Source organism: Capra hircus, chromosome 5 (assembly GCF_001704415.2).
Source record: "Capra hircus breed San Clemente chromosome 5, ASM170441v1, whole genome shotgun sequence".
NCBI classification, from domain to species: domain Eukaryota; kingdom Metazoa; phylum Chordata; class Mammalia; order Artiodactyla; family Bovidae; genus Capra; species Capra hircus.
Window position 1 is genome coordinate 10,049,524 of NC_030812.1, and position 281,968 is coordinate 10,331,491.

General features: G+C 39.9%; 3 protein-coding genes, 1 long non-coding RNA gene and 1 other non-coding gene across 7 annotated transcripts in view; 3 read left to right on the forward strand and 2 right to left on the reverse strand.

Moving 5' to 3' along the window:
* LOC108635993 overlaps window positions 1–11,241 on the reverse strand; it is an 86,446-nt gene extending 75,205 nt beyond the window's left edge. The window contains exon 1 of the long non-coding RNA XR_001918022.1: window positions 11,101–11,241. This is a non-coding gene — a long non-coding RNA (uncharacterized LOC108635993). The remainder of the gene's footprint in view (window positions 1–11,100) is intronic.
* Window positions 11,682–13,026, forward strand: MYF6 (myogenic factor 6). The gene is given in 3 exon segments (NM_001285602.1): window positions 11,682–12,241; window positions 12,535–12,625; window positions 12,841–13,026. Coding segments are annotated over 3 exon segments (729 nt in total). The 5' UTR covers window positions 11,682–11,722; the 3' UTR covers window positions 12,960–13,026.
* On the forward strand, window positions 20,727–22,961 carry MYF5 (myogenic factor 5). Its single transcript, NM_001287037.1, is given in 3 exon segments — window positions 20,727–21,365; window positions 22,235–22,310; window positions 22,718–22,961. Coding segments are annotated over 3 exon segments (768 nt in total). The 5' UTR covers window positions 20,727–20,864; the 3' UTR covers window positions 22,909–22,961.
* Window positions 84,443–243,562, reverse strand: LIN7A (lin-7 homolog A, crumbs cell polarity complex component). Of its 3 annotated transcripts, none has more exons than XM_018047602.1 (6): window positions 242,602–243,562; window positions 193,787–193,905; window positions 144,246–144,317; window positions 141,510–141,719; window positions 96,399–96,617; window positions 84,443–89,597 (listed from the first exon to the last, which is right to left on the reverse strand). In XM_018047602.1, exons 1-5 carry the CDS (start codon window positions 242,681–242,683, stop codon window positions 96,399–96,401), a joined length of 702 nt encoding a protein of 233 aa, XP_017903091.1. In that variant the 5' UTR covers window positions 242,684–243,562; the 3' UTR covers window positions 84,443–89,597. The 3 variants fall into 3 exon arrangements, with proteins under 3 accessions (XP_017903091.1, XP_017903093.1, XP_017903092.1); XM_018047604.1 differs by lacking the exon at window positions 242,602–243,562 and adding an exon at window positions 222,237–222,558; XM_018047603.1 differs by lacking the exons at window positions 84,443–89,597; window positions 96,399–96,617 and adding an exon at window positions 136,004–136,439 and having other exon boundaries at window positions 242,602–242,696.
* On the forward strand, window positions 223,242–223,313 carry TRNAC-ACA. Its single transcript has one exon. It is a non-coding gene; the product is annotated as a tRNA-Cys (tRNA).

A 281,968-nucleotide genomic window follows, 5' to 3' on the forward strand; every position in this document is an offset into this window, starting at 1 on the left:
ACCATTAAAAAGACGTGATTTAGGCTAAGGCCTTTGATTTTCAAAATGTTGTGAGTTGTTTTATAAAAAGAGTAGATTCTGATAGAAGCCACGTGGTCAATTCTGAACTCAGAATGATTTTATAGCCCTACATTTCCCCTTCTGGCTTTTCCTTCCCCTCTCCCCTCTCTCCCTCTCTCCCTCCCTGCCTCTCTCCCTCTCCTTCCTCCTCTGGCTCCATTATTTGTCTTTATTCTAGATAGACTATTAAAAGCCCCAGAGCCCCAGAAAAGTCTTGCTGCCCACTTCTGAAAGTAGAGCTAAATTACTGCACCCTCAGGAAATCTCCCACTAATCTTATAAGATCATGCTTCATTTTTCCTGTGGTTGAAGTTATTGCTAAGATAATGCATTTATAAAACATTTTAAGTAACATACCACTGCCAAAAATAGTATTATAGTATTATCATATGTCCAAAAGCTGATTTTAATCATCACTTTAATCTTCAAAAGATAACTTATTCCATAGAGAAGACTGGGATTTTCTTCAAAGTCAGAAAAAAAAAATAAGCTTTTTAGTGAATTGAAATGAATAAGATTAAAGAAAAAATTCTGCTCTGGGAACTTTAGAAAGCTATATAAAATACCAAACACTCCAAGAAGTAAAAATAAAGTTTGAAACATAAGAAGTCTAGCTGTTGTAGAATCATGTAGGGAACATTAATGAATGAATAGCTTGAAATTACTTAGTTAAAGCGGCATATGTTCTTAGTGTTATTATATTGTAAGATGAAACAAAATCTGAAAGATTAAACCATGTTCACCGATTTGAATACAAAGGTAAAATAAAACAATGGAATATCACAGTACACTTATCTTTAAGCATAGCAGCCACACACACACACACATTTGCTACCTTCTGGAAAACATCAAATACAAACATTTCCAGGAACAGAACAACAGACTGGTAAAGTGTAAAGTAGCCCTGGATTCTTGCATTCTTTCCTGGTGACATGCTGTTTCTCACTAACCCAGAGCAAAACGACACACAAGAAAAGAGCTTGCACCACAGAAAAGTCATGCAGTCAGTCCCACTTCATTTTATCACAAAACAAATACTGTCCTCTTCTGCAGCTTTTCCTTCTATTATTCATTTTTATGCTCTTTAATTCTCAAAGTACTGGCGGTTTCCCAATCATGAATAGAAACTAGCAAGGTCATTCATATTTCACAAGGGGCTACAAAAATCATTCTCTGTTTCCTGGGTTCTGTGAGTGCTTCCAGTCATGGCAGGGAAATGACCTCCCTCACATGATGTGTGCACACACACCTCCCAATCGGAAAAAACAAACAAAAATCTGTAAATTAGAGATCTATTGGACCCAGTCAGGTTGGGTGTGTGGAACAGTGCAAGTTAGGAAAGAAAGCACTGGCATGGATTTACCTGATATCAAGCCCATTCAGTCTTGCTGGAGAGAACTAACTGATTCTGTTCTTTTGACTTTTTAAGGGCTCAGCTGAAGTCTCCCTCAGTGAGAGTAGAAATGAAACAGATGGTAAACTACACTAATGACTCTGCGACACACTTGCAGGGCCTGGTGTTATACCGTCTCCTGAACACGGAAAGAATAGTCAACAAAGAGCCGTACCAGAAGTGTCTGCAAGACCATAAATTGCCACAACAGCTGAGAGAATCGTCCTATTGAAAGGAAATTAGTGAGCGAGTGTCAAAATGGGCAGTTGGTGTCAACTCCTAGAGGATTTGAAAGTGAGAAGTGGACTTGAGGAAACCATGTTAATAGAGACCTGGTTTGTATGAAAAGAAAATCATACTTCACCAAATATCCATCATAAGAGTCATGCTTGTCACAATTCACATTAGTCTGTGTTTTGAGAAAAGAATGCTTTCTTAAGGGCTATGTAAGCACCTTACCTTGTTGAGCTCCAAAAGCATATGCTCGTCTGTTTCCTTGAAAACAAATTTAGAAAGAAATTCTACACTCAGCTGATGTGGTAATTCTTGGAACAAAACATCCCCACTTTTTTTTTTTTAAGGAATCTTTCAAGCCCAAACTATTTTTTTAAACAACTTTCAAAAAGAAGCAAAGAACAAGAGATGGTAAATGGCAAATAGAAATTAGAGATTGTGAAACTTTTATAAAGGGAGATTTATATTAAAGAATTCAAAGAAATTAGGCAAGATACTAGAAAATATCAAGCAACAGCAATTCTATTAATATTTGAAAACATGTAAAGAACTATTCTGAAAGGACCTATAATATATACTTGCTGTTACTTAAGAATATTCAATCCTACCATAGAGTATAAGAGAGTAGATGAAACTAAATATGAAAGCAAATAATTGGTAAAACAGGTTACAGACAAAGTGAGTACACGCTATGCTTGTCAACATAGAAAGGGCTGGAGGGCCAGTTAAGTATCAAACAACCAAATGTGCCTGGGAAACCCCGTATTCAAGAAGTCTTAAAATGACTACTTATTGGTGAAATCCAGTTTGGTCCACATAATCGGCTAGCTGCCCAGTAGATACAGTAGATACAGTTCCCTATAGGCGAGCTGTAGTTTTGACTAGGTATATAGAGCATCTGTGTATTTGTTCAGACACCTTCTATCTGGTGAAATCCGTTGCTCATCCTCAATTCTGGTCCTTGCACTGGTCTACTGGGCAGACTGAAGGGGAAGGAAGAAAGACAGGACATAAATGCATTGTGTAGGCTTTCCAGATGGCCCTAGTGGTGAAGAATCCACCTGCCAATGCAGGAGACAGAAGAGATGTGGGTTCAGTCTCCCGGTTGAGAAGATCCCCTGGAGGAGGGCATGGCAACCCACTCCAGTATTCTTGCCTGGGAAATCCCATGGACAGAGGAGTCTGGTGGGCTACGGTCCATGAGGTTGCAAGGAATCAGACATGACTGAAGCGACTTCACACACACACACGCACATATGCATTGTGTAACTCAAGACTTGGATAGTAAGGTCTCTCCACCCCACCTTTACCTTGCTGTAAGTGTGCTAAACTATGCTGTCTTTCTCTTTCCTTCTTACTGTGTATATTTTAAGTAAGCAATAGACCATGGGTTTCAAGCATTTGAATTTGAGCAGCAATTTCATGACCTCTGGGACAGGCTGCCTGTATATGGCACTGTACATGGAAAATACCATTGCATCATTCTTTCCCAATGGGTCAACAGAGGTCCAAATCTCAGCCAACAGCTATCCACAGTACCTCTTTTGGTCACTAGAAAAACGGAAGTTATCCTACGGGTGGACAGATAAACACTGAAAGGTCCTCTAAGTTAACTTGCCCTTAGACTTTTCTTTTTCATTGCAACTTCTTTTTGTTTATATAAATCAATTTATGAGCTGTAAGAGGTGCTTTAAGAGCCAGAATTTAGTTAATAAGCATGTGATTTGGAGAGAGTAATTTCTCATTGTTTTATTCCCTTTTAAAAATGGAGATAAACATGTTGGCAAAACATTGTGAGATGAAGTGAAAGTCACTCAGTCGTCTCTGACTGTTTGTGACCTCGTGGACTATACAGTCCATGGAATTCTCCAGGCCAGAATACTGGAGTGGGTACCCTTTCCCTTCTCCAGGGAATCTTCCCAACCCAGGGATCGAACCCAGGTCTCCCACATTGTCGGCAGATTCTTTACCAGCTGAGCCACACAAGTGAAGCCCAAGAATACTGGAGTGGGTAGCCTATCCCTTCTCCAGGAGATATTTCCAACCCAGGAATCAAACTGGGGTCTCCTGTATTGCAGGCAAATTCTTTACCAACTGAGCTATCAGGGAAGCCCAAAACGTTGTGATACATAATGAAATCATTTATCTAAAGTGCTTCAACACAGGAATTGCCACTTTTTTTTTTTTTCAAAATTGACTGATGGCTACAACTTTACAAAATAAATTATATATAGCTACTCTTTATGCTATACTCTAAAAGTACAAATCCTGGAATATTACAGTGTCAAACAGCTTTTAATCTCATATAGTTTATACTTAAACAGAAAAGAATTTAATTACTTAATAAAAAGATTGTGCTTACATTGTGAAATTATATAGCATGCCTTTTCCAATCACAACACCTGGCCCAGATCTTGAAATTAGGGAAGACAAAACTTAACATGATTAATTTTTATGTGACTAGCAACACACTGAAATAATTCCTGTACTTAAAAAGCACCAGGTTATGTACAATTTAAACATTTTATCACTTTTGGCATGCTTCTGCCACTTACCATCCTAAAAGCTAACATGTATTTATCTCAAGGTGAGATGTCTGAACTTCTGAAAAAGTGTGAAATGTGTGTGTACGTCTGATTAAACAACTGCTTTTTTCCAAACCGGTAGAGAAACTTTATGGGGTAAATGTGTTTGTACAGTGGTGACTATTTGTCACAGTAGGCTCTGACATAGGCTTTAAAGCACCAACTATTTTGGACAATATGTCATAACCAGCCAGTTGGAGGGCAGTAACAGAATACTTGGCTAACCATTCTATACTAGAGACATCTGTTTAGCTTAGCAAGCTGGTAACACCAGACCCTACTATAATTTGGATCATCTGAAGATCACAATCATTTAGTTTCTGAAAGATGTAAACAACATTGAAAGGCCATTCCATATATCTTAGACATTTTAATCAGTTATTATGGAGCATCATGAAAAAAGTTTATGATTACATAAACTACTAAGTTTAAGTGAAAAAGACCATATATACATGATGTTATATTTATATTCTTAAAATTATTTAATATGAAATTTATATTATGTAATATTATATCACATAAAATTTTTGGCCATATGTAGGACAAAAAACCCAAAGTATGATTTATTGAGGCAAGCGGTAGACGGGTGATTTTTCTTTTCTTCGATCGAGTGAAATAATACCAGTTTGTATTGTTTTCTGTGTGCTGGACACTGTATATTAGTTGCTTATTAACAGTTTTAATCATTAAAACCAACTTATAAGGTAATATTATTTCCATCTTATGGACTGCTGCTGCTGCTGCTGCTAAGTCACTTCAGTCGTGTCTGACTCTGTGCGACCCCATAGACGGCAGCCCACCAGGCTCCCCCGTCCCTGGGATTCTCCAGGCAAGAATACTGGAGTGGGGTGCCATTTCCTTCTCCAATGCATGAAAGTGAAAAGTGAAAGTGAAATTGCTCAGTTGTGTCCGACTCCTAGCGACCCCATGGACTGCAGCCCACCAGGCTCCCCCGCCCATGGGATTTGCCAGGCAAGAGTACTGGAGTGGGGTGCCATTGCCTTCTCCCTTTTATGGACTAGCTGAGACTTAAGTTAAAATTACTTGCCCAAGGTCAAATATTAGTGAGAGCTGAGTGGCAGAGCTGAGTTTAGAACTTATGTCTAACATCAAATCCCATACTTGTAATCAGTATAATTCTCTTTAAAGAAAAAAGTCTATACATCCTGTACTCTGTTCATTGCTCATATCTATGAATAGATTCTACCCATCTATCCTGGATAGATGCTTACAGCTTGTTCTGATTTGTCTGGGGATTTCCCAGGCTTAGTCCCGAAAGCAGGACCTTCAGTGTACTTGTCCTAAGCAAACCTTTGCCAGTTGGCAACCCACAGGGTAGGAACACTTAACCTAAAAACATTGTAATGTTTCACAAATATTGCTCTAAAATCCCTCAATCTGAGTGAAGACAGGGAGTGCGCAGAATTATAAAGGAAGCTTCATTTTGTAAGCACCAAGGAATGAGTGTTTCTGGGGTAGAGGAGAAACGCTCCTATTTACTGTCTCTTTCCCTGGATGTTGTGCCTAGAAAATAAATGAGCTGCAGCCTCTTTCAGTGGCCCTTTGTGCTTAGTGCATGAACTGAACACAAGTTTTTGTGGAAATTGTGTTCTATATGGGGGTTGAGAGCAAAGAGTAAAAGAATAAATTTCTTGAAACATCTGAAGAGCAGCCTCTCTGGTTCCTCTTGTCTTGGACACATTTCTTCAGAGCTGCTTGTAAAAGGCTGCTGCCCAGCCCAGCTTTTCTCTGCCCAGCTTCTCACTGCCACTACCTGGAGGTTGCAGGGGATTTGCCTTTGGGACAAATGGAGAAAGCGGCGTCCACACAGACACACTATCATGTGTAAAACAGATAGCTCTGAAAAGTTGCTCTGTAACACAGGGAGCCCAGCCTGGTGCTCTGTGATGACTTAGATGAGTGAGATAGGGGAAGGGGAGAGAGGCTGACCGGAGAGGGAATCTACGTATAATTATCGCTAATTTACGCTGTTGTACAGCAGAAACCAACATACTGTAAAGCTATTTTCCCCCAATTCAAAAAAAAATGTTTATAACTACAAATAAAATCCTTATTGAATTTTTAAAAAAAGCTTCCCTTCTCCTCTGCGTGGTTTGCCCCCCCACCTTGTCCTCAGCAGTAACTCGAATGTTCCGTCAGTCTACATGTAAGCTATATTTACCACGGTGTTTGGGAATCTCTGGGCACAAACTGTCTGAAGATTAGGTAAATTACAGGTGCCCGGGCTCATGTTACTCATTTAGCAGCCACAAGTTGAGAGCATTAATCTGCCTCTTCTGAATTTTCCCTTTCAGTCAGCGGCCCTTCCTGTTCTTTAGGGCCACTGCCTGGCCTTGCTAGCTGACCCCTCTTCTCCCCACAGGCTGGACTTCGTGCCGTTCATTTTCTTCCTCTCCTTCTCCTCCTCCTCCAGCCCCTCTTTCTTTTATTCCCTTTCCTCGTCTTTCTTTCCGCTGCGGAAAAAGTATATTTATTTTCTATCTGGCCCTCAGTTCTGCTTTTTCAGCTATAACAGAATCTGCTTTTTTGAACCCGGTCTCACTGACTCAACGGACATGAGTTTGAGCAAACTAGGGGAGATGGTGACGGACAGGGGAGCCTGGTGTGTGACAGGCCACGGGGTCGCCAAGAGTCTGACAGGGTTTAGTCACTGAACAACAAAGGCAACAGTCTAGCCAAAGTCCCTAGGTATAAGCCACGAAAACCTCTCCATCAGCTTCTGACTAATGCTGTGTCTACTTCTTCCCTGAACTTCCTCCTACTGTCACCACTTCCCTAATCACCAGGTCTGTTAAAAATCTTCAAATCTGCTCCCTAGAAACACCAACCCCACATCTTAGGAACTTCCCAGACCATTCCATCCATTCGTGACAGATTCTTCATTGTTACACACTCATAAGAAACCACATTCTCTTCCTCCAATTTCCTAGTCACTTGTGTAATTTTTGAAAAATCAGAGTCTGTCCCCCTAGTAAACCAGAAATTTGTTGAGGGCATAAATACACGAAACACAATTACTGGAGTCACTAGTGCTAATATTCCCTGGTGGCTCAGACGGTAAAGAATCTGCCAGCAGTACAGGAGACCTGGGTTGGATCCCTGGGTCAGGAAGATCCCATGGTGAAGGAAACAGCAACCCACTCCAGTATTCTTGCCTGGAGAACCCCATGGACGGAGGAGCCTGGCTGGCTACAGTCCATGGGGTCGCCAAGAGTTGGACACAACTGAGCAACTAATACTAGTGCTAATATTTTCACTTGTTACACAATTAACACAAATCCCTAAATTTATCCTAAACATCTGTCTTAACCGATCTGCATACTTCAGTTAATTCCCTTTGGCTATTTCAATCAGAAGCCGTAAGATTGGGAAGGAAGGAAATTAACATTTTTGAATGCCCACTCCATAATATGGACTCAACATATATTTTTCCATTTTATGCTAACAACAAATCTATGATGTATGTATTATATGTGCCATTTGATCTCTTTTAAAACAAGCCTGGAATGTATAATTATGAATGGCTAGAACTTAGTTTCCGACTTATCTGAGACTCTGCTTTGCCGCCAGATAAAACACCTTCCCAAAGGCTCGTAGCGGAAACCCACTGTTGGCTGGGCCAACTATAATCCTTTCCCTCCTACACTTTTTCACAGAGAGGAAAAGCTGGACATATTCAAGATTTTGTGGAGATGATGGGAAGAAAATGCATTTACAAATAACTAAGCATGAAATAAGAATAATTTGAAAACTATTTGAAAACTCTCAATTCTATTACTGACTTACTTTCACATTTTGTTATGAACTCTAGGCCCCTGAAGTGACTTATTGATATTTAATTTTATTATTTTCTTATTATTTACTTTTCTCATAATTAAAAAATGCACTTGAACTATCTAAAGCTTGGAGGATAAGCCCGTTTTGACCACTTGTCAAGATCTGTGTCTCCCATGTTGTACTGAGAAATAATGTAATTGCAATTACAGGCATCTCACATTCTGTAAACAGTTTGAGTTCCAAGAGTTCACTAGTTAGTTGTTTGGAATCATTGTGTATTTTCCCATTACCTAATCTAATAAAAAGCGGTTATTTCCCAAGTTGGCATTTCCTTTTTTCTCTCTTCCCATCCCTACCTCAGCCCTCAAAACAACAAAAAAGGGAAAAATCTGTTTGAACAAGGTGAATAACAAGACTAATATTATTGGCCTGAATTCTAGAGAATGTTGTTAAAGGGGTTTTGTAATTTAATAAGAAATGACAATTCAGTAGTGATAGCTGAATTCACACAAAGAAATGATATCCCTATCTGGAAGCTGCTATTGATTAGCACCCCAAAGCTTTTTCCTCTTCTTTCTAGAATCTTCTCTGTCTATATTTTGAATTCACTGTTTCTCCAGTGGTGATATTTACATAAGGGAAAAATATAGGAGAAAGTGCACTTCCATATTCTTTAGCAGGTTCATGATGCATAGACTGTCTCAGATCTGCCTGAAACGTCTTAAAATCAGAGGTGAGTCTGAGAATCGCTATCACCTTACACGTTACTTCTATCATCCAAGCAACAAAATTCTGAGAAGCAATACTTTTCTAACCTCATTTTTTTCTGTAAACCTAATTGTAGTAATAAAAATACTTTTCTTTTATGGGTATGCAACATTTTTGAAGTGATTTTGCATTTTTAAAAACTTTATCCTGACATTTGAGAATATGATATCTTTGCCATTATGTACTTTATGGGTGAAAAACTGAGAATCTGAGATATTGCTGCTGCTGCTAAGTTGCTTCAGTCGTGTCCGACTCTGTGCGACCCCATAGACGGCAGCCCACCAGGCTCCCCTGTCCCTGGGATTCTCCAGGCAAGAATACTGGAGTGGGTTGCCATTTCCTTCTCCAATGCATGAAAGTGAAAAGTGAAAGTGAAGTCACTGAGTCGTGTCCAACTCTCAGCGACCCCATGGACTGCACCCTACCAGGCTCCTCCATCCATGGGATTTTCCAGGCAAGAGTACTGGAGTGGGGTGCCATTGCCTTCTCTGATTTGAGATATTAGGTTGATTAAGTTCTCAGAGGCCCGAAGTAATTGTGATCTAGGCCTTCTACACCCCAATTCAAGTGCTATTTCTCCTATTTTTTAAATTGTTAGTCAATCTCACTCACCCTTCTAAATTTCATCTCCATAAGAAAAGGGATCATTTTTCACTGCTTTATTCTTGGCACCCAAGACACTATCTGGCACTCAGTAAGTAACTCAAAAATGTTGAATAAATGAATTTCAGATATCATTTTCTTAATAATCTTAGCAATAATGCTATATAATTTTACTGCTTAAAATGACTTTTCAAATTGTCTTCTCGTTAGGAGATGCAGCACAGAGTGAAGTTAAAAGCACAAGGTAATTTTCCATAATATATTTAAGGCTATTCCATGAATTCTTGGAGCCTCCAATCTGTAGTCTCTACTGCTGGTATTAGCAACCAGGGGACTGGCAGAAATAGGAGAAACTGCACAAAAGTATTAGATTCTTACTCTTCCCTGTACCTCTTACTTTTTTAAAAACTGAAAAATGGTTCTCATACTTCATAAGGAATATATAGCTGCACAATAACAAAAATGTAAAAACAGCATAAAATGGCAAAATTTAACATCTCAGGTCTATGGCTTGATAGGGAAATATGAAGATTTATCTTCTGGAGTAAGCGACTTAACTCAAAAATGTAACTAGTTTCTACATTGTCTGACCATTGAGTCCAAGGACATTGTTTTCAGCCTATTCATTAAAAAAAAAAAAAAAGAAATCATATTGAGCATAGCCTATAATTATCTCTGCTTGGGGTAGAAGAAGAAGATATTATGTTTCCATCTGGTTTTTCAGGCACTGACTCTAATGGCCAAAACCAGAGGTGACTGTCATCCGAAAGGCAATTTATAGTTGGAAAGAGTCTTCCAGAGCTCTGGGAAAGAAAGGAAAGGGAAGGGAAATGGAAAGGGTATAACAAAATAAAACAATTTCAATAGGAGGAAAAAGTATCTGCCACAGCTGTGCTTCATTTCCTTCATAAGAAATGGTCTCAGCCTTGACACAGCCTTATGCTCTCCATGATAACTAACGTTCATCAAGCAGCTAATATAAGGTTATATGCTTCACACGCATGGGCTCAGTTAATCGAACTGTCCCCAAAATTCCATAAGGCAACCACTGTTATCTTAAGAGAAATAGAAACCTAGTATTACCTAGGCACACAGAAATGGAAACTAACTTAGCTAGAACTTGAAGGGACTTCTTTGGAACTTAGGGGCCTTGCACGTCGTCCTTATCTTGTCCTACCTCCCCAGCCACCATACTTGTGTGCACTGAACCACAGGCAAGCTGCAGTTAAACACACTCTTCCTTGGTTTGTGTCTTCGTTGCTACCTTTCTCAGCTGAATCCTATGAAACAACTTATCTGCATCAAAGGGTGCCAAGAAAGCAGATGAAAAAGCCGTGAGCACACAATGTAGACTAGGAGCCTTACCAGAGGAAACTTAGAGTGCCACACTGAACACTGGAATATCGAATAGCTATGAGTCTTATTTCCACTAAAACTATTACTCAAGAGACATTATTCATTCATTGCATCCCCATCCTCAGTCCCACCCCTTACCTTATAGGTACTACTGGTCCACCATGGAGGGGTATGGAATTTGGATCTTACGTTGCCACCCTCCAGAAAAAGATAGCCAAGGAAGGAATCTGAGCACCCTCTAGCCACCCCTTCCAGCTCCCAAACTGTCATACAACCTTAGTAAAAGAGAGGAAAGAGATTTACCTGCTGCTATGGAGGCTGAAGCCTGAAAGTCATGTATAACCTTGGAAGGACTGTAATGGTTTTATCACAGGAATAGCATCTTTTTGAGAGGCAGGAGAGAGAAAAGAGCTGAACCACTCTGCAAATATTAACCAAGCTATTTTGGAGCAATAGCTATTGCCTTTGAAATCTTTCATCATGGGTCTATACTTAGAATTCAGATGAGCCTGGGGGAGGGGAACAGTGCAGTGTTAATCCCCAGTTGTTCTGAACTTGTCCTGTAAGCAGGTTAGCCTCTAAAGTGTCCCAAATCGAAGTGTTCGCTGCTTTGCTTAAATTTAGGGGTCTATGCATTTCGTTTTAACCTGTCCTGGGTATAGGTCGTCACATCATTCTGAAGGTGACACTTCTCGGTTTTCTTTCAAACTAGATGTTCTAGAGAGCACTGGCTGTAATCACATTGAGAGACTGATGCTCCATGACAGCTAAAAGTTGGATTGAGTTTCAGGAGCTACTATATATAAAGCTGGGGCCACTTATGTCACCGCACTAATTAAATGCCATCTGGGTAACCACCCAGAACCTTCTGGGTTTTTGAGCCCATCACCCCGTTCAGACCAAGTCAGAGGCCAAGGAAGAGAACATGATGATGGACCTTTTTGAAACTGGCTCCTATTTCTTCTACTTGGACGGGGAAAATGTTACCCTGCAGCCCTTAGAAGTGGCAGAGGGCTCTCCTCTGTATCCAGGGAGTGATGGTACCCTGTCGCCCTGCCAGGACCAAATGCCCCCAGAAGCCGGGAGCGACAGCAGCGGAGAGGAACATGTCCTGGCGCCCCCAGGCCTGCAGCCTCCCCACTGCCCCGGCCAGTGTCTGATCTGGGCTTGCAAGACCTGCAAGAGAAAATCTGCCCCCACCGACCGGCGGAAGGCCGCCACCCTGCGCGAGAGGCGGCGGCTCAAGAAAATCAACGAGGCCTTCGAGGCACTGAAGCGACGGACTGTGGCCAACCCCAACCAGAGGCTGCCCAAGGTGGAGATTCTGCGGAGCGCCATTAACTACATCGAGCGGTTGCAGGACCTGCTACAGCGGCTGGATCAGCAGGACAAAATGCAGGAGTTAGGGGTGGACCCCTTCAGCTACAGACCCAAGCAGGAAAATGTGAGCCCAGACGCTGCCGCCGGGGCCGGGGAACGGATAGGCTGATTAGGTGCCTTCCTCCGGGCCTTAACCTCCAGCTGCGCGGTCTCCGTTCCCGGCCCCCTTCCTCGCCCGCCCCTCCCGCTCCCTCGCTAATGAACCCCCGGTGACCCGTGAACACGGGGGTGCCTGCAAGAGGCAGGAAATTCGTACCCGGCCTGAGGAAACAGGGGAGACACCCCCGCCAACGGCCCCCTAACCCACCCCCGGAACCCATGTTTCTTGACTAATCTGCTGCCTCGGTTTTCCTCCAGCTTGAGGGTGCGGATTTCCTGCGCACCTGCAGCTCCCAGTGGCCAAGTGTTTCGGATCATTCCAGGGGGCTCGTGATAACTGCCAAGGAAGGTAAAGTAAAAGGGCATAGGGCTACTAGAGAAACTCCCGGGAAGGGGCTGGGGAGCTTCCTGGGGGTAGAAAGCAATGCTCGGAGCCGAGCGGGAACCGGGATGTGCCCTGCGAGCTGGCGCTTCCAACGCGGGGACCGCGCCTCGCGCGGGGAGCAGGGCTGCCTTCCTTCCATGGGGAGTATGTTTATGTGTCTGTGTGTTTTCTGCTCCCAGGAGGGACAAGCATTGATTCATCGGCCTCGAGTAGCCTTCGATGCCTCTCTTCCATCGTGGACAGCATTTCCTCGGAGGAACACAAACTCCCCTGCGTGGAGGAGGTGGTGGAGAAGTAACTCAGTGGTCCGGACGTTCTCCACGGAGCAGGAAGATCCCACCCTCCCTGCTTCGCCTAATCCTTTAGATCACGTTACATTAATATTTAGGAAGCCAGACCCAGGAGTTTATGATAGGGAAGGAGACAGATTCACAAAGAAACTTTTTGGAAACTGCTGTGCACGCTCGGATGAAAAAGCCTTTCGGCTTTGGGCTTGTATCTTGGGAACCGCGAGTGGCTTAGATCTAGCGGTTTTACTTTTTGTTTGGTTGGTTTTGTAATATATTTACTTTCATTATGATGATCCTTTTGTGCCATGTTCAGAAGAAGTTCATTCCTGTTTAAAACAAAGTGGGAACGTTGCATCTAAATGTTAGTGGTATTGAATGTATTTTTGTAAATAACATTAGTACTTTCATTTTTTATGTAAACCTAAGAAATATATTTTAAATGTGGAGTGACATTGTATATAAAATGTGCGAGGATCCTGGTATTGTAATATTAAAAGATAAGTTTCTATATGAACAAAAGTTGGTCTAATTTGATTCAACTGAAAAAAAAAATGTTTAGAGGGCACAAATAAAGGTGAACCACATTTTAATTTAGACACCACCCAAACCCATTTATTTGGGTGTTTACCTATGGGTCGATTTAAAAGGAGGAAAATGGGTTGCTTTCCTGTGTCTGAATTAAACTGTTCACTTTTCTGTCTCATGTAGATCTCACATTTATGGTTAGAAGTGAAGACAATTTGGAAAGAATCCGTCCTTTTCCCTTTTATCAACATCCCGTTTCTTCTTTTAGTTAAAACACAGAGCCCTTTACCTGGAGATCTGGGTGAGATTTATCAAAATTAACAACTGAATCCTTCAATTCAAGAAAGTCTCATCCTTACAAGAAATAACCACACACACCAAAAAAAAAAATCCGCTAATTTTGCCCCAATTACTTTTCCTCTTTGACACTTCAGGCAGTGCCCTTCCTGAGGAAGCATTCATATGGTGTACCAAGGACTGCCCTGGCCTCTAAGCAAGGTCTCTGATTCCTGCCTGGTTTTCTTGAACTAGACTGGTGGCTTGAAGACTGGAGTATCCTCTAGGCCTCTTGTGGTTTGGGTTTGTTTTCCAAATAGAAAGATAAAAGAAGGGGGACGATCTGTCTCCTGAGGGCGGGTAGGCATCTTTGATGGAAGGTTGCTTCCAGAGAGGTAAGGGTTAACTGGCTGAGGGCAAAAGACCACAACACACATGAAACCTCTTAGCTGGACTAAACAGGGAAGCCCCAGAGAGGCCTGAAGCCCCAGGAGCTCCTCACAGTGAGGGTTTTACAACGTGTGCCAGGTTTGTTTATCCTGTAACCTCAGGAAGAAACGACCACCAAGAATCGCAGTGGGAAGCAAAGCCTAGGAGGCGGGCAAGTCATTGCCTCGGAATCGCTACTTCTCCCTCTCTGTAGACGGCAATTTCACTCCCTCCTCCTCCTCCCTTAACTGCTTCCTTTCCTCTTTTTCTCCACAGCTATTGCCCAGTTCAAAAATGTGAAAAATCAAATCGAACTCAGCATTCCCTAGCCCAACCTTGCTACCCAATGCGCCAGCCTGGACCTTGACGCCCACCACACGCGTCCCAGATGCCGCCGCAGACCGCGCCCCCTGCAGGCAAGAAGCAGTATCTTGCCCTTTTAGCATTTCAAAAGGCCTCTGCCTGGGTATAACAGTTACGCAAATTTCTGGGCGCATGAATAATTCCAGTTTCTCCTGAAACACTTTTAAAATGTAGAAAGCTACATAGAGGAAACTGATCTGGACATATGATCCCTCTCAAAACTGTGAAGGCAGCAGGTGGGAGGGTGAGTGGAGGCAAACTGCTGAACGTCTGTCGGTGGGCTGATAACTGAATTGAATCGTTGATCCCTCTCTCTTTGTCGTTTCCTCATGATATAATTCCTGGGCTTGTGAAGGTTCACTGCGAAGTCTTTAACCAAAATGGGACACAAAATAAACTTTAAATGTTAGCTGTTTTTATTTTTCATTAGTAACTAGATTTACCATCAAGAAGCTTTTCTTCCACTAAAAGTCACAGTTCCTTCAGAATTAGTTGTCTAACTTCTTTTCAGGCTCTGGCTGGGATGGTATTAATAACAATGAGACCAACAGCCGGATGAATGAACCATTCCTAACACTTTACCTATTAACTCATATAATCCTACAAAGATCTGTGAGAGAAGTCCTGCTGTTATTTCTTATTATGAGAAAAGGATACTTTGGAGCAGAAAGAGGTCCCCTCTCTGGCAGAGAGCCAGGATTTTGAGCCAGTCAACAACAATGGCTTCCAACTTGCTCCCTTAATCATGTATCATGATAGAGAAGCCTTGAGAAAGAAGATACATTTATGGTCTGTAGGATAATTGGACTGAATTTGATAACTGTTTTTCAAAAGCTCTTTCTCGAGAGTACTTAGCTAGTAAACTCCAAATTAGAGAAGTCATTTAATTAAAATGCATGTGGTCAAGCATTGCAAATTATCTAATCTGAATACATGTGAATGAAAATGTCTTGATTGTATGTATACCTCTTAATCATGCTTTTTATGTATCTATGATTTTTTCTGAGAATCAATAGTGATTTCCTAATATATATATGGAATATATACATATATATATACACATGCACACATACAAACACCTCTACATTTCAGAAAATCAGATTCACGCCACAACTGAAATAAGATATCATAACCGAGCAGGTAAACTCATTCAACTTTAAAATTACACATATATTTATAATAAGATTTGTGTTATAAGCTGCTCAGCAGCACAATGTTTTTTATCAATTCATGGACTTTACTTGCTGATAGATTTTATTTGGTCTTTGCAAACCAAATCCTCTTTATCTTTCTTAGTTGAGTAACCTGAGAAATTGTTTGGAATAAGTTTGCCCATAGAAAGTCTCTTCATTAAATAGAGCAAATATTTCCCAAAGACTTCATGTGACCTCCACTGCTACAACTGACATGGTAGGCTTCCCAATGAATCCTTGGTGTGTTTGCAATTAAAATGTTTTTATTTGATATTAATGATGGTAATCTTGACTAAGGCCAAAGCCAAAACAAACAGGGCTGTGGAAACAGAAAATCAAGATGTTAATAACTCGGTAAAGATAAGCAATTTGAGATTTAAACTGAGCCTCATTTCAGAGGCTATTAAGTATAAAATAACAAGTGATTTTTCTCTTATATGTTACCGAAGAAATAATCTGTAGAACATCAAATGTTAGCTTTCTTAAACTAACTTTAATCATCACACCTGGATCATTGAATTTCAAGCCTGAACATAGTGGAAATACCCTTTGTCTAAAGGACTCTCTCTTTTTTTTTTTTCAGACTCTTTCATATGATTTAGGGGAGGAGGTATGATGCTAAAAATCAGTGATCCCAACTCCTCTTGAGATTGGTAGAGAAGTCTTGGGTTGCTATAGTGACCTTCACCCTTATTAAGATATTTAAATTCAAAGTTAGAATTTACCCATCTGTGCTTTTCTCTTAGTAATATTTTGTCCCTTTTATTCATCTCAAAACTTTCCTCCTACAACACCTTATCTGGAAAAAATATTTTTAAAAATTTTAGTTTAAACTTTGACTGTCTCATCCCCAATCTAATGCATTTGTAAATTAGCGATAACATGGTATTTCCTTAAAGAGCCAAGCCATCAAGGCATTTCTCCAACAGACTCCTCCAGCCACTCCTTTAGAGTCAGCAGTGTTACAAAAGATGACCCTCCTTCGTAGAGGTTTCATTCTGAAAAAGCAATTTTTTGCAAGCCTAGTTCACAGTCAGCCTGTGAGATGGAATGCCTATGCCATGTGCTGGAACAAAGACAATGCTGCAAGGACTGCCTACTTTCTCTACTCTCAAGGCTGCTTAAAGTCCTTACTTAGGCCTTTGATCTCTCCTGGGAGTCTTCGAACTAGGCAGAGGCCGATGTCTTCTTCAGCTGTCTTCTCCACAAATTCTTCCAGCAGCTTTGGCAGGTACTAATGTGTTTACTTAGGTGTGCCTGGTTCCCGGAACTAATAGTGGTTTGAAATTGTTCGGCACATTGTTATGTCAAATATAATAAGCAAAATTTCAAGAACAACTTCCATAATCCAGGAGTTGATAAGGGTCTCAGATAGGGGCAGAAGTGAGTTAAAATGAACTTATCTTCCTATGTGTATTTAATTTCTCCTGCTGAGAGAAACACGGAGAATTTTCAATCATGCAGAATTCCTAGGGTGGGCAACTTTTACTAGAAAAGGAAGCTCTGAGCATCATTTTGCTGGTGTGGTCTGTCCATCAACACTAGGATTGTTGCCATAATGCTCAAACTAAAATATGCTCTCAAAAAAAAAAAAAAAAAAAGTTGATGATTACTTAAAGGTCTTTGCAATTAAAACCTGCTCGTAAGTCTAAACTGTAAGAAAATTAAGTATGTGTTTATTTTGCTTCAGAATGTAAAATAACACAAAATTTAAAAACCATTATATCTGCTTCATCAGAATCTTGGTGAGCATTTATTTATATGACCCAGCTGGGCTGACTTTTCCTCTCATCTTCTGCCTACTGTGATATTTTCCTAGCCGAGTCAGTGGTGGAACATGGAAGACATCCACGTGAAGAAATAGGGTAAAACAGATTGTATTTTCATTCTTTTCTATAAGAAGCAAAAACCAATATGGTCTGATTTTGAGAAGAGGCCACCCTCTTCTCTTGAGTAGAAGAGCAATGGTTAAAAAGTCAATTTTAACGTTTTCTTTTATACTTCTCTGTTCAATTTTCCCCCACCAAAAAAAAAAAAAAAAAAAAAGCCTATTTTTGTCTTACTCAGTTTCCCATTTTCCCCTCCCATGGTCTCTCCTGGGAAAAGAACAGGGGAGTTATCTCCTGATTTGGGGGGCCCAGGCATCTCTGAATGCGTTGGCTTCCTACCTTCTTTGTAGCCTGCTTCCCATTTTTTGATCTCTTTCTCCTCTAGCCCCTGACAGAGCTCTCAAAGTTTTGTCTCGGTTTTTAACTTTGGTGCTCTGAGATCCTCTTTTCAGCGCTTAGGTCCCAAGGGTCCTCAACCCTGGACCCTGTTCCCCCCGCCCGCAGCAAGTTCCATTAAGCCGCCGGGCGCTTGTGTTTTCTCGGCTTCTTTAGTTCCACTGGCCCGCGGCACTCTGGTAAATTTGTTTTGAGATCACCTTACCAAAGACAGCCTTAACCTCTGGTTCCTGACAGGGCCTCCTGAGTGACAGCGTCTTCTCAGGCCGGGAGCCGAGGGAAAGCTCCCCGGACCTGCGTTTGCGAGCGTCTGCTCTGGAGCGCTAACGGCGCGCACGGAGCCCGGACTGATTGGAGAAGGAAACGAATGGAATTCACCTCTAGGAGCTCAAGCCCTCCCGAAGCGATGCCTAGTTTCCAATTCTGTGTGACCTGGGGCAAATGACTTACTTCCCCGAGCTTGGCTACCTTCTTTTAATAATGGGTCCAGTTACAGTTGCCACAGAATTGTTGGAAGTCATAACTGAGTGCATACATAGCAAGTGTTGGGAACAGTGCTTCCCAAGAGAAAACTCTTCATAACTGTTTGCTTACAAATATCCTATGCTTAACAACTTTGGGGACAAAGCACGTTAGGTGCCTTGTGGAAAGAAATCGAGAAAGACAAGCCAGAAGCATAACTTCTATCTTCCACTTAAACTTGAAGGAGCAAATTTATGTGTGTCCAAATCTTCAGTTTGCACACAGGTCTGTATTAGCTTTGACCAGTGTGTGACAGTCGGGACTACATAGCCAAAGAAAGTGCTACTATCGCTGTTGACCAGAACCTGTGGTGCCTGGCTGAGAATTTCTGGATGAGAATATCTACCCACTACTGTGCTTCTGAGGTCACAACATGCACACTTTGGAATGTTTCCACTCCCCTGGATGGGTCCTTTAGGAACTCAGTTCTTTTACCTGGTGTACCCCTGGGTACCTATTCATTTCAAAGGCATCTACTTGTTAACAGTTCTAAAAATAAGGGGCAGATGACTTCCCACTGCCCAATTAAGCTGTCCATTGAAAAGGAGCCAGATTTTCAAGGGGTGGGGTGGTGATGGTGGTGGTAGAGGTTGTGTCTTTGTCTTGGAGATGACAGAACTTGGGAAAGGGGACAGCGGCAGGCACGTTTGTAGCAAACTTTGGTGACTGACATTCTCCTACCCCTGATTTTTGGGGGCCTTCACTTTGGAGAGCAGATTTCACCTTGAGAAAGTTAATACTTCTTTGGCCCCTGAATATGGGGAAATCTGCCTTCCAGGGTTGCTTTCGGGAAATAATTTTAGAAAAATGTAATAGAAAAGAAGGCCTCCTCAGCCCCTGTTAATTCGGAGTCACAGTTTACTGGACTGTGACCCAAGATCAAGGTGCAAACTCGCTTCTTTTAATGAGTCCAGAAGCCTGGTCCAAAACCTCAGAATATTCAAGTCTGTTTGTGAGACCCTGGAGTGATAGTTTTTTCCCATATATAAAAACTATCCTCTCCCCAACCCCTACAGCAAGTGATTTTGATAGTGAGTTAAGTCAGGGTGGAGGAGGGTTGACAAAAGCTGATTAATGGTTCACTGTCACTTAAATGGAAGCCCTCCCCTCCCGCCTCCTAGCCACGAAGTTTCAAAGACCCTGCTGTGATTGCTTTTCTGTAAGGCTTTTGTCGCCAAAGTGTGTGAAGTTACTCCGGTCGAAGGAGTGGAAATTTTACACGAGCCAAGAAAGATTGCCCTGCCGGCAGCTGGGACGCATCTGTAACGGTGTTAGTTTGCCTGAAAGCAGAAAATTAGCGACCCCGAAGCCCAGCTTGGCTGTTTAGACTGTGGAAATGACAGGGCGGGGCAGAAAGAGGGAGAAGGGAGACGAGCCCCTGGGAAGGAGTTCATCTCTAAAACTTGGTTTCTTAGAACACAAATCTTAGAGACGCAGTCAGGGTGGATCTTCCGCCTGCGCAGGTCCATCACAGGAGGAGGCGCTCAACAAACAGGCGCAGAAGCGGGAAAGAGAGGAAGCCAGGTGTGTCCCTGGTCACTTGGCCCTCCTGTGCCCACGCCCTTCAGATGAGCAGAGAGAAAACTCAGAGCGAGCTGTTTTTGGAGAAAAGGAACCTCCCAGGTTACCCCCCAATAACACAAAGCCTACATAATGGCAATCTGATGAGGAACAAAACAGATTTTAAAAAAAAATCTAGAGCCACTTCATTATTAAAAGTGCCACTTGAAGTTTTTAGCAGCTGTTATTTGGCCTACTGGCTGAAAAAATTTCTGATACAACTAAAGTTCACGAAAAAGAGAACTACCTGAAAATAAAGTTGATCCTTCACGTCTCAGATTGGGAAGGCGGGTCCGCTTTTGGTGTCAACTGGAATGGGGAGCTCTATTTACCGATTTTCTTTTTAAATGTGAGAGCAATTGTACGAAGTTGGATTTCCTTCGTTCCTTTTGTCTGTGACACCCTCTAAGTGTCCCTTGGTTTAGGTAATCTAAAGAGTACAAGTAAGCGGATTGGGGAGCCATCACCTCCGCCCCAGCAGAAACGCAGTAAAACCATTAGCGTCAAAAGGGGCAGTAAACAGCAAACTGTCTCTAGAGAAAAGGCGGAGGTTTGCCCAGACAGCCCTGGCGGGGGTTGCGGTGGGATATGCTAATAGTGCGGGGCCACAGGGGCCGGCCTCCCTCCCCCAAGAATATATAAAGAGCCCCAGCCCCAGAGCGGCAGACCCAGGCCGCCAGGCGTCTGCCCTTGTTAATTACCAGAGACACGGACCAGGGAGCTCGGCCCGGGATTTCCCGGCCCTCAGCGGCGCCAGGCTCCGGTGTCTCCCCTATCTATCTCGCCGCTGTCCAGGCCCACCCCTGCCTCTCTGCAGACGATGGACATGATGGACGGCTGCCAGTTCTCGCCCTCTGAGTACTTCTACGACGGCTCCTGCATCCCATCCCCCGAGGGCGAGTTCGGGGACGAGTTTGAGCCGCGAGTGGCTGCTTTCGGGGCTCACAAGGCAGACCTGCAAGGCTCAGACGAGGACGAGCACGTGCGAGCACCCACGGGCCACCACCAAGCCGGCCACTGCCTCATGTGGGCCTGCAAAGCATGCAAGAGGAAGTCCACCACCATGGATCGGCGGAAGGCGGCCACCATGCGCGAGCGGAGACGCCTGAAGAAGGTCAACCAGGCTTTCGACACGCTCAAGCGGTGCACCACGACCAACCCTAACCAGAGGCTGCCCAAGGTGGAGATCCTCAGGAATGCCATCCGCTACATTGAGAGCCTGCAGGAGCTGCTAAGGGAACAGGTGGAGAACTACTATAGCCTGCCAGGGCAGAACTGTTCTGAGCCCACCAGCCCCACCTCAAGTTGCTCTGATGGCATGGTAAGAGATGGCTCTGTACCTGCTAGGGCTTTCCCAACTTTTACAAAAATCCTTACATCTCATTTAGACCAGGTGTAGCAACCAGATATTCAGTGGTTACTGGTGGATAGTTGGGTATTGGGGGGTGGGGCAGGGCCCGCCACATTTAGAAGAGAAGAGAGATGCCACATTTGGACCGATGCCAGCACACAGACAGCTGTTGAACAGGATTTTGTCTTGACTTCCTACCTACTCTAGGTGCACACTGAAGGAGCAGGTTGTCACTTGAGATAGCTGGCTGTGAATGATCAGTCAGATGTTTCCTCCATTACTCAGTTTATTTCCAGTATATTGCCTTCTCCAATATACTGCCAGTGGACCTTGACATACACTAACATCTAAAGGCAACTGTCTGAGGCCTCCACTGCCCCACGGTTTGTAACTGAAGGGAGAAACAGAAAGAAACGCCTGCATGGCCCCAGCCCCTACTCTGCTGATGCCTGGCTGAAAGTTGTTCGTGCATTCTTTTCAGAGGGCGTTTGCTCCAACGCTGCCAGGTTTTAATGTGTTTCTGCCTTGGGAAAGTGTTCTCTCTCTGAATTAGTGTGGCTTCCTTTTACTCCAATCCATTTTTCATGGTTAACCCAGTGTACACTGCTGCTGAATTCCACCCTCTTCTTTCTGCTGCCTCTCTCCTCTTCTCCAAGCACAGAGATTGACCTCAGTGCCCTTGCGATTGGTGAGGCTAGCCCTTCCTAAATCAAGGCAATAAAGGTGATTGAGAGTGGTCAGTTTATGGAGCTGGTGGGCAAGCACTGCCTCACCTGAGATCAGAGCACCTTTTGCCAAGACCTGAAAACAAACGCCTTCTTCTGTGTCTTTTATTATAGCCGGAATGTAACAGCCCTATCTGGTCCAGAAAGAGCAGCAGTTTTGACAGCGTCTACTGTCCTGATGTACCAAATGGTAAGAACCAATGACTTCAGAGGAGTTTAAAGACCAGTCCAACTTCAGAATTTAGCCTATCAAAGTAGAGTCTGTTCTTCCATGCAGTACTGGGAAGAGAACAGAATGGTATTTATGGGGGTTTTGGCAGGGCAAAATAAACGCATATCTTCTGCTCAAAATCCTCCTAACAGATACATCCATGCACATACACACAGACGTGCGCTTTTGCTTGAAATATTACCCAGGTGCTTCTCCACTCCCCAGCTTCATCCCCATGAATTGCTAGATATTTGTTGCAAATTTCTACCAGGCTTTCTGTGACCACCTGACCTATGGGTTTCGAAGGAGCTGACCTGCAGTTTAAGCGGCAGCATAAGCAAGGATTTTTTTTTTTTTTTTTAATGGTTTTCTCCTTGTGTCCTTAGTATATGCCACGGATAAAAGCTCCTTATCCAGCTTGGATTGCTTATCCAGCATAGTGGATCGGATCACCAACTCAGAGCAACCTGGATTGCCTCTCCAGGATCCAGCCTCTCTCTCCCCAGTTGCCAGCACTGATTCTCAGCCTGCAACTCCAGGGGCCTCTAGTTCCAGGCTCATTTATCATGTGCTATGAACTAAAAGTCTAGATCAGTTCTGCCAGAAGGCCTATTACACAGGAGGAAGGAGGCACCAAAAATCCAAAAGCAAGACAACCTGTATATAACCATTTCTGTTCTGTTGTAAATTTGTAAATATTATCTTGCCACTTTATAAGAAAGTGTATTTAAAAAGTCACTATTGCAATTTATACTTTCTTTTTTTCTTCTTTTCCTTGATCTTTGCTTTAGATATATAGTTCCAATGATATTATTTCTTATAGGGGCCGTTCATCAAAGGTAGTTTGTTGCAATGCTTAACTTATATATTTTTATAAATATTGCTTCTCAAAATATTACCTCTGATGTTTAGTGCTTTATTTTTTTTTCTTTAAAACATTAGAATAGATGTAAATCAGTTATAGGGGAGTTTTAAATATATTTAACTGTTTTGCTTTTTCTCTTTAATCCTTTGATTTATATTGTGTTAAATAAAATATAACAATACTGCCTAATGGTATATATTTTAACATTTGCTTATAAGAAATACATTTTTAATCTAGGCACAAAATAGTACTTTGTGGATGATTTCAAGATATAAGAGATTTTTGGAAACTCCACCATAAATAAAATTGTTTAAGTGAAGAAATATTTTGGTTTATGACTTTGTTAAAAGAACCCCCTAGTGGAATTGGCAGTCATTGATATGATGCCTTTAAGGTGGGGCTGAAACAGTCGGTTTTGTAGATAAATCTGAATAGCATCGCACGGACTCAGTTTTAGGTCCTGTTGGTATCACGGATGAAAATACCACATTTCTACTTCAAGCATATTTCAAAGGTGCCTGCTAACTAACATTTTTCTTTTATCTTAACGTTGTACCATATGACATAAAGTTGTGTGTATCTGGAGCAAAGGTAGAAGGTATTCGGGACAATAACAGATTTTTAAACAAAAAGAGTGTACAACACTACATCATTGTAGTATCCATAGTATATTAGAAATCATGAGTTAAGGTGATGTATATCTATTTTCCTGAAAACATCTTGATACATTAGTGTATTAATATTGTCAATAAAATATTTAAAGGTATTGAGCTGTTTTTTCCTATCACTAAAGTGCTGGCAGAAGAAAATTTACACAATGTATAGTAAAGTGAAGCAGACTCTAATTACCTTCTTCCTTTTCACAGACTTTTTTGTTTTATTAATCATATTTTATGATTCTGTGTTGTGTGTGCATGGTGGACATGTACCGTTTTGTTCATCACTTAAAAATCTCCTTTAGAAATGAATTGAGATGAAAATACAGCAATTTAGTGGAAAATTAGGTAGTCAATCATTGGAATAATTCTCACAAGGTCATTACCTTTGAGAGAGATGAAAAGGAAATATCATTGAAGCATCTGAGTTGGCTGTTCATAGAGAGCAGATAAAGAGAATTGTCTTCTCCTCTAATCGGTTCAAAATTTCTAAGGGTTTGCAGTTACATGTATTCATCAGCCAAAGCGTATGAGCCCTGCTGGAGTTTGGCAGTTGAACTGTTCTCTGGAAGGTTTGCCCTTATTTTTGATGTGATTTTTCTCCTGCTTGTCCAGTCACCAAATGTTAAAAGAATAGACATTATTCCATAAAGAAAAGGAGAGAAGACAGGATGGGTTCAAAAAATACTGTAGCCACTGTCACTCCGTTAGCAGCATGCCCTGATACGGATGCTGACTTTTAGCACACAGGTAAGTCTTTCTTTATCCATGATTTGATAGTGTGAGGATTTGAAGTGGAGAGAATTCAAGAGGGCATTATAAAGATTCACATATAATTTCAATTTCAGTTTGAGTGATTCACTTTTGTTAGACAGTGTCTCTTACTTCTATGAAGAAATTGGAAGTTTGTTTTTCCTAGTAGAGCCAGAAAAAAAGGAACTATCTAAAGGCTTTTTTTTTAAAGTTTAATTTTAAAACACATGACCATATTCTGTTGCATTTTTTAAAAGTTAGCAGAGAATCTATGTAATTTTTAATTCAAGTGAATAAAAATTAATTTTACTACCAAACCCCAGTTGCTTGCAAATGTATTTTATATTCTCAGTTAATATAATAGTGCCTCAAAGTATTCAGTTTTTCAGTGCTCTGGATTCAATACAGGTGGTGATCAATGTATGATTAAAGGCAACACTTTCCATGATAGCTTTGCTTGATTAATCTGATTTCCAGTGGACCAACAGTGAAGGCTGGTATCTGCTCAGTAAACAGCTCAGCACCACACACATCACAACCAGTCATATATACTCTTTGACAAGGGCCTTTGGGAATTGGTTACAGTAATCCAGACCCAGAAAAATCTTCCCTTCTCCAACAAAGGAGGGGAGAAGAGCAGAGAAACAGTGATAGTGACAAACTATTCAAGTAAGGACAGGATTTTGCCATCTTACAAATTCCTTGGAGTGAACAGGTGGGCTGCCACTAAGACTACATCAGACCCACCTCAGCCGGTGGAAAACATGCCACTAACAGTCAATTTATAGGAAAACAGGAAAATGTTCCCTTTCCCATTTGTAGTCTGATTGGGAGGCGGTTTTCTGGAAATAAGAGTCAAAAGAGATTCCTTTCTCCTTATGCCTAAGAAATGCAAGTTCACTGGGCTACATAGGAAAACTGAGTCCAGTGAGGTTATGGAAATTGGGAAGTACTATTTAGAAGCAAGCTGCTATATAGATCAAGGTGTCTTGATTGCTCCTACTCTTTTTTTCATTTGAAAAATGCAAGTCAGATAAAATTATTGGCTCTGTTATAGCCCTAAATTCTTTAAGGTGGCATTCCTAATCTGAGAGTGGTATTTCCTGAAATTCTCTATTTGAGGTTACAACAGTTACTAGATTAATGAAGTAATTCAATTCTCTGACTTTCAGAGGTGGTATTTCTGGGAATGGTATTAGAGTACAGCTATTTGTAACTTCAGAAAAGCCCTGCTCAAATGGCAAAGTACCCCTGAAAATATCACCACTGAATATTCCCACACTGTCACAAAAAGCACAGACCATCAAATGTATTTCTTTAAGAATTCTGGTTTTGTTTTAGTGGACTGATGATTCAATTGTTTAACACAGTACATTTGCTGAGCAAAGGATCTAAAATTTAATGCAGAGTCTAAACTGGGTCTAAAATTATTAACGCATTGTTCTCCTTTTAATTTTACTTGCCACAATGATAGCTTATGATAACACTAATAGTTCTCACTAAAATTGTTATAGTATTAAAATCTTATAAAAATAATCCATTGTACAGGGAAAGCCAAATCTTACCTCCTTTTATGCTACTTAATTCCCTTCATTACAGATTAAGTGAACACTAATGATAAACCAGCAACTAAAAATTACTGAGGGTGTATTACTATGCAAATAAAGAAATAGAGGCTTATGGATTTTAATGTTTTCCCAAGAACAGTCTATTGGGGCCTCTTCATAGAACATACTCCAGGAGGCTCAGGTGGAAATCACAAGGCACCTTATGATCTAGCATGGAAAGTCCCAGAAAACTATGTCTATTGCATTCTTCTGGTCAAGAAAGTTACTAAAGTCAACCAAGAATCACTGAGAAGCCAAGTAAACTCCACTTTTAATGGATGAAGTAGTAATGAATCTGTATCCATATTTAATCTACCGTAATGACTAGGATATACTTGCCGTCACAGTTTCGTTACCATTCTTCCATTCTGCTGATGGCAGTCTGGCCATGCCTCTATCACTTTCCATCGTCATTACAACCTTCAAAATAACTAGACTGTTCCAGCCCTGGATGTCTTCCCTGATCCTTAGATCTGTATATCCAACTACACATCCAACTGATCTTTAGATTCTCAATATCTCTGAATGTCTCAATGTTACCTCCAGGTAAACACATTGCAGATTAAGCTCATGCTGCTCTACTCTCTCTCTACATCTTAACCTGGTGCCCTGTTGGTGGGGATTCTCTCAGTGAATGATAGATATCACCAGTTATACAAACATGAAACTTAGGACAGACTCCTGATATTTCAATCTCCCTTACCTCTTGTCTAATTCATTACAAAGTCCTATGAAATTATTCTCCGTAAATACCTCTCAAATCTCTATCCTCAATCCAAACCACGGCTATTTCGATCCAGGAGTATCATAAGACTTTAACCTGTCCCCGTAACTTCCCTGGATCCCTCATTTCTGGAGACAGCATGCAAGTCTGTCCATGAGGACTGTCCCTTTCCTCTCCTCAGACCATGTGGTTCCGGTGGGGTTGATTGAACCTCGTGAGCCTGACCACGAGTGTGTCCTCTTCCTTGGCCATATGATTATTCCATGAACGGATATGTGACCAAGTAGTTCAGTGTCAGTCCTGGGATATTTGCTGGAACTGTAGGGGGAAAGCTCTATTTTTGCTAGGGCAATAATATGAGAGTTTTTTTCTCTAGGCTGAAGTTGCCATGTCACTCCAGGAGAGGAGATCCTGCCTAAAAATAAAGTTAGGACAACAGAAATCAGACCTATGAGGTAGAGTGAAATACTCCTGAAAACCTGATTAAATATATGGATTGCAAAATGCTGGCGATCATGCTTTAAAAGCTTGGTGCCAGCAAAGATTTTTTTTTTTTTAAAGAGTATGAGTAGGAGCTTTGTTAACTGAAACAAAGCATCTTGCATAACGTCATTCTTTGATCTTTGACTACATACTGCAGTCTTAGAAGAAAAGCTATGACAAGCCTAAGACTGTGTGTTAAAAAGAAGAGACATCATTTTGACAACAAACATCCATATAGTCAAAGCTGTGGTTTTTCCAGGAGTTATGTACACATGTGAATTGGACCATAAAGAAGGCTGAGCACTGAAGAATTGATGCTTTCAAACAGGTGCTGGAGAAGACTCTTGCGAGTCCCTTGGACTGCAGGGAGATCAAACCAGTCAATCCTAAAAGGAAATCAACCCTGAGTATTCACTAGAAGGACTGATGCTGAAGCTTAAGCTCCAATACTTTGGCCACCCGATGCAAAGAGCTAACTTACTGGAAAAGACCCTGATGCTGGGAAAGATTGAGGGCAAGAGGAGAAGGGGGCCACAAAGGATGGGATGGTTGGATGGCATCATTGACTTAATGCACATGAGTTTGAACAAACTCTGGGAGATGGTGAAGTACAGGGAAGCCTGGTGTGCTGCAGTCTGTGTTGTTACAAAGCGTCAGACAGGACTGCATGACTGAACAACATACTGCAGCCAGAGCAAGCATCTCAGAATACTCATCCGATCATGTCCAGCATCCCCTTCCCCTCCCAGCTTACTGAATATAGGATTTGCACAGAACATGCTCGTTAACATGACCCTCAAGCTCGAGTGTGTCCATATTCTGTCCACCTCTCTAGCTTTACCTCTTTCTGGTCAACTCCTTGCTCTCTCTACTCCAGCCACATAGGAGACTTCTCAGTCACTACATCCCTCTTGCCAAAGCCACTCTGCACACTGCAGGGCTCCTTTCCCTTCCACTTCTAGCCCATTCCCACTCCTTTCAGATCTCAACTCAGGCATCAAGCCTAAGCAAGATCTTCTTGAATTCTTTCACAGTATTCAGTCCTCTTGCTCTAGGATCTCAACATACTATATACCTCTTCTCTGTCACATGATTCAGAACTGCAATTGTGTCTTAATTTCTGTGATTACTACCATTTGTTTCCTCCACCTTAAGAGCAAGGACCTGTTTTTGCTCAACCCTGGACTATATGAGAACTGATGTTGCTGAAGGTTTTGTTGCTGTGCAATGTATCCTTAATTTTCGAACTCTCTTTGAAATTCCTTGACATTATTTTCTATTTTTTTGCTCTTCTCTTAATTTTCTGTTTTATGTCAGTTTCTTATACCGACCTCTCTTATGCTGGCCAATCTTCAGATGTTTATTTCTTATGGTGCTATTGCATGTCCTCTTTTCTTTTGGTTCACTGTGGACCTTTCCTACCTACCTGTTCTTATGGTAGAGATGCTTCTACAATTGCTTCAGTCATTCATGTCCTAAGGGAAGCTGCCCCACATGCATCCTGCTTCTCCTGGTTATCCTTATTAGTAACTGTTAGTCAGGGATGTGGATCTTACATGAGGGCAAGCAAGCAAAAGACTGACCAACATTTATGAAGTCCATAGCTTGTCTCAATTCTGCACTGAGATAAACAAATACTTATTGTCCTGAGTTCAGACTAAGAAAGAAAAATAAATCACCATTTAACAGTGGGACCTAAACTGAAAGGTCATGATGTTGATGGGACTGGAGAGTTTGTGATAGCCATACTGAGGCTGAAATTATGAGACAATCTGAGTTAAGTAAACCAGAGAAGCCAAGTGGTAGTGGGATACAGCGGACACAGAAACAGAACTATTTCTGACCTTCATGAGGCCTGGGCAAGAGTTGAAGTTGATGCCCACCTAATTAGCTGAGGGGACTTAAGTAAGCTACTTAGATTCTCAAAAGCTGTTTACTTTAAAAGTGAAGTTGCTCAGTCATGTCTGACTCTTTGTGACCCTGTGGACTGTAGCCCACCAGACTCCGCTGTCCATGGGATTTTCCAGGCAAGAATACTGGAGTGGGTTGCCATTTCCTTCTCCAGGGGACCTTCCCAACCCAGGGATCGAACCCCGGTCTCCTGCATTGTAGGCAGACACTTTTACCATCTGAGACACCAGGGAAGTCCCGTACTCACTTACAGATATGGATAATAATAGAATAAATCACAAGAATTTGTTTGAGAATTACATGACATAAGGCATACAAATGCATTAGGAAATGGCAACCCACTCCACTATCCATGCCAGGAAAATTCAATAGACAGAGGAGCCAGATGGGCTACAGTCCACGGGATTGCAAAGAGTTGGACACAACTGAGTGACTGGGAAAGATTGAAGGCAGGAGAAGAAGGGGATGACAGAGGATGAGATGGGTGGATGGCGTGACCAACTCAATGGAAATGAGTTTGAGATTGAAGGCAGGAGAAGAAGGGGATGACAGAGGATGAGATGGGTGGATGGCGTGACCAACTCAATGGAAATGAGTTTGAGGTTGAAGGCAGGAGAAGAAGGGGATGACAGAGGATGAGATGGGTGGATGGCGTGACCAACTCAATGGAAATGAGTTTGAGGTTGAAGGCAGGAGAAGAAAGGGATGACAGAGGATGAGATGGGTGGATGGCGTGACCGACTCAATCGAAATGAGTCTGAGTAAGCTCCAGGAGTTGGTGATGGACAGGGAAGCCTGGCATGCTGCAATCCATGGGGTCACAAAGAGTCAGACATGACTGAGCGACTGAAATTAACTGAGCAACTGACCATGCAAAAGGCATACAAAATGCTTAGTTTAGTGCCTAACACATAACACAAACTCAAAAAATGGTAATAAAAGAAAAAATACAATGATTGAGACTTAGCACGAAGACTCATAAATGCTTAATGTGGGGATCTTTAGAATTATCTTGATTCCAGAGATGTCCTCCTGCTTTTGTGACCATTGGCTCAAGTGAAAGTGAAAGTCACTGAGTCATGTCTGACTCTTTGCAACCCCATAGACTATACAGTACATGGAATTCTCCAGGTGAGAACAAAGAGTGTGTAGCCTGTCCCTTCTCCAAGGAATGTTCCCAATCCAGGGATCAAACACAGGTTTCCCACATTGCAGGTGAATTCTTCACCAGCTAAGCCACTAGCCATCATAGTCAACAAGAGTCTGAAATGCAGTACTTCGATGCAATCTCAAAAACAACAGAATGATCTCTGTTTGTTTCCAAGGCAAACCATTCAATATCACAGTAATCCAAGTCTATGACCCAACCAGTAATGCTGAAGAAGCTGAAGTTGAACAGTTCTATGAAAAACTATAAGACCTTCTAGAAGTAACACCCAAAAAAGATGTTCTTTTCATTACAAGGGACTGGAATGCAAAAGCAGGACATCAAGAGCTACCTGGCATAACGGGCAAATTTGGCCTTGGAGTACAAAACAAAGCAGGGCAAAGCTAACAAAGTTTTGCCAAGAGAATGCACTGGTCGTAGCAATCACCCTCTTCCAACAACACAAGAGACAACTCTACACATGGACATCACCAGATGTCAACACTGAAATCAGATTGATTATATTCTTTGCCGCCAAAAATGGAGAAGCTCTATACAGTCAGCAAAAACAAGACTGGGAGCTGACTGTGGCCAGATCATGAACTCCTTATTGCCAAATTCAGACTTAAATTGAAGAAAGTAGGGAAAACCACCAGACCATTCATGTATGACCTAAATCAAATCCCTAATGATTATACAGTGTAAGTAAGAAATAGATTCAAGGGGTTAGATCTGATAAGAGTGCCTGAAGAACTATGGAGGGAGGTTCGTGACACTGTACAGGAGGCAGTGATAAAGACCATCCCCAAGAAAAATAAATGCAAAAAGCCAAAATGGTTATCTGAGGAGGCCTTACAAATAGCTGAGAAAAGAAGAGAAGTGAAAGCTGAAGGAGAAAAGGAAAGTTGCACCCATTTGAATGTAGAGTTCCAAAGAATAGCAAGGAGAGATAAGAAAGCCTTCCTCAGTGATAAATGCAAAGAAATAGAGGAAAACAATAGAATAGGAAAGACTAGAGATCTCTTCAAGAAAATAGAGATACCAAGGGAACATTTCATGCAAAGATGGGCAGAATAAAGGACAGAAATGGTATGAACCTAACAGAAGCAGAAGATACTAAGAAGTGGTGGCAAGAATACACAGAAGAACTATACAAAAAAGATCTTCATGACCCAGATAGCCATGATGGTGGGATTACCCACCTAAAGCCAGATATACTGGAATGCGAAGTCAAGTGGGCCTTAGGAAGCATCACTACAAACAAAGCAAGTGGAGGTGATGGAATGCCAGTTGAGCTATTTCAAATGCTAAAAGATGATGCTGTGAAAGTGCTGCACTCAATATGCCAGCAAATTTTTAAAAGTCAGCAGTGGCCACAGGACTGGAAAAGGTCAATTTTCATTCCAATCCCAAAGAAAGACAATGCCAAAGAACATTCAAGTGAAGTCGCTCAGTCATGTCTGACTCTTTGTGACCCCACACACTGTAGCCCACCAGGCTCCTCCATCCATGGAATTTTCCAGGCAACAGTACTGGAGTGGGTTGCCATTGAAGGAATGTTCAAACTAATGCACAATTGCATGCATCTCACATGCTAGCAAAGTAATGCTCAAAATTCTCCCAGCCAGGCTTCAGTAGTATGTGAACCGTGAAATTCCAGATGTTCAAGCTGGATTTAGAAAAGGCAGAGGAACCAGAGATTAAATTGCCAACATCCACTGGGTCATCGAAAAAGCAAGAAAGTTCTAGAAAAACAACTCCTTCTGTTTTATTGACTATGCCAAAGCCTTTGACTGTGTGGATCACAATAAACTGTGGAAAATTCTTAAAGAGATGGGAATACCAGACCACCTGACCTACCTCCTGAGAAATCTGTATTCAGGTCAAAAAGCAACAGTTAGAACTGGACACGGAACAACAGACTGGTTCTAAATAGGAAAAGGAGTACGTCAAAGCTGTATATTACCACCCTGCTTATTTAACTTATATGCAGAGCACATCATGCAAAATGCTGGGCTGGATGAAGCATAAGCTGGGATCAAGATTGCTGGGAGAAATATCAATAACCTCAGATATGCAAATGACATACTTATGGCAGAAAGTGAAGAAGAATTAAAGAGCCTCTCGACAAAAGTGAAACAGGAGACTGAAAACTTGGTTAAAACTCAACCTTCAGAAAATTAAGATCATGGCATCTGGTCTCATCACTTCATGTCAAATAGATGGGGAAACAATAGAAACAGCGACAGACTTTATTTTGGGGGGGGGGCTGCAAAATCACTGCAGATGGTGACTGCAGCCATAAAATTAAAAGACGCTTGCTCCTTGGAAGGAAAGCTATGACCAACCTAAACAGTATATTAAAAAGCAGAGACATTACTTTGCCAACCAAGGTCCATCTAGCCAAAACCATAGTTTTTCCAGTAGTCATGTATGGATGTGAGAATTGGACTATGAAGAAAGCTGAGCACTGAAAAATTGATGCTTTTGAACTGTGGTGTTGGAGAAGACCCTTGAGAATCCCCTGAACTGCAAGGAGATCCAACCAGTCTATCCTAAAGGAAATCAGTCCTTAATATTCATTGGAAGGACTGATGTTGAAGCTGAAACTCCAATCCTTTGGCCACCTGATGCGAAGAACTGACTCACTAGGAAAGACCCTGATGCTGGGAAAGATTGAAGGCAGGAGGAGACGGGGACAACAGAGGATGAGATGGTTGGATGGCATCATTGACTCTATGGACATTAGTGTGAGTAATCTCCGGGGGTCGGTGATGGACAGGGAAGCCTGGCGTGCTGCAGTCCATGGGGTCGCAAAGAGTCGGAGTCGACTGAGCGACTGAACTGACTGGCTCAAGTGATCCCCTTACTTTTCATGGGTCATATATGAGCTACATTGAGTGGATCTGCAAATGAAAGAGTCAATAAAACATTCTCCATGTATTAATCTACACATTTTTCTTCAGAAGGCCATTCATATATTCAGTGAACCACAGACTCTCTCTCTTGATGGCAATCTCAAAATGGACAAAACTGATCTTATCTTTTACTCCTACAAATCCTATTTCATTTTATGATACCACATGCATAAGTAAGCGTGCTAGAAATTTTAGAATTTTGATTCCTCCCGTCCCCTCAAAACCATTAATTTAGTTTCTCTATATCATAATGCAAAAAAAATTGTTAAAATTATAGAAGTAGTGGCAGTAGAAACAATAATGTATTTCCATAATAATAAGCATAATTTCCCACACTATAATTTATTAAATCAGTAGTTGCCTACACATAGTGGAACAGGATTCCTTTTCTCCTCAAAAAGTTACAAACTGGACAGTTTATAATCAACGTATTTTAGGGCACGTATTAAATGTAAATGAAGTTTAGGAAGGAACATTTATTCATCACTTTTTTTCCCACTAGAAATTGAATTTTACATGGATTTCTGATGTTGATCATGAGTAGATAAAAAATAATTACCTCCATTCATGTTCCTAGTAACAGATATCTAAGTCTGATGCACAAAATACATAACTAAGCATAAAAACAGCTCACAGAGTTGAGTATTACCCACTCAAGGCTATAGATGAGGGAGGGCTTACACACAGAGGGCAAATAACATGATAATTTATAAGCAGAGTTTTGGGAAACTATTACACTCCTATGAAGCAACTAGAATTCAGTGAAAACCTGAGGCAAGGCGAAAGGCTCTTGAGCAAGTAACTAAGATCTTGAAACTGGTGTTTTAGTATTCTAGTTTGTTTGGAATGGACAGACTGTAAAGTTAAGAGGACTAATTAACAGGATACTGTAATAGCCCAGGCATGAGGGAACATTTCCTTTAGCCCTTGCTGAGTTGTCCAGCACAAAGGTGGTGGTGGGGTTCTCAGTGAAAACTGTCGACTGATTGAACCACTGAGGTTGTGTCTGCATGACGCCAAACATCTGGATATAAAGACTAAAATCCAGCCATCCAGATGGTAAGGTTACATGATACATCGCCATCAAACATTTAGAACTTTTAACTGATCAACCGCCCTTCTTATTTTTCATCCAGACAAACAGCATTGAGTTAACTCAGCTTGAGCATTTACCAATCATTATTCCTTGCTTTTTTTTTTAATTAGGGAATGGTTACTCAGGTTGCCAGTGCTGACGAATCATTAAAATGGGAATAGTGGTGAACAGGTGAACACTGAAATAAAGGAGAACTAGCAAACAGTGAGGAAAGTAAAAGCTTCATATGATCAGCGATTCATTTTAAATACGACTTGCTGTGGATGTACTCTTTTTATTAGAAAAATTTTCATTGGGTTGGGTGTCCCAGGCATCCAGCATTTCAGCTAAGAAACTATTATTTTTTTCACATCAAAGCTAACTCTTTGAAAATATTTCACAGACAATTAAATGTTAACACGCTCCTTCTGTGCACAGTTAAAATGTGATATAAAAACGAAGCACTGCAATATCATATTCAGTTCACTAAAAGTAGATTTTATCCTCCTAAGTAACGAATTTGAATATAATAATGTATTATAATAAAAATGTATAATATATTTTGGAAATATAATAACATTTTTGAAATGCTAACTTTGATGAAATCGTTTCTCTAATTAAATAATGACAACAGAAACGTACCTTTGTTCTTTGAAAACTGTCTCCAAACTAAATATAACTTGCAAAGGAAGATATTAGTTTATCATTGAAGACAGTGCCTTTGAATAATATTCATTCTATGTCCAAATGCTAACCTGACTTCTAAGTCAAAGTTTGAGTAGAACAACTGGCAAACTGGGTGTTTTGTGTGATGATAAAGAAACTGATTGGTATGGAGTTGGCCACTTTTTCTTTCTTGAAGAAATTACTGATTTTTGAAGTTACTTTTTCAATCACTTGGGATTTTGTGCACAGGGATAATACTATCTTGGAAGATAAAACTTTCTACACAGGAAAGTGACAAAGAATTGAGATGACTTCCTGGATAACAATACCCACAACTCCATTGATTTAAGCTGTCAATACTTTGTGGAAGGAATGTAAGTTTGTGGGTAAAGAACACTAAAAGTATGTGGGTTTTGAATTTTTTGCTACTAGGTTATGAGTTCTCCCAGTGCAGAACTATTCTATGTATCCCCAGCACGTGGACTTGCTTCAGGCATATAAAGTGTATAAAATAAAAGCTCATTGAAGTTTTGTATTCTCATATTAATCTGTATTCTTGTGCAGAACCTCTACTGGAGGAATTCAAACTTCTTCCCTTATCTAATTGTAGATCAGAACATCTATCCTGCTTTACATGTTATAATCTCTTTCAGAAAGACAGGATATATGACACGAATGGTCTCATACAAATTTAGAATCAACTCAACACGAAGAAATGAGTATCTGCTACAAAGACATCTCTTTACAATCACAGGCTTAATAACAGAGCAAGAAATAATTGCATAAGAACAGTCTGCCAACATTTAAACGGCAGAAAGAAACGTTTATAAAGTTACATGAAGAGTTTTGAAAGTCTTCAGGCTTGTTATGCTGGAAGGATAAATGCCTTTTATATTGATATATTGGCACCTCAAAGCATCTAAAAGCTTTTTCAGAATTACATATAAACACGAATCATTTCACCCACCTCTAGGCTGGAATGTGACAGCTGGTTCAAGTAAGCATAGCAACACCACACAACAATGTCAAACAGGATGAATGGCTTAACCAATCAAAAATAGAGCATCAAAGTAAAACTGCTCAAATTAGACTTCTGGCCAGGCAGAAAGGTTAAGTGTTCTGTACTGGTATAAAGTCTCCAGTATACTTGATGACCACGAAAGGCATCTTGGTATAACCAACTCAGTTCATGATGTGATTCAATAGCTCAAGAAGTCTTTAGTACTGTCCCATGGAAACTCTTTGTGGTTTTCTGATCCCACATAAAGAATGTAGAAAGCTATGTGTATAGTAGTTAAGGGGATGACCTGTGAAGTAAGAGTGACTTTGGTCGAGTCACAAGTTGCTAGCTTATAAGTTGATCAAGCTACATTCCCTGTGTTTTATACTCCTCAGTCATAACAGAGTTCTTAACACCCATTTCTACAAGCTGTTTTTAAGGTTAGTTACTGGCGACTCAGATGGTAAAGCGTCTGTCTACAATGTGGGAGACCTGGGTTCGATCCCTGGGTTGGGAAGATCCGCTGGAGAAGGAAATGGCAATCCACTCCAGTACTATTGCCTGGAAAATCCCATAGACAGAGGAGCCTGGTAGGCTACAGTCCATGGGGTCGCAAAGAGTCGAACACGACTGAGCGACTTCACTTACTTACCTCACTTATAGATATATATGTATTCGCTCTGAAATCAATTCTTAGTATATAGAACCCATACCATACATGAAGAATATCATTTTGCCTATTAACACTCAGCAAAATTCATACAAAATGCCAGGGATTTTGAGAATTATTTCCTAATACACTAAATTATTCTTAACCTAGGGATCTGACAAGTTGTTGGTAGCTTGGTTTAACTTAAAACATTATAGCATTAGAGATAGATTAAAATAAATACCATAGCCAGAAGTTATATTTATGTGGAACTAGAGAAAATATAAGCCTACTGATTTGTTTCCTTTTTTTTCCTGCCTAGCAACAAATGTTTAATCAAAATTCCAAGGTAAATTGTTTCAAGCTCAGTTTGACAAACTCTAGAGTTTTCAAACAGATATTACTGTTTAAATAGGAAGTTACATAATGTTATATTAAAGTTATTTAAATAAACTAACCAAAATCACTGTTTTTTATTTTGATTAGTTTACAAAGTCTAATAAAATCTTATTTTCATAACTCCATCTTCTTTCTAAACTTTGGCCTTATTTTTCAAATGGATAACTAAAGATAGAATTTTAAAATGTTTTCACAGTATAAATTCTGAAATATGAACAAATATGTGAGCATATGATATAAAAGTGCTACAAAAACTAGTTCTTAATAATCCTTAGAGAAAAATATCTGAGTTATATATGGAAATAACATACCAGTGATTGGTATATTGCAGTCACAGTTTTCTTCAATCTACCTATGTTAATATGGCTACTTCACCATACGTGGGAATATAAATCTTAACCCTTGCTCAAGTGTGGTAGGCAAAATCACCCCTTCTGAAGTCAAGGTATAACCAAAGTAGAGTGGCAAGACTTAGAGCTTGCTAAAATGAAAATGCACAGGATTCCAACTATTAGTGTAATCCTCTCCGGAGGTTAATTCATAAAATCATGGCTATCGAGTTTCCTGTGGTATATTTACCGTGGCGTTTGGGAACACTGACAAAGGGCTGGGTATCTCCGGTATGCCCATTCCAGCTTTCCTCACTGAGCCATATCACTTGCTGGTCAGTTATATAAAAGATTTCTATTTTTATGTGTGGTATCTTTTTCAATTACTTTATGTATTAGCTCCCAGTAAATGTTCAGGCAAAAGGAATGACAGTTTATAGAACGTTACAAACTCCTCCATGCCGGACTTGTACTGTATATTCTAAGTATTAATGTACCAAGAATAACAGTATGTTTGGATGAGGGAACTATAAATTTAATTGCCTCATTATTTTTTACTTTTTAGTTTTTTTCCAAGTCTTCTAAATAGACACTTTAATAAAGAAACCACACCAGTGCATAACAACCTATATAAACTCTTCTTGTATCAATATTACCCCATCTGTTGGCTTTTGAAAGCAGCGCTAATGTTTCATGTGTGTTTGCACACAGACGTATCTACTCTCATTAGATCTGACCAAAAGAAGAAAGGGTTGGGATGGATTGGGAGAGCAGGGAGGTATAGGAAGTGTAAATGAAGGATACTTACCAGACTTGCTAAAAACCCATCAAGTTCATACAGAACCCTGACAAAGGGCTTCGTGAAGGCTAATTGGAGTATACGTCTTTCCCTACTGCCCCAGGGATCATTTAGAGCGCCCCTATAAAACTGACACTTCCCACATATTATTCATACTCAAGACATTTTTGAGGAACACCATGGTAAAGACACATGAAAATAATGATTTCAATCCAAGACCTTATTCCAACTTTATTTCAGGGCCAAGAATAGGTGCTCATAATTTGCAACTCCACTATCTCTGACTCAGTATTTAGCCTTTAGCAATCATTGCTTTTAGCTTACTGAAGTATGATAGTTTATACCAATCCCTCTGCATAATTTGTATTAATTTTTACAATTACAAGACAAGCTTCATTCCTGCAGCCATACTTTAATTAACATTTAGATGTACATTTATTACAACTTTATCCCTCCCTCATGTATTTTTTATTTCCAGTGGACAGTCATCTCCCCTTGAAAAAAAAATAGGTGGTCAGAGCTATTTGGAGAATATTCCAGAAGTCCTAGGAAAATATTAGTCTTGGCTGAAGACTGGAAATGAAGGGCATGTGAACCTTTAACAAAATTCTGAAGTAATATGAAGATGTACCCTTTATGTTACTTTCCATAACACATTCGAAGTTTTTCTAATAAAAATGATGGGCTGGCTATAAATTAGCGATAAAGAAGAGAAACTCAATGATGAAAAATTTTTTCATGGGAATTGCTGAAGTAAAATACAGGAGATTATCAGAGATGAAATGGCATGGCTTCATAGAAACTCGGACCAGAGGAGGGAAGAAACATGGAGCCACCTGGAACACATTTCTTCATTGTTCTTCTCCTCTACCAAATCCCTTCCTATGTTTTCGCTCTTGATTTTACTGTAGTGGCATATACCCTCACATTTCAAACATTCTCTCAGTGAATTATGAACCCTAAATAGCTCTGAGTAATATCTCTAATGCTTGCCTTCTAAAGGACTTAAGCTGGCTGCATAGTTTATAGCTGATAAACTGGGAGTCAATCTTTCATGCAATGATGTATTCACCGTACCAAGAACTATTTCCATTGTAAATTAATTCTCGAAATGTTGGACCATAAATGTCATCAGCATCATTACCCAAGCTGCTCCCAGAAGCAGTGACTCTGTCAGTCTGGTGCAGGTGCTGGCCTTGAAAAGCAAGGTGCTCCAAACCAAACACATTAAACCATGACTCCATTCTTAAGGGTAACTGCTTTCAAAGGCCCCTTTGCTTTATGCTGCTTGGCAAAGAGATTAATGGATGCCATTTCTGATATGCAACTGGCTTCAGGGTTGTTTTTTTTTTCCGCCCTTTTAGAAGGAGGTACCTTTGCGTGTCCCTTTAACAAATATATTTCCCAAATGTTTCTTCTTTAGAAGGCTATGCTTGCTCAGTCAGAATTCACCCCTCTTTATGCCTCTGCTTGGAATATATGAACCTAAAATATAACCAGTTGTCAGATCTTTATTGAGTTATCAATGTGCAGAAAACTTATGTGGAGGCATAAAAGAATCAGGCAATACAGGGCTGCCCAGGAGGAAGTTAGGTTTTTGTAGGATGAGAAGCAATCTGACTGTAATGAATCAGGCAACAAATAATATACAAAAACAATCTCAGGTGATTAGTTACTCTTTGTACATTTTTGCAGCATTTACTAGGGGAAAAGGAACTGTTCTTGGAGAAACCAGAGTAGCATGAAGGTTTAACTTTGGACATACATCTTCTTAAATAGTACATCTTCAGAATATTAAGCTGATTCCACAATGGCTAGGCAGAGTTGAGAGAATTTAAAGGTAGTTTTCTTGTTTGTCTTTAGAAGACAGTCTTTCTTTTCAAACTGTTTAGGCTAATTCAGTGAAGTGTGCATGAAACCTAAATCTCAGGATGTATCAGTCTGGTGAAAAGCCTTAGGAGCTAAAGAAGAAAACTGTTACTTCTTTTAACTATCTTCTGATTCTGTATCCCAGGTAAGGACTAAAGAAGTGTTCTGTTCCTTTAAGAAGTTTAGTTGCTAAGTTGTGTCCTACTCTTGCAACCCCAAAGACTGCAGCCTTCCAGGCTCCTCTGTTCATGGGATTTTCCAGGCAAGAATACTGGAGTAGGGTACCATTCCCTTCGCCAGGGGTTTCTTTAAGAATTTGGTTGGGAAATGTTAAAAACCTGAAAGCAAGTCTGATTGAATAATTCTAAATTGGTGCTCAATAACTTTATAATAATGGACAATTGGACCCCCTTAACTTCTGACATCTATTTATACACCTACATCCTGTAGGACTTTAATGCTCTGCCTTGTTTTAATTTGTGGTTCAGTCGCTCAGTCATGTCCCACTCTCTGTGACCCCATGGACTGCAGCACATCAGGCTTCCCTGTCCTTCACCATCTCCTGAAGTTTGCTCAAAGTCATGTCCACTGAGTCCATGATGACATGCAACCATCTCATCCTCTGTCATCCCCTTCTCTTCCTGCCTTCAATCTTTCCCAGCATCAGGGTCTTTTCAATGAGTCAGTTCTTCCCATCAGGTGGCCAAAGTATTAGAACTTCAGCCCAGCATCAGACCTTCCAATGAATATTCAGGACTGATTTCCTTTAGGATTGACTGGTTGGATATCCTTGCAGTCCAAGGGACTTTCAAGAGTCTTCTCCAATACCACAGTTCAAAAGCACCAATTCTTCCATGCTCAGCCTTTTTTATTGTCCAGATTTCATATCCATATATGACTACTGGAAAAACCATAGTTTTGACTATATGGAGCTTTGGAGGCAAAGTAATGTCTCTGATTTTAAATACACTATCTAGGTTTGTCATTGTTTTTCTTCCAAGGAGCAAATGTCTTTTAATTCCATGGCTGTAGTCACCATCTGCAGTGATTTTGGAGCCCAAGAAAATAAAGTCTGTCACTGTTTCCACTGTTTCCCCATTTATTTGCCATGAAGTGATGGGACCGGTTGTCATGATCTTCGTTTTTTGAGTGTTGAGTTTTAAGCCAGCTTTTCCATTCTCCTCTTTCATCTTCATCAAGAGGTTCTTTAGTTCTTCTTAGCTTTCTGCCAGAAGGGTGGTATCATCTTGATATCTGAGGTTATTGATATTTTTCCCGGAAATCTTGATTCCAGATTATGCTTCATCCAACACAGCGTTTCGCATGATGTACTCTGCATATAAGTTAAATAAGTAGGGTGAAAATATACAGCCTTGATGTATTCCTTTCCTGATTTGGAACCAGTCTGTTGTTTCATGTTCGGTTCTAACTGTCGCTTCTTGACCTGAATACAGGTTTCGCAGGAGGCAGGTTAAGGTGGTTTGGTATTCCCATCTCTTCAAGAATATTCCAATTTGTTGTGATCCACACAGTCAAAGGCTTTCATGTAGTCAATGAAGCAGAAGTAGATGTTTTTCTGGAACTCTCTTGCTCTTTCAATATTTATTGACCGTTTACCTAAGAAGAATCACTGCCATCATTCCTTTACACGCATTATTTTACACATTATAAAGCTAGTTAGATTAAGAAATTTACTCAAATGTTAGACTAGCATTCAAGCTCAAGGTGTTCGACAGAATCCCTTCCTTTGTTCCTATAGTTAGATTATTTACATTCAAAAGAAGGCAGGGTAAATCTAATTATACCTTATCTAAATAATCTACATTTTGGTCTTTTTTTTCTTTCCACTTTTCCAAGTTCTGACTGCCTCCTCTTCATTATCTCCACCCCATCTCATCAGTTCATAATTTTAAGGCCAACATAGATGTGATGTCAGTGCTAGTTAACTTGTGACATCAATAAACGGGTAAAATAAGTGCAAAGGAAGAATTAGTTATTCTGGGCACCTTTTTTCCCCTAACAAGTTAACATTATTCAAGTGTTAAAAAACATTTTAGGAGCCCTTTAAGAAAGAACAAATTGTGGTATCTACTGTATTTTCAAGATATTTACAATAACATGTGGAGGAAAGAAACAAGACATTTTTTTGTCTTTGAGCTTCAACTTGACTCTAACAATGATCTTCAAGCACTAGCTAACTGAACTCACTGATTAATAACACTGTAGGAAAAAGAAGCTCAAAACACTCTTTGATCAGTCCATCAATCAAAAATATTTACTGATGTTTCTTAAAAATTCAATGATGAAATGATGAAAAGCAATTGGATCTATATGTTTAGAGTTTTAAAAAGCGACTGGGATGGAAGTAAAATTTTGAGATTTAAAATTAGCTGAATATTCACTGAAGTGACGAAGATACCAAAAGGAGTGTAGCTTAAAGAGAAAATGATTAAGAAGGATCCTTTTAGGGATCTGAAGACTGCCAATATTTCAAGGAAAGGAAGAGAAACTGATGAAGGAGGCTGGGAAAGAGCAGTCTGAGAAATTTAAGTAAATTAGGAAAGTGTTGTATGAAAGCCACGGGTCCAAATATAATATATGAGGTTGTTGGACTATGTTTGGTTTTGTGGCAAGTTACAGTATCAGTTGATCTTGATTTGATGGTGCAGTCAACACGAGCTTATTGCCGAGCCTGTGCTCTGTAATGCCTTTTGCTCTCATGCTCAGTTGCCAAGTCATTCCCAACTCTTCTGTGGCCCCATGGACTGTGACCTGTCAGGCTCCTCGTTCACGGAATTCTCCAGGCAAGAATACTGGAGTGGGTAGCCATTCCTTCTCTTGGGGATCTTCCTGACTCAGGGATTGAATCTGGGTCTCCTGGGTCTCCCGAATCTGCAAGCAGATTCTTTACAGTCTGAGCCACCAGGGAGGCCCTCAAAATGCCTCTAGGTAGATAGCATTCAGGAGCAGTCAGTCAGTCAGTCACTTTAGTCACTCAGTCGTGTCCGACTCTTTGCAACCCCATGAATCGCAGCACGCCAGGCCTCCCTGTCCATCACCAACTCCCAGAGTTCACTCAGACTCACGTCCATTGAGTCCGTGATGCCATCCAGCCATCTCATCCTCTGTTGTCCCCTTCCCCTCCTTCCCCCAATCCTTCCCAGCATCAGAGTCTTTTCCAGTGAGTCAACTCTTCACATGAGGTGGTCAAAGTACTGGAGTTTCAGCTTTAGCATCATTCCTTCCAAAGAACACCCAGGGCTGATCTCCTCTAGAATGGACTGGTTGGATCTTCTTGCAGTCCAAGGGACTCTCAAGAGTCTTCTCCAATACCACAGTTCAAAAGCATCAATTCTTCGGCACTCAGCCTTCTTCACAGTCCAACTCTCACATCCATACATGACCACAGGAAAAACCATAGCCTTGACTAGATGGACCTTAGTCAGCAAAGTAATGTCTCTGCTTTTGAATATACTATCTAGGTTGGTCATAACTTTTTTTCCAAGGAGTAAGCGTCTTTTAATTTCATGGCTGCAGTCACCATCTGCAGTGATTTTGGAGCCCCCCAAAATAAAGCCTGACACTGTTTCTAATGTTTCCCCATCTATTTCCCATGAAGTGATGGGACTGGATGCCATGATCTTCGTTTTCTGAATGTTGAGCTTTAAGCCAACTTTTTCACTCTCCTCTTTCACTTTCATCAAGAGGCTTTTTAGTTCCTCTTCACTTTCTGCCATAAGGGTGGTGTCATCTGCATATCTGAGGTTATTGATATTTCTCCTGGCAATCTTGATTCCAGCTTGTGCTTCTTCCAGTCCAGCATTTCTCATGATGTACTCTGCATAGAAATTAAATAAGCAGGGTGACAATATACAGCCTTGACGTACTCCTTTTCCTATTTGGAACTAGTCTGTTGTTCCATGCCCAGTTCTAACTGTTGCTTCCTGACGTGCATACAGATTTCTCAAGAGGCAGGTCAGGTGGTCTGGTATTCCCATCTCTTTCAGAATTTTCCACAGTTTATTGTGATCCACACAATCAAAGGCTTTGGCATAGTCAATAAAGCAGACATAGATGTTTTTCTGGAATTCTCTTGCTTTTTCCATGATCCAGCAGATGTTGGCAATTTGATCTCTGGTTCCTCTGCCTTTTCTAAAACCAGCTTGAACATCAGGGAGTTCACGGTTCACGTATTGCTGAAGCCTGGCTTGGAGAATTTTGAGTATTACTTTAAAAGCATCTGAGATGAGTGCAATTGTGTGGTAGTTTGAGCATTCTTTGGTATTGCCTTTCTTTGGAATTGGAATGAAAACTGACCTTTTCCAGTCCTGTGGCCCCTGCTGAGTTTTCCAATTTTGCTGGCATATTGAGTGCAGCACTTTCAGAACATCATCTTTCAGGATTTGAAACAGCTCAACGGGAATTCCATCACCTCCACTAGCTTTGTTCGTAGTGATGCTTTCTAAGGTCCACTTGACTTCACATTCCAAGATGTCTGGCTCTAGATTAGTGATCACATCATCATGATTATCTGGGTTGTGAAGATCTTTTTTGTATAGTTCTTCCATGTATTCTTGCCACCTCTTCTTCATATCTTCTGCTTCTGTTAGGTCCATACCATTTCTGTCCTTTATTGAGCCCATCTTTGCATGAAATATTCCCTTGGTATCTCTCATTTTCTTGAAGAGATCTCTAGTCTTTCCCATTCTGTTGTTTTCCTCTATTTCTTTGCATTGATCACCGAGGAAGGCTTTATCTCTTCTTGCTATTCTTTGGAACTCTGCATTCAGATGCTTATATCTTTCCTTCTCTCCTTTGCTTTTCGCGTCTCTTCTTTTCACAGCTCTTTGTAAGGCCTCCCCAGACAGCCATTTTGCTTTTTTGCATTTCTTTTCCATGGGGATGGTCTTGATCTCTGTCTCCTGTACAGTGTCACAAACCTCATTCCATAGTTCATCAGGCACTCTATCTATCAGATCTAGGCCCTTAAATCTATTTCTCACTTCTACTGTATAATCATAAGGAATTTGATTTAGGTCTTACCTGAATGGTCTAGCGGTTTTCCCTACTTTCTTCAGTTTGAGTCTGAATTTGGTAATAAGGAGTTCATGATCTGAGCCACAGTCAGCTCCTGGTCCTGTTTTTGTTGACTGTATAGAGCTTCTCCATCTTTGGCTGCAAAGAATATAATCAATCTGATTTTGGTGTTGACCATCTGGTGATGTCCATGTGTAGAGTCTTCTCTTGTGTTGTTGGAAGAGGGTGTTTGCTATGACCAGTGCATTTTCTTGGCAAAACTCTATTAGCCTTTGCCCTGCTTCATTCCACATTCCAAGGCCAAATTTGCCTGTTACTCCAGATGTTTCTTGACTTCCTACTTTTGCATTCCAGTCCCCTATAATGAAAAGGACATCTTTTTTCAGGAGCAGATCCCTTATAAAGTGGGTGGCAGGGGAGTGAGCAGCACAGGGCTCTAGAAGGAGCTGAACTTCTGGTTTCAACTCTGACATGGAAAAACCTGGGAAGTCATATACCTGTCCTTTGTTTGCAGAGAGAAGATGACTATATATAAAACTTAAATATACAAACTACTAAAGTTCAGGTAGGTGGCTAACTGTAAGATCAATGTCTAACAATTCCTTACTGCTTGGCAGAAACTTATAAAACTGTCCTATAAGACATGCAGATGTATCTGACTAAAAATAAAGGTATACAATATTAAAAAATAAGGGACTATGATTTTTTAATGTCAATTTTAATCAAATTTAACCTCAAGTCAATATAATTTCATTGGGAAATAATATGACATAACTTTAACATTTACGCTGAATGACCAGGATACAAGTGAAGAAGCCAAAGATGGGGTTACATGCTCTACTTGATATTAATATTTACTATGAAAGTTATAGTAATTAGACAGTTTGGTACTGATTCAGAAGCACAAGAGCAGGGAGGCAGAGGAAGTGTCATACCCTTAATGTGTAAAAGTGGTGGTATCATAAATTCAGTGGTGAAATGGCTCTTCAACAAATTGTGCCTGGACATTTTGTTATCCCAGGAGAAAAAGAAAGGGATAGAGGAAGGAAAGAAAGGAGGGAGAAAGGAAGGAAGGAATGCTTCTAGGTAGAATATAAATATGAAAAGTTAAGCTTTCAGCAGAACGTACAGAAGAATATCTTTATGATGTTCAGATAACAATGGATTTCTTACAAAAGGCATAACATAGCATAAAAAGAAAAAGTGATACATTTTTCTACATTAAAATTTTAAGTACTGTTCATCAAAAAACTTGATATGAAAGTGAAAATATAAGCCACAAATAAGAATGTTTTATAACACATCAACCAATAAAGGATTGTACCTAATATACTTACATAAAAGTATACTATTATATTTTTATATATTCATCTTAAAATATTTCAAATAAATAATGAAGAAGACAATCAAACACTGGACAAAATATATAACCCTGAAATATCATTAAAAAAGGAAATTGGTAACCTGAATGGCCAATAAACATAGATAGCTGCTCAACTTAATTTGTAATCAAAGAAATACAAAATGAAACTATAATTGGCTCTCATTTTATGCATACCAGATTGACAAATGTTGAAAAATCTGACAGTCTCAGGTGTTGATAAGGATGTGGGCTATTGGGAGCTCTTAAATGCTGTTGGTGGGAGTATAAATTAGAATAACTATTTGAGAATCACTTGTCCCTCAAATAATTATCTTAATCATGCACATTGTTATGATAAAACAATCTCATTCCTAAGTATACAAACCCTAGGGCAGAAGTCTTCAGGCTGAGTCACTCATGTATCTCAAAGTATATGAAGACTTTTCAAGATAATTTCAAAGGAATAGATTTTCAGATACTTAATTCCCATATGCCCACTTGTTTAAACCATGTGTGCATGAGAACACATCTCAGCAAGTTTCTGATGTGTTCTTCTCCATCTCTCCTCTCACAACAATCTGTCTCCCATTTTATGAGCCAAATATATCCTCTCATCCATCCTGAATCTTACTAGGGTACACTGACCCCAGGTATAAAAATCATCAGGATGCCAAACAACGGAACAAACTTAAATACTGTTGTATATTCAGTGAATGACTGTAATGACTGACTTAGACAGCCTTATGATGACAGGTGGTTTCTAATCACTCCCTTTCACTTATTTAATGGAGGATCTAATTAAGGCACTTATTGATAGGTCATTAAAAATAGTGTTTCATGATAGATCACTGTGTGATTTTGATATATATCTTAGAAACAATTCAATAAACTAAAATACATTAGTTATTAGTCAGTTACCTTCTCCATTCATACTTAAGTGAATAAACTGTCTTAGTGATTATTTTTATTAAAAAATGGATCTGAATCCTGTTTTATTTAGTCATTCTTGGCTATATGAATTGACAAGAATGACTGCCTCAGAACAAGTATGTACTTCATTAAGGGATATTTGGGCTTCCCTGGTGGCTCAGACTTTCACTTAAGGGATATTTACAATATAATTTTACTTTTTATGTTTAAGAATTATCAAAATACGTAAACATTAGCTATTTTCATCAATTATGCATTACTACTAGTTATAAAATCATAACTTAATCCCACATAAAAATTTTAAAAGAATTTTATAGTCAGAGGAAGTCTCATTTTTTAAATTTAAGTTTTATATATACCTTTATTGCAGAAAATTATAAAAGTAAGATCAATAAAGCACACTGAATCATAACAATTACAATGCATTAAGATTATATGAGCAAAATAAATAGAAGCAAGAAGTTTGAGAAAAAAGGGATGCTTTAAATATATTTTAAAGTGGAGTCAAAATATGAAGTAGAATGCAATACTACTTCACAGCATTTTAAAGAAAACAATACTCTTACTACATATAATCAGATCATACTATATATAATGAGAATAAGTACTGTTTTCTTTAAAACACTACTTCAGTTATATGTGTTTGTATACATCTATGGGCTTCCCTGGTGGCTCTGTGCTAAAGAATCCACCTGCAGTGCAGGAGACCCAGGTTCGATCCCTGGGTTGGGAAGATCCTGTAGGAATGTGTGAGTATGTGTATAACGAATCATGATGTAAAATAATTTTCATGTGAAAGTAACAGCAAAAATCACCCCGATTCAGGTCATTCTGATGCACCAATCCACATAATCCGAAACAGTAACCTAGGAGCAGAAAGAGTGAAAGATTAAAGGACTTTGTCCTACCAAACAGGTATTTTAACATACCTGCACGTGTATGTGTATGCATGCATAAAATTATTTAAGATCTCAAAATATTTATTTGGGAATCAACCTGAACTCTTGAGGAAGAATTGATAGTGAATAATACAGTTTTTACGAGGCCCTGGAGTGCAAGACACAGTCAGTAGCAAGAAGAACCCTAAATTTTAGAAATAAATTTCAAGAAAAAGAAACAAAAACACAAATATACCACCATAGTATGAATTAAGTTGATGGGGAGAAAAATCCTATGAAAGCAAACAGATTTAGTTCATTCAAAAACGCACTTAGGCGAACATTGAGTTTGAGAAGTCTCTTGTAAGAGTCTTATAACAAAAGGACTACCCTGGTGGTCCAGCGGTTGGAAGTCTGCCTGCCAATGCAGGAGACACGAGTTGGATCCCTGGTCCAGGAAGATCCACGTGCAGTGGGGCAACTAAGCCTGTGCCACGATTACTGAGCCTGTGCTCTAGAGCTTACAAGAGGTGCCTGCTGAGCCCACTGCTGCAACTACTGAAGCCTGTGTACCCTACAGCCCGTTCTCCACAGTGAGAAGCCACCTCAGCGAGAAACCCAAGTACTGCAACTAGACGGGAGTCACCACTCACCGCAACTAGAGAAAGTCATACAGCAAGGAAGACCCGGCTCAGACAAAAACAAACGTTAAATAAAAAATAATAATAAACAAGCCTGATGAAGAGAAGGTTAGCAAGTTGACATCTCCAGAAGTAGATCTCAAAATAGGGCTTCATGTACAAGTAGTTTATTGAAGAAGTGCTCCCAGAAAAGTGTGGATGGAGCGAGAGAATCAGAACAGGGAAGGGGACGAAGCCAAGGAAGGGTTCGATTTCAGACAAAGCTCCAGTCATGCCTGATCTCATCGGGATCTCTGGAATGTAAATTCTATCTCGGAATTTGTTCTCACTGCAGGCAAAGGATCTGGGCTTTCATATAACAAGTCGGTCATTGCCTAAGGGCCCTGCTGGTGACTTCCCAGGAACTTCCTGCTCTCTGCATTTGCAGGGAAAGTGGTTCAAGACAGGGTACGCAATTTGTGTGGAAACAAGGCACATAGAACCTGGAGATGGATACACAAGATCAGGAATGGGAGGGGACCTGGGTAAAGTTAGAGCACCAATGATAATGTCCACTATCCTTTGAAACAGTTTTTTCTCGGTAGGAGACAATGCTATAGAAAGGGCTAGTTAGGGTTTATCAGAAGGGTAAACTAGACCGCAGATAGGAAGGTTCCAGGGGCTTCTAGGGAAAATGAATAAAAATAAAATCAGCCATCCATCTGTCCCTTCCATAAAATAATTTTTTAAAATACGAGAATGGGAACTGAGCTAGACTGTTGTTATTTAGTTACTCAGTCATGTCTGACTCTGCAACCCCATGGACTGTGTAACCCATCAGGCTGCTCTGTCCATGGGATTTCCGAGAGAAGAAGATTGGAGTGAGTTGCCATTTCCTCCCCCAAGGGATCTTCCCAACCCAGGGATCAAACTGGCATCTCCTGCATGGTAGGCAGATTCTTTACTGCTGAGCCACCAGGGAAGCACCACCCCCTCCCCCCCCCGCCCCCCAGCTAGAGTGTTTAAGAATATATTATTCTAATCTTCTATATTTTCTTTAATGTTGTAGGAATGAAATAAATTTGGCATGCCAGTCATAATATATAAATATGAGTTAATTAAAACTATGGTCCATGGGGTCGCACAGAGTCGGACACAACTTAGTGACTAAACAATGGTGCACTTTATAAGCTTTAAAAAGGAACTGCTTGGCTTAATTCAGAGGGCTAGGAGAGGGCATGCAGGAGACTCTATTTCCTAAGCCTAGCCTGAACTCATGCTGTGATGAATCTGTCAGTTTGCCGACTGTATCTCTAGCTACAGAAAAGAAGACATTAGGAAACGTACAGAAGTACAAAGGAAGGTATTCTTCAGGTTTATTGAGATAAAATTGACAATAAAGATTGTTTATATTTAGGGTGTACTGCTCAATGGTTTGATATATGTATACATTATAAAGTGATCACCACAATCAAGATAATTTAACATATTTGTCAATCCACCACCTCACATAGTTACCGTTTTCTTTTTTCTTGTGGTAAAAATCTACCTCTTAGATTTCAAGTTTACAAATATTTCTTGGCTGCTTCCAGCACCAGATGAGAGAAATGCAAGTCTGGAATTTATGACTTTATAAGGATGCAGATATAAAAATGAAATACCAACAGGAGTTGTAATCTAATAGAGGAAGATATGAATAATGGTGTGTATTAAATAGCAGTTTGATGAAAAGGTTTAAAAACTCACTGTCTTTGGAATGTGCTCAGTTGCTTCAATCATGTCCAACTCTGCAACCCCATGGACTAAAGCCCACCAGGCTTCTCTGTCCATGGGATTTTTACCGGTAAGAATACTAGAAAAGGTTGCCATTTTCTCCTCCAATTTCTTTGGAATAACCAACTATAATTTTTATCTGTAACTTTAAAGTGATCAAGGTTGGCTCTTCCAACCATATACTAGCTGGAAATGCTTTGGGCTGAAAGAATGGTTAAAGAAATAGGATAGTACAGTGGTCAAAGAACAGGCTATGAGCATGAATCTTGTAGATTCAAATCTTAGGTAATGAATTTACGCAGACTAGTTAATTTCTCTGCGTCTCAGGATCCTCTTCTAGAAATGCAGACAATAATGGTGAGAACTGTAAGAATTAAGGTGAATACTTGCAAAGTACTTGAAGTACACATGTACATAAAAGGTACCTGAAATACAGTGAGTGATATATAAAGAAATAACTTCAAATTTGTCTTACATAAATAAGAAAATGGTTTTATTGATACATATTTTTATTAATTCCTAGAATAAATTTTATTTTAATAAGTTTTATTAATTCCTCTAATAAGATACCAAAGGAGGTAGAGACTGTGTTCCCTCCACTTCTGACAACAACCTGGGCTTTCTTTGTAGGAATGGGATAATAAATTCTGTGCCTATTCATTTTTTATACAAATAGAATACCACCTATTTTTTTGTTTGTTTGTTTCACATCTTGCTTAAAACAAAATTCAGACTCTTTTCCATATCAGCACATGTAAGTCTTCCTCGTGCTCTTTAAAATCAGTACGGTGTTCCCTTACATGGCTATACCATCATTACTTTACACTTTACAAACTAATGAGCACTTGCTTGTTTACAAAGCAAGTGCGATGTGGACTGTAATGTATACCATTTTGTGTATAGATCTTTGGATATTTATATGAACATATTTGCATAGTAAAATTGAGATGAAGCGCTTGATGTGACCCCACTTTGTATAGACTATTATGGTAAGGATTAAGAGGAATTCAGGAAGATAGGAAAAATGATTGAACATGTTAAAATGAGAAATTTAAATATATTCCACATGACATAGAACATTCTGTGGTTAAATTAAGTAAATGAGAATCCCAGGGATGGGGGAGCCTGGTGGGCTGCCATCTATGGGGTCGCACAGAGTCGGACAAGGCTGAAGTCATCAGCAGCATGCTAAAAACTATGACTGAATATTTTAAATTCGATTTGACTAACCCTATAAGGAAATCTACCATCAACAAGTTCTTCTTATCTCCATGGACAATCATTAAACAACTATCTCAGTGCCTGCTATGTGTCAGACACTATGAATTCAGTACTAAGTAGAACATCAAAAGGTTCAACCTCTGTGATGCTTAGAAATTAGTATATCATGAAATATAAATAGTCCTACAAAAAAGGAATGTTTGGAGAGCAAATGAGATCATGGCAATATAAAACAGAACAATGAAATTTTCAAGAGAGGGACTGAACAAAAAAATTAAAGACAGTGGAAAAGAGAGAAAATAGCATAGAAAAGATTAGACATTTTATTGAACCAAGTCAAGTGTTTTAACATGCAAATAACAAGAATTCTAAAAATGGAGAATAAAGAAAGCAGTAGAAAGAAAAATATGAAAAAAAAAATTCCTCAGAAAGAAAGAACAGGGTTTGTCAAGTTGAACTGACATTGGTACACAATGGGTGAGTATTAGCCCAAATCAAATAACATCAGTATTGCAGTTTGAGAAGATGGAGGGCAAGAGAATATTCTAAGACCTTCCAACAGAACAGAGATTTAGTCACATGATCAATATCTAAAAGGCAATAAACATCCTAAGAGTAATATTGAAATCTAGAAGACAGGAAAACAATACTTTCAAAATTATGTACTGCTGCTGCTGCTGCTGCTGCTGCTGCTAAGTCGCTTCAGTCGTGTCCGACTCTGTGCGACCCCAGAGATGGCAGCCCACCAGGCTCCCCCGTCCCAAAATTATGTACAATTATTTTTAATCTAGATTTTTTTTTCAATTAAGTGTGAAGGTAGGAAAAGGGCATTTTTAATAGGCATGCATGGCTTCAAAATTTCACAGTCTTGCAAAAAGTTTCTAAAGGATGCATTGCTCTGGTAGGAGGGAGTTTTCTAAGAAAAAGATAATATACATGAATAGGAGAAACAAACACAAGAATGAGTTAAGGGGAAATTTTAAGGGGACAGCCATTCTTCTGACCAATCAGACTGAAGCAAGTCAGAATTCACCAGAGTAAATGTCTTCAAAGAGAAAACTGGAGAATACCTTCTGTTTTTAAATGTATCGAGAAAAAATAATGTAGGAGAGTGGGGATGGATGAACTTAATATAAAAAATGTACCCAAAAAAATCACACAAGAATAAAAGAAAACAGAAATGAATTCTATGGAAAACAAATATTGTGCAGAGGGGAGAGAATAATTTATGTGATATGGGGCCTCTCCGTGAGCAGCATTTACAGAACCCCAAGACTTAAGTCTAGGAGGATGACATCATAGGCTGGTAGGTGGATTTTAATTAAGATACTTGAGGTCAGTTCTCAACTGATTTTGACCTCAAAATGTCAACAGTTTATTAGTTGATTGGATGGACTGAAAATATGGCCACAATATTTTGCTGCATATCAACTGTGGGCTGATCTTGTAGCTTGTTTTGGCGAATAAAATGTCATGTAAGTGATATTGTACAGGTTCTTGAACCTAGGACTCATGAGACCTTGTAGCTGTGCCCCCTCACACTTGGAAATCCAAGACTCCGTAAAGAACCTCTATCAAGCCTTTTTGAGATAAGAGAGCATGGAGAGAAAGTGCCTGTCATTCCAGCTGCGTCAGCTAAGCACAATCCCCAAGCAGTCCACCAATTGAATACAGTCCCATGAGGAAGCTCCAGTGAGACCAGCAGAAGTCACCCATCCAACTCACAGAATCATAAAGCAATAAACTTCTGTAGTTTTAATCTACTAAATTTGGGGGGGGGGGGCGCCACACTGATCTGCAGCAATAGACAACAGATAGAGCAGACTGTATGTACTTGCCACTTCCAGTAACACCTCTTCCCTTCCCAGCTCAGTTTTATCAATCTTACTCTGAATATTGCTAACTGCCACTTTTCCCAAGAGATTTCCTGAAGAAGAAAATATTTCCATTATTAAAACTTTATGTTAAAAAATGTTTATTTTTCGGTTTCATATTCCCTTCTAACGTAGAGTGTACATACTGTAGATCAGGCTTTATTTTTTTCTCTTTTAACATGAGATGTAGCCTCTGACTTCATTTCTGGTCACTACTTTATTCCATCACTTGACCTAGTTGCAAAATCTTCCAACTGTGACATTTATCTCATGCCTCTTCGTCTTGAAGACACTGTTCCCTCTCTCTGGAAAAATCTCCCTTCCTAATTAACCTGGCAAACACTTGGCTAAACACAGTGATACTGCTATTTCCTTGCAAAGTTTAAACATTTGCAATGTGGGATTCCCAGTGACCAGGTCTAATTTGTTTTCACTCAGCATATTCAAAAGTTCCTTGTTTCCATCTCCCACCAGAGTCTGTGCTTCTCACGTTGTGATTCTGCACTAAACGACCAAGTCTCCGCTTCCTCCTGGGCCCACGCGTAGCGGCTGTTCTCACTGCTTTTCGTTGTATTATTTTTTAGGCTTGTGAAACCAGCATGCTTGGGAGGGTCATCGCCTTTGATCTCCACATTTGCTCAACCACAGACGCTCCTTCAGCAGATTCCTGAACTGATGCTGCTGTCGAAATTTTGAAGCTCGCGTCTCAAGTTCCAGTAAAGACCAATACCTCGGCCATGTGCTCCCCAAGATGCTGTTTTCTTGAAGCTTTTGAAAGTTCCAGATCTTTCTCATGTACACTTTTCTACAGAGCTATTATATTTTATTTTCCCTTTGATATTCTTCTACTCTGCTTAGTCCAGCTTTTATAATTTACGTGATTCTTAAGGTGCTCCCTTTCCTAGTCGAGAGAGGCGGAACTGGCACTACTGGCCAAATTTGAATGCATTGTTCTTTCATTTCCTATCTTTGTTTTCTGGCTCAGACTTTTATCTTTCATCCATATTTCTCTAGATTTTGTTTTCCTGGTGTCTGCTTTAGACAAAAACATCAAGTTTATGGGGCTGCGAAAAAACTCCCATAATTCAAACAAATTATATCCACCTTTATTTTCCCCAAGTCGGTGAATCTCACCTAGGAGATGCTCTTCTATCGGGCAAACACTCAGAGCAGTCATGGACTCTATTCTCATTCTGCCCAACTTCCCTGAGTGTATCGTTTTGTCTGTGTCTTCCCTTGGATTCATGATGTTATATCCTTTTTGGACAGAGGCAATATATGCAGGCTTGTTGACAATAGCTGTCACCTTGAAAGTTTACCAAGTAATTCTTGAGTTTCTATATCAGTGTCCCTAGTTTTCTCTTCTCAATAGGTCCAAATCCTCTATATTAAAACTGTTCGGTACAGCTATTCAGAGCTGTGTGTGTCCAGGTGGGCTCACTTTGTGCAGCTTTACTTGAGTAACTGTGCTGATCAGCGTCAGCAATTTACTGGATCCTTCCCTTGGTGTAGCATTTTAACCTGCTCGTTAAGATCTTGCCTCTCCTCCTCTATCAGACGTTACCTGATCCGAGTTGAAGAAGGCTGAGCGCCGAAGAATTGATGCTTTCGAACTGTGGTGTTGGAGAAGACTCTTGAGAGTCCCTTGGACTGCAAGGAGATCCAACCAGTCCATTTTGAAGGAGATCAGCCCCGGGTGTTCTTTGGAAGGAATGATGCTAAAGCTGAAACTCCAGTACTTTGGCCACCTCATGCGAAGAGCTGACTCATTGGAAAAGACTCTGATGCTGGGAGGGATTGGGGGCAGGAGGAGAAGGGGACGACAGAGGATGAGATGGCTGGATGGCATCACAGACTTGATGGACCTGAGTTTGAGTGAACTCCGGGAGATGGTGATGGATAGGGAGGCTTGGCGTGCTGTGATTCATGGGGTTGCTAAGAGTCGGACCCGACTGAGTGACTGAACTGAACTGAACTGATCCTAGTTACTCCTTGTGAGTAACAGAAATAATTCCTTTTATTTTATACTTTCTCAAGAAATGAGATCAGGAAGCATCTTCTTTTATTTTTAAAAATATTTGTTTATTGTAGCCTTGAAGATCTAATGCCATTTTTCTCTTTCTGTCTAGAATATCATCTATGATCATAAAATTAAAGAATGTTTTCTCTTCCTCAAGTTTACTTATTTGCCTTTCTTCTTTATTTGTATTCTTCTCTTGATCCTTTCTGAGCATATATCTGAACCCTACATTTCCAAACCATTTCTTGATTTCTTGGGAACTGTGATTCCAAGATATGCTGTTTCAGGCACAGGCCTCTTTAATTACTTTCATAACTTTTAGTTTTGAAATGTTTCTTTGGGTTCTTTTCTGCCTCTGACAAAGAAGAAGGAACAGTCTCTTTAAGGTAAAAACTACTTAAAATAATTTCCAAAATTGATCAACCTAATATAAATAAAATCAGCTTGGGTCTCTGAAATATAAACTAAGCTTAGAACTTCTGTAATGAATAAAGGCCCAGCCATTTTGAGACCACGTGGTGATGGTAATGGAGGGTGCACGTGCAGAAACATGTGGATAAGGAACATGAATCAAAAATGTTAGCTCTTCCTCCTTTAGGAATGCAGTTAAGGCCACAAAAAGAAGGATGGAATTTCAGGCAGCTGATCTAGCACTGTCTGTTCAGGCCTGGCACTAATAATTTAAAGTTCGAAATTCATTAGTATAGTTCATTTGGAACTCAAGAGCCTCTGCTATTCAAAGTCCCAATCTGAAGGCCTGGCTGAAAAAGCAGAATATAAGGGCAAACATTCAGTCCTTATCGAAGTGCAGAAAATAACAAAGGCATTTTCCGTCTCTTTTTCAGTGCCATGGCAGGATACTGCTTACAGTCAAGCTACACAGCAGCTTGCATTCTAGAGCCCAAGCAGTCAACACGTGAGAAGGCCATCGTGGCCCATTTTTGCTGAGATACAGTCAGCTGACTGAGGATAAAGTCACCTTATGCTGCGATGACCTGTCAAGATCAAAACCACCATGGAGCCTGCACTCGCAAAATCCCGAGTCCTAAAGCCACTCACCTAAATCATGCCAGTCTAAAATAAAGTCAGCTGTGCAGGTATGCGTGCAGCTCAGTCGTGTCTGACTCTTCACCACCCCACGGACTTAGCCCACCAGGCTCTTCTGCCTGTAGGATTCTCCAGGCAAGAATACTGGAGTGGATTTCCATTTCCTCCTCCAGGGGATCTTCAACCCAGAGATGGAACTCGGGTCTCTTGCGTCTCCTGCATTGCCAGGGGGGTTCTTATCACTGCTGCCACCTGGGAAGCCTATGTGACCTTTAGAGCATGCCGTGGTAGGACAGATTTGACTACTAGCTAGCTTTGACAAAATGAACACTTGATTAAGTAAATCACCACCAAAATTGCAAGCTCCAGCTGGAACACCAGAAGTAAGAGCAGACCATGGTTATGTTCTCTGGCGGCAAACAGATCCCCAAGGGAATCCAGAAGATGCAGCCCACGCATGCTCCACGCCTTCCCTCCAAGCTCCGCACAGCCAGCCGCTCCCCCTTTATAAGAGGCCCGGGATTCTACTATAGCAGTCACACGATACAGCTAGTTCTCACCTGAGGGTAATTTTGCCCCCGTGACAGTACACGGAGAAATTTTCGGTTGTCAAAATTGGAGGGTGTTACTGGCATCTAGTGGGCAAAAGCCAGGGATGCTCCTCGTCATCCTACAAACCACATCCTTCTATGACAAACAGTGTTCAGGCTCAAAACGTCAGTGGTGCTGAGGCTGAGCACCACAAATATAAAAGTTGGGAAATGATTTTTCTCTCTAATATCAAATTCGCCATCTCACCGACATTACACCCAGGGGAGTCAGACATGACGCTCCGCATACAGCCTTGCTGAGAGGAAGGGGAAAGACACTAGAGGGTAACAGAGCAAACACCCTTTCCAAACTTAGGCATGCACTTGAAATTCTTAAAAGGAGCTATCTACACAGCAAAAGTTTAGTCTATTTTAATTCTAACATTTCTGTTTACAAAAATATGAAGCTTTATTTATATTAAAAATGTCCACAATGGATTTCTATAGTGATAAATTTTAAGGAAGATGTCACTTTCTCTACTTGAGACATCAGTCTGAGGCCAAGTCAGGGAAAACAGAATAAATCCTGACATGATTCTGAGCCTCCCCAAAACCCCAGGGAGCCTGTATCCCTCATTGCAAGATTGTGAAAGGTACTGTTCAGATTCTGACAGCCCTGCTGGGGATAAAGAAGAACTTACTGCAATTATTATTATTTATCTTCCAAATGGCAACAGAATTCTCTCTGCTCTGCAGAAAATAAAGGAACACATGACTCGGCGTATTCTTCATCATGAGTTCTCTGGTGCCTGTATTTCCCCCTTTTGTGTGGCATAACTGGGAAGACAGAATTGCCTCATTCCTACCATATTATTAACTCTAAATCACATCTGAAATGAAAGCCCTGCAAGGAGGATTTAGATAACGGCACATCAAAGAATAAATGCAGTCTAAAAATATTTGGTTTAAAACCTCATTCGCAATGTGCCAAGTATTATTTTCCTTGACATGCTCTCTTGCTTGCCTTTGCAAAACTATAATCAGAGTGATTCCTCACTCATATTCAATGGTGAAGAGGGTGGGGATTTTGTGACCCAGCTGGAAAATTTGTAGAAACTAAGGAAAGTCCAGTTCAAAGAACTGAGTCATAAAAGTCTAGAGCAAAGACAAAGTCATGGTCATCTAAACTAACTTTCCTATTTTTAAAACCACAGAAACTGAGACCCCATCCCCCAGATGGAGATATATCGTGCTGAAGATCAGATGGAGATATATCGTGCTGAAGATCAGATGGAGAGATATCGTGCTGAAGATCAGATGGAGATATATCGTGCTGAAGATCAGAGGCAGATATATCGTGCTGAAGATCAGAGGGAGATATATCGTGCTGAAGATCAGATGGAGATATATCGTGCTGAAGACCACAGCTCATTAATAGAAGAGCCAAATGTCTCAACCAGTCCTTTCTTCACTCTGTCACTTTCTCATCTACTGGATTAACTTTTCATCAAATATTCACTGAACATCATTATAGGCCCTTTGGAAATCCAAAAATGAAGCCGAGATCTCATAGAGCTAACAGCTGAGCCAGAGGAAGGACTTGTATACTGATAAGTACAAGAGCAGGCGCTGTGATACATGAGAGACAGAGGCGCTAAAAGAGAAAATCAGAGAAAGGAAATTCAGACCCCTATAGAAACAAAACAGATGATGTGAACATGTGAAAGAGTCTGTGTATGACTGAAGGGATTAGTGAGGATTGGGGCAAATGCAGAATCCAGGGAGTTTACACTGTCAGCTCTAATTATCACCAAGTAAGAATGCAGGCCTGTTTTTTTTTTTTTTTTTTTTTCAAGAGAAACTAAGAATCTCAATTGTTGTGTAAAACTGTCATATTTTTAAATGGTGTCAACTGAATTAAATTGTGCTAAAGTTTCTAATTTTGTATGTGCATTGTCAGGAAAAGGGAGGGAATGATAAGGAAAAGAGAGGAAAGGGATAAACTAGACATGATTAAAGGCTGTGGGGCTGAGATGGCCATTCAGGTAGGATGCTAAATGTTATGCAAGTTCATAGCTGACCTTGTCCTGGCAGCCCCTTTCCTCGGGATCCTGTTATATGCCATATGATTTGGGGGGTTTTGTTTTAGAGTGAAGTAATTACTGAACTGTCTATTTTGAATGTCTTTTCATTATCTCAATAATAATGCACATTTTCTGAGTCTAACAGGCTTCATATGTACCCTGGGTACAAGCATTCGCATTTTTCTTACCGATTGAGATGTGAGACATCTCTCTGCAGCTTTCGTGACACTCCTTTAAATCTTAGGTGGGCAGTGAATCTCTTCTATGACAAGTTCCTACTGAAACTACAAAACAGATGGGACTTGGCTAGAAATCATAAAGAACAGAGAGAAGCCAGCCATGAATTACGTTTGCCAAGAAATCCTCCAAAGTTATTCTGTATTAACTAGCATGGAATATACTGAAGACCCAGAAGACTGAAAGAATAATCGAGTAGCTGTTTTTGCCAAAGATTAGTGGAAGCTTTTTGATAGATATGAAGCACCTGCTTTCCTTCTCCCAAGACAGAGGTGGGTGAAGCTTTCCCTTTAGACACAGAGTAGGTTAGGGCACAGTGCTCCCCTGTGGCTCAGCAGTAAAGCCTCCGCCTGCTAGTGCAGAAGACTCAGGTTCAATCCCTGGCTCTGGAAGATCCTCGGAGAAGGAAATGGCAACTCAGTACTCTTGCCTGGGAAATCCCATGGATGGAGGGGTCTGGTGGGCTACAGTCCATGGGGTTGCAAAAGGGCTGGACATGACTTAGCAACTAAACGACAACAAACAGCTAAGGTCTAGGATGGGGAAGCGGTTGGTACTCATGTCCTCTTTGCCACCCTCGACAGGAGGCGCAGTGCCATTCAAATGTGAAGTGTGGTGCAGTAATGGCGCCACATCGAGGACACAGATTCTGTCCTTTGTGGCATTTAAAATAGGATATGGGCAGGGATTAATGCTATTTCAGCCATGTATTGATGTAGCGGGAGACAGAAGTGATACTGATTTTAAGCCAAGGAAAGGAAAGCACAGCGTAACTCAAATTATGGATGATTTTTTATTTTCCGTAACTATTCTGTTTTTCGATGAAGAAACCATACAACCACTGGGGTCAGCCTTTACTGAGTATTTACTGGGTGCACAGTATTGTCTCTCTGTTGGGCTCTGTCAGATGAAAAACGCAGTTCTTGACATCTCCCAGGCTCCTCTTCCGCTTCTCAACCTTACAAATGATGTTTCTTCTTTCTGTAATACGATTCCCTTCTACTCGTTCTTCAGACCTCAGCTTAAACGACCTCTCCTCCTGAAGGCCTTTCCTGCCCCTGCAAGGCTGGATTAATAGCTCTTCCCCATGAACCCTCATAAATGTCTGTGCCCATCTCTACTACAGGCCTGCACTTCCTGCGTCCTCTCTAAACGGTAACTGCAGCCAGTGTTATTCAACCAGCGCGCCGTCTTACTCCTCGCAGTGCTGAGCATACCCCCACACAGTCAATGGATGATTGTTACAAGAATGAATACACCAAACAACAAAGTAATGAATAAATATACGGATAACTGAATGCGTGGGTGAGCGAAACATACTGAAGAATATACTTGAGAGCGAATGGCTTACTTCCTCTAAAGGAATCAGGAAAGACTTTACAGAGAAGAGAGAAACATTTGTGAGGACTTTAATTCATTTAGAAGAGTTTCCTTAAGGGTCTACTCAGTACTGTACGCCTCTCTAGGTGAAGGGCATACAGTCCAGAATAAAACCATCAAGTCCTCTGCTATCAGAGCTTATAGAGTAGGACTAAAGAGACCATAAACAACAAACTGATAAACAGATGATAAATAATAAGAACATTTCTGATAGTGATACATACTATGATGAAAATAAAACAGCATATGTGAGAGGGCATGAATAAAGGCAAAAATGAGTACAACTTCTCCAGAGTTTAACAAATCAAAACTATAATTTTGTCAAATGATTCTGCTCAACGCTCAAGCCTGCAGCTTACTCAGTGTTACAGCTGTCTTCGGGAAGGAATGCTTCTCTAGCTGGGGCAGGTCTTCAGTCTTTTGCTGCCCCATCCTCTGCCTGCTTTAACGTTTCTTCCCTTTTCTACCCTCCCTCAACAAGATCCCTTCCTCCTACTCATTTAAGCCTAAAATCAAGCTCCAAATTTCTTATCATACAAGCTGTACCCTCGTTTGTCTCTTGAATCAAATGATGCAAGGAGAAGACAAGAAAATGAAGAAAAAAGTGTGTTATGTTTGGGCTTAGAGTTAAAAATAGGTTGTGGGGGTGGGCAGTCAGCAGGCACTGAAGCAAAAGCGTCGTCTTCTTAGATGTGAAAAACAATACTGTGGCTTTCGACATGGACATACAATAAAGCTTTGGGTAGCATGAGATGGATGGCAGTCTGAAGTCCTTCTGCAAACCTATTTAATGATAATCAAGGAATGTGGATGCTAGTCAACCCAGAATACATATTACAATCTAAAAACATCGAGTGGAAGCATTGACGTGTCAACAGAGTTGTCAAAATTATTTCTTTGATTGAATATGAGCATATTCAATTCAGGCATTTCGTGACTCATACCCATAGGCATTGTGGTTCTGTTCTATAAAAATCCCAAAACTTATTATAAGAACTATGGATGAGTCAAATTCCACTCACATTTATTTCTCAGTAAGCTGTGCTCTTCCAAAAAGTAATGTATAGGTTTTAGACACTCAGACTAACAGCAGCTCACATTTGTTGTCTGAAGCATCACTGAGCGTGAAGTATAATATCCATTATTCTAGCTTCTGCATCTCTAAGGGAAAATATTCAGTTTCATGGTAAATTTAAGATGCCCATATCACATGCGGAATCTCTCAATATAACATGCTGCTTCCAACTTGGAATTTTTTAAGTGGAAAAAATAAGCGCTTTAAGAAAGCCATGCCAAGAGAATAGATCTTAAAAGTTCTCATCACTAGGAAAAAATAATTGCAACCATGTATGCGGACGGATGTTAGGCTTACTGCGGTGATGAGACACGGGTTTGATCCCTGATCTGAGAAGATCCCATGTGCCATGGAGCAACAAAACCCATTTGCCACAAATACTGAGCGTGTGCTCTAGAGCCCCAGGGTGTACCTACCAAAGCCCGTGCGCCCTACGGCCCATACTCCACACGAGAAGCCGCTGCCGTGAGAAGCCCACCCTGTAACCAGAGAACAGCCCCCACTTGCCACAACTAGGGAAAAGCCTGAGCAGCAACGCAGACCTAGCAGACAAAACTAAGTAAACAAATAAAATCATTGTTAAAACCGGAAGAAAAGAACAAATGCAAAAAGGGGAGGAAATGAAAGCTGTTTTCTGTTCCACTAAAACACAATGACAAGTCCTTTCTATTTACTGATTCACTCAACAAATATTCATACAAACCTGCTATGTAAACTGTCATGGTGCTCATTGCTGGAATGCGATGGGACTTACTTTCTAAGTAGGAAGATATTGCTCACATAATGATTCAGATAAAAATTAAATTACAAAGGATGCAATGGTTAAAAAGGAAAACCATATGGTGCTTTAAGAGTAAGTGACAAAAGTCAGGGAAGGCTTCCCTGAGGAAGAAATAAATGCTGTGAGATTTATGGGAGTTAACTGGGTGAATGGAGGGTAGCTGGGGCGTGGGGTCAGGGAAGAGGTTTCCAAGCAGAGGAACTGCATAGTTCAGTTCAGTTCAATCGCTCAGTCGTGTCTGACTCTGCGACCCCATGAATCGCAGCACACCAGGCCTCCCTGTCCATCACCAACTCCCGGAGTTCACTCAGACTCAAGTCCATCGAGTCAGTGATGCCATCCAGCCGTCTCATCCTCTGTCGTCCCCTTCTCCTCCTGCCCCCAATCCCTCCCAGCATCAGAGTCTTTTCCAATGAGTCAACTCTTCGCATGAGGTGGCCAAAGTACTGGACTTTCAGCTTTAGCATCATTCCTTCCAAAGAAATCCCAGGGCTGATCTCCTTCAAAATGGACTGGTTGGATCTCCTTGCAGTCCAAGGGACTCTCAAGAGTCTTCAACACCACAGTTCAAAAGCATCAATTCTTCGGCGCTCAGCCTTCTTTACAATCCAACTCTCACATCCATACATGACCACAGGAAAAACCATAGCCTGACTAGAACTGCATAAGTTTCCATCAAAAGGTCCAGGATAGATCAAAAGGATCATTGTGAGGTAAAGGTGTGTTGAAGCCAGACCTTGTAGGATCCTGGTAGCCACTTTAGATATTTCGGTATTTGTCTTAAGAAAAGCAGTACACCCTTGAAGAATCTGAAGCAGAAGAATGATAATACGGTCAGTCATGTGTCATGTTTGAAATAATGTTTTGTTAAGTATGCCTCATCCTTCATTTTAATCAAATGAATAAAAATATCTTTAGCTGTGCTTAAAGTGGTAAACAAACTTCCCCACCAAAAGTGTTCTTTGCTTATAAACATGTTTTTCTCACTAGTTGTTAAAGTTGTAAACATGTTTACCTCATTTTGGGTGAGCATAGAGCACTTCAGTTAAGAAGATAAACATCTTCTGTGCTTCAAAGATGTAAACATATTTTGAAAAGTAAAGAAAGTTCTGGAATATAAGGGGTGTTATAACATTATACAATCAATGATGAGGCTGACCAATCAAAATGAGGTTGATACAACTGCAAACTAATCAAATACGAGGCCCTTCCAGAGTGCCCAGTTCCCCCAGTTAGCATATAGGTCTCCTGGCCAGACTATGAAGCACATTGACTCCCTGAGGCCTCCAGAATGTGCAGAGCCACCTGCAAATTACCACATGCAGACCATCAGGCGAGCCTTGCAACAAGACCAGGAGACAAATCCACTGGAAGTGCGCAATGGCTGAGCTGGTGAGAAAGACTGTCAGTCACTGGACAGGTGTCTTGTACCCTCTACCCCATTCCACTGTGCTTGCTTGAGGATGTTGCTTAGCTTCTTTACAAAATCTTTAAAAAGTGAAAGCTTTTTGAGCTCAGTGGTGTTTATCTGCAATTTCTCTTGGTCTTTTCAATTCATCAAATCCCCAAACCTAGGTCCTTGTTTTGACCTGAGGTGTATTCCCATAGACTAAAAAAATGACATGCCTTTGGAAAATCTCTTTTAGACTAGATGAAGAACGGCCTCCCAGGACAGCCTTTACTTTTTTTTTTTTTTTTTTTTTTGCTGGTTTTTCTTCATCTCTCTGATCCAAAAATGTTAGAGCAACTCAGCCATCAGTGTCTTTTTATATTGATATAATTACTCCCTTAGTGAAATCATTCAGTCTCATGGCTTAACACATTATCAAATGGTGAAGGCTCCCAAACTTCTCTCTCTAGTCTAGCTTTTTCCCTCTGAACTGTAAGTTCAAAAATCCGACTGTCTGATGGACCATTCTACTTAGCTGTTTAATAGGCATCTCAAACTACACATGGACAGACACAATTTTTCATCTTCCTCATGCAGTAAATGACAATTCATTACTTCAGTTACTCAGGCAAAAAAGGAAAAATAAACTTTTTGTAATCATCGACGCTTATTTCATACGCTATAACGACTTATCAAAATATCCTATTGACTCCACATTCTAAATATACCAAAACCCAAATAACTTCTTATCATCTCTATTGGTACCATGTTGGTTTAAATTTCCATTTTCTCACACAAGATTACTGCAACACTTGCTTACCTAGTCTCCTTGCTCCTGCCTTGCCTCTTTCAGTCTATTCCCAACATAATCGGAAAGTTCCCGATGAAGCATACATCTGATCATGTTATTCCTCTGCTTAAATACGTCAATATTTTCTCCCATAATTTAGCACGAAAGTTAAATTCCTTAAAGTGATCTCCAATGTCCTTGAAGAGGCATTTCCGTGTTATTTCTCTTGTCTTACCTGTACTGTTCTTTCCCCTCCTTGCTGTTTATTGAACACATTCGTTCACGCCTACCGTGGGACTTGAACTTCAGTTTTCCTGTGCCTAGAATAATCTTCTTCCAAATACCCATGTGGCTCACACCTTCATTTCCTTTAGGCCTTAACTCAGATGTCACCTTCTCTGAACACAGAGGTGTTTGACATCCCTAATCCTTGCACACATCTTACCCCTCATTTCCTGCTTTATTTTTCTCCAGTATTTATCACCATCCAACAGCATCTATATTTTACTTATCATTTTTTTGTTACCACTGGTATAATCTTGATTATTTTAATTACTTAACAAAAACTTACAAAGCACTTTCTATATGTCAAACACTATATTATATAAACACTAAGTGCTTTACACGTTTTAATGTCTTTAATATGATTATTATGAGATAGGGACTACTATTATCCCCGTTTTACAGTTGAGGAAATGGAGGCATAGAAAGGTTATTTACTTATTTATCTTGTTCATCATCTGTCTCTGCCACTAGAATGGGCCTTCCCCAGTGGCTCAGGGGTAAAGAATCCGCCTGCAATGCAGGAGACGAGGGAGACATCCCTCGTCAATCCCTGGGTCAGGAAGATTCCCTGCAGGAGGAAATGGCAACCAACTCCTGTATTCTTGCCCGGCAAATCCCATGGACAAAGGAGCCTGGTGGGCTACAGTCCATAGGGTTGCAAAGAGTTGGACACAACTGAGCACATAATACCACTAAAATATAAGCCCCTGAGGACATTTTTTGACCATTATATTTCCTCTTATTGTCTCCAGTGGCCTAGAAAATTGTCTGACCCTTAGCTGTTGCTCAATAAATTGATGCTGAACAAAAGAACTTGGATTCAGGGCATGGAATAGAGCAGTGTGACGTTTGTACACTTTTTAAACTCATTACATTGAAATAATGTCATATGTATTAAGAAGTATGTCTACCTACATGAATTAGCAGAATGAGGGAAGGAAAGAACGGGAATGGGAAGTACAGGGGGAAATAATAAAATATGAAATAGGAGAAGCGCATTTCAGGGACCGATGACGACAGTGTGCCATGAACTGGGAACTATGAGTCACCCAATTCTCCACACCCGGGGTCCCGAAATGACCACACACACCGTCAGGAGTCGCTCTTCCCAGAGAGTGGAGGATGACTTGTTGGGGAAGGAGCCAATGTAAAATATCCAGATATGAATCCTTAGTGATTGTCCAAGCGAGATATGGTAGATGGGACTAGAATAGCAGTGGAGATGGAGACGAGTGGATGCATTTAAAAGACACTCGGGAGGTAAAAGTCTATAGGATCTGATGCTGAATTGGCTATTGGATGAGAGGAAAGATAGATGTCAAAGATGATTCTAGGTTTCTGATTCTGATGTTATCATTCACTAAAAAAGTGAATATTAGCATGGGAATCTCTTCATCATTTTTGACCTGGTTATATATTTATAATACTTATTATCTATATAAAATGCATTCTGACAGCAATGTTTAATGTTAACACTATAGTATTTTTTATCAATAGATGCTTAAATTATGTCTGATATGGAATTCATGTTCTATATTTTCTCATTCATTTCACATAAAACAATGAATTAAATTGAGTCCAGTTAGCACTTTAGATTATAGAAAGTTACTAGATTAAAAAAATAATCTTTAAAGCTCAGGGCTTTGGCCTTTGCAAAGCATTACTTAAATAAATTGAGGTAGTGACAAATGAAGAGTATAGAGTCTGATAATATAAAACCCACAGCAATTATTGGTAGTTGGCGGAGGTCAGTTTAGTTGAAGCATCTTGCAAGCATCTTGTGATAAACACATACACAAATTTAAACTGAAATTTAAAAGTGAATATCTCTAAGTATTTAATCATTCCTATCCCTATCTTTCTATTGTATGCTGTACCTTTATGATAGCACTTATCACTTTCTGCAGTGAATTATAATTATCAGTGTTACATGTCTTGTGTCTCCTACTCAGTTATAACCTCTTACTGAGAAAAGACAATGCCTCATTGTTTTTCTCCTACTTGTCACCCACACATTGCTTATATATAATGTCCACTCAATACGGACTCAATGTTTGTAGAATTCAACTATCTTTTAAATTATCAAGCTTAACTTCTGCTGAGACTTTTTAAAATCATCTGGATCCAAACCAGTTTTCCAAAGGAAATGAAAATGACTTTATAAGCACGAGCTTGGATTTGACGACCCTAACTGCTAGACTCTGAAGCATCGTAAAGCTGTACTAACGCACCCCCCTTTCAAATAATTTTTCATGTTCTTTTCTTTTTTATTCCCCCCATTCTTGTTACTGTTACAGTTCTGTCCCAGCTACATACGAAACATGGCTACTGTATTTCAGCATCTGAAAAGCAGCTCCTTGGCAAGAAATGATAATAAGAATCTGTGTTAACGGAAGTTTGACTTTTGCAATCTCACATAAAAGAGGAAACCAAGGGAATTTGTATGTGGAAGTGCTTAGAACAATAATCCTTAAATCTTCAATGTATCTTAATTCCTCTCTACATACTACTTTTCCCCCTACACTCCAATTTAGTTTCGGGAAATAATGAGTATTTGAGGTAGTTGGACACATCAATCAAAAAGGAAAACACCTGCCTCTGTGAAACTTACAGTCAAGTGGAGGGAAACAGAAAAAAGAAAATAAGCAGCATAAAGATGGAGAGAGAAACAGAGGGAGAGATAGAATATAGACACAAATGCATGCTGTTAGAGATGATGGTACCAAGGCGCAAACGATTTAGTAAAACAGGGAAGTAGGGGCTGGGGATGTGAGGGGTGCGGACAGGCAAGTGGCAATGTTAAGTCAAGTGGTTAGAGTAAACCGCACTGTGAAAACAGGACCTGAACACAGTTTTGAAAGAAAGATCTGCAGGAATAGGTCAAAGAGGGGTTAATGTTTTGGGCAGAGAGTATAGCTAGCTCAAAGGCCTGGAGGTGGCCATGCCTGATATTATTGAGGAACAGCACAGAAGCCAATGGGGTCGAAGGGGGTTGAGCTAACGGTAGGTCTTAAGGCAGAGAAGTGAGAGCTGGGTCACAGGAAGCCTTGAAAGACATTGTAAGAACCTTGGCTTCAATTCTAGGTGAAGAGTCATCACAGAGTTCTCAGCAGAGGAATGACACAATCGGACTTGGATATTTAAAGAATCTGGCTGCTGTGTTGAGAATAGACGGGGGTTGGGGATGTGGAATCAGAGAGACTGGTTAGGAGGTTATTACAGTAATTCAAGTGAGAGATGGTGGCTGGGACCAGGATGATGGGAATATAATTAGTGAAAAGTGGTCAGCTTTAGGATATACTGTGAAGGTCCGGGCAACAGAATTAGCTAAGGCACTGAATGTAAGATGTGAGAGAAAGAGGGGAGTTAGGGGGTCCCTCCAGTGTACATGGCTTACAAAACTGGCAGGTTGGAGCCGTCGTAGATTATGATGTGAGGGTGCTGAACGGGGGAGACGTGGCCAGTTCAGTCTGGATGTGCTGGATTTGAGCCGTCTATCTGAAGATTCACCTTTGAACTTCTTAATTGAAACGCAGCTTTGAGATTACCATAAATAGAATATTTGTCTGTCTAATCAATAACGTGTATTCACAAAGTAAGAGGTTCATTTGTAGAAAGGATTAGATGGCTTGTGCAGGGTTCCAAAGCATGACGATTGTTGTCATGAACAGTTGTTCTTCCAAACTGCAATCTAGGCATTAAGTCATAGCTTTGGTCCGAATCCTCTGACCTATTTAAGGGAAAACCTGTCAGGGGTAATGATTCCAGTCACCCGAGAAGGGGCTTATGAAAAGCCCCTTGTAATGAAGACATACAACTAGCACTCATTAAGAGTTTGCATCATGCCAGACACACTGTCCCATGATCTCAGTCAAGGCTCACACCCGTCCTGTGACTAGGTCCTGGAACTATTTCCCAGCTTACATAAAAGGAAGAGAATTCACACAGAAGTTAAGCATTTTGCTAGTAAGGCACAGAGCTGGGATTTAAATCCAACGTTCTGACTTTTGAGTCTAAAAGTTTTGCACCTTCTCCCAGCAGCTTAAGTGTCCAAGACCTGTAAAAATACAGTCAGCACTCAGAAGGTACCTTTGAAAGCCAGTCACCATGTCTTTTACGGCAACTGAGGTTAGAACAACAGGTGCTGCGAGGGCGGGAGGAGCAAGCATGTGACTAGTTGGCACTCAGGGAAGATGGGGGTGGGGTTACAGAGAGTATAAGAGTTAAAGACCTGGGAGGGGGAAGATTAGAACTCCCAGATACCAAAGACAAGTTTTTCAGCTTGATTCTCCCTAAGATTAATTGTCCTCTGGAGAAAGCCTGTTACAATAAAACCCAGGGGAGGTTTTTATGACATTAAGTGATTGTAATCATACCTTGGATAGATTGCAGGTTCAGCTCCACCCCACCTCAAGTCTCAGATTTTTTTAAAAAAGCAACTCAAGTCACAGAATTTTTAAAGCAACTCACAAATTCTTTTGATTTCGCAGTGTGTATAAAAGTTATGTTTATGCTACTGAGTGTACAGTAGCATTATGTCTAAAAGAAGACAACCTACCTTAATCAAAAAATACAGTTGATTGCTAAAAATTACTAACCATCATCTGAACCTTCAGTGAGTCATAATCTTTTTGCAATAGCAACGTCAAAGATCACTGATTACAGAGCACCATACGCATATACTAATAACAGTAATCAACAAGTTTGAAATTTCAGAACTACTGAAAAGTGACACAGAGGCATGACGTGAGCAAGTGCTGTTGGGAAAACGGTGCCAACAGACTTGCTCATCTCAGGGTTGCCTCAGATTTTCAATCTGTAAAGAAAGCAGTATCCACAAAGTACAGTAAAATGAAACACAATAAAATTAAGGTATGCCTGTCCTTTAAGTTAATGAAAAGTACATACATGGTGAACTTGTGTACGAAAGGACACTTTGTTTAAAGTTACCTAGAAAGAAGAATTTTATACTGAAATTTTATTGATTTTACAGTTGGTGAATTGGAGTCTAATTTAAAATCTGCCAATGGTTAAACCCTTTATTAGCACTTACACACTAGGTTTACCTGAGAATTCCCTTTTTTAGCATTGACACACTAGGTTTAACTGAGAATTCCCTTTCTCTCTTTTTACAGCTAGTTTTGTTATCACTTCCCTGGTGGCCCAGATGGCAAAGAATCTGCCTGCAAATGGGGAGACCTGGGTTCGAGCCCTGGGTTTGATCTCTGGGTCAGGAAGATCCTTGGAGAAGGGAATGGCAACCCACTCCAGTATTCTTGCCTGGGAAATCCCAGGACAGAAGAGCCTGGTGGGCTACACTCAGGCTACAGTCCATGGGGTTGTAAAGAATTGGGCATGACTGAGCAATGAAAGCTTTCATTTTTCACTTCATTATGATTGGAAAGAACTTCTAGGGCAGACTCTGTCAATAGATTAACTATGGTGACACCCACAGTGTACACGTCAGGTAGTTCCAGGAAGCAGGCCGGGTACACAGGACATCATTCCTTTTATTAGTACTTGCTCACCTTCAGAGAGACGAAATCTCACGTCTTTAACCCAGACCTACACCGTAAATGACAGTTGATAAAATCTTTAAAAATATTTAAGATGGAAAATGGTTGAGGTGTTTGGTTTTAGCATCTGGCATCGTTTGTTTTTTAAATGAAAGAACCGCTGTGCTTATCAATCACTTTATGTCTTTGGCGTTATTTACATTCCTTTTGTTCTAAGTTTTTGACATTTTATGTTCAAGTGATTGAAGAGCCTTTCTTGCAAGGCATTTGTCTGCTACCTGGTGGTCAGACAGAAAATTGCACTTTCTTTTTTTATTTTATTTATTACTTTGAGAAAATTGCACTTTCAAACACTGAAAAATCATATGTCTTCTGAACCACATTAGAAAATATTAATATTATTATTATTTTCTAATAAAATTTTTATTTTCTAATAAAATACAATATTTCAAATTGGCATTCAGGAGTCCATTGTCTCTCATCTTATCAGCAGGTGGGTCCTGCATTAGGTTAAATCATTGTTGTTGTTGTTTTTAACTTCACTGAGGCTTCAAATATCCCTTTCATTATAATACCCTAACATTTATACAGAGAAATTTTTGTTTCATTTTTATTGTACAGAGCCATCCTCTGGGACATCAGGTGTTAGGGAACCAAAACGCGGAAAAGAAAGACTGAGTCATTCTCGGAACCGGGAGGAAGACTGGTGTTTCACAATATGTTTCTGAATTGCTGGAATGGTAGGTAAGATCTAGGCTTTTCCCTGGTTCATATTCTTTATAATACACACACACACACATACAGGAACAAAAAGGAAAGGCTTTTCTTGGCAGTATTCACTCTTTATGATTTTCCGTTTTGATATACAGGCCCAAAGCAGTGTGGCAACTGTTCAGTCTATTCCAGCTTTCCTAGAAAGACAACTGCATCAGCTTCTCCTCTCTAGGTTCTCTCTCCTGTAAGTTAAGTCCCGAAATCCCCTAAATCATATGCACACCCAACAGGAGGTAGGCTTACCCTACCCATCTGCAAGTAGCTCTGAAAATCTGTAAGCAGAGGCAGGATGACTGTGAAACTAATGAGACTTAAGCTTTGGGCTCCTCACAGCAGAAGCCCTGCGAGAGGCCCTAGCAAACGTTTTCATACCATCGTGCGTTTCTATATGATTTGCAAAAAATAAAGTCTTTTAATGTAAGCTGTTAAAACCATTTTTCACTATGACTGGTCCTTCTTTATATTTCCCCTCCAATGGCCTTGGGCATTTTGAGTTTAGGCCAAGAGTACATAGAGTTACAGGTACTCCATTTTATCTGTAATTTATAAAGACAGCTTGGAATGTTTCAATAAAGCGAGAAATTATAAACTCTTGATATGGATATTTATGGATATCATTTTGTCACTTTAAAATGTATTTAATGATGAACTGAGAGGACATTCCAGTTCATATGACTGAAATACGAAAAGAAAAGGTCACAAAAATGAGTGATTAAAATCAATACCATTTAATCTGACATTGAAGAGAAAATTATAGCAACAGAAACAATAAAATCAGATCCTATCCAGAAAAGCAATTCATTAAGAGGTAAAGATAAGCTTGAATGGAATTAATAAGTAAGCTCTTCGCTTGCTAGATAATCCAATCAAAAAAATGTTTTAATATTTCATATGAACAGAGGGGGAATAGATTTGTTTTTTTGTAGATTTGATGAGAAATACTGACAGAAGAAGAAAACTTTAAAAGCTTGTAATGCACTACCACTATATTACAGGGAGGACACCGATATCAACGTGTTTACAGACTGTTGTCCAAAAGTGAATCAACTGCCAGGTATCTACGCAGCAAGGATGAGATTATTTGTGATCAGCAGAGAATTGCAATTTGGGGTCTGCAACCATGGTGAGCCACATGTAAGTCCCTGAATAGCAAGAGAAGAACACAGAGATAAATAAAAGGAAGTCTGGAGGGCTGTGGCAGAGTCCAGAGCTTTTCACTGGCTGAAGCCCTCTGCCAAGAAAGAAGGGGAGTCTTTCCCCTTCCAGACGGGCTCTGCTATACTTGCAGGCCATGAGAGCTCCTGTCCTGGTTTCCAGACTCTGTATAACTGAGGTTTCTCTTTGTTAATTTTATATAAGAGTATTGTCAATCCAAATAGAGTTAATATTAAGATAAATCAGTGAGCAAAAACTGTCCTGTGAATTCATGACTTACATATGACAGAAAGTTTTCCAAATTAATCACAGCCCTAAAAAATTAATTTGATGTTCCAAATATGTTATAAAGTTGTAAGAAATTCATCTCAACTTCCAAAAATTAAAAAAAAAAACAAACAAAGATTAATCAGCCAAATTTCAAGGGGATGGCTGAAAGATCTTTTTTCATGGAAAATATTTTTAAATCAATGTTGTATCATGAGGCAATTCAAAGAGTAGACAGCAAAAAGGAAAAAGAGAGAGGAGAAAAAGAACAAAAGAGCAAGAAAGGGAAAGTTAGGAATTATGTAATATCTGGATTTTATGGTGTTTGTCAAGTTGTGAAACTTTATAATTTCTTGTGATTTCTATTCTCACACTAAATAAATATGCAGCTTTTCACATAGTTTTTAAATTACTTTTCTTAACAAGTTTTGTTTTCCCACTCTCCTCAGTGTAAGTTTCAGGCCCCTCAAAACCAGCACCTACCCTCAGACACACCTTCACTATAACTGTTACCAAGGATACGTTCCTTCTCAATTCTTCTAAAGCAAGGGCTCTTTCTCACACACACTCAACAGTCATTAATTTCCTCTAAGAATAAAAACCAGGGGGCTTCCATCACTAATTATTAGAGATATGCAAATCAAAACTATAATGAGGTACCACTTCATACTGGTCAGAATGGCCATCATCAAAAAGTCTACAAATAAATAAATGCTGGAGAGGGTGTAGAGAAAAGGAAACCCTCCTACACTGTTGATGGGCGTGTAAGTCGGTGCAGACACTACAGAGAACAGTATGGAGGTTCTTTTAGAAAACTAAAAATAGAGTTGCCATATGATTGAGCAATCCCATTCCTGGGCATAAATCCAAAAAAGATGAAAACTCGAATATGAAAAAATACGTGCACCCCAATGTTCATAGCAGCACTATTTATAATAATCAAGATATGGAGGCAGCCTGAATTTCCACCAACAGATGAATATATAAAGAAGATATATAAACATATATATAATGGAATATTACTCAATCATCAAAAAGAACCAAACACTGCCCTTTGCAGCGACATGGATTATCACACTGAGTCAGACAAAGACAAATACCATATGATATAACTTACATGTGGAGTCTAAAAAATAATATAAATAAATTTATTTACAAAACAGAAACAGGCTCACAGACATAGAAAACAAACTTATGGTTACCAAAGTGGAATGGGGAGGGGAGGATAAGTTGGGAATCTGAGATTAACAGATATATACTAACACACACACACATGTGTGTGTGCTATGCTAAATCACTTCAGCTGTGTCTGACTCTTTGTGACCAATGGACTATAGCCTGCCAGTTCCTCAGTCCACGGAATTCTCCAGGCAAAAATAACTGGAACGGGTTGCTGTGCCCTCCTCCAAGGGATCTGCCTGACCCAGGGATAGAACCTGAGTCTCTTATGCCTCCTGCATTGGCATTAATGCCACTTGGGAAGCACACACACAGACATATAAGAGATAACAATAAAGATTTATAAAGAACAGAAAACTGTATTTGATATCTTGTAATAACCTATAATGGAAAGGAATCTGAGAAAGATTCTAACAGATCTATAACTGAAATCAACTTTGCTGTACACCTGAAGTACTGTAAAAAAACAACTATACTTCAATTAAAAAAAGGTTTAAAAAAATCCAATTGTTTCCAAAAACTATTTCATTAACATAACAAAAGACACCTTTGTTCTCATCACAGGAAATGCCAAGGGTTTTAGGGGCTTTATGCCAGGAAGGGGGTTAAAGACCAAATACAGTCCTAACTGTGTATTCAAGAGAGATTGGTTCCAGGATGCCAAGGATACTGAAACCCAAGGACGCTCAAGTCTCATGTAAAATGGTGTAGCATTTGCATATACACTATGCGGCAGATCATTTGGTTCACTTTAAACCACCTATATTTTACTTTTAATACCTATTACAATGTAAATGTTATGGAAATAGTTGTAAATAAAATGCAAATGCTATGGAAATAGTTGCAGGTATGTGGCAAACTTGAGGGTTACTTTTTTTAACTTTACGAAAACTGTTTTCCCAATATTTTCTATCTGAAGTTGCTGAATCCTTGGATGCAGACCTAGAAGATATGGAGGGATAACTGTATTTTTTGTTATAAATAATATCATTCAGGGCTGTGTCACAGGACCCAGAGATAAGAATCAGGAGATCGGAAATATACAAAGTGCAGTGAATATTCAATTTACCAATATACTCAGCTTATGGCACCCAATCACACAACCTTGCACAAAGTTAGTCATGCAAATAAAAAAAAAGAGAAAACAAGGTTACGAACCACTCTGGAGAGAGACCCGGGAAGTGGCTTCTCAGCCTGACAGATGGTCTCCAGCTCAGCAACAGGTCTCACGCTCATCCGGAAGGTGCCTTCTATACCGACAGAGCTTCTGGCAGCATCCCTTTGGAACAGCTCTCAACAGCTTCAAGTCTGCTCAATTCATTCATGGCCTCATTGTACGAGTCCGCTGGTAGGGTGAAACAATTATGCCCTCTGGGGTCTTGCCTCAGTGAGATCCAATTCAGTTTCAGTGAAGTCTTTCCATGGACATTATTGGACAAATTTATTATCTAAAACAACACCCTCACCGTCCTATACTGGACGTTTCAAAACAACTAACAATGGCAGTCCACACTGGCCGCTGTGACTCTGTTTTGAATTATTGTACTCAGCTAAAATCCTCTGAGTTTCACACACGATGAGTAGAAATCATAACACAACGGAAATCACATCATAACAGGCTCCTGTAACCATAGAAAGTGAAAGTCGCTCAGTCGTGTCTGACCTTATAGAGTCCATGGAATACTCCAAGCCAGAATACTGGAGTGGGTAGCCTTTTCCTTCTCCAGGGGATTCTCCCAACCCAGGGATAGAACCCAGGTCTCCCCCATTGGAGGCGGATTCTTTACCAGCTGATCCAAAAGGGACGCCAGTAGCCACAGAACCAGCCCCAAACCGGCTTTGTCCTTTCCTAACAAGATGCTGTGGTGTTTTGCAGAAAAACAACAAAACTGCAAGTCACACAGCTGGAGCATGCATGGAGGAAAAATTATAACCTTAAACACTACCTGGAACCAAAATTTTGGGAAACCAAAGGTCCAGAACTTGACCAGAGCCTGAAGAAGTGAATGGTCTAAAACCTCGGAAGATTGTATTCAGTATTCTGCTGAAGTCTCTTTACTATGTTGTTGTTTAGTCGCTGAATGGCCAAATCCCAAAGCCCTCCAGTGGGAACCTGCCCCGCCAGTGCTTCTGCATACTAGCCCTGCTCTCCAATTCATAATATGCTTGACCTCATCCCAGATTGGGAAGACATATTTGAGCCCCTCCTCCCATCTCCTTGCAGGTGGACCTCTCAAAAACCAGTGCCACAATACTGGAGTCTGTGAGCCTCTGGCAGTGAACCCTTGTTTCGGTCACACTGTTACCTGATTGATTAAATTTTGAAGCGAGTCCTTTGTTAGGACTTTAATTTGAGGTAAGCACTCACAATGGAGAAGGAAATGGCAACCCACTCCAGTACTCTTGCCTGGAAAATTCCATGGACTGAGGAGCCTGGTGGGCTACAGTCCATGGGGTCGCAAAGAGTCGGACACGACTGAGTGACTTCACTCACTTCACTCAAGCACTCACAGAGGATTTTTTCAAAGTTCAAAATTAGAATGTAACAATTATGATAGGTTTATGGGTTTATTGAAGAATCTCTATACCTTGTGGGGTTTTTTGTTTCTAATCTTTTTTTTTCTCCCCCAGCAATGTTTTGGTGACTTTCTCCCTTGCAGTCCTTATTGGCAATATCATGGACAGAATCACAATTTTCTGGTAGCTTATTTTATTGAAATTAAATCTGATTTTATTTAAAATTGCAATCTTTATGTTTGATACACAATTCTACAGAGTGTACATAAGCTGATGTTCAAAGTGTGGTTGATAGATTCTTTCTGGCCCATGAGGTTTGCTACTGGTCAGAGGCAAAGTCAGTGAGAATAAGCATTTAGCAGCTTGTAAGGTTACCTGACAGGGCTTCCCCAGAGGCTCAGTAGTAAAGAATCTGCCTGCAATGCAGGAGCTGCTGGAGACTCAGGTTGGATCCCTGGGACGGAAGATCCCCTGGAGAAGGAAATGGCAACCCACTCTAGTATTCTTGTCTGGTGAATCCTATGTACAGAAGATTCACCTGGTGGGCTACAGTTCACAGGGCCTTGAAGAGTTGGACAGGACTGAAGCAACTTAGCACGCACGCACATAGTGACCTGACGTTGATGTAACATCCAAGCCCCTCCTCTAAGTTCCACACTTCATCACAAGGACAAAGTGACACTTCTGAGGCCCTCATCTGTGAACCTTGAGGGTCAAAGGGAATTGGGATGAAGTGGACATTTGTCCGCACCTTCTTCTCAGGTACCACAGTCCCTGCAAATCCTGCTGGCACAAACCTTGCATGGGGCCCCACAATCGTCAGTCTCTTTGTTTACGTATGTCCACACTCCCCAAGGAACCTGTCTCAAAATTCTCCCAAGAACGCTCTCACGGCACTCAGCTGTAGAGGCAATGGCAACACTGGGGAATGATAGATTTCTGCAATCTTCCAGCTGGGGAGTGAGTTTCTAGCAATTTTTTTCCCTTAAAGTCACCTCTACTCTTTATGAGAGATTGTCTTGAATCTCCCCTCTCTCACATGGCTTGGCCTGGTTAAGAATGGAGGTGGAGATTGAAAGCTTTCTCTCCAAAAACTGCATTTCCTACATCTCTCTTTCCCTCTCTCCCCTGTTTGGTGGTACCTGAGGGGTTGAAGTGAGCTGGGCTAGTTCTACTACCTCTTAGAAAGTCTAAGGTTTTCTTTAGATTATGGGAATGTATGGTAATTTCTGATTTCAGCTTTGGACTTTAGCCGTAACTCTAGCCAACAGAAAACCAAATTCTCTCAACATCCTATTATATCTGCCTTAGTGGATTGCATTCTGTTTGAGAAGAAAAGGTTGAAACCACCTGTGATGATTAATTTTATGTGTCAACTTGACTGGACTAAGCAGCTCCCAGAGACCTGCTAAAATGTTTCCTGGTGTGTCTGTGAGGGTGTTTCTGGAAGAGGTTAGCACTGGAATCAGTAAACCAAGCAATTATCACTCTCACCTGTGCAGGTGGGTAGTCATCCAATCCATTAAGGGCCAGAGTAGAACAAAAAGGCAGAGGAAGGGTGAATTTGCTCTCTGCTTGAATTGGGACATCTGTCTTCTGGCGTCTAACATAGGTGCTCCTGGTTCTCCAGTTTGCAGACGGCCAGGCGTAAAACTTCTCCGATTCCATAGTCACAGGAGCCAATTTGTACAAGAAGTCTCCTCTTATACACATCTACATTACTGGTTCTGTTTCTCTGGAGAACCCTGATTGATACACGATCCTGTTCACTGTTGCTTTCTACACAGGCAGCTGGGAACCCAAGCAGCAGCTATGCACAGTAGTCTGACTTCTGATGAGGGACAGCAATCCAGAGTCCAGAAAATTCCTGACCTTTACTCAGCTGCTTCCTTTTCTAATAAGGAAGCCACATCTAGACTTCCATATATATGCAGGCAGTCTATTTCTCTGAAAGACTTTGCAAGGATTAAAATGTGCTAATATCCATGAAGCTCTTAGAACAGTACTTGGAACATGGTAAGCACTTAATAAATGTTACCTGTTAACTCTGTTAACTTTGTCTACTGAGGATGCGTTTCCAAGCATCTTATTTCAGTGAAAGGGTACTCGTGGATTGACTGGAAAAATGGCTCAGTTTTCTGTCCCTCTGTGTGTGCATGCCCTTTGAAATGAACTTCTCTTTTCAAAAGACAGAGTTCACCCCTAATCCTTGAACGTGGGATGGTCTTGTGACTTGCTTTTGTCAGAAGAATGTAGTGGAGGTGACATTGTGTCAGTCTGACTTTTAACTCTCAAAAAAGGCTTTGTGGACTTTTGCTTTTGCTATCTCTTTTTTTTTCATTTTTAAAAAAATTTATTTTAATTGGAGGTGAATTACTTTATAATATTGTGGTGGTTTTTGCCCTACATTCACATGAACCAGCCATGGGTGTGCATGTGTTTCCCATCCTGAACCCTCTTCCCACCTCCCTGCTATCTCTTGATTTCTTTTCTCTTGCCAAGCCCAGACCATCCTGCTGGAGGATAAGACACCATGTGCAGGACTGCTGAGGCACCTCAGTTGGGAGTCAACCAACCTAGAACCTCAGCTACTAAGCCGATGGTCAACTGATTACAGACACTCGGAGAACCGCAGCCAAACCTACAAGGACGTCCTGTCAGAGCTCAGCATAAGTTGGTGGGCTTCAGAATTAAAACTGATGCATGATTCTTGCTTTAATCCAAGATTGGAGATAGTGCTCCACCTCCAATCAATGTCTGTCTCAAAGCTATTCCAGACTCCTTCCATACCTCTCAAATCCTACTCAGATTTTACCATCCATTTAAATTGGTATCTAAGAAGATTCTTCAAATTCACCGGGTATTGTGTTATCTCACCTGTAGGTGAACCCCCTTTTTGATATTTGTGTTACTTTGTGGTTCTTTTCCTAACTTGTCTTGAATAGAACTGTTAGTATGCTACTCTTCCTGGATTTCCTGCAGCTAACAAATGATACCCAGTAGACATGTGGGTATGACCTAGGCTAGCCAGTCATGCCTCCTGTTTCCTATAGTGCCTCAGGAAGTAAGCACCAGAGCCAAGCATGGCCATTCAGAATTTGCCTACATGATACAGACTGTAAGAATAAGAATCCAGTTTCCTTTTTAGATTAAGAGCTCTTAAGGACCTATGCCGGATGGTGCAAAGACTAAGGGAGGAACAGACAAGGAAGAGAAACCAAGCTGCAAGGAGAACAGGGGTCACAAACAAAAAGAGGAGAGACAAGCAGAGCTTAGGAAAGAGCTGAGGTGAGAATTCTGTCAACAGTGAGATCTCAGACCTGACCTGCTTTGCCAGTAGTGAATTCTTTTTTCACTCAAGCTCTATTGAATCTTGTTTTGTTTACTTGCAATGAATGAAACAGAATCCTCCCAATCAACCTGTGAATTGAAGAAGGTTAATAGGAATCATCATCCTAGGGCTTTATCATTTCTAAGTAGGTTGACAACATCTTGTGTTGTCTAAATTGGGGCACTTCTGAGAGTTAAAGGGGGTGATATTAGTAATTATTCTGAGAAGACAGATGTTAGCTGAGACTATCCCTAGATTTGCTAGGGGGGAAAAAATGAGCCTGGGTCTGCAAAGCTAAGGACCAGATGCTGGAAAAGTGTTATCAAAAATTCAGGTATAGACCTGGTAAGGGTCACCTTCTGTGGCAGCCATTAGCCTCTCACTCTTACAGCTCTTTTAGATACAATACAGTTAATGAAAAAAAGCCCATAGGAAGCAAGATTTATTGGACAGGTAGCAATTAAACTCTTTGAAATTTGAAATTGTATTCATGTAGCGTATTTCTTGAAGTTCTGTTTGTAATCATTCTAACACAAAGAAAGGACAAAGAAAAAAAAAAAAGAAGTGCAGTTCTAAGTGTGGAAAATTTCCTTTAGGATACTGTGGGTTTTCCTTTGGGGTTGGGAGGAAGGGATTAAATAAATATCATATTTAAATTAAATGTTGAACATATTGTTATATAAATGTCACACACAGATAAAACTTCGTGCTTGCCACACCAAAACTAAACAACACAACACTACAATATGTGACTAACACTAGTGAAATGTTATGATTTTGATTAACTTTTATTTTTCAGGGTAAGCTAAAGCAGTTGAGACAATAATAATTATTTTTCCAAACCCCCATTCCAAATGCAGTGATTTGGGGGAGTTTGGAGGTGGGGAAGGACTAATGAAGAGTAGGTAGCTCTGTGTTCCTTTGGAGAGCAGCCATGGGGAGGACCGTTAATATAGGCCTAGAGTCCAGTAGGAAGCGGTCCTATGGTGCCCATCTTGTTTGGCTGTTGACTTGAAATCCATTTTACCCTTCATCATTTCTCCCACGGAGCAAGCAACCAAATATGTGGGGATAAACCAGCAATAAAGCATTGTGTACGTGTGCAGAGGGAGTGGTGGTGGTGATGGTCATCTACCATTGTTGACATCAACCTCCAGATTCAGGGTTTTTTTCCAATGAGTTGGTTGTTTGCATCAGGTGGCCAGTATCAGCATCAGGTAAACTTCAGCATCAGGTAAAGCTTCAGCATCAGTCCTTCCAGTGAATATTCAGGGTTGATTTCCTTTAGAATTGACTGGCTTGATCCCTTTGCAGTCCAGGGGACTCTCAAGAGTCTTCTCCAGCACCACAATTGGAAAGCATCAATTCTTCCATGCTCAATCTTCTTTATGGTCCAACTCTCACATCTGTACATGCTACTGGGAAAACCATAGCTTTGACTATACAGACCTTTAGTGATGGTTGGCAAAGTGATGTCTCTGCTTTTATATTTATGTTCTATTTTTTTTTTAAATAAAAGTTTCTCAATAATTAAGACTTTTTTCTCTTTAAAAGTTCCGGTGTTGAGTTCTCAGTTCACATGTACTTCATGAGTGAGCTCCTGAGAATTGAGATAAGCCCCCAAAATAATCTGGAAGCCACTCTGTGAAGTTGACAAGTGAAAAGTAATTTCTTTTATGAAATATTAAGCACCCGTGCCATACGTAATTATTCATTTCAGGGGAAATCAAGATGATAAAGACACAATTGGATATACCTAAGACAAGCAAAGAAAATCACTAATGAGGAACGCAGACACCGCAGTGAGATTTGATGATGGAGAAGATAACATCAGGCCTGGAAAAATTAGAAAAAACTTCTTGGAATAAGCACCATCTGCAATGGGCCATGAAAGTTGAGGATTTTTTTTTTCAGGGGAAGGAGAGGCATTTCAGAAATAATCAAAAGGTCAGGGGAAGAAACGTTCGGGAGTTTCCAGGAATAAGTAGTGGTCAACTTGGATGGCAAGACAGAGAATGGGTAAAAACAGTGCTATCTAGTCGGGAAATATGCATCTCAAACCATGCATTAGGCCCAAGTATGGTTTGAGATGCGTATTTCCCAACTAGATAGCACTTACCCATTCTCTGTCTTGCAGCATGGGGCTTCCCTCACAGCTCAGTTGGTAAAGTACCCACCTGCAATGCTGCTGCTGCTGCTGCTGCTAAGTCACTTCAGTCGTGTCTGATTCTGTGCGATCCCACAGACGGCAGCCCACCAGGCTCCCCCATCCCTGGGATTCTCTAGGCAAGAATACTGGAGTGGGTTGCCATTTCCTTCTCCAATGCATGAAAGTGGAAAGTGAAAGTGAAGCCGCTCAGTCGTGTCCGACCCTTCGAGACCCCACAGACTGCAGCCCACCAGTCCCCTGCATCCAAATGCAGGAGACCCCAGTTCGATTCCTGGGTAGGGAAGGTCTGTTGGAGAAGGGACAGGCTACCCACTCCAGTATTCTTGGGCTTCCCTTGTGGCTCAGCTGGTAAAGAATCCACCTGCAATGTGGGAAACCTGGGTTCAATCCCTGGGTTGGGAAGATCCCCTGGAGAAGGGAAAGGCTACCCACTCCAGTATTCTGGCCTGGAGAATATGTTGCTAACAGTCAGACATGACTAAGCAACTTTCAAAACAAAAATGTTAGCATAGGGCTTCCTTAGTGGCTCAGTGGTAAAGACTCAGCGTGCCAATGTAGGAGACATGGTTTTGACCCCTGATCCCGGAAGATAACCTGGAGAAGGAAATGGCAACCCACTCCCGTATTCTTGCCTGGAGAACACTGTGAAGCCTGCCTACAGTCCAAGGGGTTGAAGGAAGTCAGACATGACTTAGCAACTGAACCAATGTTAGCATCTTAGCCTAACCCTGCACGTTCTCTCTCTCACACACACACACATACAACCATCACCACCACAAGCAAATATTTTGGAATTTTTAGGTCATAATCTAATATAGTCCTGGATCTTCACCACAGAACACTGTAGTCTCTCATTGCATTTAATTTCATCTTGAAGAAAAACTTGCAATATTTTTCAGTGTCATAGAACCCCATGATGGTATTTCACAGACCATGTACCAGATTTCCATACCATCACATTTCATGTTCTATGTTTTGCCTTTGTGAGGGGAGGACACTATAAAGTTCTTTTCCATCATCATGTTAGTATTCTGGTTTAAAGAGTCTTGAGTAGAAATCTTACCTTTTTTTTTTTTTTTTTGAGGGACCTCTTGGAGGATTTTGAGCAAAGGAATAAATGCAGGGGGAGTTATCAAGCATCAAGATATAGAGAAATATATACGGGTATACATGCTAATTGGGAAAACAGTTTAAAGCTCACAAAAGAGTGGGTTGCCATTTCCTTCTCTAGGGGATCTTCCCAACCCAGGGATCAAACTCAGGTCTCCTGCATTGCAGGCAGACACTTTGCCATCTGAGCCACCAGGGAATCCTATTCATAGGTAGGAATATTAAAAAATGTGTGAGAGAAGACAGTTGGAGACTTTTCCAAAGTAAAAATCTAAAGAATCTAAGAACTGATGTGAATGACAAATAAGGAAGATCAGTAAATCTGTACAGAGAATAGCAGTATCTCCAGTAAAAATAGAGGTGTTGAGAGAAGTAAAGTATGGCTTTGGACAAAAGGCTTATGAGTTTCCTTAGTGCTGTATTACATGTGAAGTTAAACTTTACAAAACTTTAATTATTTAAAGGAGTAATTAGTTGGTAATAGGAAAGAATGAGGAGATAATAAAAAAGAAGACTCCTTGCTTCCACAAATAGGAACCAGCATTTAAGTTGCATCATATGCTCATTTAACTGTGAGGGGCCAGAGAGAGAACAAATTTAAATAATGAATATGATTCCTCTTGTTTGATGACTGAGATGTGAGCTGTGAGTTTACTGTTCCCAAAGGCGCCAGTTCTTGCTCACCTCTAGAAGTATGGACACTGATCTATGATTGTGGTAATAATGTTAGCCCAATCTCAATTTTTGCCATTCACATTGGTTTTAGAACCTAACCCCTGAGTAGCATGATCTCACAGTATGGTCTGTAAAGGAGAAAGATGACAAACTTAACATCCAAATAATCAGGTGTCTGGAGCATTTAAAAATCCCTCCATATTCATGCTTTAAAAGAATTTAAATTTGATAATGAAGACAGTACTTCCAATCTGGTATCTAGTACTTTTACTTCCCAGCAGCATAATACCACTTTGGTCAGGTTAAACCACTGCACAATTTTGCAGCTCTTTCAGAAAAATAATGAAAACAATTAGAAAGACACAATCACATGCAATGGTGAGAAAATAGTATTACTATCGCCCAATCTTTCCCCATAAATGTGAAATATCCTTGACTCATCTCCACACTGTGTATTTATTATAAGCCCTTATAGCAAGGGATTTTGTTTCTTTCAGGTTTTTTTGTAGCACCAAATAGACACAGTGGCTAACAATAAATAATTCTGAAAAGTCATTGCAATATTTATCGCATGTCAGAAACTGTCTGAATCTATATGTTTATCCATTTCCCTGGCTTGATATATTCTTCATGAGAGTAAGCTGCAACCTAAGATTGAGTTCCCACGCTGTTTCTGCCACTGATGCGGTTTGCTGATCACATTTTACTAATCTCTTTGAATACTACAATTTCTTATATACAGTGACACGTTTATTTTAATGTAATGGTATCCCCCAAGCCACAGAAAATGAGAAGACATATGAGCTCTTGTGTTACACTGTGTGGGTTCAAATCCCAGTTCCATCTGCTGTATGACCTTGGACAGGTCACATACCTGTGCTTCAGTTTTCTTGTCGATAAAATGAAACCTACTAAGGAGAGTTGTTGAAGCGATTCAGTGATGGAGTCAGAACTTAGTAAGAGCTATGGGTCAGTTATGAGTAAATTATTACCTACCTCACTGGCGTCTAACTATAGTTTTGGATTCTTTGAGCAGCATATTTGTGTGGTATTTTAGAAAAACAAGCTTACATAAATATGTGCAGAGAGCCTTTTATGATTTCCATGGCATAAGGGATTTCATTTCTCCTATCAGCTGTGAAGAAGGACCCATGAGACGGTAAACTCTAGTTAACTGCTAGAGCAAGTGTTGAGTTCCTCACAGCAAACTCCAAGGGGTGGCTAGATCTGTCTTGTTTGCCATTTTACATCCAAAACCTAGCATATAGTAGGTACACAATAAATGTTTGTTAGATGAATAAGCACATGGAAAAGTCTTAATTGCTATGTGATTAATCTTTAGCTCAGATATATTCTAAGGATCAAATAAGAAAGGAAAAGTGATTTTTTGAAAGCAGGAGATTTAGAGATAGTGTCTCTAATCACAATGAAATGCCTTAGAGAAAAGTTGTTAATGAACATTGAAGGACATATTATTAATAATATGCTTGATAATTTAACTTTTCTTTTTTAAAAATTAAAATATTATATTTTACAAAGTTTATAAATGGAGTTCCATGTATGGATCATAACTCAGGGAGCTGTCATAAATAACAAGAAAGGCTGAGTTTTATTCATTGTAAAAACTCTGAATATGCAAACATGCCTATCTAAGTGTTCTCAAACCCTTGAACCCTTTGAAGTGACTGATTTCAAATTCATATATCTAAAAAGTATGAAGAGTCAATTCTGGTTCTAATTATGTAGTTCAGAAATTATAATGCCCATCAGTATAAAATAAATTGGTGAAATTTTTCAAATTATCAGAAGGTAAAACTCATTTATTTAATTTCATTCACTTATGTAATTGTTTATTCATTCAATAAGTATTAACTGAGTGCCTCTATTGTGCTGGGCATTTTTCCAGATGTTAGGAGACAACAGTCCACAAGGCAGTCACAGTCCTTTCTCAGAGATTTTATAATCTAGAGAGGGATGAGATGGGCAAGACTAGCCCCATGTTTTGGAGATTTTCCCTTATGTTGGTCTCCCTGAATCTCTGAAGCATTGATTTCTACTTCATGATGCTACGAAAGCTGGTCTTACTAAAAAGCTGTGTTCATGACAAATCCAAACTAGCCAAAAGATGAGAAATTCAGACATTATTCATACATCCACAAATACCTATAGATGTTAAAAATAATGTAGACAAAATGGCTCAATATCTCAGAGTCCTATGGGCACAGCTTAGTAAAATGAACTGAGATCAGATCACTTTGATTTGTCACGGCTAAAAACTGCATTTGTAAATTGGTGTAATCCATCTCTAGCGAAGTTCCTCAGAGACGGCCTTGAATTCTTAAAAATCTCCTGAATGATAGATTTTGCATTTGGATCTCAGCACTGTCTTAAAAGATAGTGGTAGTTCACATAACTAGAGAATTCCCTATTGATTACATGATTGAGGAAGCACAAAATCTGTTATTCTTTCCAAAGTCAATTGTAATTTAAGCCCATTATCTCCCTGTGGATGTTCTATTTCAAATAGTAACAGCATCAAAATGTAAATGCCTCATTGAAAAGGTTTGAGGATTCTTTTAGTGAACTATGCTTTGTGTATTTTGCCTTCAAAAATCATAGCAGGAAAGAGTTTAGAAAAATCTGGCTACCAACCAGGTCAAGGGAAAGCACTAAATTTCACGAGGATCACTGATGAATAGTTACAAAACATTTTCACTCTTTTAATATCTCATTTGTTTATCATATTAAAGTTTGAGCTTCATATAGAAGCAACCTATGTCTTTATTTTGATATGATTTTGGACATCTCAGTGGCTCTAATGTGATCAGTAACAATAAAAGGCATTAATATAAGTTGTAGTAATTTTTTCCTTTTCCCTCTGGCTTCAGTGAACCTTTAGGGAACCACAAGGGACCTCTCCAAGTCTTAGGGATGGCTACTTTTGATGTAAACAAAAGGAAGCCTTCACAGGAAGGCTTACATTTCAACAACTAGATTTTACTAAAGAAAACTGGCCATTTGGCTGGTCATTTGTAAGCAGAACCAATGTGACATGTAATCTGCCCTTAGATGCCTTAGGTGTGATGGACTACCCTTTCACTTAGATGACTTGGCATACATTTATTAGCACTTAATATTATGCAAATGAAGCATAAAATACAAAGACTTCTAAAAACACCAATGTAAGCTATCTGCTCACTTGACAGTTGCCTCTGTAACACCATGACAATATTTATGCTGATGTGAAAACACATAATATTAACCAACCACTTACAGCTAAATGAAAATATACCGTAAGCTCCAAATTTATACAATGTACTGAGATGTGTTGAAATGACCATTTCCTCATTAGAAGGGTGCAATGATTTCCCTTTATGAGAGTATGTGGCATAGCCTGAATAACTTTAATATTTTTCTGTTAAATGATAACTAAAATATATGTTTTATTAAATTTTTCTTATAAAAATGAGAACTACCTCTTTCAAACTGAATTCTACTCACATATTCACCATTCATTCCCTTTAGTCATGCTTTTCTCTTTTGTAAACCTATTTTACATAACATTCAGGGTCCTCACCCTTGCACCCCGCCCCCTCCCCCCAGCTCCATTCTCTCTAGTAAAAAATGATATGTGTGCAGGGATGGGAATCTGTTACCAGGGCAGGACACTGCTGAAATAGGCTCACCTCCTGGTTTCCTTACTGTCTGTCCTCTGCTGAGTCATGGACTATGAAGAATAGGGGAATTTGATACTGACTGTAATGACCACCTGAAGGGGCAAAATGAAACATGTGTGGTGGTTCCAACTGGTTTTATTTTCAAGAAAACAGTTCCTAAACTGAGCTGCTTAAATTTCTAATTTGGGGGACTATCTGAAATGTGAAATTAATTGTCTCTTGGGGAGTCAATGGCTGCATTTGAGAAAAGGGAATATTCAAATATTTCCCTCAGTTTTAATGATCTCTCTAGAATGTTTCAACTGGACATTTATTCTTTATTCAGGTACATGTGTGTGGCTAAGGTATTTAAATGCCCAAATAATTATTGCTTCCTGCTAATGCCATAAAGTAAAATCAGACTTATGTGCCTAGATTCATAAGTTAAAAGTTATGATCAGTATAGATGCCTCTAACAGATAATTTTCCAGTATATGATACTTTCTGAAAGAAGATGTCTCACTGTCCATTTACCCACATGAACATGTGTAATGAAGTAGGTATATTTTCACCCTGGAAGCAGCAGTAACTTTTCACTCACAATATTAATATCACTGGTTTCTATATGCCTAATTTGAAAAGGAATTATACCTTTGATCTTATATTGCCAAAAATATCCATTTTATATTTGAGAAAATTGATCTAGATTTTGTATGATGTATTTCTATAGATATATGCACATCTATAATTTAATTTTGTAAAGCCCTAGGCTTTAAAATATCAGTGTAGGTAAAAAGAGTTGAGATTTCTTCGGTTTATCAGTCAAAAATATAAAGTTAACAAAAAATATTTAAAGAAGGGTTATATATAAATATTATACGAGGATCAGTTTATCCTTGTTTGTATTCTCTTGCCAGATTCATAACACTTGGTAAGAAAAGACCTAATTTTGTAGCAAATATACTCTGATAATATTTACTCTGTGGAATAAATAAACATTATATTCCATTATAACTAATAAGAATGGATATAAAACTTAAATTAAGAAAAAAACAAACAGTACTAGAGTTCTCTATCCTTGCTTCTAATGAACTAAAAGTTGAGCTGAAATTGCCTCACTATTAATGCATAAAATTCATGGAAATGGAAAATAAAAAGCCAACTGATTCTAGAACCTGAATAGAGTATAAATAGAGTATAACAACTTGCCATTTTCAGGAGGGAACAGAGGTTGAATTTGCAATTAACTGGAATTCTCATTCGGACAACTCAGCGTTACAGATGTGGAACAGGTCTAGGTGAGGGGCAATGTGTAGATTTCTTTTAAGTAGCGACAACCTTGAACTGATGCAGTTTGAACTATAGTCTAATAAGGGATTTGTTAACCTCTGGAAAAGCTACAGACCCAAGATTCACTTAACCCTGGCCTTGGTGATTTATGTGAAAGTCACAGACTTTAATCTTCTTGTACTGTTTCCATCTGCAGACTGGAAAACCTCTCCCCTCACACACTGAGAATCTCACTGCAGTGAACGGAAGGTCCCCATGTGGAAAGAGCACGTGAGCGGCGGGGGTTCAGCCCCAGAGAAACAAGGTGTCGAGCTGTCTTGGTAAAGAAGTTATACACCACGTGTTCACAGTTTCTTGACAGGTATAATTAGTGTTGTCTTTTCCTTTACTATGTGCTGGGATTCTGAAGCACGGTTTCAAACTTGTGACAATCGAGTGTTTGATCAAGGAGTGTCAAGGACCTGAAAGGGTGGAGGGAGAGTAAAGAGAAATCAGTGATTAGTATTCATTTGTCAACTAAAATATGCTAAAAATATCAAAGGAGCACCTGCTTTATGAGAACAGCGAGGGTTATTTTAGGTGCTATCATTCATGCAGTCTTCCACAGGCAAAAAAAAAAAAAAATTGACGTTTGCAAAGGAAGTAATTATCACATGAGGATGGAAAAGACACAGTTATTCCCTAAGATTAAATTAAAAAGAAATCAGTTTGGAAACATCTCACAAGTAAAACATTTTTTCCTCTTAATTCCAGATGACTCTGTTTTTCTGCACGAAGGCAAAGGAGAGAGCAGCTTTGTATGTTATGACTCTGAGTGGCACCCCTGCTGAGGTATGTGCAAGCACAGCCTCCCTCCGACAGGCCGATCCCACCCTTCTGTGACGCAGCCAGCAGGCCTGCTTCTTCTCCCATGAGGTCAGCCTGACACAGAGTAGAGCAGAGTAGGCAGATGCCCCAGGTGGTCAGAGCTGGGGGAGCAGCCTCCCCAAACACTCCCCAGACCTGTCACTTTCCCACCGTCACGGAGTCATTTCTTTCAGAGACAACAGCGGTTTCAATCTTTGTTTTTAAAGCTGTGGATATGTTTATTTCAATGAATGTAGAACACCATATTAAAACAAAAAATTAAGGAGTTGGTTGGGCTGATGTGAAAGTGTGTGCTGCGTGTAGGTTTGCAGTCTGCCTCCTCTGCATCAGCACTGTCCAGCTCAAAGCCTTCCAGAGAAATGCCCAAGAGCACCCTGGGCCTACAGGGTGGAAGTGAAAGTCGAGCATGAGGCCCTTGCACTTCTTCAGGAATCACTTAACAAGATACTGCATTAAAATATCTGCCATTAATATTGTGACTATTATACCAACACTACTACTGTTACTCTTGAGTGCTCATCAACTGCCACATATTTTAAGTTTTGCATATTTTTTCTTATTTAGTTTCCATAAGAGGCCATTTTAATGAATCTTACGTTGAATAACTTCCTCCGAGTCCCTTAGCTTCCAAGTGACAGAGCTACCAAATGATTGAGTTTTTAATTACTTAACTTATCGTAGAGTTACATGTCCCAAGGGAATGGGACTCAGCAGGTGAATTTGAGTAAGAGGCTTGGGTCTCTTCATCTACCCAGAGGGGAAGCAGGCCCATGGGATATACCAGCAGCTGAGAGAACACTGGGCCTCCGAAGGGTGCATCACGGAAATACCCACTGGGAAGAACCACCTGCACCAAATGTTCTCTATTTCCCTCATTCCCCTGATTTATAATTGAACAGATTAATGATCCTTAAAAAAAAAGGCTTTCCCACACAGTTTAAATTTTATTGATCAAATTGCTTTCCAATTTTTGAATGAGCCATTATAGTCGGCAGAATAATGATCTCTGAAATATGTTGATGTTCAAATCCCCAGAACCTGTGAATGTGTTAAGATTCCACGGTAGAGGGAAATTGAAGTTGTAGATGGAAGTAAGGTTGCTAGACAGTTGATGTTAAAATAGGGAGAGTGTCCTGAACTGTCCAGGTGGGTCCATACCTTGTAATTAGAAGTGGAAGAAAGAGAGAAGAGTCAGGGAAGGGGAGGTGACGGCAGAAGCAGAGGTGAGAGTGGGTGCAATGTGAGGACTCGCCTGCCACTGTTGGTTTGGAGGATGGGGAATGGAACCAGGAGGTGAAGAGTGCAGGCAGCCCCTGGAAACTGGAAAAGGCAAGGAAATGGATCTTCCCTGGGGTCCCTGAAAGCCCAGTGAGACTGTGCTGGGCTTCTGTCTTATATACTGCTAGAAAACAAATTTGTATTCTTTAAAGCCAGTGGTCCCCAACATTTTTGGCACCGGGAACCAGTTTCACGGAAGACAGCTTTTCCACACATGGGGGTGGGAAGTGGTTCAGGTGGTGATGTGAGTGATGGGGAACTATGGGGAGCAGCAGATGAAGCTTCCCTTACTCACCCCACTGCTTACCTCCTGCTGTGTGGCCTGGTTCCTATCAGGCCATGGACTGGTACTGGTCCACAGCTCAGGGGTTGGGGACCCCTGTTTTAAGCCATTAAATGTGTAGTAATTTGGGGGACAGCAATAGGAAACTAACAGACCTGTGGTGATGAAGTACTTTGAGGCATAAGGCACTGTTTTAGAGGCAATTGGTGAGGGTTAATGCCAGCTTGGAGCAGTGTGAGAATGAATTCCTGGAAAGCTCATGCACACGTGTCTACGATGAGGGATGGGATACGTAAGGGCAGGTACCACTGAATAAAGAGGCAGAGCAGCACAGTTGTGAAAAGAAAGAGGCTTTGTAGCCCGTATCTCTGAATTTGAATCACGGCCCTATAACTTCCTAGCTATGAAATCAGTAGACTTAAAAAAAAATCCTACATGACTCAGTTTCCTTCTTTAAAATAGTACCTAATACTCAAAGGATTATTGTAACGGTTAAGTAATTTTACATATATGAAACATTCAGAAAAGTTCTTGGTGTGCCCTGATTCCTTAACAAATTTCATCCAGCATTATGATTATTTTCTGGTTCAGTTTTCTGCTTGATGAGTCTGGGTTCCTTAAATTCAGTTTTTATCAGAGTCATCCTTTGGGACTTCTCAAGAAGTGGGCTGGCAGTTCTGGCAGTGGTTCCCAGGATCGGACCACAAGGCCTGCGACTGTGGCAGAGGAAGGTGCAGAACAGGATGCCGTGGGTACAGTAAGGGGAGTGGGGGCCTGAGAGCAGGAGGTCAAAGAGTCAGTGAGGCTGCCGCCAATGGTCAGCTGCTGCGTGTTAACAGATTTGCTAAGAGGCAGCCTGTATTTGAATGTAAATGAACTCTGGATCTGCCAACAGAAGGTCAGAGAAATTAAACAAGCTTTTGGTCTTGACTTCCCCAGAATGCTGACATCTCAGAAAGAATTTCTCTGTTCTTCTCACTTTTATTTTTTGGAAATCTGAGAATCTGAGTGAAATATGGATTTACATAGATTCACATTTTTAAAAATGAGATGCTTACGGGATGGAAAGCAAAATAGGTGAAAGGGATTAACAGGTACAAACTTCCAGTTATAAAATAAATAAACTATGGGATATAATGTACAGCATAGGAAACACAGTCAATAGTACTATAATAACTCTGTATGGTGACAGGTGGTAACTAGACTTATTGTGATGATCAATTTGTCATGTATCATAAATGTTAAATCACTGTGTTGTTTGCTTGAGACTAATAATCAAAGTCAACCACACTTCAATTAAAAAAAAACAAATGCTTAAAGAAATATAATACTGTTCCTCAAAAAAGTGATTATAGTATTTTTTTTAAAAAAATCCTATATTCATAGGTTTCTATAATTATAAAGTGATCATACTTACTACATTTTAGAAAATGTAATCTATTCTTCCAGATAAACAAAGATGGAAGTTAGGGAAAAGACAACTGAAATGTACTTCAGGGGAATTTAAAATTAAAAGTAGACATAAGACACACTGTCCACACACTACTTACATTAAACCTATTTTCCATCTGTGTGCACCACTGACCATTGCTAGTTATTTCATAACTTCTACCATCTCATATAAAAATATTTATATTTCTAATATATAGAAATTGTATTTCATGTGATAAGATAGTATCTGACAAGTAATTTTGCTTTACCTGGTCTTTGCTTGACTTGTCAAAATTAAAAAAAAAAAATTAGCAATCTATTCAAAGTAAACAATTTCAGATCTCTTCTCAAAAGCAACCAGAGTATGAGTTAGCAAGTGTAACAAATCCCATTTAATCCCTAAAAAGCTAATTAATTAAAAGTTGAATAAGAGCTAATGTAAGTCTCTTTGACTGAATCCACCATAAAATCCATGGATGATATGACTTAGTTGTACTTTGCTTGTCCTTGAAATGGACACTAGCTTCATTTCAAGGGGCCATTATATCGTGTATTGCAAGTGCTACCTTGGCAGGCATAAATATAAATTTCATGTTCACTTAAATAGAACTTTACTCTATCCTGTGTAACAAAAAAACAAAAGCAGTTTTAAATGCTTTTTATTAAAACTGTTAGTCTTTGATAATGAGACAGTAGGAAATTCTCAAGTGACTTCATGAACACCGAGGGGACAGAGAAATGGTCCATCAGTATTTATGGGCAAGCTGTATACTTCCAAAGATGACTGAATGAGCATAAGAGGAAGCTTTTAGTAAGATCTTAGAAGTCTGAACGGCACATACTTCTTTCAAAACACTTTTAAACGATTTTACTAAGGGCCAGTGCAGTGAAACAGTTAGGAGAATTGCTACAAGTCTGTATTATTGAGAATGGAAGAAAAAATGAGTTCAGGGAAAGAATGCCAATGTTTGGCTGAAGAATAGTGAATTGTTATTATTAGCAAAAAGACATTTGAAAGGATTCTGGAAGCACAAATGTTCAGTACCTTTGTGTTTGAAATGGATTAGAGGAGGAGGAGGATATGGACAGAATGACTTGTCTGTATGCATCCAAATCATTCCACCACCCCAGTCCAAACCATTATGTCTCTCGCCTATTATATAATAGTATCCTAACTGTCTCTACTTTCGCTCTTATCCTGCAATAATCTAGTCTCCCTATAGCACCCAGAGTGATCTCTTTTAACACGTAAATTATGTCACTCTTTTGTTTAAAAACCTTCAGTGGTTTCCACTGCAATAAAATCCAACTTCCCTCAGTGGTTTGGAAAGCTCTCCGTGGCCTGGCCTCTGTCTGTCTCACCGTCCTCCTCACTCTTTATCACCTCACTACCTCTGCTTTCTTTCTATTCCTCAAACATCAAATAGCCTCGTATCTGCCACAGAGCTAGTGCACTGGCCTATTTCCTTCTCTTTAGATGCCTGTTTCCTGGCTTCTCCTTGTCACTCAACCTCAGCCTCAGCGTCACCTCCTTGGAGAGGTCTTGCCTGATCACCTCCCAGAAAGTCACCACCTGGCCAGTCTCTATTAAAACACGCTGTTTTGATTCTACCAAGTGCTAGTCTCAATAGGATATTTTTTACCTACTTGTTAATTAACTATCCCCTCCAACCATAATGTAAGCACCTGGCTAGCAAGGACTGTGATTTGTTCACGCTACCTCCAAAGCCCATTAAATAGTGCCTGGCCCTTCCCAGTAACAAATAGATATTTATTGTTGAATAAATGTAGTTTTTGGAATGGAATGTAATTTCAGACAAAGACACCAAACAATGGTATCTGTAATAAAACTAGCAGGTTATAAAAGAAAGATAGCTGAATTCCCAGGACCCTCTGAGAACAAGTCCCATACTCTATCTAACTTCCTCATGTAGCTTCTTTTCATGAGTGTCACCAAAAATTGAAAATCTCTTCTCATATCCAGTGTTTCTCATTGTGCAAATAGTAATCTGATATTGAATGGGTTAAAACCACCATTACCCACTGTCATCTTCCCAAGAATGTTTGAACTTCATTTTAAATACACATTTGCAGACATTATAGTATAGAGGTATCGAAGATTCAAAGTGTCTCTTCCAAAAGATAGCAAGGAAAATGTATGTAACTCCAGAATTCCTAATGTTGGCAGATGAATTACTTGGCAGAGTAAGAAGGAGAAATAATTCTTTGCTACTTGTAAGTGTGGCTGTGGGGAATCCATTGAAACTACTGCAGCTTCATATCATTCATCTGAAAAATGGTGTTTCATTGATACTTGCTGTGAAGGGTTTTTTGAGGATTAGGGATAACACGTGAGAAGGGCCTAGCACACAGCAGGCACTTCAGAGATGGTGACTCTTATTCTTAACCAATTTTCTCTCTTTTTTTTTTTTTTTGCATTTTTCTAAAAACATGAAGCAAAACCTGACTTACCCTTGTCACAAAGTGGAATTTAGAAAGACAGGTATATCTGAGACACATTTTAAGTGAAGACCCAAAGAGAATTGCAAAGTCTCAGAGCATAAACACTGGCAGGTCTCTGTTTCGTCCTCTTCACTGGAGCAGTCTTCTGGTAAACGGTTTCAGTATTGTAAAGGGGATCTCCCCAGGGTTAGCACTGTACGGTTGTTTACTTTGTATACTGTGCAAAGGCAACTGGCCAGGGAGGTAAGCGGGGCTGCAATGGAGCCCACACTCTTGTCATGAAACCATGTGCAGATGTGTGTCTGCACAGATGCCTGCCCTTCTGTAATCTGCACAAACGCATCGTATAGTCCATACCTGGCCCTCCTCAAGTATATAATTTTTTCAAAATAGCGTACGTTTCCAGGGAATTTGGCTGCTGCTACTGCTGCTAAGTCGCCTCAGTCGTGTCCGACTCTGTGCGACCCCAGAGACGGCAGGTCACCAGGCTCCCCCGTCCCTGGGATTCTCCAGGCAAGAACACTGGAGTGGGTTGCCATTTCCTTCTCCAATGCGTGAAAGTGAAAAGTAAAAGTGAAGTCACTTAGTCGTATCTGATTCCTAGCCACCCCATGGACTGCAGCCCACCAGGCTCCTCCATCCATGGGATTTTCCAGGCAAGAGTACTGGAGTGGGGTGCCATTGCCTTCATACCTGGCCCTCCTCAAGTATATAATGTTTTCAAAATAGCGTACATTTCCAGGGAATTTGGCTAAATGAAACATAATATAAGCAACTGTCTCATTAACAGTTTTCTGAGATCACAGTTTTTTGTGTGATTGATTTTGTTTGGATTATTTAATCTAATGATTACATTTCAACTGTCTAAGAAACTGTACTTTTTAAAAAAAACAAACTTACATGTGTATGGGGCTTTCCTTGTGTAGAGGGCACCTCTTACCTATGACATGTGGTTTTGCTGTGTTTGTTGCTGCTGCTGCTGCTGTTGCTGCTGAATTAGCAACTGCTGCTGTTGCCGACGCCGGGCTGTCCGTAGCTTTTCAAAGCGAGCCTCCATTTCTTCTAGGACTTTCGGGGTGTATCGCACCACCAGCTTGACGCTGTCCTTAGCAGCCTTAAGCAGTTCTACAGCTTTTTCATGGTGTTCTCCTTCCACACTCTGAAACGACAATGATATCTCATAAGGGGAGGGCTTCCATGTTCTTTTCTCTGGAGCTAAATGCAAAATGAGTATTGAAGTTCAGCCTCTAACAACTGGAAATTTAAAGAAGGTATGGCCCTCAGTGTCATCATTTAGTGCATTTGTAGTTGAACCACGAGCAGGTTAGCTGCACTCGGATACAGGATGGATGTCATGGAGGTTCAAGACAGGAGGAGGAGGAAAAACGAAGGCCGAAAAGATAACACTAACATTTGGAATAGGATTTCTAAATTTCACCTGGCAGAGTAATCACACTGGTCCAGTAACCTTAGCAAAAGTTTAAAAGGAACAATGAAGGGGGAATTAAAAAAAAGAATTCCTATCTGGTATTAGCACTTAAAAAGAATCTACAATACTTAAAGTAGTGTCTTACTGATACAGTAAGGGGAGAACAAGACAGAATCTAGAAGCAGATCCACCACATAAGCCATATGTTCCGTGATAAATGTGAAGTTCAGACTCAAGGAAGAAAGGATTGTTAAATAACGATGCTGGAGCAGATACTTAAATGGTACAAAAGAATGTGGATTCCAGTCTCACAGTCTATGCTGCATATAGCAGAGTGATTAACAATTTCAATGTAAAAATAAAACCATGAAACAACTAAAATAAAGCATTGGTCAGTGTTCACCATCTTCAATGTGAAAGTAATTCTTTAGTAAAAATACCAAAAAAGACACCAGCCACAAAATCAGATTTTAAAATTGGAAGTTTTTAGACTGAAGAGAACAAACTTATGGTTGCCAGGGGGGACTTGTGGGAGGAAGGGATAGTTAGGGAGTTTAAGATCAACATGTGCACAGTGCTATATTTAAAATCGATAACCAACAAGGACCTATTATACAGCACAGAGAACTCTGCTCAATGTTATGTGGCAGCCTGGATGGGAGAGGAGTCTGGGGGTGAATAGATATGTGTATATGTATGCCTATGTCTGCTGTGCACCTGAAATTACATTTTTAATTGGCTATATTTCAATACAGAATAAAAAGATTTTTAAAAAAATGTAAGTTTCTATGTCTCACACACTATCAGTTCAGTTCAGTTCAGTCGCTCAGTTGTGTCCGACTCTTTGCAACCCCATGAATCGCAGCACACCAGGCCTCCCTGTCCATCACCGACTCCTAGAGTTCACTCAGACTCACGTCCATCGAGTCCGTGATCTCATCCAGCCATCTCATCCTCTGTCGTCCCCATCTCCTCCTGCCCCAAATCCCTCCCAGCATCAGGGTCTTTTCCAATGAGTCAGCTCTTCGCATAAGGTGGCCAAAGTATTGGAGTTTCAGCTTCAGCATCACCAATGAACACCCAGGACTGATCTCCTTTAGAATGGACTGGGTTGGATCTCCTTGCAATCCAAGGGACTCTCAAGAGTCTTCTCCAACACCACAGTTCAAAAGCATCAATTCTTCCGTGCTCATCTTTCTTCACAGTCCAACTCTCACATCTATACACAACTACTGGAAAAACCATACCTTTGACTAGATGGATCTTTGTTGGCAAAGTAATGTTTTTGCTTTTTAATATGCTTTCTAGGTTGGTCATAGCTTTTCTTCCAAGGAGCAAGTACCTTTTAATTTCATGGCTGCAGTCACCATCTGCAGTGATTTGGGAGCCCAAGAAAATAAAGTCTGTCACTGTTCCCACTATTTCCCCATCCATTTGTCATGAAGTGATGTGACCAGAGGCTATGATCTTAGTTTTTTTGAATGCTGAGTTTTAAGCCAGCTTTTGCACTCTCCTCTTTCACTTTCATCAAGAGGCTCTTTAGTTCCTCTTCACTTTCTGCCGTAAGGGTGGTGTCATCTGCATCTCTGAGGTGATGGATATTTCTCCCGGCAATCTTGACTCCAGCTTGTGCTACATTCAGCCTCATATTTCGCATGATGCACTCTGCATGTAAGTTAAATAACAGGGTGACAATATACAGCCTTGATGTACTCCTTTCCCAATCTGGAACCAATTCACTGTTCCATGTCTGGTTCTAAGTGTTGCTTCTTGACGTGCATACAGATTTCTCAGGAGCAGGCAAGATAGTCTGGTATTTCCACCACTTAAAAATTTTTCAGTTTGTTGTGATCCACATAGTCAAAGGCTTTGGCATAGTCAATAAAGCAGGAGTAGGTGTTTTTCTGGAATTCTCTTGCTTTTTCAATGAACCAACAGAAGAGCTCTTACAAGTCAATAAAGATCTAAGTAAAATGGGCAAGTGAACTCTTGGACAAATAATAATTTTTTAAAATGGTCAATAAACCTATGAAAAAAATGCCCAACCTCCCACATAATCAAACAAATGCAGATGAAAAAATATGTTGTTTTGAACTTAAAAATGGTGACGATGTATTTTAAAATATGGTGTATTGATAAGGATGTAGGGAAAAGGTACTCATACACTGGTAATATTGTGACAAAAACTAGTACAGTTTTTTGCTAGGCACTGTTGTTATGCAGTGGATAAAACCCTTTATAAATGAAGAATTTTACTTTAGAGAAATGTACTAAGTATAAAATCAGACATGCACACATACCTGTAAAACAGATATGATATGACAGAAAACAGAACAAAAATTAATTCTTAGCTTTTGAATCTCAAAATACTCTTTTGAACATAATGGCATAGACAACAGCTGGGGTAAGTAAGTTTACTATAAGTAAACACCAAGAGGCTTCTCCCAGAGCTTTGAAAGTATCTCTAGGTTGGGACTGATGGTTTATTCGCTAAGTTGTGTCCAACTCTTGCGACCCAATGGACTATAGCCTGCCAGGCTCCTCTATCCATGGGATTCTCCAGGCAAGAATACCGGAGTGGATTGCCATTTCCTTCTCCAGGGGATCTTCCCGACTCAGAAATCGAACCTGAGTCTCCTGCATTGCAGGCAGATTCTTTACCTACTAAGTTACAAAGGATTAGGGAGAAATAAAACAGAAGAAAATTATAATCAGACATCATAGAACTCTCAGAAGAGGAGACAGTCCTTTCCTCTCAGCTCACCCCCAGGGCAGATGACATAACGTCTATTTTATAGGATCAAAGTGCAAAGGCCTTTTTTAACTTATTTCCCAGGTAAAGCTCAAAGAAATGTGTGTGATGTGACAGGTAGGGATGAAGACGGGGTTAAATACTGCCAGAACACTGAACAGCGGCACTGAAGTGGCAGAAAAGGCTACCCCAAAACTAGTTTAGGTTACATTTTCACAACCCAAGCAGAAGGGAGACTCAAATGAATATTACACTGAGCTCCCCAAAAATAATTTTCATCTTAAGTACACCAGTTATATCCTGAGATTCATAATTACAACTATCATACATATTTGAAGATTTAAGAAATTGTGTTCCATTCTTTCATTTGCTTCAGCAAGGTGGACGTGGACTGAGGTTAAAAAAAAAAAAAGCTTTGAATTAAACAATGTCATCGGTAGCCTTCAGTCATCTGTCTGAGAGCCAGGCAGAAACTAAAGGACTTAAGAAATGACTGTGGAGAGCCCTGGAGGCAACTTATATAACCACTCCTTTGCCAAGTCTGGACTAACTAGAAAGCAGGGGGTTATAAATAGCTGTTTGAACAGAGCGAATTTTTATCTGTGGCTGAAGCCTAGGAAAATAGGCTTATTCACAGATTAATTTATTCATTTAAATATTCACTCAGTCATTGACTTGGTCATTCAACCGATGTTTACTAAGCATTTATTTCACTACTTACACTCTACTAGTACTCTTTATTTAAGGGCCTAGATCTGCTAGATAGAGTGCCTGATGAACTATGGACGGAGGTTGGTGATACTGTACAAGAGACAGGGATCGAGATCATCCCCATGGAAAAGAAATGCAAAAAAGCAAAATGGCTGTCTGGGAAGGCCTTACAAAGAGCTGTGAAAAGAAGAAAAGTGAAAAGCAAAGGAGAAAAGGAAAGATATAAGCATCTGAATGCAGAGTTCCAAAGAATAGCAAGAAGAGATAAGAAAGCCTTCCTCAGCGATCAATGCAAAGAAATAGAGGAAAATAAAAGAATGGGAAAGACTAGAGATCTCTTCAAGATAAAGAGAGATACCAAGGGAACATTTCATGCAAAGATGGGCTCGATAAAGGACAGAAATGGTATGGACCTAACAGAAGCAGAAGATATTAAGAGGTGGCAGGAATACACAGAGGAACTGTACAAAAAAAGATCTTCATGACCCAGATAATCATGATGATGTGATCACTCACCTACAGCCAGATATCTTGGAATGTGAAGTCAAGTGGGCCTTAGAAAGCATCACTACAAACAAAGCTAGTGGAGGTGATGGCATTCCAGTTGAGCTCTTTCAAATCCTGAAAGATGATGCTGTGAAAGTGCTGCACTCAATATGCCAACAAATTTGGAAAACTCAGCAGTGGCCACAGGACTGGAAAAGGTTAGTTTTCATTCCAATCCCAAAGAAAGGCAATGCCAAAGAATGCTCAAACTACCGCACAATTGCACTCATCTCACATGCTAGTAAAGTAATGCTCAAAATTCTCCAAGCCAGGCTTCAGCAATATGTGAACTGTGAACTTCCAGATGTTTAAGCTGGTTTTAGAAAAGGCAGAGGAACCAGAGATCGGATTGCCAACATCCACTGGATCATGGAAAAAGCAACAGAGTTCCAGAAAAACATCTATTTCTGCTTTATTGACTATGCCAAAGCCTTTGACTGTGTGGATCACAATAAACTGTGGAAAATTCTGAAAGATGGGAATACCAGACCACCTGACCTGCCTCTTGAGAAACCTATATGCAGGTCAGGGAGCAACAGTTAGAACTGGACATGGAACAACAGACTGGTTCCAAATAGGAAAAGGAGTACGTCAAGGCTGTATATTGTCACCCTGCTTATTTAACTTCTATGCAGAGTACATCATGAGAATCACTGGGCTGGAAGAAACACAAGCTGGAATCAAGACTGCCGGGAGAAATATCAATAACCTCAGATATGCAGATGACACCACCCTTATGGCAGAAAGTGAAGAGGAACTCAAAAGCCTCTCGATGAAAGTGAAAGAGGAGAGTGAAAAAGCTGGCTTAAAGCTCAACATTCAGAAAATGAAGATCATTGCATCTAGTCCCATTACTTCAGGGGAAAACAATGGGGAAACAGTGAAAACAGTGTCAGACTTTATGTTTTTTGGCTCCTAAATCACTGCAGATGGTGACTGCAGCCATGAAATTAAAAGACGCTTACTCCTTGGAAGAAAAGTTATGACCAATCTAGATAGCATATTAAAAAGCAGAGACATTACTTTGCCAACAAATATCTGTCTAGTCAAGGCTATGGTTTTTCCAGTGATCATGTATGGATGTGAGAGTTGGACTGTGAAGAAAGCTGAGTGGCGAAGAAGTGATGCTTTTGAACTGTGGTGTTGAAGAAGACTCTTGAGAGTCCCTTGGACTGCAAGGAGATCCAACCAGTCCATTCTGAAGGAGATCAGCCCTGGGATTTCTTTGGAAGGAATGATGCTAAGGCTGAAACTCCAGTACTTTGGCCACCTCATGCAAAGAGTTGACTCTTTGGAAAAAGACTATGATGCTGGCAGGGATTGGGGGCAGGAGGAGAAGGGGACGACAGAGGATGAGATGGCTGGATGGCATCACTACTCGATGGACGTGAGTCTGAGTGAACTCTGGGAGTTGGTGATGGACAGGGAGGCCTGGCGTGCTGCTATTCATGGAGTCGCAAAGAGTCGGACACGACTGGGCGACTGAACTGACTGACTTACTCTACTAAGTTCTTTGGAAGAACATGCACAGGGGAAAACTTTGACAGCTTTGTACAGTATTCTTTCAGTGTACTGGAAATTTCTTTGTAATTTGCCCCAAGGTGAACTGTTAATATATGGAATTCCCCTTTAAAAGGAAAACTGGATGATTTGTTTGTTCGTACCCTTACCTAATTTCTTTTTTAATATTAAAACTAACAAGTTCTATGTTTTAAAACAATGGTTCACCTGTTTTCTAGGCCAGATCATTAGTCTCCAGACTTCTTTTTGGCTTTTGTCCTATTTGCTTTCATTTAATAAGGTTGGAAATTCTAGGTCAGACCTTTAGATGCTCATTATCCCCGGGTAGGCACTCTGCCTACAATTTAGAGTTGCCCCAGGAGGGCTGTGGGATTAATACATGAAGCATTAAGGCTCTCACCATAGTGGATGGCTGAGAGAACTATGGCTGGAGTTTCATACTCCACCCTGCAGAACTGGCAAGGCTACCTCACTCACCCTCAGCCCTGTTCTCCACCATGCGTGTGTGGTTGCATACTAAGTCACTTCAGTCATGTCCGACTCTGTGATGCCAAGGATTGTAGCCTGCCAGGCTCCTCTGTCCAAAGATTTTCCAGGCAGGAACACTGGAGAGGGTTGCCATTTCCTTCTCCAGCGGACCTTCCCCACCCAGGGATTAAACCATGTTTCCATCTCCTGCTCGGGCACTGGCAGGCAGGTTCCCTACCACTAGTGCCATCTGCTCTCCGCCACACACTTAGCAATTGATAAAAGGCAGACTCCAAGGTTCTTTGAATCCAGAATTTCTTTTTTGTCTCAATGCTCTATCTTTGGCTCAGATAGTGACTCTGATTTTGGAGGGCTCAGCAGAGTTACGGGGTCTCTCGGTCTGAACGTACCTTTCACTGTCTTCCCCACCAGGGCACAGAATCCACATGGGATCTGGTTAGAGTGTCACGCTTCAACATTTCCACTACTAAAAATGCTATGTTAAAAATAATATACATTACACGATTAAGCAGTATAATAGAAACCAAGAGGCCACTCAGAGACTTGAAGAAATATAAGCATCTTTGTAGAATGTATCATTTCAGACACTTGTTAACTTCGTTGTTTAAATTGTTTTCAGAAAATCTGCATCTAGAAGACTGTTCCGGGTGTCTCTCCTTTTCCACTGGCTTTGTCTACTTTATTAATATTCTTGAGGGCACATGTTTGTCTTCTTAATCTATAATTTATCTCTGAAGTGCTTTTCGTCCATCAGACTAACTTCTTAATAAGAATAAGGCAGTTTTCTCTCCTTTCTTTCCCTTTTAAAGTAAGAACAAAAAAGCAGACAACCTTTCAATGGAGTTCCTGTTCCATGAATTAAGAAAAGGTCAAGCTATCTGCTGTGTTAGGATACACATGCTGATGAACAAACACCCGTCAATAGGTTTCCCCAGCCCTGACAGTTTATCATTTAGTCCTACTTTTGACTTTGTATCTTTCTCACTCTTAATGAAACTAAGCCTTATTTCAAGCTAAGTATTTAAAACACGTTTTGAAATACGACAGTTTATTTGTAAAACAGTTAAGCTATCTATCACAGATATTTTATACACACACACACACACCCCCTCCTGTGATTCAGGAATTGTCCTTTATAAAAATTATCCCAGTTTGAGAAGTCACTGAAAACCCATAGCACTAGCTTTTCACATAGGATGAAAATGTAGCCCTTATGTGATTTGAGGAAACCTAGGAAAACTTCTGACTCTAAAGTCGAATCCCTTCCTCCATGAAGAGCTTTCCACACTTTCTAAAAAAAATTTGCAATTTTAGATTTCATCCTCCTGCTTTAAGAGTTCTGTTGTACCTACTGCAATCTGAGGAAGCCATTAGAATGGATTAAGTTAACAAAGCTTTCCAACAGACATCTGATAAAAGATGTAAGTCATGAAGGAGGTGAGGGGTGGTGGGGAAGGCATGGGGTAAACTAGGTATCCAGGAAATATTCAGACCAAAGAGAAGTGGTCCAAAAAGAGAAGAGCCCCCCAAAATATTACCTGCACCACAGAAGCACCTAGTCTGGACATCGGCCTTCACTGAATCGAAGTGCACAAGGAGGCATGGACATTCCCATCTTGAAAATACTTCTTTACCTTGCTAACATTTTAGAAAGTACACGGAGAAATCAATATGAAAAGGAGAGTTCAAATGGTTCTATTACCATTTCCAAAGGCTTAAGAACTGGATCTTCTATAATGTTAATATATAAAAGAATATATTTTCATTCAGGAATGTGAGAAAAATTAGCTCAGTAAGTAACGAGATGCATACTTGTTTCATTAGTAATCTCATGCAGTAGTAGAAAGCTCTGGAAAGCTTTAAAGTTAATCTGATTGAAGTTTAACATATCAGTAGATGGTGAATGAACCAACTTTTCAACATGGTCACTAGTTTTTATTTCCACACATTGTGAGTTATCAAAATGGCTGCTATTTCCTGGTATCCTCAGTGTCCTGACTGATTAAGAATCTTAAAAAGAGGCAGCTTTGGATTACATTGCATTCTTGCTCATGATAGGTACTCTCTCTTCCCTGCTATAGAGAAACTAGCTGCTAAATTTTGATCTCAGACCTCCAGTGGAAGAGATGCCTGCCTAGAAAGGACCTCATTATCTGAGCACAATCAACTGCCAAATGAGCGGCACCCAGGACTCCATGGAGTTCTTTCTCTGTGAGGATTACACGGACACAATCCTGACCTAGCTTCCTGATAAGCTGTTTAAACACTTTGTTGGATAACCAAGAGTTGGCTATACCTCTCAGTTACCATAGGAATATCTAGAGCCAAGCTCATGTTTCAGTTCAGTTCAGTTGCTCAGTCATGTCTGACTCTTTGCGACCGCATGAATCGCAGCACGCCAGGCCTCCCTGTCCATCACCAACTCCCAGAGTTCACTCAGACTCACGTCCATCGAGTCGGTGATGCCATCCAGCCATCTCATCCTCTGTCGTCCCCTTCTCCTCCTGCCCCCAATTCCTCCCAGCATCAGAGTCTTTTCCAAAGAGTCAACTCTTCGCATGAGGTGGCCAAAGTACTAGAGTTTCAGCTTTAGCATCAGTCCTTCCAAAGAACACCCAGGACTGATCTCCTTCAGAATGGACTGGTTGGATCTCCTTGCAGTCCAAGGGACTCTCAAGAATCTTCTCCAACACCACAGTGAAGCTTTCTTCACAGTCCAACTCTCACATCCATACATGATCACTGGAAAAACCATAGCCTTGACTACACGGATCTTTGTTGGCAAAGTAATGTCTCTGCTTTTGAATATGCTATCTAGGTTGCTCATAACTTTTCTTCCAAGGAGTAAGTGTCTTTTAATTTCATGGCTGCAGTCACCATCGGCAGTGATTTTGAAGCCCCCAAAATAAAGTCTGACACTGTTTCCACTGTTTCCCCATCTATTTCCCATGAAGTGATGGAACCAGATGCCATGATCTTCGTTTTCTGAATGTTGAGCTTTAAGTCAACTTTTTCACTCTCCTCTTTGACTTTCATCAAGAGGTTTTTGAGTTCCTCTTCACTTTCTGCCATAAGGGTGGTGTCATCTGCATATCTGAGGTTATTGATATTTCTCCCGGCAATCTTGATTCCAGCTTGTGGTTCTTCCGTTTAGGCTCCTAAATACATCAGCCACTCTTTTGGATTAAAGGCCCAATGATGTCATCAAGAAAGAAATGATATCAAGGATATTGGGTTATGATATTTGGGTACAATTAAGCATGTCAGAATCTCAGAACCTTCTAGCTATAAAGGCCCTTAGAAACCACCTCATTTGTCTCCTTGCATCTTAATACATATGAAAATAAAGACTTAAGAGTGGTCGTGACCTGGTCCATTTTATAAATTTGTTAGCTGCAATGCTTGGAGAAGGCAATGGTAACCCACTCTAGTACTCTTGCCTGAAAAATCCAATGAACAAGGAGCATGGTAGGCTGCAGTCCATGGGGTTGCTAAGAGTCGGACACGACTGAGCGACTTCACTTTCACTTTTCACTTTCATACATTGGAGAAGGAAATGGCAACCGACTCCAGTGTTCTTGCCTGGAGAATCCCAGGGGCGGGGAAGCCTGGTAGGCTGCCATCTCTGGGGTCACACAGAGTCGAACACGACTGAAAAGACTTAGCAGCAGCAGCAGCAGCAGCTGCAATGCTGGATTAGAACTCATTATCTTTGATGACAGCTCTTTTAACAATCTCATTCTGCTTTTCAAGATTAACTAGTTTAGATTGTGGTGGGTCAGTTTTTACAGGATGTGAAGGATAGGAATTAATGACAAGCATAAGACGTGTCAACTCCCAGCTCTAAAGCATATTAAGTTGGCTAGTGAAGAAGCACTATGGAACTACATGCTCACTATTAGTGGATTATAATTCTCAACATTGAAAAGGCCTCTATAGCCAAAGACAGACCCACTTCTTTCCTGCAGTGGTAATTGTAGAAAATTATTTCATTTGAAATGAAATGATCATTTATACATAATAAACATGGGTATGTGTGTGTGTGCCTGTGTGTGTGTGTGTGTGTATTCTGACATTCATTGAGCACTTACTCAGTGCAAGGCACTGCTAGCTGCTTTGTGTGCATTATATCTAATCCTTATAATAACACTATAAGAAAGGCAATACAGAGCTCAAGAAGCTTGTCCCAGGTCCTCAGCTAGTCAGTGAAACAGATGGAACTTAACTGAGATCTGTTTCCAGAGACTAGACTCTTACTGACTAATCCATAACCTTGAGCAAGATAATAGAAAGTAAATATCGTATCAGTGGCTCTCCTTCTCACGGGTATTTTCAGATCAGTTGTTCTTGAACTTGAATGTACACAGAAATCAATTTAAGCACTTATAAAATACAGAGGCCTAGGCTGTATCCTAGACTTGCCATATCAAGATCCACAGCAGTATGACCTAGGAACGCACGACATCATAAAACTCTGACACAGCCAGCCAGTCACTGATGTGAAGATTAGTGTCTAGGCATGGTGCCCTTGAATATAACTACATCAAATAGTAAATGTCCTCTTTCACAGTTCCTTTACTATGTTACTCCAGGAGAGAGGTCTGGGTAGGTGAGGGAAATCTTCTAATATTGCCTTGGTGTAGTATTTTTGCCTCTAGTCAGTATTTTGGTCACTTAAAAAAGGCATATTGATTCGATGTTTAATTAAGAACAGAATATCCCCACACAAATTACAGGATATATTCAGGAAAAAAAACACACACACACTTTATGACTCTCTGATCCTTTCCTTTTCTCAAATAGGTTAATATCCTTTCTAAATGTATTCTTTTTTCCTGAAGAAAAGTGGCAAGTATAAAAAGTATCATATTTATCCTTTGGAAAAAATATGCTAATTCTCTCCCATAGTACTTTGTTCCTGCCTAAATGCTAATATCTATTTCAGTGCACTATAATTTATCAGTTTACAATCATTCTGCTGACACCAGACCATCCTAAAGCAGGATGAGTCTTATTTATCTCTGTGCGGTATCTATTGTGTGCTCAATAAATACTTAGTCAATGCATAAGTCATAACTACACACATATATATTTCCTATTAAGCTACGGAGCCAGTACCACCTAGGTTTGAATTTCAGCTTCTTCACATAGCAGCTTTGTGAGCTCAGACAAACTGCTGAGCATCCCTGAGTCTCAATTTTCTCATATGTAAAAAGGGTATCAGAGAGCATCTACTTTATAGAATCATTACATTTAACATACACAAAGCACCTGGGAGAGAGCCTGGCACTTTAAAAGGGCCCAACAAACACTGGCTCTTTACTGAACTGTTTCCTGTGCAATCATGTTACTGTGGGGTCTCAGGCATTCAAGGACAACAGCAGTAACAAAATATAATTTGCCTTTGGAACAGGTAGAATTTTCTTTTATATTATCTAGGAAGTAAAAAAAATGTATTTACTAGATTAATGAATAATGTATGGAATTTGTTGGAAACAGGTTTAAAACTACTTAGGTAAATCAACTGCTTCTAATCACAGTCAAGTAATTTGGAAGCACCAGTTCCCTACATAACAACTGTTATGCTAATTAAAAATGAAAATTCATAAAAACTGCTCTCTCAGTCCCTCCACAGTGCCACACTTTGTTAGGGAAAGAAAGAGTGTGCTAGAGATTCACCTGCTAGGAGGGTGCATAATGTGAGAAAACCTGAGAGGGGAGAACTATTAAGGAACCAAACACTACAAGAGAGCAATGTGATTACTCGCTTAGAGCCAGACATCCTGGAGTGTGAAGTCAATTGAGCCTTAAGAAGCATTGCTATGAACAAAGCTAGTGGAGATGGTGAAATTCCAGTTAAGCTATTTCAAATCCTAAAAGATGATACTGTTAAAGTGCTGCACCCAGCATGCCAGCAAATTTGGAAAACTTGGCAATGGCTACAGGACTGGAAAAAGTCAGCTTTCATTCCAATCCCAAAGAAGGGCAATGCCAAAGAATGTTCAAACTACTGCACAATTGCACTCATTTCACATATTAGCAAGGTAATGCTCAAAATCCTTCAAGCTATGCTCCAACAGTACATGAACTGATAACTTCCAGATGCACAAGCTGGATTTAGCAAAGGCAGAGGAACCAGAGATCGAATAGTCAACATTTACTGGATCACAGAAAAAGCAAGGAAATTCCAGAAAAACATCTACTTTTGCTTCATTGACTACACTTAAAGCCTTTGACTGTGTGGATCACAACAAACTGTGGAAACTTGTTGAAGGGAGGGAAATACCAGACCATCTTACCTGCCTCCTGAGAAATTTGTATGTAGGTCAAGAAGCAACACTTTGAACAAGACAAGGAGCAAAGGACTGGTTCAAAATTGGGAAAGGAGTACATCAGGCTGTGTACTGTCACCCTACTTAACTTCTATGCAGAGTACATCATGCGAAATGCAGGGATGGATGAAGCTCAAGCTAGAATCAAGACTGCTGGGAGAAATATCAATAACCTCAGATATGCAGATGACACTACCTTTACAGCAGAAAGCAAAAGAGGAACTAAAGAGCCTCTTGATGAAAGTGAAAGAGCAGAGTGAAAAAGCTGGCCTAAAACTCAACATTCAAAACATGAATATCATGGTATCTGATCACATCACTTCATTGGCAACCAAATGGGGAAAAAGTGGAAACAGTAACAGAATTCATTCTCTTAGGCTCCAAAATCACTGTAGATGGTGTCTGCAGCCACAAAATCAAAAGATGCTCGCTCCTTGGAAAAGCTATACCACACCTAGACGACATACTAAAAAGCAGTGACATTACTTTGCCGACAAAGTTGTGTATAGTCCAAGCTACGGGTTTTCCAGGAGTCATTTACGGATGTGAGAGGTGGACCATAAAGAAGTCTAAATACCAAAGAATTAATGCTTTCAAACTATGGTGCTGGAGAAGACTCTTGAAAGTCCTTTGGACTGCAAGGAGACCAAACCAGTCAATCCTGAAGGAAATCAGTCCTGAATATTCATTGGAAGGACTAACGCTGAAGCTCCAATAATTTGGCCACCATATGCTAAGAGCTGACTCACTAGAAAAGACCCTGATGCTGGTAAAAATTGAAGGCAGGAGGAGAGGGGAATGACAGAGGATGAGACGGTTGGATGGTATCACTGACTCAATGGACATGAGTTTGAGTAAACTTTGGGAGATGGTGAAGAACAGGGAAGCTTGGCATGCTGCAGTCCCTGGGGTCACAAAGAGTTGGACATGACTGAGCAACTGAACAACAACAAAACATATATATGGCTTCCCAGGAGTCTCAGTGCTCAAGAATCTGCCTCCCAATCAAGAGATCCAGGAGACACAGGTTCAATCCCTGGGTCGGGAAGATCCCCTGGAGCAGAAAATTGTAACCAAGTACAGTATCCTTGCTTGGAAATCCCATGGACAGAGGAGGCTGAGGGAGTATAGTCCATGGGGTCGCAAGGAGTCAGAGATGACTGATCACACACACACACACACATACACACACGCACACATATACACATATGCACACACATACACATATGCACACACACATATGCACACATACACATATGCACACACATACATGCACATACCTACAGCCATCTTCAAGAGTACAAATGTGAACACTAGAGATGTGAACCCAGAACAAAGCTGTGTGGGAAAATGTTCCTAGAAAATGAGATCTTTAAATCAGTCTGTTAATTTTTGAGCGGTAGGCTTCATGTGGGAAGTCAAAATTACAAGGAACCCTACCAATCATGATTCATACTGATTTGTGTTTCCAAAATACATGGTCTGCCCACCTACACTCTCCCAAGCCAAGATACTCTGACACTAAATCCGGCCCCAACCCCAAGCAGAGCCTTTTGCAAATGTTCAGAAGCAGGGACATCAGAACTGCTGACTCTCAATATTTGCTTCCAGGTCTGGTTTGGTATCTTTTTTGGGGGTGTTAGTTCTAGAAGGTCTTGTAGGTCTTCATAGAACTGTTCAACTTCAGCTTCTTCAGCGTTACTGGTCGGGGCATAGACTTGGATTATTGTGAGATTGAATGGTTTGCCTTGGAAATGAACAGAGATCACCCTGTTGTTTTTGAGATTGCATCCAAGTACTGTATTTCAGACTCTTTTGTTGACTATGATGGCTACTCCATTTCTTCTAAGGGATTCTTGCTCACAGTAGTAGATATAATGGTCATCTGACTTAAATTCACTCATTCCTGTCCATTTTAGTTAGCTGATTCCTAAAATGTCGATGTTCGCTCTTGCCATCTCCTGTTTCACCGCTTCCACTTTGCCTTGATTCATGGACCTAACGTTCCAGGTTCCTATGCAATACTGCTCTTTACAGCATCGGACCTTGCTTCTGTCACCAGTCACATCCACAGCTGGGTGTCATTCTTGCTTTGGCTCTTGTCTCTTCATTCTTTCTGGAGTTATTTTTCCACTGATCTCCAGTAGCAAATTGGGCACCTATCGACCTGGGGAGTTCATCTTTCAGTGTCCTATCTTTTTGCCTTTTCATGCTGTTCATGGGGTTCTCAAGGCACGAATACTGAAGTGGTTTGCCATTCCCTTCTCCACTGGACTGCATTGTGTCAGACCTCTCCACCATGACCCGCCCATGTTGGGTGGCCCTACACGGCATGGCTCATTGTTTCACTGAGTTAGACAAGGCTGTGGTCCATGTGATGAGAGATTCGTTAGTTTTCTGTGATTGTGGTTTTCAGTCGGTCTGTCCTCTGATGGAAAAGAATAAGAGACTTATGGAAGCATCCTGATGGAAGAGACTGACTGAGGGGGAAACTGGGTCTTGTTCTGATGGGCGGGGCCGTGCTCAGGAAATCTTTAATCCAATTTTCTGTTGATAGGTAGAGCTGTGTTCCCTCCCTGCTATTTACCTGGGCCAAACTATGCTGGAGGTAATAAAGATAATGGCTATCTCTTTACAAAGATCACATGCATGTACTGCTACACTCACTGCAGTAAGACCCCAACCCTGCAGTAAGCCACCACTGACCCACACCTCTGTTGGAGACTCCTGGACACTCCCAGCAAGTCATTTTCATTATAGAGGCTGCTAAGTCGCTTCAGTCGTGTCTGACTCTGTGCGACCCCGTAGACAGCAGGCAGCCCACCAGACTCCGCCGTCCCTGGGATTCTCCAGGCAAGAACACTGGAGTAGGTTGCCATTTCCTTCTCCAGTGCATTAAAGTGAAAAGTGAAAGTGAATTCGCTCAGTCGTGTCTGACTCTTAGTGACCTCATGGACTGCAGCCCACCAGGCTCCTCCATGGGATTTTTCAGGCAAGAGTACTGGAGTGGGGTGCCATTGCCTTCTCTGGTTTATAGAGGACTGGAATGCAGAAGTAGGAAGTCAAGAAATGCCTGGAGTAACAGGCACACTTGGCTTTGGAGTACACAATGAAGCAAAGGCTAATAGACTTTTGCCAAGAGAACGCACTGGTCATAGCAAACACCCTCTTCCAACAACACAAGAGAAGGCTCTACACATGGACACCACCAGATGGTCAATACTGAAATCAGATTGATTATATTCTTTGTAGCCAAAGATGGAGAAGCTCTATACAGTCAGCAAAAACAAGACCGGGAGCTGACTGTGGCTCAGGTCATGAACTCCTTGTTGCCAAATTCAGACTTCAATTGAAAAAAGTAGGGAAAACCACTAGACCATTCAGGTATGACCTAAATCAAATCCCTTAACGATTATACAGTGGAAGTAAAAAATAGATTCAAGGGATTAGATCTGATATACAGAAGGCCTGAAGAACTATGGACATGACTATGGACATAATGAACTATGACGTTGGACAGGAGGCAGTGAACAAGACCATCCCCAAGAAAAATAAATGAAAAAAGGGAAAATGGCTGTCTGAGGAGGCCTTACAAATAGCTGTGAAAAGAAGAGAAGCAAAAAGCAAAGCAGAAAAGGAAAGATATAAGCATCTGAATGCAGAGTTCCAAAGAATAGCAAGGAGAGATAAGAAAGCCTTCCTCAGCGATCAATGCAAAGAAATAGAGGATAACAATAGAATGGGAAAGACTAGAGATCTCTTTAAGAAAATGAGATATTCCAAGGGAACATTTCATACAAAGATGGGCTCAACAAAGGACAGAAATGGTATAGACCTAACAGAAGCAGAAGATATTAAGAAGAGGTGGCAAGAATACATAGAAGAACTGTACAAAAAAGACCTGCACAACCCAGATGATCACGATGGTATGATTACTCACCTAGAGCCAGACATCCTGGAATGTGAAGTCAAGTGGGCCTCAGGAAGCATCACTACGAACAAAGCTGGTGGAGGTGATGGAATTCCAGTGGAGCTTTTCAAATCCTAAAAGATGATGCTGTGAAAGTGCTGCACTCAGTATGCCAACAAATTTGGAAAACTCAGCAGTGGCCACAGGACCGGAAAAGGTGAGCGTTCATTCCAATCCCAAAGAAAGGCAATGCAAAAGAATGCTCAAACTACTGCACAATTGCACTCATCTCACACGCTAGTAAAGTAATGCTCAAAATTCTCCAAGCCAGTATTCAATAGTACATGAACTGTTAACTTCCAGATGTTCAAGCTGGTTTTAGAAAAGGCAGAGGAACCAGAGATCAAATTGCCAACATCCACTGGATCATCGAAAAAGCAAGAGAGTTCCAGAAAAACATCTATTTCTGCTTTATTGACTATGCTAAAGCCTTTGACAGTGTGAATCACCACAAACTGTGGAAAATTCTTATAGAGATGGGAATACCAGACTACCTGACCTGCCTCTTGAGAATCTGTGTGCAGGTCAGGAAGCAACAGTTAGAATTGGACGTGGAACAACAGACTGGTTCCAAATAGGGAAAGGTGTACGTCAAGGCTGTATATTGTCCTCCTGTTTATTTAACTTATATGCAGTGTATATCATGAGAAATGCTGGGCTGGATGAAGCACAAGCTGGAATCAAGATTGCCAGGATAAATATCAATAACCTCAAATATGCAGAAGACACTACCCTTATGGCAGAAAGTGAAGAAGAACTAAAGAGTCTCTTTTTTAAAGTGAAAGAGGAGAGTGAAACAGTTGGCTTAAAGCTCAACATTCAGAAAACTAAGATCATGGCATATGGTCCCATCACTTCATGGCAAATACATGGGAAAACAGTGTAAATAGTAAGAGACTTTATTTTGGGGGGCTCCAAAATCACTGCAGATGTTGACTGCAGCCATGAAATTAAAAGAGGCTTACTCCTTGGAAGAAAAGTTATGACCAACCTAGATAGCATATTAAAAAGCAGAGACATTACTTTGCCAACAAAGGTCTGTCTAGTCAAGGCTATGGTTTTTCCAGTAGTCATGTATGGATGTGAGAGTTGGACTGTAAAGAAAGCTGAGTGCCAAAGAATTGATGCTTTTGAACTGTGGTGTTGGAGAAGACTCTTGAGAGTCCCTTGGACTGCAAGGAGATCCAACCAGTCCATTCTAAGGGAGATCAGTCCTGGGCATTCATTGGAAGCACTAATGTTATAGCTGAAACTCCAATAATCTGGCCACCTGCTGCGAACTGACTCATTTGAGAAATCCCTGATGCTGGGAAGATTGAAGGTGGGAGAAGAGGACGAGAGAGGATGGGATGCTTGGATGGCAACACTTACTCAATGGACATGAGTTTGAGTGAACTCCGGGAGTTGGTGATGGACAGGGAGGCCTGGTGTGCTGCAGTCCATGGGGTCACAAGGAGTCATACAGGACTGAGTGACTGAACTGACTGAGCTGAATTGGTTTGGTATAAGAGCAGGGTTTGGGGGGTGGTGATAACATACCCACCTAAAACTACCTCCCTCATACTCATACTTGGTGCTATTACAGCTCCACTTAGGCATGCAAATACATCTCAGTCACTAAAACCAAGTGTGACTCCTTAATCAAATTATCAGACCAGCCCTCAGTACAGCCCGTGTGAGAGTGTGACAGGCCACAGAGGCCAGGGGTTTGAGTCATAACAGATCACTGGTGAAGAGTGTGACCTTTAGAAAATGACCTCTTGTCTTTGTATTTCAGGTCTCAGATGGACACTGTCCTAGTTTAGTGCTGAAAGTCCCCCAAATGCCTTGGTCCTGGGCAAGCCTAGACAGTTGGTCACTGATTAAGACACAGGCTATAATGACTGAAGGATGCATAATAGTGCATGGTACATGCTATTTCTTCAATAAATGTTTGTCTTTACAGTATCCCTTGTGCCATTTGAAGTTTCAATAGATATGAAGGTGAGCAGTTCTGTTAAAGAAGGAAGGGTTTATTGAACCCCAAAGGGCAGTATGAAGAAAGGGAAGGAGAGATCTGAGATAAAAGAAAGGTTTGGAAGAATAGGTTCAAGGGCAGATGAGTCGTTATTGTTTACTCTGAAATTCTGCCACCACCTTAAAGAGAACTAATACCATGGAGCATCCTCGCCTTCTGGTGGTGCAGAATCCCGGGGATAATGGAGTCTGGTTTAAATGGCAAAGCTAGTTTAGAAGAAGAACCCAGATTCATTTTCATTAAATGTTGCTGAATCAGGGCAACATGCTGGACAGAGGCTGGATCCCCAAGGACAATTGCCAAAGCCCATCCCTCAAATAGAATCCACTGTGTTTTATGGCAGGTGAGTTCTGATGTGCTGGAGACAGGACTAACACTGGAAGGTTCTTTGACAGACTTTGCAACCTAGACAAAAGCTTAGCCTGTAAGAAGTTTTGGGAACTTTCACTAAGTGTGGCATACATCATGCCATCTCCTCTCCTTCAATGTCAACTTGTATTAGGATTCTGTCAAGCAGAATAGCTTTCTTTTTTCCTTCAGTATCTTATTCTAGTGATTTCACAGAGACCATTGTCTTCTAAGGGGTATCATGGAGACAATAACAGGTCCCTGAAATTATTCAACAAACCCATCAAAGGGTACCCTTTACTATCTAACCTGTTTCAGAATCCTAAAGGCCCTACCAATTATATAAAGCATAAAGGAGAAATACAACAAATCTACACAGAAGTTGCCGAATCCAGAGCTGTCCAATGTGTTTCTTGTACAGTGTAAGACAGCAGGGACTTTTATGTTGCTAGGTACAAAAAAGATCTTCATGACCCAGATGGTGTGATCACTCACCTAGAGCCAGAGATCCAAGAATGTGTAGTCAAGTGGGCCTTAGGAAGCATCACTATAAACAAAGCTAGAGGAGGTGATGGAATTCCAGTTGAGCTATTTCAAATCCTGAAAGATGATGCTGTGAAAGTGCTGCACTCAATATGCCAGCAAATTTGGAAAACTCAGCAATGGCCACAGGACTGGAAAAGGTCAGTTTTCATTCCAATCCCAAAGAAAGGAAATGCCAAAGAATGCTCAAACTACTGCACAATTGCATTCATCTCACATGCTAGTACAGTAATGCTCAAAATTCTCCAAGCCAGGCTTCAGCAATAAGTGAACCATGAACTTTCTGATGTTCAAGCTGGTTTTAGTAAAGGCAGAGGAACCAGAGGTCAAATTGCCAACATCCACGGATCATCAAAAAAGCAAGACAGTTCCAGAAAAATATCTATTTTTGCTTTATTGACTATGCCAAAATCTTTGACTGTGTGGATCACAATAAACTGTGGAAAATTCTGAAAGAGACGGGAATACCAGACCACGTGATCTCCCTCTTGAGAAATCTGTATGTGGGTCAGGAAGCAACAGTTAGAACTGGACAACAGACTGGTTCCAAATAGGGAAAGGAGTATGTCAAGGCTGTATATGGTCACCCTGCTTATTTAACTTATACACAGAGTACATCATGAGAAACACTGGACTGGAAGAAACACAAGCTGGAATCAAGATTGCTGGGAGAAATATCAATAACCTCAGGTACGCAGATGACACCACCCTATGGCAGAAAGTGAATAAACGAGCGATGAAAGTAAAAGAGGAGAGTGAAAAAGTTGGCTTAAAGCTCAACATTCAGAAAACAAAGATCATGGCATCTGGTCCCAACATTCCATGGCAAATAGATGGGGACGCAGTGGAAACAGTGGCTGACTTTATTTTTCTGGGCTCCAAAGTCACTGCAGATGTTGACTGCAGCTATGAAATTAAAAGACTGCTTACTCCTTGGAAGGAAAGTTATGACCAACCTAGATAGCATATTCAAAAGCAGAGACATTACTTTGCCAGCAAAGGTCTGTCTAGTCAAGGCTATGGTTTTTCCAGTAGTCATGTATGGATGTGAGAGTTGGACTGTAAAGAAAGCTGAGTACGAAGAGTTGATGCTTTTGAACTGTGGTGTTGGAGAAGACTCTTGAGAGTCCCTTGGACTGCAAGGAGGTCCAACCAGTCCATCCTAAAGGAGGTAAGTCCTGGGTGTTCATTGGAAGGACTGATGTTGAAGCTGAAACTCCTATACTTTGGCCACCTCATGCGAAGAGCTGACTCATTGGAAAAGACCCTGATGCTGCGAAAGATTGAAGGCAGGAGAAGGGGACAGCAGAGGATGAGATGGTTGGATGGTATCACTGACTCGATGGACATGGTTTGGGTCCATGGAGTGGACTCCTGGGTCCATGGACTCCAGGAGTGGGTGATGGACAGGGAGGCCTGACGTGCTGCAGTTCATGGGGTTGCAACGAGTTGGACACGACTGAGTGACTGAACTGAATTGAATCATGAATAGTAAACATTAACAAGAGCTATAATGCTTAATCTAATTACAGATGCCTTCTTGCAAGAGGAAGAGTGAACATTTAAGGGATATTTCAGGTTTAAAGTTTTTTAGGTAACTCCAAAAAATACAACTTAATGATTTTAAATGCTCTAACTGGCTCTAACCTCCAAAGATTATTTTTACCCCTCCCCTCTGACTCCTGTTGTCATTAGCCAATTACTTACTAGAAATAATTTGAAATCACAATTCAACATGATTTTTCTGTATGGCATTTCATTGTGTGGATAAATGATAATTAACCAAACCTCTCTTTTTGAACAGTTGTGCCCAGTCCCTCAGACATGTCCGAGTCTTTTGCGACTCCATGGACTGGAGCCCACCAGGCTCCTCTGTTCATGCGGTTTTTCAGGCAAGAATACTGGAACAGGTTACCATTTCCTCCTCCAGGAGATCTTCCTAACCCAGGGATGGAACCTGTGTCTCCTGCATTGGCAGGAGGATTCTTTACTGCGGAGTCATCAGGGAAGCCCAACACTAACCATGCAGCCACCCAAACGAAGATTCCAGGGGGTGCTGTTAACTCTCCCCTCCACCCACACACAGTTAACCAGGGATACTGGTTGTTGTTTATTCCCCACTTACCATCTCATCTCATCTTCTCCTCCCTCTTATTTCTTATGATTTTAATATATCCTCCAGTTTCTCTGTTGTCTAAATTTTCCAGATTCTAGCCTGAGTCACTTGGTCTTCCTGCTGTTTTTGACAGTTCAACAAAGGGCAGAAAGAATACAGCTCTGGTGGACTCTGTCCTTGAAGGCAGGGACTGATGTACACTGACTGTTTCTCCCCAGAACTCAGCACAGTGCACAGTCCCCTCCCTGTCTGGAGAGCACTGGCTTTGAAGCTTAGGCGCAAAGATTACCAGCTGTACTTCAAGACAGGCAAGTTATTTCCTGAGCCTCAGTTCTCAACATGCAAAACAATGTGAATAACACTGCCTTCAAATACGTCATTTAAGATTTAATCAACCACCCATGTAAAGTGCCAAGTACTACATACCTGGCCCATAGAATGCACCAACAAACTGCGGGTCCCCTTACCCCAGTGGTCCTCAACCTTCTTGGCAACAGGGACCAGTTTTGTGAAAGACAACCACTCACTGCCTGCTGTGCAGCCCAATTCCTAACAAGCCACGGACCAGTACTGGTCCATGGCCCATGGGTCAGGACCCTTGCCTTACCCCATGAATATTTCTCCATTTTCTGGAAACGAAAATAAAAATATCCCGTTGCATGCAAAGCACTTCCATCACACATGCATGCCAACTCGTATTTGCTTATACTCAGCTTCAACAGGAGCGTGAGCACCATGCTCTTGAGTTCACTACATATTTTCATGTTTCCGTAACCTCTCACTGTATTTCCTCAGACTCGACTGTTCTGTCTCCTCCTGTCTTAGTAAACCTCCACTCATCATTCAAAGCCCATTCCAAACAGCACTTACTCTCTGTTATTTTCTTGCTCAAAGTAAAGTGTAACCACCCTATGACAGCCTGTAAGGACCTTCATTCTCTACTCCCAACTGGCCTCTCTAATTCTACCTTCTATGACTTTCTTTCCCCTCATTCAAACCCCAACTTAAACTGGAGTTCTTTTTTGTATTGTACATGTCTGGTTCATTCCTGCCAGGATTTTGTGTGACTAGCTCCTGCTCACAAAATTCTATGATAAAAGATGTTCAACTTTACTGTTAGTTAGGGAGATCCAGATTAAATCCAGAATGGAATAAAAATTGTTCACTTATTTTTAAAAATCGACAAGATACTGCTGAGGATTTGGTGAAGTTTGTATTCTCCTACAGTTGAAATATAAGTTGGAGGTCAATTTGGCAGTATCTATTAAAGTGTGTCCATATTCTCCTTACCTGGTTTGCCACCTATTTACCCCAAGACACAGTCATTCATATACATGGAGACTTTCACTGAAGCAGTGTTTACAATAACAAAATGAAACAAATCAAAACAAAAAAACTCCATTGGGTAGCAAGCTAAATGTCCATCAACAGGGGGATGGTTGAATTAATTCTGCTACCCACATACCATGGAATATTCTATAGCAGATTAGAAAACGTGAGTATGTAATAAGAAGACAAGATATCCAAGATAGTTCTAACTGAAAAGGCAAGTCATAGCAAAGTGCATATGGAAATATTCGTGTATTTTAAAAACTTAAAATAGTAAGAACATTCATTGAGTGACTTCTATCAAGTACTTTTCTAAGTGATTTAAATTTATCAAAATAGTTACTCTTCCTAACAACCTGGTAAGGTATGTAATGTTGTCCTCCCAATTTTATACATGAAGAAACGGAAGCACAGTAAGTTTCCATGGGCACCCCATTTCTGTTGCCAAGCCTGGCCTTACTTATGGCTCTGTATTACCTTTTACATTTCATATCTAAATATGAACAAATAATTGACTGTGTGTGTCTCTGTGCGTCTGTACTTGAGTACAAAGGCAAACACTTGAATAAATACCCACCATGACATAGTGTTTCCTCATGGGGGGGAAGGAACAGGAATGGAGTGATGGAAAGGAAAATGATTAAGGAGGCTTTTTAAAAGATCGGATTTTAGTTTTTTAACATCGGATTCTTCGGAAACTTATAAGGATTCGTTCAACATATTTCTTGTATAATTTGTTCTGATACAGTTTCCCAGAATCATCATGAGGAAAGAGACAGCGAAAGGCATTCTAGGATAAACTGAAGAAGGCAGAACAAAGGATAATTTTAAAAGTGTTCTGAGGCACAGCTGAAGTAATTTGAGCAAAAAACAAATTCTACCTGTAATTGCCTGGGCACTTTAGGTGAAATGAAGGGGTTTTTGCAACATTACCTCAGAAATAATGGATAGAGAAGAGTGGTTTGTGGGAGCTTCCAAACCCCAATTATAAGGGAATGCCACTGAGATTCCATTCAAACGGTCATGACTGAATGCGTTCTTTCCTGGCATCACTGTTAATTTGTTGAAACCTGAGTTTTCCTTCCCTCCATTTCCTCTTGGTAGTTTATTTGTCCATGCTGGCTTCGGCTGTATGGCCTGCCACATTGCTCATGCTTAAGTGTGAATGCTATACATCCAGGGTGATGTGTGACTGAGAGATGGTGAGGTAGGATTATGAAATACTGCATGGCCAAGTTTTTGTTTCTCACTAATGACTCCTGAAATGAAAAACTACAGTGGCTTCAAGCTTGATGGATGTGAGATCCCAGAGTGAGTTACAAATCAGTTGACCTAGAAATTCTTTTGAAAATGAAAGGAGTTGGTTTTATATTTTTCCTTTGGTATGATTATTACTGATCCTCTCCTCCCATTTCCCCAAATAACAACGTGTTGCAACAAAGAAACATAGCTGTTGCCTACGTAACAGGTTCATAACACCTACTTCCTCTCGCATTCAACATTAAGTTACATCTATCCCCAGGCTACCCTGCTTCGATTCCAGCCTCTTCTAGACCACTGCTCAGATTGCACTCACGGTAATCTTTCTAAAACGCACATGTGATCATGTCATTCGCTTGCTTACAATTCTTCTAATCCCCATCGGGCTTCCCCAAAGGCTCAGTGGGTAAAGGATCGGTCTGCAATGCAGGAGACACAGGAAACACGGGTTTGATCCCTGGGTTGGAAAGATCCCCTGCAGGAAGAAAATGGCAACTCACTCCAGTCTTCTTGCCTAGGAAATCCCATGGACAGAGGAGCCTGATGGGCTGCAGTCCACGGGGTTGCAAAGAGTTGGACACCAGTGAGAGACTAAGTCTCCAAATCTCCATATTGCTCAGATACAGCCCCAGGTTCGCAGTCCAGTTTGCCTTGCATTATGATCTGGCCCTTGCTTATATTTTTAGCCTCACTGGCCAACACTAAAGGGTCCAAAGAGATGAACTGGCAATTTTCTCATGTCTGGACTCTAGGATTGTTTACTCTGAGATGGCTCTTTCACCTTACTTACTGCCTCCATTCACCTACCCAACACCTACTTGCCTGTGAATTTTTTTCACAGAAGAAACCATCTCTGGCCCTCCCATGCCTGGGTGAGATGCCTCTTTAATGATCTCCCGTGGAACCCTATACTTTACCTTATTTACAAAATAACCTATGTTGCAAAGATAATCTTCTTCCCTGCCTATTTCTCCTCATACTTGTAAGGGTGAGATACTTTTTTATTTCACCAGTGACTAAAACAATGCCAGGCCCAACAATACTTTGCCAAATGAAATGAATGAATCCATATCTAATAAGTTTTATGGATTAAATTTCATCAACAAACTTGTAAGTTAACTATGTTGTCACTTCTCTGAGAAAACATAATGATTTCTAATTTAAACAAGTGGCTGCTCCCTTAATTATGAACTCATGACAATTAATACAACTAACTTATATAGTACCTACTATGGGTCATTATGCCACTTAACCACCAAAGCATAAAAACGAGGTAGCCACTGTTATTATCATCTCTCAGCAGTGAGGAAACTATGGTTCAGAGAAGTTACCAGATTGTTCCTCAAACTGCATAAATTACACTGAATTCGTTTATGAGACTTAGGCTGCCCAGTGCATTTAGAGTGCTGAGCGAATGCCTGGCCTGTAAGCTCTCAGAGAAACTCTTTTCTGTTACTTCTGTTATCAGCTTTGTTACTACACTTTGGGTCTGCCTGCTTTATTTCTAAACCTAATGTTTGGGGATTTTCAAACTACGATGCTAAATATGGCATATATATTGAGTAGAAGATACATATTTTAAAAGTTGCTTTTTTTTTTCTTAAATTAGAAAAAACTTTAAACTGAAAAACGTGAACTATTTCTGCTGGAATCATCTATAGCTTCCTTGGTGCTTGTCCAACATGCCCATGCTCTTCCATCTGAGTGTCTTTGCACCGATTCCTCCCGCTGCCTGGAACGTTTCTCCTTAGATACTCACGTGACTCCCTGCCCTCCTTCATCTTGATTCTTCTCAAATATCACCTTCTCACTGAGGCTACTCTCCCCAGGATCACATCCTCCCCTCTCTATCCTGTCACTCCTTGCCCTCCTTCATAGGTACTGATTTCTCTTTTTCCTTAGCACTTGCCACCATCTAACATTTTATATATATATATATATATATATATATATATAATATATTATATATACATTATACACACTTATTATTTACATGTTTGTTGCTTTCTACTCTACTGAAATGTAGACTCCAAGAAGGAAAGGATTTTTCTCTCTTTTTCTTTTTCACTAAAGAATCCAGATTGCCTCAAGTAATGCCTGGTACACTGAGATGCTTAATAAATTTTTTTCAATGGTTTTTTTGGGGAGGGTTATTTTAATTGAAGTGTAATTGATAATAAATACTTTTTGAATGAAATGGATGAATATTGCCCATGTCCAGGCAATGTTGTATAACCTCATTTGGCCACATATGTGCTCCTGATACAGGGTATTTATGTATATTTTTTCAACATACTGCCCTATTCAGTAGCTCTCAGACTTAGGGTTTGGTAAATAGCTGAGCAGGTGCTCAAGGTTTGATCTAGGAAGAATAACACAACCAAGAAAGGTAAAGCTAAAAGTTCATTGTAGGTTACCCATGTTCCTATAAGTATCAGTAATAAAAAGTGCATCAAAGGGAATTTTAATGACTATATCTGACATGTTTTCTTCATAGAATAATAGAACATGCTTACTAAAAACTGAACATAATTAAACCCCTGATGATTTCTTTAAAAATTAAATAAGTTTATTAGAGGTGAAGAAGGGTAAAGTGATTGGCTGCTTTGTGGAACACTCAAAATATGTGCAAAATTATATTCAATGCAACTGGAGGAAATTACATTTTAATACCTATAGATGTTGACACCACAAAATGATGTGAGATCTGATAACTAGCATCAGAAAGTTCTTGCATTATTCCTTCTGCCAGTTGCATCCAACAAAAGAGGACCCATGTGAAACAGTATTTATAGTAGGTCCCTGTGGTAATTGGCTGGAGATTGCTACAAACTGGTCAGTAATATTTAAAACCGTTTCTAAGGTTGTGTAAGAGTGAAGAGCAATATAATAGTGCTCATTTCATATAAACTGTAAAATAATTTTAACAGATTATGGGCACCAAAATACACAGAATTTCAGGATTAGAAGGTGTGGCCTGCCTTATTTCAGATCCATTGTAAAACTCAGAGGGCTCATAGGTTCCCTGTAAACTTCACTTCTGGCTTTATTGAGTAGTCAGATAGATACTGTGCCTTCTAGACTTAAGCAGAAAAGTAGTGAGGGCTTATATTTCTGTTTATAACATACTGACACAGAATTTCTACAAATCACCCAAAGCTACAGCTCAGGCCAATTATGAGTAATACGGTCATCTCTATTTACGAAAAATTTAAATTGAGGTTTGTAGGAGAATTCAATAAAACTGAGCTCCTTTAAGGTATGATGCATGTTTTATTAAACTGTCCCTTCCCAGTGTCAAGCACATGGCATGTGGTTCATAATTCTTTTTTTTGGCAGTCTGAATGAAGCCTTTAAAATGGTATTCTTAAAGTACTGTTTGCCTGTAGAGACAGGTTCAATAATGGTGGGCTGTCAATCTCCTTGCCTTTGTTATATACAGTAATTAGGATCAACTGCAGGGCTCTTCCTCACAGATCCTCAATTCAGAGACAAGCCTGGGATAAAGCCTCTTTGCAAGAATTGCCCTCATTTGTAGAATCCCCAGCGTGCTGTGATTTGGGAGAAGTCCATTCTATTTACATACACCATACAGTGTACAATGTATGCAATTTAGATTTTAATGGTGCTGCTAATACTTGGTTTTTATCAGTCTCCAGGAAATTGTACCAGTTTAGTTTAAGAAAATGGTTCCCAGCTAGGCATGATCTGACCGCTCTGAGGAGAGCTGGCAATGTCTGAGACTCTTTCAATGGTCACCAATGGAAAGCGGAGTGTGGCCAGAGGAGCTGCCAAACTTCCTACAATAGACAGCACAGCCTCTCCAACAAAGACTTACCCAGTTTAAAACCTCAACTGTTCAAAGGTCGAGAAACTCTGATTATGACAAATTTAGAGAAAACTTTACAGAGTAGGATTTAAAAAAAATAAAGGTTTCTACTTTAAAATGCTGCCAGTTTGCTAGAACTCAGTTACTGCATTTAAAATTACCCATGGCCTAAAACCTATATCCTTCTCCAAAACCAGATGACTCATTCTATTTTGTACACTTTCACATTGATGACCCACAGATACCACAGTTTGCTGAGCACTGGGCTTCTCACTTTCTTACCTGAAACACCGTTTTTGTTTTTTTTTTTTTAATTGCCAAGTCACCAGAACACATTTTGGATCATCACCAAGTGGAAAGGTACTCTTAGGCCTGGAAATGCAGTTTTCCTTATATCTGTCCTTGATGCCTGTGGGCCTCTGATCTGAGGCCACCGAGAGCTCAAGCTGAAACATCTTTTCTCCTGTAGCAGCAGGAGGCAGGATCCAAGCCAGAAACTTGGGACTTCCTTGGTAATTCTCTCTCCTTTACCTCTCACGTCCAGTCAACCACCAGGTCTTGCTTATAGTACCATTATCTCATAGGAGTTCTCTAGTTGATCTCCTCACATCCAGTTTTTCTCCACTCCTCCACACACTCCCACAGTCACATGCTGGCAGTTGCCAGAACAATTATCTAAATGCAGATAAAAGCATGTGATGCTGGCCATTTTCTACAACCTTCAAATGACAAATCCAGACTCTTTATTGTGGCTTTTGGGGCACACAACAACACAGCCCTAGCCCATCCCTCCAAGACCAATCCCAAAACACTGTGCCTTACTCTTTAACTGCAAATATCATGTTGTTCTTATATGTTTGTACATATGTTTTCTCCTCTTCCTGCATTAACCCTCCATCAACCTACTTGCTCTGACATTTCTATCAGTTCAGTTCAGTCGCTCAGTCGTGTCCGACTCTTTGCAACCCCATGAATCGCAGCATATCAGGCCTCCCTGTCCATCACCAATGCCTGGAGTTCACTCAAACTCATGTCCATCAAGTTGGTGATGCCATCCAGCCATCTCATCCTCTGTCATCCCTTTTTCCTCCTGCCCTCAATCCCTCCCAGCATCAGAGTCTTTTCCAGTGAGTCAACTCTTTGCATGAGGTGGCCAAAGTACTGGAGTTTCAGCTTTAGCATCAGTCCTTCCAATGAACACCCAGGACTGATCTCCTTTAGAATGAACTGATTGGATCTCTTTGCAGTCCAAGGGACTCTCAAGAGTCTTCTCCAACACCACAGTTCAAAAGCATCAATTCTTCGGCGCTCAGCCTTCTTCACAGTCCAACTCTCACATCTGTACATGACAACTGGAAAAACCATAGCCTTGACTAGATGGACCTTTGTTGGCAAAGTAATGTCTCTGCTTTTGAATATGCTATCTAGGTTGGTCATAACTTTCCTTCCAAGGAGTAAGTGTCTTTTAATTTCATGGCTGCAGTCACCATCTGCAGTAATTTTGGAGCCCAGAAAAATAAAGGCTGACACTGTTTCCGCTGTTTCCCCATCTATTTCCCATGAAGTGTTGGGACCAGATGCCATGATCTTCCTTTTCTGAATGTTGAGCTTTAAGCCAACTTTTTTCACTCTTCTCTTTCACTTTCATCAAGAGGCTTTTTAGTTCCTCTTCACTTTCTGCCATAAGGGTGGTATCATCTGCATATCTGAGGTTATTGATATTTCTCCCAGCAGTCTTGATTCTGCCTTGTGTTTCTTCCAGCCCAGCGTTTCTCATGATGTACTCTGCATAGAAGTTAAATAAGCAGGGTGACAATATGCAGCCTTTGACGTACTCCTTTTCCTATTTGGGACCAGGCTGTTGTTCCATGTCCAGTTCTAACTGTTGCTTCCTGACCTGCATACAGGTTTCTCAAGAGGCAGGTCAGGTGGTCTGGTATTCCCATCTCTTGAAGAATTTTCCACAGTTTATTGTGGTCCATATAGTCAAAGGCTTTGGCATAGTCAATAAAGCAGAAATAGATGTTTTTCTGGAACTCTCTTGCTTTTTCCATGATCTAGCGGATGCTGGCAATTTGATCTCTGGTTCCTCTGCCTTTTCTAAAACCAGCTTGAACATGTGGAAGCTCACAGTTCACGTATTGCTGAAGCCTGTCTTGGAGAATTTTGAGCATTACTTTACTAGCATGTGAGATGAGTGCAACTGTGCGGTAGTTTGAGTATTCTTTGGCATTACCTTTCTTTGGGATTGGAATGAAAACTACTATTTATCCTTTTAAGATTCTATTTATATATCATCTCCTCTACAAAGCCAGAAGGTGTTTTTTTGTTTTCAGGAATTCTGAACTATCAACCAACACTGTCCATGTTGTCCAATGACAATGACTAGCTGGAACTGTGATGGGGCATTTCCTCTCTGGACTGCCACAGCTCCCACTTGGGCCTTGCTTATGTACATAATCTCCTCTTGGTCCTCAGTGTAGTTACATTTATTACTGCTACTTCTACTTCAAGGAAGCCAAATGTACTCTTACAAAACCAAGTCTACTACAGCATCATGCTCCCTTGGCTTTCAGAGGTAGAAGCTCAGCGACTGTCTGGAAGCCTCAAGTTTTCTAATGTCACGGTTTACTAAATTTCTGAATATGGACTGACTGCTGCATAGTGGTGATGAGCTCAGAACAAAAAAACTGAGTTGAGACGCTGGTGCTGGGTGATGAACTAGGTTCAGGCCAATGCTAGGAGATCAGATCTTATGTATACCAATCATACAAAGATTTAAATTCCTGTTCCATCAAAAACATAACTGCAACATACTCAGACTCTAACTCCAGGATGTAAAAGTCTCAAGCCTTGCTTCATATTCAAAGTTACATTCTTAAATCTTAAGCTATCTTATATCTGCATAGTTGCTGGTGATGCCCGGCACACCTATGAATAGAAACAAGATTTCTGAGAAGCCTTTAGATGCCACTGAAGAGCTACAATGTAATCTACACTTCAGAGTAAAGTCAACAGTAATAAAATTACCAACTGATGATTCTGTCTCCACGAGAGAAGAGAGCGCAATCCAAGGAGGGAAGGCTTACGGTTCAATATGACACACTTTGCAACTTTATTAAAACTGTCCACACCCCATGACTGAACTTAGAAAAGTGTGGTACCACAACTTCCAAGACTCTCGCACTGAGACTCCTATGTCTGAGACTCAGCAACTAACACCTGACTTAAAGTTAGGCGTCCTATGAACCTCTCGGTGCTCACGTGTAGTGATCACACATGCAGTGCTATTCGAGTCCCACCTGTATCAGTGACGCCTCTCTGAGGACAAGAGAAGGATGTTCTTGTTTCTTTAAGAACCAAGTTCTTGTTTCTTCGAGAACAAGAGAAGATCAAAATCCATTCTAGAAAACTGTACAGACTCTGAGATTAACTTGGTTTGAATTTTATTGGGTAGACCTATGGAGCTGTGGCTATATTAAAAATCTTCCAACTTTGCTTTAGGCTGGTACCAGTAGTCTCCAGGCCAATATTTAGTTAAGTTAGAAGAATGGTACTTCTCAAGCAAGTTGGGCTTAAATTGAATCGTAAAGAACAGCTTTTAGGCAACAGAAATTGGCTTCTCCAATAATGGTTAAAACAATAACTGATAATTGGGTTTAGTGAGTTCCCTAAAGAATAAATGATGCCAGAAAGTGACCTAGCACAAAACTTGAGGACAAACCCTGTATTTCTTCACAGTGAACTGCCTGTTTCTCAGCCAACAGAAGATCGATCCTTGCTCTGCTTACATTTTCTGCTTTTGAAAATTAAGACTCTGTTGCCACAAAAGATACGAAGACTGGGGATTTTATGAAAAGGCTGTTTAATAATAATATACAGCAATAATGCTTTATTTTTGTGGAGAGAGAAAGTCACATGTTTCTGCCAGTGCTATATTTATCAATGCCCTTTTATATTCATTAGGAGAGGTAGTTAGGACAGGTGTCATTACATCAGCTTTGCAGATTTGAGGACACGAAAATTTCAATGACTTGCCAATAATCAACAGCACACAAGTGGGAGCCAACTGCCTCTGAAATTAGAACATTTAATGGGAGACTTTTATTGTCTCTTGAAAATAAACAGAGAGCAGAGGAAATCACTTACTCTGAGCTAAAAGTTTAAATCTACATGCAGGCAAAATTGTAAGATAGGAAGGAGACTATTACCTCCTTACAGAAAAGAAACTTACATTAACAGTTAATAAGAACTAATAGTTAGCAGCTATTGAGTGTATAAAAGTTATCTGCCGCAGTGGCAGTTACTTTTACATACTTTCTTTTATGTACCCTTCAGATCAGCTATGTGAGAAAGATACTATTATCTGTTTTACAGATGATGAAACAGAGTCCCCAAATTGTAAATGGTCATATTATAGTTAGACTAACCTCAAACTCTTCAGAAACTGTAAGAACTTGAAATGTAACAACATTTGAAATTTTGAAAATAGCAACTGACAATAAGGCTTTCTAATTTTCATTGAAAGTAGAAATAGAGAGAAAAAGACTTCTAAAGTTGTTATCAGACACCAGACCTTATTCAAGTGGTTTAAGAGTTTAGAAAGAAAATTTCCATATAGAAATATAATACTACTACACTAAGACAGAAAACGTGTAACACATTTCACTTTGCAGTGATAGCCATAGTTGCTGTTGCTCAGCCTCTAAGTCATGTCTCTGCAACCCCGTGGACTGCAGCACGACCGGCCACGGTAGGTATCAGCAACTCTTGGCGCATGGCCAGATTTTAGGATGGATGGACAACACGGAGATTCCTATTGCCTTTCAAATAAAACACAACCTTTCTGGCAGCACCTCTACGAATTGGACCTGTCTGGCTCCCACCACGCCTCAGCTCCTTTTGTCCATCTCTCCATGACCCACCCACCCTGCTCTTCTTTCAGCCAAGACTGAGACAACCTGGGACCTGGGACCCCTTGCTTCAGTGCTCGCAAATGGACAAATGTCTCCTCCAGCAACAAAACATAAAGAAACTATAAAGGACTAAAAATAACTATGTGTGTGAACAACTGGGGCAGATTATGGACAACTCAATATAAAAAGACCAAAAACACTGCCACTTTTGAAGAGCCAGGAGCAAAAACAAGGTGCTGGGAGCTAAAAACAGGGCACTGAGCATGAGCCCTGCACCCAACATCACAGGAACAGGTGGGCAACCCCTGACCCACCCCACTCTGGCCTGACCCTGGCCCTCCCCTTATAGAAGGAGCTGGCTTCATCCTGCCGCCGGGGGGGAGCGAACGAGGGAAACTGTTACTTGTTTTCACACCCCTCTGCTGCAGTGAAGGCCCCAGTGAAGGCTTTCCTGGATTTCTTCTCTGGCTTCTTATCAATCTGTAGTAAGGAAGGCCAAGAATTCTGGTTGGTAACAATCCTACACGAAAGTCATGGGCTTTCTTACCTGGATAACTTCACATCAGCACTTATGATGATGACTGACACTTCCTGGCCCTTTTTGTTTTTAGTCACTAAGTAGTATCCGACTCTTTGCAACCCCAAGGACTATAGCCCGCCAGGATGGTCTGTCCATGGGATTTCCCAGGCAAGAATACTGGAGTGGGTTGCCAGTTCCTCCTCCAGGGAGTCTTTCTCAACCCAGGGATCAAACCTGCGTCTCCTGAATTGGCAAGCAGATTTTTTACCCGAGCCACCTGGGAAGGCCCGTCCTTGCCTTTAGTCTCAGCTTAAATGTCTCCTCTAAATAAGGCCATTCCTAACACTAGCAAAAGGAGCTGCTCTTATTCTTTTACATGGCACCTTGTTTTCTTCTCCTTTTCCCCCTTAAACACTTCTTATAGTATTTAATTATGAGGCAGTGTTATACTCTGAAGTATAAATTTGTGGGTTTTTTGTGTACTTCCCCACCCCTTTTGCTTCCTTCAGCCCACACCTAGGGAACAAACAGAACTCAAAACTAGCTGAGACAGGAGAGAGTTGCATTTTCCTCCCATTATCTAAAGGCTAGGTGAAGGCTGGGGTTGGCATAAGGAGGAAGAGGAGGACAAGCTTCACTGACTGTACAGGCAGAAGTAAAAGGAAAAAAGTACTCAAAGTGGGAGGGGGAAAGGGAAGTTGCATTGTCAGAACCAGGAGTAGGGTGGAAAATACTCAGCACATACTGTCCTGAGAGTAGAAAAACCAGTGTTCTCATGCGCCGTGGACAGCAGATCACTTTTGACTGTCCTGGAAACTCACAAGTCCTCGGAATTTAGAATAACGGTTTTCCATGACCAAGGCTTATTCACTGGAACTTGTAAAGGTTGCCTTGTATGGAAAAGAGTCTTTGCAGATGTGATTAACTTAAGAATCTTGATCTTGAGATAAGGAGATTATCCCACCTTATTTAAATGCTAAGACACTTCAGTCCTGATGGACTCTTTGCAACTCTATGGACTATAGCCCCTCTCTTGATGGGATTCTCCAGGCAAGAATAATGGAGCTGGGCCCTCTTCCAGGAGATGTTCCAAACCCAGGGACTGAACCCACATCTCTTATGTTTCCTGCTCTGGCAGGTGGGTTCTTTACCACTAGCACCACCTGGAGAGCCAGGGGAGAGACCACACAGAAGTTACAAGAAGAGAACTGTCTACCAGAGCCTCTGGAGGGAGTGCAGCCCTGGCTGACAGCCTGGCTTGGGGTCATTCAAGCTGATTTCTAACTTCCAGTCTCCAGAACTACGAGAGAATAAATTCTATTAATTAAACCATCAAGTATATGGTGATTTGTTACAGCAGCCATAAGAAACTAATATACACATGGAGCAAAACCTCATCACTACGACCAGCATGAACTGAACTGAATCTCTGCGAGAATTTCCTTTATGTTGGGATAAGTGGTGGCTATGTCAACAGTTTCATATGCATTTATATGTACACAGGCATACCTCACAAATACCAAGGTAAATGTCTCCTTTTCCAAAATGTGACTATTTTTAGGAACGGTTATCCACTGTTTAAAAGTCAAAGCCCTTTATAAGAAACAGAAAAACAATACTCACCCCAACCAAAACTGCTTATGCAAACCTATAAAAGTGAAAAAACCTTGATCTTTTCTATACCATACAGGAAAACACAAGTCTTTAAAGGACTAAGAGATTGACCCTTAGATTAGGATGAGTAAAGCCAGACTGCCCAGATTAGACTCTCCAGCTGGCCATTCAGTTGGCTGTATGACCTTGGGCAAGTCCACTTGATCTCTCTCTTCCTCAGTTCCCTTATTCGTGAGAGTGACAATAAGAACACTTACCACAAAACAGCATTATGAGGAAACAATTAATTCAATATGTAAAGTGCTTAGAATGTTGCCTGGAGGTAAATACAGGTGGAGCTTTGACTATGTAGATAGCTGCTGTTCTAAGGGGGCTTGGCTCAGTGTTGAAGAAGATGCCTGCCAAAAGGAGATGTGAGTTAGATCCCGGGGTCAGGAAGATCTGGAGAAGGAAGTGGCAACCCACTCCAGTATTCTTGCCTGGAGAATCCCAGGGAGAGAGAAGCCTGGCAGACTATGGTCCATGGGGTAGCAAAGAGTCAGACACGACTGACCACACTCGCATGCTGTGTTAAGACTGCAGAGAAGGCAGTGAACAGAAATCATTGCTGTCAGTGGGACATGCGTTTTAATGCAGAGCTTAGATTTTCACAGAAATCTTATAGTGTATTTCATAGTAATTTAAAAACATCTTTGTATTTTCTCTTTGTTCAGATAATAGATAAATAAGACTTAACATAGATTTCCCATCTGGACGTTGTAGTTTCACAAAGCTCAAATCTAGAGAGTTCTAATTTTTGTTTCATCCTCATTCCACATCTGACAGCCTTTCTGCATAAATAATTTGGGCTATGAGTACTCACCCTTAACTTGGCAGAAGTATTTATAAAATGGGAGAAAAGCCAGGTTCCAGGAAAACAATTTATTCTGTCCTATCCCTCAACTTTTACTCATTCATTTGTTATGCTTAAAAATCAATTAGCACTGTTCATACACTGTATCAACAGCTTTATTTAGGATTAACTACAGAGCTGGGCAAATTTAACTGCAATTTCCCCACCAATGATGCTCAAAAACAATGCCTGGATTTCAGGAGCTAATGAAGGTCTCTTTTTCACTATGATATAGTTTCAAATTTCTTGCACTTTTATTTTATCTTTCTATCCTGTGCCTCCCTGTCCCCCACCTGCCTTCTCTCCCATCAGTATGGGAGGCTATCATACCGATTCTTTTGGACTTTCTCCCTTTTAAAATATTACTAGGAAATAATTATTAAGTCAGAGGAAGTTGAAAAGAAATGTACAAGGAGACTCTGTGGACCCTTTAGCCAGCTTCCCTCAATAAAAACATCCTGTGAAAAACCACTGAATAGTTACCAGGGCACCGACACAGGCACAGCCCTGGCGCTCACTCAGGTTTCACGGGGACCTCCTTTTCCAGTGGCCAATTAGCACACATGGTGAGCTTCGGTTATGGTCCTAATAAAGGCTGAAATCCACTGTTTATGTATGTATTTGGTGTGGGCTTGGGTGTGCAAAGGAGTATCCATTTCTCTGTATCTGTGTGTGTGCGTGCGTGCATGTGTGTATGTATAAAAGAGAAAGAGAGAAAACAAACTCTGGCCCTATCCATACATAAGACTTTTTTGAGGAACAGATGAGAGAATCTTAGGTAAATACTGTTCATAAACTGTAAAGTACTAAATTAAAAAACAATTATATTGTAGTCCATGTCTAATACTTCTGTTTAAGAAAAATTTCTCATTAGGAAGGTACACAGAGAGCCTCCTTACGTATATAAAGAGTGTGTGTGTGTTTGTGTGTATGTAGGGGTATACAAGAGTCTCAGCAAAATACCATCTGGAAACACAGAGTCACAGAGTTAGAAGGGACCTTGGGGGTCAACTGGTGTAGCCCTTTATATTGTACTCATAATTTGAAATATTCTTGCCAGTTGGTCTTCTAATCTTTGATTAAAACTTCAAATGATGGGCACACTATGACTTATGATTCCATCCTTCCCTATGTGTCTAATGGCTCTTTCTCACAAGAAGCCCTTCCTAAAAGCTGCCTTCCCTGTGGCTTTCCCTAACCGGCCTTGGCTCTGCCACCGGGTGCCTTGCACAATGGAGGACACATGAAGGCAGCCATCACTCCCCTGAGTCTCTTCTCTGTCCAAAACAAGTCAAGTCCTTCTTCCTGTACAAGACTGCATGACTCAGGATGAGCTTACTGTTCTTTGCAAAGATGAAATCAGGATCAGAGCACAGTGAGGTGTGAGCCGAACAGCACATTCAGAGCTGAACCAATCTCTTCTTCTTTCCATGTTTATACATATTTGTATTAATGGTCCCTATCAATCACATATTTGTTTTTTCCTTAACTTGCTTCAGATTTCTCTTGAAATCAATTGAAACCCCCTATCACTCATCTAGAGCCAGACATCATGGAATGTGAAGTCAAGTGGGCCTTAGGAAGCATCACTATGAACAAAGCTAGTGGAGGTGATGGAATTCCAGTTGAGCTATTTCAAATCCTGAAAGATGATGCTGTGAAAGTGCTGCACTCAATATGCCAGCAAATTTGGAAAACTCAGCAGTGGCCACAGGACTGGAAAAGGTCAGTTTTCATTCCAATCCCAAAGAAAGGCAATGCAAAAGAATGCTCAAACTACCGCACAATTGCACTCATCTCACACACTAGTAAAGTAATGCTCAAAATTCTCCAAGACAAGCTTCAGCAATACGTGAACCATGAACTTCCTGATGTTCAAACTGGTTTTAGAAAAGGCAGAGGAACCAGAGATCAAATTGCCAACATCCGCTGGATCATGGAAAAAGCAAGAGAGTTCCAGAAAAACATCTATTTCTGCTTTATTGACTATGCCAAAGCCTTTGACTGTGTGGATCACAACAAACTGTGGGAAATTCTGAAAGAGATGGGAATACCAGACCACCTGACCTGCCTCTTGAGAAACCATATGCAGGTCAGGAAGCAACAATTAGAATTGGACATGGAACAACAGACTGGTTCCAAATAGGAACAGGAGTGCGTCAAGGCTGCATATTGTCACCCTGCTTATTTAACTTATACACAGAGTACATCATGAGAAACGCTGGACTGGAAGAAACACAAGCTGGAATATCAATCACCTCAGATATGCAGATGACACCACCCTTATGGCAGAAAGTGAAGAGGAACTAAAAGCCTCTTGATGAAAGTAAAAGAGGAGAGTGAAACAGTTGGCTTAAAGCTCAATATTCAGAAAACGAAGATCATGGCATCCAGTCCCATCACTTCATGGGAAATAGATGGGGAAACAGTGGAAACAGTGTCAAACTTTATTTTTCCGGGCTCCAAAATCACTGTAGATGGTGACTGCAGCCATGAAATTAAAAGACGCTTACTCCTTGGAAGAAAAGTTATGACCAACCTAGATAGCATATTCAAAAGCAGAGACATTACTTTGCCAACAAAGGTCCATCTAGTCAAGGCTATGGTTTTTCCAGTGGTCATGTATGGATGTGAGAGTTGGACTGTGAAGAAGGCTGAGTGCCGAAGAATTGATGCTTTTGAACTGTGGTGTTGGAGAAGACTCTTGAGAGTCCCTTGGACTGCAAGGAGAGCCAACCAGTCCATTCTGAAGGAGATCAGCCCTGGGATTTCTTTGGAGGGAATGAGGCTAAAGCTGAAGCTCCAGTACTTTGGCCACCTCATGTGAAGAGTTGACTCATTGGAAAAGACTGTGATGCTGGGAGGGATTGGGGGCAGGAGGAGAAGGGGACGACAGAGGATGAGATGGCTGGATGGCATCACAGACTCGATGGATGTGAGTCTGAGTGAACTCTGGGAGATGGTGATGGACAGGGAGGCCTGGCGTGCTGCGATTCATGGGGTCGCAAAGAGTCGGATACGACTGAGCGACTGAACTGAACTGAGACTGTTTTTTTCTTCAGGTTTTTTGTTTTTTCCTTCAGGTTTTAATATTTAGCCATTTCTTCCTGATTCTGCCTAATTTTGGTTTTCCCTGCCTGATTCCCTGGTGACTCAGACTGTAAAGAGTCTGCCTGCAATGCAGGAGACCCGGGTTCAGTCCCTGGGTTGGGAAGAACCCCTGGAAATGGCTACCCACTCCAGTATTCTTGCCTGGAGAATTCCATGGACACAGAAGCCTAGTGGGCTACAGTCCATGGGAAAGAGTTGGACACAACGGAACTGCTAACACTCTTCCCGTTTCTGTACAAAGGTAAAATGTTTGGCAAATGGGCAGGACTTCACATAGATTCTTATTAAATTTAGCTTATTGTACCATTCCATTGGCATTTAAGAAAAAATATATCCAGACCCAATCACTAAATGTATTTACTGTTCCTGCTGGCTGCAACCTTTATATAATGGCCCTTTAGTTCCTTCTTGAAATTGCTGATGAAACACTTGGGTATGAAAGAGTGAAAAGGAGATCATTAGAAAGCTATAAATTCTAACTGTGAACATTTTGACTTCCTGTTAACTTTAAGCTTTTATTGAACATTCAGTTCTAAGTTTTTCTTGAGGGTTGACCTAAGAAGTAGCCCTGCGCAAAAGGCCTCTGCATTTTCTATAAAATTGTATTAGGTAATTCAATATCTCATTTGTAAAAATCCCAGGGGAAATTTCTCCTAGAGCTCAGGTGCAGAAAAAAAGTCTCTACCAATGATGGTTGAACTGGTATGAGTCTCCTTCTGTTTTGATTTCTAAGACACTAAGAGAAAAAAATATTACTTGCTCTATTGATATTACTTGCTGTATCTTCTAAAAATTTTTATTTATTGATTTTTCCCCTAATATGCCATGTTAATAATTCTTCATTAACATATATTTTACTTTTTAACAGATATCATGATTAAAAAAAAGTAGTTGTTCAATCATGTCCAACTTTTGCAACCCCTTGGACTGTAGCTACCAGGCTCCTCTGTCTATGGAATTCTCTAGGTAAGAACAGTGGAGTGGGTAGCCAGATCAAACCCAGGTCTCCTGCACTTCAGGAGGATCCTTTACCATCTGAGCCAGCAGAGAAGCCCAGATAATCATGATATATCCTTCCTAAATGCATAAATATCCTTCCTAGAGCATAAATACAAACATACATAATTAAGACATCTTTTCAGGTGTCTTTTCAGATGTTTAAAGGTCCATGCCACAACTTCCTTACTTTTTAAGTAGGACAGTAGGAAATTTTCTCCAGAAGACTTGTACTGAAGTAGTAAGGTTTGCTTCATCTCTTCAAATCACTCTTACAAAATTTGTTCTCAGTTTAGGATGGTATGTCCTGAAAATATTCCATATTAATTTTCCCAAATGGTACTTTAAAGTGTAAACTTGATCATTTGCTAACATTTTCTCTTTTGTGGTCCTTCCATTACAGAACAATTTTTTTTTCCATTAAATACTGCTATCTGCCTGGAATTATTTATATTGAGAAGACCTGTGGATTCACTGTTAGCAGCCCAGGGTTATTGCATTGGATTAACTACTTCGGCTGACAACTGGAAACCCACTGGGGTCATGAAATTTCTCACTTAGAGAAGAAAACTACCTTTTGATGAATACCCGATAAATATTAGGTGCTGTTAAAATGTATATAACTTACCTTTAGGTACTTTAAAATAGGTAGTTTATAATGCCGAGTTTGATTTTATAGATATGCAATATTTTACATTACAAATTGAGAAGCCTAAATCAGTCTAGGTGGTCAGCAAACATTACATCAGACAGGTACTCCAGAGGCTGGTCGCACTACAAAAGCTTTTGTTATACCCATCTTAAGGATGTTTTGTTTATTAGCAACAGTTTGTCAGAAATGGATTCTTACTGGCAAAATTAGCGACTTACGAATTAGCATGATAAATGGAACTTAATCAACAAAATTAAAGGTTTTAAATATAAGTAGAATACTAAAGATTCTGTAGATATTTCCCACCTTTGCATGACCAGGTTGCAAAAATCTTAAGGAGGCTCACAGCTTGCACCAAAGGATTAGTGGCGTAAGTGTGATCACTAAAGCTTCTTATTTCCAACTGCCAGTTTAATAGAATTTCTGGTTGTCTGATGCTGACTATAACAAAAATCTTGGCTCTGGAATGTTGTTTCATCTGCCTCAAATAAACCCTTTTTTCAAGGTTTCAAGGTTTCAGGGTTTGGAACATCTGAATGGACCAAGAACTAGGATGTTATCAAACTTAACAGAAGAGGTTGTATGAGTCTATTAATGCCTTTTTGCTAATAAATGTTTGCTAAAATATGCTTTTATGGACAGCAGACTTTGCTTTAAAACTTACATAACTAGCATTAGCAATATCATAGGGGGACTGCTAACTCTCTTCAAGTTTCTTCACTAACCACACTTACATACTTAATTTGTGTGTGACCAAATTATCACAGGATAGTTCTCAACAGACATTTTGCCTCATTTTAATTTTCATTTGACCTCTTAAAATTAGTCCCTACCCACCTTATTCAGATTAGGAAATTCAGTTTAGGGGTTATTAATCCATTAACTAAACCCTTTTCTACTGACTGGGATGGGTCAATCTTCATCCCAGTTCCCAAGAAGGGTAGTACTTGAATGTTCTAACCATCGGACAATTGCACTCACCTCCCATGCTAGTAAGGTCATGCTTAAAATCTTGTGTGCTAGGCTTCAGCACTACATGAACCAAGAACTTCCAGATGCCCAAGCCGGGTTTCGAAAAGGCAGAAGAACCAGAGATCAAATTGCCAACATTTGCTGGATCATAGAAAAACCAAGGGAATTCCCGAAAAAACATCTACTTCTGTTTCATTGACTATGCTGAAGCCTTTGACTGTGGATCATAACAAACTGTGGAAAGCTCTTAAAGAGATGGGAACTCTTACCTGTCTCCTGAGAAACCTGTATGTGAGTTAAGAAGCAAGTTAGAACTCTGTATGGAATAACTGATTGGCTCAGGACTGAGAAAGGAGTATGACAGGCCTGCCTGCTGTCACACTGTTTATTTAACCTATACACTGAGCTTCCCTGGTGGCTCAGATGGTAAAGAATCTGTCTGCAATATGGGATACCTGGGTTCAATCCCTGGGTCGGGAATATCCCCTGGAGAAGGGAATGGCAATCCACTCCACTATTCTTGACTGGAGAATCCCATGAACATAGGAGCCTGGCGGGCTACAGCCCATGGGGTTGTAAAGAGTTGGACGCAACTGAGCGACTAACACACACTTAGCACGTCATGAGAAATGCTAGGCTGGATGAGTCACAAGCTGGAATCAAGATAGGCAGGAGAAACATCAACAACCTTAGATATGCAGATCATAGCACTCTAATGGCATAAAGCGAAGAGGAACTAAAGAGCCTCTTGGTGAGGGTGAAGGAGGACAGTGAAAGAGCTGGCTTAAAACTAAATATTAAAAAAACTTAAGATCATGGCATCTGGCCCCATTACTTCAGGGCAAATAGAAGGGGAGAAGGTAGAAGTAGCGACAGATTTCCTATTTGGGGGCTCTAAAATCACTGTGGATGGTGACTGCAGCCATGAAATTAGAAGATGACTGCTGCTCAGCAGGAAAGCTACGACAAACTCAGACAGTGTGCTCTGTATAGTCAAGGCTATGGTCTTCCCGGTAGTAACGTAAGGTTGTGAGAGCTGGACTGTAAAGAAGGCAGAGTGCCACAGAATTGATGATTTCAAACTAGGAAGACTCGTGAGGGTTCCTTGGACAGCAAGGATATCAAACCAGTCAATCTTAAGGGAAATCAACCCTGAATATTCATTGGAAGGACTGATGCAGAAGCTGAAGCTCCAGTATTTTGGTTACCTGATGCAAACAGCCAACTCACTGGAAGAGTCCCTGATGCTGGGAAAGATTGAAAGCAGAAGGAGAAGAGGATGTCAGAGAATGAGATGGCTGGATGGCATCACCGACGCAATGGACACGAACCTGGGCAAACTCTGGGAGATGGTGAGGGCCAGGGAGGCCTGGCATAGTGCAGTCCATGGGGTCACAAAGAGTTGGACATGACTGGGTGACTGAACAACAACAACAATCTATTAAATCCACGGATATTGAGTGGTAGAGTCTGATGTGTCTGATTCCATTGCGCCTGCAGTCTGCCAGATAAATTCCCAGATCATTGCAAGGAATGGCGGAGTGATTATTAAATGCCAACAGCTCTGTTCCCTACAAATGTATGGGTTAAATGAAGGTTCTTTCGCCCTTTTGACAGATAGCTTAAATAAAGTCAACTAAATATTGATTTAATATAAATTTTCTGTAGCTTTACATAAATATATTTACTATGAATATATTTTTAGTTCTTTTAAAAATATATATACACTCTTCCTTTGATCTACCCAATACATTCAGAGAAATCATAAATTCACACAGTGAGGCACAGATTACTTTGTGACATAACTGCATGACCTAGCTTTAGAGTCCTCCCCTAGAAAACTTGACTATGAAATTATCAGTTGAAACATGCTTTGAAAAAGTCCTAGTTATCTAAAGGTCAATAAAAAGCTCATCTTACAGCATTGTTGCATAGAAAAAAGTAAATGAAATGGTAATTTTAGAATTGGAATGCTGAAGGGATATAAAATATTCATGGATTGGTGATTTTGATGTACATGAGAGATCAGCAGAGTTGAATAATTTGGGGTTCTATAAAACTACTAGTCAGGCCCCCCAAAATGCAAGATATACAGAAGAATTTATTCCATGGCTATAAACAACATATCACATTTCAAATGCATTTATTTTGGATATTATGTCCTTAGCAGAAATCACTATGACCACAAAGAACACAAATCTAATTTATTTTTTTAAACCTTAAGTTCATAGAAGACAGATCCCAGATGAAAAGAAAAGTAAGCTTTGATATTTTCTATTCATACTTCTGAAATTTTTGCTTTTGGGTTATTATTTTCAGTTTAAGTAGAAGGGAAGAATTATGCATTTCACATGAAGCCATTTCATTAACAACTCATTATTACATGTGGAAGTAATGGCATCCAAAGAATATGAGGCTGTGAAAAAAGGTATGTTCATACTTTTAACTTCATGTGAAAACTAAGATAAATATAATGAACAGATACTTGCACTTTTTTTTTTTTTTCAGGAAGGGGCTAATATATTTTTATTTTACCGTAGCTGTTTACTTGGCTTAAAGAATTACCTGTTCATTAGCCTTTTCCATGTGTGTTATTATCATACATATTAAAGCCATCCTTCCTCTATAATTAAAATGAAAAATAAATACGGTAAAAGTTCTAGCTTTATTTTTTAAATGTGTATATTTGCTTACAGTGACTTTGAATAACTCAATGGACATGAATTTGAGCAAACTCCAAGATTAAAAATGAATTTGAGCAAATTCATTCATATCTCTGATGAAAGACAGGGGAGTCTGGTGTGCTGCAGTCCATGGGGTTGCAAAGAGTCCGACACAACTCAGCGACTGAACAACAACAAACTTTGAAGAAAAGTGACTTGAAATTATGTTCTTTTAAGTATTAATTCAATTAGAGTATTATGTGGGGACGATTCTACTAGCTGGAATAATATCTTGGGATGATTTTCCCAGGAGGGCCTCTTTATCCCTGAACAAGACAAAATGAGAAATCAAAGCTATAAAATTATCTCTTTTGTAGGTCTGATATCCATCAATGCTTAGGAACTTGTTTGGACACAAAATAAAGATTTGCTCTAGGATTTTCAATACTGATTCAATAACAGTGGTGGGGGAAGGGGAGGATGTACTCAGGGTGAAAAACCTCTGATTATGTTATGAACATACCACTCCATTCACTGATAGCAGCTGGTCTCCTCTCTTGAGGCCTCCGTGTCTTTCAGCCACCCCTCCAGGAATGATGCGAGAGATATAAATGGGAGAATTTTGCTCCTTTCCTCCCATCACGTTAAAACCAAGGCCTTCATCTGTCTTTGGCAGTTCGACTACCCGAGGGTGGGAATGGCCTTCACTAGCTGCAAAAGCTGCAACTGTAGCCTGAAAGAAAAGATGATCATTTGGTGATAAAACGAGGGAAATAAGGCTATTCACACGATTTGCAGTGCGTAGACCAGGCAACTCCTCCTATTTTATAGCATTCTCCTGTGAAAGAAAGAATACAAAAAGGAGGGAGCTTTCTTCATTTAGATGTCCTTTTCAATTCCTTTCTTTGGCAAAGCTCAGCCCAACTATTTCCACCTTTCTACATCTTACCCATTATGGCAAAGTTTTCCCTTTTTCATTAAGATCTTTCCCAGAGACCTTGGTTAGATGCGATTCCTCCTATCCTTGGATTCCAAATAGCTTTGGTGCATTTAATACCTACACAGAGTCCACAAACTATAATTATTGTATATATTATGTACATGTTGACCACCAGCACCTTAAGGGCTGAGATTGTGGCTTCCACTTTTTTGTATTACACAGTCTAACTTGGTGCTTGTGCATGCATGAAGTAGCTTCAATTGTGTCTGACTCTGTGACCCTATGGTCACACATGGGGTTCTCTAGGCAAGAATACCGGAGTGGATTACCATGCCCTCCTCCAGAGGATCTTCCTGATCCAGGGCGAGAACCTGCATCTCTTACGTTTCCTGAATTGGTGGCCGGTTCCTTTACCACTAGCGACACCTGATAAATGTTCATAAATATTTACTCAATATACCAAGGAGCACTTATATATATATTTACACACATATATATTTGCATATATATGTATGTGTATACATATACATGTATCCTGGTGAATACATCTAGAATTTTGCTATTGTGAAACCACTGGCTTAGCAAATTTAGCACTTTTTTCCTAAATTGAAAATGCCTAAAAGAAAAAAAGCTAAAATAAAGTAATAGAGTCAAACAGATTATAATTATTTCACATCAGTATTCCATATTATTATGAGAGGTCCTCTTATCTGGCACAGATTTTCCCCTCTATATTTAAAATTAATATTTCAACTACTCTAGCAATGTAGGTAAAATGAGAAGTCCATGGTTTTATACCTAGATGCACAAAATACAATTTAATATGGACATAAGTTTATTTTAAAACTCATATATATTAGTTTTAAAAAATAAGTTAAAGAAACAACTTACCATTAGTTTTCACCCCCTCCCTTCCATGGAAATAAAGTAAGAATATTGCCTGCTTCTTATTTTCCACCTCCAGTAACCTGCCTTAACCACAGCTGGTTAGATGTCTATTATAAAGCGATTTACTCAACACTATGAAAATACTGATTCCCAACAACTGTACATTCTTTTTCACACACAGCGTTAACACATCAACTTAGCATTATGCTACTGTCTGCATTTAGTGAAAGATAGTGAATGAAATGGAAATAATGGCTTGTTTTTAGCTACATGCATTTGCTCATGCAAACCCTGTTGTCATGCATAGGTTTTAATGGCTGACATGGATGCAATGCAGACAGCCCAGAAACAACCAGAAAATATTGTGCTATTGCAACATTATGCTGCTATCCTGCTGTTCTACATGAATAAGAAATGAGAATGGTAAAGTACTGCATAATTCACATTCCCCTTAATTAAACCATGTAGGGATCATTTTTCTGTGTGTGTTTCACTTCAGTACAAGCAAAGCATGATGTAATGATAATAATACCCTTTTTGTGCCTGGGTTAAAAAAAATTAAAAAACAAAAATGAAAAAAATAGTCACAAGTCTACGGTGTTCAGTTACAGAATGAAAACTTAAAAGTCAGGAAAGAAACTAAGTAAGAGGTGATGTAACACAAAAGAATTAAATGGAAAATTCTAATTATTTCCAACTGTTATTTCTTATATATTATTAGAAAGAGAAAAGCTTTTAAAAAGCAAATGTATATCTACTATAACACTTCTGCACTTATAAAATAAGAACTGCACTAGTGATTTTAGGTTAAAACTGTTATTTCCTATGGTCTATTTTCCATATAATCTCACGATCCTACTGTTGTAACATTTTCATTCGTAGGGTCTCTGCAATCTCTGGATTGGAGTTTTTCAAGAGCAAATGTAGTCTCTACCACAACAGCCAACAAGCCTTCCCTTTAGGTCAATATCATATGCTTTCAGCTGCTCTGCTGAGTAGTACATGGAAAAATCCTGCATCAGTGGGTATCAGGTGAGTTCTTGCCATGTCTAGCTTGAGTCAAACCTTTAGACTTGTGCAAATAAATTTCCATGCATTGAATAGTGAACAGGTTCTTTTGGATCAGAAGAATGTGTCAGAAAACCAAGAAGTATTTCATACGATGAACCAGTAGATTTGCTTGTGCCAAATGAACATTTAGCGACTTTAATGAAATCATTCTCCTTTCTTAAGCTACAGAAGCAGCAGAAACGTTCAATTTTTCCATTAGGATTTTTACCTGGGAAGTAGTACTGGTTCTAGACTCTGGGCTGCCACTGATGTCTAAATTCTCTTACAGTGTACACACGAGAATACCTGAAACACACACGCGCACAATCAATTACTAGATCACTGGGGTTAAGTATATTTTTAAAGTTACTCAAGTCTTACCTTTGCTGTGGCCCTGGCACGGAATTCAGGACAGCCATTAACAGTTATCGTTTCATGCATATATTGATACACCTAAAATGTTCACATAAAAAAAGAATGTGTAAGAACATTAAGAATATCAATTCTTTCATTGCAGATAGGACAATATATTTTCATTGTTAAGACAGAAGTTCCCTATCTCAAAGTGAAACAGGTCTGGATCAATTATCCTGATGATTTGATCCAAAAATCCCTCCTATTTTTTTGGATGGGTTGGAGGAGGTTGCTGCAGAAAAGATAAGGCAATCATTTTTACTCAGAAGTTTTAAATTTGGCATTCCTTGTTTATCAAGTAATAAAACTTTTATATCTGGTTTTATAAAAAACCCTTTGGTAAAAATTTTTACCATTATTTACAGTTCTAGCTCTCAAATATGTAATAAAAATGATGTATATAGTTCTTTCCTGAATCTAGGTGATACTTTAAAAATAGTTTTTAAAATTAATATTCCACAACACTGAGATTACAATATCTTTTCCTTGAACACTGGAAGGTATGCATGTTGGAATGTGTTACTGATACACAGTCATAATTTGTAAGTACAGAGATTCAGGAGCAAAGACAAGTAAAGTAAGAGATTCTCAGAACTGGTATACAGAACAACATATCCACTACCGGTTCATGTTAACACTTAGATGAAACAGAAAGAATGGAGGGTAAAATCTGAGTCTAGAATGATGTTAACAGTAAGCATACAGGTTTTGCTGACTAGTGGACCTGTGTTGGAGCCTTTTAATATAATTTGGGAACTATGAGGTCTTGGTTGAACCACTTTACCCCTTTGATTCTTTCTGTCCATCTGAAAAATAAGTAAATAATTATTTTGTATGGTTCCTTTTACTGAAATAACACTCTCAGAACGCCAACCCCAACAGGTACTTCTTAGACAGAACATATTATTACTAAGTATGACTCTAGACACAACTACAGAGACTGTTGAAACATAACAGAAATATTATTTTTCCTCTAAACTACCAGGGATGGGGTTAGGAAATCAGTTGCTAAAATATATTGCTTAATCTTAAATAAACTGAAGTGTAGAAGATGACTTTTAAAGTACAGTTTGAAGAAGATGTTTTGAAAAATAACATGATTAAATATTCTTGATTATATGCTCATTTTGAAGATTTAAATAATAAATCTTCCCATGGTGAGAACTGTTCATGCATGCCACATCAAGCCTCTCATTTAAGTTGCTAAAGTAAGAGTCCTGTCTTTTTCATACTCCCAGCTTAGGTCTGTTCCTGGATTCAGTGTCCTCAAAGTGGCACCTCCCTCTTCCCATGGTGGTTCAGACAGTAAAGAAGCTGCCTGCGAAGCAGGAGACCCGAGTTTGATCCCTGGGTCGGGAAGATCCCCTGGAGAAGGAAATGGCAACCCACTCCAGTATTATTGCCTGGCAAATCCCATGGACAGAGAAGCCTGGCAGGCTACAGTCCATGGAGTTGCAAAGAGTTGGATACGACTGAGTGACTAAGTACAGCACAGCAAAGCACAAAGGTAAAAGTCCATTTGGTATTATACTGGAGTGTATTTCAGGAGTGACCCACCATAAGCTAAACCAATGAAAGATAAAATAGGAAATTTTATATTGAAGATTTCTTTTCTTTTCTATTAATCTTACTTTATATGCTTAAGTTAAAAGTTATTAAGGTCAACTCAAAAGTTGATTAATTCAACAACCATTCATTGAGTGTCTGGGACTAATTTCCCAACATTTTTTTATTGGCTCCTTTCTCAAACAGATTTGGTTGAATTCCCCACTAATGCTGATTCATCTTCCCCAGGTACCGTATTTAAGGAGAAGAAAGACAAAGCAGTCTGGACTAGAAGGGCAGGAGGACTACTCAGAATCCACCTTTTATCTTGCACTTCCACTAAACAACCGTGGTAACCAATTCCTGTAGGAAATCTAAACAGGGAGGAGCACAGTTCTCTGAAGAGCATTTTGTGGAACTGGGACCTGTTAATGCAAATTCTTCAGATTATCAAAATAGCTGCTATACGTGTTTCCATGCTACTTCCTAGACAGTACATCATTTTGTTTTGTAGAAATAGCCCTTCCACAAATGCCGCTTATTTGCTCTTATAGCCTATTTAAGAGGAAGATTTTCTCTAGCCTGTTTCACTTGTTAAAACTCTCTCAAATTTGACCCCTTTGCTCCATCCTGACTTACTGTTGCTCAAAGCACTGCATTAATGTCAACTGGGTCTTTCCATCAACAAAGCACTATGGCCTTTAGTTATCATCACCAACCAGACCATGCTGCTTCGGTGCTCCTGGCTGCCTGCTGCCCTTACAGTAAAGGTTGCAAAGTTAAATGCTTATAGAAGTCCAGCTAGCAGAACAATGCAGAGCCCAGTCGGCTCTCTTTAGTCTTGTTTTCCTACTTCCTTTCTTCCTCTCTGAGCATTAACCAAACATTAAACTTATCACACCCTCTGAGTTGTTCAGGCCTTTGCACATGCTATGTGTTCTGTCTGGAATGCCCTTCCATCAGGAAGACTCTCATTTATCTTAGTTTAATACAATCAACAGATTCAATGCAACTCTTATCAAAATTCCAAAGACATTTCTCATAAAAATAGAACACAATCCTAAAATTTATATGGAACCACAAAAGACCTTGAATAGACAAAGCAATCTTGAAAAAGGAGAACAAAGCTGGAGGCATCATCCACCTTGGTTTCCAACTATATTACAAAGCTGTAGTGACCAAAACTGTATGGTGTTGACATAAAAACAGACATAGATCAATGAGACAGAATGGAGAGCCCAGAAATAAACCTGTACGTGTATGGTCAATTAATTTATGATAATGGAAATAAGAAGACACAATAGGGAAAGGACAGTCTTACAAATAAACAGTGTTGAGAAAACTGGGCAGCCACATGCGAAAGAATGAAACTTAAACAATTATCTTAGACCATACACACAAATTTATTCAAAATGGATTAAACACTTGAGTGTTAGACCTAAAATCGTAAAACTCATAGAAGAAAACATAGGTGGTAAGTTTCTTGATAGTGATCTCAGAGATAATTTTTGGATCTGACTCTAAAAGCAAAGGTAACAAAAGCAAGCATAAACAAATGAGACTACATCAAATTAAAAAGCTTCTGCACAGCAAGGGAAGCCATCAACAAAATGAAAAAGCAACTTGTTGAATGGGAGAAAATATTTGCAAATCACGTATCTGATAAGAGGATAATATTCAAAATATACGAACTCATACAACTCAACAGCAAAAACAAAACAATCTAATTTAAAAATGGGCAGGGTATCTGAATAGAAATTTTTCCAGAGAAGACGTACAGATGGCCAACAGGCACATGAAAAGCAGCTCAACATCACTAACACATCACTGATCATCAGAGGATGCAAATCAAAACCATAATGAGATATCATCTCACACCTGTTAGAATGGCTATTACCAAAAAGAGAAGAAATAGCAAGAGCTGGAGAGGATGTGGAGAAAAGAAAACCCCCATGCATTGTTGATGCAATTGTAAATTACTGTCAAGTGAAAGTGAAGTCACTCAAGTCATGTCCCACTCTTTGCAACCCCATGGACTATAGCCCACCAGGCTCCTCCATCCATGGGATTTTCCAGACAAGAGTACTGGAATGGGTTGCCATTGCCTTCTCCAGAGGATCTTCCTGACCCAGGGATGGAACCTGGGTCTCTCGCACTGTAGGCAGACGCTTTACCGTCTGAGCTACTAGGGAAGTCCTATTAGTTTAACCACTATGGAAAATATTGTGGAATTTCCTCAAAAAATTAAAAATAGAACTATATTATGATCCAGTAATTGCACTTCTGGGTATTTACCCAAAGAAAATGAAAACACTGACTCAAAAAGATATATGCACACACATATCTATATATGCACATATATGCAATATGTTCATTGCACCATCAGTTAGGAGAGCCAAGGCCTGGCATGCTGTGATTCATGGGGTCGCAGAGTCGGACACGACTGAACTGAACTGAACTGAACTGAACTGAACTGAACGTATAGAAACAAACTAAGTAGACATCAATGGATAAACAGGCAACAGAATACTAGTCAGCCAAAGAATAAAATCTTGCAATTTGTAATAAAGTATATGGATCCTGAAGGCGTTATGCTAACTAAAATAAGTCAGACAGAGAAAGATAAATACCATATGATCTCACTTATATGTGGCATGTAAAAAAAAAAAAAAAAAAAAAACAAGCAAACAAATAGAACCAAGCTCATACATACAGAAAACAGATTGGTAGTTGCCAGAGAGGGGGTTGGGGTGGGCAAAAAGGTACAAACTTCAGTTATAAAATCAGTCATGGGAATACAGTGGACAGCAAGGTCACTGCAGTTAACAGTACTGTGTATATACGCGTGCTTAGTCATGTCTGACTCATTGTGACAGCATGGAGCTATGTATTGTACATTTGAAAGTTGCTAAGAGAGTAGATTATAAAAGTCCTCCTCACAAGGAAAAAAAGAAAAAATTTGTAACTATTCACAGTTATGGATGCTAACTAGACTTACTGTGGTGATTATTTCACAGTGTAGACAAATATTGAATTGCTATGTTGTACATTTGAAACTAATACATGTCAATTATATTTCAATAAAAAATAAAAGGAGGAAATTTGAAGCACAAAAGCAAAAAATAATTTTCGAAGAGTCTGAGATAAATACAAATTAAGAATAATTATCCTTAACAGCCCAGTTTGAATTGTGAATTTAAAAACGGGCTATACAAGAAGTAGTGTGTATAGATAACTGCACAAGCTCTGGAGGAAACAAACCCTAAGCCTTGATCAGTTACTTGATTTCTCTGGGCTCAATTTTTAGTTTGAAAAATGTGCTTAAAGCAGCAACTAACTTGTAGTTCTTCTGTTGTGAAGATTCAAAGAGATAAGAGCTGTCCATGGGATATAGTAAATGCATAAAAAATTAATTACTATTATTACTATTTAATGTTTCCCAATGTATTTGACCCTGGGAACTTTGAGGAAGAATCTTCTAGGACTAGGAGGCTTTGAACACTTTTAGGAAGAATTGCTCAAGACTGGTTCTCGACTAGGGACAATTTTGCGCCCACCTCCAGGAGACACTGAGCAATGTCTGGAGACATCTTGGGTTGTTACAAATGGGGAAAGTGATGGTGTTGTTGGCCTCTAGTATGTAGAGGCCTGGGATACTGCTAAACAGCTTATAATGGTCAGGGTAGCCTGCCCCCACTCCAATAATGAATTACCTACCAAAATGTCAATGAAGCTGAGATTAGAAAACCCTGAACTAATAAACAGAGGTACCTATTTTCTTTTGATATGTAATAATTAGTGAGCTGGAAAATATAACTTGTATAGCACTGAGTAAAGGGTCTTATAAACGTCCAATAAATAAGTTTTGGAGTCAAATATCAAGTGTAAGCATTTTATATCTATGAGTTCATTTCATTCTCACAACTTGTGGTTCAGGCATTCTGCACACAAGAAAACAGCCGTGGAGATGGCAACATGCCCACAATCACACAGCTAGTCAGTGGTCAGTTTGGTACAGAAATTCATATCTAACTGCCTCCCAAATATTTCCTCTTTTAACCACATCAGGTCTTCTTATATTGAGACAACATCAGACCACTACTATTTTGACAGCATGTGTTGAAACAGATGTGCAGATGTCACAAGTTCTTATATTCAGAATAAAAGTTTCTGAATTTTTTATGCTTATACCACTAAACAAGTGGTAGCCGTAAATTTACAATACAGTTCTGAAAACAACAAATATATCACTCCAAATGAAAGTGAAACAGCATTTTAATCCTCTTTTCTGGTTATAACATACCAAGTGAAATCGAGTATTACTGTCAGCTTTCATCCTGTAAAATACAATAGAGTCTGACTACTTGGCTTTCAAAAGTGAGCTATAAAGGTCATGTTCTAAGTCAAAGCCTGGAGACATTAATTATTTTTTCATTAGCTGTGTCATCTTATGAATGTCTCTTAGCCTTTTGTTTCCTAAGGGGCAAAACCTATCCCTGCCTATCTTACTTTTCAGGGACAATTGTAAAAGTATAAATTTTTGAAGAAAGTTGTTATGGAAAGCTAAAGTAGTTTCCAGATACTCTGAGAAAGTTTCTGAAGGGAAAACAGAAAACTGTTGTATGGGCTTCTTCAAGGGACACTGGATGGGGCTTGTGGTCCTCTGAATGTTTTGGGCCCCCAAACGTTTGGCAAACTTCACCTACACTCTTTCTAAGCATATTCCATTGGATATGATACATTTAATTCCTAGTGAAAAGTCAAATGATTTATAAAAACTCTTCCTACAGAGTTCTACATTTTAATCAATAATTCCCTAACCTTGAGTAAATCCCACAAATTCAACAAGCATTTTGTATATTTAGAACCTATTCTGCTGTGCTGTGCCGTGCTTAGTTGCTCAGTCGTGTCTGACTCTGTGCAACCCCATGGACTGTAGCCCACTAGGCTCCTCTGTCCATGGGATTCTCCGGGCCAGAATATTGGAGTGGGTTGCCATGCCCTCCTCCAGGGATCTTCCCAACCCAGGGATTGAACCCAAGTCTCCCGCATTGCAGGCAGAGCCACCAGGAAAGCCCAGAATCTATTCTAACATACTGAAAATAGATAAACAGAGATTAATTCAATAAAAGCATTAGAAGTGCAGTGAGTTGGTTCAAAAAGACTCATTCATTAACTCATTTAGCTTATATTCACTTATGGGCTATTCTACTCAGTATGTCAGGCATATGGGTCAAAATATGAAAAAAATACTGGCTGCTTCTAAAACATTAAGCTAATATTAATGTTTACCATAGAGGGGCTATTTTAAAATATTTTAAGTGAAAAGTTTAAATTTTAACTTTTCTTTATGTTTAAAAGCGGATAGTTTACTTTTTCTGGACAGAAAAAAATGTCTCTGAGAGAATAACAAATGCAAACATAGCAAAAACTTCTCTTGTGTACCAAGTTTACAGTTCCCATTTAGACAGAATTAAAACAAATAGCTAAAATTCAAGTGCAAGAGGATTTTTGCCTCTGAGCTTTCATTTATCATAGACTATGTAGACAGTATCAATATGAACTTTATATTGAATCATTGTTCTTGATCTTGAAAACTCTGATTGGTACAGAGATATAGGAAAGGGATGACAACTCTATATCATGAGTTTCTTGTTCTCAGTCCCTTTTCTATGTGACTTTGAGGAACATACTATCTATGAATCTTACTTTTCTACTATGTAAAACACTATCTTCAACAGTTAGCCAAAGAAGAAAAAGTTATGTGGCTTCATGAACCATGACATCTTATTCTTATACTTTTATTATAACAGCTGCCACATTTTTATTATTACTATTACATGCATGTCTAAGATTCAGTTGGAAAGATGCCGGTAGAGTTTAGCTGCTTGGCCAGCAAGTATAGAAAAACTTCTGAGTTCAAAACTAGATTCTGATTGTTATCTTCTGCTCTTACAGACAGTTTTATTGACTTGTGCATTTGGATGTTATTTTAAAGTTGTTACATGAGACAGACACAAGGTAGGCTCACCTTACGCAAGCCCTATTTTCAAGCCCCTCCTCCCAGCACTGACTAGACACAGGACCCAGTTCTGTCCAGTGAGAATTCAACCGGAAGTAGATGAGAGGTTTCTGTGAAAGTGTTGCTGTCTTGGTACAAGTAGTGTCCTTTTTTCTTCCTCTGTTTCTTGTCTGAGTGAATATCAGCTGTGATAGCAACCTTTAACTGCAAGAGAAAGGCCAACAAAACCTATAGACATCAGCTCTGATCACATGAGACTCCTGAATCTCTGTGATCAGCTGCCTACTCTCAACTTCTTGTAATGAAGAAAAACAGTCTTATTTGTCTAAGCCACTCACGTTGGATTTTATGCTATTTTCAGCCAAGAGAATTCCTCATTGCTATATTATTCAAGTAAATGTTATATGTAACTATGCTATATTTGGAGTCTGTTTTCTTCTAGCCTCTTCCAATTCCAAAAGTTGCAAGTTTTGTTAGAAAGCAAAGTAAATTTGTTAATATGAGGGTTTAGAAACTAAGAGTAAAGAATAAAAATATAGTTAAAAATGCAGAAATTAACTAGGAAAATGAAAAGACAAGATGACTGAGAGGAAATGTTTGCAAAATACATAGCTAAAAATGGCCTCCTATCCAGAATATATAAAGAGCTCTCCAAAGTCAATAACAAGAAAACAATCCAATTAAAAACTGGGTAAAATATAGTTTTGCTTAGGATTTCAGACTTTCACTGCTGTAGCCCAGATTCAATCCTTGGTTGGGGAACTGAGATTCCATAACCCTCCCAGCAAGTCCAAAAAAAAAAAAAATGGGTAAGGTATCTGAACAGGCATGTCATCAAGGAAGATACATGAGTAGCAACTATGAAAACAAGTCAACATCATTAATCACTAGGAAATTCAAATTTAAACCATAGTTAGATCCATGTACACACTTACTAAAATGTTGAGATTTTAAAAAATTCTGACAGTAACTAGTGTGGCAAGAGTGTTACATAACTAGAACTCTTGTACATTGCTAGTGGGAATTGGAAATGCCACATCCTCCTGAGAAAACAAAATAATAGTTTTCTATAAATTTAAACCTAATCTTGTAAGATTCATTACCTACATTTAGCTATTTATCCAAGATAAATAAAAATGCAAATTCATATAAAAATGAGATGCAAGCATGCTTTATTCATAATCACCACAAACTGGTAACAACTCAATAGCCTTCAAAGGTAGATGCGTAATCAAATGGAAACACACCCGTACAATGGAATACTGCTGGGCAATAAAAAGGAGCAAGCTATTCATACATGCAACCATGTGGATGAATCTCAACTGCATGTTGCTTAGTGAAAGAAGCCAGAGTCTCTAATGATTTCATTTATATGACACTCAGGAAAAGGCAAAATAATAAATAAGGTCAGAAAACAGATCAGAGGTTGTCAGTAGCTGGGGGTGGGAATAGATTGACTATCAGGCATGAGAAAATTGGGGGGGGGTGTTAGAACTGTTCTAATACCTTGATATAGGTTATGGTTAAGATGACTACACGGGATTATTAAAGCTCTGAAACTCTACACTGAAATGGGGAAGTATCACTTTATGGCAATTATACGACTGACTTTTAAAAAGGCAGAAAATATTTCTTGAGAGATGAAAATATTCAGAAACTTAACTGTTATTTTGGAAACTAAAAATAAAGACTTCGAAAAACAAAAACCTACATATATTTAAAGTGAAAGTTGCTCGGTCATGTCCAACTCTTTGCAACCCAATGGGCTATACATATACAGTCCATGGAATTGTCCAGGCCAGAATACTGGAGTGGGTAGCCATTCTTTCCTCCAGGGGATCTTCCCACCCCAGGGATCAAATCCAGCTCTCCCATATTGCAAGCGGATTCTTCACTGTCTGAGCCACCAGGGAAGCCCTACGTATATTTAAGAAAGTATTTATTATAATAAGATGACATTGGCCCCCATTCCTTAAAATTTATAAATGTGGAAAGCAACGCATATTTTAATGAATGGTAATATCTCTTTCAAACATAGAATACTCCAGTGCATTATTACAGACAAGCTAACTACTAAAATGTCAATAGAATTATAGTCAAGATTAAATAAACTCCTCCATATCAGTGACTGGAAATGAAAATGACATTAAACCTCAAGAGGGAGAAAAGTAAGACGACATACGATCAGATTACAGAAAATGAATGAAAAAAGTCTAAATGGGAAAAACAAGGCCCCAAACCTACCATATTATCGTGTTCATTAAAGCTTGTTAAATGTAGGTTTTTATTAAAAAGCAAGCAGGAAAGAAAAAATGCCATGTGAGTATTGAGACTGATACTTATATCTACAGCTATCTATGATTTTTAAATGAATTTCTTTATTTTTCAGAATTGGAAACTCAGATAAGAGTTGAATAAAGAAAAATTATTTGATGTGGACTCTGATTTTAAAATATTAAATACTTTCATAACATTAAAAGTGAAGGTTGAGATCCCTCATGTTCTTATATAATTAAAGGTCACCTAGGTTTTTGGACAACATTCACAATGCTAAGCCAGTGTATTTATCGAAATATAAACTCAGCAGTTTTTATTTTAGTATATTTTAGGTCAAGGGAGGTATTAATATATAAAACAAATCTGTGTGGCTCTAAACTTAATTGCATTTAATGGAGTCCATGCATACAGAAATCAAGCGCCCTGATGTGAATAAGTATACTGTACTAGATGTGACTAGAATAAAATAGAAATAGATTATGTCATCAAATACATGGTCTACTTATTTTAGGAGCTTTTGTAGAAATAATTTCAGATCAATTGAAAGTGGCCCATCTATTAAGGAGGAGATATTTTTTAAAATATCTAATTTTTGTCTAGAATTTTCTCTTTCATTTGGGAAAAACAGCAGCCATAATTAAATTTTACACATTTAAATCTATAGCTATCCATGCACAGATATAGTCCCCATATGCTTTTTTAACTGGGGTAATGTTCTGTTTAAAATCACAGTGTTAGAATTCCTATAAACCACAAATTTAGGGTATAAAATTTAATGTCTAGAACCAACCACTTTTTCAAAAGAAAAGGGAAAAGCACACACTGGTTACAAGCCATGTCTACTACAGTAAGGTCGTCAAGGGTCAAGTCAATCCTGTGAAAAAAATTCTTGAGTAATGTCTTTTCCCAGATGGGTCAGTGGATAAAGAATCCGCTTGCAATGCAGGAGACACAGGATTGATCCCTGAGTCAGGAGGATCCCCTGGAGGAGGAAATGGCAACCCACTCCAGTACTCTGCCTGAAAAATCCCAAGGACAGAGGAGCCTGGCAGGTTATAGTCCAAAGGGTTGCGAAGAGTTGGACACGACTGAATATCTAAGCACACACTACATCTCTCTGGGACTATCAACTTTGATGAAAACATGCCACCCTTTTGGACAAGAAAAATATTGACAGGTATAGAGAAGCAAAAGATAATACACCTCTATTAGGTTGAAATGATTTAAAAACAGGGTTCAGTCATTAAAGCAGATGTTTGATGGTATTACTGGTAAAATCAATATGTCAACTGACATTCCTGCCAGAAATCATGGCATTACTTATAACCAAAACCAAAAGTAATAAATGCTGAATTTGAAGACTGAAAACAAATGTGACATGTGGGGGAACTAAATGTTTCTGGTCCTTCCCTTTCACATGTTAGCTTCTGTACAACTGTCTACTTATTTCCTCAATATCCCCAGGAAAAGACCTGTCCGCTTGTGTGACTGGTCAGCATCCAGGAACTACTATTAGGTTATGGTTACTGATAGGGTCTCTAAAAAGTCGGGAGCCATGAGACCCATCTTCTGCTCTTTTTGCACCCATGTCATGGGAACTCAGGTAGGGGCTGCCGGCTTGGAGGATATGGACCTGTTCCTCCCATTTTCTATTCCACCTTCTTAAGCCAAGACTGGCGGAAATGGGGAATTCACTTGGATATCTAGCCCCAGACTTCATTCTCCAATCTACCTTTTACTGGAAAGAGACACACTAGAGAGGAGGATTTGGGTGCTTTCCATGCTAATAACAAAGTGGTCGTTTGTTTTCTATTTGAGTCTTTCGCCTTGGTGGGTACCCCCTTAAGAAGATGGATGGAATGCAGGAGAGGATTTGAGCGCTCCTGGACCACTGGCTATGATACCATCTTGTGGTGGTGGTTTAGTCACTAAGTTATGTCCAACTGTTGCGACACTGTGGACTGTAGCCTCCCAGGCTCCTCTGTCCATGGGATTCTCTAGGCAAGAGTACTGGAGTGGGTTGCCATTTCCTTCTCTAGGATGATATCATCTTAATAGCACTGAAATCTCAAGTCTACCTCTCATGGTTCTCATTTCAAAACTCAACTTCGTAACTCAAGACTTTCTGCTGCAATGTGATACAAGCCATTTGGGATTTGCTTTAAAGGACACCAGGAGACTACAACAGCAGAAAAGCCAAATTAAAACGGTCCATAATTTGTGGCCTAACTCGTGCGTTACAGTCAATTTATGAAAACGGTATTACCAGCCTTAAGGAAAATACAGTCTCAAATTGCAAGTGATCATCAATGCTTAGATATAGATGAAGGTAAAATTGATGGCTTTAAATACCTATCCATCCTCCTAGGCAAGTTTTAAAGAGATGGGAACTTTCTCTAAAATGTTTTTCATGGGCTAATTCTAATGAGAAGTGCACATTAAGAAAGTTCTCCAGCACTCTACTTCCCAAATGATGTGGCAAGGATGAGAGGACCCTCAAGGAGGGTAATGTGGGATCACTTCCCAAAGAGGATTAAATGCCCTCTCATCCCTGATGGTAATTGGATGGCATATCGTATTTTTTTCTTGTCTTAGTTCTGAAGGAACTCAGTAGAGAGGCATAGAACTATTGGTTTAAGTTACATATCACAGTCTTCAGAATCTCCATCATTTTTAAAATTACCAGAAGTTAGTTATATAATTTGTTGTAAGTGAATTAAAATTATTCTGGATATACTTAAATTTTCCAAAAGGAACAAAAGATACTTTGTTCAGTTTTATAGTTTCACAACTAATTATAATAATTCTATTATAAAAAACAGAAGCATTAGTTGTGAAACTATAAAAGTGAAGGATGATTATAATTTTAAAAACTATGCCGTTAACTATTAACATCTCTATTTTTATTACTGGTTTATATTTCCTAGTGGTTTCTTAACACAGAGAACTTTCATAAGGTTGAACAAATTAAATATTTTGTATGAATTATTTAATAACTTTAAGGAAAAAAATGAGATCACAATGGAGAGTTTCCACAGGGTCCACATGACAGGTGGCCAAGCCACCAGGGAGAAATATCCTTCCTTACCGTTGTCTAAAAAAGAAATCCCTTAAGGCAGCTGTTCCCATCCTGTCCTTGTTACACAGCCAGAGTCCCCTGTGACAGGAAACGCCTGAACAAAATTTTGGGAAGATGTCATTTCCGATTAGTATAGCACCATTCAAAGGTACTGGATAATCTCTATATGCTTATTTTGGGTAAAATTCAAACAAAGTTGGGGGCTTAAAATCTTTTTTTCTGGTTGAATTAAGACAATGTGAAATCTCATGAAGGATCCCCAAATTCTAGAATATTGGCTAAGCAGAGTTGAAATTTACCAGTGTACTTACAAGTCTGTAAGATTTGTAAAATCAATTTCTACTTTTTAAATTATGCATTTATCAGGAAAATGAACTGTACATTTTGGATCAATTAGGTATATACTGTCATTGTCATATGAGTCATTTCAGCCAATCAAACGAACAGTAAAGAAAAAACTTAACCCAGTAAAAGCCAGCCTTATTCAGATTATTCAGTTGATTGGAATAAAATTATTATAGCTCATCATAAAGTTGCCAGAGGTAAAAGTGAAAATACAGGATGCTTCATTAGACTGGATTTTCAGATAAACAATGAATAAATTTTTAGAGTATGTTCTGTGCAATATTTAAGTTGTTATAAATGGATTATGGTTGAAAATGAGACTATTATTTTCTGGCAAGCATGAGATGCTGGATATACTGCAGAGCAGGAAGATAAATACAATTAAGGAGTAAACCAAACAGAACTGGGTGCTGGAAGCCTCCAGGTGAGAAAAGACGGAAAAGGGTCTAGTTTGGTGGCATGGGCACGGAAGCAGGATAATGAGTTTAAATCACTGAGTCATCTCCAAGAGATGCTCAGGAGACAGTTACACGTAGGTCTGAAGACCAGAGGAAGAATACGGGCTGTAAGATATAATTTGTGAGTTATCTATTTAGTTAGTTGGTAAGTGAAGTCCTTAGTGTATACGTTATCCTCTGGAAGAAACTTAGAGTCAGAAGATGTGAGGGTCTTGAGGGATCCAACTTCTATTTATGTAATTTATAAACTAAGCTTAGTCTTATATTTAACCTATAGAGTCAAGGCTTCTTTTTGACTTTAAATAACTCGTATATTTACCTTTTTCAAAATATATTCAGGAAAGAGGGAATATCAAGAGATAAATTTTTAAAAAGTGATTTGACAGTAAAAGTAATCAATATACACTACAGAAAATTTGTACAATACAACTGTACAAGAAACTAAAATTATTCATAATTCCGTGTCAGGGTATAACCACTATTAACATTCTGGGGGATTTATTTCTAGTCTGTTCTATTTATTGATTTTAAGAAATCAGTATCAAGTCAGTCATTGTATATCTTTTATAATCTGATTTTTCACTTACAATACTGGAAACATTTTCCCCATGTATTGAATATTCTTCTATATTATTTTAAGGTGCCATCATATTTAATCTTATATATGTGCCACGTGTATTTATGAAAGTGACTGAAAAACGAAAGATGGCCTATGTGTAGATCTTATCATCTGTTCATGTGAGAGATCTGTTCATTCATCAGTTACCCTTTACCATAGTTTATATACTTTGTACTCGGTTATTCCTACCTCTGTCTTGTGTTCTGACAGGCCAAAGAAAATACAGGTCCATTTACTAGAGGTAACTAGAAGTCTGATAAAAAATGAAAGAATGGGATAGGATTGATAAAAAAAGAGAAACAGTATACATAATTATTTTCTGATCTACTTTAGCGTATTCATTGCCAAATTTATATTAACTCCTGAGCATAAAAGTATACACTGTACAATTTAACTCAGTATTTCACCAATTAGATCAGAGCTAGATGATTAAAACACAAAACCAAATTCTATCTATAAGCATTACTCATCAGAATCCTAATGGCACAGACATGCTAAATAGTTGGTTCTGATAGTCATAAGAAAATGTGAATTAGGAAAAATCCTACTGAAGACAGACATAGATGTTTAAACCACAGAATTTTATGCCTAAGCCACCCACCCCCAATTATTAGAATCAGCTTGTGTGACTTATTTTATAAACTACTAATTATTTTTGTTTTGCCTTTTTTTTCTATTTTGACTACTTGAAAGTTAAATGAAGTTAAAACTGCGTTATGGACAGGTCAATAAGAAGAGAAGATATTAACAAATTATAGTTCTAGTAATTCCCTATCTGATTTTCTGCCAAATTATGTGTACATAGGAACAAAGTTCTTATATACTTACATAGGAAGCAATGCTCATGATAGATAAATTTTTCTGTAACAATTAAATGGTGAAAATTACTAAAACAGATTATTTCTGAAATGAGGTCAGTACAAAGAAAGACTATTTAATAAATAAAGCTTCAGAGTGGAAGAGGTTACATTGAAAATGAGTAAAAAAGAATACTGACTTCTGGTCTGGATTTTAATACCAAATGATTTCATCATCACTTAAACTTTCCAAAGGTTCTATAGATTCTCCTACTATTTAGAAAGTGTTTTTAAAACATGTGCTAACTCACTACTTAAAGACTTTTTAGACAGTAGTTGTGTAGCCTTCAAAGTAGATCTTCAAAACAGAGAAGCAGAAGATTTAGTCCTTTTTCAAATAAGTTATCAGGCAGAAGCTATAACTGTCTCGGTTATGACCAAATCCTTCAGCGTGCACTAACCCTACAGTGAGGCACATTTTGGTAATCTCTGTCGACCCTACAAAAATAGCTTAATCATGTTTCACAATGTCCAGATATCTGGAGAATTATGAATTATGATTCTTTATATTATACAACTGCTTTCCTAGGCTTGATCTCTCTTCCTGGATTGATTATATTGAAAATGAGGACCACCACTGATTCCTTTAGTCGCAATATTTCTAGTCTATAAAGTCTCTGCAAACACTGAATTAGCAAATACTGAACCACTCATTTCAGTTCAGTTGCTCAGTCATGTCCGACTCTTTGTGAACCCATGGACTGCAGCACGCCAGGCCTCCCTGTCCATTACCAACTGCCAGAGCTTGTTCACACTTATGTCCTTCGAGTCTGTGATGCCATCCAACCATCTCATTCTCCGTCATCCCCTTCTCCTCCCGCCATCAATCTTTTTTAGCATCAAGGTCTTTTCCAATGAGTCGCATCAGGTGGCCAGAGTATTGGGAGCTTCAGCTTCAGCATTATTCCTTCCAATAAACACCCAGGACTGATCTCCTTTAGGATGAACTGGTTGGATCTCCTTGCAGTCCAAGGGACTCCAAGAGTCTTCTCCAACACCACAGTTCTAAAACATCAATTCTTTGGTGCTCAGCTTTCTTTACAGTCCAACTCTCACATCCGTACATGACCATTGAAAACCATAGCTTTGACTAGACAGACCTTTGTTGGCAAAGTAATGTCTCTGCTTTTTAATATGCAGCTTAGGTTGGTCATAGCTTTTCTTCCAAGGAGCAGGTGTCTTTTCATTTCATGGCTGAACCACTGCTCTACCACTGCTCCTATGGAAAATTCAGAATTGGGATCCTACAAGCCTCTGGTTACATTTCCATCAAGCAATTATTAGTCGTTTTATGTGAGTTTTTGTTTAAAGACACCTTATTCAATACATATTGTTGATCATTAATATCGAACTCAAGGCTAACAGCACTATAACTCATGCCTAAACAAAGTTAATCTAGCAAGAACATTCTCTGTGAAAGCTAGCTCATAGCTTCTGTCCTTAAGAACACTGGAGAGCACCTACCCATAGACGCACATGAACTTCACCAAACTGCCACGAATGGCAGATTCCATTTAACTTGAGTTATCCAGACTGCTCAGGTCCCTTCCTGTTCTACTCTGATGAGTTCTTTATGTAATATGTCCTAATGACCATGATTGCACTGTCAACAACAAAGGAGAAAGAAGGCTCAGAATAACCCCCTGGCAGTAAACAAGTCTTGAAAGTGAGAATATTTTGATGCAGCCCATCTGATGTCCATTTTGACATAGTCTTCTAATATAGACAAGTAAATATAAAACACTATTTTTTTAATGACCAAACAGTGGGTATAATGCACATCTCTGGTCCTCATCCATCCTGTACCCCATCTGGGGGTCTGGTCAGACTTACGGTGATGCTCAGGAATAAAGCTATAATGACTTTCAGGCATGCACAATGCTTACAAATAGGGTAAGTGCTAATACTGCTTCAAGATCCTGATTTCAATTCTTTTGGGTAAATATGCATAAGATGGGCTGCTGGGTCATATGGTAGTTCTATTTCTAATTTTTTGAGGAAGCTCCATATTGTTTGTCATAGCAGGTGCACCATTTTGCATTCTCACTGACACACTAACAGTGTATACGAATTCCAACTTCTCATTAAAAAGCCCAGACCCGAAAATGAACTGAACTTCACTTAACTTTTGGGAGAACACTTCAAAATGCTCCTCTGAGGATAGGGCAACAGCAAACATTCACTTAAATACCAAAATACATCTAGAGTTTAGCTTGGAAAAATCTCAGCTGCATTTTTGCAAAATTTCAGATTTTTAAAAAATAAAAAAGATTTTTTAAATTATATATCAATTATACTTTAATTTTTAAAATTTTATTTAAGATTATTTACATAGGTCTTTCATTATTTCCATTTCTGTATATCTCTAAAGGCAAAGTTACACTCTTAATTTTAAGGATATAATACTAAGAGCAACTATATTATTTCTTTATTGAAACCAAATGAGCTTACCTATACATAAAGCTCAAGATGGCATGGCAAATCAATTTCAAGAGTCAATTCCCAAAGATTGATGCCATGCTCTAATTACAACCTTCAGTTCAGTTCAGTTCAGTCATTCAGTCCTGTCCGCCTCTTCGCGACCCCATGAATCACATCACGCCAGGCCTCCCTGTCCATCACCATCTCCTGGAGTTTACCCAAACTCATGTCCATCGAGTCAGTGATGCCATGCAGCCATCTCATCCTTCAGTCATCCCCTTCTCTTCCTGCCCACAATCCCTCCCAGCATCAAGGTCTTTTCAAATGAGTCAACTCGTCGCATCAGGTGGCCGAAGGACTGGAGTTTCAGCTTCAGCATCAGTCCTTCCAATGAACACCCAGAACTGATCTCCTTTAGGATGGACTGGTTGGATCTCCTTGCAGTCCAAGGGACTCTCAAGAGTCTTCTCCAACACCACAGTTCAAAAGCATCAATTCTTCAGTGCTCAGCTTTCTTCACAGTCCAAATCTCACATCCATACGACCACTGGAAAAACCATAGCCTTGACTAGATGGACCTTTGATGGCAAAGTAATGTCTCTGCCTTTTTTTTTAAGCTATCTAGGTGGGTCATAACTTTCCTTCCTTCCAAGGAGTAAGCGGTCTTTTAATTTCACAGCTGCAATCACCATCTGCAGTGATTTTGGAGCCCAAAAAAATAAAGGCTGACACTGTTTCCACTGTTTCCCCATCCATTTCCCATGAAGTGATGGGACCAGATGCCATGATCTTCATTTTTTGAATGTTGAGCTTTAAGTCAACTTTTTCACTCTCCTCTTTCACTTTCATCAAGAGGCTTTTGAGTTCCTCTTCACTTTCTGCCATAAGGGTAGTGTCATCTGCATATCTGAGGTTATTGATATTTCTCCCGGCAATCTTGATTCCAGCTTGTGTTTCTTCCAACCAGTGTTTCTCATGATGTACTCTGCATAGAAGTTAAATAAGCAGGGTGACAATATACAGCCTTGACATATTCCTTTTCCTATTTGGAACCAGTCTGTTGTTCCATGTCCAGTTCTAACTGTTGCTTCCCGACCTGCATATTGGTTTCTCAAGAGGCAGGTCAGGTGGTCTGGTATTCCCATCTCTTTCAGAATTTTCCACAGTTTATTGTGATCTCAACAGTCAAAGGCTTTGGCATAGTCAATAAAGCAGAAATAGATGTTTTTCTGGAACTCTCTTGCTTTTTCAATGATCCAGTGGATGTTGGTAATTTGATCTCTGGTTCCTCTGCCTTTTCTAAAACCAGCTTGAACATCTGGAAGTTCAAGGTTCATGTATTGCTGAAGCCTGGCTTGGAGAATTTCGAGCATTACTTTACTGGCGTGTGCTGCTGCTGTTGCTATGTCACTTCAGTTGTGTCCGACTCTGTGCGACCTCATAGATGGCAACCTACCAGGTTCCTCTGTCCCTGAGATTCTCCAGGCAAGAATACTGGAGTGGGTGGCCATTACCTTCTCCTACTAGTGTGTGAGATGAGTGCAATTGTGTGGTGGTTTGAGCATTCTTTGGTATTGCCTTTCTTTGGGACTGGAATGAAAACTGATCTTTTCCAGTTCTGTGGCCACTGCTGAGTTTTCCAAATTTGCTGGCATATTGACTGCAGCACTTTCACAGCATCATCTTTCAGGATTTGAAAGAGCTCAACGGGAATTCCATCACCTCCACTAGCTTTGTTCCTGTTGATGCTTCCTAAGGCCCACTTGACTTCACATTCCAGGATGTCTGGCTCTAGGTGACTGATCACACCATTGTGATTATCTGGGTCGTGAAGAACTTTTCTGTACAGTTCTTCTGTGTATTCCTGCCACCTCTTCTTAATATCTTTTGCTTCTGTTAGGTCTATACCATGTCTGTCCTTTATCGAGCCCATCTTGGCATGAAATGGTCCCTTGGTATCTCTAATTTTCTTGAAGAGATCTCTAGTCTTTTCCATTCTGTTCTTTTCCCCTATTTCTTTGCATTGATCACCGAGGAAGGCTTTCTTATCTCTTCTTGCTATTCTTTGGAACTCTGCATTCAGATGCTTATATCTTTCCTTTTCTCCTTTGCTTTTCACTTCTCTTCTTTTCACAGCTATTTGTAAGGCCTCCCCAGACAGCCATTTTGCTTTTTTGCATTTCTTTGCCATGGGGATGGTCTTGATCCCTGTCTCCTGTACAATGTCACGAACCTCTGTCCATAGTTCATCAGGCACTCTGTCAGATCTAGTCCCTTAAATCTATTTGTCACTTCTACTGTATAATCATAAGGAATTTGATTTCGGTCATACCTGAATGGTCTAGTGGTTTTCCTTACTTTCTTCAATTTAAGTCTGAATTTGGCAATAAGGAGCTCATGATCTGAGCCACAGTCAGCTTCCAATCTTGTTTTGCTGATTGTGTAGAGCTTTTCCATCTTTGGCTACAAAAAATATAGTCAATCTGATTTCGGTGTTGACCATCTGGTGATGTCCATGTGTAGAGTCTTCTCTTGTGTTGTTGGAAAAGGGTGTTTGCTATGACCAGTGTGTTCTCTTGGTAAAACTCTATTAGCCTTTGCCCTGCTTCATTCCGTACTCCAAGGGCAAATTTGCCTGTTACTCCAAGTGTTTCCTGACTTCCTACTTTTGCATTCCAGTCCCCTATAATGAAAAGGACATCTTTTTTGGGTGTTAGTTCTAAAAGGTCTTGTAGGTCTTCATAGAACCGTTCAACTTCAGCTTCTTCAGCGTTACTGGTTGGGGCATAGGCTTGGATTACTGTGCTATTGAATGGTTTGCTTTGGAAATGAACAGAAATCACTGTCATTTTTGAGACTGCATCCAAGTACTGCATTTCAGACTCTTCTGTTGACCATGATGGCTACTCCATTTATTCTAAGGGATTCCTGCCCACAGTAGTAAATATAATGGTCATCTGAATTAAACTCACCCATTCCAGTCCATTTTAGTTCGCTGATTCCTAGAATGTCGACATTCACCCTTGCCATCTCTTGTTTGACCATTTCCAATTTGCCTTGATTCATGGACCTGACATTCCAGGTTCCTATGCAATATTGCTCTTAAAGCACTGGACCTTGCTTCTATCACCAGTCACATCCACATTATAACCTCACGGCTCTATAAATATTCCTACTCCACTTGGAAACTATGTAAGATTTTGGAGAAATTGGTTCCATATCAAGACCAGAAAGAGAAGTTTCAGAAAATGACTTTATGGCTACAACAGAATACAGCAAAAATGATGTGGAGACACTAATGGACTGTTTACATTTGCCATCTTAGGATAAAGGCATTTGAATTCTTCTGTTTTGAAAAAATGGTATGTTTTTATTTGCCAGGAAGTAGGCATGCATTTTCATTAGGGATATTGTTGGAAGATTCCCACAAAGACAAACATCTGCATCATTACCACTACTGTCAGAGAAATTCTATGGCATGCAAAGCAGTGAATGCCACTTGTCTCAGGCAGCAGAGATGCTAACTCATTAAAAAGCCCAGACCTGAAAATGAACTGAAATTCATTTAACTTTTGGGAGTGATAAGCCAGGTTTAATTATAGAATGTAAGAAGAAAGACACCAAAATGCAATATTTTTTATGTGAAAATATTTCATAAGACATTTTCTCTCTGAAAGAAAAAGTAGGTCAATTTTATCAATGTGGAAGATGAGTTGAATCTGAATGCATAATTAACCTGTCCTTAGGCATGACAAAAGCCTGCCTTTGTATTTCCATATCCTTCAAATTAAATCATATAGGAATCTAACTTTCGAAAGGAGGGAGGAGTGGAAATGCTCAGAAAGTTTTATTTAGGCTGAAGTGCTTCATTGCTATCTACCCTTAATCAGGTAAATGCTATCAATCTAGATTGATGCGAAGAATCTTTCTCAGCCACTGATTATTCCCATCACATTGCTTGTTTAGTTTTATCAGAGATAATTATCAGCATAAGTCAGCATCAAAGGAAAACAACCTGATTCCATGCCTGGTTCAAACTATATAGTGTCCTCTTTATTTTCTTACTGCCTATATAAATGTAGATTTTAAAAAGTATTTAAAGAATAAGGTTGTGTAGTCACTTCTGTCCTCTGTTAAGCAAATTATCACTGTGCACTATAAAATTAAAGAAATTTTACATTAATATGACCAATAAAATGAAAAGCCCATATACCTGTCAATTTACCAGGCTTATTTTTTTAAATTGAGTGGTCTCTTCTGCTGTCTAATGAGACTAGAGATGCTTGCTTATTATATAATATCTACATAGTTTTTATTATCTTACATGAAGACAAAGAAATCAAAACCCCAGTACAGTGACTGAGCAGTGGAAAAGAGGGGTGGGGTCAATGAGAGTTGTGGGATATCAAGAACATCTTTGGAGAAACCGGAAGTTTTCTCTGGCAGCTGTCATGGTAGACCCTGACGTGGTGTCATCACACACACGGTCAGGATGGAGAGCGCCCAAAATATCTGCTCCTGCACAACAGGGCGACACGGAAACTCTCAGCAAGATCCGGAGTTCAAAGCAGAGGGTCTTCTGGAAGTGTGAGGAGAGAGACAGGCTGCTGCTCTCTGGCTCCTAGAGGAGGAGGTGAACCGAAAGAGCTATTCCCCTGTCATCTCCACCCTGTAACGGCAGGTGAACCGAAAGAGCTATTCCCCTGTCATCTCCACCCTGTAACGGCAGCCTTCCAGACAGTGGGAAATATTTCTTCTACAAAGAGGCTGAGTCACAAACCTGTGGCCACGACTCACCTTGAGCTGTTAGGATTGTTGCCTGTGTCTCCCCACATGGGGCATGAGTCACCGTGGACCATTTCTTAGATGCTTTCTAAATTCAATATTATGATAATCATGGGCCAGGTAAGAAGATATCAGACGGTCTTAATCTAATTCACCAATTCACCAGTGTTAAATAAAAGAGAGAGAGAGTGTGTGTGTGTGTGTGTGTGTGTGTGTGTGTGTGTGTGTGTGTGGTTGAGGAGATCGGTAACAGCTGACAAGAAAAATAAGTCTTCCTTTATTGAAATTACATATAATAAAAGCCCATATTTGTTTCTATAATGTAGATATATTCTTCAAAGACTAAATGTAATAAAGATGAAAGGATTCTCTCACTTTTAATTATTTTTACATAAATTAAACTTCAGGGTATTAAATAGATACAAAGCTTTATAAAAATGGAAATAATCAGACTACTCTATCAAGAGTTGTAGTTACTTAATTACATTTGAATATGGTTCAATTAGATTGCTAAGTCACTGACTTCGCAATTCTTTTCGCTAAGTTCCTTTTGAAAACTATTAAAGCATTTTTCTGACTTTTTATTACAGTTTACTTACTGTTATTTCTTTTTTTGTAATCCAGTATATTCATACAAATTACATTTTTAAACTTTTTTTAGTTTAAATTCTGTTGTTTCAGTTAGGGAGCACTCAGACGGAAATAACAAAAGAAGTAATTCAAACTGGCTCAAACCAGATGGTTCCCAAATGGTGCTGCACGATGGAATCACCAGGCAATCCTTAAAATATACTCATGTCTGGCTTGCTACCCAACACTCTGATCAAACATTGGTGGGGTGAGAGCCAGGCATTAGGATTTTTTTAAGTGCTCCAGGTAATTCTCATTGTGCAGCAAAATTTGGCAACCATGGGCTCAAGCACTGAGAATAGCTACTAAGAAGAAATTTCAAGGGAAGGTGAATCTAGACAGTACAGAGTCGTCATCTTGTCATCAGAGACCCAGGTTTTTACTCCTCTGGCATGCTCAGCATGTCAGCTTTGTCTTTTGGAGGCCTGTTCTCTCTGTAATCCTCAAATGACTGTAATAGTTTCAAAAATTATATCCAGACAGGATAGTATCCAGTAGAAAAGAGGGAATTACTTGCTCAGATGTCTTTTTTTACTAGCATTGATATCTTTCTCAGAAACTCGTTGCTGGACTTTGACTCACGCCACTTTGGCTAGATTAGGGTCACTTTCCCATCTTGCTGGACTTCCCTGGTGGCTCAGACAGTAAAGCAACTGCCTACAATGCAGGAGACCTGGGTTTGATCCCTGGGTTGGTAAGATCCCCTGGAGAAGGACATGGCAACCCACTTCAGTACTCTCGCCTGGAAAATCCCATGGACGGAAGATCCTAGTAGGCTACAGTCCATGGGGTTGCAAAGAGCTGGACATGATTGAGTGACTTCACTTTACCACCTTGCTAAACTAATCACTCACAAGGGGAATACCCCTGTGGCATCTGCCTTGTATTGACCCTTCTAGCTGGGGCTTGGATCCCTTTTTCCTGAGTCCTGCTTGGGCCAGGAGTAAACAGGTAGGGTGCAGCACCGGAAGGAAACTGTTTTTCTGCCAGTTAGAGAGAAGTGAGGTAAGCTGTTTGGGAGGAAGCCTCGAGGATCTGCCGGGCTCCTTTTTTCCATTTTCTACTTCACAGCATGCCATCTACCTCCACTGGTTTCCTCTTATGCAAGACTTCTATGCATTTTTCCCTTACACTCCTTTCTTTCTATGAACAGCATGCTCCGTCAGGGCTCAGAGGAATACCACCTAGAATGTCTCATGCTCAAAAAATGTTTCCGTGATAGAAGGCTTATTATACTAATTTTTCATTCTTTTCAGTTTACACTTTTCTAGTACTTGCAACCTAGCCTCTTCACACCCAGAAATGTGTAAAAAAACTTTCGCTGCATGCATCTTATATTGCCAACTTAACATATTAGTAGTATTTCAACTTTCACTTAAGCATACTTCAGATTTACAGTCCACATGAAAATACTTATCTCTGAAGTGTTACTACACTGAGAGCAGAGCAAGGGAAAGCTGGAAACAGCTATTTTAAGCCCCCTGTGGTGAAATTATGGATGGTTAGCAACTTGACTGCACCTTGGTAACTTTTCTTCCCTCTGATAATGCTGAAGTTGCCTCTCACAAGATTGTAATAATAATTATGGGAGGCCATTCGCCTAGGAGCAAGGTAATCATTCTCAAAGTTATTCCAACATGTCAGTGTTTTGTCTACTCAAGGATAAAGACACACTAGCCCTGCTGATAATGAAAGAAACTGATGGAGTTACACAACTGTGTGTTATTTGTCTTTTCGTATCATTTGGGGTCAAAGTTGCCAGGATCTAATTGATTCAGAAACTAAAAAAGTGGCCAGTAGTATCTCACTGAACTGTCCTCTGACAAGACAGATCAGAAATGCCACCTGCCACAGCACTCAGCAGACCCACTGCTGAGCTTTAGTTTACTAAGTGAGCATATACAACCTACTGGATGAGATCCCTGGAGGCAGCACCTGCCTCTGGGCTGGCTTCACCAGGGACTCCGATCAACCATAACGGCTATTAAGTCACAGGACAGGCGCACCCTTTAGGAAACCCTAGAGAAGACACTGTCTGCAGGGTCAAAACCCTATTCACTGTATCTCAACTGCTCTGCACTTGACAACTTAGGAAAACTGATACAGATGTGATACCCAATCTAAACAATGACACAATTCCCAGCAAAAAGCTGCAAGGTGAAGCATAAGGAGAACTTGATGCGGCCTAAATTGTGGCTTAGGTGGAGAAAGGATGCTAGCATTCAGCAATGCAAATGTTTTCTGGTCCCACATAAACAGAGCATTCAATCTGATTAGCAGATTCCTCAGTGGGGGCCATTCTGTGGACCTGGATTGTCCACCCTTTAGACCCAATTCAGTCAGAATGGTCAGGGTGTTTAGTGTGCTGTGTATAGAGTCATCCATAGGCAGAGGGCACTGTACTCCGTAAGAGCACCATGGGATGTGCTTAGTGAAGAGTCTCAGAAGGTTGCTGACATCTTTCAATTTTTTAAAATTCACCTTTCAAGTATCCTCAAATAGCCATATCCTTAATTTTAAAACTGCTGGGGGTCATTTCACTGAATAACACACTTTGGAAGATTCTAAGAGGTTGATAGCCATACAATAGTATTTTGTTGTTGTTTAGTCACTAAGTCGTGTCTGACTCTTTTGTAACTCCATGGACTGCAGCCCACCAGACTCCTCTGTCTATGGGATTTCCCAGGCAAGAATACTGGAAAGGGTTGCCATTTCCTTCTCCAGGAGATCTTCCCAACCCAGGGATGGAACTCATGTATCCTGCACTAGCATGTGGATTCTTCACCAATGCACCACCTGAGAAGCCCAAAACAGTATATGTATCGCTATAAATTTAAACAACTCTTCAGCTCAGTTCAGTTCAGTTCAGTCGCTCAGTCGTGTCCAACTCTCTGCAACCCCATGAATCGCAGCACGCCAGGCCTCCCTGTCCATCACCATCTCCCGGAGTTCACTCAAACTCACATCCGTTGAGTTGGTGATGCCATCCAGCCATCTTATCCTCTGTCGTCCCCTTCTCCTCCTGCCCCCAATCCCTCCCAGCATCACAGTCTTTTCCAATGAGTCAACTCTTTGCATGAGGTGGCCAAAGTACTGGAGTTTCAGCCTTAGCATCATTCCTTCCAAAGAACACCCAGGGTTCATCTCTTTTAGAATGGACTGGTTGGATCTCCTTGCAGTCCAAGGGACTCTCAAGAGTCTTCTCCAACACCACAGTTCAAAAGCATCTATTCTTCAGCACTCAGCTTTCTTCATAGTCCAACTCTCACATCCATACATGACTACTGGAAAAACCATAGCCTTGACTAGACAGACCTTTGTTGGCAAAGTAATGTCTCTGCTTTTGAATATGCTATCTAGGTTGGTCATAACTTTTCTTCCAAGGAGTTAAGTGTCTTTTAATTTCATGGCTGCAGTCACCATCTGCAGTGATTTTGGAGCCCAAAAAAATAAAGTCTGACACTGTTTCCACTGTTTCCCCATCCATTTCCCATGAAGTGATGGGACCAGATGCCATGATCTTCATTTTCTGAATGTTGAGCTTTAAGCCAACTTTTTCACTCTCCTCTTTCACTTTCATCAAGAGGCTTTTGAGTTCCTCTTCACTCTCTGCCATAAGGGTGGTGTCATCTGCATATCTGAGGTTATTGATATTTCTCCCAGCAATCTTGATTCCAGCTTGTACTTGTTCCAGTCCAGCGTTTCTCATGATGTACTCTGCATAGAAGTTAAATAAGCAGGGTGAAAATATACAGCCTTGACGTACTCCTTTTCCTATTTGGAACCAGTCTGTTGTTCCATGTCCAGTTCTAACTGTTGCTTCCTGACCTACATATAGGTTTCTCAAGAGGCAGGTCAGGTGGTCTGGTATTCCCATCTTTTCAGAATTTTCCACAGTTTATTGTGATTCACTATACAGCTACTAAGAGCCTAACTCAATTGAATTATTCCTTATGCAATTTTCTTTTTTTACAAATTTTCTTTTCTTCAGTCTAAGAGAAGGTCACATTTGAATACTCTTAAATCTGGCTCGTGGGTTACTGAGAGTAAGCGGACATGAATTATATAACTGTGTTGTACATAAAACAATCATACAAAATAGAAAATTATAGAATCAAATGTTTCTAGTAAGCATTTCTCATAAACTTTGGAGTTCTTCATGGAGAAGAAATAACTAGATGATTTAAAGGAAGGGACACCATGCTGTAATGGGAAAGTTAAAAGAAACGATGTTTAAATCAGGAAGAGGAAACTTGCCTGTTTCAAGGCTCCAAGAGCCGCTAAATCCTAATTTGTGGTCTCTCTTAGGATGTCAGTGTACATAGTATTGCCTCTCTGTTTTAAATGCACAACATGACATAGAAAATGTTATGAGAAATCCAGTCCTATTCTTAGCACAATTGGTGCTTCCGTGCCTGTTAGAAAAAGCTGGCCCTTCCTCAAGACACAGCCATCTGCCAGGAAACTGTAATAATATTTAAATTCAGGACAACCACAAAATTGAATGGTGCACCTAAAAAGTTCAGTGCACATTTTTACATGGTACTCTTGAGAAGCTCAGGAGACTTACTAATGTAAATATACTCTCCTTTTCAATAAAAAGAAGAGTGAATCCTGCTATCCCTATAACAACTGACATTACATACAAAAAGTGCCCAGAAGTACTGGGCAGACGGCGAAGGACAAGCAGTTGCTGCAAAATACGCAGAGTGGGGAGCACAGCAAACATAGAGGACTCGAGAAAGGTTCTAAAGGCACACTAAATTATAACCAGCACCACAAACACCTACCACGCTTGGCACCATCATCGATGGCCTACTGGGAGGCCACAAAGGAAGACAAAGCCCTCTGTAACTAGACACTGTGAGCAGGAGGCAACTCTCCAAGTTTCAGCTGAGCCATTATGGCCAGGCTGTGTGGAGATGTGTTATGAACTTCACCAAGAGCTCCTCCAGCTACTAGCTGCATACTGAAAGTTAGTATTTCTTTGCATAGGGTATAATATTTTTGTTGCACTATCATAGGTTCACTCAGATTCACTAATTTCAAGCCTAAATTACTGTTGTACCTGAAAAGTGTAAATGTACTATGTCTGCATCATTTTAGGCAGCAAATAAGGATTCTAAGGAATTATGTGTATACTTTAGGAAAGGTCAATGGAAAATTCTGCTATAAATGGAGAAAGCATTCATATAAAAAATGATCTAAGCCCCAAGGTCAGAAACACAAGACTGCTACATTGAAAAAGAAGAAGAGGGGCCACTATCATATACAGAATTAAAAGACCTTAGGTAAAAACAGAGTGGAGGTGGGCTGGAGGGGAGTGCACCCATTTCATTCTGTTTCTTTCCCTCTTACAGACACTAACAGGTAAAGGCTTTGGGAGGACGGAAGGGAAAGAGAATATATCAGTGGTTACTAGGCTTTCAGAAGCCAAGTGAATGGAGAAGCGGAGAAGAGTAGGAAACAGGAAATGTCCCTCAGAGTTAACACAGCATATAGTCCATGTTATTTATTTCCTAAATAACTTGCTCCATTAATATAAAATTGCATATGTTGAACTGCAGCATCTGAAATGACATCTCTAAAAGGTTATTCCTCTAGTAGGAATGATAGAGGAATTATTAAGTAAATCAACAAGTTTAATTACAAGGCAACTACTTCTGAATCCAGTTAAATAGTTTTATATATTCAAATTAGCCACTGAATTAAGGAAAACTCTCTTTTTGCTTCTTTGCTAATATGTACATTGACACACTTCCCAGGTGACTCAGTGATAAAGATTGGTGTGTGTGTGTCAGTCTTTCAGTCAAGTCCAACCCTTCGCAACCCCATGGACTGTAGCCTGCCAGGCTTCTCTGTCCATGGGATTTCCCAGGCAAGAACAATGGACTGGTTGCCATTTCCTTCTCCAAAGCAGTGATAAAGAATCTGCCTGGAATTCAGCAAAGGATATGTGTGTTCGACCCCTGGGTCAGGAAGATTCCCTGAAGAAGGAAATGGCAACCCGCTCCAGTATTCTTGCCTGGGAAATCTCACGGACAGAGGAGCCTGGTGGGCTACACAGTCTGTGGAGTCGCAAAGGGTCAGACACAGCTTAGCAAGTGAAAACCAAAACAATGTACATTGATACCAAACACACTGAAATATAGTTCAATAAGCATATGTTTTTCTAGTAATTGAAAATACTGCTTTCCTCAAAGGAAACCAATATTTGTAAACATCTGAACATTTAACATTAAATAAATAGCCAGATAAATGATCAACTTTTAAGTCTTTGGCCTATAAACTCATATCTAATTAAGCATCCATTGTAAAACATCTCTCAAAATTATATATAAGTATTTGATGGTCAAAAACTTTCTGGAATCTTATAATAAATGAACAAATGTAAACATTTAAATCACTAGATATTCAATGACTGAAAAATATTTTATCTTCTACAGAATGCAAATGTTTTAAGAAATATAATCACATAGTCAATATTTATTTTTCTCACTATTAGATCATTATAACTAGCTAACTAAAGATAGAATAAATGTTATGGGAGTTTTTTTTAAGCTATTAACATCACAGGGTCTAATTTTAATTATACAGAAATTCAAATTGGGGAAATTCATATGTGTAGTCACATGTTCAAATATTTGGACACTTCAATCTGTCTTTGCATTTGGCAATGCAAATACTATTAAAGATGTAATTATAATAACAGTCAATTTCATTTGCTTTTATTTTTGTACCATGATCACTAAATCATATTTTATATGGATTCTTTATTACCCAAGTTTATTCATTCTAAGACAAAAATCTGAACATCAAGTATGATGCAGAGCAGGGCCCTGTAGGGCTCCTAGGCATGAAGGTCTTTTTGTCCCCCATTTCCTACAGGCAAGACTCCAGACTTCAGGACCTGAGTTCCAAAGGGCAGAACAGTTCCTAATCAAAGGAGAAGCAGCCTGGAAACCATCTGAGGCAAGATTAAAGGACCAGATAATCTCATCAAAGTTAGGAGACTGATCACCTAAGACCCTGCACATACCCTATTCTTGTCAGCAACCTCACCATTTGGCAACTTTGCAGAAGAAAAAATACAAGACTCTTACTGCCTTGCTCCTTTTCACATACTCCTCCCCAGACTATATAACCTCTCACGAGGTGGGGGTAGGAACGGAACAGTTCTTGAGGCGCTAGCCTACTGTGTTTCCTCTTTGCCTGGCAAAGTAATAAAGTCACGCTTTCCTTCTCCTCCATAACTCTGTCTCCGTATTTCTGTTTGGCATTGGCCCACAGAGAGCCAAGATTTTGGCAACAGGTATAATTCAACAATTCTATTACTTTTAAGTCCTTAAGTCATGGAGATCTTGATAATTCCTCCCTCAGCTGTACTTCTGTGATACAATTAATCAAGGCAAAAGAACATTCTAAATGGGTTTCTTCTTTAACTATTGTTTGAATAATTGCCTATGCTTGACAAGGTATTTTGCATGAAGTATCAACAGTGTGATTTAAATCATACTCATGATTACAAACTCTTCAACCACAGTAATTACTACATTACTGACCTCTCATGGGACTATCTTCAAACATTTAAAGTATTTATTATTGATAAGTTCTACCGAACTATTACAGGGCCTCCACAATTTTCTAAGTCCTTTAATTTATTCCAACTTAATTATTTGGATATACTATTTATTGAAATTTAAGTGACATGAGTCTTTGTCATATCTGGAGGAAGGACATATTTTATAGCTTGTTGACACAAGTCTAATTTACTTAGCTAATGTCTGGCAATACCAATTCTCTCAATGTGTAGTGATAGTTATTTAATCTCTATCCTAGACACAAAAGTAACTGCTGTCCCATCTGTGAGGAAATTGAATGATGTTCAAAGAAATTTTTAATAGAATCCTGTTATAATTCACTTTCTGAAATAAGAAGTCAAAAGTACCTGGCAGTTAAGTAAGTAGTCATAGAGTAATTTTAACAGAATACTCTTTCAATCAGAAACTTCAGGAGGTAGTATTCTTTAATTTCACTACACAGCCAGTAACCTTTCCCATGTTGACTCCATATGAGTTTGCAGTTCTCAAAATAGTTAGCCCTGCATATTCTTTAAGAAATACGTGGTACAGCCTCATCATCTTTGTGTAATTGCATGCCTACTGATATTTCCAAGTGGACAGGATCTAAAAATTGTATATCAACGTGTGTGGAGAAAATGATTTCAAGAAACCAGTGAAAGAGAAATAATCTATTCTACTGGGTGTTCCAGAGAGGCTAATTTCCCTTTCTTTTCTTGACCTTAAAGAAAGAGGAACATTATTATATTTAATGCAGAAGGTGGACATCTGTTCACTATCATCAAGGTGATAGTTTTGTGAGCTATCCAGAAGTCCATGGTTTTCCATTAGTGGTATTTCTGGCAAGTCCCATCTTTCCAGTAGCAATACAGAGGAGAGGAAGAGAGTGTGTGACAGCAAGGCCTCAATGGTTTACTGAGTTGCTTTTGTTGTTGTCTAGTTAGTTCTTTGTTTATTTGATTTTTATATGTGTGTATGTCTTTGCATAGCCCCTGAGAAACTTGGAAAGATGGCTTTAAAAATGACTGCTGTCAAAAAAAACACTGCCATCAGCAACAGACCTAGAGACAGAGAAAACAAACATGACTACCAAAGGGGAAGGGAACAGGGGAGGGATAAATTAGGAGTTTGGGGTTAAATTATATACACTACTTGATGTAAAATAGATACCCAACAAGCATCTGCTCTATAGCACAGGGAACTATACTCAGTGTTTTATAATAATCTACAAGGGAAATGAATAGGAAAAAAATAGATATCTATGTACATATAATGGAATCATTTTACTACACAGCCGAAACTAACATCAACATTGAAAGCAACTATGCTTCAATAAAAATTATTAATTAATTGATTAATATGACTGCTGTTTCTTGCTTATTAACTGGTAGGATTAGATGTTGTGATTTCACCTCCAGTTGCTGGCAATTTGGGAATGGAGAGCAACGGAATTTTTGGCTGGACTTAAGCCAGTCAGCCAAGTCTGGGATGTGCTACTGCTGATTTATGGGAAACAGCAGCAGAGAGAAAACGCAATTCAAACGTTTTCAAGTACCAGGCTTAATAAATATTAGGGGTCTCTTATGACTAACAGGCGCACATGAGGATACAATGTAGTTCTGGAAGATAAGATTACTGGTAACAGGTTTCTTTTCTCTTTATCTAGGAAAGCAAGCCTTCTCCCTAAAGTTGTGGCTATTGGTTGAAATGGCTTCCCTGTATGTAGAGCTGAGGCTTCCCCAGTGGTTCAGCAGTAAAGAATCTGCCTGCAATACAGGAGCCGCAGGAGACACAGGTTCAATCCCTGGGTCAGGGAAATCCCCTATAGGAGGCATGGCAACCCACTCCAGTACTCTTGCCTGAAGAATCCCATACATGGAGGAGCCTGGGTGGCTACAGTCCATAAGGTTACAAAGAGTGGACACGACTGAAGCAACTTAGCACACACATGCACGCTAACTTAGAAAAGGACTATGAACACAATCGGAGAAGGCAATAGCACTCCACTCCAGTACTCTTGCCTGGAAAATACCATGGACAGAGAAGCCTGGTAGGCTGTAGTCCATGGGGTAGCGAAGAGTCGGACACGACTGAGCAACTTCACTTTCACTTTTCACTTTCATGCATTGGAGAAGGAAATGGCAACCCACTCCAGTGTTCTTGCCTGGGGAATCCCAGGGACGGGGAAGCCTGGTGGGCTGCCATCTATGGGGTCACACAGAATCTGATACAACTGAAGCGACTTTGCAGCAGCAGCAGCATGGACACATTTGAATAGACACACATATGTGTGATATATCCTTAAATACTTTCTAAAGCTTGATCTTAAAAACACTAAATTAAAACAGAAGCAGACTCACAGATCTAGAAAACAAATTAGTGGTTACCAGAAGGTAGAGAGGTTGGGTAAGGTGAAATATAGGTGAAGGGGATTAAGATATACAATTTTATAGAAGGCATAAAATAAATAAGTTACAAGATTGTAGTACAATATATAGCACTGGGAATATAGCCAATATTTTATAACTTTGGAGTATAATCTATAAAAATATCAAATCACTATGTTGTGCACCTGAAACTAATATTATTATAAATTAGCTATAGTTCCCCCAAAACCCTAAGTTATTCCAGAAGGGACTCAAATTTTCTGGGGATGTCATAGCCATTTTGGTGATATAATGCCAATGGCACCCCACTCCAGTACTCTTGCCTGGAAAATCCCATGGACAGAGGAGCCTGGTAGGCTGCAGTCCATAGGGTCGCTGAGAGTCAGACATGACTGAGCGACTTCACTTTCACTTTTCACTTTCATGCATTGGAGAAGGAAATGGCAACCCAGTCCAGTGTTCTTGCCTGGAGAATCCCAGGGACGGGGGAGCCTGGTGGGCTGCCGTCTATGGGGTCACACAGAGTCGGACACGACTGAAGCGACTTAGCAGCAGCAGCAGCAGCATGCCAAGATTAGTAACTAAATTTTTACACTGCCTTCTGGAAATTTGTATAATAAATATATGATATAATGCATTATGAAACACCATGCATTGTCTCATGCTAAATGAAGCAAAGAAAATAACTGGAAGCAAAAATTTTAAATAATGCTGTTGGCATACATGGAACATGATATGAAGAGGAATTATGGAAATGGAATCATGATGCAATTTTCCAATTATTTTAGCTCATTACCAGTAAGTAGTGAAACAAACGTTTCACTGTTTCCACATTTCAGAATATTCTGTTTTTGCCACTGTTCACAACAAGTGAAACCAGATCAGACTAGGAATCATGAAATTTGATTCTATACTAATTCAGGCTCTAACTAGCTTGAAAGACAATGTAAACTTTACAGATCTTATTTTCTCATCTGTAAAATTAAGAGATTAAAAAAAATCAAGATGCCAAATGGATCAGTTATACAGGATTTATCAGCCTCTGAACTAAAAAAAAAAAAAAAATTTGCACATTTACGTATTTTTGGAAAAAAATCGCACATAATTTTACCAGATTCACAATCATCAGAATCACAAAGAAGTTTATAACTTCCTAAAGGTAAGAAACACATGTTCTACCTGGGATTTGTAAGAACTCAGCATCCTATTTGAAATTCAAGACTTATGAAAATCAAATATATGTTTATCTACAAATGAAGATAAGCCATCTTAATGAATTTCTTCATGTACTCAACAAATAATTATAAGCACTCATTATTTGGCACACATTATATACTAGATGATAATTATACTGTGATGATTGAAACGGACATTCTCTTACTTCATTCTAGTAAGACTTTAGTTAAAATCTTAATTAACGTTGATGAAAGAAATAGAAAGAGATCCTCAAATCGTGAGTGTGAAACCATTCTCTGAGAACATTTGGCTGTGTGCTTTCTTTTTCTCTTCCCTACTTGGACCTCAGGTGCAAAGATCAGAATTGGAATTATCATAACCTTTAATTTATGGCATATACTCATCATTGTCCACTGATCCATGAATGGCTTGCTCTTATTAATTTACTTTTACACACACACAAAAGCTAGAATCAAAACTAGATAGAATTAAAACTATTCCTCATTCCCTGTTTTCCCCACCTCCAATATTCATTACCTTGGATCTCCCAATGAGCAAATAGGGAAATAATGCAGAGATAGATAAACTGACCAATTAATCAGAAAAACCAGAAACAGATCCACGTGTATAGTTTTTGGTATATAATGATGCAATAAATCAGAGGAAACCATGAATTATTTAATAAATAGAGCTGAAAATAAAGTCATCTTTACAGATTAAAAACACTGGATTCCTGCCTCACACTAAGGACACAAATTTTTAAAATAAAAGTTTAACTTTTAATAGAAAATACAGGTACAATATCTTTTAAAACCTGGGGTAATATACCAAAAAAGCACTGATTATTTAAAAAATGATCAATATGAATATTTAAAAATTAACAATTTTAAGACATCTTAAAGATAAGATACAAAGTAGCAGAATATATTCACTATATATACCAGGAAAGAACTGAAAACAAGAACATACTAAATATATATGTATATATACATACATATATAAAAGCACAAACTAATAGGAAAATACATAAACCGATGTTTCACAGATAAAGAAACATACATCACCAATAATCAAAAGAAGGGATACTCAACAATTCAGTGATCAATTTAAGTGCAAATGATGACTGCAATGAGATCCCATTTTAGTATATTCAATTGGTAAAAACTCAAATGTTTCATATGCCAAGGATTAGAGGTAAGGTGAGTACACAGTTTCTATATTGCATTTGCGGTATAAATTGGAGCAACCAAGTTTAAAAACTGGTGTTCTCTCTTAAAAACTTTGTATACCTTATGATCCAGAAACTCTATATCTACACATATATCCATGAAAAGTCTTAATCATCTAATGAATACATGTATGTTAATAGCAGCACCACTGATCATAAGTGAAAAAGTAGGAATAACTCACATCCTCACCAATGAGAGAGTGAACAAACATTTACACAATGGACGATCACACGGCAGTCAAAACAAGGGAATTACAGCAATACACACGAAAGAGCCTGAACTCAGCCCTATGATATTATCCCCTGGAGAAGGGAATGGCAACCCACTCCAGTATTCTTGCCTGGAGAATTCCATGGACAGAGGAGCCTGGCAGGCTACAGTCTATGGATTTGCAAAGAGCTGGACATGACTGAGTGACTAACACTTTCACTTTAAGTGGAGAAGAATATATTCCCAAAGATTTCATCAGCATGATACCTTTGTAAAACATTTTAAGCACATAATATTAAAATAAAGGTGATTCAGAAGTAAACACAAGCACTCAGACTATATAAAAATCAAGGGAATTATGCATACAAGATGCAGTGGTCAGTTTTCAGCCCTAAATCTTGTATGAAAGGAAAAAAAGAAGGAAGGAAAAAAGGGAGAGAGAGAGTAAGTTAGTAATTGCCTAGCATATATTTGATTTATCAGTTCAGTTGCTCAGTTGTGTCCGACTCTTTGTGACCCCATGAATCGCAGCACGCCAGGCCTCCCTGTCCATCACCATCTCCGGAGTTCACTCAAACTCACGTCCATCGAGTCGGTGATGCCATCCAGCCATCTCATCCTTTGTCATCCCCTTCTCCTCCTGCCCCCAATCCCTCCCAGCATCAGAGTCTTTTCCAGTGAGTCAGCTCTTCACATGAGGTGGCCAAAGTACTGGAGTTTCAGCTTTAGCATCATTCCTTCCAAAGAAATCCCAGGGCTGATCTCCTTCAGAATGGACTGGTTGGATCTCCTTGCAGTCCAAGGGACTCTCCAACACCACAGCTCAAAAGCATCAATTCTTCAGCACTCAGCTTTCTAAATAGTCTAACTCTCACATCCATACATGACCACTGGAAAAACCATAGCCTTGACTAGATGGACCTTTGTTGGCAAAGTAATCTCTGCTTTTTAATATGCTGTCCAGGTTGGTCATAACTTTTCTTCCAAGGAGTAAGTGTCTTTTAATTTCATGGCTGCAGTCACCATCTGCAGTGATTTTGCAGCCCAGAAAAATAAAGTCTGTCACTGTTTCCACTGTTTCCCCATCTATTTCCCATGAAGTGATGGGGCCATATGCCATGATCTTCGTTTTCTGAATGTTGAGCTTTAAGCCAACTTTTTCACTCTCCTCTTTCACTTTCATCAAGAGGCTTTTGAGTTCCTCTTCACTTTCTGCCATAAGGGTGGTGTCATCTGCATATCTGAGGTTATTGATATTTCTCCCGGCAATCTGGATCCCAGCTTGTGCTTCTTCCAGTCCAGCGTTTCTCATGAGGTACTCTGCATAGAAGTTAAATAAGCAGGGTGACAATACACAGCCTTGACGTACTCCTTTTCCTATTTGGAACCAGTCTGTTGTTCCATATCCAGTTCTAACTGTTGCTTCCTGACCTGCATATAGGTTTCTCTAGAGGCAGGTCAGGTGGTCTGGTATTCCCATCTCTTTCAGAATTTTCCACAGTTTATTGTGATCCACACAGTCAAAAGGCTTTGGCATAGTCAATAAAGCAGAAATAGATGTTTTTCTGGAACTCTCTTGCTTTTTCCATGATCCAGTGGATGTTGGCAATTTGATCTCTGGTTCCTCTGCCTTTTCTAAAACCAGCTTGAACATCTGGACGCTCACAGTTCACGTATTGCTGAAGGCTGGCTTGGAGAATTTTGAGCATTACTTTACTAGTGTGTGAGATGAGTACAATTGTGCGGTACTTAGAGCATTCTCTGGCATTGCCTTTCTTTGGGATTGGAATGAAAACTAACCTTTTCCAGTCCTGTGGCCACTGCTGAGTTTTCCAAATGTGCTGGTATATTGAGTGCAGCACTTTCACAGCATCATCTTTCAGGATTTGAAATAGCTCAACTGGAATGCCATCACCTCCACTAGCTTTGTTCCTGTTGATGCTTTCTAAGGCCCACTTGACTTCACATTCCAGGATGTCTGGCTCTAGGTGAGCAATCACACCATCGTGATTATCTTGGTCATGAAGATCTTTTTTGTACAATTCTTCTGTGTATTCTTGCCACCTCTTTTCTTAATATCTTCTGCTTCTGTTAGGTCCATACCATTCCTCTCCTTTATCGAGCCCATCTTTGCATGAAATGTTCCCTTGGTATCTCTAATTTTCTTGAAGAGATCTCTAGTCTTTCCCATTCTTTTCTTTTCCTCTATTTCTTTGCATTGATCGCTGAAGAAGGCTTTCTTATCTCTTCTTGCTATTCTTTCGAATTATGCATTCAGATGTTTATATCTTTCCTTTTCTCCTTTACTTTTTGCTTCTCTTCTTTACACAGCTAATTGTAAGACCTCCCCAGACAGCCATTTTGCTTTTTTGTATTTCTTTTCCATGGGGATGGTCTTGATCCCTGTCTCCTGTACAATGTCATGAACCTCCGTCCATAGTTCATCAGGCACTCTATCAGATCTAGTCCCTTAAATCTATTTCTGACTTTCACAGTATAATCATATGGGATTTGATTTAGGTCATACCTGAATGGGTCTAGTGGTTTTCCCTACTTTCTTCAATTTAAGTCTGAATTTGGTAATAAGGATTTCATGACCTGAGCCACAGTCAGCTCCCAGTCTTGTTTTTGCTGACTGTATAGAGCTTCTCCATCTTTGGCTACAAAGAATATAGTCAATCTGATTTCGGTTTGAATTATAAGTGATACTAATTTCATTCCCTTTTCTGTGTGCAAATCATACTTGGGGATAACAGCAGTCTTGTTAAAAACACTGATTTGTAACTTAACATTCATTTTAGATGGCCTGTACAAATGGACTTGTCTCTAAATGTGTTGGTAATATTGAAGCAAGGAAAGGTTAAATGATTTGCTCACTGAGAAAAAAAAGTTATGATCATTGGTGCCAAAAATAGAAGTTCTGATTTCCAGTCCTATGATCTCAACAGAAGACAGAAATGTTCAGTTTATCTGACTGATATAAAACACAACTTCTCTGAAGACTCTATTATTTTGAACTACTGTGTAAGTATTACATGTAATTACAAGTTTTGGGAAATATGTACTGTTTATTTTATCATTTGTAGTAGCAAATAGAAAGGATGGAGCTGAATATTTACCCAACAGTGATGCTAACAGCCTTCAGAGTCATTACAGATGATTTGTAAGGGTCTGTTTAGATATCTGTAAGATCAATGACCCATTAGTGCAATCATAGTCTAAAATGGTTCCTGCCACACAGACCCTGTTCTTGCCACCAGAAAGTGACATGTTGATGCTATAAACACTCTTCACATTGTTTAAAATGTGTCTTCTCTCTGCTGCAAGAATAGAACTATAACTGTAGTTTACAAATTCTGTTTCTCATTGCTTTTGCAATTTCCTGTGATAAAATAATATTAATAGATTAGGTTCTCCAAAAACCTCAGTCAAATGTGGACACATGTTACTGTTTTTATCAGTTTAAAAATTTTCATGGTATCTGTCTTTCCCATATTAAACTGATACAGAATCTCACATAGTCTCATATTCCTACCACGCATACATGCTCAACTTTACATAATTCCATATAATCTACACCAAGGAAAACATTAATTACTTGCTACATAACTATGTATGGATTCATAGAATTGAAGGGACCTTAAGTCAGATGAGCCAGTCATGTAGTATTTCTCAACTGATACCATCACTCTTTATTAGGGAGTTTTCTTCATTTTTTGAGGAGTGAGGTGGGGGGACATATCATAGACCCTTTTGAGAGTCTAATGAAGAATATGGTGTTATCCCAAGAAAAACAGGTGTGTAAATGTTCATGCCATTGTTTTGCCTTTAACACTGAATCACTTCACAAACGATACTATGATTCTTTTTTTTTAATTAATCGTTTCCTGGAAAATATAATTTCAAATTAAACAATTCATATAAAATAGGAAAACTTTGTGTCTACTTAAAGTATGCTTCAATAAGAAGGCTGCTTTATTTGTTTAGAAAAAGGGAAAATTTGGACTGATCTTTTACAAATATTTAGGTCATTTTTATTTTCGATCCATTGGTGTCTGTTCTCATAGCAGTAAGTGCTCAAAGCTGCAGTTCAGATCAGTTTCATTGCAATGGGTTAAATCCTTCATCAGGGCAGAGTAGGACTTCTATTGACACCTGAGCTTTCTCTAACACACTTCAGGTTGAATCAGGTTCTGGCAAAGCCTTTATCCTCAGGTCAAATGATGTTATTTTTGGAAAGGCTGGCATCAGCAACGAGGCCTCTGTCAGCAAAGAATGACATTTGAATCCTTTTTTCATTTAAATCATCTAAGCAGAAGTAACCTTTAAAAGAGTTTTGCAGGCTTTCCAGCTGTTGCAGATCTTCCCTGTGGATATACTGACAGCCTTTCTGCTTTTCAACTCCCTTCCCCTCACAGATACCCTTTCAGCAGTGGAAACGTCACAAATTTTCAGCTCTAAATCTCTCCCGCCAAAATGTCAGCTGTTTCCAACAGTAACCACAATAAGATCAGCAAACCTGGAATCTAGGGACTACAGCCTCCTTCTTATGCCCTAATATCGCTACAAGAAAATCCAGCCATGAATGAGCGTCTCTCGTCACACTTTGCTAAGATAAAGCAATCCTTTACTTAGAAAAATAAACATCGAAATTTCTGACCCAAGTTCAACCAAGCATATTAACACTTATCTTCTGGAAAGCCAAGAATCTTTTGTCAAATAAAAAGAAAACATTTTGCTCCATTCCTAAATAAAAACTTGAAAATATACATTCCAGGCTAGAGCTGTGAAATTACTGGACCACTTTCCACAGAGCAGGGAAGGCCAGGCATCTTTTAGGATAATTGTCAGAGTCTGTGACACTAATTCACCCTGATGTTAAAAGAAGTAAGTCTCTATGAAGAAAGTGGGAATGCCTGTCTTCACCAGAGCAAGCAAGCTGGATGCTGGACCCAGAAACTTCATATGCACTCCACAGGCGCACACGGTGTCAAACAGTTTCTCCCATTAGAAACTCCGCTTGACAAAGAAGCTTTTCACTTTTTGAACAACTGGCCTTGAAAACATCATATGGGGTATATAACACACACACATTAGGGTATCAGCATTCATGAGACAGATAAAAATCAGAACTTCACTGAAACAATCAAGTTTTCACCCAATTGCATGCCAAATGGAAATGTACAGCTATTATTTTCACCATAACTGGCTACAAAATATTAGCAAAATGTCAAAGTTCAGAATTAGGTGAAGTGAACAGAGGCACTCTTTAAATTTTTTTGTTGTTTTTCTGAGAAACCCACCACTTCAAACATTTTAGAGTACATTATTTGATCAAGCTTTTTCCAATTATTCAGTGGTTTCTTTTTGCTTGGAAATGTGTCAAGATACACTGGGAAAAACAGAAGTCTTAGTTAAATTTTCACTTTTTAAAAGCTGAGCTTTTTCTGTAAAAAAATGAAAAATTCTATAATGTGTAATGTACTTTCAAGATGCTCAGAAAAAAGCTTCCTTGACTTCATGCTTTCATTGGCAGGAAACTTTTCACAAAAAAATGTTTGCCTTTTGTGCCCCATCATATTTAGCAATGCAAACAAAATCAAAGGAAATGTAAGAGCGACCAAGCTTTCTTTTCTTTGTCATCTGCCAACTTATGCTGAGTCCAGTACAAACAAAAGATATGCATAAATATAATTTCAGATACATTTTTGTTAATTCTGATGAGTATAATGCTATTCAAGATGCCATTGTATAACAAGGATGATAAATTTATACAATGAATCCATGCCACTCTATTCATATTTGAAGTAAAACTTTAAAAACATATTTTGCCATAAAATGTTTGCCAATAAAAGGAAAGAAATAAAAATATATATAGTTGTTCTTCATCTACAACATGAAGCCTATATATGGTATGTATTAGTCATTCAGCTGTGTCCAGCTCTTTACGACAGCATGGACTGTGGCTTGCCAGGCTCCTCAGTCAACAGGATTTTCCAGGCAAGAATACTGGAGAGGGTTGCCATTCCCTTCTCCAGGGGATCTTCCTGACCCAGGGATCGAAACTGGGTCTCCTGAACTGCAGGCAGATTCTTTACCATCTGAGCCACCAGCGTCTGTATATTACATTAAGTTAAAAGCTCTTGTTCTAAAGTAACCTGAAATATGACCAAATAACCCCTGTTGTTATTAACTTCTCATCATATGGCAAAGCTTCCAGATTCCTTACTATATTTGTTTATTCTAACACTACTAGACTGTCAACATTTTACTTAAAATGTGGATCCTCCTCCTAAGAAACAAAATTCTAAATTTATTTGGATGATTGATAACTATAGAACTATTATTCTCTAAATTTGTAACTAATGTTTCTATTAAAACACATTAAAATTTTGTATTATCACTAAAACCACTAAACTTTTCACCAAAATGGGCACCATTTCCTAAATACTTCCTCTTTTAGCTAGATATATTAGTCAATGTATTTTGGAGTTTTTTTTAAAATCTTATTTGATCTAATCCTCCCAACAGTCCTAGAAAGTTATCTTATTTTACGTAAAAAAAAAAAAAAGAAAAGAAAAGCTAAACAAAACCAAGATCACAGAGTTTAAGTAAATTGCCCAAGATTCTAATTGGCCAAGCAAGGATCTGGATCCAGCTTGTCTGAACGCACTGTCAGTGTTCTTTCTGACTCCATGTAATGTTCCTCCTGTCTCTCCATTATAGCACACTATGCCATGATTAACATCAACCAGCCTCCCTCCCTGCCTTTCTTCCTTCATTCCTCTCACTCTCCCTTTCTGCAACTCTTCTTTCTCCTTCTGTGTGTCCTTGTTTCATCTCACCTCGTCACTACCGATGTGAGGATATGTTTTCTTAAGATAATTAGAAATCTATACGCTATTATATGACCAGTCATTAGCCTTCTCATAAAGGTAATTATGTTTGCTGTTTGTGTTTTTATTCACACAGTAAATTGAGATGAACAAAAGAGCATCAAGAACAAGCACTTGTGTCATGATGCTATGACCCATGTGATTGTGGAATTAGGATGCAATGGCTCAATTTAATACATGGCAGTGGGAGTTAGATGGGGTGGGAGGTGGTGTTGGAAGGTTAGTAAGCTCCATGCTAAGGAAGAAAAAAAAAAGAGTGTAAGAGCAAATGGGAGCTAGAAGCAAACAAAATATGATCAAATGTATGAGACACCTAATGTGCATTGGTCCTTATATCAGATACCAGTTTTACGTAGTTTCAAAACAATTTATCACTGCTTACTAAACATACAACCTAGCTTTTAAAAATTAACTTTGTTTTATAGCAGTGAAAGGGCTGATAAAAGCTTATAGCCTTTTGCCAAGGTAAATTTGGCTTTGTAACTGTTTTAGTATCAATCAGGATAGCTGGGTATTGCTATGGTATGATAACCCCAACGTCTTGGGGGCATAGAGTAGCAAAGATTTATTTTTTTGCTGAGCCGATATGTTCATTAAGAGTTGGCTAACCCTGTATTTCTCATTTTCTCACTCTGTAATCCAGGATGATTGATTATCACAGAAAACATCACTTTGTTGTTGTTCAGTCACTAAATTGTGTCCAACTCTATGCAAACCCACGAACTGCAGCACATCAAGCTTCCCTATCCTTCACTATCTCCCAGAGTTTGCGCAAACTCATGTCCACTAGGTCACATTGAAAAGGGAAGGGGACATAGCAAATATTGCACTGACTCAAAGGCTTCCAGGAGGAAATGGCACACATAAGTTCTACTCACATTTCCTTAGCCTAAGCGGTTCCCATAACCCCACGGAGCTTAGAGGAGGATGGGGAAGTCCAACTGCATCATGGGCTAGGAAGGACAAGAGAACTACAGTGTTTTTCAGTGATCCACCATCACAGAATGATAGAGGCTATGCAGACTCAGTTTCATTTTCTTGTTCTATAGTTGTACTACATTAGAAGTTACTAACACGTACCATCTGGCGATCGCCCAAGGAAGGCGGTCTTTGGTGACTATGTCATTCGGTTCTGTGTATTTGGTGCAAACGAGCAAGTGACAGGCATAATGGTGGGAGTGAGTGCTCACCACAGTCTGCATACACCAGGTCAATAAGCACAGGACTCTGAAGAGCAGGTTAAAAAAAGCCTAAACGCCTTAAAACTTGGAAGATAATGGTACAAATAGATGGCTATTCTGTTTGTTTGTTTTTTTAATCATTTTAGTTTCAGAAAGAAATTTTGGGTATCCTGACCATTCCTATTCTATTGATTTCTTACTTGAATACAAGTGCTGGGGCAAAGTCCATATCTTGCCAATTGAGCTATCTGAACTGCATTTGAATTATCTTAGAAAATTCTCTTATCAAAAAATCAACATTTAATAATCCTTTTATTTCAATCCTTATTTTCCCCTATATTTTAATATTTAAGTTTGGATCACTCAAGTTAATTAACACAGGGATCAACTAAAACTTCAGAAAGCCACTTAAAGTCACAGAAATAGTTTTTGCTGGGAATGTAAGGAGAATAAATTTATAAATTTCACCTCTCATTCTAAACTTTGTATGAACTTTCTTTGTCAGCCAGTGCCTTTCACTTTGGAAAAGAGGCATCACCCGTCACTCCATTTTTCTGTCATGTACTCCAAAATTACCTGTCCTGAATAGGTACAAGCAAATTATCAATCAGTCCTTTTAAAATCACTGAGCAAAAAGACACAATCAAGATAAGCATTGCCAACCACTATGTATTCTATGAATAAAGCTCTGCATGGACTGTCATTCAGGTGTAACTCATTTATTAATAGATCAGTGCTTTATGTGTTGTATATACAGATGCTCTTATTTCAGTACTGATTGCAACAAAACCTTTTCAGTCTTTTTTACAGACTAAATAAAATTACTTAAGCAGAAAAAACATGTAATCTCTTTTAATCATCCATTTTCATAAAAAATTAAATTTCATTAAATTATTCTCCCCATATAATTGCTGCACATATGCCAGAAGCTGATTAAGTGGCTTTTCAGTTTAGTTCAGCTCAGTTCAGTTGCTCAGTTGTGTCCGACCCTTTGCGACCCCATGAATCACAGCACGCCAGGCCTCTCTGTCCATCACCAACTCCCGGAGTTCACTCAAACTCACGTCCATCGAGTCGGTAATGCCATCCTGGCATCTCATCCTCTGTCGACCCCTTCTCCTCCTGTCCCCAATCCCTCCCAGCATCAGAGCCTTTTCCAATGAGCCAACTCTTTGCATGAGGTGGCCAAAGTACTGGAGTTTCAGCTTTAGCATCATTCCTTCCAAAGAAATCCCAGGGCTGATCTCCTTCAGAATGGACTGGTTGGATCTCCTTACAGTCCAAGGGACTCTCAAGAGTCTTCTCCAACACCACAGTTCAAAAGCATCAATTCTTCGGCACTCAGCCTTCTTCACAGTCCAACTCTCACATCCATACATGACCACTGGAAAAACCATAGCCTTGACTAGATGGACCTTTGTTGGCAAAGTAATGTCTCTGCTTTTTAATATGCTATCTCGGTTGCTTTATCTGATGGTAAAGCAAAATATGGGATTGTTTCAACATAAGATAATAATTACTATTAACACTTATGTATGGGAACAAAAAAACCTACAAAAAACTGCAATAGGTTATTCCGCTTTCTTTTTAAGCATAATTTGGGTTTTACAGTCTTGTTGGCAATGGTGTGACCTGTGCCTATTTTTGCTCCAGTGAATGCAACTAAGAATGATGCCTCAGACTTCCCTGGTGGCACAACAGACAGGAATCCATCTGCCAGTGCAAGAGGCATGGGTTCGATCCCTGGTCCAAGAAAATCCACATACTGCAGAGCAGTTAAGCCCATGTACCACAACTACTGAGCCCACACTCTAGAGTCCGCAAGCCACAACTACTAAGCCTGAGTGCCACAGCTACTGAAGCCTAGAGTCTGTGCTCCACAACGAGAAGCCACCACAATGAGAAGCCTGTCTACCATAATAAAGAGTAGCTTCCACTCACTGCAACCAGAGAAAACCCGCACACAGCAACAGAACCCCAACACAACCAGAAAATGAATAAATTTTAAAAAGAATGATGCCTCTATAGTTCTAGTTCTTTTCTCCTCCTGTGATGACAACATTTATAACTTTCATACTGGAAAGTATTAACTGGCAAATATTTCTGAAAACTCAAATAATTTAATCAGAGAGACTCTGAGTATTATTCCTATTATGAGTAAGAAACCCACACTTCAGCGGTTTCCCTCCAGCATAACAGTCAAAACTGAAGAGACCAGGAGTAAAATTAAAGCTAATTTTCAGGTAGTTAGCATCTTATATCATACTTCTTAGTTGTACTTTTCTTTATTCGTTTGTGGATTTACCTATCCATCAACATGCATTCATATCTTATATTTTACTGAAGAACTTTCACTAGATGAGGTCACAATGTTATTCTATGATTCAGAATTGTTGTATACACACTGGCTACTTTTACCATTACTTCATATGGTTAACTTAAAAATACTATGAGGATAATAAAAATTCCAAACTTAAATATAAACAACACCATGCAACTACTATGAAATGTTAGCTGAGAAGAAGGGACCAAATCAATGTTTATATCACATGTATTGCCTTTGAAATTATTACTAAGGACAGTAATGTGAATATAAACTAATTTTATTAGTGAAATTTATAAAATATAAGGTAGATAAATTATATCATCTTTTTTCTCCTCCTTCTAAAACTTCTGAACTGCTTATACATCAGTTATAAATTCCAAGGACCACTAATGATAGCATACTTTACCACAGAGTTTGTAAGATGTATTTATAATATCTATACAATGGCTTCACATTTCTTTACATTTTTCTTTTTTTTACTCGAATCTTCTCTTTCCTTAGCAAACTCTTTAAAGAAAAAGGCCGGTGTGTTTATTTGACCAGGTTTCTGCACTCCATTTATACCTCAAGCATCAGCTTCTCCCCTAAGCTTCAGACTTAGATGTCTACCAGACATCCCTAGGTGGACTTCTGAAAAGAATCATCAGTTTGCTATATCCAGAAGAGAGTGCTTGTATAGTCTCCTCCAAACCTCGTCCACCCTCGAGGATTCCCATCTCGTTACATCACATTGATCCAACTGTTCAGGTCCAAATGTAAGACTCCGTTGAGACTTCCCTCATTCATATATTCTGTATGTCAATTCCTATTGTCTTTATTCTCAAAACCATAGATACTGAATCTGACAACTCCCTACAACTTGCACTGTCGCCACCTTCATCCAGGCTGCCATCAGCTCATCTCCTGAACTGCTCATTACCTTACTACTGATCTCTTTGTTTCTACTCTTGCACGGACCCATGTATTCTCAGCAGTCAGAAAAGCATTTTTTAAAAGCTGAGCAGGTGAGGTCAAAATGCTCCAAGGGCTTCCTATCATGCTTAGGACAGAATCCAGTGTTCTAACCATGGCCTGTGAGGCCTTGTGTTTCCTGCTCCCTAGCCCAGGAGCAGGGAAGCCTGGTGGGCTGCCATCTATGGGGTCGCACAGAGTCAGACACGACTGAAGCGACTTAGCAGCAGCAGCAGCAGCTGCCTCTAGGAAGCCTACCTTTCTTATTTCACTGAAGGAATAGCCAGCTTTTGGACTGTTGCTTCCATGGATTAAGATAATTCTTGTCTCTGAATTTTTTCACTTGTGGTTTGCTCTGCCTGGAACACTATCCCCTCCAATACCTGTGTGATTTGTTCCGTGACTTCAATTATTTTCTGACCACTCTAATTTAAGAGAGTCCTACCCATACTCCCCTAATCCTGCTTCATTTCTCTCCATAGTGCCATTTTCTGACATTGTATTATATATTTATTAATCATCATTCTTGCACTAGAATTTAAGTTCCGTAAAAGTAGAGACTTTACATGGATCACAAATCAAATTCCCTGTGAGCAAAGAGATATATATATTTAATGGATACTATTCTTTACTTAATTCTGTAGAAAGTAGAAAGGGGACAGAATAAGATGGAAAGTCAGCCACCAGATCACAGGGGAGTAGCACTCTGTGAAGGAAGAAAAGAGTGTATAGGGGATGTGGCCTTAGTCTACAGAGTGACTCTGGCAGACCCATGGGGTTTCTATGTACCTTATACCTTTCCCACTGAGCAGTGGATGGCCAAGAATTCATACACTTGGAGAAATTTTCTTTTAGTCTTTGGTAAAATTCACAGATTAAAACGTAGAGATAGAATTATGGCTACTTCCTTAAACTGCATTCACTGTAAACACAAATTAAGTGGTTAACAACCTCACGTAGTAAAGATTTAGCACAAGCACTGTCGAAGTCAAATCCTAGCAAAATTCAAATAGTTACCTCATTGGGTAGGCGTGGCTTAAACACGCAGTGAGAGAGGTTTTGTGTATCTTAATGTTGGTCACATGAGGCTTTCTACTTAGCGACAACTCAGAAACTAGCGCTGTTCAGGCAGAGAACATGCATTAACCACAAGTATAGTCACAAAGTGGAAGGCTGAGGACTTCCTTCATGGTACAGTGGATAAGAATCTGCCTACCAATGCGGGGGATGCAGGTTCAGTCCCTGGTTTGGGAAGATCCCACATGCTATGGAGCAAGGGAGCCCACGCGCCACTACTGGCTGGCGCACAGGAGCCTGCGAGTCACAGCCACTCAGTCTGCGTGCCAGGATTACTGGAGCCGGCACGCTCTAGCGTTCGCGGGCCACAGCTTGTGAACCCTTGCGCCACAGCTGCTGAAGTCCACATACCCGAGAGGCAGCACGTCACACTCCTGAGCCTTTGTCTGCAACTAATGAAGCCAGCACCCTGAGAACTTATGCTTCACAACAAGAGAAGTCACTACAATCAAGAGAAGTCACTACAAACAAGAGAAACCCACAAACCACAGCTAGAGAATAGAGCCCACTCTCCACAACTAAAGTCCACCAGCAACAAAGACTCAGCGCAGCCCAAAATAAACATATAAATATAGCAATGCATTTATGTAAAAAAAAAATTTTTTTTAAGAGGAAGGTTGATACAAGCATCTCTGAGAGATTGCATGCCCTCTGCTGCACAGACTCTCTTGGCAGCCATTGGGTTCAACTGACTTTGGAAAGGATGACAGTACGTAATTCAATATTGAGGACTTCGGGCAGGATAAATAATGCTGCATATATGTACTTTATGTGCTAAATAAATGTGGAAGAGGTGATGGGCTTACTGAAGAAAGCATTGTAGAGTATACACCTTAAGTGAACTATCTTATAACCAGTGAAATTCATTAACTGACTAGTCAATTTCACCACAAATTAATAAAAAATGCAAACAGTCATTTTAAACATAGTTATTCTACCTCAGGCTTTTAAAAATCATTAACAGGAAAGCATTACAAAGATTTGTTGAAGAGCATATCAGCCTGTTCCCATTACTGCACTAGACAGTAATTTTCAGATAACTATAAGTTTAGTCAGTAGTGAGTTACTCTTTCAGATTTACCTGAAAAAGATTTAGTCGAGTGTTAAGAAAACCTCAGTCCCCATTAATGATGACTACTTCTACCTGAATTTCCAGACGACTTCAAGTGACTACTAAAAAGTTTAGACTATGTGTCAGAGTCACCCACTGAAATAGTCACTTCATGGGTACCATAAGCTCAACATTTGGTTTTACATGAATGCATAAATCCTAACTGAATCTAATTTTGGAATTTAGCAGACTAAATTATATTTTATCATCTGTCTAAGCAGTTAAAAACAGAAAGCGTAAGATGCAGTTACATTCTTAACTAGTTCAACTGTTTGTGTGGAAAAGACATGCTTTCTATTCAGAAGGCATAAAGCAGAATATAGTTATAAAAATATTAGTCCCATACCTCTCGAATAGCAGTACAAAACTCACTCTGAAGCACTTTTTTGAGGGATTGTAGCTTGTGCACTGGTACTTCTCCAGATTCCTGTAGTTTTTCCAGTAATTCAATTGCTCTGGCAACATCTGAATGAAAAAAAAAATCAAAATGTAGAGAGACATGGAGTAAACTGTATCTTATCAAAAGCACCACTATTCCAATTAAACAGTGACTATGAAAAGTAAGTGGAATTTATTGCAAAACCAGAATTTACAATTCGTAGTTTTTTGATCTCATCTTTTGGTAAAAGGTCATTTAAATCTTTCCACACCATTTGTCACATAATACGTCTTCCTCAGTGGTATTTCTCCTATGTTATTTCTGTTACACAAATTAGTCTGAATATTCTTTCAAAAAAGAAGAGCAGGAAGCAGGTCTTTTATATATTCTGATACCCTAATAACGAAAGGAGTTCTGTCAATTTTACCTCTGAGAGGCTTTTTTTCAGTTTTTCTTTTCTCATTTCAAATTTATCAAACCTGCATTTTTACATTTATTATTATGATGATCTGATTTGTGTGCATCTTCTCTACTTGTCTATAATCTCCTTGAGCGTAAGAATTTAATTGGGCTTATTCACCACTGCATCCTCAGAGTCTGGTGTAAAACAGTAAACAAATGCTTCATATCATATTTATAAATGAATGAACAAGCTCTCTCCACGTTACTGCCGTTGCATTATTGTGGACCCTCAACATCATCTGTCCTCTCTCCAACTGGAATCACTTATTCTCCTCCAGCCACTTCATAGGATTCATAAAGTTATCTTCTGAAAATGAAAGTCTGATCATGTACCCACCTAGCTGTCTCTTAGCACCAGAAGAGTTTTTCAACAACAATTAGCTTAAATGCTTCTCTTTCACCTGATGATATATATCAAGAAACATAGTCATTTATAACCATAGCTTTTAAATTCCCAGCACAGTTTTGTACTGTCAAGAGAAAATGATAAGATGAAGGCCATTTAAAAAATATTTACAGGGATCTCTTCTACCTCTGTTGCTGTGGCCAATAACTCACTGAAAAGCCACTGAGACGTTACATGCAGAGATTTTCAATTCCTACGTGATTAACTCCAGGAAGTACCCATATCCCTGCCATCAGATTATTAATTAATTAAATAAATAATTCATCCATCCATCCATCACTTTGCATACTTGGCACTAAAACTGACAAGAAAAATAAGACATGCTTCTTTTCTGAACACACAATCAGATGAGGGAAAAAAGCATAACAGTAGAGTCACCCATAATAAGACTGAAAGTGAAGGTCGCTCAGTTGTGTCTGACTCTCTGCTTTAGGCCAGAATACTGGAGTGGGTAGCCTTTGCCTTCTCCAGGGGATCATCCCAACCCAGGGATTGAACCCAGGTCTCTCGCATTGCAGGCAGATTCTTTTCCAGCTGAGCCACAAGGGAAGCCCAAGAATACTGGAGTGGGTAGCCTATCCTTTCTCCAGGGGATCTTCCCGACCCAGGAATAGAACTGGGGTCTCCTGCATTGCAAGCAGATTCTTTATCAACTGAGCTATCAGGGGAAGCATTGCTACCACCTAAAAATTCAGGTGGGGTTGGCATAGGCTTATGTATTTAATCAAAGAACCAAAGAGTAACTTTAATGGAGACTCCCTTTAAGTATTGCCAATTGTGGCCCAAGGAAGCACAAATCATGAAATCAGTAAGACACTGTCAGTTTCAAAAATCTGTCTTTTTGTACATTAACTGAAGGTCAATATAGTCAGTTGGACAAAACCAGTCACATCCACAATCAATAAGATACCAAGCTGAGAATTGTATGTACTTCTAACTACATAAAAGACTCTATCTAGATTCCAACAGGTACTTGGAACTCTCAACATGTTTAAAACTGTGCTTGTTATATTTTTTACTGAAAGTAGCTCTTCTCTTCTTACATTCCATAGTTCTATTAACAGCATCTCCACCCAGCTGTATTTCCATTAATAGCATCTCCACCCAGCCGTATTTCCATTAATAGCATCTCCACCCAGCCTGTCTTCCAAGCTAGACCATGGCATCATCTTTACATTCACCCCCACATGTAATTAGTCAGCAAGTGCTACAGGTTCAATCTCAAAATGCCTTTTGAATGGAAACCCTGTGCTTTATTACTTCAGGGAAGCCTTTATTATTTTTCACCTAGGGACTAGAGTATCTCCTAATGTTCTTTAAATGGCTTTTCCTTTTCAGTCCACTCTCCACACTGCCCGTAGAGTGATAAACCTCATTATTATACTCCTGAATAAAACCTATTTCTGGCTTCCTGTTGCACAGGGTGAGGTTCAGACCATTTAGGAATACATACAAAGCCCTTAACAATCAACCTCTTCTGACTCATCACTAAAAACCTCCTCCTGCCAAATGTATACATTGATTATCCAAAGTTTTTGCTATTCTAGAACACAGCACAGAACACCATGTCTCTGTGATTTTGAGCGTATCATCCGCTGTTCCCGGAGCGCAATAACTTATTCATCCTGTAGTGCCAGGCATGAGAGACACTGGTGATGGAGACCACCGGTTGCTCTTGCTTTCATGGCATTCACAGGTCTGAAGGATCAGATACCTAATAAAAGGGGCATGAGCTATAAAAGCAGCTCTATAGGCTAGTACACGGATGTCTAACCAGGACATGTATCATCATCCAGGAGGTCAGTGAGGAGCTCTTTGTGAAAATAACAGCTAAGCAGAGCCCTAGGTAGGAGGTACAGATGAAGAAAAGGAGAAAAAAGTTCCAGGCAAACAAACACTGACTACAGAAGTTTTATCAAGAGAGTGTGGGGCATTCAAAGAACTGAGAGTTTAATATGTTCGAAGCTGAAACCAGGTCAAGAGTAGCAAGAAATGCAGTAGAGAGAAATCACACCATGGCGGGTGTGACAGGTCATGTAGGGAAGACTTGGCCTAGATAGCCTCTCCTTAGACATGTCTTCCCTGACTCTCCAAGGCAGATTTAGTTGCTATCATATTGGTATTCCCACAGTCCTTTGTTCACTTATCCATTGTAATAATTACTACTCTCTGCTAGAGCTCTTTTTGTATAAATGTCTCCCTCCTTTAGCCTGCAAATACATAAGATTTTTGAGAGGTCAGGAGCAGTGTATTATTTTTCATCGTATCCACAGTTCAATGAAGAGTCCTTGACAAATACTGGGTGTTTCTATTTGTTGAATGAATGATAGGTTAGTTGATGAGACTAGAAAAGAAGGGCGTCGAGGCCTATGTCTAGGTGGACATATAACTAACTTTTCATGAGAATAAGCCTCCAGATCACTGTCAGCTTTGGTCAGGACTGGGTTGGGTCTGATGTGCAGGAAGGAAGAAAGCCTGAATGTGTAGGCTAAAGGGTATCAAGTGACTGAACTGGAAATTCAGAAAGCTGAAAATGACTGTTCAGGAGTTCTTATCTTGGGCTGCACTTTATAATTACCTGGGGTGCATTTAGAAATTATTTATTTTCCCCTCAGTTTCATTGAGACATAGCTGACACAGAACATTGTGTTAGTTTAAGTGTACAACATAATTATTTGATATATGTATATTGCAGAATGATTGCCACGATAAGTTATTAATGCCTGAGACTCACCCCAAATGAATTCAACCAGAATATATGGTATAGCGGTTCTCAATCCTGGCTTCAGACTGGAACCACGTGGAGAGCTTTGACAATCATGGATGCCTGGGTCTCACACAGAGATTCCAGTGTGACTGGCATAGTGTGGGGCCTGAGCAAGGGCTTTTGGAAGCCTTCAAAGTGATGCCAATGGTTGATAAAAGCCATGTTTGAGAACCCCTAGTTTAGTTGGCATGGGTGTTTTTATAGCCCTATGTGATTCAAATGTGCATGTTGAGAACCTCTGCTAGAAATGAATGGTTCTAAACATGAGTGTGCCTAAGAATCACCTGGGGAAATGTATTAAAATATAGGTTCTTGACATCCCTCCCCCACTGCCACTTGAGGGACATTGACTAAGGAGGCATGAGGATAAGGCTCAGGAATTTTAAAATTATTCAAGTGATTTTTTTCAGTTTTAGCTTTTATTAAAAAAAATTTATTAGTGCATCGTTGATTTAAAATGTTGTATTAGTTTCTGCTGTACAGCAAAGTGAATCAGTTACACACAAACATATATCCACTCTAAGATTCTTTTCCCATATAGGTAATTACTGAGTATTAAGTAGAGTTCCCTGTGCTATACAGTAGGTTCTTATCGGTTACCTGTTTTCTGTGGAGTAGTGTGTATATATCAATCCCAAGAGTCAAGTGATTCTAAAGTTGTTGTTGCACAGATCCTGTTTCAAAGAGATATGAATAAAACGATAGTTCCGGTTTCCTTTCGTCCCAGCATTCCCAAAACCCTTGCACTTTCTATTATTCTTTGACACCCTATATAACAGGCTACTGAATGGGATTCTTTTGAGAGCCTTGGAATGGTTGATAAAAGTCCATAAATGAAAGTAAGTAGTGTCAGGTATCTACCCTACTCTGCAACAGTGTTCCTAGCAAAGGCTGGTCACCCTGACCACTGTGGAGCCGTAAAGTCAGCCTTCTCCCCAGACTTGTAGAATTGTATTCACAATCTCTGTGTGTGAGGTTCAGTCACCAGGTTCCCTAAGATTCCAGATGATTCCCATGACCAGTCAAAACTGAGAAATACTGTTCAAAAATGAGCTATCAAGGAAACCAGTCATCCTTCACTCCACCAAAAATTACTGAAAGCTGGGCCAGTTCTGTTACACTATACCATAGGCCTTTTCCAGTACGTATGAAGAGGTAACTGTGAGATGAAAAAAAAAAAAAGTATGAAGAATTGTTGAGTCATTAATTTTGGACAAAATACTACGTCTTTTCTTCTCTCCAATGAGCCAAGCAAGGAGTGCTCCTGCAGCCACTGGGGGTCGCCTGCAGAGGGAGACAGCCGCTTTCCCGGCCGCACAGGTGATCTGCCTGCCCCTGCCCATCTGGTCAGAGGTGGAGACCGGCGAGCACTGGCACCAGAGCCAACTCGCTGGCACCCACCCAAGCAAATCTAGCAATGTGAGGCCATGCGGCAGTTGGTAAAAGCCAAAAGAAGCCCCAAGACTAAGAAGGGCAGAGATTGGGTCCTTCCAGCCTAGGTCTGCCTGCTGCTGCAAAGATGTGGTGAGTGACAAATTGGATGTTAAAATGCAGTTTAAATGGAGCTTAAAATTAATTCTGATTCCCTTTAGCTCTATAAAAGTACCAGAAACCTGCAAGACCCAAGATCTGTAAGGAAGTCAAATAAACCTTTCAATAAGTGAAATAACTGTTCTTAAAACAATTACAATAAATTGTGTGTAGTTTGTTTACGAGTCCCCTTAAGGTTCTTGCTGAGAAACTCTTACATTCATTTTATGAAACTTTTCTACAAAATTTGGTTACTAACACAGAAGTCTGGGTTTACCAGGACAGCTCACATTGGAAGGAATATTAGAAAAGGACTGGGGAGGCTGCTTGATAAACACTAGGCAAGCGAGAAGATCTCAGAAGTTTGTCCTGAAATGAACTCCTCCTCTCATCTACCAACTCTCAGGTTCATACCTCCATTATCTATCCTATGATTTAACACAGTACTTGGGCACTGCCCTTGCCCCTCGTCACTCTCCTTCACACTCTGGATCCCATTAACCTCACTTGAAAAAGCAACCATAACAATAAACCTTTATTTAACGTCTACGTAGCAGGAGTCGTTACTAGCCAAGAGCTTTCCATCTCCTTCCCCACTGTATCCTTCTAACAACCTGTGTGCTGCATGCCTGCTAAGTCACTTCAGTCATGTCCGACTCTTTGTGACCCCACAGACCGTAGCCCGCCAGACTCCTCTGTCCATGGGATTCTCCAAACCAGAATACTAGAGTGGGTTTCCATGTCCTCTTCCAGGGGATCTTCCAAACCCAGGAATTGAACCCTGTCTTTTATGTCTCCTGCATTGGCAGAAGGGTTCTTTATCACTGAGCCACCTGGAAAGCCCATAACAACCTTATGTGGTAGTAAATATCCACATTTTACAATGAGAAAATTGAGGCTTATAGTGATATTAAGTGTTTCAATAACAAATAGGAGACCTGGGTTTGGAGTCTGGATCTAAGTGATTCCAGACCCTGTGCCCTTTATTTTTATTCCAGTAACAGATTTTCTTTTAGAGGCTTTTTCCTTCAACATTCAATACTTTTATAATATCCATGTGTCCTGCAGGCTTTCTTGGTCAGAGGCTAAGCTCTTATTTTCCCTTTCTCAATAAAGATTAACCTCATTTACCAGTATATCTCTCTCAAGTAATATTCAGTGATCATCAGAATTATCTGGAGAGCTTTTATTTAATTCATTTATTTATTTTGGTTTACAGGATATTAGATCCCCAACCAGGGACTGAACCCAGGTCCTGAGAATGAAAACACTGAGTTCTAACCACTAAACTTCCAGGAATTCCCTGGAGAGCTTTTAAATGAGAGGGAAGAATTTTTATCAGCCTTTGCTACCCACTGGAATCACCTGCAGGAATTGAAAATAAACAGACATACAAACAAAAACCAGATACCTAGCTCCTAGCTACATATTATTTCTGACTTCACTGTTCTCGGATACGGCCTGGGCATCAGAATCTTCAGAGCTCCCCAGTGATATGTGTGGCTGTGCTGAGAATCACTGATATGTCCTCTTAAGGTGCACCCTGTGGGTTCTAAAAACAATGTTACTTATAATACTAATTGCTGTCATGTATAGACTTTGGTATAGCATGAATGTTCAACATTTTCCTTCTCTGAGCACTCTGAGGTATGTAATAATATCTCCATTTTACAGGAAAGGAAACAGAGACCCATAGAGTTAAAATTACTTCTCTGGAGAAAGAGCTAGTAAGTTGTCAAGTTAGGATTTGAATCCTGGCAGTATGGCTCTAGAATCTAGACTACATTTGAGATATGGCTCAGGAAAGCATATTCTTAAAATCATTCCCAGCACTTCTTATCCAAGCCTGTTAACAGAGATTAAGCTAATCTGATCAATAAATCTTTGCTTGGGACTGAAATCAGTGGTTCTCAAATTTTAGTCAACAACAACAAAAAATTAACCTTGTACCATTTATTAAAAATTAAGATTAAAAAAAAAAAGAGGCTGACGGGGAAGCTTTGAAATTTTCTCTTTTAGTAGTCATCTTGGGTTGTGCTGATGCAGGAAGCGGTCCACAAATGCACTTTGTAGGTTAATGATAGTTTAATATGTACTCCAGAAAAAGGTGAGCTAAAGACCATCATTCACCTTCATTTGCCTTAGATCATCTTATAAAATCCTCAGAAACATGTAAAAGGATTACCTACTACTGTCCTCATTGAATAGTTAAAGAAATATTTTAAAAAACAGATAAGGCTGAGAAAGATGAATTATCTGGCCCAAGGCTACATAGCTAGGAAATGGTAGAGTCAGGATTCAAGATCAGATGTGTCTGATTCCAGTGCCCATGCTTACTTATTTTTCTATCTTGCCATTAAAAAGGATTAGAAATAAAACAATAAAGGTATTGCAAATTTATTTTTTAAATACAGCATCACTGCAAACTGAGGCAAACAGACATAACATTGCTCAAAGTCCTGGAAGATAACCCTTCAATACATTACAGTATATCAATGTATTCTTGCCTTGAGAACCCCATGAATAGTATGAAAAGGCAAAAAGATAGGATACTGAAAGATGGAAATACCCAGGTTGGTAGGAGCCCAATATACTGCTGGAGATCAGTGGAGAAACAACTCCAGAAAGAATAAAGAGACAGAGCAAAAGCAAAAACAACACCCAGTTGTGGATGTGAATGATGATGGAAGCAAGGTCTGATGCTGTAAATGGCAACAGTGCACAGGAACCTGGAATGTCAGGTCCATGAATCAAGGTAAATTGGAAGTGATCAAATCAGGAGATGGCAAGAGTAAACGTCGACATTCTAGGAATCAGCGAACTAAAATGGACTGGAATGGGTAAATTTAACTCAGATCAACATCATATATACTACTGTGGGAAAGAACCCTTAAAGAAATGAAGTAGCCATCAGTCAAAAAGAGAGTCTGAAATGCAGTACTCAGATGCAGTCTCAAAAACGACACAGTGATCTCTGTTCATTTCCAAGGCAAACCATTCAATATCACGGTAATCCAAGTCTATGCCCTGACCAGTAATGCTGAAGAAGATTCAATGAAGACCTACAAGACCTTTTAGAACTAACAGCCAAAAAAGATATCCTTTTCATTACAGGGGACTGGAATGTAGATGTAGGAAGTCAAGAAACACCTGGAGTAACAGGCAAATTTGACCTTGGAGTACAAAATGAAGCAGAGCAAAGGCTCATAAAGTTTAGCCAAGAGAATGCACTGATCATAGAAAACATCCTCTTCCAACAACACAAGAGAAGACTCTACACATGGACATGGCCAGATGGTCAACACTGAAATCAGGTTGATATATTCTTTGGAGCCAAAGATGAAGAAGCTCTATATAGTCAGCAAAAACAAGACTGGGAGCTGACTGTGGCTCAGATCATGAACTCATTGCCAAATTCAGACTTCAATTGAAGAAACTAGGGAAAACCACTAGACCATTCAGGTATGACCTAAATCAAATACCTTACAATTATACAGTGGAAGTGGGAAATAGATTTAAGGGACTAGATCTGACAGAGTGCCTGAGAACTATGGGTGGAGGTTCATGACATTGTAAAGGAAATGGGGATCAAGACCGTCCTCAAGAAAAAAAAAATGCAAAAAAGCAAACTGGCTGTCTGAGGAGGCCTTACAAATAGCTGTGAAAAGAAGAGAAGAGCAAAACAAAAGAGAAAAGGAAAGATACACCCATACGAATGCAGAGTTCCAAAGAATAGCATGGAGAGATAAGAAAGCCTTCCTTAGCGATCAATGCAAAGAAATAGAGGAAAACAACAGAATGGGAAAGACTAGAGATCTCTTCAAGAAAATGAGAGATACCAAGGGAACATTTCATGCAAAGATGGGCTCAATAAAGGACAGAAATGGCACAGACCTAACAGAAGCAGAAGATATTAAGAAGAGGTGGCAAGAATACACAGAAACTGTACAAAAAATATCTTCATGACCCAGATGATCACGATGGCTTGATCACTCACCTAGAGCCAGACATCCTGGAATGTGAAGTCAAGTGGGCCTTAGGAAGCATCACTACGAACAAAGCTAGTGGAGGTGATGGCATTCCAGTTGAGCTCTTTCAAATCCTGAAAGATGATGCTGTGAAAGTGCTGCACTCAATATGCCAGCAAATTTGGAAACCTCAGCAGTGGCCACAGGACTGGAAAAGGTCAGCTTTCATTCCAATTCCAAAGAAAGGCAATGCCAAAGAATGCTCAAACTACTGCACAATGGTACTCATCTCACACGCTAGAAAAGTAATGCTCAAAATTCTCCAAGCCAGGCTTCAGCAATACGTGAACCATGAACTTCCAGATGTTCAAGCTGGTTTTAGAAAAGGCAGAGGAACCAGAGATCAAATTGACAACATCCGCTGGATTATCGAAAAAGCAAGAGAGTTCCAGAAAAACATCTATTTCTGCTTTATTGACTATACCAAAGCCTTTGACTTGTGGGTCACAATAAACTGGAAAATTCTGAAAGAGATGGGAATACCAGACCACCTGACCTGCCTCTTGAGAAACCTGTATGCAGGTCAGGAAACAGAACTGGACATGGAACAACAGACTGGTTCCAAATAGAGAAAGGAGTATGTCAAGGCTGTATATTGTCACCCTGCTTATTTAACTTCTATGCAGAGTACATCATGAGAAACGCTGGGCTGGATGTAGCACAAACTGGAATGAAGATTGCCGGGAGAATTGTCAGTAACCTCAGATATACAAATGACACCATGGCAGAAAGCAAAGAACTAAGGAGTCTCTTGTTGAAAGTGAAAGAAGAGAGTGAAACAGTTGGCTTAAAGCTCAATATTCAGAAAACTAAGATCATGGCATCCAGTCCCATCACTTCATGTCAAATAGATGGGGAAACAGCAGAAACTGTGAAAGACTTTATTTGGGGGGGCACCAAAATCACTGCAGATGGTGATTGCAGCCATGAAATTAAAAGACGCATACTCCTTGGAAGGAAAGTTATGACCAACCTAGACAGCATATTAAAAAACAGAAACATTAGAAAGCTGAGTGCCGAAGAATTGATGCTTTTGAATTGTGGTGTTAGAGAAGACTCTTGAGAGTCCCTTGGACTGCAAGGAGATCCAACCAGTCTACTCTAAAGGAGATCAGTCCTGAATATTCATTGGAAGGACTGATGTTGAAGCTGAAACTCCAATACTTTGGCCACCAGATGTGAAGAACTGACTCATTTGTAAAGACCCTAATGCTGGGAGGGACTGGGGGTGGGAGAAGGGGATGACAGAGGATAAGATGGCTGGATGGCATCACCGACTCTATGGACATGAGTTTGAGTGAACTCTGGGAGTTGGTGAGGAGAGGGAGGCCTGGCGTGCTGTAGTCCAATGGGGTTGCGAAGAGTCAGACATGACTTAGCAACTGAACTGGACTGGTAATCAAGGTGCTCATATTGATAACATGTTTTAATCATCAAAAATGATCAAATATTAACTGCCTGATGATAGTAAGATAACATGTTCTTGAAAAACTTCCTTTAAAATAATTGAATATTATAACCAAAAACAAAATATTGAAACTTAAGTGGGAGGAGCTTCCAGTCATCTGAAATACTTCAATTATCATTTTCTCTTTCCTTAATGATGACTTTTTATTAACTTTGCTAACATTTAGACTGCAGAATTTATCCATGACTTTATTTGCATCTGGAACTTGGATGAAGATGGAGCTGGGTCATTTAAGACATATCATCACAAATTTCATAAAAATTTATTGAGTATTATGGCAAACAACATGAATTATCTACCCCAAAGTCACCCAAACCCTCATGTTCCTTGCCTTCCTCTACTACAAAAGCTGGAAAGCAAACACACTTCTCTTTCCAGACTCTTCTGTCATTTGGCCAAGTTGTTATAAGTGGTAAAGTCACTGGGTCTGGCTTCCAGGAAGGCTTCTTAAATGGATAAAATGCTGGCATATGCTTCAGCATTTTGGTCTTTGCACCCTTACTCTTTCCCCATCTCTTGCCAGGCTCAAGTCTGCTGAGATGTGAACTGGCTATTTTGTGATCATGAAAAGGCTATCATGTGCTGAGGAAGGTGGGGTATGAAGAAGGATGGGACCAAGCCCTTGATGTCATCACCAAGCTGTGCACTGGCCTTGAACTGTGCAACCCCATGATTCTTGTCTATGAGAAAAATACACGCTTAACTATTTGGTTCTCTGTGACTTGCAGCCAAATACAAATACCAAATGAAATGACTTTAAAGGCATTATTCTAGCAGGAATAAGGTTGGTGTTATTGAGAAACTGTGGTCAAACATGGATGGTGGTCCTTTGATTAAGACAGTCATGGAGGGGCTTCCCTGGTGGCCCAGTGGTTAAGAATCTGCCTTGCAATGCAGAAAATATGGGTTTGATTCCTGGTCTGGAAACTAAGATCCCACATGCTGCAAAGCAACTAAGCCCACATGCCATAGCTAGACACTGCATGCCTCAACCAAGACCTGACACAGCCAAATAAACATATTTTTTTAAAAGATGGCCATGGAAAGCCTCTCTGAGAAGGTGACACCAGACTAGACTTGAATAGTGACAAGGAGCCAGCCATACGAAAATCCAAAGAAGGAATATTCAGACAAGAAGAGCAAGTAAAGACCCTCAACTGAAGGGAACAAGCCTACCTATTAGAATAGATAAAACCAGCATCAGTGGAGCACTATGTGAGACAGGGAGGAAGCAACAGCCACAACAGATGCTGGTAAATGATTAACAACCAGTTCTCTAAACACAAAACAGAAAAAGTTCTTATCTGTAGCCCGTTCTGATTTCTGTTCATGGGGTTCTCATTCAAAAAATGAAGATCATGGTACCCAGTCACATCACTTCATGGCAAATAGACAGGGAAGCAATGGAAACAGTGAGAGACTTTATTTTCTTGCATTCCCAAATCACTGCAGATGCTGACTGAAGCCATGAAATCAAAAGACACCTGCTCCTTGGAAGGAAAGCCATGACAACCTAGGCAGCGTCTTAAAAAGAGACGTTACTTTGCCAACAGAGGTCTGTCTAGTCAAAGCTACGGCTTTCCCAGTGGTCATGTACGGATGTGAGAGTTGGACCATAAAAAAGGCTGAGCGCCGAAGAACTGATGCTTTTGAGCTGTAGTGTTGCAGAAGACTCTTGAGAGTCCCTTGGACTGCAAGGAGATCCAACCAGTCCATCCTAAAGGAGATCAGTCCTGGGTGTTCACTGGAAGGACTGATGTTGAAGCTGAAAATCCAATACTTTAGCCACCTGATGCTAAGAGCTGACTCATTGGAAAAGACCCTGATGCTGGGAAAGACTGAGGCAGGAGGAGAAGGGGATAACAGAGGATGAGATGGTTGGATGGCATCACCGATTCAATGGGCATGATTTTGAGCAAGCTCTGGGAGATGGTGAAGGACAGAGAAGACTGGTGTGCTGCAGTCCATGGGATCACATGACTGAGGGTCTCTCCAACAACAACTGATCTCTGTAGTGCAAATACTCCTACCATGACCAGTTTCAAACTACTGACATGTTATCATTGGCTTAAAGAATTCTTGACTACTTAACAATCAGCTCTCACAAGGCAGAAAGTACCAATTCCAACATACCACTGTATAGGAAACAGAGAGACTTTATGCAAAGATCTTATAAGAAGATTTTATTTTCATGTAATTACCAAAAGAAGTCATTGAAGAATTTCTGGCAGAAGAATGATATAATTTGATTCACGTTTCACAAATATCATTATGATCACTGTTTGAAATTAGTTATAGCAGATCAATGGTACACAAAGAAAACCAGTTAGAAAGAAGGCTATAACTGTGGCGTTGGCAAGAAATGGTGAAAGCTTAGATTAAATGGTGGCAGCAGGGACAGCAAGACATGGACAGCATAGGCAGGGAGGATAATCAGTACCCCAAAGGGATGCACATCTGTATGATGAGGTCTCAAAAGAGTGTCTCTTCAGCAGAAAAGGATTAGTGAATACAGTCATACATGTTAGCCTGCTTCATCAATAATTGTGTCTGCTGCTTTACCCATAAGCAAATGGTGTCAACAAACTTCACAAGTAACAAGAGTAACAAGGTAGAAGAAAAGTATCAGAACCCTGAAGACAAAATTATTTTAAATAGACATTAATAACAGGGTGGCATTTTCTCTCCTGCTTAGCCTCTTCTTGTCCATATAAGATCCCTCCATTCAGGGTCAATTAGGGATTATATAAAATGCTTTATCACTGCACCAAGCGGTTGGAGAATATGGATATAAACCCAAAAGTCAGAGACCTGAGAACTATAAAATGTGGTAATATTGATCATATAGCTATTATGAAGTCTGAAAGAGAATATAATTATGATGAGATTTTCATAGAGAGTACCTGGCACGTGAGCTATATATATGAGATCTATACTTCTAACCCTTTCTTTCTATGAGTCCTCACTTCCCGTTCTATTTAGTGGAAATGTTTGAAGAGGAAATGTGAAATTATAGGAATGAAACTATGCTACTCAAATTTCCTTTGAAAAGGTGAGTAGATGTCCCCTTTTTAAAGACATAGCCATATCTGACCAACAGAGTGCAAGTAGGATGGCTTTAAACAACTAAACTTAGCCATACATTAGCGTTTCATGTACAGTGTTATAGAAGTCATTATTAAGTCTACATTTTAAATAGTGTACATGAAATACTGACTTATTACTAGCTTTATGAAGTATCCAAAAATTGGATCAAAGAACATCCAGTTTAAAAATCTAATGCTGCACAACAAAGCATGTGTACCAACGAATTAATATACGTGGATAATAATGCTCTGCACTTGCATTGCTCTGATATGGAAAGCAACTCTGCCAATTTACAAGTTATAAATGAAACATGACAACCAGTGCGTCCTTCTCATCTGACACTCATCTCTGTTTGGATCTACCCACAACTTGCCATGTTTTTTAAATGCAGGCAATCTGGTAAACCTTAGGATGAACTAGCTCAATTTAAATGTGCTCAAATTAAAAACCTTACTTAGTATGCTGTTAAAAAATAATCCCACTTTATATTTATTATCAAAAGCTGAATGAATTCTCTTCCCAGGATTTGGGACGACATTGAGGTGTCACCACAAAGAAGTTTTACAATGCTAGAATCTTAAAATCATGAATTTATACAGTGAAAAACCCTGGTCCAGACTCTGCTCAGAGTGTCTGCCAAACCTAATGCAATCAGAGGAACACTTTATATAACAAAATGAAAAGCTGTAGTTACCAAGCGATTCTCTGAAGTACTAGGTACCTGTTTCATTTGAAAGTGACTACTTACTCAATAAACAAATCTTTAGGTATACAAAGCTTAAGATAGAGCTTTCTTTGTCAAACAATCCCTGTTACATGGTCTGAATGAACAACATGTTGCCAGTTTTTCCAGGAACTATATTCAACGTTTTCTTCTTTTTCTTTTCTTCCTTTTTTAAAAAAATTCATCTAACTTTCCCCGGCAGCTAAAACTGAAGCTTAATTTGCCTATCATTACCTGAAACCTCAGGAAATTAAAAGTTTCAACTTCCTTCTCTGTTTGAGCTTTATCTCTACTATATGTGATGTCTTTCCCTTTTTTCTGTATTTTCACCTCACTTTTCTTTTTAATCTTGCCTCCATGTCTTTACATAATGAAAGCCAACTATAACCTTACTTCTAATGATGGTGAAATTAGCTCATCTCATTTTTTCTTGTTTCCAGCCTTCTTGGCAGCTACACAAATGAACACCTGATTTGGCTGTACTGGGGAAATATATGAGGACTTAGACCTGGCCAAAATGTAATCTATTCTTTCATGGCTAAAAGAAGTAGGACAATCTACAGCCCTTTTTCACACTAAATACTAGAAGACCGGGGTCCTACTAATTTCTGTATGCTCTGTTGTATCCACTACAGAATCATGATAATTGTAAAAAACTGATTGCTGAATAAGACTGATTGTGAGGAATTAGATGTTGTTGTGAGATAAGTAGTATATATTATATACTTTTAATATTATATAAGTATTTGTCCTCACTAGTTAACAATGATACTATATCAGGCCTGATTTGACAAGATTTAGATTTCTTTTACAAAATGTGAATTTGGAGAAAATTAGGATTTAAGGGAGTAGACTCCATCTTTTCATAAAGATCAAATTTAACCTTCTACAAATGGGAGGAGTAAGAACCATGGGGATGACTTGGAAAGTAGATCAGAGTTTATTTTAGAACTTGTGAAAATTTTTAGAGAAGCCTTATTGTTAACTCTCTGGGAGGTATTTTAAAATACTTTGTCAAAACTACATTGTGTATACAGACAAATTGTTTCTGAAATTTCTTAGAAAATGAATATAATGGGTGCTTCTTCATTATCCAATTAAGTACTGGGAGTATAGTTTCAGGAATACAACTAGCACATACAGATTAGCAAGATGATACCTCAACAGTGCATCACAGCTAACCAGCCTGTCCATCCACTACCCCTTATTTATATTTCATCTAAGACCTCAAATGACTTTAGATGTAGTCGGATGAAAGAACAAAAACACTTTTCAAAAAGCTTTAAATTTAACTCTATGTATTTTACTTTTCCTAACTCTGTTTCTCAATAAAAAGTTAAATCATGATTGCCCAACATCTTAAAATACTGTATATTGTCACGCTGCTTATTTAACTTACATACAAAGTACATCATGAGAAATGCTGGGCTGTATGAATCACAAGCTGGAATCAAAACTGCCAGGAGAAATATCAATAATCTCAGATACGTAGATAACACCATCCTAATGGCAGAAAATGAAGAGGAACTATAGACCCTCTGGGTGAAGGTGAAAGAGGAGAGTGAAAAAGCTGGCTTAAAACTCAACATTCAAAAAGCTAAGATCATGGCATCCAGTCACATTACTTCATGGCAAATAGATGGGGAAACAATGGAAACAGTGACAGACTGTTTTATTGGGCTCCAAAGTCACTGTAGATGGTGACTGCAACCATGAAATTGAAAGATGCTTGCTCCTTGGAAGAACTAGATAGCATATTAAAAAGCAGACACATTACTTGGCCAACAAAGGTCTGTATAGGTAAAGCTATGGTTTTTCCAGTGATCGTGTACAGGCGTGAGAGTTGCACCATAAAGAAGGCTGAGCACCAAAGAACTGATGCTTTCAAACTGTGGTGCTGGAGAAGGCTCTTGAGAGTCCCTTAGACAGCAAGGAGATTAAACCAGTCAATCCTAAAGGAAGTCAGTTTTCAGTATTCATGGGAAGGACTGATGCCGAAGTTCTAATACTTTGGCCACCTGATACAGCCAACTTATTGGAAAAGACCCTGCTGCTTTGAAAGATTACGGGCAGGAGGAGAAGGGGGCAACAGAGGATGAGATGGTTGGATGGCATCACCGACTCAATGGACATGAATTTGAGTAAACTCCAGGAGATAGTGAAGGATAGGGAAGCCTGATGTGCTATAGTCCATGGGGCTGCAAAGAGTTGGACAGGACTGAGGAACTGAATAGCAAATCTTAAAATACTAGACACAAAAAAGATATGGATCCTTAGGCTCTATGAGTTTTAGTATATCTCCAGCTTGTGAAAGTGAAGCCACTCAGTCATGTCCAACTCTTTGCAACCCCATGGAATGTAGCCTACCAGGCTCCTTCCTCCATGAGATTCTCCAGGCAAGAGTACTGGAGTGGGTTGCCGTTTCCTTCTCCAGGGGATCTTCCCGACCCAGGGATCGAACCCGGGTCTCCCACATTCCAGGCAGACGCTTTAACCTCTGAGCCACCAGGGAAGTACATCAAAAATTACCAAGCTTTTACATTGGTAGTGATTCCACCTGAAGTAACTGGCAATGAAGGAGACAGGAGTACTAACTCTCTTCAGTCGTATCCAACTCTCTGTGACCCTATGGACCGTAGCCTGCCAGGCTCCTCTGTCCATGGGATTCTCCAGGCAAGAATACTGGAGTGGACTGCCATGCCCTTTTCTCCAGGGCATCATCCTAAACCAAGGATTGAACCTGTGTCTCTCATGTCTCCAGCATTGGGAGGCAGGTTCTTTACCACTAGCACCAGCTGAGAAGCCTGATTCCCCTGTGTATATGGTAAACCTGGAATTTTTTCCTGGTATTACTAGTACATTCCAATTCCCCTTTTTATAGTGCTCAGTAAGTTGGAAGGGAAAAATTTTATCAGGGAATTGCTGGAGAGACACCCAATCAAGCTGGGTGTTTTCAAAGAGCTCATTATAAAGAAATCTTATAAATTTAACCTTTCATGTCCTCAAATATCTCCTAACCTAGAGAACAGATGAATGTTTTTATCTAAACTGACACTCTGATATATTATTCTGCTATCAAGCTACTTAATAAAATGTTTCCTCTGTTACAGTATCACTACTATATCATACTGTCACTCGCTTTTTTAGATACTTTGAGAATTGTATGGTGAGGTTAGTGTGGTGCTATCTTTGTCTTTAAAAGATGATTAGAGGACAAAGTGAAGCTTGGTGTTTGCAGCAATTGCTATGGTGAATGATAGTTATTGAGAACATGATTACTATCAGGCTGTACAAAAGATGACTTAAAATTCCAACTAAAAATGATGAAATAATGAGTTCCTCCTCATTATGTTAGATTCCCTGGGGCTGCTCTGTTAGACTTTTCATAGATGTTTCTTTTCTAAAACAAATCTTGGAAAAGGAGGAGGAGGAAAAATAATTGTTGAGTAACTTATTGTATTTGCATAGCAAACTAATAGTAACTAATAAAAAGTGCTATTTGGTCATGAGTATAGTCAAGGCTATGGTTTTTCCAGTGGTCATGTATGGATGTGAGAGTTGGACTGTAAAGAAAGCTGAGCGCCGAAGAATTGATGCTTTTGAACTGTGGTGTTGGAGAAGACTCTTGAGAGTCTGAACTGAACTGAATCATATGGTTGCTTTTGAAGTCTGTGGATCTGTTTTCGTTTTGTAAATAAGTTATTTGTATCATTTTCAAAGATTCTATATGTGAGTGATAATGTGATATTTGTCTTAGTCTGACTTCACTAAGTATGATAATTTCTATGTCCATCCATGTTGCTGCAAATGGCATCATTTCATTCTTTTTATGGCTAAGTAATATTCCATTTTACAGATGTACTTCCAATGAATATTCAGTGTTGATTTCCTTCAGGATTGACTGGTTTGACTCTTTGTTGCTGAAGCTCCAATACTTTGGCTACCTGTTGCAAAGAGCTAACTCATTGGAAAACAACCTAATGTTGGGAAAGATTGAGGGCAAAAGGAAAAGAGGGCTGAAGAGGATGAGACAGTTAGATAACATCACTGACTCAATTGACATGAATCTGAGCAAACTCTGGGAGATGGTGAGGGAGAGGGAAGCTTGGCATGCTGCAGTACGTGGGGTCACAAAGAGTCAGACATAACTTAGTGACTGAAAAACAATAATATATATACTCCAGCTTCCTTATTCATTCCTCTGTGGAAGGATATTTCATTTGCTTCAGAGTCTCAACTATTATAAATTGTGCTGCAGTGAACACTGAGGTGGGCGCATGTACCTTTTCAAATGAATGGTTTTCACTGGGTATATGCACAGGAGTGGGATTGCTAGATAACGTGGTAATACTTTTTTCAGTTTTTAAAGGAACTTCCACACTACTCTCCATAGTGGTTGTGCCAGTTCATACCCCCACCGGCAGCGTAGGAAAATCCCCTCCTCTCCACACCCTTCCCAGTGTGCACTGTCTGTGGGCATTTTGATGATAGCCACTCTGAGCAGTGTGAGGAAATAGCTCGTTCTAGTTGCGGTTTACATTCCACTAATAATAAGTGACGTTGAGCATCATTCATGTGCTTCTTAACGTTCTGTATGCCAAGAGAAAGCAGGGAAAACCACTAGACCATTCAGGTATGACCTAAATCAAATTCCTTATGATTATACAATGGTGTGAGAAATAGATGTAAGGGACTAGATCTGATAGATAGAGTGCCTGATGAACTATGAACAAAGGTTTGTGACACTGTACAGGAGACAGGGATCAAGACCATCCCCATGGAAAAGAAATGCAAAAATGCAAAATGGCTGTTTGGGGAGGTCTTACAAAAAACTGTGAAAAGAAGAGAAGTGAAAAGAAAAGGAGAAAAGGAAAGATATACCCATTTGAACCCAGAGTTCCAAAGAATAGCAAGGAGAGATAAGAATGCCTTCCTCAGCCATCAGTGCAAAGAAGAGGAAAACAACAGAATGGGAAAGACTAGAGATCTCTTCAAGAAAATTAGGATATCAAAGGACAATTTCATGCAAAGATGGGCTCAATAAAGGACAGAAATGGTAGGGACCTGACAGAAGTAGAAGGTATTAAGAAGTGGTGGCAAGAACACACAGAAGAACTGTACAAAAAAGATCTTCATGACCCAGATAATCACAATGGTGTGATCACTCAGCTAGAGCCAGACATCCTGGAATGCGAAGTCAAGTGGGCCTTAGAAAGCATCACTACAAACAAAGCTAGTGGAGGTGACGGAATCCCATTTGAGCTATTTAAAATCCTAAAACATGATGCTGTGAAAGTGCTGCATTCAATATGCCAATAAATTTGGAAACCTCAGCAGTGGCCACAGGACTGGAAAAGGTCAGCTTTCATTCCAATTCCAAAGAAAGGCAATGCCAAAGAATGCTCAAACTGCCGCACAATTGCACTCATTTCACACACTAGCAAAGTAATGCTCAAAATTCTCCAAGCCAGGCTTCAACAGTATGTGAACCATGAAGTTCCAGATGTTCAAGCTGGTTTTAGAAAAGGCAGAGGAACCAGAGATCAAATTGCCAACATCCACTGGGTCATGGAAAAGGCAAGAGAGTTCCAGAAAATCGTCTATTTCTGCTTTATTGAATATGCCAAAGCCTTTGACTGTGTGGGTCACAATAAACTGTGGAAAATTCTGAAAGAGATGGGAATACCAGACCACCTGACCTGCCTCTTGAGAAACCTATATGCAGACCAAGAAGCAATAGTTAGAACTGGACGTGGAACAACAGATTGGTTTCAAATAGAAAAAGAAGTACGTCAAGGCTGTATATTGTCACCCTGCTTATTTAACTTATATGCAGAGTACATCATGAGAAATGCTGGACTGGATGAAGCACAAGCTGGAATCAAGATTGCCGGGAGAAATATCAATAACCTCAGATATGCAGATGACACCACCCTTATGGCAGAAAATGAAGAGGAACTCAAAAGCCTCTTAATGAAAGTGAAAGAGGAGAGTGAAAAAGTTGGCTTAAGCTCAACGTTCAGAAAACTAATACCACGGCATCCAGTATCATCACTTCATGGGAAATAGATGGAGAAACAGTGGCTGACTTTACTTTTCTGGGTTCCAAAATCACAGCAGATGGTGATTTCAGCCTTGAAATTAAAAGATGCTTACTCCTTGGAAGGAAAGTTATGGCCAATCTAGACAGCATATTGAAGAGCAGAGACATTACTTTGCCAACAAAGGTCCGTCTAGTCAAGGCTATGGTTTTTCCAGTAGTCATGTATGGATATGAGAGTTGGACTGTGAAGAAAGCTGAGGGCCGAAGAATTGATGCTTTTGAACTGTGGTGTTGGAGAAGACTCTTGAGAGTCCCTTGGACTGCAAGAAGATCCAACCAGTCCATTCTAAAGGAGATCGGTCCTGGGTGTTCATTGGAAGGACTGATGTTGAAGCTGAAAATCCAATACTTTGGCCACCTGATGTGAAGAGCTGGCTCATTTGAAAAGACCCTGCCTGATGCTGGGAGGGATTGGGGGCAGGAGGAGAAGGGTACGACAGAGCATGAGATGGCTGGATGGCCTCACTGACTCAATGGACATGGGTTTGGGTAGACTTCGGGAGTTTTTGATAGACAGGGAGGCCTGGCGTGCTGTGATTCATGGGGTTGCAAAGAGTCAGACATGACTAAGCGACTGAACTGAACTGAACAATACCTTTTAATTGAAAATTTCTTTAACAGTACCTTTCTTGACAATACCAACATCTTAAAATTTATTATCATTTTCTACTATCATTCATGTATTTTACATTCAGTTCAGGAAATCTTGGATTAACCCAAGCTCTCAAGCATTTTCTTCTATATTTTATTTTAAAAGAGCATAATAATTTTAGCTCTTACATTTAGACTTATGGTGCATTTTTGAGTTGAGTTTTGAGTGTGAGTTTTGAGTATGATAGGATGCATCAGGTTTGATTTTTTGCATAGAGTATCAAATTCTTATAGTATCACTTATTAAAAGGACTAGCTTTTCTCCACTGAGTTTCCCCAGCACAACTATTGAATATCAATTGGCTATACACTTGTGGGCCTATTTCTGACCTCTAGCCTATCAATACTTACACTAACATCATCTTGGTTACTATATCTTTATAGCAAGTTATGTTATGAAGTAGCAACATAAACCTTTCAACTTTGTTCTTGGTTTTCAATTTTGCTATTCTATCCTGTCTGTATTTTCATATAGATCTTACAATTAAATTATCAATTAAAAAATCACTAACATTTTAACTGGGATTAAGTTACAATCGTGTAACAATTTTGGGAAAAATGACATCTTTACAGTGTTGAATCCCTAACCACATGAGCATCGTATACCATTCTATTTAAATCTTTATGTTCTCTGAGCAACATTTTGTATGTTTTGGAATCCAGTTCTTACACAAATTGTGTTAAATCTGACTCCAAGTATTTCATGATTTTGATGCTATCATAAATATTATTTTTTGAATTTTAGTTTTCAATTTCTCACTGCTGTTATATAGAAATATAATTAATATTTTCCTGGTAACCTTACATCTTCTCACCTACTAAAGTCATCTATTCACTTTAGGGAGCTTCCTTGGTGGCACTAGTGGTAAAGAACCTGCCTACCAATGCAGGAGACATGAGACATGGGTTTGATCAATCCCTGGGTCAGGAAAATCTCTGGAAGAAGACAAGGCAACCCACTCCAGTCTTCCTGCCTGGAGAATCCCATGGACAGAAGAGCCTGGTGGGTTGTACAGTCAGTCCCTAGAGTCACAGGATCGGACACCACTGAAGTGACTTAGCATACACACATGTAGGATTTTTTACACAATCATTTTGTCTAATGTCTAATGAAGACTAATCACTCCAGTGTCTTCTGCCACCATGTTCTATTTTGAACTCTTATTATAGGCTCACTCTCTTATTTGCCATGGTCCATCTTGCCATAAAACCTTGTTTTTCTCTTTGTTTGAAACTCTCTTTCCTATACTATTTACCAACTGAGTGATTATTCATGCTTCAGATCTCAGGTCACATGTAACTTCCTCAGGGAAGCTTTCTCTAGGATAATTCTCCATGTTATCCCTTTCATTCAATTACTTTTCATTAATCCAGCCAACAAATATTAAGTACCTACTATTAAATGCCTATTCTGTGCGATGGTTCTTTCATAGTCCATCTGTGTTTCCTAGTACTTATCATTATTATAATTTTATGTTTATCTCCAGGATTATTTGACTACTACTTCTCTCCTGTAGATAGTAAGCTTCAGGAAAACAAGAACCGTGAATTGTTTCTGTTCTTCTTTGCTGTCCATGCCCAGCTGAAGGCCGTTAACAAGGCAGGTACTCATTAAATACTTACTGAATAAACAAACGAGAAAAATACATGTCCAGAGATGGAGGAAACATTTTGGAGTAGGGGTGACTTATATAACGTTATTCAACACACTGCTCAAAAAGACTGTTCCAGTGACTCTGTAACCATAATTTAACTGCTGTATGCATGAAAATGTATCAGAAACATTTTCAACTGTAATTCTAAGGAAGTTCTAGGAGATGGAATTTGGAGGTTGGGATGCAGACTCTAAGCATGAGGAGTTAAGTTTAAACTTCACAAACATTTAATTGGATAAAAACAGATGCTGCAACTTCATATTAGATTAAAAATAATATTTTCTTGTCAGATGAAAAAAAATTTAATCCCACAGACCATTGCTAAGTCACTTCAGTCGCGTCCGACTCTGTGCAACCCCACAGACGGCAGCCCATCAGGCTTCCCCATCCCTGGGATTCTCCAGACAAGAACACTGGAGTGGGTGGCCATTTCCTTCTCCATAGGTCATTAGACCATTAGATCCCCTTAAAATTATACCTGTACCTTTTCTAGTTCATGAGTCATTAGGATCTAATTGACCTCAAAACAAACAAGCAAATGCAATAAACTTGAAATGACTTGCTCAACAAGGTCCTGAATTTACAGGAAATAGCTGGGTTTTGTTCTATTTCAGAGAAAATTAAATAAGCTTAGCTTTGTTTTATCTTTTGAATAATATCCCAATACTTCTGAGTATGAATTCACATGTTTTAATGCAAAACAAGCTACTCTTACATTAAAAAGTTTAATTTGAAAGGCATTATTTTTCAAGTGTCATTAACATAAGCCACACCTGCCATAATTTACTGAGTAGTTTTATCTTTAATTATACATACACTGAATACCTTAATTCAGGTGCAAGAACATCATCACATTCTAATAATGCTTTAAACAAATTTACTATCATGGCATTTATCAAGGATATCTTTAATGGGAAAGGAAAAAGATAAACATGTCTCTCTTAGGAATCCTTTTCTCCTACATGCATCTCAATGTCAACACTTATTACTGCATATAAATGAAGCAAAAGAAAGAGGAAATTGTGTAGGTTTATTAAGCTTGGATAGAGGTACGTTACTATTTTTATCTGACATTTCAATAACAGAATGCCAGTTCAAATGCCACAGAAGTCTGAAAGCAGTGGCTGAGAAAAACATATTGTTTACCTGAAAATCATTGTGTATTTAAAGGCATTATATTCTTCTTATATATGGGATTAGATGATGTACTTAACATCAGACTGTCACAATCCAGGAACATTTTAAACTAATTAGATATGAAATCAGTACAGCTATTTTTATCATGAACCATAGATTTCCTTTAAAAATACATTCTATAGGAAAAAAAAATGTATATATATATACACACACACACAGTTGAACAGTTCTTAGAAGTTACTCAAGCCAGTGTCCTGAGAAGTGCAAAAAGAAATCCTTTGAGTTGAACCACTATCATACCAGGCAATAAACTGTAAAATTCAAATAAGCATTTTAGGAATTCCAAAATATGAATAAGTGTTATTTCATTTCAAGAGAAAAAATATGGGCGTTTTGGTGGAAAAAATCAGAACTTATTGTTTTTATTTGCAATTAAAATGTCAAATGTAAGAATTCACATGGCACAGAGTGAGTTGAAGAAAACACAGGTGCCTAATTCACAAACTACAAAAAAAAAAAAAAAGTATAAAGATGACCATCTGGGGAGAGCTGGCTGACTTAATTTTCCTATGAGCTTACCGTCTGCTCCATATTTTTCTTCCAAACTCCACACTCTGACCTTGAAAATGCATCTACATGTTTTGCTATGTGCACCTCCTTCTGAACATAAATGCAGGTAGATGCAATTATGCAGAGGATATTAATACAACAAAGGACATACTGTGTTGTATTTTACTTAATCTCAATTTTCTGAGTTTTTAAAAGTTTTATTTCTGATACTTTTTCAGCCTTTCACAACCATTCTATAAATTTTAAGTACCAACAGCACAGTTCTAGAGAATAAGTGTTTCTTTGAGAGCAGAGGTTCACAAGGAGGCAGACCAAAAGGCAGACCTGTGAGCACGTCAAGGAAAGGAGTCATAAACCTAGGAGAGTACTCCTTATATGGACACAATGGACAGATGACAAAGCTGAAAAAGTGAGGAATTTCCAGCTTATCACAATATACCGACTACCCAAGTATGCAGGGGATTTTAACTGACATCCTTCAGGAATTCTGAAAGAAGCATCACACTTTACTGACATGGGGGAATTAATACGCTAAGAATGAAACCAGATTTTACATAGGTTACCTTTTTATATCTCAGTCTAAATACTGAAAATGATGCTTCCTTTCAAGTACTTGCGGCTGCGTTTTTTCTAAAACTAGTCTTCTGCTGTACCCCACATTATTTTTCTGAAAAAAAAAAAAAGAAAAGAAAACCTGCAGCTATACTCCTTCAGTATTCCTAATTCATGCTCTAATCATTTCAAGATTATCCTCGTGCGCTGTATGCTACATGGCATCTGCGCTCCTAAACCTTGCTTCCAGCCGTCAATCAAGCCTTCCAGGGTAAAGCCCTAATTTAATTGTTGGTTCTCAATATTATATCCGTTTCAAGTGTGCTGCATAGCATGTTGCTATGCTTTCTCATTACAATCATGAAACTATTTCAGACAATAAAAGTATTCTTGGGGGAGAGGAACCCTAATTTACTCTTGGTTGTCTTCCAGCATCTTAAAGTTCACTATGTGCTAAGCTAAGCTCATCAAAGCTGTGGACCCACATTTTCCCTTTGACTTTTTCTTCTCCCATTTTCACCACCTATTAGTCAATAAGGCATGCCTATCATTATCTCTTCCTTCTTTTCCATTCTCAAAACTCCTTGTCAAATTCATGTAAATTCATTCAGATTACAACGGTAATACGATGACAGTCCAAAATTGTCAAACTGTTTCAAAGAATAACAGGGTTCCTGGAATAGAGTTCCATGATCTGCATATTCCATACAACTTGTAGATTCACAAAGTATCTTAAAGGCTACACATTAAAGAAACATCTTTCAAGTTTATTTAGCCTGATGTTTGGGAAACCCAATATTTCCTAATTCATTTTACCAGGCAAAGTCTTTCAAAGAGCATCCAATAAAATCTTCCAGAGTTATGTTTATAAGGCATTCATCTTCCCCATATATTAAATCTTGCAGCCAATTTTATAACCAATAAATACACAGCTCAGATGATTTCACTTCCCTGCTCAAAAGTTTAAAAAAAATTTTTTAAATTTTCCTTGCTCTAGATTACCCATCAAACAAAGCTAAGCGCCTCTCACTGCAACCTACATGTTTAATCGTATCTTTCATGACTTCACTCATCTCTGTAGTTCACTGTATGTCAAGCCTAGGATCTGTTGTACTATAACTGCTTATCTTCAAATAAATGTTTCATCAAATAAATGTGTACCATCATTTACCAATGAATCAACCTTTCATACACAACTCTGATACTATGAACATCTCTTTTAAAGACTTAATGGTTTCTCTAACATCTTCTGAAAATACTTCTAAACCTTACAATTTTACAATTTTAACAGAAATGGTACTTATTGTTCAAGAAATAATTAGTTGTATATTTGCTTTTGGTCGGGCATAGGTATCAGGCAAAAAGCAGTCAATAAGATAGACGCAGTTGTTATCATTGTAGTTCTTACTATTCTTACAGACACAGGAGTTCCAGGTATGCTGAGTATTTTATCTCCTCTTAGCTACTACTATTTCTCTGAAAGCAAAAGTTATCCAAAAAAGTTGTCCATACTGTCACTAACATCTCTCTTCTTATTCTCTCTTGAGCCAATACCAATGAAGCTTTTACCACTATTTCAACCACTATTTCAAACAAGTGTCAAGACCATCAGCGACCTTCACACTGCTAACCACAATGGTCAATTCTCAATGTCTTACTTCCCCTGTTATTAATACCATTTCACATAGATAAATCTTTCCATCTTCTTTCATTTACTTGGCTTCTGATCACCTCTCTCTAGTTTTCCTCCCTGGCTGGTGCTTCCATATCTTCTCAACCTTTAAGTGTTATAATTACCCAGAGCTGAGTCATCAAACATCACATCTTTGCATCCTCCATATGGCTTTCAGTTCAGTTGCTCAGTCGTGTCCAACTCTTTGTGACCCCATGGACTACAGCACACCAGGCTTCCCTGTCCATCACCAACTCCTGAAGCTTACTCAAACTCATGTCCACTGAGTCGGTGATGCCATCCAACCATCTCATCCTCTGTTGGCCCCTTCTCCTCCCGCCTTCAATCTTTCACAGCATCAGGGTCTTTTCAAATGAGTCAGTTCTTCACATCAGGTGGCCAAAGTATTGGAATTTAAGCTTCAAAATCAGTCCTTCCAATGAATATTCAGGACTGACTTCCTTTAGGATGTACTGGTTGGATCTCCTTGCAGTCCAAGGGACTCTCAAGAGTCTTCTCCAATACCACACTCAAAAGCATCAATTCTTTGGTGCTCAGCTTTCTCTATAGTCCAACTCTCACACCCATACATGACTACTGGAAAAACCATAGCCTTGACTAGACGGTCCCCAGACAGCTTTAAATACCATCTGCTGCTGCTGCTGCTAAGTCACTTCAGTCGTGTCCGACTCTGTGTGACCCCACAGACAGCAGCCCACCAGGCTCCCCCGTCCCTGGGATTCTCAAGGCAAAATACCATTTCTGTGTTGATAATTTCCATATTTGTATCTCCATCCTGGCCTCTTCTCTTGAGCTCCAGAGTTTTCTATACATCTGCCAATTCAAACTCTCCACTGGACTGTCTAATAGATATCTCTGCAAGTCCAAACTTGGTATTTCTCCTGGACGTTGTAACCCCTTCCCTTCAGAGTCTTTTCAATCTCAGGTGAAATGGCATCTTGTCTGATTCTCAAACCAAACACCTGATTCTTTATTAACCGCGTTGTTTCTCCTACACCCTATACTCAGTCAAGCCTTCATCAAATCCTGCTGGCTAAGTCTTCCTAGCAAGTCCAGAATTTGACCACTTATCACTACCTTTCCTGTTACTACCCAGATCTGAACCCCCTTCATCTTTGATATGGACGGATTCTTTTAATTACTTTCTAATCTCCCCGTCTTTTACCCCTACTGTCAACACAGCTGCGAGAGCCCGTTCAAACTAAAAACCCTACCACCTGTAGCTTTATCATTTTAAGAATAAAAGTCAAAGTCCTCAAAACAGTAGGCGTCAGGCTCCTCGGGGCGGAGGGCCCGCGGCCTCCCTCAGGCTCCTCGGGGCGGAGGGCCCGCGGCCTCCCTCAGGCTCCTCGGGGCGGAGGGCCCGCGGCCTCCCTCAGGCTCCTCGGGGCGGAGGGCCCGCGGCCTCCCTCAGGCTCCTCGGGGCGGAGGGCCCGCGGCCTCCCTCAGGCTCCTCGGGGCGGAGGGCCCGCGGCCTCCCTCAGGCTCCTCGGGGCGGAGGGCCCGCGGCCTCCCTCAGGCTCCTCGGGGCGGAGGGCCCGCGGCCTCCCTCAGGCTCCGCTGGGCGGAGGGCCCGCGGCCTACCTGCAGCGCTGGCTCCGGAGCTCGTCCAGCCACAGTCTAACCTGAGGCGGCCAGACGGCCCTCAGCGGCCGCAGTCCCCCCGCATGGCGGCGGGTTACCTACAGCACCTGCGTGCTGACCGGGCGGCCTGGGACCCTGCCCCGACCGCGCTGGCAGCTCTGGAAACTGCTGCGTGCAGACCTTCTGCCGCGGGGGCTGGGCTGGGCTGGGCCAACCAACCTGTCCCTCAAACAGATGGGCGCCACCAGGCTGGGCCCGGGACCCCAGACCGATGCCAAGCCCCTCTAGTCTGTCCGCGGCCCCACCGGCCGGGAGGCCAGGCCTGCCGGCGCCGAGAATCCCGGCTCCCAGCCTCGGGCCGCACTTCCGGGAGCGGCCTGGCGCCGCCTCGCGGCTGCTCCTGGAGCTACAGCTGGCTTTTCCGAGGACTCCCCACGCAGAAGCCACAACCTGCGCCTTCCCCCTCCGCCCTGCCCGCCTCAGACGTAACTGTGACAACTAAAACGACCCCACTTGTCCGAGTGCGAGTTCGTGCTCAGTCGTGTCCGACTCTTTGCGACCCCATGGGCTGTGACCCGCCAGCCCTGGAGTGGGTTGCCATTTCCTCCAGCGCATCTTTCCCACCCCAAGATGGAACCCAGGTCTCTTGCATTACAGGCAGATTCTTTACCATCTGAGCCGCCAGGGAAGCCCCCTCACCCCCGCGCCCCCGCCAAAAAAAAAAATGGAGACCCAAAAGTCGCTTTATCTTCATCGCCTTCTACCCTTCCCGTTGTTGACTCTGCTCCAGGCATACCAGGCCCCAGTGCTTTTCCTAAAATACTTTCAGAACATTATTCATTCAAGGCCTTTACCCTTGCCGTTTCCCCTGGGCTACTTTTCTCCATTTATCCTCAGGGAAAACTTATTTACTAATACCTAATGCAGGAGGACTTCGCCGGATCTACCCCTACTTTCCTTTCCCTGTTTCTTCAGATGACTTAAAATTATAGAAAGTATTGAGCTTCCCTGGTGGCTCAGATGGTAAAGCGTCTGCCTACAATGCAGGAGACCCAGGTTCGATCCCTGGGTTGGGAAGATCTCCTGGAGAAGCAAACGGCAACCCACTCCAGTGCTCTTGCCTGGAGAATCCCACGGACGGAGGAGCCTGGTAGGCTACAGTCCATGGGGTTGCAAAGAGTCGGACACGACTGAGCGACTTCACTCTTCACTGTGTACTCGTTTGTCTTGTCCGCCCTCCACCCTCACCTCACTAGAATATATGCTTCAGGAGAGCTGAAATTATGTCTATGTTTACTGCTGTATCCCCAGGACCTAGAACGGGAGTTAAGGCTTAGTAGGCACTCAAGAAATACTGGAGTGAGTATCTGAGTGAATTTACAAAAGAAGGGCTCCCCAGATACCTCAAATGTAAAGAATCCTCCTGCCAATGCAGGAGATGCAATAGACGCAGGTTCAATTCCTGAGTCAGGAAGATCCCCTGGAGTAGGAAATGGCAACCCACTCCAGTATTCTTGCCTGGAAAAGCCATGGACAGAGGAGCCTGAAAGTCTACAGCCCATGGGGCCACAATGAGTTAGACACAACTGAGCGACTGAACACACACACACAAAAGGGCCATAAACTGCTAAGGAAGCATAAAACAGAGGGAACCAAACTAGTCTTAGAGAACAAGAAAAGACTCTTTGCGGAATCTGAAACCCAAATGCTAAAAAGACAAGTAGGAATTTGCCAAGAAAAGGGAGGAAGAAGAAGGGAAAGTTTCTCCCCACAAAGAGAACAGTGCTAAGACTCTGAGTTTGTTTATTCAACAAACATTCATTAAACACCTGCAATGTGCCAGGCTGTGTTCTAGGCATTTGGGACATACATAGCAGAAAGGAAAGGCCATACACAAATTATTTTTGGCATATGGTCAGTTCGTAAAATCAAGAACATAGTAAGATATATTTAAAATGTTGGAAAATGATAAGCCACCAAAGAGTTTAATGCAAAGAGTGACATGATCACTTTCACATTTCAGAAAATCAAACTAAACATAAAGCTTACCCCCAGTTCCTGGCTGTTTTGATACTTAACCAACAATAACTTCCATTCAGGTTCCACAGTCATTTCTAATATAAGGCTATAGTATCAGATAAAGCAAAACAGGGCTAATTTTCCTATATGTAAATTGTTTAAATGGTCTCATAAATGGAAGTTCTCAAGTTTTTCAAAACTTTAATATAATTTAATGTCATTTTATTTTTTAAAAGTCTTCTCTCTTAGCATACTTACTATTTTTCAGTGTCATGTTCTTTCCTTATAAGTTCTATTTTTTAGAGTGCACTTTTAAATCATTATAAATATGTTTATGGTCTCATTCTGATTTCTTCTATATTTCTCATTCTTCTCTATGAATTTCTGTTCCTTCTGCACAAAACACAGAACTCACTCACCCCCTGACTTGTCAGCACTGACTCACTCCTACTCCTCATTTGTTTCCAATGTTTATTTGTGAGCTCCCATTTGGCAGGGATTATTTCTTCTTTGAGAAAGCAGTGTAACTGGATGTTTCCTAAGAGTGCTTTCATTTTACTTCCCCTAATCTGTCCTAGGCTTAGATTAATTTTATCTAAGTTCCGTGAGAGAAAGTGTTCTGAACTAACTCAGTGGTATATATTCAGACTCCAAGCTAAGTAATACAGTTTAGGGTATGGGTATACTGAAAATTTAACATATTCCCTCCAGTACCTGCCTTGTCCCTAGCCATGGGGCTTATTTCTCAGTCTGTGACCACTTGGCATCCACTTCATCTCCCTCTGTCCTCATCTGCCAAGATGTCAGCTCGATATCACTGCCTTTCCAGCCTTCGCTTCCCCTTTCATTCCTGGCACCTGGAGATTACACTTTCTCACTTGCAGTCCAAACTATAGAGAGTTTTTTAATTGTTAGATTTTTATCTGGCACATCTTGATGTTTGTAATGGGAGAGGTTGTGTGTTAGCTCAGTCTGCCATATTACGGATTCACTCAAATTAATCTCTAAATAGAACCTTAATTTGCAATGTGAGCAACAACATAAAGACAGTCTGCCTAACCAAATAGTTGCTCAGATGTGCAAATAAATACCAAATATTAACCAGGCTGCAAAAATGCTTTCAAAGTCTGTCTTCCCAACTGGGAATACAGTTTCTTACTCAGTTAGGTTAGTGTGAATTACAGCTCACATAAGGATGAGTTAATTTTGCACAACAGTAATAGTCACTGACTCGATGGACGCGAGTCTGAGTGAACTCCGGGAGTTGGTGATGGACAGGGAGGCCTGGCGTGCTGGGATTCATGGGGTCGCAAAGAGTTGGACACGACTGAGCAACTGAACTGAACTGAACTGAACTCAATAGTAAAAGGTATAGAAACCCATCCAAGCGGAGAGGGAAGTTGAGCCAGGCTCACACAGCATGGCAGGAGAGACACTAGGTGCTATACAAGTGGGGAAAGAGAATTAGCTAAAATGTTTAGCTGACTGAGGAAAGTCCAAACATGAGCTAATATGACAATATAAAACCCCTGGGAGTGGCAAATAATTCCAGACCTTTTTTTCAAGATTTTTTTTTTTTTTTAATGTGGGACATTTTTCAAGTCTTTACTGAATTTGTTACAATAATATTTCTATTTTATGTTTTGGTTTTTTGGCTGTGAGGCATGTGGGATCTTAGGTCCCTGACCAGGGATCAAACTGGCAACCCCCTGCTTTGGAAGGCAAAATCTCAACCATTGGACCACCAGGGAAGTCTCTCACATGCTTTCTTCACAAACGTTTACTAGGAGCTGATGAGAAAGAATGGATCACAGTTAAGAGTAAAAGTAAAAACCCATTACAACTAGGAGACAGAAAACACTTCTACCCTAAGGTGGGGGCTTCCCAGGTGTCTCAGTGATAAAGAATCCTCCTGCCAATGCAGGACATTAGGGTTCGATCCCTGGGTTGGGAAGATCCCCTGGAGGAGGAAATGGCAGTATTCCCCCAGTATACTCCAGTATTCTTGCCTGGGAAATCCCATGGACAGAGGAGCCTAGCAAGCTATAGTTCATGGGGTCTCAAGGAGTTGGACACAGCTGAGCACGCATACACACACCCACCCCAGGGTGGAGTGAGAGGGAGGCAGGAAAGAGTGCTAAGTCTGCGATCTTATACCGGTATTACAAGCAGTCCTCTACCACTGAAGAAGGGACAGGGAACTCTCCCACCAAGACCCTCCAAGGATGAGGGAAAGGTTTAGTCTGGTAGGCCAGGGAGAGACAGGATCACTGAGAAAGCCCATTCCTGAAACTCAGGAACAGGATCTTCCTGAGACCAAGGCTGGGCTGGGACAACAGAGAAGTTCCTTTCTGCCCCCCACCCCCACCCCCCCACCAGGCTAGCAAGTACCAAGAATCAGCAACAGTAGTCTACCTCTGGGGGATTGGAGAGAGCAAAGAGCAAGAACCATCTGGGACACTGTGTACAAGGAAGACTGCAAGCTGAGGGTCAAGCAACTCAAATGGTTAAACTGAATGCAAACATAAAAGCCATTCTCTCTTTCCTGTTTCTTTAATGCTCTGAAAGGTTGGCAGGCATTGTCTGTAAAGAGCCTGAGAGTAAATAGTAGTAGCTTTACAGACCGAATGGTCTCTGGTGCAACTATTCAACTCTGCCCCTGTAGCCAGAAAGCAGCCACAGACAAATGAATGAGCATGGCTGTGTTCCAATAAAACTTTACTTATAAACATGGAGATCTGAATTTAATACAACGGTCACGTGTCACAAAATATTTTTATTTTTTATATTTCCAACCATTTTAAAATAATGTAAAAAAAAATCGTTTTTAGCTCACAGGCTGAATTTGGTTTGGGGTCTATAACCAAGCCCTGGTTCAAAGCACGATTAGTAGCATTGACTTTTGCATTTATGGCACAGAAATAGCAATAGCATAAAAGCCAAGAGGAAGCAGCCAGAAGTATATTAAGGAAGGCTGTGACAAGTTAAAGACACATACTGTCAACTCTACCCCGCAACATTAAAAGAAAGACTTACAGCAAAAAGCCCTTCCCTCCTCCAAGGGATCTTCCCAACCCAGGGATCGAACCCAGGTCTCCCACATTGTGGGCAGATTCCTTACCATCTGAGCCACAAGGGAAGCCCAAGAATACTGGAGTGGGTAGCCTATCCCTTTTCCAGCAGATCTTCCTGACCCAGAAATTGAACCGGAGTCTCCTGCATTACAGGCGGATTCTTTACCAACTGAGCTATTAGGGAAGCCCAAAATAAGCAAAGGCTTATGTAAATGTTAGATCAGTAAAATATTATTTGAATGTAACATGCTTAGTGACAGCTCCTTTACATTTGGAAAAGGCATAATTTACAAACAGAAAATTTCACCTTGAAAGATACCCAGGAGAAACCTGTAAGAAAAAAATAATTAAATGTATTCAAATAATTCAATGTATTTGAAAACAATGGAGAACAATCCAAGAAAAGAAGCTTTGAAAACATGTTAGAACTTGTAAGACAAAGATTTCTTTCTTTTTGGCTGTTCTGTGTGGCATGTGGGATCTTAGTTCCCCGACAAGGAATCGAACCTGCATCCCCTGTGCTGGAAGCTCAAGTCCTAACTACTGGCCTGTGAGGGAAGTCCCAAGACAAAGATTTCTAAACCCACTGGGGGGAAAAATAAAACTAAGCAGGAAATCATGCATACTTCAGTGTATATCTGTGTACAGCTAATCTTCAGTTCAGTTCAGTTCAGTCGCTCAGTCGTATCTGACTTTTTGCGACCCCGTGAATCCCAGCACGCCAGGCCTCCCTGTCCATCACCAACTCCCAGAGTTCACTCAGACTCACGTCCATCGAGTCAGTGATGCCATCCAGCCAATCTCATCCTCTGTCGTCTCCTTCTCCTCCTGCCCCCAATCCCTCCCAGCATCAGAGTCTTTTCCAATGAGCCAACTCTTCGCATGAGGTGGCCAAAGTATTGGAGTTTCAGCTTTAGCATCATTCCTTCCAAAGAAATCCCACCTACTGCTAATGTATTCAGCTACTTAGGATAGAGGATTGTTGAGGCCAAGATCATGTGATGAGTGCTACACTGTCTTAGCCTAAATTGCTATAACAAACCACCATAGCCTAGGTGGCTTAAAACTCAGACCTTTTTTTCCTCACAGTTCTGGAGGCTGGGGAGTTCAAGATCAAGGTGCCAGCAAATTCAGCTTATGGTAAGAATCCCTTCCCAGCTTGCAGCCATCTGCCTCCTAGATGTATACACACTCACACAGCAAGGACAGGGAGAGCCCTAGCACTCTAGAGGTGGTTAGATAGTATCACTTACTCAATGGACATGAATTTGACCAAACTCTGGGAGGCAGTGGAAGACAGAAGAGTCTGGTGTGCTACAGTCCATGGAGTCAAAGAGACGCGAAACCTGGCAACTGAACAACAGTCTCATCATGAGCCCCATCCTCATGACCTCATCTAGCCCTAATTATTGCCTAAAGGTGCCACCTCCAAACTACACTGGGGCTTAGGACTTCAACATACGAAGGCATTTAGTTTAATGATCATGGGTAAGCATAGTGTGTTTATACCCTTCACATACAAAACACATAGTGTGTTTATACCCTTCAACATACAAAGCCTGCAGCCCACAGCATATACAATCTTAATATTTTGCTACACGAAGTTATCATTTGGATGCCAAACTGTCAATACTTAGAAAATGTAAGTCATAAGAAGAAATGAGTGTCTATATCATCCAGAATACCTTATTTATCCAGAGGTGTGTATCTGTCAACCTCAACAGACTAAAACAAGTCTGGAAAGCTGGTGGGATGCAGAATTTCCCTTTGAGCCACGCAAATAAAATCGCATCATTCCTTTAGTAACATGCACTGGTGTACTGCTTTACTTATTTTATCTTCCATTATATTTTTACAAAAACTTCATTTTCCAGAGAATATTTGCTGTACCCAGAAAAAAGAAGGAAATACATCCTGTATTTTCAGGTGGAAAATGGTTTAAAAATGAACAATTTTGGCCTAAAGGAGTAATTTTCAGTTACCTCACAGGAGGTTTGCTTAGGTGCTAGACAAATACGGCATAGCTTGGGCCACTGAAACACATGTTAAAACCCCAAGGCATTTAGTTTAATGATCATGGGTAAGCATAGTGTGTTTATACCCTTCAGGATATTTAGAGCCAATCTTGAAGGAAGAAAAAGAAGTCACAATTTTTCTTTTTGTGCCTGAAAAGTCAGGTTGTGCTGGACTTGTTCCACTTGAAGGAAAAGATTGTAGGGAAAGGGACCTGGGGCCCTGTTATCACTTTTTCAGCTCCCTCTGTGAGCCTGTCAACACTCCAAGTCTGTGAAGAAGTTTCACCTGTGCATGACAGATCACTGAAAGAAAATCCGAATGTCACAGTCATGATGTCTTGGTTCATTGGCACAGCATGGAAAGAAGGACCAGAATGCGGCTAGTACTTTCTTATGATTTCATATATTGGCATTCTCATCTTTTGTACTAAGAAAGTACTAAACATGATTAATAGTAAGCGCAACCATGTATGAAACACCTGCTCTTTTCAAATAATTATGCTAGACTTTTAAAATATATCACACTTAGTCTTTACCAACATCAGTATATGTCCCTCCTGTAAGCTTTGACTTTCCCTTCTGTCTGGCCAACGGACTCTCCTGGTGGTACCTCCTACCCGTCTGTCTGCTCTCTGAAGCCTCTGCAAGCACCTCTGTGCCTGCCATGCCTTACAAGTTCAAGTTCCCCAAGGCTTCTTACAGACCCTGTTATAGACCCGTGCACTTGCTCTCCGCAGTGCAGCATAGTCATTAAGCTCAAGGCCTCAATATCAACCAGCCTGAGTTCCAGTCCCTTTATTTAGCTTCTTTCTGCCTCAATTCCTACGTCTTCAAAATACTAATAGCACCGACACCAGAGATTTGTTTTCAGGCCTAATTGAAATGAAATATGAAAACCTCTAAGCACAATGCCTGGCATGAAGTAAATACTCAACATGTGTGAGCTGTTGCTAAAATACTCAAACTATGGTATCATAAATTACCTGATAATGTCTGTCTTCCCTGGGCTGCACACTCTACCCCTAGCCTTGGACTCACTGGCACATGCCAGATTCTCCTTCTGTCTTGCATGGCTAAGCGAGGGAAGAACCGAAGGAATGCATCACCATACAAAGTGGGCATCACGATTGCTATATTAAGGATGAGAGAAATAGAATGTGGAGAGAGTAAGCAGTATTCTAAACTCCCACAGATAGTAAGTGGCAGAACTGCAATTCAGATCCATATGTGTCTAAATCTGAAGCTTGTGTACTTTACATTTATTGCACTGGGAAAAATCCATGCCCTGGGGAGAAGGGGGTGGGGAATAATCAATCAGTATGGAGCAGCTTATTTAATAGTATGAATTGGTGGTGTTCTAAGCACTTAAATACATTTTCTCATTTTTACAGTAAATTTAGGAGGAAGACACTACTATTATTTGCAACTTTATAGATGAAAAGTAAAGGAAAGAGAGCAGATTTTAACAGGCTAAGGTTACAGAGCAAAGGAAGGGGCAGGTATAGGCAGGATTTGGACCCAGATGTCCGGATCTAGCGCTCGCGCCCCTGACTGGCGCCTGTCATCATGGGATGCCTCACAATTAAACAGCACTAAACAAGAGTCAGAGAGTCACTCTTGGTTACATATTCCACAGTCAACTGTTTAATTATTTATTTTTAGCTTTTTAAAAATAGCCGATTGGAGGACAGCTGATAAACAATGTGTTGATAGGTCCAGGTGAACAGCAAAGGGATGCGCCCATACATGTACATATAATCCATTCTCCTCCAAAGTCCGCTCCCATCCAGGCTGTCAGATACTACTGAGCAGAGTCTCATGGGCTACACAGTAGGACCTTGTTGGTTATCCGTTTTAAACACAGCACTGCATACCTGTCCATCCCACACTTCCTAACTATCCCTTCATCCCACTCTTCTCCCTTGGAAACCATAAGTTTGTTCTCTGAGTTTGTGAATCTGTTTTTGTTTTGTAAATAAGTGCATTTGTTTCATTTCTTTTGAGTTTCATCATATAAGGGATGTCCAATGATACTTCTTCTCTATCTGACTGACGTCAGTCAGTATGAGGATCTCACGGTCCATCCATGTTACTATTCTTTTGATATCTGAAGATAAATAGAATAAAATAAAACCCCCACACATCTACATAAATTCTGGTCCATGTCCTTAACAATTACTGAATCTTAAAAGTCCATCTATAACAACTTTTCCAATTTGTCATTCAACTTTTGCCTGTACTTTTCCAGTAATCCAGTAATAGGATGTTCATGAATTCCCGGAAGGCACCTGTTCTAATTTTAAACAGAATAAATGCAGGAAATTTTTTCCTGAATAAAAATTCTGTCATCTTGTATCCTTTGGTAACTTACCTAGGTTTATCCCCTGAAGCTAGGCGGTACTTGAATGAAAAAAATAATAATTTATTCAGCACACCTTTGGGCACTTATCTTTCAGGCACTGTGATAGGCAATGCATACACAAAGATGAATATAAATAACTTATGCTGCTAGGGTGACAGTAATGTAAATGAAATTTTTCTATATTGTATAGTACAGTTATGAAAAAATAATGTTACAGAAGCATCAAGAAAGAAGTGATTGGGGGAAAGAGGTAGCTGAAAAATTAGTAATTGTACAGGAAACTTTTTATTTTGACCTCCAGGCATCTCCAAGTGCTTCTTGCTTCTATAGAATACCAAAATAAACATGGTCTCTGCCTCTTAAGTGAATAATGCAAAGAAATAAGCAAAACAATGGAATGGGAAAGACTAGTTGTCTCTTCAAGAAAATTAGGGATACTAAGGGAACATTTCATGCAAAAATGGGTACAATAAAGGAAAGAAATGGTAAGGACCTAACAGAAGTAGAAGAGATTAAGAAGAGGTGGCAAGACTACACAGGAGTACTGTGCAAAAGAGTCTTAATGACTGGTGTGTTCATTCACCTAGAGTCAGACATCCTGGAGTGTGGAGTCAAGTGGGCCTTAGGGAGCATCACTATGAGCAAAAATAGTGGAGGTGCTAGAATACCAGCTGAGCTGTTTCAAATCTTAAAAGATGATGCTGTGAAAGTGTTGCACTCAATATGCCAGCAAATTTGGAAAACTCAGCAGTGACCACAGGACTGGAAAAGGTCAGTTTTCATTCCAATCCCAAAGAAGGGCAATGCCAAAAAATGTACAAACCACCATACAGCTGTATTCATTTCCCATGCTAGCAAGGTAATACTCAAAATCCTTTAGGCTAGGCTTCAACAATATGTGAACTGAGAACTTGCAGATGTACAAGCTGGATTCAGATGAGGCAGAGGAACCAGAGATCAAATTGGCAACATCTGTTGGATCATATAAAAAGCAAGAAAATTCCAGAAAAACATCCACCACTTCACACTAAAGCCTTTAACTGCATGGATCACAACAAACTGTGGAAAACTGTTAAAGAGATGGAAATACCAGACCACCTTATCTGCCTCCTGAGAAACCTGCATGCAGGTCAAGAAGCGAGAGTCAGAATCAGACATGGAACAACAGACTGGTTCCAAATAGGAAAAGGAGTACGTCAAGGCTGTATATTGTCACCCTGCTTATTTAACTTATATGCAGAGTACAAAATGCAAAATGCTGGGCTGGATGAAGCACAAGCTGGAATCAAGATTGCCAGGAGAAATATCAATAAGCTCAGAAATGTAGATGATACCACCCTTATGGCAGAAAGGGAAGAGGAACTAAAGAGCTTCTTGATGACGGTGAAAGTGAAAAAGCTGCCTTAAAACTCAACATTCAAAAAACGAAGGTCATGGCATCCAGTCCCATCGCTTCATGGCAAATAGGGAAAAAATGGAAACAGTGACAGACTGTTTTCTTAAAATCACTGTGGACAGTGACTGCAGCCATGAAAAGAAAAGATGCTTGCTCCTTGGAAGAAAAGCTGTGACAATCTAGAGAGCATATTAGAAAGCAGAGACATCACTTTTCCAACAAAGGCCCATATAGTCAAAGCTATGGTTTTTCCAATAGTCATATATAGATGTGAGAGTTGGACCATAAAGAAGGTTGAGTGCTGAAGAACTGATGCTTTTGAAATACTATGGCACTGAAGAAGACTCTTGAGAGTCCCTTGGACAGTGAGGAGATCAAACCTGTCAATCCTAAAGGAAATCAACCCTGAATATTCATTGGAAGGACTGATGCTGAAGCGGAAACTCCAATACCTTGGCCACCTGATGAGAAGAGCCAACTCATTGTAAATAAGACCTTGATGCTGGGAAAGACTGAGGGCATGAGGAGAAAGGGGTGACAGAGGATGGGATGGCTGGATGGCATCACTGACTCAATGGACATGAGTTTGCACAAACTCCAGGAGATAGCATGGAGAACCATCCACGGACAGGGAAGCCGGGCGTGTTATAGTCCATGGGGTCACAAAGATTAGGAAATGACTCAGCAACTGAACAACAACTGCCTCTTGGTACTGTATGCTTGAAGATAACAAACCTTATCTGGCCCTGCCTCCTGGCAGTATGGCAGGAGTACAGATGACCCTCCATATTTGGGGGTTCAGCGTCTGCGGATTCAGCTGGGTTGAATCACAGATGAGTTGCTTGAATCTTGGAATGCAGAACATAAGGGCCTAGGGATACAAATGATCAACTGTACCACACCTTTTTATATAAGGGACTAGAGCACCCAAGGATTTTGTTATCTGCAGGCAGTCCTGGAACCAATGCCCTGCGGATATCAACGGATGCCTTTCTGGACTTGGAGGACCCAGAAAAAATAACCATCATTGTTAAATGGTTCCCATGTGTCAGGCCTGTTTTAAGTATTTTGCACATATTAACTCATTTAAAGTCCATCTAACTTGAGTTTAACTATTATTGCCATTCGTAATTCCCATTATTCTATCCCCTTCCCTTCTTTTGGTGAAAGATGATTCTTGGATAGAAAAAAAAAATCATACTAAAATTTCATTAACTATCACCACAATAAGCAAGTAAACAAAAACAGCAGAAGCAGTTGGACTTGAAATAGCTACTGTGTTTCTAGAGGAACTTACCACCAGTTTAATTTAGAAGCCTTTGTTTTCCAAGATAGATACTATCTGAGTATAACTTCAGTGTAAGTTTCAATTCAGCATAACTTTTTTCAAGTAGTCTTTGGGCATATTTACTTTTAATAGGCAAATCTTCAAATTCAGCTAGCACATTGAATAGAAGTGAAGTCTCTCAATTGTGTCCGACTCTTTGTGACCCCATGGGCTGTAGCCTGCCAGGCTCCTCTGTCCATGGGATTTTCCAGGCAATAGTCCTGGAGTGGATTGCCATTTCCTTCTCCAGGGGATCTTCCCAACCCAGGGATCAAACCCAGGTCTCCCACATTGAAGACAAATGCTTTACTGTCTGAGCCACCAGGGAAGTCCAAAAATTCAGTTATGGAGAATAAAAAACAACTCTATCATCTAGATCAGAGTTACCTTTGGTAACACTGATGCAATCAACATGACTTAAAGGTTGTATTTTCATTTGCCAACCCAGAGTGATTTCAAATTAAAGCCATTCTAACTTGTTTATCAGGACACAGCTCTATCACTCATCCATTTGTGGTTAAAAGAAAAATAAGGCAGTATAGTTTATGTGTGTGTTTGGGGTTGGGGATGGGGGGAGAGGTGGATTCTGCTTGGCGCTCGTCCTGTCTTTTTCTAACCTTTTCAGTTGTCTTCTGGCATTAACTTGTCTGGTTCAATTAACATTTTAAGATGGCAGGTGGATGTAGGCAATGGAAGTAGGGCTACAAGCCTCAGCACTGGCAACTCACATCCCTTCTTGGCCCTGGAGAGCATTCCACATTTAGATCTGCTACACACACACACACACACACACACACACACACACACACACACACAGCAAAGTGATTAAGTATGGTAGCTACCACTTTTACATTATTACAGGTTGGAAGGCTTTTTTTTTTTAAGCATTAAGAATGACTCTAAAATAGCTAGTCCAACTAAGTCAATTTCATTCATCCATTTATTCAGTCAATCAATATGAAGAGTGCACCAACCATGTACCAGATGATGCATTGAGCTCTACGCAAACAAATTCAGGATAGTCTCTGACCTAATGAAGACTGCATCCTAACAGACAGGTGTCAGAACTAAGTAAAGAGCTTTCTCCAAGAGAAAGCTTATAATAGCACCCCTAAAACTCAGTATATATCTTCCAATTTGATACTACTCTCCAAATATTCTCTGCTGCTGCTGCTAAGTCACTTCAGTCGTGTCCAACTCTGTGTGACCCCATAGACGGCAGCCCACCAGGCTCCCCCATCCCTGGGATTCTCCAGGCAAGAACACTGGAGTGGGTTGCCATTTCCTTCTCCAATGCACGAAAGTGAACAGTGAAAGTGAAGTCGCTCAGTTGTGTCTGACTCTTAGCAACCCCATGGAATGCAGCCCACCAGGCTCCTCTGTCCAGGGGATTCTCCAGGCAAGAGTACTGGAGTGGGGTGCCATTGCCTTCTCCTATTCCCTAATAAATAGCTAAACTCTACCTAGCAATTCTGAAAAAGTACTCCAAAAGCAAAAGCATTACTTTCATAAATGACCAGAGGGCACCAAATACAGCTCAGAGCTTAGATGGCTGATGTAGGAAACTAGAAGGTATTCACCACATTTCTGTTTCTTTTTCTGGAAGCTCAATCCTTAATTTTTCAATTTCAATTTTAAAGTGGTGTCCAAAACGCTCATGAAATGGAAAATACCTTTTTCAATAATCAAGACTTTTTAGAAGTTTTGGTTCCTTCTCTTTCCAACTTTTCTTATCAGACAAAGAGAAAAGATGAATATGACACAATTCTGATTCCTGGAAAATATTCTCTAAGTATAGTGCAAAAATGGCAACCCACTCCATTGTTCTTGCCTGGAGAATCCCAGGGACGTTGGAGCCTGGTGGGCTGCCCTCTATGGGGTTGCACAGAGTCAGACATGACTGAAGCGACTTAGCAGTAGCAGCAGCATAGTGCAAAAAGAAACTCGAATATTGATTTCCAAAGAAAATTTAATACAAGTATATATTTAAAGTGATTAGTGAAGCTTATGGAAAACATGAGAAAGACTGCAAATACTTAATGTTTGTAGACTAAAATATACCTGGCTGTAAAAATATACCTGTAAAAATATTTTAGGACAAGAGTCAGAAAATACAATTAAACTCTCTTTCTGTCCTCCCCACCACGACCATCAGGGCATACAACCTTAAAACAGCATAAAGACTGGTTTAATTTTTACTTTCCTTCTTCCTTAATCTCTCCTCATACTAAATAAATAAAAAACAAAGAGAAAGAAAAGAGGAAAGTCCACTGGACTGTGAACAAAAGGAATTTTCAGGCAAATACAAATTTTATATAAACTGGTATATACAACTGATTAGAAAAGCTATAGGTTGCCCAAGGCTTGAATTGGGAAATACATAAAGTAATAAACTCTGCTTGCCTTGGAAAGGGAAAAGGGAAGAGAGAAAAAGTTTAATGTATCGCAAATTTTATGAAAAGTGTGGCACTCACTTTTCATTTGCAGTCAACTTTTGCACTCATTTCTTTTTCATAAGGTTGAAACCCACAAAATAAAAGCTCTTGGTTTTCTATTAGAGTTTTTAAAGGGCAAAAGTTTTATTTTCTTAAAGAAAAAAACACATCAAAATTTGTTTAATCAATATTTTAGATTACAACTTAATTTAGAATTCAAGAAATCAAGATTTACATGTACATTTTTGCAAGGTATCCAAGTTGAATTTAACTCACAGAGAAGTTTGGTGGCTGTGACACCAGCATTTTATTTTATACTGGTGCCTAAATGCAGACTGTAAACTATTGATCATGTTATAAGCAAGGTCTCAAGTATTAAATATTACACAACTTCAATTACATTTGGAAATTATTTTAATTATCCATTTTTCTCCAAGAGTTGATTTTGTGAGTCTTCTTTATAAGTCATGTAAAGACTTCCTTATAAGTCATGATTAAACAAAAATTCTGCTTAAAAATAATGGTAAAAAGATAAGCTGAAGTAAAATTCTGAAGAATTCCATTATATTATCTTTTCTGACCTTGGAAAGTGAAGGAGAGTTAGAGCTACTGGACTTCAGAAAAGTGCCTGAATCCATGCAGTTTTTAAGACAGTGAAGTATTCCTGTGTTCTTTGCTATGATGGTATTAAGTACATGGATTGGACATGGCTTTATTCCCTTGATTTTAGCTGAAGGTCATTCCTGGTGTAGAGATTAAGATCTGGGCAAAGGTGTAGGAATTGCACTGGACATTTTATATTCTGGAAGAGACTGTTCACACTAATCTCATTATCAGCATCTTCTCTGCCACAAGGGTAAATCACAGCTACTACTTTCTACATCACAGTCTAATATAAAATATTACACTGAAAGTGAATGTATCTCATCACCACTTGGGTTCCACATGTAAATCTACACATAGTGACATGCACACTATAATGTTCAGGATATCTTTGAAAATCTAATTATAATATACAGTGCTTTGGAGAAGGCAATGGCACCCCACTCCAGTACTCTTGCCTGGAGAATCCCCTGGATGGAGGAGCCTGGTGGGCTGCAGTCCATGGGGTTGTGAAGAGTTGGAAACGACTGAGCGACTTCACTTTCACTTTTCACTTTCATGCATTGGAGAAGGAAATGGCAACCCACTCCAGTGTTCTTGCCTGGAGAATCCCAGGGACGGGGGAGCCTGGTGGGCTGCCGTCTATGGGGTCGTACAGAGTGGGACACGACTGAAGTGACTTAGCATAGCACAGCATTAGTCTAGCAATAAGAAGCAACCAGTTGCTCTATAGATTTTCTCGGTATGCTTATAACCAAATGCCTACTCCAAATACATACTTAGTGTTGTTATTTCTTGGTTTTTCTTTCCGGTCATTTGCTTGGTTATGGATGTACTCGTGGGATGGTGGCCAAGTTGCAGATATGGAACTGCTCTTTCATGTATTCTTCGCTCTATTCATAATGTTTTTCCTAAGGGTCTTATTAACACGTCAGAACTCAGATTAGATTTTACTTTCTCAGTGAGCCATCTAACTAGGTCCTCCCTCATTATTCTCTTTCTTTGTTCATGTTCATTGTTTTCTGAGCGCGTCATATTTTCAGCTAACCTACAATCCTAATTATACATTACATCATCTGGCCCCTGGCCAGGTCACACACCCTTTGCTGGGTTTTCCTTGGGCTCTTTGCCCCTCTTCCCTGTGCTGACATTTTCACACTGACTCTCTTGATGCTCCCAGGACGCATGCGTGAGGTCCTTCTCTCGAGCACATTCCTCCAGATATCTTTCAATTTTGCTTCCTTACTTTCCTCAGGTCTCTCCATCCATGGCACCAATTCTTGACTATCAACTTTCAAGGAGCAGCACATCCCTCTCTTGGATCCAGTCTTAGTTTTTCTCACTAGCACTCATATACCTATGTCTTCAGTGTGTGGCTCTCATTGGTAAGTCAACTCCATTAGCCTTTATCTACTTTGTTCATTAGGACCACCACATTGCTTAAAACAGTGCTTTCCAAAAGGCTGACACTCAATGCTTAGTTGTGGAATGAATGAATTTCTTACTTAGGTTTCCGTGACTAGATTCTTAAAGACCATAAAAGCAGAAACTTTGTCTCTGGCATTCCTGTAACATCTTGTATACAGAAGGCGATAAATGAATATTTATTCAATGAATGAATGAATGATTTACATGAGCATGTGTGTGTGTGTTAAATCTCTTTCCCTGCTTAGATTCTAACGACCATGAAGACCATGCGGTAGTCTGTTTAGCTCACCAAAATGCAGCAATCCCACAGTAGGGTCTGATTTGCTGTAAGCACTCAATAAGTAATCCTAAGGACAGGGACAAGGGGGAACAGGAACTTCCTATGACCAAAGCCACCAAGAGGCCCCCACAGAGTTAATCTGAGGTCTTAGTTGCAGAAGGAAAAGAGTTTAGGATATACACAGAGCAGTGAAAATGTGAAGCCACCCTGTCTGCCCTTTCAGGGGCCAACCAGGTTCTGGCAAAGGCTTGCTTCCTGGACAAGATCCATGAAGCTAGCACAGACTACTGAGCTTTACTTTCAGATGATATCTTTGGAATTCTGGGGGTGTTCCATCTTAATTTCAAGCTCTAGCTGTGATCTGATTGCTTAAAATTGCTGCCCTAAAGATTCCAGATGAATCCGTGGATAATGCCAAAGGGCATCAAACCAAAAAGTTAGATTTTAGCATAAAATCTCCCACTGACTAGCAGAGTAACCTTGAAAACATCTCTTATCGTTGCTCCTTTTCCTGTTTTTCACTTGAAAAATGAAGATGCTAGAAGAGAACCTGCAGAATACACATATGTATTCGGGTTTGCTTGATAAGATGCCTGGGAAGGGGGCTTTATAAGGCATCTTCTTCTCTTTCTCTCCTTCGCCCACCTGCCACGACCCTCCTTGCTCAATAATCACAGCTCAGTGAGCTATGGTTGCTGATGGAAATCTGTCAAGAACACGGGAGGAAAGAAAGCTTAAGAATCATTGGCCTATGTTCCCTGCCTTTCTTCCCAGGGTTAAAATGTTGTGAATCTATGAGCTGTACTTTTCTGTTCACTATGAAACCCCTGTATTTTAACAGTGCTTAAGTTGTTGCAATCCTTTCATTCACGTACACTTTTTTTTTTAAATTTTCTACTGTGATCAGGGACTATGGAAGGCTTTGAGAATACAGAGATGAATTTAGAAATGGTCCCTTCCCTCAGGGAGTTCCGTTCGAAAGGAGATAGATGCAACAGTTGGAGAAATGCTTCGATGAGGCCAAAGTAGTGGGTGCCCTCAGAGCACGTCAAAGAACACCCGGAAGAGGTGGGCGAGGAAGTCATCTGTGAAATCCTCCAGTAGGCGACCAGAAACTGAGTCCCAATTTTAATTCACCAAATTCTAGGCTCTTAGATTTGCACATCATCTGAATCGTTCACTCCAAACTCCTTGTGTGCCAAAAAGGAAAACTGCTCCCCAAAGAGGCTTACCAACTCCTCCAAAGTAAGTATCAGAGTTATGCCCAGGAACCAGATAAGTACTATCTTTTCAGAGATTTTTTTACCTTTTGTAGGAAATTTCTCATCAGTTTATTTCATCAATTTTATGATATAATTAACAAATTAATCATATTTTAACAACTTAGAGGGGAAATTACGGATATGTATTGACTTCATACACAGTAATGATGTCAATAACCCACCATCCATAAATTACAAGACCTCAAAGTAAGCTGCTGGTGAATTTGTTCAGATACAGTCTCACCCAACTTGCCTCTTGAGCTGAATCACAGCTGGGAAGGACAGGTGCAGTCTGGCTGTGAACAAAAACAAACTTTAAGAACAGATCTTCATCTGATTGCACTTTCTCTCCACAACTGATCAGGCATTTCAGGTAAGCCCTTCAAAGTGAAATGTTTTTAGTAGTGGTAGTATATAAAATTGCTCAGGTATGCAATTTTCTTGGAGTTTGCTTGCCTTTTTTTTTTCTTTCTTTCCTAATGTAGTCGTTTTACTTGGGATGTTTAAAGACGGTGATATAGGAATGGGACAATATAAGATTTCATTACATTAAAACAGAAATACTTGGGAGTCCATAATTTCTACTAGCTTGCCATCTGTTAGGTTCTTAGAGGCAATGGATTTATCCTGCTTAGTGGAGATGATGCTACTGGGGAGAAATCATGGATTATGCAATGGATTTCTGAACTCCTTAACTATATTATTAATTTACTAGCTGGCAAATCAACATTTCCCAACATAAAATCAATTATTTTTTGTCTTTCAACTCATACCCCGAGTAAGGTTGCTATGGGCACCACATAACATTTCTTCTGGCGCCAACAGATTACATTAGTCACCCCACAATCTCTCCAAATTAAAAAACCTCCCTAACTTTGCACTGGCTTTTTCACTGTACTCGCAGCACGATGCTCTTTTGCCTTGTCCCACAGTCCGGTTTAATCCTCCAGAAAGAATATTTTTAGAGGCACATCGGATTGAATCATTTTCATCTTAGCACACCATTTCCAAATGGCCGCACAGGGTCCTAAATCCGGACGCTGCGGACCAGGACGAGCAGGTGTCCTCCGCATTAGAGTCGTGGGACTCCGGAGCATTCAGAAGTGGACGTCGGAAAGCCAGAAAGAAAAGTCGAACACGCAAGGACAGGTATGACCCCGCACCCGTGTGCGGGAGAGGCCGCGATCGCAGCGAAGGATTCCATCCTTGGGCTTGGGGAAGTCCTAGAAAGGAAGCAAACGCTGCTTTCCCAGTCAAGTCAGAAAGCAGGACGCACAGGGTCGCAGGTCAGAAGTTGAATTGCAACCCAGCCTGCGCTACGTCCCAGCGCCTTCCGCAGCCCGGGTATCGCCGTGGCACCGGGCTGGCAGAGAACAAGGCTGGCTGGGGCAGGAGAAACTGTGAGTTGCCACGGCCGGAGGGCCGCCCCCGGCGAGGGCAGACGCGACCCCCGCCGCCTTCCGAGCGCGAAGCCGGGAGAGCGGGGCGCGGCTGCCTCGATGCTGCGCCCCCGGCCCGGCCCCGCTGCCGCGCTTCGCTTCGCCCTTTCCTCGGAGGGCAGCTCCCAGCCGCCGCAGCCCAGCCGCCGAACGCCCCGGCACCGGCCGCCCGGGGGTACGCCTGGCCCGCTCTCGGGAGGCTGCCGGGGTGTCGGCAGCCGGACCGACCCTCGCCCCCCGGCGTCGAGACAAACTTCCTTCGTCCTGGGCCCCCAGCCGCGCAGGCTGCCAGGCGGCTCCCTCTGCAGGCTTCCCGGGGCTCGGGCTGCAGGCGCCCTCGCCCGGCAATGCGAGCTTTCCTCCCTGCCCCTCTCCAACCTCGAGCCCCCGGCGAGCGCCTAGCGGTCCCCGCGCCTCCGCTCCAACAAAGCCGGCGGCCGGGAGGCGAGCCACCGAGGGGCTGAGAGGGTCGGCGTGGGCTGCGAGAGCCCCGCAGAGGCACCCCTGGGCCGGGCGACGGCAGCGCGAAGGGGCAGCGGGGACGTGGCGGGCGGAGAAAGGGGAAGAAAGTGTCCTGCTCTCGGCGCGAAAGCCCTCTCCGCTCGTCCTCGCTGCCCTGCTCCCCCTGCCCGAGCGCTGCCTGGCGGTCCGGGTGGGAGTTGGCGGCGCCAGAGGAGGAGGCTGGCGGGGGCCGCAGCGGCCTGGAGGGCGAGCCGCTCCCTTACCTCTGTCCAGAGTGAGCGGCTGGACCACTGTCAACGTCGCCATGTCTGCCGTGGGAGCCGAAGTGACGCTCGGCTTCAGCATCAGCAACCGCTTGTAGTGAGAAAAAGAGGAGGAGATTGGGGGCGGGGGTGGTGAGGGAAGACGGAAAGGAGGGGGAGGAGGGAAGGTGCTGGTGGTGGTGCAGGAGAAGAGAGCCTGGGTGGGTTGGCAGCCAGATGGAGACGCAACTGCTCCGCGGCGGGCAGACCTTCAGATGCGGCGTGAAGCTGAGCAGGTATCGGAGAGCGAATGCCTCGCTGGCTCTGGGAAGGAACTTTGCTGTTCCACCCGAGGAGCGCCGGTTGGGTAGTGTGTTGCTTTCTTTCAACTTTCCACTCGAATAAAACGGTCACAACGTACGACCGTTTGGGGGAAAGGAGAAGAATGAAAGAGGGTAGAGGGGAGGGAGGCAGAGAGATTTTTTTTTTTTTCTTCCTAATTAAGAGAGTTTGTCAGTCCTCTAGTTGTAACCGAGGGGATGTAATCCCATCCCCCTAGAGAGAAAATGCTTCTAGTTCAGAAATGCTGGGTTTTAATTGTGGTTGCTGTTAATTTCTGTTAAACTTTATTTTGGAATGTTGACTCTTAACAGTACACAAGATAACTGACTTAAAGCCAGGGTTCCATCGCCACTTGGTCTCCATTAAGGACCTGAGTATATTGCCTAAAAAATAACTTATTTTACAACTTCTTTAAAATGGTTTTAAATTAAAAATCACAAAGAGAAGTTTCTATCACAAACTTTGAAAGACACGTACCCAGCACTTTCCAGGTTGTTCTATAGCCAGTGATTACTCAGAGTTGCCACTTGCTGGTTAATTAACATATTTGACAGGAATTGAACTAGGCCATCGCCTGACTTGGGGGATTCAGTACAGTTCCTGCCTTCCAGTAGCCAGCGATCTAGTGGGAGAGGATGTTTTTAAAAGGGTGACTTTAGAGTCACTCAATCAAGATTCAGTGACTAGAACTTTCAAATATTAGTTGTAACCCCTTCACCCTAACAGATTGCTTTCACTGTCTTGTCACATAGGGACTCTCATTTTGATCAAGAAACTAAGATATAGATATCTTATGTAAGCAGAATGGTGATGACTATGAGTTCAGGATTGGAAATGACAAAGCTGCCTCCTTCCCTGTCTTCATGACAGAGCAGAATTGCTTTGGCTACCAGTATACTCCTGAAGACAGACACTGTTTTACAGCAAAATATTTGCACATAATCTACATCATTGTCTTCTGAATACAATATGGATGGTTTCTGAAGACCTTTCCCATCTCATGGTTTATGTTTGAACAAACAAGATTTCACAAGTGATTTGAGAAAGTCAAAGATGATTGGTCAAACCCTAACAGACCTTAAAGACATACCTAAAATAATAGTTCTTGCTTATAATAGCGTACTTATATTTTCATTTAGTGTCTAGGAAGAACCCTGATCTTGAAATTCAAGTCTTAGTTATATGCTCTCCAGAAACCACATAATCTCTCACTGATCCCCAGTTTCTTCATCTGTCAAACAAGGACACTTTTAATCTTCAAGCTTATTGAGATTCTGTAAAATGAAGAAATTAATTCTTGCCTGCAAGCTTACTGAGTTTTGTGAGGGTCTAATGAGATCATGCACATGTATGTGCTTTGGAAACAGTAAAATATATACAAATATATGCATACAATAGAAACACATTCCACCTGAACTGTATGGCAAGCACTCTGCTAGGTGCTAGCCAGACAAAGATGAATAAGCCACGGCCCTTTTTCTAGACAGTGCTCAGTACAAGTTGGGAGACAAATAATGAGCACGCTGTGAGAATATGAGTAAGCTCTGGGCAAAAAGGAGAGCAGTAAGTACTCTAAGCACATGGAAAGGATATACTGGGAGAGAGAGAAGAGGCAACAATTCTGGCTGATTATCATTATTCACATCCCCTAAATCAAACAATAGAAAGAAGTTGAATCACGGACAATAGCAACAGAGTATGTGCCAGGGCTTTGAGCAAAATATCAAACCTCATTCAATCATTTAGGGTAAAAAGAATATACAGATCCTTTGGCCAGTTGAGTAGTTCTTAAAAACATATGGTATCATGAATATGTATTTGAGTGGCTTGATTCATAATTCTAAAAGCCATTTCAACGCAAATCCCAGACTGTGAAGTCCAAGAAAGTTGGCTTTTTGTCTTTTGGTTTCCTGATGTGTTCTCAGCACCAGATATTTAATAGCAAGTTTCTGGACTTAGGCTTTGAGCTCCCTAATTGAAAATTTACCATTCTCCCTCTGTGTTGACTCAGGAGAGTTCTTTTAAGGATTGAAAGAGAAAGTAAGAGGAAGAACAAATCACCACGTATCTTTGCAAAGAGTTGGACATTTTAATTATTGTTTCTAGTAGTGGCAAATTCAATGCTTTTAGCTTATGTCTGCACAGGTGTAGAAAATGAATAGTAAATAATTTATTATTTGTTATGAAGGATGAGTAGCTACTGTCTCTCCAATAATATTTGTGAATTTCTATTTGACATATGTATAAATGTAAAGTGAAAGTCACTCAGTCGTGGAAGAAAAGCTATGACCAACCTAGACAGCATGTGAAAAAGCAGAGACATTACTTTGCCAACAAAGGTCCGTCTAGTCAAAGCTGTGGTTTTTCCAGTAGTCATGTATGGATGTGAGAGCTGGATTATAAAGAAACCTGAGCACCGAAGAATTGATGCTTTTGAACTGTGGTGTTGGAGGAGACTCTTGAGAGTCCCTTTGACTGCGAGGAGATCCAACCAGTGTATCCTAAAGAAAATCAGTCCTGAATATTCATTGGAAGGACTAATGCTGAAGTTGAAACTCCAATACTTTGGCCACCTGATGTGAAGGACTGACTCACTGGAAAGACCCTGATGCTGGGAAGGATTGAAGGCAGGAGGAGAAGGGGACGACGACAGAGGATGAAATGTTTTGATGGCATCACCAACTCAATGGACATGAGTGTGAGTAAGCTTCAGGAGTTGGTGATGGACAGGTAAGCCTGGTGTGCTGCAGTCCATGGGGTTGCAGAGAGTTGGACATGACTGAGCAACTGAACTGAACTGAACTGATTTGAGATATGTAGAAACATTAAAAAGATGTCCTTAATCTCCTTTATTGCTTTGGTAGATAATGACCATTCTCGTGCTGTGCTGTTCTTAGTCACTCAGTCATGTCCGACTCTTTGCAACCCCATGGACTGTAGCTGGTCAGGCTCCTCTGTCCATGGGGATTCTCTAGGCAGGACTGCTGGAGTGGATTGCCATGCCCTCCTCCAGGGGATTTTCCCAACCCAGGGATCAAATCCAGGTCTCCTGCATTGCAGGGGGATTCTTTACCATCTGAGCCACCAGGGAAGCCATACTTAGGTGGCTTGAATAACTGTCTGGATCACTCCTGTTTCATCAAGGTCAGTATACTTGATCTATTCAAGTATGCTGAATATGCTTTGCTGATTGTGTGTTAATTAGGAAATTATCAAAGATACCTGTGATTATGCTTTTATCTTAGCTATTTGGTTACACAGTCAATGCACTTTTTCATTAAATTATATGTAGCAATATACTTCTGTGGCATCTTTATTTTCAATGAAATTCATTAATTCAGAAATACTTGCTGAACACTTTCTGTGTGCCAGGCTTGGGGCTAGGTGGATTTCTCTTTCCTTTTCAGCCTAGAGAATTAGGTGTTATTATCCCATTTTATAGATAAATAAACCGAGACTCGGAAAGGCTAAGCAACTTGCTTAAAAATAGTAGCACCTGTATTCAAGAGCCCCCGTTTGTTCTACTGAAAAACACACTTCATCTTGCACTATTCAAGATTTAGTGATTTCAGCCTTTTATTTCAGAGTATGTGTATATGTGTGTGTGTGTGTGTGTGTGTGTGTGTGTGTATCCTTTATCTTTTCATGTTATGCTTGAGATAAAGAGAGGAATGCATGGAGGAAATTTAGATCAAATGAGGAAAGAACTGGTTCCATTTTATATAAATACACGTTAATATTAAAATGACTGCTGCTGCTGCTAAGTTGCTTCAGTCGTGTCCAACTCTGTGCGACCCCATAGACGGCAGCCCACCAGGCTCCCCAGTCCCTGGGATTCTCTAGGCAAGAACACTGGAGTGGGTTGCCATTTCCTTCTCCAATGCATGAAAGTGAAAAGTGAAAGTGAAGTCGCTCAGTTGTGTCTGACTCTTGGCGACCCCATGAACTGCAGCCCACCAAGCTCCTCTGTCCATGGGATTTTCCAGGAAGAGTACTGGGGTGGGGTGCCATTGCCTAAAATGACTATCTACTTTGAATATAAAATCTGTTCTTGTTAAAAAATTCATTCAAAGTTACATTAAGGTCTGTTTCACTTATTTGAATCTTTGTGAATTATATGACAAAATCAAGAGAAGGTTTGCATAAAGCATTAGCATACCAAGAAAATGTGTTTAGTTAGACTATAAATGTAGTATAATAAGCACAGTTTCATATGAGGAAAATAGCACTTTCAAACTGGAATTCTTTCAGCCTTGGGTGTTAGAAATTATTTTTGACTGATTCAAGATATCACGTTATCTTCTTTAATTCTCACAGCTTAGTCAAAATAGTGCTAGATTGAGATGAAGTGCCAACCTATACTTTGGAATATAAATGTTTGTGTGTGTGTTTTTTTAATAATATTGAGAATCGTATTATATTTATTTTTCCTTAGACTTTTTTAAAACTGAGTGCAAATATGATCATGGCAAAATATCTGAATGTTAGACTTGTTTGATAACTATTATCTGTTCATTCAATAAATACTCTACTTACTATGTCACAGACGCTGTTCTAGGCACTGCTGTAGTGTAGTGAACACGAAAAGGCCCTGTTCTCACATGGCTTATATTCTATAAGGGGAGAAAGACAATCAACAAACTAAGAAACAAACAAGAAAGAGATTAGTTAGTGACTGTGTGCTGTGCAAAGAATGAATGAAGATTGAATTGAATCTAGAATAATGTCAGGATTACAAAAGACAGAGGTAAGGGAAAGGGGCATTCTGAGAAATAGGAGAGAAAAGCCGGGGATGGAAAAGCGGAAGTGGTGTGTGTTTGGGCAGAACAGGCAGTTCAATTTGGAGCATAAGAAACGAGCCTAGAGAGGCCCATGGAGAGTCAGGTTGTGGCAGATAATGTAATTAACAGAAATGTAATGAACCTTTCATGAAGTGCTTTGTGCTCATCATACAATGAACTGTGCAAAGACCATCTAGGCTAAGAAGGAAAAAATTGTGTTGTAGCATCTAGATTAAAAATTACGAACATCAGAATGAGTTACTAATTCAGTGTTGGATGTTAGAAAACTGAAGATGCAATAAAATATAAAATGTCAATTTTATTTTTCATTTCCTTCAAAAGAAATTTTTTAAAACTCTGAAAGAAATATTAAATCTGAGTAATTAATCTTCACTTGAGGATCTTATTTGCATTATTTTACATTATCTGTTATGCAAATAATGAATATAATAATGTTTGCTCTAATTCTGCCATAGGCAGTAGCACATATAATAAGTGCAAAGGCTTCCTGGTAATAAAATGTTTTATTTATGCCTGTTTATTTATTTTTTTTTTAGTTTTTTATTTTTTAAATTTTAAAATCTTTAATTCTTACATGCGTTCCCAAACATGAACCCCCCTCCCACTTCCCTCCCCATAACATCTCTCTGGGTCATCCCCATGCACCAGCCCCAAGCATGCTGTATCCTGCATCAGACATAGACTGGCGATTCGATTCTTACATGATAGTATACATGTTAGAATGCCATTCTCCCAAATCATCCCACCCTCTCCCTCTCCCTCTCCCTCTGAGTCCAAAAGTCTGTTATACACAGCTGTGTCTTTTTTGCTGTCTTGCATACAGGGTCGTCATTGCCATCTTCCTAAATTCCATATATATGTGTTAGTATACTGTATTGGTGTTTTTCTTTCTGGCTTACTTCACTCTGTATAATCGGCTCCAGTTTCATCCATCTCATCAGAACTGATTCAAATGAATTCTTTTTAACGGCTGAGTAATACTCCATTGTGTATATGTACCACAGCTTTCTTATCCATTCATCTGCTGATGGACATCTAGGTTGTTTCCATGTCCTGGCTATTATAAACAGTGCTGCGATGAACATTGGGGTACATGTGTCTCTTTCAATTCTGGTTTCCTTGGTGTGTATGCCCAGCAGTGGGATTGCTGGGTCATAAGGCCTGTTTAACTCATAAAATATAAAATGATGTTTTTGTTTCATTTTGAAATGAACATTTTTCTATTTTCACAGTTAGAAGTTATGATTGATATTTTATAATAAATTTAAATTCAAAGCTTATCATTTTCTTCATTTTCTTTATGCATTCCATCCTCATATTTCCACCTTTGGGAAAGCCTAATAGACACAGAGAGGCAAGATAAAATGACTTTCAAAGGTGATACTGGACTCATCTCTTTCTTACATCTACTTAGGAGATATTTCTGAACTTTTAGAACCCACAAATTTTAATGGTTTTTTAAAATATTTTGATTATCATTACATTTTAAAAATTTAATATATTCAATTTTGAGTCTATATTTATGCTTTTATCCAGCAAATATTTATGATGCACCTGCTATATACCAGACACTGTTCTATGTTCAATGGTAAACACAGGGAATGCCTTTCCTTATGGAGCTTAGTTTTTATGAAGGAAACAGATAAAACGCAAGTGGCACCCCACTCCAGTACTCTTGCCTGGAAAATCCCATGGACTGAGGAGCCTGGCGGGCTGCAGTCCATGGGGTCGCTGAGAGTCGGGCACGACTGAGCGACTTCACTTTCCCTTTTCACTTTCATGCATTGGAGAAGGAAATGGCAACCCACTCCAGTGTTCTTGCCTGGAGAATCCCAGGGACGGAGGAGCCTGGTGGGCTTCCGTCTATGGGGTCGCACAGAGTCGGACACGACTGAAGCGACTGAGCAGCTTAGCAGCAAACGATAAATGAGACAATCTTAGGCGATGGTAAGAACCACAGATAGCGGCATGCCCGTTCACACTGTTATGTGAGGCCCAGTTTTTGTGCCTCTTGCCCCAGTATCATCTTTTGTGACATCACATTGGTATCTTTAAGCTGGCCAAGGTAGGAAGATTTAGCTTGCCTTCTTCTGGAAAGCTGGTTGTTAAATATTTACCAGCATACCATAAAGTCCACGAAGAAAATAAAACAGAAAGTTGTGATGAAATATGCAGCAGGGAACAGGCAACATTAGAATGATCAGAAAATAAGTCGCATTGCACTTGATAGAAAAAATTTTTTAAATAACATATTTATCCAGTATTTGATGGAGTATGGACTAGGATGCTGGACCAGGGAAGGAGTTAGAAGAAATAGGAGACATTCAGGTTATTTTTGAGGAATTACAAAATATTTGGAAAGAAAATGGAAGCATCAATGGAAAATCAAAGATTTAATTACACAATGATATATCAGCAAGAATAAGTGGTAGTATAAATCTCTATGTGTTAAAGGCATACAGAATCAAAGGAAAGTACAGATTCTTTGAGTGCTTCCTGGAGGCAGTTTACAATCACTTTTAGAGGAAACTTGGAGGTATTTTCTCTCCTGTATGCAGATAATAAAATGTCACACCTTTGAGGAGAAAGCTACACTGTGCAATTTTGGATCAAAAGATTGCTAAACAAGTGGACCGGAATCTTCTACAGGATTCTCTGAGAACTAAAGAAAAGGAGGGACATGATTACTATAACTGAGTGTCTTTGTTGCTAGAGAATCTTACCATGGGGAGGGGGAGAACTCTATTGCCTTGACCCTTAAAAGGACACTAATGATGGTTAAGGCTTAGTTGTTTCGGACTTTGGCTTTGTTTAAAATATTGTTTGGATGGCTTTTTCTCTTCAACTTAATTCCTGATTTTCGTTTTTTTCTTAATCCTGCCCAATTTATTCATTTCTCTCATTCTGGTACTATGGAATTAGTTAGAAATAGTAGAAACAGATGAAAAGGGCATCTTCAAGTTCTTCCCAGATCGTGACACTGTACAGTGATTGAGGCAGTAACAGAATTTACTGTAGGTGTGCTGAGGGCCATACCGCCAGGAATTAGCAAGCTTGAGAGCAAAATGCAACATCAGCATGGACAGCATGTTCAGGAGAGAGTTATAAACTCTTGTTTTTATCCTCCAATGCTCTAAGCAAAAATGATTACAAATTTAATTGGTTTAATATGGTCTTTCTGGGGCTCAAACTGAAGCATAAAGATCAATTTCCTAAACTTCTCAGTAGGTCAAATTATGCTTTTATAAACTAAATGCCTAATTTTCTGCTTCTCTGTCTTCCCTCCTTTCCTGGTCCTCGATTAACTCTCATCCCCTTGCTCGTGCAGGTGAATCTTTCTGTTGTCTATAGTCTTATTGTGCCATTCCCCCAGTCCACAGTTATGCAAGATAGATCCACTTACTGAAATACCATCCCTGAGAAAGTTCCTCTTTCAGAGATTTTTAAATTTTACTTCTTGCTCAAAGCATTGACTTGCATCAGTTCAGTTCAGTCACACAGTCGTGTAAGACTCTTTCCAGACCCCATGGACTGCAGCACACCAGGCCTCCCTGTCCATCATCAACTCCTGGAGCTTACTAAAATTCATGTTCATTGAGAGTCAGTGATGCCATCCAACCATCTCATCCTCTGTCATCCCCTACTCCTCCCGCTTTCAATCCTTCAGAGCATCAGGGTCTTTTCCAGTGAGTCAGTTCTTCTTATGAGGTGGCCAAAATATTGGAGTTTCACCTTCAGCATTAGTCTTTCCAATGAATATTCAGGACTGATTTCCTTTAGGATGGACTGGTTGAATCTCCTTGCAGTCCAAGGGACTCTCAAGAGTGTTCTCCAACACCACAATTCAGAAGCTTCAATTCTTCAGTGCTCAGCTTTCTTTATAATCCAACTCTCACATCCATACCTGACTACTGGAAAAATCATAGCTTTGACTAGATGGACCTTTGTTGGCAAAGTAATGTCTCTGCTTTTTAACATGCTGTCTGGGTTGATCACAGCATTCCTTCCAAGGAGCAAGTGTCTTTTAATTTCATGGCTTAGTGTTCTGAATGTTGAGCTTTATGCCAAGTTTTTACCAACTTTTCCACTCTCCTCTTTCACTTTCATCAAGAGGCTCTTTAGTTCATCTTTGCTTTCTGCCATAAGGGTGGTGTCATCTGCTTATCTGAGTTTATTGATATTTTCCCGGCAATCTTGATTCCTACTTGTGCTTCATCCAGACTGGCATTCCACATGATGTACTCTGCATATAAGTCAGATAAACAGGGTGACAATATGCAGCCTTGAGAGGAGAGTGAAAAACTTGGCATAAAGCTCAACATTCAGAACACTAAGCCATGAAATTAAAAGACACTTGCTCCTTGGAAGGAATGCTGTGATCAACCCAGACAGCATGTTAAAAAGCAGAGACATTACTTTGCCAACAAAGGTCCATCTAGTCAAAGCTATGATTTTTGGAAGGAAAGCTGTGACCAACCTAGACAGCATGTTAAAAAGCAGAGACATTACTTTGTCAGCAAAGGTCAGTCTAGTCAAAGCTATGGTTTTTCCAGTGGTCAGGTATGGATGTGGAGTTGGACTATAAAGAAAGCTGAACACTGAAGAATTGATGCTTTTGAACTCTAGTGTTGGGGAAGACTCTTGAGAGTCCCTTGGACTGCAAGGAGATCCAACCAATCCATTATAAAGCAAATAAGTCCTAAATATTCATTGGAAGGACTGATGCTGAAGCTGAAACTCCAATACTGTGGCCACCTGATGTGAAGATCTGGCTCATTTGAAAAGACCCTGATGCTGGGAAAGATTGAAGGCACGAGGAGAAGGGGACAACAGAGGAAGACATGGTTGGATGGCATCACTGACTCAATGGACATGAGTTTGAGTAAACTCCAGGAGTTGGTGATGGACAGGGAGGCCTGGAGTGCTGCAATCCATGGGGTCACAAAGAGTCGGACATGACTGAGAGACTGAAATGAACTGACAATACTCCTTTCCCGATTTGGAACCAGTCTGTTGTCCCATGTCAAGTTCTAACTGTTACTTCTTGACCTGCATACACATTTCTCAGGAGGCACATCAGGTGGTCTGGTATTCCCATCTCTTGAAGAATTTCCCACAGTTTTTTGTGATCCACACAATCAAAGGCTTTGGCATACTCAATAAAGCAGAAATAGATGTTTTTCAAGAACTCTCCTGCCTTTTCAATGATCCAACAGATGTTGGCAATTTGATCTTTGGTTCCTCTGCCTTTTCTAAATCCAGCTTGAACATCTGGAAGTTCACAGTTCACGTACTGCTGAAGCCTGGCTTGGAGAGTTTTGAGCATTACTTTACTAGCATGTGAGATGAGTGCAATTGTGTGGTAGTTTGAGCATTCTTTGGCACTGCCTTTCTTTGGGATTGGAATGAAAAGCTGACCTTTTCCAGCCCTGTGGCCACTGCTGAGTTTTCCAAATGTGCTGGCATATTGAGTGCAGCACTTTTACAGCATCATCTTTTAGGATTAGAAATAGCTCACCTGGAATTCCATCACCTCTACTAGCTTTGTTCGTAGTGATGCTTTCTAAGGCCCACTTGACTTCACATTCCAGGATGTCTGGCTCTAGGTGAGTGATTACACCATCGTGGTTATCAGGGTCATGAAGATGTTTTTTTATAGTTCTTCTGTATATTCTTGCCACCTCTTCTTAGTATCTTCTGCTTCTGTTAGGTCCCTACCATTTCTGTCCTTTATTGAGCCCATCTTTGCATGAAATGTTCCCTTGGTATCTCTCATTTTCTTGAAGAGATCCCTAGTCTTTCCCATTCTGTTGTTTTCCTCTATTTCTTTGCATTCATCGCTGAGGAAGGCTTTCTTATCTCTCCTTGCTATTCTTTGGAACTCTGCATTCAACTGGGTATTTGAATTTTCACCTTTGCTCTTTGCTTCTCTTCTTTTCTCAGCTATTTGTAAGCTCTCCTCAGACAGCCAGTTTCCTCGTTTGCATTTCTTTTTCTTGGGGATGGTCTTGATCCCTGTCTCCTGTACAGTGTCATGGACCTCTGTCCATAGTTCTTTGGGCATTCTGTCTATCAGATCTAATCCTTTGAATCTATTTTTCACTTCCAAGTTATAATCGTAAGGGATTTGATTTAGGTCATATTGAATGGTCTAGCAGTTTTCCCTACTTTCTTCAATTTCAGTCTGAATTTGGCAGTAAGGAGTTCATGATCTGAGCCACAGTCAGCTCCTGGTCTTGTTTGTGTTGACTGTATAGAGCTTCTCCATCTTTGGCTGCAAAGAATATAATCAGTCTGATTTCAGTATTGACCATGGTGATGTCCATGTGTAGAGTCTTCTCTTGTGTTGTCGGAAGAGGGTGTTTGTTATGACCAGTGTGTTCTCTTGGCGAAACTATATTATTAGCCTTTGCCCTGCTTCACTCTGTACTCCAAGGCCAAATTTTCCTGTTACTCCAGGTGTTTCTTGACTTCCTACTTCTACATTCCAATCCCTTATAATGAAAAGGATATCTTTTTTGGGTGTTAGTTCTAGAAGCTCTTATAGGTCTTCATAGAACCATTCAGCTTCTTCAGCATTACTGGTCGGGGCATAGACTTTGATTACCATGGTATTGAATGGTTTGCCTTGGAGACGAACAGAGATCATTTGTCATTTTTGAGATTGTGTCCAAGTACTGCATTTCAGACTCTTTTGTTGACTATCATGGCTACTCCATTTCTTCTCAGGGATTCTTGCCCACAGTAGTAGATATAATGGTCATCTGAGTTAAATTCAACCATTCCAGTCCATCTTAGTTTGCCGATTCCTAAAGTGTCGACATTCACTCTTGCCATCTCCTGTTTGACAACTTCCAATTTGCCTTGATTCATGGACCTAACATTCCAGGTTCCTATGCAATATTGCTCTTTACAGCATCAGCCCTTGCTTCTATCAACAGTCACATCCACAACCGGGTATTGTTTTTGCTTCAGCTCTGTCTCTCCTGAGAAATGTTAAGGCTTGATAAATGCCAGAACAGTAAAACATGAACAAAGTATTTCATGGAACATGGTTGGCATCATGAAAGAGATGGCATTTATACTCGGTCTTTAAAAGTGAAAGTGAAGTCGCTCAGTCGTGTCCGACTCTTTGTGACCCCATGGACTACAGCCTACCAGGCTCCTCCGTCCATGGGATTTTCCAGGCAAGAGTACTGGAGTGGGGTGCCATTGCCTTCTCCAAATAGTGACTGGCATTTTTATCCAGATTAGTTGTCATAGAAAACTAAGATTCAGATGTGTGTAAGACATGTTTTAAGCATAGATGTGAGATTTTTAATCTTCTATTTTCATATGAGGTATATATAAATGTTATAACTCTTAAGACTTAAAGTATCTGTATTTGATGTCAGTGGAACTTTTACAGTAGGAGATGAGATAAAATATTTAGGGAATAGGGGAGATGGTAAATGGGCAAGTTAACAATTTTGTGTTATGTGCAGCTCATAATTGTAGCTCTGTGAAGAGCTCCCACTGAGTCAATGGGAGGTGTGGGTGGAGGTTAGAGCCAGGTTAATTGTTGCATTCAACATCATTCAGGAGAAAAAGTGGAGATAAAATTGCAGCATTTATATTTCTGCCCTTCAATTTTCCTTCATCTCTATACTTCTATTTTCTTCACTCATTATTATTTATTTCCCATGCCTGAATTTTTCCCTCCCTTGACTCCTTCAGGTTATTGAAGAAATACAGTCCATAAAGTTGACTTTCAAGGTGTTTTAAAAATAAAGAAAATGCCAGTCATCTATTCATTTTCAATACAGTGTTGGAAATATAGTTCCTCGGAAAGTATTACCAAGGAATCTGATTGAAAAATAGATTTTGGGAGGAAAGAGGCATTTTACTACACGTCTCTCTGGCAAGCTAGGGACTGTGGTACGCCATCACTGCTAGGCCTGCAGGTATTTTAATTATAATCCGACAGGTCATTTTTCTTTCTTAGTAGTTTTCTAGTCCTTTGGGATCCACCTTCACAATGACTATTAGTTTCTTCTATGTAAGGAAAGAACCTCTGACTCCAAATGTACAGCTTCAGGAACTCGGCCTTCGTATTCTCTGACCTCTCACCTTCACAGTGTGATTTAGATCCGGGTTATCGTACAATAATGTGTCAAGGATACTCCTGCCTAATTATCACCAACTCCAGGTAGCAATTCTCTTCACATTTGAGACTTTAAATTGTTATCAGTGTTCTTTCACTACTTTGTTAATGTAGAAAGTTAACATTTGTGTAGATTAAAGAACGCCTATATTTTGCTTCTCATCTTCTTGAGTATTATTTTATTATTCTCACTCTTCAAATTTTCTACTTTTGTGTTTGCTTTTATTTTCACCCAGGTTATTTTACCAATATGAACATTGTCTTTCGAAAACTTTTTGAGATATTCCATTGCTAAATTTGGAAAGCATGTGTACAAATCCTGAGGGAACTGAAGATATCAGAAAGAAATATAAAACATTTTATGGACTGTTAAGTTGTCATGCTTATTAAATGCAAAAAATCCTCTTAAAGAGGAATAAACAAAACTTTCTTTTGTGCCTTCACCTTTCAAAGAGAGCTCTGGAAAACAACTTTCCATCAAGTCACAAATTTTATTGCGTAATTTAGTGAAACAATCACACAAACCAAGTTTGTTAGCTTTGAGCATTAAATGCACATGTGTATAAATTTATCATTATCTTGCTTATCACACAGTTTAAAGGTCTATTTTGATTTTTTTAAAATCACCGAAAATTGTCTTTTAATTTTTACAAACCTGAATGTATTCTATCGTAAAAAGGGTTGTATTTGTGTCACTGGCTTATTGGTGACTTTCGTCTTTCTTTTAACTTCATAGAATCCATGAGTCATACATTCGTTTTCCTGGATATACAACATATAAGCTCATTGTAAAATTTAAACAAATTAAATATGTTAGCATGTCTTTCTAAAACTTGGCAACACCTCCATTAGATGAGATCTTCTCAGGTGAGCATTACTTTACGGCATTGAAGAACTGTAATTGTGTTTTCTCCAGAATGAGATGTAGGTTGAACTTCTTCATCTTATTGGTCTAGATCTCCATCTCCTACAAAGTTTATTTAATAATATTCTAATGTTACTCATGTCCTAGAAGTTTTCATTTGTACATGGTAGCATTTGGGCATCAAACTTGTCTGATTTTATTTGTATCATTGGAACAGTTTAGAAGGGAAAATCCAGGAATTTTATTAAGAAAATTTTAAATGTAGAAATATAAAAACAGAATATAGACAACTGAAACTTATTTCCCAAGCTTGATAACAGATGGACATTTTTAGGGCTAAACACATTATTTCTACTACCTAGAATTAAAAGAAAATATTGTGATGACAAACACATTTACCAAATTCAAATAAGAGTCTTATAATCCTTATCTTATACCAGAATTTTACCCATTAGAGTTCTAAAATATTAATATGAAAGCATAATTCTATGCATTTAAAATTTTTCTGTGGTTTTTACCCATTAGCGTTCTAAAATATTAATATGAAAGCATAATCCTATGCATTTAAAATTTTTCTGTGGTTTTAGGCAAAAGGTCCAGTTCCATTAATGAACACTGGGCATGTTTCTAAGAGTTAAGCCAATACTGAAAAATATGAAAGCTCCTTATTCTTTTAAAGGACATGAGTTGAACATGGAAAAGAACATGTTTGAGTTTCATTTTCTTTTGTTTTAATTTGTCCGCACACCTAACATATAGTAGTGAATGAATAATAAATATATAAAGGAAGGGAAAGAGGAAAGGGACAAATGAATGAACAAACAAATGAAGAGTTTCAGACAAAACTTGTCTGAAAAGGCAACACTGCTAATAAAAAATATTTCTAAGTATTTATTTTATTTCTTAAATATAAACTAACTGCAATACAGCAAGTAGACTGCTGCTGCTGCTGGTGCTGCTGCTAAGTCGCTTTAATTGTGTCCGACTCTGTGCAACCCCATAGACGGCAGCCCACCAGGCTCCCCCGTCCCTGGGATTCTCCAGGCAAGAACACTGGAGTGGGCTGCCATTTCCTTCTTCAATGCATGAAAGTGAAAAGTGAAAGTGAAGTCGCTCAGTTGTGTCTGACTCTTAGCGACCCCATGGACTGCAGCCCACCAGGCTCCTCCGTCCGTGGGATTTTCCAGGCAAGTAGACTAGTGTTACCTAAAAACTTCTGAGCCCCAATGAATAGATAAATTATCTGTAATTGGCATATCCCAGCACCCTATTAGGGAGTACTGACTTCCACTTATGTTTCATTTTCTTCACAGGCTGGCAGCGATCTTGCAAATTACAGTGAGATTGCTTCTTTCTAGGGTTAAGTTCTAAAGTCAGCTACTAAGGCAAAAAATGCCCTTGAAAAATCCTTTCTATCATCTATAACACTTGATTTGGGGTCTATATCCTTATATAGTGGGCTTCCCTGGTGGCTCAGAACAGTAAAGAATCTGCCTGCGATGCAGAAGACCCGGGCCTGATTGCTGGGTCAGGAAGATCCTTTGAGAAGGAAATGGCTACCCACTCCAGTATTCTTGCCTATATAATTCCATGGACAGAGGAGCCTGGCAAGTTACAGTCCATGGGGTCAGACTCAGAGACTAACACTCACTTTCACCCTGATACAGTAGTTCTTAAATGCATTAAAATTTTAGGAGTACTGTGCTAAACTTAAGTCAAAACAAAGTTGAAACCCTCAGGAGTGAATGACTCAGTGCTCTGTGAGAGGATGGCTTCAAGATTAAGAGTCTCTGCTTTGATACCTGCTGTGTGAATCCTAGGTCCAGTGATTAGAACCTGTGTGACCTTGGCTAAATGACAGTATGTCTTGCTCTGTTTCCACATCTGCAAAACTGGATTACCTAATAGGTTGTGATGAACCTAATAGATTATTATGAAGGTCAAGTGAGATAATCTGTGTAAACGGTTTGAAACAGTCTGGCATGCAGTAAGCGTGTTTGCTATTCTTCCTGACTTTATGACAACTATAAAATTCCTAATAGAGAACAAATGATGGATGAGAATTATAAAATGTTTTTGTTTGCCTGAAGGATTTACTCCATTCTGTTTTAATAAATCAGCCTCTGTAAACTTAATGAATGTAAATAAATGTGTCTTAGGAGGAGGTAACAAGATAAAGTGTCACTGGGACACAGTAGGCAACGCTCACTGGATTTTCACCAAAATTTTGCATGTGAGCAGTTGGACATGCATACCAGTTTTGAAAAAGATAGGGCGATGACCTTGACAGCTTACATCTGTCTTTCCAGACTGTCAGTACCTATTGAAGCCTCACTGAACAGGAATCAGTCTCATGTGCTTAGGCATTAAATGCAAATTAAATTAGGATTAGGTTCTAAATCCCACTCAAAAGTTGTAGTCCTATTAATATAATCTCCTGCACTAAAATGTACCAGTTCACTCCTGCATGTATATATTTTTTGGCTACTTGACCAAAGAGCCTCCTCTACCGTTACACCTGGCCAAGTTTCAATCACATATGTAGCCCCAGCTAGCATTCCAAAAAATGTTCTCTCTAGGTGTTCTGCCTTTAAAGTCTGTGGTTCCATTATCTACTCTGCACCTCCCTACCTAACACACATGCACATGCACACACACACACACACACACGCACACACACACACACACACACGCCCTCTGTAACTGTAGTTTCTTAAGCTTCGGTCATGTCAGACTCTTTGCAACGCTATGGCTGTGACCCTCCAGGCTGCTCTGTCCAGAAGATTCTCCAGGCAACAATATTGAAGTGGGTTGCCATGTCCTCCTTCAGGAGATCTTCCCAACCTGGGGATTGAGCCCTCATCTCTTGAGTCTTCTGCACTTGCAGGCAGATTCTTTACCACTAGCACCACCTGGGAAGCCCAGACTTCCACCTCTTTGTCGTATCCCCTCTATTGAGCTTTTGCCTGAGGAGTGCCTGCCTCTGCATGTGTATAAGGACAACCTGTATCTTTTCCTCCTGAAACATGGTAGCCGATGTGTTCCTTGCGCACCTAGTCTGAATATTTCATTCATTCAGCGGTATTAAGTCAGTATGGCAGCACACCAGGGATGACACGGTACACTTAGGATACTGATAGCTGAAGAAGGTACACTGACCTCATGGCGCCTTTGAGTTGGGAAGACAGAATGAAAATTATATGAGAGAAAATTTGCCATAATATATGTCATCAAAGCAAAGCTGTAGGTAGCTTTCTTTTGTCGGATAGCAAGACTGGAATACATCCTGCATAATTATGAAATACTTTGAGTATTCTGATATAGGCACTGTTTGTATTTGAGTGGCAAGTGTAGTCATTTGAAAAATAAACATTTTTTTTCTCTGTTCTGCTTTTCATCTATGAAGAAGAGAAGGTCCAAAAGAGTTTGACATTTTTCTCATTCTACCAGTTGTTATATGATCTCATTTGGGGTGACTGTTTCTTCTTTTTTTTTTTTTTGAAGGGGGAAATGAGGAAAACACTGTTTCATGAACACTGTACCTCTGGCATATTTGAGTAGACATATTATTTTTTCCTCACTTTTTCTCATGCAGGTAGGAGCCAAGTTTTTAGGATATGACACTGTTGGCCAAAGCTGATCATGATTTTTATAAATATCTGGACATCTTATAACATCACAAAGTGTTGCGTTTTTAACTGATGTTTTTTAGTTATAAAGTAAGGTTCCAAAATAACAGATATAATGATAGTGATAGTGACTGAGGGCCCATTATATGGCAGGGAGACACAAATATTAACTATTTTTCATTTAATCTTTGCTGAATCTCTAGGCAGAAGATATTATTATTCTTTATTTACAGATAATAAAATCAATACCCAGAGAAGCTAAGGAAGATAACCAGCCTTTATCATGAGCCTAATTTCAAAGTTCACCTTTTCTCATTCTGCATTACCTGCCCCCCGCCTCCAAAAATGACATTTAAAGACTGGCTATGGACCATCTCAACTTTTCACCACTATTCAAAAACTAATTTATCTATTGCCATCCCAGTCTGTTTCATGTTGATAGTTCTGATATTAATATTCAAGGTTGGCAATTGTTTAAATGCCAGCAGGTTGCCTGGCCAAGAGGATCTGAATTGATATGAACACTTTTTTGAATAAGACTCTAAATGTGGACAAAGCAGATAGAGACCCTGTAATTATATAAGACAATGTAAATCAGTGAGGAGATTGATTTATCTGATGCTACAGTGTATTACTTGTGGAAAACTAACACTCTTAAAAATGTTTTTCTTAGCTTTTGTTACAGATGTACCTGGGCTTCCCTGGTTGGCAGAGAATCCACCTGCAAAGCAGGAGACCTGAATTTGATCCCTGGGTTGGGAAGATCCTCTGGAGAGGAAAGGACAGTCACTCCCATATTCTTGCCTGGGAAATCCCATGGACAGAGGAGCCTGGGCTGCAGTCCATGGAGTCGCAAGAGGTGGACATTACTTAGCGACTGAACAAACACCACCACCACCATCAAAGATGTCTATAATTGGTCCTAAGAATTGCCTAGCGGTTTGAATGCACCACATACATGGAGGAAAATCTTGTTTCCTTTACATTTTGATCTCTTTACTCATTTAAATGGTATCCATCTTCTAGCTTCTGTTGCAAAACCTTCAAGTGTTCTCAAAGTGCAGAACCAATGCCTTAAAAATTATTTGCATTTTCCATTCAGCTATTTTAACTACTGTGAATGACATCCTTTCATTTTTACTCTGTCTTTATGCTTTGTTCTGTTACCCAAATTGCTTTGAAAAGTTTAGCAAAGGACCAGATGCTTTAATTTTCTTAGCTGGCTCCTTCTATCTTAATAATATTTCTTGCCTGGGTTCAAAGTAACTTTTGTCATGTTTATGTTCTCTAATGTGATAGCTTTAAATCAGTATAAAGCAGGGACATAGATGTAATATCTCCAAGATGTTCTCTGAAACTATTTCCTCACAGAATCCCTTATTCATATCTCTCCTACCTTATTTTTTTTTTTGCATTTAGATCAATTTTATTTGAAATCTTTACTGTCATATTCTTTCAAACATCGTACTCTGTAACTTCATTATTGCTATGAATGCACTGAATGAATTCAATTCATGTGTTTAAATCTTAACCCCCAATATGATGGCATTTGGATGTGGGGCCTTTGGGAAGTGGATTAGGTCACAAGGATGGAGCCCTCGTGAATGAGATCCGCACCATTATAAAGGAAATCCTAGAAAGCTCCCTCTTTCCCTCCACCATGTGAGGACACAGAGAGAACACGGCAATCTGAGAACAAGGAAGAGGGCCCTCACCATAGATAGAATCTGCTAGCACCTTGATCTTGGACTTCCCAGACTCCAGGACTGTGAGAAATGCATTTCTGTATATGTCATCCAGTCTCTGATATTCTATTACCAGTCTGGATGAACTAAGACAATTATGAAATTTTATGTATCAACATATCAAAAATAGTTACCAGAAAACTTTTTAAGTTGCAGTCAAATTATCTGTCCTATAAATGCCAAACATTCAAGTTTATCATTTCATCCTTTTTTTTTTGTATATCTTTTTATTTCCTCAATGTGAATTTTTTATAATAGTTTTATTGAGATATAATTCATATGCCTTAAAATTTACCCATTTAAAGTATTCAATTATGCACATTCATACAAAATTGTACAGCCATCACTGCTATATAACTCTGGGCTTCCCTGGTGGCTGAGATGGTAAAGAATCTGCCTGCAATGTGAGAGACTTGGGTTTGATCCCTAGGTCAGGACGATCCCCAGGAGAAGAGAATGGCAACCCACTCTAGTATTCTTGCCTGGAGAATTCTATGGACAGAGGAGCCTGGTGGGCTACAGTCCAGGGGGTCACTGGGTGATGAGCACTTTCACTTTCACTCTATAACTTTAGAGTATGTTCATCAGCACTCCCCATTCCCACCTTTCTAGCCCCTAGCAACCACTAAACTTTTACCTCTCTAGATATACTAACCTGGACACGTAATATAAATGGAATCACACAATATATGCATTTTTATGTTTGGTTTTATTCACTTAACATGATGTTTCAAGGTTCATCCATGTTATACCACAAGTACTTAATTCCTTTTTACTGACAAGCACTATTCTTATATTTTTTAATAAAATATAATATATTTTAATATATGAATTATTTATATACATATTGCTGCTTGTGGGCTTTTTCTAGCTGCGGCAGACGGGGGCTGCTCTTCATTGCCACCTATGGCTTCTCACTGCGGTGGCTTCTCTTGCTGCTGAGCCCAGGCTTTAGAGCACCTGGCTTTCAGCAGTTGTGGTGCGTGGGCTCAGTAGTTGTGGCTCCTGGGCTCTGGAGCACAGGCTCAGTACTTGTGGAGCACAGGCTTAGTTGCTCCGCAGCGTGTGGGATCTTCACAGACCAGGACTGAGCCATGTCTCCTGCACAGGCGGGCAGACTCTTTAGCACTGAGCTAGCAGGGATGGCTTAGCCTTTACCTTGTAGCTAGGCAGAGCATCAGTGTCAGCCAAAGGTGCAATATTAGGGCATTCCAAGGTCATTCCTGGGGATATGCACAGTCCTGCATATGAACAGCGCCTAGATTTTCAGGAATTTTTGGACTCTTTCAAATCCCTCAATGAATATCTCATTCCCCTTTTCTTTTTTGAGATTTCTGGTCAACCTCTTGTTAGCTCCAGATGGTATCACTGCCTCGGCTAGCTATAATATCGAACAATTACTATTAAATATTTTCTACAAATATCCTGGAGATAAGAGTCACACAGAGAGAGTTCTGGGTTAAATCAAATAAAGGCAAGTTCTAAGAATGAAGTTTTGCCTAGGAGCTGCTGGAAAGGTCAAATAACATTTCTCTGGAGATGAGATTTTAGGAAAATCCAAGCCAGATTTTCCTAAATTTTCTATCAAAATCCAGATTTAGGTAAATCTGTCCCTTCAGTGGCTGCTAGACTTCTGGTTGTTCCAGCTGTCTAGTTATGAGTCTGCAAGTTTTCAGTTCTACAACAGAGCTGTAAAGGGGGTCATGGAAGTCAGACAAGGTATCAAATGCCACAGTGCTTATTCTTCTTACTGAGATCTAGTCATTTTTATTGCATAATAGCTTCTGTAATTGTTGCAAGCCTTTAGTTAATTTCAGGAGTCTTTAAAAAGTTGACTTTGAGAATAATTGCTAATATTCTCATTGTTTTTTATAGGGAGCAGATTTTTGGAGATCTTCACTCTGTCATTCTGGAAGTGCTCCTTGGGCAATCCCTTCTTGTATGTTTCAGTGGTTTCTTAAAATGAACATCCTAAAATTGAATCATTAATTACACATCACATTTCCCCACATTTTAAAAATCTTCTTTTAGAGGCTGTCTTCGATACCCATGAGGCTGTACTAACCAGAAGTCTCTTTTATCTCCTGCTGCCATATTCAACCCATCAGCAAGTCCAGTGTATATTATTTCCTAGATGGCACTCAAATCTATCCATTTTTAGCAGTTCCAGTAGAAACATCATGCCTCCTCTTCTAAAATACTGACTTCTAAGTGCTATAATAACCCTTTGAGCAATCTACCTGCATCAAGCCCAGCCTCGTCTCACTGTTTATCCACACATAGACTGCATGACATTTTTTAGATACAAAAATAGTTATGTAACTTTGGGTAAAACTCTTAAACACTTTCCCTGTCCTCTTAAAAACAAACATTTTTACCATGACCTTCAAAGTTTGTCCATGGTCCAAACTCTTTCTGATTTTGTTTACAGTTGCATCCTCTGAGTTTTAGCACAATAGCTAATGCAAATTTTGCCATCAATAAACATTTGCTAAATAAATGAATGTTAATAAGTGATCTATTTTAAGGCTATAATGGAATAAGCAAAATTAATTCCTTTAAGCCAAAAGTTAAACAACATAACTATCAAGCAATCAAAGGAATCAATCTATCTGTTTCACCTTTAATGCTTTACTCTTCATTGAAAGAAATATTAGTTGTTTAAAAAAATGTTCAAACTGTGGACATCAAGCCACATGTGAACAAAACAAGCATATGTAGAATTTATATATTCAATTTGGAGTTAATCAGTAAAATCAGATTTTGAAAATTACTTTGATAATTAAGTTCATAATAGCACATTGCATAGATTTTCTATGCTTAACTATTAGCAAAGAATACCAATAAACTAATAAATATTTTCTATTTAACAGATATTCTCTGATCTAGCATCACAAAATAGATACAGTTAAGTTGCTTGATTTGTTTGAGGACTATCCGTTTAAAAGATCTATTTTCTACACAATGGCAGGGTGGGTCTAATTTTTTTTTTTTCTGTTATGTCAGAGGAAACCCTTGAAATCACTCATTGTGGTTAACTACATTCCTAATAATATGTCTTTTGAAAAGACTATCATAGGTCTTCTAAATGATTATATTGCTTGTCTTCAGGTAGACTGAAAAGAGAGTTGGACCTTAAAGAAGGCTGAGTGCCAACGAATTGATGCTTTTGAACTGTAGTGTTGGAGCAGGCTCTTGAGAGTCCTTGGACTGCAAGGAGATCCAACCAGTCCCTCCTAAAGGAGATCAGTCCTGATTGTTCACTGGGAGCACTGATGTTGAAGCTGAAGCTCCAGTACTTTGGCCACTTGATGCAAAGAGCCAACTCATTAGAAAAGACCCTGATGCTGGGAAAGATTGACGGTAGGAGGAGAAGGGGACAACAGAGGATGAGATGGTTGGATGGCCTCACCGACTCAATGGACATGAGTTTGAGCAAACTCCGGGAGATGGAGGAGGACAGGAAAGCCTGGTGTGCTGCAGTCTGTGGGGTCGCAAAGAATTAGTGCGGCTGATCGACTCAGATACGAGTGATCAACTGAACAACAAGATTGAAAAAGATATTTGCTGAGGGTTAACTCAGGGTCTATCACTTTGCTTCTAGCATCAGGAGCCCAGGATAACCGTGATACCTTATTCCAACTTGATGTGACATAGCCCTTGTGAAGTATCCGTTACTCTTTCAGTAAGATTGCCAGTATCACTTAATTTGGCTTTGAACCATCATTTTATAACTAAGCATGTTGTCACATATAAAATGCTTCAGATGACAGCTTTGGATTTCTTTGCTTAAGTTTTTTAGAGTATTCAAATTTAGCAATCTCTTCAATGAATTGTGTGTCAAGTTTAGATGTATTCTTGATTTAGAATTGCCCTTGCATTTCAAGCAGTACATTAGAGGCTGCATATTTTCTACCTGGGAGATATTTATTTGGGAAATATGTTCATGATGTAGACTATTTTTTTCCTTTAAATGTGGAAAAACTTGTTTTCTTTCTTATTATGCTGATTCCACCCGCCACTCCACGCCGCCCCCCCCCCAAATATACAAATGAACTGCGATTCTATTGTAGCACTCACTCTGATTTCCCAGATGTTACGCTAACTCTCTTAGTGCTTTTGGGTAGTTTCCAAAACACAATACTTGGATTAAATGTGTCCCTGGTAGGTTTTACCCTTTAGCTGTGTCCTCTCCTTTTTATACTGCTATTATATAGAAACTTTCATTGACTTTACTATATTTCAACATATGACTGCTATTTCCTGTTATTTTTATCTTTTCTACTTGAAAAAGAATTTCTTATTTCTCTAGGAGTTTTAGGATTGAAGACCATTAGTTACATATTAAAAAGGCACACATTTTTCATGTAAAACATGTTAGTATGGCATATGACTGTGAAAGAATAAACATATTTGGAATTCTGTCTTCATTTTATTCTGCTTTGTTGGATTTATATGCTGAAATAATCTCTGTATCAAAATGTATAATTTATGGTCATCAAAATATAATAACTTTTTAAGCATTCTGCCAAATATTAGAACATTTTATTTTATAATAGTTTTAGATTTACAGAAAAATTACAAAATAGAGCAGAGTTCACGTATACCCCAAACCTAGTTTCCACTATTGTTAATAGCTTATATTAGTATTAAACACTTGTTACAATTAATGTGGGAATAAAATCAAAACATTATCATTAACTAAAGTCTATAGCTAAAGATTTCTTTCAGTTCAGTTCAGTTCAGCTGCTCAATTGTGTCCGACTCTTTGTGACCCTATGAATTGCAGCATGCCAGGCCTCCCTGTCCATCACCAACTCCTGGAGTTTACCCAAACTCATGTCCATCCAGTTGGTAATGCCATTCAGCCATCTAATCCTCTGTCGTTCCCTTCTCCTCCTGCCCCCAATCCCTCTCAGCGTCAGAGTCTTTTCCAGTGAGTCAACTCTTCTCATGAGGTGGCCAAAGTACTGGAGTTTCAGCTTCAGCATCAGTCCTTCCAATTGTTGCAGGAAGGCAGACCCCTTCCAGGGCCCGAAACTGGGCTCTTGTCTAACACTTGGAAATGAATTGTCCGAGGAGACACACGTGCTGACAAAGGAAGAGACTTTATTGGGAAAGGGCGCCCGGGTGGAGAGCAGTAGGGTAAGGGAACCCAGGAGAACTGCTCTGCCACGTGGCTCGCAGTCTCGGGTTTTATGGTGAGGGGATTAGTTTCCGGGTGGTCTTTGGCCAATCATTCTAATTCAGAGTCTTTCCTGGTGGCGCCCACATTGCTCAGCCAAGATGGATGATAGCAAGAGGGATTCTGGGAAGTGGACGGACATGTGGTGTCTCCTTTAGACTTTTCCCAAACTCTTCGGGGTTGGTGGTGGCTTATTAGTTCCATATTCCTTATCAGGATCTCCTGTCATAAAACAACTCATGCAAATGGTTACTGTGGTGCCTGGCCAGGGTGGGTGGGTTCAATCAGTGTGCTTCCCCTAACGCAATGAACACCCAGGACTGATCTCCTTTAGGATGGACTGGTTGGACCTCCTTGCAGTCCAAGGGACTCTCAAGAGTCTTCTCCAACACAACAGTTCAAATGCATCAATATTCTTTTTTCTGTTCCAGAATTCCATCCAGAAAAACATAATGCATTTAGTAGTTATATCTTCTTAGTTTACTCTGGGCTGTGAACACTTTCTCAGATTTTCCTTGTTTTTGATTACCTTGACAGTTTTGAGGCATATTAGTCAGATATTTTGCAAAATATCCCTCTATGGGGATTTGTCTGATGTTTTCCTTATGATTAGACCTGGGTTATATATTTTGTGGAGAAAGACCAGAGAGGCAAAGTATCATTCTCATTATATCATATCAAGAATACATTCACATCAATCTGTCTTATTATTCATGACGCTGACGTTGATCATCTGGCTGAAAGAGTGTTCTTCAAGCTTCTCTACTGTAATGTTACTCTTTGTTCTTTCCCTGTTCTCTACTGTAACTCTTTGAAGGAAGTCACCATGCACAGCCCACTTTGAGAAGTGGACAGTTATGTTTCGCTTCTCAAGAGCAGGGTATCTACATAAAGTATTTGGAAGTTTTCCATACTGTAGATTCTTCTCTCACCCCCATTATTTATTTATTGAATCACTTATTGGTATCAGTATGGATTCATGGAGATTTATTTTAGACTTTGAGCTATAATTGGATAAAATCTATTTATTTATTTGTTTACTCAAATTGCTAGCTTTGGGAATGTCTCATGTCTCCTGTGTCCTGTTGACACACTCCTGCTTTTGTCTTTTTTATTTTTTGCATTTCTTTAATTTCTGGCACTACAAGATGCTCCAGGCTCATGCTATGTATTTCCTGCCTCAGCCCGTAGAATCAGACATTTCTCCAAGGAGCTCTGGATCCTTTTATTAGAAACCAAGATCTGGGCACTAGATGTTCTGTTGTATTATTTTTCTAGCTAAAGAAATGAGACTAAAATTTCTTGAGCTTCTACTATTATTTAAGCCAGAGATAAGCAAATATGTTCTGTAAAGGACCAGATAGTAAATATTTTAGCCTTTGCAACCTATCATCTCTCACAATGACTTTGTTGTGAAAACTGACTTTGATGAGAAAAAAAAACAGCCTTAGGCCATATGTAAACAAATGGATGTGACTATTTTCTAATAAAGCTGTATTTACAAAAACAGGTGACAGGCTGAATTTGGTCTGTGGATCATAGTCACCTAACTTAAGATATAAGCTGTAGGTGTGGCCTGTGTGGTATGTGTGTGTGAGAAGGAGAGGGGATAGAGGGAAAAAGAGAAGCAGATAAACAAGATATGAATTCATTCTTAGAGTGAAAGAGTCAGGGACTGAGCTCAAATGGTCTGATTACAAAGACAGCGTTATTTTTCTTTTGCCATACTGTCTTCTGGGTTTCCCAGTGCCCGCCAGTGCAGGGGATGTAAGAGATACTGGCCCAATCCCTGGGTCAGGAGGATCCCCTGGAGGAGGACGTGACAACCCACTCCAGTATTCTGGCCTGAAGAATCCTATGGACAGAGGAAGCTGGCAGGCTATAGTCCATGGGGTCGCAAAGAAGAGTCAGACATGACTGAAGCGACTTAGGACAGCATACATACTGTCTTCTAATCAATTATTCTTCGAATTCTATCCCAGAAGTTCCTTGCATTTTGTTTTTCTAGCTTGCAGAAAGTCTCACGCATAGACTAATCAAATGTCTCAAGTGGTATAATAATGATGCTGGCTTACATTTCATACCTGGATATCAATCTTATTTACTTTTCATCACACGTTGTATAGTTACAAACTCCAGGTTATTAATAAAGAGGTCAACATAGCCAAGCAAGCTGTTTGCTGAAATAAACTGCTGGAAAAACTTCATTTAAAGTAAAGACATTTTCCAACTGACATGGTTCATGACCAGCTATCCTGTGTAACTGTGTACTGAGGAGTCTCTTGCTTGCCAGCAAACCAGAGTAAAGAGATAACAGTTCAACAATAGTCTTCTCCAGAGACTAACAGAGAAAGACAACTAGAAAAGATAAGTATGGCTGTTTTAAAACAGAACTCAACTCTTAAAAAAAAGGAAGAATTAAAATAAAGGAAAAACGTCAGCCAGATTGATCTCTTTGAACATTTCAAGTTAATTGTTGAGGTACTTTCCCTTTATATAAGTTCTGTCTTTTACAGAATATTTTCCAAATTATTCCCCAGTTTTAAGCTCTCATGTTCACAAATTCTTCTATAAATTTATAATTCTGGATGTTAAATCCATTGATCATAGTTTCTCTTACCAAGGCATTTTCCCTTACTACATTAGCTTCAGCTGTGAAATGAAGTTACTTAATGGTATATGTTTTCTCCTTCAAACTGTTTTAAGTCATGGGTAATCAATAAAGAGCTGGAGAAAGATAAGGTATTAAAGGTTAATCACACAGTATGCCTTATTTAGGACATAAGAACTCTCCTGTCATTGATTATACATTTTTTAAATTGTTCATAGTCCATTCTCCAAAATAATATGATCTTTCTTAGACTGGTGTCTAAGAAATAAATCTCCCTACCTATGAGGTCATTGACCAGAGAGAGATATACACCTATAATGGTATATTTAAACGATAAACCAGTTCATATAACGATTGATCATTCACTCTATATGCTTCTGTCTCAAGGATGAAATCTGTAGAAAAAATGACTAGAGTGATAGATTGGAAAAATTGGGTAAGAAGGTTATATTTTTAGAATTTTGGTTCATAGATAATACTTCAGAGGATATTAATACTAACATCAATAGTATAATTGACATTAATAATGGAAATAATGTAATATATATAATGTAATAATGGACACAGTAGTGACTATGTCCATTAGTCAGAAACACAAAAACCACTCTAGATATTTTGAGTGTAAAGGGATTTAATGCACAGAATTAGTTGCAAAATTATTGGAAAAGCTGGTCATGCAATAAAGAGTTCAGTGCTCTATCCATTGATACAGAGCTGGTAGCATTCCTGGGCTGAAGCCTTACCACGCCATTACTCTGACAGAGGCTATGTCCCCATTGTTATTGCAGCTGAGTGGGAACCTGGGAGCCACATTCCCAATGCAGAGCCTGTGTGGCCCTACTGCCACTACAGCTGAAGGGATCTCCAGAAGCAAAGAAAGACAGCCTCTCTCTTCCTCTTGCTTTCCAACATTCTGTACCCAACTAAAAAGGGAAATGTAGTTTGCAGGCTCCTACTTCTACAATTCAAAAGTGAATGAAGGAAGGCAAAAATGGAACTTATGCCAAGAGATTACCAAAATGCGCACAATATGATGGGTACCATTTTAACTATTTTCAGATAGACAAATATTAATTTAGATCTCATAACAGCCCTGTGTAGTAGATATGCTTTTTACTTATTTCACTGATGAGGAAACTGAGGCATAAAGAAGCTAGATGGTATCATACAACTATTAAGAGGTGGAATTAGGATTTGAACCAGGAAATATAACTCTAGTGTTCATACCTATAATCATGGTACTACAATTCAACAAGCCAGGTGTTCTGGACCCTGTTTCATTTGTCCAAAGTAAGAAGCTAATTTTTTCCAGGACCCCCATCCAAGTATTTCTGATACATACCCGCACAAGTATCTCAGATACACGTCTGCCCAAGTATTTCAGATGGCTGATATTCGCTGGTGTTAGCCACTGATAACATAGCACCTCTTTTTTGCATGACCAACAATTCCAACGGTGAGTAATTTCTCTTGCTAGTCATCCCCTTTAGCCACTACTGCTATCACTATTCTGGCATCAGCATGAAGAAAACCACTGCCCTTCCCCTTTTACTTCATGCCTTACATGGATCGGTTCAGTTCAGTTGCTCAGTCATGTCTGACTCTTTGCGACCCCATGAACTGCAGCACGCCAGGCTTCCCTGTCCATCACCAACTCCTGGAGTTCACTCAGACTCACATCCATTTAGTCAGTGATGCCATCCAGCCATCTCATCCTCTGTCATCCCCTTCTCCTCCTGCCCCCAACCCCTCCCAGCATCAGAGTCTTTTCCAATGAGTCAACTCTTCGCATGAGGTGGCCAAAGTACTGGAGTTTCAGCTTCAGCATCATTCCCTCCAAAGAAATCCCAGGGCTGATCTCCTTCAGAATGGACTGGTTGGATCTCCTTGCAGTCCAAGGGACTCTCAAGAGTCTTCTCCAACACCACAGGTCAAAAGCATCAATTCTTTGGCTCTCAGCCTTCTTCACAGTCCAACTCTCACATCCATGCATGACCACTGGAAAAACCATAGCCTTGACTAGATGGACCTTTGTTGGCAAAGTAATGTCTCTGCTTTTCAATATGCTGTCTAGGTTGGTCATAACTTTTCTTCCAAGGAGTAAGCATGGATACCTCACACAAACAGAAATGAGACCCTGTGTAGTTCCCACAAGACAGCTAAATATGAGGCTATAATACCACTGGGCTGAATTTTATTGAAGGCTGGAGATAAAGGATTTGGATACACAAAATGAATGATAATTACACTATAACAAGGCTGCTCTTGGAGTGTGCCCGTCCAGGCCCATCCCAGTCCCAGGTCCCCTCCTGGTATTGTCTCAGACCTGTCTCTAAATGGCTGGGGCCAGCTTCCTCGTACCATGTGTCATGTTTTTGAGTCTATCTCCATTCAGAGAGTCCTGGCCCACTGCCCAAGCTCCAGTTAGAGAAGTCCCTCTCAAGACTGAATTCCCAGCTTTTGTTTCTTTTCCCTTACAAAGAACAAGTATCCAAAACTTACGATGCAATATTTAACAGGTCTGTGCAAGGCTTATCTAATTCTCTAAGAGGACTCAGATTTGTCTTATTAACGATTTACTATTGATAAAGTTCCACACTCTATGCAGTTAGAAGTTAAACTTTGAAGTGAAAGTGAAAGTGAAGTCGCTTAGCCGTGTCCGACTCTTTGTGACCCCATGGACTGTAGCCCACCAGGCTCTTGCATTCATGGGATTCTCCAGGCAAGAGTACTGGAGTGGGTTGCCATTGCCATCTCCAGGGGATCTTCCTGACCCAGGGATTGAATCTGGGTCTCCTGCACTGAAGGCAGATGCTTTACTGTCTGAGCCACCAGGGAAGCCCTTGGTAACCCTTAGAAGACTGTTAAATTGTTAATGATTTTTGTTCATTTGAGATACAAATGATTTCTGTCTAATTGACAAGAAAACCTAAAAGGTTACCTTTTATGGTCATGGAAGCTATTAAACAGTTTTGCATTTCATTCAGCAATGTCATTTCAGCAGTTTTCTTCTCTGACTGTAGTATATACTTTGTCCTTCCTTGTATTGCATTGAGTCAGTTTAACATTTGGCTTAATCCCTCACTAGTGTTTTTGATTTGAGTTTTCATTCAGTTCAGTAGCTCAGTCGTGTCCAACTCTTTGAGACCCCATGAATCGCAGCACGCCAGGCCTCCATGTCCATCACCGTCTCCCGGAGTTCACTCAGAGTCACATCCGTCAAGTCCATGATGCCATCCAGCCATCTCAACCTGGGTCGTCCCCTTCTCCTCCTGCCCCCAGTCCCTCCCAGCAGCAGAGTCTTTTCCAGTGAGTCAACTCTTCGCATGAGGTGGCCAAAGTACTGAAGCTTCAGCTTTAGCATCATTCCTTCCAAAGAAATCCCAGGGCTGATCGCCTTCAGAATGGACTGGTTGGATCTCCTTGCAGTCCAAAGGACTCTCATGAGTCTTCTCCAACATCACAGTTCAAAAGCATCAATTCTTCAGGGCCCAGCCTTCTTCACAATCCAACTCTCACATCCATACATGACCACAGGAAAAACCATAGCCTTGACTAGACGGACCTTAGTCGGCAAAGTAATGTCTCTGCTTTTGAATATGCTATCTAGGTTGGTCATAACTTTTCTTCCAAGGAGTAAGCGTCTTTTAATTTCATGGCTGCAGTCACCATCTGCAGTGATTTTGGAGCCCCCCAAAAAATAAAGTCTGACACTGTTTCCACTGTTTCCCCACCTATTTCCCATGAAGTGATGGGACTGGTTGCCATGACCTTCATTTTCTGAATGTTGAGCTTTAAGCCAACTTTTTCACTCTCCCCTTTGACTTTCATCAAGAGGCTTTTTTGTTCCTCTTCACTTTCTGCCATAAGGTTTGTGTCATTTGCGTATCTGAGGTTATTGATATTTCTCCCTGCAATCTTGATTCCAGCTTGTGTTTCTTCCAGCCCAGCGTTTCTCATGATGTACTCTGCATAGAAGTTAAATAAGCAGGGTGACAATATACAGCCTTGACGTACTCCTTTTCCTATTTGGAACCAGTCTGTAGTTCCATGTCCAGTTCTAACTGTTGCTTCTTGGTCTGCATACAGATTTCTCAAGAGGCAGGTTTGGTGGTCTGGTATTCCCATCTCTTTCAGAATTTTCCACAGTTTATTGTGATCCACACAGTCAAAGGTTTTGGCATAGTTAATAAAGCAGAAATAGATGTTTTTCTGGAACTCTCTTGCTTTTTCCATGATTCAGCGGATGTTGGCAATTTGATCTCTGGTTCCTCTGCCTTTTCTAAAACCAGCTTGAACATCAGGGGGTTCACAGTTAACGTATTGCTGAAGCCTGGATGGGAGAATTTTGAGCATTACTTTACTAGCATGTGAGATGAGTGCAATTGTGTGGTAGTTTGAGCATTCTTTTGCATTGCCTTTCTTTGGGATTGGAATGAAAACTGACCTTCTCCAGTCCTGTGGCCACTGCTGAGTTTTCCAAATGTGCTGGCATATTGAGTGCAGCACTTTCACAGCATCATCTTTCAGGACTGAAACAGCTCAACTGGAATTCCATCACCTCCACTAGCTTTGTTTGTAGTGATGCTGTCTTAGGCCCACTTGGCTTCACATTCCAAGATGTCTCGCTCTAGATTAGTGATCACACCATCATGATTATCTGGGTCATGAAGATCTTTTTTGTACAGTTCTTCTGTGTATTCTTGCCACTTCTTAGTATCTTCTGCTTCTGTTAGGTCCATGCCATTTCTGTCCTTTGTCGAGCCCATCTTTGCATGAAATTGTCCCTTGGTATCTCTAATTTTCTTGAAGAGATCTCTAGTCTTTCCCATTCTGTTGTTTTCCTCTATTTCTTTGCATTGATCGCTGAAGAAGGCTTTCTTATCTCTCCTTGCTATTCTTTGGAACTCTGCATTCAGATGCTTATATCTTTCCTTTTCTCCTTTGCTTTTCATCCCTCTTCTTTTCACAGCTATTTGTAAGGCCTCCCCAGACCAAAGCCATTTTGCTTTTTTGCATTACTTTTCCATGGGGATGGTCTTGATCCCTGTCTCCTGTACAATGTCACGAACCCCATTCCATAGTTCATCAGGCACTCTGTGTATCAGATCTAGGCCCTTAAATCTATTTCTCACTTCCACTGTATAATCATAAGGGATTTGATTGAGGTCATACCTGAATGGTCTAGTGGTTTTCCCTACTTTCTTCAATTTCAGTCTGAATTTGGAGTTTGAATTTTCAGTCTGAATAAGGAGTTCATGATCTGAGTCACAGTCAGCTCCTGGTCTGGTTTTTGCTGACTGTATAGAGCTTCTCCATGTTTGGCTGCAAAGAATATAATCAATCTGATTTCGGTGTTGACCATCTGGTGATGTCCATGTGTAGAGTCTTCTCTTGTGTTGTTGGAAGAGGGTGTTCGCTATGACCAGTGTGTTCTCTTGGCAAAACTCTATTAGCCTTTGCCCTGCTTCATTCCGCATTCCAAGGCCAAATTTGCCTGTTCCTCCAGGTGTTTCTTGACTTCCTACTTTTGCATTCCAGTCCCCTATAATGAAAAGGACATCTTTTTTGGGGTGTTCTAAAATGTCTTGTAGGTCTTCATAAAGCCATTCAACTTCAGTTTCTTCAGCGTTACTGGTTGGGGCATAGACTTGGATTACTATGATATTGAATGGTTTGCCTTGGAGATGAACAGAGATCATTCTGTCATTTTTGAGATTGCATCCAAGTACTGCATTTTGGACTCTTTTGTTGACCATGATGGCTACTCCATTTCTTCTGAGGGATTCCTTCCCACAGTAGTAGATATAATGGTCATCTGAGTTAAATTCACCCTTTCCAGTCCATTTTAGTTTGCTGATTCCTAGAATGTCGACATTCACCCTTGCCATCTCTTGTTTGACCACTTCCAATTTGCCTTGATTCATGGACCTGACATTCCGGGTTCCTATGCAATATTGCTCTTTACAGCATCAGATCTTACTTCTATCACCAGTCACATCCACAACTGGGTATTGTTTTTTCTTTGACTCCATCCCTTCATTCTTTCTGGAGTTATTTCTCCATTGATCTCCAGTAGCATATTGGGCACCTAATGACCTGGGGAGTTCCTCTTTTGGTATCCTATCATTTTGCCTTTTCCTACTGTTCATGGGGTTCTCAAGGCAAGAATACTGAAGTGGCTTGCCATTCCCTTCTCCAGTGGACCACATTCTGCCAGACCTCTCCACCATTCCCTCCCATCTTGGGTTGCCCCGTGGGCATGGCTTGGTTTCGTTGAGTTAGACAAGGCTGTGGTCCTAGTGTGATTGGATTGACTAGTTTTCTGTGAGTATGGTTTCAGTGTCTTTTTGTTTCTGAGAGTTATATTTTTAACTTTTAGAAAATTATACTTTGATACTTTGATTAGCTTCTTCACAAGATTAGTAAAAATAAAAATGACTACTTCAGAGCAAATCATCCTCAGATTTATACCTAATATTTGTGGGACTTGGAAAATATTACAAGTGTAGGTCCATATACAGTAAGACTAAATGTTTGAAACATAAGTTATGACTACAGTCTCTTAAATGAAATATATTCTTCTCTCCTCCATTGACAAGTGTCACTTCATAATAGGGCTTCCCTGGTGGCTCAGACAGTAGAGATCTGTCTGCAGCGCAAGAGACCTGGATTCAAACCTTGGTTTAGGAAGATCCCCTGAGGAAAGAATGACAACACACTCCAGTATTCTTGCCTAAAGAATTCCATGGACAGAGGAGCTAGCAGGCTAAAATCCTTGGGGTCACAAAGAGTTGGACGTAACTGAGCAAATAACACTTACTTACTTTATAATAAACACATTGAAAAATATCCATTAGGCTCTGGTAATTTTTATTACCAAAGGTCAGCAAAATACCAAAAATGAACAAGTTTAAATATGATGCATACTTGGTTAGTCCGTAGAAAAGAGGAAGATATTTGGATGAATAATAAAGCAAAACAAATTGCAAATTACATATTTATTTCATATAATTTAATATTTTGGCCCTCAGCAAAATTACTTATTACATTGTTATAATCAAGGTTTTCATATAATTTGTATTCTATTGACAGTAATGCCAAATTAGATCTTGGCTGAACATTATCGTTCTTAAATATGTTTATTAGCTTTAAAACCTTCAATTTGGAAAATTTTGTCTGAAATTGTTTACAAAGTTATAACGCAGTATACTTGGAATTAGTCTATAAAGGTTCATGTTTGAATAGTGTAATGGAGGTAACACTTGAAAAATCAACACTCCGCAGAAACTGTCATCATCTTATGTGACCCTGACTCATCTTTTTATTTCATAAGTAACTTTCCAAAGAAGAATACACAATGTCTACAAAGCAAGTACTTTGGCATTGCAGGGCATCTTGCTGTAGACATATTCAAACAAAAGACAGAAAGACATTTTGGACAAAGGAAAAATCACATACAGCTTTGATTTAAAAGGTCCAAATAATTGTACCAGTTTCCCTCAAGAACAAAAAATAGGAGGCAGAGTGCTTGCTTTATTTATGTGTAACTGAATAGCCTAATGAGGTGTTTCCCTTCCCCAAGAAAGCAATGTTTTAAAGGACTATTTGAATTCCATCACTTTCTCCAAAGTTCCTTTCCAAGCCTCTTTTTCTACTTTTATCTAATGACAGAATGAAAGAGTAACATTTTTTCCAAATGGAGATCTAAAATGGTCAATGGATTTTTTTATTCATTCATTCAAATATTTTATATTACAATAATTCTATCCCACAACTACTCTAGTTTCTGGGGGTTAAACTTCACAATCCACTTTTTTGATCTTTTAAAGGATATATGCCATTGTCTGACTTATTTATTTGTCCAGGTGAAAATATTTCTGTAGGCAGGGTGCCTGGGGAACACAGAAGAAGGATCTATTAGACAAGCAGGCACAACGTCCATTCCCAGTGCCATTTCTCCAGAGTAATGAGAATTAAATTCAATTCCCTGTATTAATCTGCATTCATTTTCTGACTGTTGATGACCTTGAAACCATGAATAGCCACTGGCAAGGGGGATGAAGAGCACAGATGAGACTCCCCTTCAATAATATACTAACGACACAGAAAGAAGAAATTCATCCTAGTAACAGCCACATTTTTACAGTCCCTATAATGGTCCCCATTGTACACAACTGCTTATTCTGTGAAAAGGATCAATGGATTATCTGTTGTTTCTGATAACTTACATCATTATTTCTCTCTATTTAGGAATAAAATGGTGGATTTAAAATAACACAATGAAGATTGACAATAACACCATGACTTTTAAAAATTAATGTGAAGAATATAATTTGTTAACTCTAGATAGCCACTGACTTAACTGTTTATAGTTGTAACACAGGGTAGGAGGGTATGGGTGTGTTTGTGAATCTAGGCTCAACAGACCATAAAATGCCCTAGTGAATGTTGGCCTGTGAGGACTTCCTAGAAGGATCAGAAATAACAAAGTCAGGAGGAAATCAACAGCATTTATTCTGAATCACCTGAATCAGGGGATGTGTTAGGTCACTGATTCTTTTACTGAAATATGTTGAATATATTTATGAAATTTTCTTTAAAGTATAAAAATCTTATTAAATGCTCATTCTATAGCTCCTCAACAAAAATTAACGTTCAGTTCAGTTCAGTTGCTCAGTCATGTCCGACTCTTTGCAACCCCATGAACTGCAGCATACCAGGCCTCCCTGTCCATCGCCAACTCCCGGAGTTTACTCAAACTCATGTCCATTAGTGATGCCATCCAACCATCTCATCCTCTGTCATCCCCTTCTCTTTGCACCTTCAATCTTTCCCAGCATCAGGGTCTTTTCCAGTAAGTCAGTTCTTTGCACCATGTGGCCAAAGTATTGGAGTTTCAGCTTCAGCATCAGTCCTTCCAAAGAATATTCAGGACTGATCTCCTTTAGGATGGACTGGTTGGATCTGCTTGCAGTCCAAGGGACTCTCAAGAGTCTTCTCCAACCCCACAGTTCAAAAGCATCAGTTCTTCAGCACTCAGCTTTCTTCACAGTCCAACTCTCGCATCCATACATGACCACTGGAAAAACCATAGCCTTGACTAGACGAATTAACATTAGCCACATTCTAATTTATATATTGTTTCAAATTGTCCCCAAAGTATGCTCATTCAAGTGCCCCAAAGCATGCTCACATATATTATTCCAGTTATCTTTATAGTAGCACCTAGGAGACACAGAGGGGTTATTATTATCACTTCCTTGGAAACAGGAAAGTGAGGGAACAATAGGTTAAATTAATAGAGGCAAGCATAAATTGATTCATAGCTTCAAAGCCCTGCAAAATAAAATCATGCTTAGTTTACAATTTATTTTTAGAAATTATAGCTTCCCAGGCATTTTAAAAGCAGTATTTGTCACTTAGACTTTATCTGATAATTGTAAAATGTAGTGGCATTTCAATATCCCTAGAGGTTTTTATTTTATTTCTGGAGACACACTGCACATAAGAAAATAATGCCACAATGATGTATATCTCAGTATTAACAAGATCTTGGTCAATAATTAACATAAGAAGATAATTCAACAATTTTTCCTTATGCATGAATACTTGAGTAATTAATTTACAGATAAATGTCAAAAATGCAATCCACATTTCCCAGTACGACTTTACTATTCTAAACATACCTCACACAATCATTCACTTTCAAAAGTGTCATATTGAGAGATTTCATGAGGCTGTAAAATGGCTAATATACAATTCAGATCACTTTTATAACCTTGGTTCAAATGAAAACATAGGATAAAAAAAAGTCCATTATGCTATAGTTACAAAAAGAAACAACAAAAACCCAGACAATAAATAAGACAGTCTCTCAACCTTGCGTTAATAGAGTCTGCTCTTGTGAGGCAACCCTTGGGGGATGGATTAATTCATGTCCTAGCCTAAGGGTGTACGCCGCAGAAGCTCTCAACCTGCGTTCCAGCATCTGGTTCTTCCCTTCATCTCCTCCCAGTATTGACATTATCTTTTCATTGCTGATCTTACCGTATAAAATGCTTTTTTAAAAAAAATCAGAAGCAAGACAATAGAATCCTTTGTTTACTTTCTTTCTTGTCCTTTGTTTTCTATTTCTTTTATCAGAGATATTATACATGTATAATTTGAATATGTTTACAGCACAGAATTCTCCATCTCTTAAATACAGTCTCTATATTGATTCTGTAAATATGCACTTTTAATCTTTTATGAGTTTGTATGTACTTGTCTTATGGGAATATGCACACTGCTCTCCTGAACTGATAAACTATAACCACAGCAATGGAGCCTCCCTGTTTATGTCCCAGTAAATGCTGCAGAATGACCTGAACACAACTGAGGAGTCTGTAGAAGGGTCAAGGTTGATACCCTGGTAAAATATTCCAGTTGGAAATGGAAGGGCACCTGGGATGAGTAGACACCAGAAACACTAAATAAAAAGTTGTTACCTTTTCCTTCTTTCCTTCAGTCTATAGGTGTCAGCTAAATGATTGTCCAGCTTTTGGAAAGTCATCCCCTGTATGAGCATGAGTGAGAAATTCAGAGGGAGATTTTTCAGCTTTCCATGCACTGAGGCTCAATAACTGCCCTCCTAGATGTTAATGAAAGACTCAAATCCACTGTGCATTAAGTCTTTGCTGACCACGTAATCCACATGCTATTAGCTTTTCTAAAGGACTATTTCATTTACTGTCGACACAGAGCAAAATATATTTGGTATCCCCAAGGCACTTGAACTTTTTTCATTAACTTTTTTTAAAATTTGGTTTTGATTGCAATAATTTGCCTTTTCATATCTGTCAATAAAAGCTCTGTGATGAAAGTGAGAGTCTTTAGTGAATATAATACTGATGATATTTTCAGATCTAAAGTGAATTGGCTTTACATGTCTCCAGGCCTGGGGCATCACTCAGAGCCAAATGCAGGGTCAGAAGCCAATATGATTCACCACTTTCATAAACCCTGATCTTGTTCTGGTGGAAATTTGTGGCTGGATTTGGTTCAGGCCTGACTGTTGGAAGGGGGCCTGCTGTGCTTAGTAACACAGATTCTCTGGAGTCAATCTGGTCTTAGCTCTTCCCCAAGTCACTAATATCTTGGAGGGTAGTTTCCTATCTACTACTATTTCTGTTTTGCTTCCAGGTGTGTACTCACCTGGATGAGCCCACAAATAAAGCAAAGAGTCTTTGCTGACCACTCAGTCTAAAGTGACCACCCCCAGGCACTGCCTAGTCCAGTAACTGTTCCATTTTATTTGTAATCCATATCACTATCTGACATTTTCTAGTTCCTCTGGTTTCTTGTATATTATTTATCTGTTATCTCCATGAGGGCAGGGCCACCAGTACTTAGAAAACTACCTGAACTACTATCATTATAGAGTAAATATTTATTCCAATAAATAAATGAATGAAGAATTCAAAGGGTTTTAAGGGTTTCCTCCATAGGAAAGTAATTATTGTTGTCAGACTGATGTGTTTAATTTAGTTTAGAATGGTTAGGTAATTAGAATAGAAAAAAGGAATCCAAAATGGTGGTGGCTAAAAGACAAGGGAAAACCCACAAAAACAGAAAGAAGGAAGGTCCGAGGACCTGAGTGAGGACCTCAGGTAAAACAAACAGCCCTCCTGGCTAGCCCAATGTACACAGGGTGGGCTCATGGGAGGAGAAAAACCATATAAAAAGAGGAGTCAAAACTGAACCAGGGGCTTCTCTTCTCTTCATGTCTTTTGGGTTGGCCTGCCCTCATGCCTTGAGGATGTATTTTCCTTTGTTTGCCAATAAAACCGAGCTATAACACTGGTCCGTCTGTTGCTTTAAATTTTTGCTCCAGCGAGACAGAACTGAGGAAATTACAAACTCCCCCAGCAGAACTATAGACATATCCCTGGGAAACAAGGAAACAGTTCTGCTCCTATTATACCCTTCATTTTCCTGCAGTGAGAAAAAGGAAACCAGAATGACCTAGCCTTCTACATTTCTTAAAATCTGTGAGTAACTACAGCTACTTTTAAGTACTATGAA

Excerpts from the sequence above, each read along its gene's own strand:
- LIN7A (XM_018047602.1), bottom strand. The coding sequence starts at position 242,683 with ATGCTGAAGCCGAGCGTCACTTCGGCTCCCACGGCAGACATGGCGACG. Across the intron at positions 144,318-193,786 it reads TTTGTACTGCTATTCGAGAG|GTGTATCAATATATGCATGA; the intron begins GTATGGGACTAA and ends TGAACATTTTAG. Across the intron at positions 96,618-141,509 it reads TGCTATCAGTGAATGGAGTG|AGTGTGGAAGGAGAACACCA; the intron begins GTATGTTCATAA and ends TTGTCGTTTCAG.